The sequence below is a fragment of the Artibeus jamaicensis genome, unplaced genomic scaffold (assembly GCF_021234435.1).
Source record: "Artibeus jamaicensis isolate MK-2021 breed Jamaican fruit bat unplaced genomic scaffold, CSHL_Jam_final contig_3126, whole genome shotgun sequence".
In the NCBI taxonomy this organism is placed as follows: domain Eukaryota; kingdom Metazoa; phylum Chordata; class Mammalia; order Chiroptera; family Phyllostomidae; genus Artibeus; species Artibeus jamaicensis.
The window spans coordinates 6,274,189-6,562,546 of NW_026521723.1; the positions used below are offsets into that span (position 1 = coordinate 6,274,189).

General features: G+C 39.1%; 3 protein-coding genes and 1 non-coding gene across 4 annotated transcripts; 2 read left to right on the forward strand and 2 right to left on the reverse strand.

The window, feature by feature from the left end:
* Positions 1-44,065: 44,065 nt before the first annotated feature.
* On the forward strand, positions 44,066-59,530 carry HHLA2 (HERV-H LTR-associating 2). The gene is given in 7 exon segments (XM_053663025.1): positions 44,066-44,133; positions 45,183-45,223; positions 45,687-45,962; positions 47,224-47,496; positions 49,873-49,991; positions 49,993-50,020; positions 59,379-59,530. Coding segments are annotated over 7 exon segments (957 nt in total).
* Positions 59,531-60,062: 532 nt separating this feature from the next.
* On the reverse strand, positions 60,063-195,889 carry MYH15 (myosin heavy chain 15). Its single transcript, XM_037148869.2, has 41 exons — positions 195,760-195,889; positions 191,731-191,837; positions 188,972-189,115; positions 187,436-187,592; positions 186,767-186,794; positions 185,381-185,474; positions 183,257-183,349; positions 179,225-179,288; positions 179,043-179,138; positions 168,037-168,140; positions 166,542-166,680; positions 160,393-160,511; positions 154,948-155,097; positions 153,301-153,471; positions 144,593-144,772; positions 143,401-143,533; positions 140,595-140,662; positions 139,738-139,825; positions 136,072-136,189; positions 135,050-135,173; positions 133,192-133,328; positions 129,033-129,288; positions 125,770-126,012; positions 124,589-124,765; positions 122,758-122,903; positions 119,635-119,725; positions 117,209-117,598; positions 109,602-109,728; positions 104,616-104,734; positions 98,882-99,078; positions 95,414-95,763; positions 92,900-93,024; positions 89,196-89,311; positions 84,316-84,508; positions 83,882-84,085; positions 79,910-80,035; positions 77,646-77,816; positions 74,851-74,955; positions 63,760-63,855; positions 62,701-62,835; positions 60,063-60,341 (listed from the first exon to the last, which is right to left on the reverse strand). The coding sequence occupies exons 1-41, from the start codon at positions 195,845-195,847 to the stop codon at positions 60,327-60,329; spliced, it is 5,784 nt and encodes a 1,927-aa protein (XP_037004764.2). The 5' UTR covers positions 195,848-195,889; the 3' UTR covers positions 60,063-60,326.
* On the forward strand, positions 69,762-69,865 carry LOC119051930 (U6 spliceosomal RNA). The gene has a single exon (XR_005083031.2). It is a non-coding gene; the product is annotated as a U6 spliceosomal RNA (small nuclear RNA).
* A 40,231-nt stretch (positions 195,890-236,120) lies between the features above and the next one.
* CIP2A (cellular inhibitor of PP2A) lies at positions 236,121-273,378 on the reverse strand. Its single transcript, XM_037148898.2, has 21 exons — positions 273,202-273,378; positions 268,959-269,106; positions 268,129-268,241; positions 267,188-267,282; positions 266,592-266,688; positions 265,414-265,536; positions 265,128-265,273; positions 258,036-258,111; positions 253,132-253,350; positions 251,844-252,003; positions 250,202-250,343; positions 249,064-249,163; positions 247,820-247,938; positions 245,420-245,615; positions 244,299-244,373; positions 244,087-244,197; positions 241,840-242,036; positions 239,318-239,431; positions 238,785-238,867; positions 237,941-238,080; positions 236,121-236,793 (listed from the first exon to the last, which is right to left on the reverse strand). Exons 1-21 carry the CDS (start codon positions 273,301-273,303, stop codon positions 236,623-236,625), a joined length of 2,727 nt encoding a protein of 908 aa, XP_037004793.1. The 5' UTR covers positions 273,304-273,378; the 3' UTR covers positions 236,121-236,622.
* Positions 273,379-288,358: the final 14,980 nt, after the last annotated feature.

Consider the following 288,358-nt stretch of genomic DNA (forward strand, 5'->3'; position numbering starts at 1 on the left):
TAGAAAACTTCCTTTGTTGTCCAAGCAAGTTTGTGCCAAGATTTTGTTGTTGCTTGCAACAGAATTATAAATTCTCAAATACTTTAAGAATACTATTGTATTTATCCAAATGTGTTTTAACCTTGAGTTTGAGTATAATCAAGAGTTGGAAAAATGAGTAATGACATCAAATATTTAGGTTTAGCTTGTAACACATTTGAAATTTTTATATAATGTTACAGTTAAATAAAAGAAGATGTCCTTTCCCATTGGAAAGGAAAGAGATTATGCATTTATAAATATCTTTTATAATTTATGTCTTCTGGTATTTAATATTGGAAAGTGAAGAGAGCAAACCTATTTTCTTTATTGAGTTTAGCTTTTTCTTTTATATGCAAAACAGGTTTATATCCTAAGTGTGCTTCATAGATTACATTTCCAATTCTTGTACATTCTTGTGCTTTTAGTGTTGCATGCTCTGCACAGTTCTGCAAGTTGTCTGAAGGGCTGTTTCCCATCCTTTTGTCTTGCCTGTGAAGCCCAGAGACATGACAGCAGAAATAGAGTGAATTCCAAGTCTATTGTTGCTCTGTTTTCTCACTTTAATTTATTTCTTTTTCTGACAATTCCAAACACATCTGTTGTTTTCCGAGGCATTTGCTTTCTTCTACAGTATTCTTCTTGCAGTCTTTTTTTGTTAAGGTACTTTCTATTCAACTCAAATTCTTTCTTCATAGTTTTCTCCCACCACAACCTGAAGTCAGCTTTGTTTCCCAACCCTGCTCCCAATTATTTCAAGTGCACACACACTTGGTAACCTAAATGTCAGAGGGGAAGTATCCTGTGTTAGCAGTAAAGGAGACAAAGAGAAGAAGGAGAACCGTAGGATATATATATATATATATATATACTCTGAACTGGCTTTCAGTAGTATCTTTTTCATCCTTAGCTAGCTCTATACTGTTACTAGTTCTCTTTAGAAATCTTAATGCCTGTTTTATTTCCTTAGATCTGCAAACCCCTTTTCATCTCATTTTTCTATTTATTTTGTTTTACTTTGCATATGTTGTGTGTTTTTCATCTGGTTGTAATTAAATTTTTTTTATCTTGGACTAATTTTTGTTAAGAAAACTTGCAAGAACATAATAGAATTGCTGTTTACTTTTACCCAGCTTACCATCTACTAACAATGTCTTATGTCACTGTGGTTCATTTGTCAAAACTGAGAAATCAGTCTTGGTAAAATGCTGTTAACTAAACTACAGATTTTATTTGAATTCCGCCAGTTTTCAACTAACTTCTATTTTCTATTTCACCCAACCCAGAATACCACACAGTGCAGTCAGTACTTCTCTCTCTAGACTTCACTAATCTGCAATGATTTCTTGTCCTTCCTTAGTTTTGGTGATCTTGAAAGTTGTAAGGTGTAATGGTCAGATATTTTGTAGAATGTATCTCTCAAGTTGGCTTAGTCTGTTGTTTGTCTCCTGATTAGACTGGAGTGCTGGGTTTCACAGAAGAATACTACATGGGGAAGGTCACTATCTCATCATATTGGGGTATGTGACAGCAACAAACTTGTCACTAGTAGTGTTAACCTTGATCACTTTGTTTAAGTGCTATTGCCTGATTTTTCCACTCTGAAGTTACCATGTCCTCCTTTTCATACCCTTTTCTTAAATCTCATTTTTTTTCTTTTTGTTGAATTTGTTGGGGTGATGATAGGGGAATTCAAGAGCTGAAAAAAATTAGTTTTAAGTAATAGTTAATAAGCTTAGAAGTTAATGTTTGTAAAAAGCTATTGTTCCAGGAACTGAAGGTGTGACCCACCATGACTCCAGAAGACCATAAGCAGTTCCGCCTTTGAGCCCCAGGAGGACTGCAGGCAATCGAGATGGTACCTGAGCCACTGTGCTCCAGGGTGAGACTTGCTGCCATGCAGGACACAGGTAAAGAATCCCCTTGGACACAGGACACAAGTAAAGAATATTGCCCACAGCACAGATTTTTAAAAATGCTAGAAATATCCCAACCGAACCCCTTACCTACACCTTAATTTCCCCTCTGAATTCCAAACTCTTTACCTACACACTTTTCCCCTCCTAATAAAAAAGAATGACTTAAAAGGAAATATAAAATGGTTTTTTAGGGTATATAGTCTGCAGTTTTCTCAGATTGCTGGCCATGAATACACCGCCCCTAAAGATTCAGTCCCTGTCTCCGCTCACTGGCTCTGGTGGTGACAGGCGGCACAGACACCGACTTTTCCGGTTTCAGTGACACTGAAACAAAATTATACAGCTTTCAGGTGCACAATGCTATAACAGGTCATCAGTACACTGTAGTGTATGTTCACCACCCCAAGTCAGGTCTCTGTCCACTGCCATTTATCCCCCCCCCCCCTCCATTCACCCACCCTCCAAGTCCTGTCAGCAGTCACCACACCGCTGTCCGTGTCCGTGAGATTTTTTTCTCTCTCTTTTTTCCTTTTTTGCTCAATCCCTCCACCCCATCCACCCAGGCCCCCAACTCCCTCTCTTTTTCATGCTCTGTTGGAAGTCAGTGACTAAGTCTGGCTTACACTCTTGGGAAGAGGAATTAACCCCTAGAGTGGGCTGGTAGAGAAGACAGTATGTACACATATTCTTTGGTAAAAAAAAATATTGAACCATTTATATTGCTATGGACCCTTTAAGAACCCTTTGGGTTATAAACTAACAGCACAATTAATTTTGCTGCTTCAAGTTGTCAGCTGTGGCCATTAGAGGCCCTTTGCATGGATGCCTGGGTCCTGTTGAAGTCCCCTGACTTTTTCCTTTCAAGTATCACTTTTTCCCCCTTTCTGATCACCCCCCACATTTGTACCCCCAGACCACTCATATTTACCTAGACTAGCAAAATGTATTTTTCTAGGGAGAAATTCTAGGATAAAATAATTTTTAAAATATTACTTTTTCTGCAGTTTTTATATTTGTAAGAAAAATAAGTCTTACGTAGATGTAGAGCAGTTACATATTTCATAAATTGCTTTCAGGAGAAAAATATCTGAAAAGCACAAAACTTCCCAGAAGTCAGTTAGTACACTTGTATTATTTTCATACATCATATTCTGTTGGAATTAATGGCATATTGTTTTCTTCTTAATTGTTGGGAAAAACCAGCTGTCTTCATTTTTTTTTAATTTCCTGGCAAGTCAAAGTAATTCATTTGGATTATCAAGACAGATTTTATAGTACAATGATCTGAATCCTGATTCTCAAAAGATGTTAATCAGTGAAATTTAACTGCATCCACATCCATGTGGACAGTGAGAATAATTTGCTGTGTGTTATGATTATGAATTTGATTTCTCCTCTCCGCAGATACAGGACTGGATGCCCTTCTGGTTTATCTCGAGCTGAGTTGAAAGCTTGAGAGACCATTCATTAAAAACATGGGTTTGGGGAAGATATGAACACCTGGTATATTATAGATAGTTGACTCTATGTATATAGCTTGCCCCAGTATATAGCTTCCTTGAAGACAGTGACTTTTAAAATTCAACATTTAACATGCATATTCAGTCATAATCTTTTTAACAATTAAGTTTCAGCAACTGTGTGCTAATGTACCCACATATAAATAATATTTCTTGCATTAGATTTTACCATTCACCAAAATCCACTATGTATCTGGTAGAAGGTTATAGCTTACAGATTCTAAGTTATTTAGAGAAATATGGAGTTGAGAACACTTACAGGATTCTATTATTTATTTTTCTCTGTTTACTAAACGGAACCAGTATGAGTGTTTGCATGTAGTATACACTCGCATATACTTGAAAAATCTTTCCACTCATAGCGAACCATTTTTTTTTTTTTAGCTATTTGATTTGCAAGTGGTAGAGAACAGCACTGGGAGGCTTTTCTCTCTGTTTTCTAATGAGCCTGTAATCACTCGCTAAGTCCCTTGGGGCAGCCGTCCCTTGAGCAGTGCCAAGTACTGACACAAATCAACAAATAATTAAAGACACATGTAAATGCAGCCACCAAAGTTGGATCTGTGGTTAATATTTAATTGTTATTTAGTGAGTGGTAAAACATTTCAGGTAATGACTAACATTATGAAAATATAAAGTAATATGAAATATTAAGTAGTATTCGCCCAGGCATCTGAAGGAGAAAATCGAAATTCAAGCCAAGAAGTGGTCCTGCCAAGCTAACCTGTGTCAAAATTATTAATAGGATAGAACTCAGTTCTTAATGTTACCTCAAAAAGTCCTCCCCTTTTCCTTGTACCTTTGCCTGGATTTAACTTGGGTTAGGGATTGGGCACCAGGGGGAGTATAGCTTTTACCGTTGGTCTCTTTTCACAGTTTGAGAACTAAGGGCTGAGTAGAAAAATAACATACGGTATCCATTTGAAAGAGTTAACTAAGACCTGGCATAAACTTGATACCTTCTGTTTTGATCTACCTATGTCCCCAAACGATCTCATTCTATATAATGGAGAAAATGATGACACACCGCAGTTTTGGCAAGTGAGTATCTCACTTGTTGTGGACAGAAGGGTACATATGTGCCATAGCACCTGTGCCAGTCACCTGCCTATTGGCTTTTGTTCTCATTATGCCTTTTCCCTACTCTGCTGTGCATCACAGAAAGCTACATGTCCCTGGCCCCCATCTCTCTGCCTTCTGTGTAGGTTTAGCCAATAGGAGGCACAGGCAAAAAACTGAAAGGCAGGAGGAGAGACACCAGGTTATTTTCCCCTCCTTACTTCCTGACGTGTCCCATCTGCATCCCCAGGGGTTCTAGCTCCCCCCATACAGCCCAGACTGGTAACAGCACCTTCTTCCCTGCTTTTTAGCCCTAAGGGTTGTAGCAGCAATTTGTTACTGCCAATCACTGGATTGCCTCATTCACCTCTGTTGCTTCCTGTAACTCATGTGGCCAATTTCCTATACTTAATTTCTTCCTTATTAAAGACCTATGGTTGTTGCTGTTTCCTGGGTGGACCTTATAGACTACTAGCCATGTCAATGGACAGATGCCAATGAGAGCAATAGCCCGTTAATGTTTATCCTGTTTGCTGTGCAGGCTCGCCCAACTTCTAGCTGCTATGGCTGCTGGTTGACAATGGCTCACAGACGCACTCTTCTCCAGAGAACTGCCTTTGCCTGGAGTTGCCTGGGATGGTGTGTGTCCCATCTGGACTGGCTCCTGCCTAAGGACTTGACTGACTTGTGAATGGAAAACTTAACCCCTTCTCAAGGACAAGTGAGTCTGTAGCTCCATTCATGCTCCAGTGCTCCCTGTGCCATTGGTAAGACACCAGATTCCAATCATGCTCATCTTTGCTGGACTCCTTTCCCTTCCCTGCCCTACTTCTCTTACTTCCTTATGGCTTTCTCTTGAGTATACCCTCAGAAAATCAGCCGCAGGAGGATCCCCATCCCTGGCTCTGCTTCTAGGGAACCTGACCCCCACAGGCAATCCCATCCTCTCCCCAGGCTAGACAGACGGGGTTTTCCTTGCATAGCACCTCTCCATTCTGCCACATACTGGAAGGGAGTAGGAGGCTTTTCACTAGCATCATGCACGTTCCATGCAAGGCCTCCTTCTGCCCTCTCTGCTGTCTCTGGGGGTCAGAGAATCTGTTGTCACGTGCTGTGCTAGCTTGTTATCCGTGGACCGCAGCCTCTCCTGCACTGCTTCAGGGCCCATCCCTCCACTCCCGGCACCATGGGGGTATCAGTAAGAATGAAAAAAAGAAGCAATAGCTGAACATCTTTGAAGAATATACAGTTATTAAGGAACTCATCATTTCAAATCTAGAAAAATAGCACCTCATAAAGTTAAGAAGCTTCAGAAAAGCTAGATGTCATAGCAAAAAGATGATATTGTGCTTTTTACTAGTTGAGTAAAACCCCCAAATTTTCAAGAGTAAAAATATCTGAGAGTGATCAGAAATGCAAGTCTGACCTAGGACTAGAATTATAAACTCTGTTAGACATCATGTGAAGGTGGTTTTTCTCAGACTTGAGTGATACACAATTATTTTTAGAAAAAATTCTTGTGTCCCCAGTAATGATGTAAATAATTTTTAGTACAAATTAACTGTTGTTTTTTCAGCTACTGGTGTTGCCTTCCAGGTGATATGTCATTTGGCCTTCAGTTGACAAAAGCCTGTCACTGGCATAAGTCTGCCCTGTCCTTATTAACGGAACAAAATTGTACACAACCTAATGCCAAACAAAAGCAACATTGACATTGGAATTGTGTAGTAGCTCTTTAAAGTGGTCAACCAGAAGACCTAGAATATGGGTCATTTTGTTGCAGAAATGAAAATGAAATTCCTAATTGACTTTTAGATCATGAAGAATACATCCTTGTACCAGGTGAGGATGGGGGCATGACATCGGCCAAAGAAGGTGGAGGGATGAAACTTTGACTATTTCAGGCCCTGCTTTCAGAGAAACAAAGGCTGGGGCAGGGAGCAGGACTGGGGTTCAGGAGGAATAAAACCAGGAACAAAAGGTTAACCAAGAGGTGCATTATTGATTAGGTGACCACCTTCAAGGACTGTGTTGAATCTTTCGGGACCTTCTAAAGAACATTAGGAAATGTTTTCAGAGCCCTTAGCATTTATTCATCCTCTCCATGGATATTACCTCCCTTATATTTCTGAATTTAGTGTGTGTGCATGGGCAGAAACCCATGTGAGAGAAGTCCTGTGGCTCTTTCACTTGCACTTCAGAACCTCTAGGCAATCACAGAGGCTCAAGAAAAGTTGCCCCAGCTATACCTGCAGTTGGCTGGCTGAAGGCTATGCAGAGCTGGTTGCTGGAACATGGCCAGAAAAAGAGGTATATGAAATGGATTCAAGTCATGCTCAATGGGCATCCATAGGCTACTACATGTAGAGTTAAGAATAGCCACAGAGTAGTGAAAAAAAATTGATCTGCAGTAAGGTCTGGCTCTTTGCCAAACTGAAACTAATCTCTGACCTTGGGCTGGTTAGTTCTAATTTACTAGTGTGGAACTGAAGCCAAGGGTGTTTAGGAACTGAACTCCCATCATACCTCTTTACAGGGTTAAAATGACTTCATGAGATTCCCTCTTCTCCCCAGCGTCCAACTAAACCCTTCTTAATTTGCAAGGCACAACTCAAACATTATCTTTGAAGGACTGTGATGGCTTCACATGGGAGGTGTCACTTTCTCTTCTGAGCATCTACTCTTCCTAGCAGAAGTCTGGTGTGTCCTATGTTTAGTGTAGTAATGGTATATCCTTTTGTTTATGCTGGATAGGAATGTGTGGGACACATCGATTTCTTTGTCTTTGTGCCCCAAACGTTATCAGGTTGACAATCCAGTTGTTGAACTAACAAGTCCCAGTGAAGATACATGCTGCAGAGAAAGACAAAGGGAGGAGAAGCTGTTGGGATAGGCAGCCATAAAGGCACATTCCGTATTCTTGTGAGCACCTGCTCTCTGTTTCCACAACCAACGCCAATCCATGGGCCTGCACTGCCTCTTTGGGGAAAAGAAGTTTTCTCTTCTACTCCCACATCCTTTGGCTTGCCTTTTGCTTTTTTTGTGGAGTCTTTCCCCTTTTGAATCTGTTATTGAAATTCATTGCTTCTCAATTTTTAAATAAGAAAATAATATTATTGGAGGTGAGGGAGGTTGCCAGAAGAAGAGGAGCTCACTTTGGCCTCAGATGCCTTAGGCACAGCCATGGCTATGTGCACAGCTCCTTTCTCCATGTCTTCTATCAGAAGAAAAGCTGGGAAGACAGTAGAAAATGAGGAGGTTGATCGAATGGGGAAAAATATACAGAGCCCGGCCCAAGTAGTGTCCCTTTTTTCTTACAAAATTATAAGTGTGTAATTCTGTAATGTCACACTCAAGCACACCATATGACATTTTAGGTGAAATGTTCAAATTAAAACAATAAGTTATTACACCTGTATTATCACCTTACTCATCACACTCAAGCAAGTGTTACTTCTGCTAGATATTGTGGAGGTACCTACTACAGAGTTGAGCATTTTACTTCATCATGTTGTTATGAGGATTAAAGGGGTTGTTTGTATCCACTGCCACTCTCAATCTCCACTCTACAAGCACAGACACAGCTTAGAGATTACTACATTATCAAAGTCATATAACTAGGGAATTTTGGAGTTGGAAGTGAAAACCCGTCCTGACTCCGGGGCCTGGGCTCTCGCCTGCCTGCTGCTGAAACACCCAACAACAGTCCTGACAACCAGACTCAGGTGTCCCCCTGTAAAAGCAGCCTGCCACTCCAGGTGGGACTTTCCCTCGCCCCTACTCATCTGAATACAAAGGTTGCTATGCCTACCAAGAAAGATGCCAGGCTCTGCGCCAAAACCTTTTTTCCAGCTCTTCAGAAGAACAAATGCCCTTGTTTTCCCAGATGGGTTAAAAATGGTGCTTTTGTATTTACATTAAGTCTTTCATCAGAGGCTCTCGCCCTGTGAAATGAGATTAAATTCAAGGTGGCTCATCAAGTGTGGTCCAGGAATGCATTCTCTTGCCCCTCTGCCCTTGGAAGAGCTGTGAGTTCAGAGCTGAGTGCTCCATGTTCTACAGAAGTTCTGTGCACACCAATTGAGTGTATTCTGTTGCTCTGGAGTAAAGAATGTTAGCACCTGGAGAATCCTCAGGTATGAGAGCAAGTACATGGCCTCCTATTATATTGAATGGGGGGGTTATAGTTTCTTGGAGCTTAAGCATGTGCCCAGGGTACATACCATTGTGCTTCCTTAGAGCTATTAACCTCTCTTTTGCCACTTGACTCCCTTAGTTGATCTTCCCAGCCAATCAGTATTCCCTACAGAGGCTGCAGGTGCAGAGAAAGCACTTAGTCCTAGCTGCTGCTCACTGTGTGGTCTTAGGCAAGTCTGTTAACCTCCGCTTCAGTCTGTTTATCTGTCACATGAGAGGATGAGGCTCGCTAGCATTCATTCTGACAGGCTTTCTATGTCAAGAATTCCAATCTGTTTGCATAGGTGAGTTATGAGACAAACTAAGATGATTTACCGATGATGGAAACTTCCCTGAAAATTCAGGGAGCTTTCCTCTGAGATAATAAAATTCTGCTAGAGACTATTGAAGATATATAACCCAGGGAAACAATTAAACCAATTAGGGATTATTAGCCTATGTATATTTTGTGTTAAATCCTTTTTATTAGAAAATAATACAGAATTAGAAGTTTAATTTCTATTTGACCTCATTTTAAACAAGATAGCTAGTCTAATCATTTTGAATGATAAAAGCAGACCTACAATAAGCTTGTTTTCATGGGAGGAAAAAATTTTGGTGCTTCTACAAAATCTTTGGGAAATACATCGGCTGGCTCCTGGCCTTTCTTGATATTTTAAGAGGGTGTATAATAAGCTTAAATGTAGAAGTTTTCCTAAGGTTTGTTGTTTGTTTTTAAACTAGAATGCTATACCTTGCATTTTCTTTTCTCTTGATCTTTAAATACCTATCTGTTCCTTAAAACTACCTCCATTCAAAAACCTAATCTGCTTGTGTGGTTTGCATGTGGTTGATGTTTATTTGGATAAGCTGAGGTAGCAGAAGAGGAATATATTTATACATCTAACCTTTACAATAAGGAACGTTTGAAATGTCAGCATTTTATTTCAGGAACAGGTGAGCGATTGCACTACAAGGCTTTTATTTGTTTATTTATACCCTGCATCTTTCTGAAGAGGAATTTGCAACAGCTTAGAACAGCTTATAATAAAGAGTAAAATAATCAGAAAGGGGAAACAGAGTCAGTATTCCAACCAGAAGAGTCAACATCATTGCTGATAGAATATAAACCTGTATCTAAGATTCTTGGAAATGTGGTAAGACAAGAAACAAATTATATAATCTTTTTAATACATAAAGATTTATTTATTTTTAGAGAGAGGGGAAGGAAGGGAGAAATAGAGGGACAGAAACAACATGAGAGGAAAACATCCATCGGTTGCCTGCTGCACACACCCCGACCAGGGACCAAGCCCACAACCCAAGCATGTGCCCTGACCTGGAACTGAATGGATGATTTTTTTGCCTTGTGGGGTGATGTCCAACCAACTGAGCCACACCAGTAAGGGCCAAATGCTACAGTCTTTCATATTCTAAGAAGGGACCAAGTTCTGGCTCAAAACCCAGGTCTCTAATAAAGCACATCATCTAAGGATGTTGGTTTAATCCATTTAACAAAAATTCAGGCACCTATTATGTAGCCAGATCTGTGTCCAGTGCTAGAGACAAAACTGTAGATATGGGTGTTCTTCTTATAAAGCGCGAAGTCTATAATAGGAGAGATAAATATTAAATCGATTGTTATATAACCTAGTATACTTTTCTTTTGATCACTTATTGAAACAGTTACAACTCCTAAATTCCCTTAAAGGTCTCTGCCTTAGAATCTGTCCCTGACTTCCGAATTTGAGACCTGAAGGACGCACAGGCATAAGTCAGATTAAGACAACAGGAGAGTTGACTCGCTGGGTTCGGGCACTGAGAGAGAACAGTGTGTCTGGAGGGGAACGGTGCAAAGAAGACAAGGAAGGCAGGTGATGCCCATTCCTGCAGTTCCTCAGTGCACTGGTCAAGCTTCCTTTTATTAAAGTAAAAATGTGCGTCTCAGTAGATAGCTTTTATTTCTTGAGAAATATTGGTCTTCAATTTTAAAATCATTATGCTCAGTAAATTACATACTTTAAGTCATCCTATTTTTTTTTTAAAATAAAACTTGGCAACCCTATATCAGCTCCAGAAAAACAGCTTTGTGTGTTTTTGTTGGTTTTTGGAATTCAATTGGCCCATGTCATCAAAAAAGCTGGGAAACTTTGGTTTACATAGGACCCTCAACAAATGTGACTAGAGAAACATGAGAATAATAAAGGTCTAGATTTGAAGCATGATCTGGTGACAGGATTTTCTCATGGGAGTAAGGTGATGTCCTCTAAGCACATACTCCAGGGCTGTCCTGGACAATTATTCAGACTGAACACTGTTCTAGGGCACAGGCTTATGGGGTGAGTGGAACTTGGTATCCAGTCCTTGTTACTCTCATCAAGTCACATACCCTGGTATACAGCCGGGTCTGCCTGGAAGGAAGGGAGCCCTTTTTTTCTTTCTTTCTTTTTTTAACCAGAAGACACTGGACAGTGGCCACACATGTCATCTTCCAGTGATGTAGCTTGATCTAAGGATAGAACTTAAGCCATATATGGCATACAATTAGAATCTCTCTGACATTCTTTCAGGCAGGTACATTTTTTAATGGATACAAAGGTTCTTCAGTACCCTCTGGTAGAGCTCTAAAGTGCTAGCCACTGCTAATTAGTGATAGGTCTATATGATTTAGAAATTAAGCTGACAAGTGAAAATGTGAGTAGCTGTAGCAAAGAAGAAAATAACTTCATGTTCTATTATTATTCTATGTAGTAATTTATCAATAGAACCCTGATTGAGTCATGTTCTTGAGAGAGTAAGGTGGCCTATAATCCAAAGAGATTGCTTCCTGAGAAAGTATAGCTGTAACTATAATCAGTTTTGAATTTAGTTATTATTCGAGCAATATTTTTCTTAAGACTTTATTACAAAGCAAAGCAGACATGGGTCTGGTCAAAGGATTTTCAAAGAGATAGTTATCAGCAGCCATGAGAGAGGAAAAAAAAAACCTAAAAGGTCTACTTTGCCTAACACGGTCTACTAAAGATGCCGCCCAGGACGAATTAGCTGCAAAATGCGTGTGTGTATTATAGAGTAAATTGACCTGTTATATGGAATTCTTTTATAATGACCAATTATGTTGGAGACTGTTCAGAAAACAGTGACTTCACTTAGCTAATGTTTAGCCTAATTTCTGGAAATAAGCAATTACCCAAATTACTTCCTTTTTCTCAGCATCTTCTTCTTTGTATTATACCGGTTCATGTTCATTGTTTAAAAATAAGAAAACAGAGACAAGAAAAATCATTTAGGGCCCAATTCTCTAAAGACAATACTAACATTTTATTTGTGCTATCAAATAACTTCCACTCACATGTAGTTTGTGCCTGCACACATTTCTAACTGGACCATCAGTTGTGGTGACCCTGCCTGTTATTTACCGGAGACCAGCCTGTGCCTCCCACCCCCCACCCCCGCCGCTCTCAGGCCCAAGTCATGTGGAAAGTTTAGTGTATGCCCTCACATTTCCGTCATTGCTCAGGGACTGTGTCAGCCTTGGTTATCATTTCTTCATCGTGTGGAAGTTTCCTTATCACTTGGCATGAAGCTCCTTTTCCTTTTCCTCCCCAAAACATACAGTATCACACTCGTAAGGCAGCATGAAGTCCTTCGGCCTCTAAACACTTTTTGCTTTCCTTTTTCTCTGTACACTTGCTCTTTTCTTCATGTCTTCCTGCATCCCAAACTTCTGTTTATTTCTTACTCACAGTGCTTTAGGAAAAGGCCTTGATAAGATGGTTGCACAGGGAGATTCAGGACCCGAGGGCCCGGCTGAGAAGGAGGCAAAGTCCCTGAAGAAATTCTAGTGATAGCTAGCAAAGTACTTAAAAAGATTCCACCCACTTTGTTTAATAAAATAAATTTATTTATTAAAAATTAAATATAATGTAATTGACTTTAAAACAACAAAAAAGTGGGACCATTCTTTATTCACATTGAAGCCCACATACACACAACTATATTGGTGAGAATAGTTTGCAGCTAATTTGGCTTTTGGACAACCATCAGTTTCTTTTTCCCAGTGGTTAGAGTATTGATGAGGGACAGTCACAGTCTCTCTACTAGGTGGTTTGCTTCAGTCTAAACTGAACATAGTCTCCTGCCGTGCATACTATGGCAGCCGTGGAAATTCTCAGGGCTCCTGCTGTGGGGAGCATAATTGGCTGGCAGTGCCAGCTGCTGCTCATCTGGACCTGCCAACTCATTCCCATGGCCAAGCACAGCTGCGGGCTCTTCGTGCAGGACCTCTGCTGCAACAGGAGGGATGGGGGACTTTGGCATGAGGACTTGCCGTCAGACTGGCTTCAATTTTCTTGGAACCTCATTGTAATCTGAAGTTCTTCCCACCCCATCTTCCTTCCTCCCCTGTCACTTTCACTTATCAGACCTTCATCAAAGTCTGAAGGTCCTCTTTGCTTTCTCCTCTTTTCCTTCATGGGTATGTTCTCCGATAATTCTGCAATAATCCTGTCTTGGCACCTGCTTTTCAGAAGTACCCAGAACAATACTCACACATATTTAGCAAGTGACCATAAAGAGTCATAAAACCTGTTTGTGCAAGCTTGGTGAGCACCTGTCCTGTAAGTAGTCGAAGTTCCTTGCATGACAGGTTTACTGGAGGCAGACACTGAAATATTCTAGTGCTAACCACTTGTATGGATATAGGCTTCTATTATACTCCTGTTCCTACAAGAGCAGATGTGCTTGTGTTTTTCACCAATGAGTAAATATTTTGAGCATCTCTTATGCTAGTAAGAGCATCCTCCAGTGCTGATGGAGTCAGTTATTGTTGAAGCACTCGTAGTAGCTGCTTCTATAGCACAGGTACCTGGAGAGCATGCACTGAACATGTTCTTCAATTATTAACTAACTTCCCCATGAGGATTAAATTAACACCAGTGCAAACACAGATCATATGGTCTACGCTTCAGTATTTTAGAGTAAAATTGCAGTGTAATGTGAATTTCATCCATGTAAGTAAATGCATCATATCTAATGATTGCATAATGGTTAATTGCATGAGTATCTCACTTATTTTAATCTATTCTGCAAGAGTAAGTGTTTTTAGTTCCTAATTTTTAACTGTTACTTTCAGATTCAGTGGTCTTTGTACTTTGGGCATTGTCCAACTTTTCATTGAATGTATTTTAGAAGTAGAATTATTGGGTCAAAATACATGCCCAATTTTAAAGTTTATTATATTCATTGCCAAAAAAATCATTTAGGAAGTTTGTTCCAATTTATAGTCCAACCATTATTGTATGAGTAGGCTTATTTCTTTTTTTCCTGTATGTGAAATTATGTGTAAAATATAAGTGTTTTTTCAAAAAAACAATTTAAAAAACCCTTTGGGTCCTTCACCTAGGTTGTGAAATAGAACTTAAAATCCTTCTGTTTTGCTGGTTCTCAACATTCCTCTCCATGTCTCCCTTTCCTCCCACAAAGTGTCAAATACAATGCTAGTTGTGTGAAGGACTCCAGAAAAAAATAAATTCAATATTGTCTCTAGGTCATCTTAAGCTTCTGCCTCCTGGGAGTTTTCATGAGGACTTTCTGGGGTATTCAGTGGGAGAGGTCATGCATGAGTTCTAAGGAACCTGAAGCTCACCGCAGTATATAAATTTGGAAGAGTTTTAATGTAAAAACAGATACTAAACATGTGAAGAGTGGGGACTTCCCTGTGTTTCTTGCTTCTAAGCTCACTATGGCCTTGTTCTAGCTCATAGAAATAAATCAGAGCAAAAAAACTTTGGTGGGGTGAAATAATGACCATGACAAATTTAGGCAGCGAGACCTGGAGGAAAGAGCAGGAAATTTACCAGCAAGTTGTCAAGATCACCACATTTCTACCTGGGCAGGGCTCCCCAGAACATTCATTCAGGTGTTAGGGAAAAAACAAACAAACAAACTACACCAATCATATGTCCTGCAGCAAAATCATCTAGACACTGCTCCAGTGTGGTCTGGTTTCCAACTGGCAGCGAGCATCTCGTGATGTCTGCTCACTCTCCTCCTAGGGCTCCCTGCACCCCTCTCCTCTCTGGGACCCGTGTTCTGTACCATGTCTTTTTAAAAATTAATTAGTTTATTTTGAAATTATAGTTGACATAGAGTATATTAGTTTCAGGTGTATAAGAGTGATTCGACATTTACATACCGTAGGAAGTGATCATCAGAGTAAGTCTAGGAATCATCTGTCACCTTAAAAACTATGATATTATTGACTCTCTAATCCATGCTGTACATTACATACCTGTGATTTATTTTATAATTGGAAGTCTTTGCCTTTTCATTCCCTTCACCCTTTTGGCCCATCTTCTCACTCTCTCCCCTCTGACAACCATCAGTTTGTTCTCTGTATATAAGTCTCTGTTGTGTTTTTTGTTGTTGTTGTTGATTTGTTTTGTTTTTTTAGACTTAACATGGAAGTGAAATCATGTGGTATTTGTCTTTCTCTGTCTAACTTATTTCACTTGAAATAATACTCTCTAGGTCCATCCACGCTGTCGCGTAGATGGCAAGATTTCATTCTTTTTTATGCCTGAATAATATTTCATTGACTTCTTCATCCATTTATCTATCTGTGGACACCTAAGTTTCTTCCATATTTTGGCCATTATAAAAAATGCTCCAAGAAACATAGGTATGCATATATCTTTTTCAAATTAGTGTTTTTGTTCTCTTTGGATAAATATTCAGGAGTGGAATTGCTGGGTTGTGTGGTAGTTCTATGTTTAATTTTCTGAGGAATCCCCAAACTTTTTTCCACAGTGTCTGCACCAGTTTACAAATGCACCAAGAGTACACAAACTTTCTCTTTTTTCCATAGCCTCTCTAACACTTGTTATTTGTTATCATTTTGATAACCCATTTTGACAGGTGTGAGGTGTTTCATTGTGGTTTTGATTTGCCTGTCCCCAATGGTTAGTGCTGTTGAAGATCTTTTCATATGTCTACTGGTCATCTGTGTATCTTCTTTAGAGAAATGTCTATTCAGGTTCTCTGTCCATTTTTTAATTGGGTTGTTTGTTTGTTTTGATATTGAGTTGCATGAGTTCTTTATGTATTGTGCATATTAACCTCTTACTGGATGTATCATTTGCAAATAAATTCTCCCATTCAGTAGGCTGCCATTCAGGGGTGTCCAAACTTTTGGCATCTCTGCACCACACTGAAAGAAGAAGAGTTGTCTTGGGCCACACATTAAATACACTGTGACATGTAATCACAAAAAAAATCTCATAATATTTTAAGTAAACTTACAGTTTCATGTTGGCTGCATTCACAGCCATTCTGGGCTGCATGTGGCCTGCAGGCTGCAGGTTGGACATCCCTGCCTTTTGATGGTTTCCTATCTGTGCTGTGCACAATCTTTTTAGTTTGACATGTTTCTCTTGGTTTATGCTTGAATTTTGGTGGCGCATGTTTCAAGTGGCTTCTTGAGAAAGAGAAGATGAATAGTAAATTTATTTTTTGAGACCACGAATGTCTGAAAATGTCATTCTGCCCTCACAAAGTTTGAGAAATTGACTATAATTTTAGGTTACAAGTCATTTTTCTTCAGAATTTTGGACATTACTTCATTTTCTTCTCGCTCACAGTGATGTTGTTGCTTAGTCTAAAGCCATTATGATTCCTGATGCTTTCTGATCTGCTTTTTCTGCTTGGAAGGTAGTATAACCATTTTTACCCACAGTGTTCTCAAAGTGTAAATGTCTCTGTGTAGGTATTTTTATCTACTTCTTTCTATTCAGTAAGTTCTTTTCCCCCCAGTAATATAGCAGTTCATCTCCTATTGTCTAGAAATATTTTCTGGAGTTGTTATCCAGTTTTCTTATATCTTTTTGTGTTATTTTCTTCCTCTTTTTCTTTATGCTCTACTTTCTAGGAGGTGTCCTCTACTTTATTTTCTACCTCTGATGACTTCACTTCTATCATTATGTACTCAATTCTGATATCTCTTTTTCAGTTTTTTTATAGCACCCTGTTCTTTTTTCATGGATGCAGAATTTTTTTATTTCCTTAAATTTTATTAATTCTCTCATCCCCTACCTCCCAGGTACCTGCACAATTTACTCCAAGATTATTTTTTTGTGTGAGGGAGACCAATTTTATTTTAATTTCTAATGTTCATGAGAATAGATTTCTTCAGATAGTTGGTAATCCCTGAATATCTGTTTAATATTAAGAATGAGGGCAGGGACCTTCAAAGCTCATCAGGAGCTCTTCTCAGAGCTTGAACTGCAGGCCATGTCTATCAACTGAGTTCACATCACAGTAGGTGGTCTCGAGTGGGAGTAGGAAAGGATACCTGTGTTCAGCATTAGATATGCATTTGATCACTTAATTCTGATATGTACTGCAGCTCTAATCTATGTCCGGATCTTCAGTCCCAATACCTTGATTTTAGTTTCTTCAAAGAACAAGCTCCCAGATTTCTCTTGGAGTTGAAAGGGTAAATTACTCAGCAGAGTCCAGGAGGGAATCTGGAAGGTTTAACTTTTTAAGTAGTAGAGTTGAGTCTGACTCTATTTGTTCAAGTCTTTGACTGTTGAGAGCTTCCAAAACCCAGTTTATATCTTCCCTTTCTGCTGCCTATTTGGGCAAGTTCATAAGAAAGCCAGGGTGCTCCTTCTCCTGGAGTCAGAGGGAAGTTCTAATCATTCCAGGAGTCAGTTCTTCTGTAACCCCATCCCCCAATTATGATAAAACCCAAAGCAACTTACTCACACTCTCTCCTAAGACACTCAAGCCAATTCCAGACCAGCATGGGTGCTGTCCTGCTCTGCCCAGATAGTTTCATGATGTAATAGAATTTTTTCTTACCTCTCCGTGTATGCCTGGTGTCATCAATGTGGACATCCAACCTGTTCATTGAGTGGGGAGGAGGTCTTAAGTCTACTTAGGTTGAAATAGAAAATGACCTTTCAGTAGATGGTTTAAATAGCAAATATTTATTTCTCATAGTCCTGGAGTTTGGGGAGCCCAAGATGAAGGTACTAGCAAATCCATTGTTTGGTGAGGGCACTCTTGCTTCCTGGTTTGCAGATGGCCATTTTCTCATTGTGTCCTCCCGAGATAGAGAGCAGAGAGACAGAGAAGCTTGCTCGCTGCTTAGCTAATCTAAGGGCACTAGTCTTCTTATTCTTATCTCCATTTATCTTACCTGAGGGCATTAATCTCATCCTGAGGGGACCATTTCCCAAAACCATCACACAGGATGTTACAGGGTCTCAGCTTGTGCACCGGGGGGGTGGGCACAAGCATTTAGTTTCCAGCAGGGCAGGCCCTGCTATCTGCACGAGGTGACTATAAGAAATAGTTTTCATGGAAGATTTTTTTTTTAATCTTAGTCTTCCTTTCACCACCTGCGTCAAAGGCAGTTTCTTTGTCTTTGGAACACTGTGGTATAAGTTGGTTGGCTCTCACATTTTCCCAGGACTAAATAAAGAATGGTTTCCTCGGGTGTACTAAAGTCAGTTTGTAGTTACCTATCTTTCTCTAGTTCCCATAATTTTGCAGATTTTTTCTTTTCATACTTTTTTGATTTGTAGTTTTCTCTTTTTAAAAAATCTCTTCCTTAAATTTCTATTGACTTGAGGTAAGATAAAATTAGAAGCATGCCTTCAAGCTGCTTCTTAATCCAGAAGCCCGATGTGGCTCGTTTCTTCACACCTTGTCAATAGTGGGTGTTACCTTTTTATTTGTCGCTGAATTTCTGAAATATATACTGAATTTAGTTCTAGTTGCTCTGACAACTGAGATTATCCATATTATTAGATTCCGAACTGGCCCACTATATGTATGACTAAAAAGCTAAAGTACAATTTAATGATTTATGGCAGATTCTTAAATTCAGCCATTCAGTTTATGCTAAAATTGTTTCCTATAGTTGTAACATTCCATTGTAATGCAGATGGGAAGGCTTGTACCAATATTCCAGAAACAAGTTGAAATGAAAATGAATAATCTATACCCATCTCTCCTCCATTTTTAATGGAAAGACATTAGAGTCATGGGTATCTATTTAAAATAAAAGTTACTTCTCTTTTTGGTTATGCAAATTTGGCCTATCTTTTGAACAAATTCAGCAATGATTTAAAATTCTTGATTATTACTGCCAGATTTAAATTAAGATTTTAAAATGCAGTTGTTAATTTGAAAATAATGATTTCATCAAATGGTAACCCTACTGGTGAAATGGTAACTTTCAAATGGTAACCATAAAATGGTAACCCTATGGATGAAGTTACCAAATGGTAACTTCCCCAAGTTGATTTATAGGTTAGTGAAGTTTCTTTTTATTATTGAAAATATAATTCAAAGTTATTTTCACAGTAAAAGCATACAGGTGAAAATTAGCCCCTCCTTTCCATACATACCAGAGTCCTGGTCTCCCCTCTCAGAGGCACGGGGCCAGATTATATTTTTTATGTTTGTCTTGAAAAATGGCCTGTTTGAATACAAGCAGATATATCCGTGGGAGCTTTTAGCACTAACAACAGCATACTATTTCTGCTGTACTGTACCTTATTTTTTAACTATATACTTCTGAAGATTTATCATATCAGCACATTTAGATCTCCATTGTATTTTTATTTGTTGTGGAAGTGGAATAAATACAAGGAAGTGCACACACACACAAGAAAACTATATTTAAGTGAATCAGCACAAAAACCCATCAGGTAACCTCCTGGTTAGCCAAGCAGTAGAACATTCTTAATCCTTCATGTCCACTCCAAATTACTACTGTCTCTCTCCCTCCAAGGAAACCTTTTCAGAAATTTTTGTATAATTGTCATTTTCCTGCTTTTCTTTAGTTTTAGTACCAAAGTATGCATCCTTAAACTTTATAGTTTAATTTTTCCTGTTTAGAATTTCTGGCAGTTGGAATCATGTAGTATGAATTATTTCATGTCTGGCTTACTCAGTGCTTTCTATTTGTCCCACCTATTCTTGGGGGGGAGCAGTTATTTTCTTCTAATTTTTTTTCTTTCTGGCCTTTACTGAAAATCATTATTCTATTGTTTCTCCTACTAACTTGAAATTACACACTGTTTTGTAGTTCTTGTACAGATTATTCACAAGATTATGGCATACATTGTTAGTTCCTAAAATCCTTTATTAATTAAAATATTTTACCCTTTTCATAGGCAAGACATGGGTCCTAGACTCCTTTCGATAATTCAATTTGGTAACTGAAAAAGTCCCTTCTAAACTTTTAAGCCATTATCATATGTCCTTTAATCCTGCCTATACTTTAAACATCATCCAAATTATCATCATCATTAGTCTATCATTTAAATTTGCTCCATAGTCACATGTCTATTCATCTTCATTTCTTCCTGAATCTGAGCTTTCACCTGGTGTAACTTCCCTTTTGCCTGCAAAATACGCCTTTAATGTTTCTTTAGTACTTATCTAGTGAATGCAAATTCTGTTTTGAGTCTTAAAATTATTTATTTCACTTTATTCTTGATATATCTTTTTGCTATACTTATAATTTTAGGTCGAGTGCTATTTTCTTTCAGCACTTTGAAGATATTTTTTTCTTATCTCCTGGCTTCTGTTAGTGGCTGAAAACGTTAGCTATCTGCCTAACTGTTGTTTTTTTGAAGGTAATCTGCCTTTTATGTTACTTCCAACTCCTTTAAGATTCTTTCTCTTTTTTTTCTTTTTATCATTTTAGCATCAGGTACTTGGTTGTTTTCTCTTTATTCTGCTTAGAGTCTTTGGCTTCTTATATCTGTTTTTCACTTTGGAAAAGTCTCATTGATTGTTTTTTCAAATAATCCTTATTACCCATTCTCTATTTTTCCCCCATTTTCTACTTACACTGCACCTTCTCATTGTATCTTCTGCTTCTCGCCTTCCTTTCTAATGTTTCCATTTTTTTGTTTGTTTCTTTCTCTTTGCTTCATTCTGGATAGCTCTTTCTGACCAATCCATATTCCAGGCTATGAATTGTTTAACTATCTGAACAGCTGTTAAATCAATCTAATAAATTGTTGCTTATTTCACTTACTTCCCAGTTCTCATAGTTTCTACTTGGCACTTTATTATGGCTTTTCAGTTTCCCACCCAAATTCTCAATCTTATCTTGGCTCCTTGAACAAATAAGTATTGTTTGTAATGTCTATGTCTAAAACATCCAGCATCTGAATTGCTTGTGAATTTTATTTTTAGTTATATCTGTTTGTTCATTTGTTACCCTTCTCTGAGCTCCTGGTTGTTTTTTATTGCATGCCAGGCATTGTATTTGCAAAGATGTTGCAGAAATAACTTTTAGCTTGGGATGAAATTGTCTCACAAAGATTTGTGTCTCTTGGGGTGGCCTGGGGGATGCCTATGAGGTACTAACACTCTAGGATCACCTTAATCTAATTTCTCCCACAGCGTGTAGGAGAGCACTAACGCTACTTAAAATAAAATGGTGATGCCTCTGTTGAATGATGATAAAGTACCTCCTAGGGTAAGTAGGGAGATACATAATCCAATTTCAATATGATCTGTGCTTGATATTTATTTAACACTTATTCTGTACCAGCTAGTATTTTAAGTGCTTTCCAAATATCACTGAGGTAATTTTTATCACAATGATTCCGAAATGGATCTTACTATTGTCCCTGTGTCACAGATGTGAAATCGAGGCTGATAGGAAGAGCTGGTTACATGGCCTTAAATGGAAAAGCTGTGCTGTGAATCCAAGTGCTCCGGTTCCAGAGTCTCTGATCCTAACTGTTGTGGTAGAGTGGGGACAGTTTTAGGGGGGAAATGCTGGTTATTGTTTATGTCGATTCCTCTGAGCTCCCTTAGCTCAGTTTCTGGCTGCCGAGTGAAATGAACCAAAGGGCAAACACCATTAATTTGATTATTTAAATGAAGTTTTTTCCAGAGGCAAGTTTTGTGAGTGGTCACAGGATGACTTAATAAAATTGATTTGGTAAGAGATAATGCTGCTGAGGCAAATTTAGACTTCGAGCTACTCTATTATTCTGAGAAATGTTAATTTTGGAATTATGTGGGGAAGGGCAGTTAGGAGTAGCACATTCCACTTGGTCTAATAATTATACATTTAAAAATGCATTATATAGTCATTTTGGCAGTGGTGCTGGGTGTTTAAGGGAAATCTTGATAGGATTATTACATGAAGGAAGAGACTGTCTGAGAGAGATCCTAATTTTGCAAATTCACGGCTGCGGTTCAGAATTAGGAGGAAGCTGAATTGACAGCTGAGTGTGTGGTCTCTGCAGACTACTCAGCACTGAGAGCAAGTGTATGGAGGAACTGCATCTTAGAGTCTTTGCTTGATCCATAGGTGAGACTTGTTTGTTGTGTTTCTGGTCACGAGGCCCACTCAGGCTGCTTCGGCGGGGACAGTTGGCTCGGTACCTACAGAGCATTGGATTAGCTGAGTTGGGAAGCGAAATACCATACACTATAGTGGAAATTTATCCTGGATAAATGTAGATCACTTAGCCAAATTGCTATATTTTCAGCATGTTAAGGCCTCACTGGGAGAAAATGCCTTAAGAACTTTCTTAGAAACACAAGTAAACAGAATTTATTTTCCAGGGAACCTGAAAAGCATGGCCTAACCTATGATTCAGGACCAGCCACCATGACCTTGAATGGAAAAATGTAATAAAAAAATGACCAGAGTAAAGCATGAAGCTAATGGTGTAGAGGGCTTTTATGAGTCAGAACTCCTGGTTGCAAGTGACAGGAAACAAATTCAAATCAGCCTCATCAGAGCCATCAAGACAGGGGGAAGAGGAACCAATGACTGTCTTGGCTGACTGCATTGCACATCAGTATCAATTTCCGTTTCTTGGCTGGAGAGAGTTCCAAAATATTTTCAGCAGGCCTAATGTACTTTGGAAGGCTTTGAATTTAAAGGTGGGGTTGGAGAAAGGAATGTGTTGGTTCATAATATTGGGGATAATAGGCATGCCCCCAAATCGCACTTGACTGGACCCAGAGGCAAAAAAAAGTACCACTTCTGCCCTCGCACCACCCAACCTGCCTTTGCTCTCTGCCCTTTCTCTCTGGGCTTGCTGACTCCGACTGTGTGTGCACTTCTGTGTTATCAGGGAAGGACACAGGCATCTTCCACTCTTGCTTGTTAGTCAGGTCTGGGATAACTATTGCGTTAGTCATCTACTGCTGCTTGACAAATCCTTCCAAAACACAGCAGATTAAAAAACAAACATCATCTCTGTTTCTGAGAGGAATCTGGAAGCAGTTTAGCTGGATGGTTATGGCTCAGCATCTCTCGTGAGGTGGCAGCTTAGGTGTTGGCCGGAGCTGTCATCATCTAAAAGGGCTGAAGAAGCTAATTCATGTGTGTGTTGATTGGAAGGCTTCAGTTCCTGGCCATGTGGATCTCACCACAATGCCGTTCTCACAGCAAAGCAGCTGGCTCCCCTCCAGAGTGAGTGATCAGAGAGCAGGAGCAACCAAAATAGAAGCATAGTACTTTGTAAAACCAGCTTCAGAAGTATTGTTTCTGCTCTATTCTGCGGATTACAGACTGAGCCTGTTGTAGTGTGGGAGAGGACTCTAGACGCGTCTGAATACCAGGCAGTGGAGCGATCACTGAGGGCCGTCTCAGAGGCTGGCTCCTGCAGAACCGTGTGATGGCCCCAGACTCTTGCATCCTGGGGTGCATACTTGGCATAATTCCCAGCCCTGGAGTGTGGACTGGGCCTGTGAACGTGATTGAGTAGTCACAGCCTTTATGAGATTACACTGTGTGACAAAGGTGAAGAAACTTTGCAGATGTTGTTAAAGTCCTCTGTCAATTGATTTTGAGGTCATCAAAAGGGAGATTATTCTGGCTGGGCCCAACTTAAGCAGTGAGTGCTTAACAGAGGCCTAGAGACTCGAAGTAGTGGTGACACTGTCCAGTTAGCCTAAAGAAGCTAACTGCCACGTTGTGGGGAGGGTCTTGAACCGGGGAATTGTGGATAACCTCTAGCTGCTGAGGGCCTCGGCTGCAAGAAACCAGATTCTGCCAACAGTCAGTGAGCTCGGCAAGGGACTCCATCCAGGCCTCGGCTGAGATAGCAGCCCTGGCTCACACTGTGATTGCAGCCTGAACACAAGCTGCAATTAAGCTGTGTCTGGACACCTGACCGTCAGAGATTGTGTGAAATAATAAATGTGTGTTATTTTCATCTATCAAAATGGTGATAATTTGCCATGCAGCATAAAAAACGAATACAGGTGCCCACCTGTGAAAAGTAAAGGACAAGTGGTTGTCGCCTCTGTCAATATCTCCTCACACTGTGATTTGCGATGGAGATCCCCAAGGACAGGAAGATGCTGTTGGAGAAATAAGGGACAGCAGGAGCTGCCGGGCCCACTAAACTTAGCTCTCAGAGTTTACTATAGAATTCCGAAGACTTGATCATTTCAAAGATTTGAATCATTAAGCAAACAATGTTCAAAATGTTCTCAAAAAGTAGTCTGTGTATGACCTATAATAGAACTCTCCGTAGTGTTAGTCGAAATATAGGCTCCTAGGCTTCATTCCTGACATACTGACTCATCTCTGGCTTATTATTGAGTTATTTTTTTTATTTATCATCTTATAGAGTTTCAAAATCAGAAAAAGCTGAACAGCTTTTGGGGCAGGAGGCTGGGTGAAAGAGGTGAAAGGGATTAAAAACAAAACTCATAGACACAGACAACAGTATGGTGATTACAAGAAGCAAAGGTGGGTAGGGGCCGGTAGAAGAGGAGAAAGGAGAGATAAATGGTGATGGAAGGAGACCTGACTTTGGGAGGTGAACCTGCAGTACAGTGTACAGATGGTGTGTTGTAGAATTGTGCCCTTGAAACCTATATACTCTTATTAACCAATGTAACCCCAATAAATCCAATAAAAATGCATTTTTTTAAAAAAGAAAAAAGCTGAAGTGAACATATGCCTTTTACCAAGATTTATCAATTGTTAATATTTTACTCAATATTTTTATTTCTCATATACATATTTATGTACATGGGTTTATTCCCAAACATTTGAACATAAGTAACAGAGATCATGACACTTCACCCTAAAAACTTTCATACACATCTCCTACAAATGAAGTTATCTATTATGATCATATACCCTATCATAGTGAAGAATCAAAACACTGATGTTATTATCTCAGACACAGTCATTTTTTCCAGTAGTCCTGAAAATGCCCTTTGGATAATTGCTTCTTAAAGTTTGATCCGTAAACCAGCAGCTTAGACATCACTGTATTTTGACAAGAATCCAGTGATTCATATATGCATGAGTTTGAGAAGCCTGTAGCAGTTTTTTGATTAAAGACATAATCAAGGATCACATTGCATTTTCGTTATCAATGTGCTATTTATTCTCTAGCATCTTTAAACTAAAATAGTCTATTTTGCCATCCTGCTCTCCATCTATGATCAGGATGACAGCTCAGGGTGGCGGGGGTGGGGGCGCAGTTCGTGGATAGAAGGACTGAGCAGAAAGGAGAAAGGACTCACAGACATGGACAACAGTGTGGTGACTGCTGGTGGGAGGGAGGTATAAGGGGAGTGAATGATAATGGAAAAAGTATAATAAAGATTAAACTTAAAAAATAATAAATACATCATAACATAACTTTTGCTTCATTACATTATGATTGCTGGAGTATAAATAATAGCAATAACAAACACTCCCATATAGTATCAGTCAAATTATGTTGTAATAAATGTTATTTTATTGAATGTGAAATAAGATAAAATATTTTTTTCTAGTTTCTTCTTCTGCTCCCCTCCTTTTTGCCTCTCTTCCCTCCATCTATTCTTGCAAAAACAATGTTAAATTTTAAAAGACTTCTATGTTTTTAAAACTAACCATGAAAAACTTGTACATTTCCTTGTATGAATGATACAAGCAAAATGTAGAGGAGGGTGGTGGCAAGTGGCGTCGCTAGGAGTTGACTGAGGTTTCATGGAAGACATGGCCTTCTGTCGATCCTGAACTCACGGGTCCCGACTGAAAGGAAAGCGACTCGTGGGGCTAAGGAGGCATTTGGGAAACCAAGTGAGTTGGTTTCTCTTGAGTGGCTAGTTCAAGAAACCATGAAAATCCATTTTGAAAGCCACATTGCAGCTGGATTCATAAGCAATCAGAGATCTTAATTAAAAATAGTAATTTCCAGACTCATGAGAAAAATGGAGGCAATCTGTGAACAGCAAAATTATGTCTGGATGGTGATACCAATAAGTTTTAATTTTTCTTATATTTCTTGCCAGTCATTTGCAAAAAAGGAATCATTATAAAATCCTGACATGCATTATAAATTTCATATGAGAACTTCCCATTACATTGAATACCAATCCAGCACTCACTTCATAAATAATTACAATTACATACCATATTTTATTTCTCTGTATTGTTATTTTAACCTTTCCCCTATTATTGGACATTTGAGTTGCTTTCACTTCTTCACTGTAGCAAAGCGCTTTGTTCACATATCCATTATGTCCTTGATTATTTTTTTAATGATAGAGTCCTGACAGGGTTGCTGAGGCGAAGTTTAAAATGGATGCCAGCTAGAGAGGGTACCCGGCTTGTGTTGGTTCCCTCAGAGGCTCTCGATCCGGGATTCAAGCTGGCAGCCCAAAAAAGATTTGGAGACCTGACAGACAGAGGTGGAAAACATGGAGTCATCTCATGTGGCAACCTGGTGCAATGACCTTGGGCTTCTGCAGCTGGGTTCTGACGTCGCACAGCTTCCCCTCCTGCTCTTCCTGAAGCTGGTGGCTGCAGCCTTGTTTGAGTCATGTGAACAACCCTAGATGCCTTCCCCCAAATCCATGTTTTGCTTGTTAGTCTGGCTTCCTTTCTGTTGCTACCAAAAAAGAAACCCCTAACCGACACTGATGGTTGTTACATACAGTAGACACCTAGAGGAAGGTAGTATTTGGAATGAGCCATTGGACTGTACAGGGGTAAAAGGCTCCCCACTGTGTTCAGGACAGAAATCTGAAAGCTCATGGTAAGTGGTGGCCAGATACCTCATCCACCTCTCACTGTTAAGCAACTGGGCATCTCCGCAGGGTGAAGCTCTCCGTGTTTCAGTAGCTGTAGCCAAAGGAAGAGAATGGAGACTGATGAGGCACCCTAGCTCCATAAATTAGGAGCTGGTCCTGTTCCAAGTTCATGGTCATTAAATGGAGGTGATATGATTCGAACCTCGACAGCCTCACTCCACAGCCTTAGTTCTTAATCACTCCTTTGCACTCCCTTACCAAATGTAGCTATGTCTTTTTCATATGAAGAAGAGCTCATGCCAACTGCCTCCACCTATAGAGTTGCCAGAGATAGCAAATAAAAACACAAGACTTCCAGTTAAATTTAAATTCCAGATAACCAATGAGGAATTTGTTTTAATATACGTTTGTCCTAAAAATTGTTTAAGATATAATTATACTAAAATAGTATCATCTGAATTCAAATTTAACTGGATGTCCTATTTTTCATCTGGTACCCATACACGGCCTGATCACATATCTCTCTTTTTCATCATTGCTCTCTCAGTGACAAAAATTAATTAAAATTTAGCACATCCATGCCTCAGAGGGTACAGTGAAGAAAACATTTTCAAAGGAAATTTTAGAAATTGAGATCTGCTGAAATTGTTGCTATAGCGCTCACCTATATTCAATGAGCTAGCCTGAGCAACCGGCTTTAATTAAATGTTTGATGGCCTGCTGAGTGCAGCGTTGCTGAATGCTGTTTTACCCTAGGAGACATTACTCAGTGTCTATCCTTCCCTTCTATCATTCTGGGCTTTTTCTTGCTCTCAAAGTCTACCACAACTAACAACGTTAGCTTGGATACATGTGCCTGGGTACGGCGTACCTCCTCTTTATTCTGTCCCCCTGTGGCTCAGAAGACTCCTTTCCCACAGGAAACAGACTGCTGAGTCAGGCTGCAGAATCCTTTCAAAATGGGCATGGCTAACGGTTTTTGTGGGCCAGAGCTGCAGAGGGGCACAGGCAATGGAAATGGGACCCTTACACTCAGCAGAGTTGGGAATCGTGGGGAAGGCCAGTGATTGCAGACTGCGAGGGGGTGTGGTCAGGGATGCAGAGGCAGTGCAGCCAGCAATCGGAGCTCAGGAAATAGGCGAGCAGAAAGCTCTGGCTCAGATTAAACCAAGAATCTTCAGAATTTATATTGATGAGCCAGCGTTCTAAGTCTATTTTTTGTTTATTTATTGATTTTATTTTTTACTTTTTTGATGTTAAAAAAATGCTTTTGTCACCAGTGTTTGAAAATGTCTGAACTGATGGGATAGGAATCAGATATGAACAGTCACATGCACCTCTTTTAAGCCTTTGGATATATGGGAGGATGTGGTAGTGCTTTTGGTCAAGTGCTGGGAAGGTATTGGGGTAGCAAAGAGCCGTCATTTGGCTCTCCTACTCTAAAGAGCCTCTATAAAACAGGTGAAAGAGCTAGTTTGGGGATTCTAAAAGTTGCCAAGGATAAACATTTTTATTATATGCTCAGAAAAAAGTTATAATTATAGTCCCACAGGGACTAGTGTGAGTAAACTTACCACATTTTGCCATGTATAATGCATACTTTTGTGCCCAAATTTTTGAGGGAAAAATAACGATGCCTGTATACATGGGTAGTGCTAATTGCATATCTATATAAATCTTTAATTCTTTTATTTATGCTTATGCATTAAAAGTGTAACTCTAGAAAGCAATTAACTTCTGATATTGACAGTGATGAAGAGTTTTTGGCCTTCTAAGATATGTAAATACCGCAAATTTGTTACTGGTACATAAAATTTCTTGTACCTTTTATTTGTTCTTGCATTTTGTAATAATTTGTTATGTAAAATTTCTTGTACCATAATATGTTAAAAAATAAATGCTAAAATACCTTTGTAAGACAAAAAAGTATCTACATATAAATAAATAAAAATTGAATTAGAAAATTTAAATGAAATATTTTTTTCCCTGAAAGTTTGGGCCAAAAGCATGGGTGCACATTATACACGGCAAAATACGGTAGTTGACACATGGGTAGTCTTTCTGGGCAAACGGCACCTACCTGAAGTATTTACAATAGAAAGAGAGAATTTAATGAAGAAAAACAGGTGATCAAGAAGTTGGAAAATCAAATAGAAGATAGTGAGGAACTTGGGAAACAGTAGAAAGTCACTTCCACAGTGGAAGGAATTGGTGCTATGGGACACCAGGGATGAGGTCACCTCCTGGAAAGCTGGCGGTCCAGCTCCTGGAAGGTCCAGCTCCTGGAAGCTGGAACCCTGGCAGCTTGAGCCACGGGAAAAAAAGATGCACCTGGTGCCAGAACAGCTGCCCAACATATTATTCTTCAATCAGGAGGCGATTCTCATTGCAACTGCTGTACACAGGTTGTCTCCTCAATGGAGCAAATTAATGCAGTGCCCGAGGCAGAACTGGACACTGAATGATGCTTGTGGCTGTTCCTAATAGGAGAATTACAATGAGAGCTCCTAGATTTAAAAGAAAGGCTTTTCAGCCTTTGAGAGCAGAAAGGAAGAAAGCCTGTTTCCTTGCTTGCTGTGATGGGATTTAGACCAAAATATCTTCCTTTCTACCCATATTGTATGTTGAACATGTTGTTGGTAGTAAAGTATTCCTCTTGGACCATAGATTGAAGAGGAATTTGAGGAAAATAAACATCATCTAAAGCAGAGCTACTCAAAGCGGGGCATCTGTAGGTCGGTGCCAGTCTGTAAGGAGTATATTACCATTTTCTGATGCAAGAAGTATAGGAATAGAGAGTAAGTATTTAAAACTACTCTGTCAAATTGCCATCAAAATCTCTCTGCTCATTGCATGTAATAAAAAATCAAGGCTTACATTTTATGTTCTTTTTCATTTCATTTTTTAGCAATGCATTTTTATTTCATTTTTCCCAACGAATTTGTTCACAACAGATTAGAAACAAAAATTTACTGTTCATTCACTACAGATGGCTGAGAAGCACTGGTCTTGATGAGTTAAGGCTTTGTGAAATCTATTCTTACTCTTGGATACAGCAGCTGTGTATAACTCCAGACCACTTCCCATTGTGAAGGGGGTCAGTGAGCTTGCCATTGTTCATAGAGTATTTGGGTGGTGGTAGCATCTTTGACTAAACAGGAACGTGTGTGTTGGGCAGCCAAAGACTCATGTATAGAAATATACAAATGAGCTGGCCATGTAGCTTAGATCCTATTGCCGTTTCTTCTTTCCCTGCCATAGCTGACTTAGCCAAGGATAGAAGTAGGTAATCAACGTTCGGTCTTTCCCATTTGGACAATAGAACAGTGACCTAGTCAGGCGGAAGCCGAGTGGAACTGAGTCACCGTAAAGTGGAACCCGAGAAGTCCCCAGGGTTTCTGTGATGGACTTCCCTGGAATTGTGTGGGCCTCTGCTCTTCTCGCAGTGTGGTTGTTCTTCCTTCAGTTCTGGGCCTCCCCAGTGTCCTTTAAAAATTTTTCTTCTTGCTTAAGTTTTAAACTGGTCACTCGTTGCTAAACTCCACTTAAATGATACAAAAGACCTTGCAGTTTTAAATGCATTTTGATAAATATTGCCAAATTGCTTTCCAGGAAGTTGTGTATCAGCGCATACCATCACCAATGACATGAGCAACTGTCTCCAAGTATCTTTCTCTGTCATTCTGCTAGGTTGGAAATGGGGCCTTATTTAGATTTTTTTCCACATCTTTAATTATTATTGAAAGTTAATTTGGAGGGGGAGATTAGGTGTCAGGACATGTTTATATGCAAATTATAGTACCCAAATTCAAAGTACCTCTAGCAGAAAAAAGAGATTTTGTTAGCACTCATACAATAGAAAGACACGGGAGTAGTTTATGAAATTAAGAAAAATGGGAACCGAGGACATGAGGACATGCTTACTGGGTGGCATTTACATCTGCTCTGGTGTGCTTACCAGCTTGCCGTCACACTCCACCCTCAGCTGCTCTGTGTATTCCTTACTATTAATTGGTTTCTGTCAAACAGTTCTCCTCATGTGGCAGGAACTATTGCTGCCAGCAGTTCCGTATGCATTCTCCCAGCCTACAAGCCTAGCAGAAAAAGATCTTCTCATTTCATGTCCAGCAATGCTTTGGCATTTCTTGGATCACTTGCCCACTCCTGGAATGGGCTGCCAGGATTCACCACGCCTGGATCATTAGCCTCTCCTTGGTTGGGATGCTGGGGCAGGACGTTGAGACCAATGGTGACTAACAGTCCCCACAGAATGAAATGAAATGGGGAAGAAAGTTTCCCCTGGAAGCAAGGTTGCTGAGCAGGCAGAAATGTCCCCTACACATCTGGCAAGACTCGATTTCTTAGCAGGCTGATTACATGTCGAAACTGATGTTTCAAGAAAACAAAGATGGCAATAATATGTAGGTAGGGTGACCATATAATTTATCATCCAAACTGGGACACAGTGAATGCATGCTACCCTATTTGGTGAGCTAAGTGGAGGCACAGCGGTTACTGGGGAATTATTGCACTAACTTCTTATCTGATATGATAAAGGCCCAACAGTGGTTTAATGGTGTCCAAACCATCATCAGCCATTGCCGAGAGAAAATAGCTCCCGCGAATCAAGGTCAAAACTCAGGAAAAGATCAAGATTCACAAAAAGTCTAAATCACCTCTGGAAGGAACCATTTACTCCTTGATGGTTGGTTCTCAGGAGAATGACCTCAGGGTGGTGAATCATTAATATCACTTGTGAGGTTTCCTAGTGGAGTGGCTAATAGAAGGCCTGGAAATCATGAGCCAGATGTAGTTTATAGTCTTTACTTTGTCATTTTCCAACTGTGACCCTGAGCATGTTACTAAACCTCAATGTCCCCATCTCTAAAATGGAAATTATATTCCACATAAAATATTTGCAGTGCATATAACACTATTATATGATTAGTAGCACCAAAATGTTATCTGTCAATCCTACCAAAAGGGGTAATAAAATGCAGGAGAAAAAAACTATAATTTGTTTGTTTGTTTTTTAGCAGGTGGGACCTCCTACAAGCATCGTTCACCGCAGTGCTTTCATCCATCTTTGTTTACTCACCTGCTGTGCTCTTCTGAGCTGCCCATTCCTCCCCACCATGTCCCCACAAATACAGAAAATGCCCTATATTTGTGGAAAGGATCAAGTCACTGAATGTCTTTCATGGTTTAAGACTGTCTTTGGTTTGTCACTTGTATCCTTAGAGTCTTTCAAGAATGATTTCAGTATTGTCAGGAGAAAAGTCCAGTGCACAGGACTTGAGCCATTGTGTAATGAGAAGGAGTGGCAATAGATAAGGTCCCAGACACAACTCAGAAGGTAACGGTAGTTGGGAATTAGGGTCATAACCAGAGGGAACAACAAGGTCAAGGAATGTTATTTAGTGTGTTCATAGGCATGGGAAGAGGGAGAAGGAGGGTAGGGGTGGTAGGATCAGAGGACTAGGGTCTAGGGAAAAATCAGAGGGGACGGAATTCAGTCAGAGGAATTGCCAGAAGATGGGTTTGGCAGAGTGAAGAGTAGGTAAGATATTTCCTATTTCTCAAATAAGGTGATAGCTAATCTTTGGAGAGTAAGAACTGGAAGCCAATGCAAAGAGAAGCAGAATCATCATTTTGTTGTGAATCATGGTGGGCCTGGATCTCACTGCCTGAATAGATAGGGACGTCGGCAAAGATGCTGTACTTTTAACAATCCTCCTATCTGTACTGGCTGGTGTCTCTCTGTCTGCCTGTTTTCCAGTGTCTTACTGAACCAAGAAACCCTCCTAGGAGAATTTCCAGCTATAGAAACAAATACAGCTGAGCAGAGGCTGACCTACCAGGTACACCTGGGCAGCTGGTTCTGTGATTGGATGAGTATACTCACATGTCTGAATGAGAGTCGTGTACTCTGCATTTGAACAGTATACAGACCAACTCCAAGCTTTTCTATTGTCCCTTCTTTAGTCTTAACTTTATAGATTTAGCACTAAACTTACAAAATTGAAGACCACATAATTGCTGTGACATGTCAAATTTATTCTTTGTACAAATACTCAAATCCTAGTTGTATACCATAAAGTTACTTCACTGTTTTATAGACTTATTTTTAAAGGCCCCTTAAAAACAAGTATTTACTCTTTATTCTTTGAAAGAAATAAGGGAGAACAAGAGCTTTGGAGAGTAAAACAGCTAGCCAAGCTCTTTTCTAGTTGTATAAGAAAATTTCCATATTTGCAAGATAATGTTTCAGCTGAGAATCAGTATTTTCCTTTTAGTGTTGACATAAAAAAGTAGGACATTTAAGGTTAATTTGGTTCTGCTGTTAGAAAGCTCTTCCTATAAAAAGCATAAGTCACATTAAACTTACTGCAAACTTCCAATGGCTCATAACTAATGTTTGTTTTAGCTTCAGGATTACAAGTGGTTTTGCTACCATTAGCAAGCAAATAAATGCCTCTAACTTTACTCTGTTAAAAGATGACAGGATGCCTTTTAATACATTTTTATAGCAGGAGGAAAGATTGCATTTTTATTGATTTATTTATGTAGGCAAATGGAGGGCCTACTTCCTGTGTCAGTTTCTCTTCATCAGGTAAAAGTTATTTTTATTTAGTGTCACTTTGGAACATTTAGAGACACTTAAAGGCCCAGCTCACAGTAGTTTAATTTAATAGGAAGTCTTAAGGTAGAGGATCCAGAAACGCAGGTATAGGGACTCAAAAATCTCGTTGCAAACTCACTTTCCACACTGTCATCTTTGGTATGTGGACTTTTTAATCCTCATGCTTATTTCCTTACAGGATGGCTGCTGCAGCTCCAGCCATCAAATCAATGCTCTAAAAGGAGAGTAAAGGGGTTTGCCATCCAGTTCTGCTCTGGCATCAATCCCTATGACACACAAGTTTCCATAGACATGCTCCCGACAGACCTCTATTTATGACCCATTGTCCAAAAGTCTCAAAATGTTTTATTTTTGTTTGATTTTAGTACAGGCATACCTCATAAGTATTGTGTATTCAGTTCCAAACCACCACAAGAAAGCGAGAACTGCAGTAAAGCGAATCTTAATTTTTTTGCTGGTGGAGGATTTTGCCTTCAATTTGTAAAAAGTGCAACATCTATGAGGTGCAGTAAAGTGAAATGCAATAAAAGGAGGTGTGTCTGTAATTTATTTTGGATACAAAGCAATGCAAGAGGCTGGCTGCACTTTCCTACGCCCACTGGGTTCAGTGTTAGGAAGGGGGAAAAAGCAAGCATATGGACATTGTAATTAGGGCTCAATACACAAGAGGCATGTAAACATGGTTAGTTGCTGGACTCAGTTTCCAAGAAAATTCCGAGTGGCTTGCACCCCTCCCCAAACCCTGCTCTTCCCAATGGTCGTCGCCCAGCACCGTCTTTCCCAAATACAGTCCATGCCAACTCCCACTCCGAGCCACTGTGATCATCTCATTTTCCCTGTTCTGGAGCCTTTCTCAGTTCGCCTTTGAGCAAGAGGTGCCCATGTCCTGCACGGGACTGGGCGGAGGAGGAGCTCTGATAGTGAGGAAGAATGAGAATGGAACTGGTGTCTGTCACAGTGCCCCTTCATGTTTTATCTATTTCATGCCATAAAAAGTTTGCTTTTAAATGACTTCCTGTCACATTCACTTAATTGATGCTTACAGTCTGGCTCCTCTCACTTGGCTCCTTCTACTCATCTGCTGCGATCCCACTGGTGTGATCTTTCTAAAATACAGACTTTATTTCATCTTTAGCTTTCTATTTTCTTAGTGCAGCTTACAAGAAAGGTCATGACCTAGCCTTTACTCACCTTCCAGCATTTTCTCTTTCACGTGGCTTGCTTGGTATTTATTTTCTCTCTTGCAGCTTTGTAATTTTGTCCTATTGTCTGTGTGGAATGTCTTCCCTCTCCCCCCCCCCCCCCCGTACTCTTCTTACAGGCCAGTTTCTCTTGGTCTTTCAAAAGTGATGCCTCAAGAAGCTTCCCGTACCACCCTTCCCTGACTAAGCTCAAGTATTTTTCCTGTATCCTTCAGTAGCACCTGGTGGGAGTCCTTATTGCTGCCTGTATTTCTGTATTATAACTTATTTGTTTATATAGCCTGTCTCTCTTTTGGTACAAGACTGAGATTTTTGAGCTTAGGGACATTCTGACTCATCCCTGTATAGTTTGTGACCCACAGGACATATTCAAATTGTATATTTTTAATGGCAGAAAAGATGGTAAGCTTGCTGAATGAGAATGGATTCCATACAAAGAAAACTCAGGTCCTGTTTCCAAGGAGGTCAGGATAAAGTTGAGGTATTTCATTTTCTCTTGTTTCTTGGAACTTGACCATTTTCTGACTCTAATTTAGGAGTGGATTGAGAGTGGGAGACAGAGGTGAAGCAATGGTGCCTTACCAACAAAAGTTATTTGCCAGAACTGACTCAGCTGCACAGAAAACTCACTGGTACAAAGCCAACCTGATAACTACTCTACTTTGAAATGTCCCACTGAGCTGTGTACATACAACTAGGCCAGCAGTCTTTTTCCTTGTGCACCCGCTATTCAGGTTAGCTACAGCTTTAAATTCTATGGACTGAAAGCCATAACTCAGATGTACATAGGCACAGCACATGCCAGAAAGCAGTCCTTTAGAAAGCATCACTTAATAAAAGCTCTAAGCAGCGCGTTGCTTGTTGAAGTTGGATTTTCTTCACACAAACCCTTGATTTTAATAATCACTTACAGGTCACCCAACTCCAACCCCTTGGTATGTAGATACATGGAGTAGTTCGTTTTTGGGTCAGAAACAAAGAGATTGAGTTGGGATGGTTAATCTCATATGGGGGAATGAGGAGTACTGGATATATCACCTACCATGCAATAGAGTATTTAAGTATAACAACTGTGACCATCATAGCCTGGGATTCTGATATCAGAATTAAGTAATAGATCTAACCCAACATAAGGAAGCCTTCCGCTCCTCATTGTAGCAGAGCTCAGATTCTTTGACCTCCACGTCCTGCTGCTCCTCGTCTGTTAAACTTGTTTCCCATTATGTGTGGTGAAAATTCACCATATTTCAGGGCTTTCATTACTTTAGTCAAAATCCTTATATCTGACAAAATTAGGCCAGTAGTTGGTAGGATTTTTTTAAAAAGGTATCCAAATGATATATTTTGAATGTTTTTAAAATTGAAATATGCAAACGTCCCTCTATTTTCTCATTTTCTGAGCGGAGAGCATCAGGCCTTTGTCCTGAGCATGGAGCCCGCTGTCTGATTTTCTGAGTTATCTTTCTTGTGCAGACTACATCAATAATGCACCAGCCAGTATTTCCAGCTTTTGTTTCTTGAAGGCACCCAGAGAACTTTGCATTTAAATTGTTACAAAAGAGCCCAACTCCTTCTAGACCTTTACAACTTGCTTTCAGGCTCCTACTATTGTCTCTCCCATACCTAATCCAATACCAAAAATTTCTTCCCTCCTTCTTTGTACCTTGCTTTTATTTAGCCTTTCCAAAGCATTCATCTTACTCAACTTAGTTGTTGGAGAAACACCGAGCTTGGTCCTCCGATTTAATCAATTACCATAACGTTAGTTAAAACTGCTTATTGTGATTACACACTGAATGGATGAAAGTAGAAGCACGCGAACACAGCCAACTAGCTTCCCAGAGGCCTCTGTCATGCCGTGGGCCCCTGCCGCTGCCTCCCAGAGGGACGGGTCACTGTTTTCAGAAGGCCTTGGCCTTACACCTGCATGTGTGCAAAACTCATGTCACTTAATGGAATCTTGCTCAACTGCTCCCTGACTTTATGTGCTCAACAAATTTCCTGCCACCTGTCCTGTTACCCCTAGCATTTTCTCTTGTCTGTTGTCTTGGCTTTTCGAGTTCTTGCTAAAACAAAACAAACAAAAACTTCCTGTTCAGCTATATTCTATCTTGTATAGAGCATTATTGAGGAGGATTACATAATCTGTCCTTTTGGCAGGAAGAAACATTTTGAGACAGAAGCTGGAACTGGAAAATGGCCCATGAAGGCACAGTAGACCCTGGTCCCTGCTGCATAACGTGGTTTCCTATATACATACTTTGTCTCGGGCTCTGCTTCTAAGGACCGAGCCCACCGTAGATGAGGATTTGTGGACAAGCAAGACAGGGTGTTTTCAGGAGAAACCTATAAGGAAGTGTGGGAAACAGGGTGGGGCAGAGGTTGAAGCTAAGTGAGGGTGTGGCCCCGGGTGAAGTCTCCGCCTTATTCCCAGGGGGCCTCTAAACCACGGACTGTCTCTTGCCTTGAAGCCACCACTGGGGCAGGCAGTGGGAAGGACTGAAACTTCCAGAACCACAGCTTCCATCACCTAAGGGCAATCTTCAGAAGAAGGCTGCAGTCATGGGAGGAGGTAGCAGTAGCTGAGCAATGCACACATGAACTGATAAAAGCGATCAATCGCAGGGGATCTGAGGCAGGTGTTAAATTGTCGGCTAATATACAAAATATCAGATGGAAAATATGTGGCATTTTTGAAATAGCTACTTTTGTTCGACCCAATTTATGAGCCTCTCCAGATTTTCTTGGCCTCACCTGTTTCCTGGTCCCCCAACTGGTTGGACAAAGAGAGCCCTTGCCTCATTTCCAAATCTGAGCAGCTGGCTTTGCCTTCCCTGGGGAGGTGACTTCAGCGTGTCCGCCACTGCACCCACCACAGGGCAGGTGCAACAGCTGCAGGGTCCTGATGCGACCCAAGGACACTCACGGATGCTGTGGTTTCTGCTACCCTGTATTTCCAGACCCTTGAGGCGTGACATCTGGCCTTCTCCGTGGCTGTCCCAAGGGGCCAGGTGCACAACCAGGAAGGACATGGGAGTTAAGCCCCATGGGGAAGACTTTGACCAGTGGAGAAAACCTACAGGAAAATTTCTTTTGCTCTGTTCCTCGGATGGTTGTTCTGTGGCGCTGTGGTTCTATAGAGGATGCCTGGAGATGGTCCCTTGTGGCCAGGCGAGGGGCTCTGCTTCCTGTTCTAAAATGTCAGCCAGCAGGGCAAAAACCAGCTAGCACCTGCTTCTTTTTCTTCCTTGTTTCGCTTCTCCTTTTCCTGCACTGTGGCTGCCCTGCCACTCTGCCTCTACATCCCATCCAAGATGTATTCACACATCTTTTAACCCAGTTCCAAACAAAGAAAAACTGCTCCCCATCCCCCCAAAACCCAGCCTGAAGCAACATCGTACCCCTAGAATTCAAAGTTTCAACCCCATATATCAATTCTGAAGTGGCAGATTTTCACTGTAGAACATCAGGGGAGATTTTTTTGAGTAAAGTGAAAATGATCCTCAAATTGTTCTCTTGTTCTTTTTCTATCTAAACAAAGTCAATTCTATTAAAACCTAAGTGGATGCCAAAGAGAAATCCCCAGGATGCTACACAGAGTTTTTCTTTTGTTATAATAAAAAATGGGCTTGGTGCCATGCACACCGAGGAGAGTCAGTGAATGTAAACATGGTGCAGAGAATGCAGTAGCCTGAAAGCTGCTTTCCCCGAAGTAATTCATCACTGAACCGGCATGATGCAAGCGATGTGAAACAGTCCTGTTTTTGAAAAACTGAATTGACTTCAAGTGTGGCTCTCATCACCTCTAGGCCAGCAGTTATAAGACCAGAACGAGTTTTGAGTGCTACTGATGGGCAGGCTAGAGAATCTGACCTGAACACAAGGGATGTTGTCATCATTGCCACAATAGCGCTCATGGCCACAGTGAACTTGGTCTATAGCTATTAAGATGGGTGCAGGGTAAACCGTTCTGTCCTCTGTTATATGGAGAATGACCTCAGTTTTCTTTTCTGTCTGATTGGTCTTAGCCTCTGGATTTCTTTTTGCTGTGTTCTGTTACAAAGGCCGACTTTCTTTGCACCCCCCCCTCCACAACTGGAATCCAGCCAAAATGTACCAGAACAAGATGCTCCTAATATTTGAACCCTTTTGTAAGGGTGCTGATTGCAACTTGAGTAAGTTCAGTGTAATCCAAGGTAGAAGATTTCTGCTGCTTTTGGGGAAGAAAATCAATGTCTAAAAATAAAACTTAGGCATAAAAATAGGGCCAAATACTCATTAACTGCCTCACTTAGCTGAATGCTGAAATGATTTCAACAGTGCTAAATCCAGAGTTTGTGCAGAAGAGGTTGAGTATGGGTTTTCTTTATTCATAGTACTTTATCTTTGATAAATGGGTTACTGTAATTTGTCGTTTTATTCAAAAGACGTGAATTATATAGTTCTCAAGGGCCTAATATTTGGCTTATATTCATCCCGACCCTTGAATTGTGTTCACCGAGCTTTTGGAAGGTTTGTGGTGGGCTGTTCTGGGAGAAGCTGGAGGGGTAGGCAGGGCCAGGAGCCAGAGCTCAAAAGGCTTGGTAGGCTGGGATTAAAAATGTGGATCTGAGTGTGGTGGGAGGCCACTCGAGGGATTTAATTACGAAGATGTCAGAGGATGATTTATGGTTTAAAAATACTACCCTTGGCAACTGTGTTGCCAGTGGATTGGAAGGAGGCAAGAGAAGAAAAGGGTCACCAGCCCGATGTCTATTTCAGAAGTTGAGGTAAGAGGTGATAGTGACTTTGGAGTAGGATGGTATTGGTCGACTTGTAGTTTTATTTAATCCATTAGCAAAAAGGGACTGATTGGTGAATTAGATATGGGACATGAGGGAAAGGAAGAGTCAAGGCTGATTTCTAAGTCTCTGGCCTAAGCAACTGGGAGGACTTGGTATCACTTATTGAGATGAAGACGAGAGGAGGAGTACTTTTCACTGTCATATTTGGGGTGAGGCAGGGAGCTATGGTGAAGGGAATGAGGTGGAAACAAGGGTTCGTGTTACTTCGATGATGCCTATAAGGCATCTGAATGAACAGGCCAAATGGGTTGTTGAATATATGACTTGACTCAGTAGAAAACTTGGAGAATCCTTGGCATACAGCTGGCATTTCTGAGTCATGGAAGAAGGGGAGAGAGGACAGAGAAAATATGAAGCCAGCGAACATCCATATTTCCACATAAAGAGGGCAAGCCTGGGAGGAGGCCCAGGGAGGGACTCAAGGGGAGCAGCAGCAAGGGAGGAAAAACTAGAAGAACGCAGCGGTCTAGCGATGAAGAGAAGAATCTTCTAGAGGAAGGTAACAGCTGGTTATGTTGAATACTGCTGTGAGATGGACACGATTAAGAACAAACTGTGTCCACTGTTTGGAGCAATATGGAAGTTACTGATCACACTGACAAGGGAAGTTTATGATGTGCCCTGCAGACAGAGGCCCAGAGTAGATTGAGGGGAGATGATTAAGAGGAGATAGAGATGGCTGTTTAAGCAATTATTTTAAGAAGTTAATTGAGCTGAGAAATAGATGGTTAGCTAATCAAGAGTTAGAGGAAAATAATGTTTTTTTCCTCACATTCTTAAGAGGGGGCGCACTGGAGTGTTTATGCTCATGGGATCGGTCTGGCAAAGAGAGGGAACCTGATGCTACAATAGAGACAGGATATAACTGCAGCGGCAAATTGCTGGATGCAAAAAAAATGTGAGATGAAGAGCAAATGTGAAGCATCTGGCTTGGAGAAGAGGAGGCAGAAAGAGTTGACATAGCTATTAAAGAGGTGGTTGAATGTGGCAGTAGGGGGACGAAGGAGTATCCATAATTAATTGTAACTAATTAGTGAAGCAAGAGCATCAGCTAAAATGGAGATGGGAAAATGGGACGCTGTAAGTCTCAAGAAAAAGTAGCAAATATTGGAGTCACTGTGGAGAATGGGAAGGTGAACTTATAATAGTGAACATGAAATCCCCTAAACTTATATTAAACAAGGTGAATTTGAATGCAGTTTTGCTTGGAAAAAGAGTGATTAAAACTTAACTTTTTTTAAACAGCCTATAAAGTTAAAAAAAAACTTATTAACACATGTTCACAGTAGGAAATTAGTTTAATGATTACTTATAATCTTAGTATTCAGAGATAATCATTGTAATATATCTTTTCATTTATTATGCATGCAAATACATTTATAGAAAGAAATATAAAGTCTTATTTTCATAAGTAATGCTATTATACACGATTTTACTTTATCAAGCTTTTTAGCTATTGCTCTGAGAAAGATGAAAGCTATTGGAGTGATAACTTTGTTATATTGCAAATATTTTCTATAATCATATTTTAATGTTTGTGTTGATTTTCTAATTTTTACATAGATACAACTATAACAGAAAATTTATAGCCATGTTAAAAAGGTGCTCTTTCAGGGGTTTATTCCAATTATTTTTCTACTATTTAAAATGAAAGAATAAATTATTAACCTACCAGATTAAATGTGATGAAGGAATCTAATTTTTAGAATACTTTTAATCATTCTTTTTTTAAATATATTTTATTAATTATGCCATTACAGTTGTTCTATCTCCCCCCTTCATTCCCCTCCACCCTGCACACCCCTCCCCCACCATTCCCCCCCTTTAGTTTATGACCACATGTCTCAAGTTCTTTAGATGCTGTGTTTTCCATACTATTCTTCCCCCCCATCTATTTTCTACCTACTATCTATGCTACTTATTCTCTGTACCTTCTCCCCCTTTCTCCTTCTCCCACTCCCCTGTTGCTAACCCTCCATGTGATCTTCATTTCTATGGTTCTGCTCCTGATCTAGCTGTCCTCTTACTTTGCTTTTGTTTTAGGTGTGGTTCTTAATAACTGTGAGTTTGCTGTCCTTTCACTGTTCATCTTTTTTATCTTTTTTTCTTAGATTAGTCCCTTTAACATTTCATATAATATGGGCTTGGCGATGATGAACTTCTTGAATTTGATCTTATCTGAGAAGCACTTTATTTGTCCTTCCATTCTAAATGAAAGCTTTGCTGGATAGATCAATCTTGGATGTAGGTCTTTGGATTTCAGGACTTGGAATACTTCTTTCCAGCCCCTTCTTGCCTGTAAGGTCTCTTGAGAAATCCGCTGACAGTCTGATGGGAACTCCTTTGTAGGTGACTGTCCCTTATCTCTTGCTGCTTCTAGGATTCTCTCCTTCATTTTCATCTTGGCTAATGTCATGATGATGTGCCTTGGTGTGTTCCTCCTTGGGTCCAGCTTCTTTGGAACTCTCTGAGCTTCCTGGACTTCCTGGAAGTCTACTGCTTTTGCCAGATTGGAAAGTTCTCCTTTTATTATTTGTTCAAATAAGTTTTCCACTGGTGGCTGTGCCTTTCCCCCTTCTGGTACCCCTATAATTCAGATGTTGGAATGTTTAAAGATGTCCTGAAGGTTTCTAAGCCTCTCCTCATTTTTTTGAATTCTTGTTTCTTCATCCTTTTCTGTTTGGTCACTTTTTTCCTCCTTCTGGTCCACTCCTTTGATTTGAGTCCCAGTTTCCTTTCCATTACTATTGGTTTCCTGTGTATTTCCATTCACTTCAATTAGTTTAGCCTTCATATGTTCCTCTAATTTGTGACTAAAATCAACCAGTTCTGGGAGCATCCTGATCACCAGTGTTTTGAACTGTGCATCTGAAAGTTTAGCTATTTCTTCATCGCTTAGATTTATTGGCTCTGAGGCTCTGAGTTGTTCTTGAGCCATGTTTTGATCTGTTCATGCCTATTACGTATAAGGAGTGGAGCCTTAGTTGTTCACCAGGGCGGGGCCACCCAGGTCACTGGTTTGTGATGCTGTATGTGGGGGCGGGGTCAGAGAGGACAACGGCAGTTCCCTCTGCCACTTCCTGCCACTGGGGCCTGCACCTCCGTCTCACTCCTCGCTCCTTTACCGGTTTATCTGCACGCAAATGTGTGACCACGATCAGTCCTCAGTGGGTCCACCACCTTGCACCCTCAGTGGGTCCACCTGCTTCTCCACACCTGGGATCCGCCCACAGCTGCTGGCACACCTGGGTAGTGAGCCTGGGTAGGTCCAATGGATCTTTCCTGCCAGACCCCGCTCTGCTGCTGGCTCTGCCCCTCTTACTGGTTTGGCTGAAGGGTTCATTATTGTCAGACTTCTGTGTAGTTCAATTTTCTGTGGTTTGGCTGCGTTTTGTTGCTAAAATTTTGTTGTTTTTAAACTTAGTTGTGCGAGAAGGTGCAGTGCTTCCACCTACGCCTCCATCTTGGCGGAAGTCCGAATACTTTTAATCATTTTTAAATTGCATATCCTATAATACAACCTTGTAATGGTAGTGCTTACAAGTGATTTCCTTAAAATTTTCTTTGAGAAGTATTTAAAACTATGCTATTTTTTCAACAAGATTTTTTAAAGAGTGAAAATTACCCATTATCATATCACCAGAGAAAATAAGTTGTACTTTACTTACTTGAAATTATATTGTGTGTAAACTTTTTTCCATCCGTATTTTCTTACTTTTTAAATTTTCTAAAAAATGTTTACACTTTGGAATTTTAAAAAAATTCTCATCCAGGAATATTATATTATTGATTTGAGAGAGAGAGAGAGAGAGACATCAGTGAGTTGCCTCCTGTGTACACCCCAACAAGAATGGAACTTGCCACTAGCTATGTGTCCTGACTGGGAATCAAACCCACGACCTTTAGGTGTACAGGGCGATGCTTTAACCAACTGAGCCACCTGGCCAGGGCCACATTTTAAAGTTTTTGAAATACCCTTTGTAAACATGACTTTGATGGCTGCCTTATGATTTGCACTATTATTGGATATTTAAGAATGTTTCCAGTTTTTAACTGCCTTTTATATGTGTGATTATAAATAGCACCATAGTTAACAATATTGGCATTTGATATTTCATTGAATTTGGTTTTAGTGTATTTACTATAAAAGCACTACATGTCCATTGTAGAAAGCTTTAAAAATACAGACAAAAATTATTATCCAGAGAACCACTGTTGGACATATACCAAATCATCATTCCCTCAACTGCCGTTTTTCAGTACCTTTCATACAGCAGGCGCTGCTTCAGATGCAGAACCTGCTCTGCAGAGCTAACATGCTAGTGTACACTTAGTGATATGTCATGTCAGTCTCCTACATGCATAAATGTGTGTTTTAAAAAGGGACTGTACAACTTGAAAGTTGCATTGTAATCTAATTTTTTCCTGTAACATTAAGAACTTACTTCCATGCTACTGAACTGTCTTTCACAATATCATCTTTAATGGCTGTAGGAGAATTATTTCTTTGGATATAGCATATTTTATTCATCTACTATAGTCAGACATTTCCTTTTTCAATTCCTGTCTGCTCTTAACATCCATGCAATGCATATTTTGCTTCTTTTTGATAGGATAACTGACATGACCTCCACAAGACATGAAGGCACAGGCAGTGTGTGCCGTCTGTCTTCGTCAGCCTTGTAACATCTCTAAGCGGATCTCAGGGTAAGTTCCTTTATAACACACCCGAGCATTAGCTATTTGTATCATTAGAATGGAGTGCAAGCACACAGTGTCAGGGGCTGTTGCCTCTGAAGCCATAACATTGTGAACTTTTCTGAAAGATCAGTTAATGAGAAATGAGGAAGAGACTGGAAGTTTGCATGAAGATCAAACACCATATTTTCTCTTGTCTTTTCTGATTAAGACTCTTTCTGTTATCTGCTACCGGATAGAAAATCACTAGAAGGGCAAGTTTGATTGATTGGTTGATTGATTTTTTTTTTTTTTAAGTGTAAGCTTAGTACTTATTCAACACTTAACGGAAGGCATTATCAGGTTTGCTAGGTCCTGTGACAGGAATTTTTAATTAACTGATAAAATATTAGAGGTGTTTAGTAGAACAGTTAGGGAAGTCAAGAAAACCACTGCTTTTCCATCCCATCTTTCCATGCCTTTCTCTCCATACAAAACCACATCCCTCCAACACTTTGCACAGAAGTAAACGAACTCTCCCTGAGGAAGAGAGGTAGGACATAGCCGAGTGGAAACGGCCCCAGGGGAGGAGGCAGAGGAAAAGACCTTGTGCCAGGGCCACGTGAGCACCCAGTTTCCCCCTCGTGGTTGGCCTTGGGCAAGCTACAAAGGTGCTTACTACACTGTCCATGAGAAAAGTTCCTTTTCAGTCTTACTATCACAGAATTCATACAGAGGGCACACGGTCTGCTTAACATGTGCTGTGAAATGTTCAAAGAATTTGGATGCTGCCTTCAATAATTATGAAGTGGCTAAGTATATTTTCTTAGCAAAAGTCCCTGCTTTTAATACATCCATTTGTTTTCTAAAGTTAGCTTCCAAAGTGTAGGATTAAACTCCCACATTTATGTTCAGAACAATAGTTATTAACTAGTTCCGAGTAACTCATGGGATATCCTGAGAGTGGGCCTAAAGCTGAAAGAAGTGAATCACTTCATTCCTCCTTTTGGGCTCCTCCTGCCCATGTGTTTCCTCACTTGAAACTAATGTCTGCATATTCCTAACACCTTTCCACACAGATTGTCCTCCATAGGCTCAAATATTACCTGGCCCAACCAAGGTAAGTTTGCTCTAATCTTTTAGGGCTTGCCGGCTCTAGCTAGCTGGATAAGCTAATTTGTTATGTTACAGTAGGTGTTAAAAGTGAGTGTTCTCAGGGAATAAAAATCAACAGGAGTCTTTTATTACATAATATACATAATTTCCAATAACTATAGCTGTCCAGAATCAGAGGAGAGATGAGATTATTGATCAAACTAGTGTTTCTGTGCTTTAGGCTATTGCCAATTCTCACAGCTACAATGAATCAAACAGATATTCAATTAAAATAGCAGTAACTCAAACACAGGGCTTCATGGGCGGTTTCTAGTGATTAGACTAACAAAGGTTCTTGATGATGTGTATAGGCCGCCGACCTAAGATAGCACTTCTGATAATCCTTAATAAGCATCATCACTAGTTCTCTTCATAACTGCTCTTGACTTTTATATACAATCTTCCCAGCTTTCTTCAATCACAATGAGTGAGCAAATACTCACTTGGAAGACTTGATAAAGATATAATTGTCCCTTGCTTGTTTGAAAATGGACCCAAAGTCGTAATTCACTGGAGGAATCAAGATAATGTTTACACATACTACAAAGACAGTGACCATTTGTAGAAGCAAGATCCCAGATACTGCAAACAGTGCATGCTCTTCCACCATGAAATTCACAGTGGGAATGCCACCCTACCTTTCAGAAGACTAAGCCTTCTAGATGAAGGAACTGATATGTGCTATGTGGGAACAGCAGCTAGAAGCATCCTGAAGTGCTACTAAAGGTGGGAGGGATACATGCACGTGAGGCTGATAAAACATAACAATGATATCATTCCATGTTTTTCTGAAGTGTCTTTCTTAATTTGACAGGCTATGGGCTTTCTTCTATGGCAAAACTTATAGATCTACATCATTTTTAATGAATAGTATCTTATAGTACAGACAGGCTGTAACTGATACACCCATTCCCCCACTGGAAGGTATGCAAGCATTTCTGGTGTTTTACATTACAAAAAAACTTTTGTGATGAATATTCTTATGCTTAATACAGGAAAATGATTTGGAAAAAGTATCAGACATAAGATTTTAACACATTATTTCCACCAGCAGTGGAAGAGCATCCATTTTTCCCTTAGTCTTATCAGCACTTAGTATCATCAATTGGAAAAATTTATGCCAATATGATGGCTTAAAAATTTTGGATCATTGAGTTAAATTACATTTTTCTGTTTTCTTAATGGACCTAATTTTAACATTATATACTGTTGACCCTTGGAGAACACAGGGATTAGAGTGATGACCCCCCACGCAGTTGAAAATCTGCCTAAAACTTAAGTCAGCCCTTCCCACACGTGAATTCCCAATGGCCACGTGACCCTTAAATAATGTGGGTTTGAATCATGCAGGGCAATTGAAAATATTCGCATATAAATAGAACCATGCAGTTTATAGGTACGTTGTTCAAGAGTCAACAGTATCTCTTGTCTATATTGATTGTATTTACTATTCATTTATTTATGGGGTGAAAGGGCATTTTCCAATGCTTGTTTTATCCTGCACTGTTCCTTCTCCCCGTGTCCTATGTAGTTGTTTCAGACCTGGACTCAGAAGTCGAAGAATTATATGTAAACAGTATCAAAAAGACTGAGTCAGTACCTGAAGAATATGAAATGTTGCATGAGCTCTGGTTTATAGACCTAACACACACACTTGGTTGCTCAGTGAGGCCATTTGACTTCTTTCTAATATTCTTCCTGGAGAATTGAGATTGTTAGTTGCTCTATATCCATCCACAAATCCCCTTTTTTCACTTGTAGATAACCACACACTATCTTAAGGTTCTACAGTTTTTGTGTTGCTTTTGATTTCAGTAACTGCCAAATTTTGCCCATAAAGCTTAGCTTTTTCTTTCATGGGTACTGAAACAATAAATGCTCTGCACAAATAACCTAAAAAGAAGCTAGTGATGACCATTCCTTATGTGTCCTTCTTTCACTCCCATCACTTTTGTCACACTGTAGTGAAGTATGAAGAGAGGGACGCAAACAGCTCCTTCATATGTGGCACGTTAAGTGTTTATCTTCATCCAGTTATCACACAGAAAGTGGACAATACACCTATCTCTGCCAGCACTCTGGAAGAAATTGAATCTTTCGATCCTTTATCTAATGGTAGAGTAAATATCACAGGATCCAATTTATCTTATAAATGTGCCATTGAAAATCCAATGCCGAAGCAAACATGGATGGGGAGATGGACAATGAAAAATAGGGCTGTCTGTGTGTATGTGCTAGGTCAGAGTGGGCGGGGGAACAGGGCTGATTTACAGGGAAAGAAGGGGACAGAAAAGAAAGAAAATACATCCATGGCTGTCAGAAGGCTGGGACTAGAGTCCCAGGTCTACTATTTACTAGCTGTATAGGATTTACTAGCTGTATAGCAATCTTTACTTTAAGTTAGTAAGGATTGCTAAAAATGATAAGCAATCATTTTTACTTCTGAGCATTAGTTCCTCCTTAATGAAATGGAAGTAATTCTCACCTTCCTAGGTGTTTATGAGTTGAGGGAAAACATATGGACAGTAGCAAATCTATTCATAAGTACTCCTGTATTTCTCTAGAGTTCATTCTCTATAGAGGATTTCCCACTAGCATTGTACTTCAAAAGATCAGAGCAGAAAGAATGCTTATGTATTATCAGGTCACGACCTTTGATTCTTGCCAATCTTTCAACTAAACAAAAATTAACTAATTAATATTATTGCTTCCTCTTTAGTTTCTTCATGTAGTCCCAGCCCAGCCATCTTTATGAACACCTGTATCATTTCATGGGCCGTTTTCATACTCCTTCCTCTCATTCCTTTGAACAAACCCAAACTCTGACCAATCTCTGTATCTATAATGAAGTGTTTAAGGAAAATTAAGAACAAAAGTGTACTTGGCACTGTTTACCCAATTCCAGGGGAAAATATTGTTTTTGTTAGGAGCAAAACAAGATTCTTCTGTAAATTTCCATTATGCAAGGAAAGTGGAGATTAGCTACCAATTTTTGCCTTCTGCTGAGTCTCATATTTTCAAAATGCCCACTAAGGAGACTGAAGTTAGAAGCGATTCACACCCATACATGATTTGAGTGCTAAAGGCATGGCCAGCCAATGTCCACTTTTCATCAGCCAGGCAGTGGTGGAAACATGGGAAACAACGAAAATGTTACTATTAAATTGTAAATATTTTCTATGAGAAATTGTATTTCCTCACGTTTATTCAGAACGGAGCACCAACAGGTCCTTGGGCTCTGTACTGTCATCTTGCTGAGGAGCCGTAATGTGCTAACTAGGGGTCATTGCTCTCTGACCATGAACTTAAGAACATGAATTCTTATTTTCTGGATCTGCAGCATCCAGTGTAATATATATAAAAAAACTGAGTGAGGAAGGGTACATTATTAATTCTGTTCACTGTGGTTGGGTATGACTGGAGTGAAGAATACATGCTTAAGAAAGTTGCCTGAGAGAAGAATTTTTAAAGAGTTGTAGGAAATTCCAGGAAACATAGGCATTTCAGGTTTAAAAAAATGCATTATGTGCAAAAGAACAGAGGAGTAAATATCACTGGGTTTATGAAAGTTTATGCTGTTGACTGTCAGGCTAAATTATCCAGAGATAAACCTGGAGAGGAGGGCAAAGACCGGATGAGAGGCCTACTGCTCCTTGCAAAGGAGCTTGAATGGGGTCCTGGAGGTAGCGAGGAGCTGAAGAAGGATGAGAAGCATCAGAAACCTCCTAGACTTGAATTTTAGATGGTTTACTTTGGCATATTCTCTCCCAGGTGGACTAAATAGTAGGCGAGTCTAAGGCCAGAAAGAACAGTCTAGGCCAGTCCCTAGAAGCTGGCCTGCAGAGCTATAGAACAGGAAGGACAAGATAGCGCTGATCCGGGGCAGGCTGAGAATGCCCAGCACTATCCCTGCTCTGAAAGAGCTCAGTCCAGTGGGTGATTATTTATAAACACTTCAAAATGTTCTTCTTATGTGTAAGAAATGACACTTTGTCTAGAAAGAGATTAAGAACCAATTGCGACCATAAGTAACAGACAACTAGGGAGTAGGTAGAGTGACAAGAGGGGCGTCCTAGGGAAGACCAGCACTGCTAGGTCCACGGAAGCAGAACTGACTTGACTGGTCAGTAACTGGTAGCAATGTCAATATCAGGTGCCCATGCTTGGGTGCTCACTGTCAGAATGCAGGAGTTAAAGCCCAAGCGGTATCAGCTCCCTCCCTGGTCCAAGCTTAGGCTGCCTCGAAGGCCTCAACTTAACTTTTGTGGGAGTATTGAAAATAGTGCTGGTAAACATTTTCTTTACAGAAACTCCACAATGATATTTCTAAATGCATTTCTAAGTGTTCCTCTGAAAATTCATTTGAAAATTTTATACTCATTGATGTTTCCTTTTCTGTCCTGTTGTTCGATGGCCTTTGTGAAAAGCATAAGAGAAAGCATTTTACTCTGATGTGAAGTTGCAAACTATATTTTCCTACTGAATGATAGGAAAATATCATTCCTACTATGAAGATCTCATAGTCACTTGGTCCAGAGTGGAAAGTGGCATTTCCACCAGCCTGGCTTACTTTCTGAGCATTCCCCCAAAATATAATTATCAATGAACCCTGACTTTCATGGAATGAAGAGCTAATAAACCAGAGTGATTTTCTTTTTCTTTTTGCTTTGAGGAATCTTAGTCCCTTAGACAGTGAGGAATATTTATGCAATATTTCTTCAAGCAAATACACTTGTGCTCACCTTTCAAACACTGCATATAGGTAAGTTATCAATACAAGTAGGCTTGGATAATGGGTTTAGGCTATAACAGCAGAAATTGTGAATTGCAAATAGGGAAATCAGGTTGGCATTTAAAGAATACCTTTGATTAGTATTTCTGAAAATGTTTGCTACAGGGATACCTCTGGTCAAGATGGCAAACAACCTCCTTACTTCAACCGCACAAAAGTCCTGCATTGAAAAAACAACTTCCATAAGATTTCCTTTTTAGGGTTTCAGAGCTTCAGAAATTAAGAGGGAACATACATGTTTTGTGAGCCTGTGAGCTGAGCATATTGAAATCCTGTTTACTGCTGTCTCCACTGTGGGCCTCAGGGTCCAGGAGCTGAGATTGTAGGCACAGTGGGAAGTTGGGACTGGGGCTCTGCTGGGTGCTGGGCAAGCATAGTCCATGAACCTGGTACACAGAGCCACCAAAAGACATTTGACATACTAGGTATATGCCTGACTCGGCTAATTTTTACCTCTATTGATAGCTAAATGCCAAAACTAACAATTTAAAATATTTCCAGTCGTGGAGTGTGTACCTGTGAAGTTGGCTTTCTAGGTGAGTCGGCTAGTCCCCTCACCCATAAACCATCAACCTGATATCATGGGAGACCATGTCATCTCTCTTTCTATTCTTTATTAAAGCTATTTGAGTCAGGGAAATACGGTTTAGAAATATTTCTGTCATATCATGCTAGCTGTGAGAATTAGTAGGAATAACATATTTGGAGGTTTGGTGATTTTATGTAGTGAAATAAGAAGAGAGCACTGTCCTTCGGTTACGTGGTCTTGGAACGCAGAGAACCCTCTAGGCACCAAGTGATAACTCCTCCTTTGAGAGTACTGAAGACTGAAGTGTATTTGAAGCTCCTACTTTTCTCCCAAATAGGAATGTTTTTCATGTAAAATACAGTTAAGCTTGCATCCTATTTTTTTAAAAATATTTTATTTATTTATCTTTAGAGGAGAAGGGAAGGAGAGAGAGAGAGAGAAACATCAATGTGTGGTTGCCTTTCGTGCGTCCCCTGCTGGGAACTGGCCTGCAGGGAACTGGTCTGCAACCCAGGCATGTGCCCTGACTGGGAATCGAACCGCAACTGTCTGATTCGCAGGCCCGCGCTCTGCATCCTATTTTTTTAATGTTGCTTCATGTTGGATTCATTTCAGGGTATAGTGAAATAATCAGGAAGAAATGGTCTGCAGACCGCATTTGGCCCATCTTTCTAACCAGAGCTCTAACTCTTAGTTTACACAATGTGAAGCCTCAAGACCAATCTGTCTCTGATAATATGGAAAACAAGCTTTTTAGAACCTCTCATTCCTGAGCAAACCCTGGCCAGTTGAGACTGGAGGAGGGTCAGCTTTTACCCCCCAGGAAGACATCTGCAGCGTGAGCTACCCCAGAAGGGAAGAGAACAGGGCAAATAGTACTGGCCCCTTACACATCACTCTTTCAAGGAAACGTGGTTTTCTAGTCTGAATTGCAATTTTCCACTTGCTGCCTTATCCAGGACACGTTGCAACATTTGAAAAGGAGGTCTAGACAGGAGTGCTTATTATCCCTAGAGTCTAGATCTACTAGATAATAGTTTCAGTGAATTGGAGGGAATTAAATAACTCTTGCTAAATTTTGCTGCTGAATCAATATGTGACCTTGGGCAAATCTCTTTACAGATGGGGGAACTGAAGGCCACAGATAAAGTAAGAAGAAGCAATACCTGGCAGGATTTTTGTCAGGAGGGAAATATGCATATGAAAACAATGTGGAAAGTCAATTTAATATTTCTACTTAATTGCTCCTTTACATAGGTATAGAATTTCAGAATGACACAAATTTGTGGAGAGATTAATGTTTTTTATTGTAAAACATTAAGAGTATGTTCATAAAAATGACATTCATATATAGAGCTGTTCATTTTTAAAAATAGCCATAATCTCTCCTCCGCCCCCTGAATTGGGCTTCATGCTCTAATGCTTGCTTAGCTCACAAGTTTATTGGGTTCTGACTTTGGTGACATTAGGTGTCTAAGTTTCTGCCTTCTGGGGTCCCTACTTCCTTTAATGCTAATTACAATTCTAGCACCAACAAAGATGGTGCTAGAATTGTAGTGGAATTGTAACTGTAATTGTAGATGGAAATGTTCAGGCTTCTCCAGTTGTTCATGAGGAGCTTCAGCACTATCATCCCTGTGGTCACCTGTCACCTCTCACTCAAGACCATGGCTCCTTCTTAGGTCTTCTCATCACCTCTGTGTTCCCTGTCACTCTCTCTCTAGGAAGCCGTCTTCTCCAAGTCAAGGGTGAATTACACCGTCCCCTTATCTCCCAAGGAGAACGCTGGACTGAAGGTAGTTTGTAGTCATGATTATCCCTTTGTAAAAAGGGTGCTAATTCTCTGATCACAATATAAAACAATAGAAACTTAAATGCATACTAGACTCATTGCCTCTCAGGTTTTCTCTCCCGACTCTCACCCTCACTAAACCTCAAATTCATTAAAATTATAGCTTTTAGAGGTTTCCCACGAAAGAGACATGGAGACTGGGAGGTATTGTTTATGCTCCTAAAAAACTCTCTGGTCCAGACAGGCTTGTCTTTTCCCTGTGAAAAGTGTTTTTGCTAATATGAAATTTGCCTGCCACCCGCAAGGCAGAAATAACTTGTTTTAAAAATAGTAAGCATGTTCTACCCATCCACCCACATATTTTCTTTTATTGTTTGGAAATTTTTCTTCCAGTTTATAGACTTTGTTTTGTTCAGAACCAAGTCAAAGAACAGCCCCCTGGATAATCATTCTGCCTTCAGTGATTTGGGTGCTTGCGGTGCTTCTGGTGGCACTTAGTCCTGAGGTCAAGACGATGCATCCATTTCGTCGCAGATAACATCCCATGGAGGGTCTGGTTCTGCCCCTGGGTATTCAAGTTGACGTGAGACAGCTGCATACCTACACTGCTTCTGGGCATGTAAACAGATCTGAATTTTCCAGAAAGTCACTTGTAAAACCTATCAAAATCTTTTAAAATGCTTTATGCTTCTGCCACCTAACTATTCTAATTCTAGGAATTTATTCTGAGTTTAATCATCTGAGACACACCAAACTATATTAAGCACATTCGCTGCAGCACGCTGCCGTTAACTCCACTTTTTCTACTATTTCAATATATAATCGAGGAATGAGTAAATTAATTTGGCATCACATGTTAGTTAAAGTTTTCGTTTTTACTAAAAAAGGTCTAAAAATTAAGTCTGGTAGTAAAATGATGTCCAGGATGGTTCTAATGATCTGGGATTGAAAAAATAGCTGGAAAGAAATAACCTAAAGCTTTACCAGTGGTTGCTTTGGGACGGAGGTGGCTCCTTTCCCCCACTCACCTGCCCAGGCACTTTATGGGCCTCCTCACGTCCCTGGATCTGTTTTCTCTCTCTTTGAGCTTTATGTATAGTGGCCACTGCTCAAAATAGTATTTTCTTTTATGTGTCATTTTATTTTAATTCCTTTAAAATGTTTAAAACTTTTTCTAAATTTTCTGCAACAAATTAGTGTTACTCTACTTGGGGCAATTTAAATGATATATTAAGATGCCATGGTCATAGGACTTCTTAAAAGACTTCACTTTTATCACCAGAATTAGATCTAGAAAAACCTTATTTCCATATTTTGCAGATTAGGAAACTGGAATATAAGATATTAGCATAAATGCTAACCAGGTATATGAAACAGACCTAAGCCCACCTAGGATGCTAACTCGTGGCAAAGGTAGATCCAGGCCCCAAGCAGCCCCCCCTTATGCCATAATGCCCCTGAGAAGGCTCTGAGCATCATGGGATGTTGAAAGCGATCCCATGTCTCTCTCTGGTTGCTTTCTGCCTTTCACTCCTGTGGAAGTTAGAGGATCTGACCATAGCAGAAGCCGTTGTTGAAGGTAAGATATTAAGAGTGACCATGCGCAAGAGTTTCAACAATTTTAGCCCTGTGATTGTAGTCATAGGCAGGCTAGTCCCCTCACTTGCCACTCCTATCTCTTAGGTGGCCAGAAGTAGAAAAGGTATAGATCACAGACAATACAGTTCATCCCACAAATGTAACCTTTGACTTAATATAATGACACTTGTGATTGGATCAGGTTCAAATTCTAGGAGAAAGAGTGACATACTGCTAAAGAGTGACAATTTTGTTTCTTTATTGGTAGCATGCATGGATCAGTTCCTAACAGAAGACACCCGGCACACTCAAAACTGTTGTACAAAGGGGAGCGCAGAAGACAGTGTGTTCCCCCAGAGCTGGGAGCAACTGATTCATTAACGAAACTAAACTTGAAAGGACAAGGAAAAAGAGCAGTTCCCCAAACCTGAAAGGAGACAGTTGCATACAATCTGCTGTTTTGCAAGGAGGGTGACTTTCGCTTGAAGAGCACAGCCAGGCCACGATGACCCTAAAGGGAAGGGGCTGGAAGAAGAAATACCCAGTTTTGCTCTTTCCTCCCTCTGATCTCCACCCCAACCAGAAACCGGAGAAAAGAAATGCCCTGCACATGGGACCCATGTAGGGCAGCTTCCCAGGGCAAAGGGCAGGAAGCGTACTGAGTGTGGAAGAATAGTCAGGAGGTACCAGCAAAAACAGTGTCAGACGGTTTAAAGACTTAAATGTTAGACCTGAAACCATGAAATTCCTAGAAGAAAATAGACAGCAAAATCTTGGACAGTGCTCGTAGGAATATTTTATCTGATATATCTCCCCAGGCAAGGGAAACAAAGCAAAAGTAAACAAATTGGATGACATCAAATTAAAAAGGTTTTGGAAAGCAAAGGAAATCATCAACAAAATAAAAAGACAACCCATGGAATGGGAGAACATATTCACTAGTACATCTACTAAGGGGTTAATATCCAAATTTATAAAGAACTTATAAAACTCAACACCAAAAAAACAAACAATCCAATTTAAAAAATAGGCAAAGGGCCTGGATGAGTAAACACTTCTCTCAGCAAGACATACAGATGGCCAATAGACATATGAAAATGCCACTAATCATGTCACTAATCATGAGAGAAATGCAAATTAAAACCACAATGAGATATCACCTCACACCAGTCAAAATGGCTATCATCCATAAATCAACAAACAGCAAGTGCTGGAGAGGATGTGGAGAAAAGGGAACCCTTTTGCACTGTTGGTGGGAATGCAGATCGGTGCAACCACTGTGGAAAGCAGTATGGAGATACCTCAAAAAATTAAAAATGCATCTGCCTTTTGACCCAATGATTTTACTTCTGGGAATTTATCCAGAGAAACTCAAAACACTAATTCAAAAGAACAAATTCACTTCTATGTTCATTGCAGCATTATTTACAATCACCAAGATATGGAAGCAGCCCAAGTGTCCATCAACAGATGAGTGGATAAAATAACTATGGGGCATTTATACAATGGAACATTGCTTGGCTGTAAAAAAAATAATATTTTACCCTTTGCAACACCATGGATGGACCTGGAGAACATTATGCTAAGTGAAATAAGCCAGTTAGAGAAAGACAAGTACCATATAATTTTACTCACTTGGAATCTAATGAACAAGCTGAGCTAACAAGCCAAACAGAAACAGATTCACAGATAAGAGAGCAAGCTGACAGCTCCGGGTGGGGCGGGTTTACGGGTGGAAGGACCGAAACAAAAAAAAGGAAAAGGGACTCATGGACGTGAACAACAATGTGGTGATTGTGAGGAGGTTATAAGGGGGACAAATGGTAATGAAATAAATATAATAAAAATAAATTATTAAAAAATCCCCCAAAAAACAAAAAGGGGAGTCCTAGAAAATAATGACCAATTATTCAACCATAGTTTTAATACTAAAGACTATACAAATTACAGACAGGGAGAAAAAGCAATGTCAGGGTATTGGCCACTTTTTAAAAAAAGAATGTTCTGTAGTTCTGTAGTTAGATGGGCTGAAACTGTATTTCAAGTTGTCATACTAAAAGCCACAAAGTCTCCTACCTCCAGGTCCCTGGTTGTAGTTTTATACGACTATGGTTCCAATGTTTTCCTTTTAACTACCTTTTCAATTACTCTGTTTTAAAATACCCTTAGTCTAAGACAAGTATAAATTATCCTAGATTTTAGCAAGGCCCAGAAGAAAGCCCTTTTTTGAGAAATGACATTGTCCTCCTTTTTCCTTAACCATCATTCTCAGCCTTAACCACCACATCCTCAGCTGTTATTTCACATTAACAGTCAGTAGGAATCAGGCCTACAATCCTAAAGACTTGGGAATGCCTGACTTGGGTGAATTGGCTTTATCACCACTTTGGAGCACCTGAATGAGCCATAAGAATTTACTGCTGCTTACTGAACGCATTTTAAATGCAGTTAGTTGAAAGAGAGTTAAGAAAGGATGAGTAACTGAGGTGAATCTAATAACATAATCATAGGCACACCTCATTGTATTGTGCTTTGCAGATATCATGGGTTGCTTATTTTATTTGCTTATTTACTTACTTATTTTGCAAATTCAGGGTTTGTAGCAACCCTCTGTCAAGCAAGTCTATTGGTGGCATTTTTCCCAACAGCATTTGCTCACTCATGTCTCTGTTACATTTTGGTAATTCTTCCACTATTTCAAACTGTCTCATTATTATCACATTTGTCATGGTGATCTGTGATCTTTGATGTTACTGGGGCAAGACCCTTCGCCAGGATAAAGATGGTCACTTGCTAAAAAGCTCATGATGGTTACCATTCTTTAGCAATAAAATGTTTTTAAATTAAGGCATGTACTTTATTTGTTAGATGCACTGCTACCGCACACTAATCGACTACAGAACAGTGCAAGCATAGCTTTTATATGCCTAAGGAAACCCAAAAGCTCGTCTGACTCACCTCTGCTCTGTTGTGGTGGTCGGCGACTGAGCCTGCGCTGTCTCCAAGGTGGGAATAAGGGGTAATGAGTGTTTGCAAAGGTGTTTTGTTTAATTTCGTTATTTTTTTCCTGTAGAACAAAGTTCTTTCTCTACAGATGAGAGAGCTAGTGATGACGATATTGAAGAAAACATGGTAAGACATTTCCTTTATCAAACCACTTATAAAAATACTACTGTAAAAAGAAATTGAAGTTTTAACTGATTCACATATTGTCATTCAACACTTTGATAGAAGAAAACAAGGAGGGAGGGACTGCAGGATAATATAATAGAAAAAATTACAATTAGGCTTTTCCCAATGTCTGTAATTAAACAGGCTCTACCCGCTTAAATAAGTGGTTGCTCTTCTCATCTCCTATTGTTATTTGTAGAGAACGACACTATATGGATGAGGGTACAACCACATACTTATTCTTCTGAAGGAAACATGGCATTGTATTGACTGTACAGAAAGATAAAGTGAAGGAAAACATACCCAGTTTCTGCCCAGACTCAGATTGCTGACCTTTTATAGTTTTTTCAGCCACTTACAGGCTGGGTTCATTGCAGGCCGATAATTCACTTACAATTTATGGCTGATTGTATATTTTCTTTTTGTTACATGCCTTGTATTGAGTTCCATTAATCGGAATACAAATAAGGGCTAAGAGTGGCATAAACTTGTTAAGAACTCAGGAACATCCAGCAGGGAAATTAAAGTCGATTGAGGAGACCCAGACTTCATAACTCCTTAATTTAGATCCAGTGTTACGGATCTCTGACTAGAGATGCAAACAATACCTTAAAGTCCTACCTCCCCTAAAACCATAGAAAACACCACCATTGTTAAATACATAAGATGAAGAAGGCCCTTGACATGAAAACACCCATTTGGGGTCCATTTATCTTGGTCGTAGGCTCTTTCAGAAGAGCGAGGCTGTCCAGGAAATGAAACATTTCTGGACTGTGACAACACTTCGCAGGGACCTTAATGCCCAGAAACTCCCTCTCCCCTTTCCTCACCTGGATTCGGTGATGGCTTTCCATGACCACACAGTGCTACCATTACAGAGACGTGTAAGCTTTCCCTTTCCCAGTATTACGTTCACTCTCCAAGACCTAAGTGTCATTCACTGACCACCTAATGGCATCAAGGTTATAAATGTCTGGATTCCAGTTCAACTTGGAAAACAATTGTCTCATTCATTTACTTTCTTGCTGCAGTCAGCCCAGGAGGCTGCAATGAGGTTTCCACCAAGAATTTGGAAGAAATGTTATCACTTAGAATTGATTCAAAAATCTGATGAGCTAATAATGATGGGTGAGAGAGCTCAGGTAGGAACAGAAATCACCTTAAGCAAAAAGGTGAAAAACCAGAGCCTGGAAACCCAGGGAATTGACTTGCTAAGGTATTGCACTCTAGTTTTATATGAATAACCAGCTAGATTTAGTATGCTGAGTCTTAGCATCCTGAAGAGAAAGTATCTTAGTATCTCTAAGACTGCCTACAGCAAAGGGCCCTATGGACTGGAGAACTGACATCTCTGGAGATGGGTTATAGGTCCCAACACCAGGTTTGCATAGCTGAGTGACCCCAGCTCTGAAGATAATTCGATTCACTCTTTTGGCTCAGTCATCATATTATTCATCAGTTTTCTAATAAATTTTGATTTCCATATAAATTTTTATGCAAGGAGAAATGGATAGCCCAGCTGACTTGATGATCTATTTCCCTTAATTTTAATCATCAATTTATAAGAAAGAAAAACCTAACCAGGATTTTTGTGACTTAATCAAATTTTAACCCTATAGTTTACAGAAGAAAATCAACTCTCAATTGTGTGTGAATGCTACGGGGTCCAATTTTCTCTATCAGCTGGTGTTAACTTCATAATCTCATACCTTGGGCATAGTTTTATTTCATCTTATTTGCTACAGTGTTGCAACAGGTATTTATAAACTGTGAAGTTGTAAGGATGCCATTGTAAAGAAAACCTTTAAAAAGAAACATAGGATACTCTGTGAGGAGGAGATCCTCGCAACTGCTGTGGTCCTCCTACAGTGATGATGAGGACAAATTTAGAGACCAAAGCCAACACATTGAGAATGGCAGACAAGAAAGAACTGGAGTCCTTCAACACTGTTGAAGCCCAGAATTAATCTTAGAGCCACCTGTAGAGGTCGGTGTTAGACCAGAGAGGCAAACTGATGAGAATGAGAGAAAATAGGGATTTATTATAGGGATTCAGCCTTACATAACTGGGACTCAGCTGAGGAAGTCTATGCCAGGCTGCCCCCTCTGCATCTGCTGCTGAGCTTGAAGTCGTTCTAGGTCAGCTGTGCCCAGTGGTCAGGAGGGAGAGTTGGACGTGGAGTGAGGAGAGTGATGGTCGGCTGGAATCCATGCCTGTCTGAGGGCCTCCAAAGTCCCTGCTGTGGGTGACCTGTAAGAGAAGCTGGAGCCCATTGCCATGGAGTCGCACGCACGCCTGGCCAAGACTGGGGCTGATGAGGGAGGCTGTTGGGCACTGGGAGGGCTGTGGGTCCAGGATCTGCTGCCGATCTCCGATCTCCGGCAGCTCACCAGCTCTGGCCTGGGCTAACCGCCAGCTCTCACAGTGCCTGGGGCCGTATGCTGACCTTATGAGCATAAAATAAAGAGCTGCTTTTCCACTTCTGCTTCTCAAATCTGGTAGAAATTTCTCCACACCCAACTCCAAACCAGAGCCAAACAGAGAAAGGAATTCTGGAAATGTACCTCCAGGTTAGTGAAACTGGCACCATACAAAGCCACTGTGCCACCCATCACTGCCTGGACGTCTTGTGAGCGGGGCCGTTTCAGTGTGTGAAGTCAGCCCCAGCTGTGGCCTACAGACGGGTCATTTAGGAAGGGTTCCCCTACAAGCTACAGTGCCCACCTATGACTGTCTCTAAATCACGGGGCTGGTGAGAGGTTTATCAACTCCCACCATGAGTGGCTACAATTGTCAATTTATGGATCAGGGATGAGTCCAGCAGAGTTCACTAACTTCAGTAACAACCATTTACCACTATGCTCTAGTGATCATGGACTATAACTGTCTATGGATCCCCCCCAGTGAATGTTGCTATTTAAGAGGCAGTATGAGCAAAGAACAAGTATCAATCCATTTATTAACTTCAGAATTGAAAAGCTCATTACATCTATTTAACCTTTCATGTGAAATGTTTACTTGTATTTGAGGATCAAAAGATCCTTATTAACCTTGGAAGCAAGGACACTGCCTTTAATCATTACATTTTTCTAATCACTTGTTTTAAACATATTTTAAATGTTTGTTTCAAATGCAACTTAACTTTTCGGCCATCAAGTGGAAACACACGCTTCTCCAGCCACTGTCTTTCATAAGCAAGGACTGCTTATTCTTCCCGAACCTGGAAAACAGTATCGATGTGTTCTTTGAGATTCCTGTGATTTTCCTCAGTGGAACACAGGCCCAGAACCAAGCCCAGTCCTTTCCAGAGGTGAGCTGGCCTCAGCCAACTCTTTATTAGCTTCAGAGGGAGGCAGGGAACTGGGCAATTATCTGCATTAGAGAAAACAGACACCCACCAGTAACTCAGCCCAAGGGCAGGCTCGGTCACTCAATTTTCCACCCGCCTTGCCTTGCCAGCAAAGGCACAGGCCTTTACAGAAGACGCCACGAGGGAAAGTCTCTACAGCCACATCACCAATTTGCTCCACAGCCCCAACACACAGTTCTATCAGAAAACCTTTTCCCCTGCTTTATGATAGTTGAAAGGTTTCCAGGCTTTCCTTCTGTGAATGGGAAACAATTAGTCATTGCACTGCCAAGAACGCTCTTCCTATTCATCTTTGGCCTCTTGAAAGAAGAAATTTCTGCTTTGCTCATTTTATTCTTTGTTGAAAGTAACTGTGACAAAGTCTAATACTTGACATCTGTTTTGGAGGCCCTTCAACCTCCTGCAGCTGAGTGCAATTGCAGCACATGTGAGGCATTTCCCTAAACAATTCATGATATGGGGTTGCTGGGCAGGCTCCGCACAGAAGACCTCAAATCCAATGCCATAACCTTCTCAAATTGAGGCCCGAGTTCACACCACTTAACTGGACCTCTCCGCCTAGGCCTTATCCCTGAGACCACTGTGCTGGCACCAGTGAGAGATCTCTGGCCCTGGCTGGGGTGGCTGAGTTGGTTGGAGTGTCGTCCTGTAGACCTAAAGGTCATGGGTTTGATTTCCAGTCAAGACACCTATGAGAAGGCAGCCAACTGATGTTTCTCTCTCACCTCAGTGTTTCTTTCTTTCTCTCCTTCTCTAAAAGCAGTGAAAGAATGCCCTCGGGTGAGGATAAAAGAAAAAAAGAAATCTCTGTAGTTTGCCGATGACTCACACTTCTCATTTTTAGATCCAAATATAGTCACCACACCAACTTTTAGTCCCTCCTTCCAAAGAGGTTCTTTTGACCCCCCTTAAGGTAGTATTTACTACTGGCAACAATATATACTTATTTTGTAGTGTTATGACTAATTCATTTATAATAAAAAAGAGGATCTGGCATATGCCAAATTTTAAAAAATGAAATGATGGTGCCTGTCTGTGCCAGGCAGGTGCCAAGTGCCTTACAGGCATATGCTAGGAAGGAGAATCGATATCTTTTAATTAGCTTCTCCTAGAGCCAGATCTCATTTTAAAAATTATTTGTTCATTACTGGGAAAATCCATAAGGAAGCTGAAACTACCCTGTCTGCTATAGTCTGAATGTTTGTGCCCCCCAAAATTCATATGCTGAAATCCCATCACCCATGGAGATGGTATTGGGTGGGGCTTTTGGGAACTGAATAGGTCATGAGGTTGGGACCACCTTGTAAATGGTATTAGTGGATGGAACTGGGATGGGTGGGACAGGGGAGAGCAATGGGAAAAAATTGGGACAACTATAAATAAACAACAATAAAAATAAAAATAATTTTTCATTAAAAAAAGGCCCCAGAGAGCTTCTTTCCCATTTTATGCCATGTGAGGTGTCAGTGGGAAGAGCACCATCTAAGAAGTGGCTTCACCAGATGCCGAACCTGCCAGCACCAGGTCCTGAACTCTCTAGACTCCAGACTATGAGAAATACAAGAAGCCCCCATCTCTGGTGTTCTGCTAGAGCAACCCTAAAGGACCATGACATTGACCCCACCAAGCCTACTGTTTAATGTTCTTTGTCACTCTACCACTTTGCCGGGAAAATTAGGGCAGTTTTATGGACCACAGAGATGTAGAACGTTTCTTTCTCTGTGATTTAGAACAGGAGGCTAGAAAGCAGAACTCTTGCAATTGTTCTCCACCGCCTCAGTTTTAAACCTGAGCCCCCAGGTATCCATACTGATATGGTACAAAGTATGCACTTTACTACCAGAGGCACAGTCCACCTGGAATTTCAAGCAGATCCATCTGTGCTTTTTAAACCATCTTTGCTCCCTGGGCTCCTGACTATTCCATACAAATGAATTTAGGTTCTGGCTCTCAGAGCCTGCAAGTTAACCTAGAATTAAGCATTTGAGAAGTATAAATACAGTCTGCATCCCACTCAAATGCTTAGCACTGCTATTACCTGGGCAAGTAGAATTTAATAAATATGGAAGGTTTTATTAGATTTTGTTTTTGATGTTGCTGTTTTTTAAAAGCATTTAAAGAGAAAAACAAGAAATGTCTTGTAATACTGGTCCACGCGATGCTGTGAGCCCTAAATACACCCGTTTTAAGAGTTGAACACCTGACATACCTTTTTTCCAAACTCTTTTGCTTTAATCTTGAGTTTATTGACTTGTGATTCTGCTCTCTCTGCCCTTTCCTTAGCTTCGTTCAACTCACGTTGCTGCTTCTTGTACTTGGAAAGATATTGATTGGCTTGTGCTTCCTATAAAAATAAAAAATGTAAAAAAAAAAAAGAAATCCCTGTGCCTACATAGTCATACTTTTTCTACTCTGACATAAGAAAGTTGAAAATGTGTGAAAGGAATCTAAACTTCTGCATATTAAATGGAAGAGCATATTTCGGTATGACATATAGGGATTCAGACTTCCCAGCAGGCGCAAGATCTATTTTTATAGCTGTTTCTCCCTGTAAGTGTAGTCGGCACTTTCCACATACTGGGTGTAGAACAGCTCTCTCAGATTTGGTATGTGCTAGAATAACCATGATTGTTTGTTTTGTCATTAGTTCAACATCTTATTCTACGCTGGGCAGAGGGGGCTGGCCTTTATAGTTACACGGGTGAATGGGCAATAGATATAACAGTGTTTTAGCCAAAACCATTTAAATAATCAATTTGAAACCCCTAAAGAGATATTATTAGGTATAAGCCAATTTATACAATACTTATCAATTACATTCCATGTAGCTATGCATACTAACCCAACATTGGCAGATACATATCAAGTATCTTTTTGTGCACAGTCATGTCCAGGTTCATCAGAAAAGGACTGTGAGTTGCATTAATGCTTACTCAAGGTTGCAGGGTGAGGAAGGCTCCAGGGTGATTACCTGACCAAAAAATGTGCCATCTCTACTAGATGCCATGCTCTTACATGGCTCATTTCTTACAATGTACATGTTTAGGTATAATCACGACATTGAGGGAGAGAGCTCTGGCTTCCCAGAGGGAAAAAGTAGCATAAAACTTTACTATGGGTGATGATTCTAGCTTGCAAAAAAAGAACAGACTGTAAGCTAGCTGCTTCTCTCTAACAAGCTGCACACCTAGCTCAGGACCACACGTCTCCATTAATCAAAAGCAACAGCTGGGAAATCCATGAGGCTGCAACTGCCTCAGGCACTTACCGCTGCCTCAATTTGCTGCTTGTAACTTTGCACTTTTAGCTGAAGATTATCCATCAGAGACTGCATCCTGCTCAGATTTTTCTTGTCTTCCTCTGCCTGAAATGCATAGGTACGTATGTGAAGGTGAGTTGAAGAATCTGACAGTCCGCATTGGGAGTAGCCTCAAATGAGCAAATAAAGGGTAAGGAAACTTTGTTAAAATACCACATTAGAATTATGACTTGAACATGAGTTTAACTCTACTTGTCCCAAGTTCTGAGAAATGAGTAAACACAGCTCTGAGGAATGACAGTTATTTCTCCTGATCCACAACAGAAGTTGCAGCCATCGCTAAAATGGAAGTTCAAGCCACTGGTTTCAATTTGATCATCGGTCCTCCTATCCCACTAAGCTACATCTGCCTGTGGTTTCTCAGTCACCTCTCTCCCACCAATCAAACCAAACCTCCCTTTGAACTTTCTAATTGGCCCTTGACTTTTGCGAATGGAATAGGAAAGGTGGTTTTCTAGAGTTCTGGTGTGGAAATCAGCAGAGACAGTGAGGAAAATTCCATAAGCTACGGGGATGTCCTTGTCCATTCCCATTGCTACCATGCAATCCAAACTTGAGCTGGAGAAAGGAAATCTAGTGAGATGGTGTTTCTCAGCTGTGCTCCATGGAGCCTTTGGGTATTTGGAGGAAAAAGGAGGGGACAGACAAGCAGGTAGATAAGGCTCCACCTGCCCCCTCTTTCCCATAACCTCTAAACTAGAGTATCTCCACACTGGGGCTATTAAACTTCCCCAAAGAAGAAAGTATCTCAACCTGCTAGTGATTGTGATAATGACTTAATCAAGACCTACCCGTTACTCAATTTTTTTTTCCTGGCTCTACCTTACCTATTTCATCAACACTGATTTCTTTGATGGCTTTCATTGTCTCTGCACATCCCCTCCACTGCCCTCCAAAACCCCTACCACACCAACCAGATTCATCGATTTCCCCACAGCTCCATCCTCTGTAAGTTTAGCCAATATCCCTCCACAACACAGCTCCAAGGCAGCAGACAGAAACACCCAGTCTTGCATTGAAAGAGGCCTATTTGCAGAAGGAACAGAAAATTCTAAGTCAGAGTATCAAGAGAAAATAGATCACATTCTGTGACTTGTTAGGAACTCAACATGTTAGAGCATAAGCTTGAAACAGAAGGAAATACGTGGAAACCAATACATAGAGTATTGGTTGGGTAGGACCAGGAGGAAGATGAGGATTTGAGGTGTTGGCTAAAGGGTGTGGGGTTTCTTGGGGGGGTAAGAAAATGTTCTAAAATTGAATGTGGTAACCTTCAATTCATACATCTGTGAATGCAATAAAAGTCACTGAATTATATACTTTTCAAAAAAGAGGCCTATTTGCTTATCTTAGTAGCTATAGCCTGAGGGGCAGTCTTTTAATTTAACAAACATCAAGGGGCCAGCTTCAATCCTCTCCAAAGATGAGGAGGCTGCCTGCCAGGTGCCATCTTCAAGATCTCCGCCTGCCTTGCTTCATGCAGCTGGTATCTCTGAGAAAGAAATATGTGCACATGTCTGGTGCCGTGGTGTCTATGGATGCTGTGCAGAGCACATATCCCTTGATAGCCTGGCTCTGATAGCCACAAGGTTTGTGTTCATGGGTTCAATGAGATATATCAAACAAACAAACAAACAAACAAACAAAACAGTATATAACTGGCTACCACCCCAAGCCTCAGAGGAGACAGAAGAAATGGCCATTTCCCATTTTTATTCTTAAAGAGCTATTTTGACATATTTAAAAATCTCCTTCCTGGGAGTCTAGCTTCCAATCAGCCTGCATCTAGGCACTGACTGAGATCCTCTCCTTTGGTATACTGACAGGTTGTGCACACCTTCAACTACAAGAAGCCATGAAGAACAGTGACTACTGCTTAGACAACCACAAAGGTTGTAGAGATAATCAAGAGCTAGGACAAGGTTGAATGAGAAGAATCATCTACATGATACTACTTATTCAATACTAAGAGAGGTAGCTATTTTATTTAATGCATAGAAACCAAGTCAAGGAAAATGAAATGACAAAGGAACATGTTCCACATGAAAGAACAAAATAAACTTTATTAAAACAAATGAAGGTCAATGATTATCTGATAAAGAATTCAAAATATTGTCCATAAAACTGCTCATCAATTTCAGGAGAACATGCATGAAAAAGTAAAAATTCCAACAAAGAGGAAATATAATAAAGCACTAAACAGAAAATACAGAGATGAATAATATAATAACAAAACTGAAAAATACAATAGAGGAGCTCAACAACAGCCTAGGTGAAGAAGAAGAAAGAGTTCATTTAGTCAAAGAGAGGGCAGTGGAATTCATCCCATCAGAGAAGCAAAAGGTATAAAGAGTGAAGATAGCATGAGGGACTTATAAGGCAATATTAAGCAGACCAACATTTTCATTATAGAGGTCCTAGAAGAGAAAGAGAAAGAGAAAGAGAAAGAGAAAGGGCACAGAAAACTTACTGAAGAAATAACAGCTGAAAAGTTCCCTAACCTGAGGAATGATATAAACATCCAGATGCAGGAAACCCAAAGAATTTAAAACAAGATGAACCTAAGACACATTATAGTTAAATTGTAAAAAGTTAAAGATACAAAGAGAATCTTAAAGGCAGTAAGAGAAAAACAACTCTTTACACATAAGGGCTGCCTCGGAAAGATTGTCAGCAGATTTTTCAGCAGCAACTTTCCAGGCCAGAAAGGAATGGCACAATACACTCAAAGTGGTAAAAGAAAAAAAAACAAAACCCTGCCAACAAAAAATACTCTACCTGGAAAGTTGTCCCTCAGAATTGAAGGAGAGACAAATAGTTTTCCAGACAAGCAAAAGCTGATAAAATTCAGCATCACTAGAGCAGCCTTACAAGAAACATTAAAAAGATTTCTTTAAGATGAAATGAAAGGGCATTAATTACAAACAAGAAAAGATGAAAATATAGCTTTGGTAAAGATAAATAGTCAAGTGTACAATCATCTAATGTAATGGTGATGAGTAAATCACTTATAAAAGTTAAAAGACAAAAATAGTAAAAATAACTATAACTACAAAATTTGTTATTAAATAGACAAGATAACAAAATATAAAGTGTGGTATCAAAAACAAAATGCCAGTGATAATAGTAAAATTGTAGAGCTTAAAAATGAATTAAAATATGTCATTATCAACTTAAAGTAGACTATTATAAATAAAGGTCGTTTATGCAAGACTCATGGTAACAAAGCAAAAGCTACAGTAGATACACAAAAGACAAAATGAATCTAAGTAAACCACCACAGAAAATAATCAAATCACAAACAGTGAAAGCAAGAGGAAAAAAAAGGAACAAAGAAATTACAAAACAGCCAGAAAACAATTAATAAAGTGGCAATAAGTACATACCTATGAATAATTACTTTTAATGTAAATTGACTAAGTTATCTAATCAAAAGACATAAAGTGGCTGAATGGATAAAATAGAAAACCCTTCTATCTGATGTTTGTTTACAAGAGATTCACTTCAGATATAAGAACACAGAGAGATTAAAATAGAAGGAATAGAAAAATATATTCTATGTAAATGGAAACCAAAACTGGTGGGATAGCTACACATATATCAGACAAAATAGTTTTTAAGGAAGACTGTAATAAGTGACAAAAAAAGGTCATTATATAATGATAAAGAGGTCAATTCAAGAAGAGGCGATAACATTTGTAAATATTTATGCAAATAAGATGCATCTAAATATATCAAGCATATATTAACAGAAATCCAAGTAAAAGTAAACAGCAATAAATAATAGCAGAGGACTTTTTGTAGATTTTATTTATTTATTTTTTGAGAGTGGGGGAGAGAGAATGAGAGGGAGAGAAACATTGATTGGTTGCCTCTGGCAGGTCTCTAACAGGAGACCTGGCCCACAACCCAGGCATGTGCCCTGACCAGGAATCAAACTGGGGAACTTTCATTTTGTGGGATGATGCCCAACCCATTGAGCAACACCAGTCAGGGCACAGTAAGGGACTTTAAAATACCCTTTCATCAGTGGATAAATCATACAGTCAGAAAATCATTAAGAAAACAATGGCCTTAAAGGATACATGAAACTATTAAACTGGATGGACTTAGTAGACATATACAGAACATTGCATTAAAACTAATGGAATACACATTCTTCTCAATCACACATGAAATATTCTATAGGACAGGTCATATGTTGGGCTATAAAATGAGCCTTAATAAATTTGAGAGGATTAAAATCAAGTATCTTTCACAACCACAGTGATACCAATTACAGAAAAACACTGAAAAATTCACAAATATATTATTAAACATCATGGCACTGAATAACCAGTGGGTCAAAGAAGAAACCAAAAGGGAAATTTAAAAGAATGCCTTGCAAAAAATGAAAATGGAAATACAACATACCAAAACTTAGGGGATACAGCATAAGCAGTTCTAAGAGGGAAGCTCATAGTAATAAATGCCTATATTAATAAAAAAGAAATATCTCCAATATATAACCTAATTTAAACCTCAAGAAACTAAAAAAAAAAAAGAACAAATGAAGCCCAAGTTAGTAGAAGGAAGGAAATAAAGATGAGAGTGTAAACAAATAAAATAGAAACTAAAAGGATAACAGAAAAGGTCAATGATAACTAAGTGCTTATTTTTAAAAGGATAAACAAAATTAATAAACCTTTAGCTAGACTCCCCAAGAAAAAAGGACTTAAATGAATGAAATTAAACATGAAAGAGGAGACATTACAACTAATACCACAAAAATACAAAAGGTCATAAGAAACTACTGTGAAAAATTAGAGCCAGTAAACTGGAGAATGTAGAAGAAAATCATAAATTCCTAGAACAAAGAGGATATAAAACCTATCAAGACTAAATCATGAAGAAATAGAAAAGCTGGACAGACCAATTACAAGTAAGGAGGTTAAGTTAGTAATAAAAAAACCAGCTTTACTGGTGAATTCTACCAAACATTTAAAGAATTAATACCAGTTCTTCCCAAACTCTTCCAAAAAATAGAAGTGAATACTTCCGAACTCTTTTGATGAGGCCAGCATTATCCTGATACTAAAACCAGACAAGGACACCACACACACACACACACACACACACACACACACACACACACACACACACAGAGAGAAAATTACAAGCTAACATCCCTAATGAAGATGGATGCAAAAATTCTCAACAAAATATTAGCAAATCAAATTCAATCGTATGTTAAAAGGATTAAACACTGTGGTCAAATAAAATTTATTCCAGGAATACAAGCATGGTTTATCCATCAATGTGATATACCAACATTAACAAAATGAATGATAAAATCATGATCATCTCCAGAGATGCAAAAAAGAAAAAAAAGGACCTGACAAAACTTAATATCCATTCATGACAAAAGCCTCCCAACAAAATAGCTGTAGAGGGAATGTACCTCAATACAATAAAGTCCATGTATGACGAGCCTAAAGTTGGCATCACACTCAATGGAAATAACAGAAGTTTTTTCCTTTGAAATTGGGAACAAGACAAAGATGCCCACTCTCGCCACTTTTATTCAACACAGTACTGGAAGTCCCAGCCAGAGCAATTAGGCAAGGAAAAGAAAAGGCATCCAGAACAAAGTACAAAGTAAAATTGTTTTTATTTTCAGATGAGATGATATATTATATAGAGACAATCCTAAAGATTTCACTAAAACCTGTTAGAACTAATAAACAGATTCAGTAAATTTACAGAACACAAAACAGTAAACAAATTAGTTGTTTCTGCACACTAATAGCAAGCTATTAGAAAGAGAAATTGAGAAAATAATTCTATTTAAACTTGCATCAAAAAGAAGAAAATATTTGGAATAAATTTAACCTAGAGGATGAAAAATATATATTGTTTTCTGCAAACTGTAAGACATTGGTGGAGGGAACTGACACAAAACAATGAAAAAAGTGTTCACCTCAGCAGTACATATACTAAATTTAGTATGGTGAAGAGATTAGCATGGCCCCTGCACAAGGATGACATGCAAATTTGTGAAGCGTTCCATAATTTAAAAAAATAAAATAACGATGAAAAAATATTCTATTCTCATGGATTAAAAGAATTAATATTGTTAAAATGTCCATACTATCCAAAGTAATCTTCAGAGTCAATGCAATTTCTATCATAATTTCAAAAGCACAGAAACAGAACAAATCATTCTAAAATCTGTATAAAACCATAAAAGATCCTGAATAGCCAAAGGAATCTTGAAAAAGAAAAAGTTGAAGGTACTATGCTTCCTAATTTTAAATGATATTACAAAGCTATACATACACATAGATCAGTGGAATAGAATAGAGAGTCTAGGAGAAAACCCACACATGTGTGGTCAATTAATTTATGACAAAGGAGCCAAGAATATACAAAAGTAAAAGAACAATATCTGCAATAAATGGTGTTGGGAAAACTGGACAGGCATACACAAAAGAAGAAAACTAAGCCACTATTTTACACCATACACAAAAATGAACTCAAAATGGGTTAAAGACTTGAATGTAAGGCCTGAAGCCATAAAACTCCAAGTAAGAAAACATAGGGAGTAAGCTCCTTGACATTGGTCTTGGCAATAATTTTGGGGGGGAATCTGACACCAAAAATACAGCAAAAGAAACCATCAACAAAATGAAAAAGCAACCTATAGAACAGAAAAAAATAATTGCAAATCATATCCGATAAAGGGGTAAAATTAAAATGCATAAAGAACCATACAACTGAAGCAAAAAAAAACTGATTAAAATGGGCAGAATATCTGAGGAGATATTTTTCCAAAGAACATACACAAATGGCCAATAGGTACATGATTTGTGATGTTCAGCATCACAAATCATCTGGGAATTGCAAATCACAACCACAATGAGATATCACCTCACACCTGTTAGAACGGCATTATCAGAAAGAGATAAGAATGTGGAGAAAAGGGACTTTTTGTGCACTCTTGGTGGGAATGCAAATTGGCATAACCACTGTGGAAAATAGTGTAGAGCTTCCTCAAAAAATTAAAAATAGAACTGCTATATGATAGAGATTCACTTCTCAGTATTTATTTGAAGGAAACAGAATAACTCTAAAAAGTATCTGCACCCTCATGTTCATGGCAGTATTATTTACAATAGCCAAGACATGGGAACAACCTAAGTGCCCAATGATAGGTAAATAGATAAAGAAAATGTGGCCCTGGCTGGTGTAGCTCAGTGGATTGAGCACGGGCCTGTGAACCAAAGGATCGAGGTTCGATTCCCAGTCAGGGCACATGCCTGGGTTGCAGGCCACTTCCCAGCGGGGGACCCACAAGGGGCAACCATACATTGATGTTTCTCTCCCTCTCTCCTTCCCTTCCCCTCTAAAGAAATAAATAAAATGTGAAAAAAAAAAGAAAATGTGGTATGTATTTATAATGGAATACTATTCAGCCATAAGAAAGAAGAAAAGCTGGCCATTTGCAATAACATGGATGGACCTGGAAAGCATTATGTTAGGTGAAATAAGTCAGAGAAAGGCAAATAATATGTGGTCTCACCTATATGTAAAATCTAAAAAACAGAACTTAGGGTATGAGAACAGATTGGTGGTTGCCACAGGCAATGGGGGTGGAGAAATGGCATGAGGTTGGAAAAATAGGTGAAGGTGGTCAAAAGGTACTAACTTATGGTTATAAAATGAATAAGCCCTGCAAATGTAACATGCAGCCTGGTGAGTATAGTTAGTAATACTGCAATGCATGTTTGAAAGTTGCAGAAAGTGTTGATCTTGAGTGCTCATCACAAGAAAAAACTTTGTAACTACATGTTGTGATGACTATTAACTAAACATGTTGTGATAATCATTTCACAAAGTAAACATCTATCAAATCATTATGCTGTACATCCCAAATAATACCATGTTATAAGTCAGCTTGATCTATAAACAAACAAGTATTGATAAACAAATGTATGTTCAACCAAGCTGTTTCTATTGCCTAGATTGCTCCCACCTACCTCCACCTTAAAGTAGGTCTGACCATAGATAATTAATAACTCATTTTGAGCTTACTAAGGCAGAGGTCAATATATAAGAAATAGCCTGGTTAGAAAAATAAGACAAGTCAATTTTTAAATAAAATCTCTTTTCTGTTTTCATCTGCCTATCCCTGTATTTCTCAGGATTAAGAAATGTGAAAATTCACAGAATTCTGTGTGTAGAGGAAGTTCCAAAACCAACAGAAGTTGAATAGCTTAATACCAATTTACTGAAGCCAGTAAGCGTACAGTGTGTTGAAGGAAGCCACACAGAAGAAAATTGAAAATGGCTACAAGTGGTTGCCAATGTTAACGTTCCTCCCATTTGGGAAGGCAAGCCCTAGGTTCACGTACACCTCAGCTCCGAGGCATCAAGTAACTATGGTAACTGTGGTTGTACACTGCTCAAATTGCCCCTCAAGATACTTGCTGCTCTGCTGTGAGGAGTGGTGTCCAAAACCTCCAACTGCCATGCCTTTGGGACCTGCCATGGCATTTACACTGAGATCACACACTCCCCAGCAGCCCCTACCAACAACTAGGCGCAGTGGAGTTACCAGGGTCTGGCCATTTCCGCGCTACGTGCGACTCCAGCATGGGCAATTGTTGTGTGGGAGACCTGCTGGGAGCAGCATGGCACTCATATCCAATCCTCCTCCCCCCAGCCTTTCCTTTCACAGGTGTCAGACACATATTGCGGTCTAAAGGCTTTCTCTACCTCATCCTGCTTGCCCTTCTCTTTCTTTCCCAGATGTTACCTCCCCAAAAAAATCTCTTGTGCTTCTAATTTCATTCCAGCATCTGGTTCCTGGAGGACCCACCCAAGACCAAATTTTGTTTCCTTATTCCTCCAAAAATGAAGATACCGTCTCTGTATTTAGATTTGTAAGGATTAAATAACATCTACACGCAGATCCCTGAATGTGGGAAGCAGTCCAAGGTAAAATGGAGCGGGTAGATGAAGAGTGGGGGCAGGAAAACTATCTTTACCTTTTTAACAATAGTAAGTTTCTAATATTGTATCTTGCTTTTTAGTCCATTTTTCAAGGCAGTGGAGAGAGAAAGGACATGTGAGGGGAGATAAACACTCAGTGGGGACTGGTCACAGAACTATTGTGGACAGGGTCACCTTAGATTCCCTTTCCAATGTAGTAGGGTCTTCCCAGAGGGATATTTTCTAAGAAAGAAAAACTATTTCCGTCCCTTTCAAAATGACATTTTCAATTGGTACCTATAAAGTTCTTTCACAAAACACCCTGCCTCCTCATCCTGACGGTTATTTTGATGTTAAAGGAGAGCAGACTCAATTAACTCAGCGTCCACCTTGAACGTTTCAAAACCTGGTGTGGATATTAAGAAATGTAGAGAGCTCTCAGATGTCTCTTTAAGCTTACAGAATCTAGAGTAATATTTGCATAACATAGGTACTCAATAGGTGTTATCTGATTTGATGGCAGAAAATCATTGCGTAATTGAATAGATACACTCTAAGCATTGTGCAGACAGTTGGGAGAAATTAAGAAATACACCTGCATACCAGCACCTGGGGAATACTAAGATTATTGCTATGAACAAACAAAGATCTAACACCATCAAACACAAACGCAGTCCTTGGGACAAAAAAAAATCCAAAAAAATTATAGCTTTGGTGTTTATTTCTATAATGAAGTTGTTTACAGAAGGAAACAGTATAAATAATCCATTGGAAAATAGAAGAAAAACCCAGACATTATTAACAAGGAGCATTTCATTCCCTCAACAGAGGTGGCTTCCCCTCCTCCCTTAAAGGAGAGTAGAGCACCACATCCCTCACATCCCTCACATCCCCCAGGGGTGCACTTCCTGAGCTGTGCACCCCATGGGCTCACTCCTCAGTGGCTTTGACACACCTGCATGGTCTAAGAGAAGTGTCAGACTAGCTCATCTTTGAAAAGAACCACTTAGTCAGTAAAGAAGAGCTGTGCAAGTGGCTTATTTCATCTTAATTAGCCCTAGATGATGCTTCTGAAGTGCTCTGCTTTCTTATCAACATTATCCTTCCCGGTGCAAGGGAGGAAGACTTTGATGTCTGGAACATCCACAACGCAGCCCCAGGAGCCGGAATTGGGGCAGGCAGACGTTGCTTGAGTACTGCTGGAGTTGCTGTAAATGCAGGAGCCTAGGCTGAGTTCGCCTTTTTACTGAAATAAGCTGCACTAGGCAGCAGAAAGGGCTAGAAAGAGACCTTGGGCATCTGTTGTTCAGCCACTGCAATATGTTCATCTACTCTGAGCCAGGAAGGCGTGAGGCCCCACAGTGGCAAATGAACAGTGCCTCTGCTATCTGGTTTACTCCATTTGAAGTAATAGGAAAAAAGGTTAGAAAATAAGAATAAGAATGAAAGGTTACATTGTTACTTTAGAAATATATTAATTACTGGTAGAAAGTCTACCCACTTCTTTTCCATTAGTTGCTCGAGACCCATGTCAGTCAACAGGAAAATAGTTGGAAAGCCTCGGAGGCCTCTCATTAGCCACTTGCTTTTCTCACCTGGCACCAGCGCCAAATACAGCCCTCAGTGGCCTGCAATGTTTGTGCAACCAGAAAATTGGAGTGCACGTGTCCCCAGTTTAGTCAGCGTCCCATGTAACCTTTTGGCTGAGGCTGCCAGTGTCTGCCACTCACTTCGTTTACACATTGTTCTCACTCAGGCTCTCATAGGAAGGAGTGTTTCTGAAAGTGCTGCAGGCATTATGTGTGAAAAAATAGGAACAGTATAAATAGCTTTTTATTTCTAATTGCAAATTGCTGCTCACATTTGGCTTCCTGAGAGCTCTGAAAAGGGACCGACCCAAACCACTAATAGCACAAGGGCCCTGGAAGGGTGAGTCAGTGTCTACCGCTGAGTGAGAGTGAAGATGGAGAAAGAAATGCAGGAGACATGGAAGGCCATTACTGCCTTGACGGAGCCCATTTTTCCAGGAGGGAACCCAGCCAGACAGGGGGTGCTTTCCTGGAGTACCTGGTAGGTCAGCTCTCTGATGCAGCGCTCCAGCCGGCGGGCTCCCCTCTGTGCTTCTGCATTGCGCCGGATTTCGCCCTCTAGTTCACCTTCCAGTTCAGAAATCTGCAAACAAGCATGATCTCAGACCACAGGCTGGCAGGAGGCAAGCCGGGCTGGCATTGTACTTGCCAACTGGCATGGTCACTTGAAAGAGCAAAATCATCAAGGGAAGAGATGCCCCTTGCCACCGGGACAACCTCTCTGGGAAAACGTCTTGCCAAAAGTGAGTTGGGGGAACTATGTACATTCACATAAGGACTGCTTAGGCTTGAAGGATGTGAAAGGCTAATCCACGCAGAGGTGATATACTTCCCCTCTTAGATGACAAAATTACACACACACACACACACACATACACACACACACACAAATGTATGCAAGCACATGGAGAGAGTAAACTATACTTAGAGGATTCAGCCAATATACTACTTAAGTTTACACTTCTTTTTCCATATTCAGCTGATTCTCTAATAATCAAACCCTGAGCCTATGCCACACATACGTCCCAGGGCCTCATGGCCCTGCTTTGGGGGAGAGCTGCAGTACAGACCACCAGTCTGCCTGGAGCCTTGCAGAGCCGCACCAACAAGGTTAACATAGCATCCAGTCCACAATACTCGATGCCTACTACAGACCAGACCCAAGGCTAGGGAAAATTCCTTCCCCCTATAAGTATGCATTCTAATGGGGGAAAACACAAACAAAACAAAGTAAAATGTAGACTATGTTAAATGGTAATATGTGATTTGGAGTAAAATAAATGAAGAAAGGGTTAGGGAGCTGATGGAGAAGGGTGTTGCTCACTCCTTCTCTCCTTCCACGTGTCCAGGTCTGCCTCCCTGCCTTCTTCTTGAAGCAAATGCCACCTCCTCACAGAGCCTTCCTGACCACCGTTCCCAGTGCAGAGCCCGATGCCCTGAATGTGCTGGCCTGCCCCCCCCTCCCCTTTGGCCATACTGTCCTTGTTCTTTAGCAGAGAGGTATGCAGGGGGTGGGGGAGTCAGCAGGTGTGCACATTCCTTGTGAATGAAGCCTACTGAAAACTACCTTCTGGACCCCTGTCATATGGGAATACAACACGTAGTTCTGTTGGTGGGAACATGAGACTAACACAGCTCCCCCTTTACTTTAAGTTTTTGCTGTGTTTCTTGCATGATTAAAACACCTGAGGGGAAAATCACTCTATTAAAGCAAATCCTAGACATAGTTGTACCTACACATGCTTATGTAATTCTAATAGATAATGGTATTGTGATTATGTTTGTAAGAAAATTAACATCATTCTTTAGTATCACCTGATATTTAGGAGCTCACTGCTACTGAGTTATATCGGTTCTAGGCCTTAATAGTGGACAAACAGAAATTGGAAATAATATAAAATCTTATAATCTATCATTTATGCATTTTTAAGGGGGGAAAAGGACTGTCATAAGTTCTTTGATTTTACGCCTAAATGCTTTTTCTTTATCCTAAAAATCTTTGTTCTTACATATGCTATTGAATAAATAATTATATCAGTGTTATTGCTAGTAGCAATAAGGTACTGTTATTTTGAAACTACAAAAGCTGTTTATTCACTGTTTTGTTTTGTCCTTAGGTATATTTCATGAGAGATGTACAAACAAATCACTATGTTTAAAAGTCACTGGGAACAATTGTTCTCTGTGTGTTTTATGCCCCCAACATCCTACAATTGGCTTCGTTTGCCTCCATTTGTGTTAAAATTTTAGGGATTGCTTCGTTTTCCTTCGTTTGATGTCAGCTTTTTAAAATTATGAAGCACATAAATGTTTCATATGATTTTGCAATCAAAACAATAAGGTGAAGGTGCATTCAGTTCTAACTCTCATCTCTGTATTCCCCTCCTATGAGGAGCTGTTATTATTAGTCTTTGTTTTATCCTGTCGCCACTTCTTTCTTAAAATATAAGCAAACGTGCATGTATCTTCATATCCCCCCATTCCTGAACAAGAGTGTATACACTCCACATTGCCTGTGCTTCTTATCATACAGATAGGCAAGGTGTTACAGAACTTGTCCTCATTCCTTTTTAAACAGCATGACAACGTGAATGTGGTACCGTAAGTGCACACTGGTATCGGCTGTATGCATAAACCATAAATGAGCAAAGGCAATGCTTTACTTTTTGGAGGCCCTTCCGAGTCATCAAATCCCAGTCAAATATTCTTTCCATCTGTAGCACTTGTCACATGACCTGTACATAGTCACTGAAATTGATTCAATAATTTTAAAAATCCTGTTTTCGAGATAGGTCTTTCTATTTGTTTTTAAGCTCCCCAGTGGCAGGCACTACATCATTTCTGTCAGCCCTTACTAAATCTTTACTACGTCTTTGTTGATACTTGATTTAGTTGTTTCTACTCCCCTTACTCTGACTGGTAGGAAATGGGCAGAGGAAGTAACAGGAGCAAAGGCACAGAATCAAGACTGTGAGGGTATATGTGGGCCAGGAGGCCGCCTGGCGGTAGAGAGCCCAGAGCTGGTGTGGGTGAGTGGGAGGAGATGTGTCTCACATGGCCAGAAGGGGGAAGGCAGATTCAGCACAGTCCAAAAGAAGTGGCCAAAGGTCAAACAAAAATGCGTGAACTCAGAGATCTAACCCCATTAAAGATCTGAAAACACCACAAGCAAAAATGAGGAGGGAGGGAGGGAATATCTGGTGTGATTTCTAGATTAATAAGGCCTCATCTGGGAGTTGTCAAGACTCCATGATTACCCAGGCCAACTCCTACCCTGGATTCTAGTTTCTGGATTTGCTTTCTACTCCCCATCAGGGTCATCTGTTCAGCTTCACTGAGCCTTTTGTGTAAGTCTTTCATTGTCTGCTCCATAGTCCTTCTCATCTTCTCCAGGTGGGCATTGGTGTCTTGTTCCTTCTTCAGTTCTTCTGACACATTTGCCACCTAGAAAAGAAAGAGAGACTGAGATCATCCAGTGGCCCATTGGCCTTAACATTTCTACTTTCAGCCTTCAGTTCTTCATCTAACTAGACATCATTCCTTGCCTCTGTGCACATACCCTCTTCTCACCAAACCCTCCCTAAACTCTGTGGCCCTCAAGTATGTGAAAAAATCAAGACAGCAGCAGGTACTAAAGAGATTAGGGTGATGGGTGATGAAAACAAACGAAAGATGAAGTACCATGCGAACATGATGACACAGCACCTGTACCGAAAGTAAGGTGACCCACTGAGGCAATGACTCAGAACCGAACAAAGCACCAGGACATGTCCCGAACATCGTGCACCAGGAAAAGTGCGGAGGAGTGCCTGTCAGGATCTTTTCACATCTCACATCTATGACGCTGTGATTTACAACTGCAAACAAGTTTAGGCTCCAGGAATTTGGCAGCAACAGATGTTCTGGGTGCCAATAGTCTGGCACATGGTAGGTTAATTCTTGCTTGTGAAACCCATTCTTGGCTTTGGCCGTATATACAAGGGCTTAGTGTTTTGATGCAATTATTAAGAACTGTTTCCTGAATCTCTCAGTGCATTTAATGTAAGAACACTGCCCTCCCAGTCAAAGCTTCTCTGTCTATCAGGTTCCCAACCATCTGTATAATTTAAGTGTGAGACATGTGTACAGATGGTGAGGGTGAGGAATAAATTACGGAGGCAGCTCTGGGCTCTGCCATGGGAGGTTGGGACTCGGAGCTGAACTGCTGAAGAATTCAAAGGGGGAAGGAGAAGTAGTGAATTCATTTTTCAACTTAGTGAAGAAAATCTTTGAAAAGCAAGGTTAGTCAGATAGAGTCTTCATCATGTATGACTACATAAATTTACCAAGCAGACTCAGAAGCTCTTTTTATTTCTTTCTCTCTATGTGGATTTACATAAATGTTCAGCATATTATTCTTCCCTGGGCCAAACATTTTCAAGCGTCTGCACACCTCTTTCCCATCAGAGAGCAGAAGTATCTGCCTTGTACAAAGTGGCTGAGTGACAGGCATGCTGCTCCGTTCTCCTGGATCCTGCAGTGAGCTGGTAGCTTGGATTTGGTGCAGGGTTTTGTTTAGCTCCCCGAGTGCTGCATAACTCAGGCAAATACAGGCACAAGCTCTTCCCCTCGTCTGATTTCCAAAATGACGAATGTAAAATCAAATTGGACATCCTGTCTCCCCAATTCCCATACCCTTCTCAGCAAGAGGATCAGCTTCCATTCACATCACAAGGCTAAGGCTGCTGCATATGGTTGTTTGTTTGGGCTACACGAAATCACCTGATGGGGGTGTGTGAGTGGAGGCTAAAATCAAGCTCAAGCCAGCTCAGCAAGTGCTGAGACCTGCAAGGCTGGGTCCTTCACAGATACTTCTCCCTGCACCTCCCTTCCTCCACTCCCTCTGTGAATTGCTTTGGTATTTCCGCCCGCTTGCCTTATCCTTTGAGAGAAGTGCTGCATCTGCCCTCCAGGGTGGGCGTTCTCCACTTCCCTCCAAGGCACAGTCAAGGCTGGCAGCCAACCCTGAAGTTAGTGTCATTTGGGAAAAGCACTGCCCTCACCTTGTAAATAAAGAAGGTACACACCAACCCAGAAGCCCTTCTTTATCAACCTATTCTGCTCCTCAAGCACCAGCATGGCTCATAAAAAATAAATGAAATAAGCGTTCTTCCTGGATCATCGTCATAAAAACCATTACATACTCCAGGAACATAGCTCTTTGTAAGTAAGCACAGGAAGCATTGTTTCTAGACACTAGATATATTGATTCACAAGTAGAAAGTGGCTTAAGTTAAAAAAAAAATCTCTCCTTCTCATAAGGTTTTACTTATAGAAATTCAACTGCTCCTTTTCATTGCCTTAGGAGGTTGCAGGGGAGGAGTTAATTGGCGTAATTTTTCAAAATGGGAACAGAGAGCAGAGGGCTGAGCTAACCTCCTCCAGGCTGTGTGGAGAATCAATGGAATCTTTTTGGGCTGCAGATTGGCCTCTGCCCCTTGGCTACTGCTCCCGTCAACTCCAGAAGGCAGGAGTGAGCAGGCAGTCAATGCACCCACCTCAGTGGCTGCCTTCTTGGCCTTCTCTTCTGCATTTCGACGCCCCTGCACTGCCTCTTCGACTTCCTTCTGCATCCTGGCAAGATCAACCTCCAGTTTCTTCTTCTGGCCAAGGAGACTTGCATTCTAAGGAAAAGCAGCTGTCTTGTTAGGCAAGTTGAGACCAGTGATGCAAACACAAGCTAGTCTGTTTGGGACAGGCAAAGGGAGAAGGCTTGGGCCCAGACTGTTTTATTCTAGCCAGCCGTGTGGCTAGAGGCAATATTTCCAACCCCAGAAGGCCACTTTAGAGAAGCCCCTTGCCATCAAAGGCATACTTCAATGGAAGAGACTTCAACCACTCAGTATCAAAGAGATGGTAGCCTGAATCAGAAAGGAGAAATGGATCCAGAGAACCTACAAGCCCCAAACATGTATTTGGTTTTCACCTTACTGAACAAGGTTTTTCTGCCTTTTGTTCTTTGATAGGATAGAACAAATGTCCCAGAGCAGAAGTCAGGGTTAACAGCAGACCTTTGGGGAGTAGGGGGTTGGGGGAATCAAAATCAGTTTCTAGTACAATGCTCCAGGAGAAAACAACCTTCCTCTTTATCTACCTCCCTCTCCTCTGAGACTTAGGTGAGGAGGTGGGAAGCGTAGTTCAGCTGTGCTGCATCCCCCACCCCACTGCACTCCAGGGTTCTTTGTTCTGTGGCTGGTGCTGTCCTAATTTTTCCCTTCCTGAGGAATGACAAGAGGCTGGACCTCCTTCTGCTGCTCTTTGGTCCATGTTTGAAGCACAGATTTTCTGAGGATGTGAACCCTTGGCATACAGAGTGTGTATAAAAGGCATGAGCTTTCTATTTTTTATTTCTCTTCATTGTCCTTTCACGTTCCTCTAGCTCATGTCTCTCTCAGGGGCAGGACCGAGACTTAGAAACAGAGAGAGATTCCTGCCTCACAGGTTCCCTTCTGTTTCTCTGATGGCAGAAGCGTCTTCACCAAGGCTGCCGTGCTCTGCCCTTAATGGAGAGCCAGGCTCTGGGTGCCACCAGGCTTCTCTCCGCCAAGGGTGTGGCCTGAGGGCTTAAGTGTATTTTCCTGGAGCATATTCTGGATGCTCAATGCACTTAACTCCATAGAAACTACTCCTTTGTAAAGGCATATCCAGCCATAAATGAATTTTTTGTACATAGAATTACTCAAATCTGCTAGGGAGATAACAGTTATAAACTTTTCAAGCTGAATGACTCCTTAATTGGTTCTTTGTGGGGAAAACCTGAGTTGAGGGTATTTTTGCAGAAAGGTAATCTAGGCTGTCATGGGTTTGAAAAAGGACACATGTAATAAGCCAAGGATAAGTGCGGCCTCATATGTTTGTTCTAGGCTAGAGGTCTGAGAATGACCTCTGACATTTGTTCTGAGAATTCAGAAGGGCCCAAGAAGGTTCCACAAAGTTTCATTATTTACCAAAAGACTGGTACTGTTCTAGTAACTGCAAGGCATCCCCACAGGGTTGAGGCAGGGGAGGGGTCCTTGTGAGTGACAGGTTACCACTGAGGATCCTGGGCAAGAAAGGCCATCCCTGGACCAGCGGCATCTCCTGAGAACTCGCCCGAGTCCCTGGTGCCACAGCAGGGATTCTGACTCAGTGGGGCAGGTGGAGCCTGAGAGTTTGTGTCTTTGTGGTAGTTGCTTCTACACACCTATAGTTTCAGAAGCTCTGCCATAGAGACCAGGTCTCTACACCTAACATTTTCCCCCAGTCCATCTCCTCCTCTCTGTGTCTGGTTGATGGCCTCATGCCTCCCTGGGCCGATGGTTTTTCACCCCACGGGGACCTGCTGCTGCCTTATCAGTTATAACAGGCATGGCAAATGATTTGTTCCCAATAGCTGATGAACAATTTACTTTTTAATAATTTGATATTCTACTATATAAGAATCCTGCTCATCATATTTAGATCAGCTTTCTTGAGAGAAAAAGAACATGGTGTGAGTGAGCCTGCTGGGAATCACACACGACCTCCAACCTATTCGTTCTACACCACATGGTTTCCAAATAGGACTGTGTCCTGCACGTGACACAGAAGTCAGACTGCAGGCACAAGCTAATTGCGATGCCTTCCAGCTGGCACATCTCTGGCTTCTACTTCTTTTTTTCTCAGTGGGGACACAATTGGCATTCTGGGAGGGGCAATCCTTTGTGAGGCAGGGTTATCCCCGCACCTCCCAGGAGTTTTAGCATCTCTGGACCTTTCCCACTAAATGTCAGTGGCATGTCCCAGTCACTGTGGCAACCAAAATGACCCCACAGACATTTCTAAACACCCCAGAGCATGGTGGTTCTGCCCCTAGTTGTTTTAATTCATCCCTCATAACAATCATGACAGTAAACTTCCTAAAATACTGAGCTAATAACTTCACATTCAGCTACTTAAAATTCTTCAGCAGACCCCTGCTAGCTGCAAGACAGAATTCACAATCCATCAGTCTCACATTCAAGGTCTCTGGTGTCCTGGCTCTTGCTTAGCCTCATTGACACTGATCTGTCCTGCCCTGACCCCGTGCTCTAGTGAGGAGATATATTTTAGGAAAAAAAAGGTTGTAGAGACCTGGTCTCTATGGCAGAGTTCCTGAAACTTTAGGTGTGCAAGAGAAACTAACACAAAAGTGAAATTTCTCAGGTCTCACCCAGACCTATGGAAGCAGGCCTCTCCCCAGGCCCCCGCCCTTGACTCCTCTTTGCCTGGGTGACTACTTACATGTCCTTCATGAGTCAGATTCAGTGTGTCCTGCATCTGTCTAAGTCTAGGATGGTCAGAGAAGGCTTTCTGCGAGGATGTGCTTGCTCTATCATGAAACCCACAACGGTGCATTACAGTTTGTTTGCTTAGGGTCTTCACACTTTTAGGCAATAGAGACATTTTATGTCTATACCACGTATACCTGTCCAAGTTATGGTAGGTGCCCTAAAAATGTATGAGGGACCCAATTACTATACACATTTGTCCTAGCCACTACGAATTTTCCTGATTTCATGAGAATGGCAAAGATTCTACGGGCTCTTGCTTGGAGTCACTTAGGTAACCTTCCAGCAGCAGCCAGAGTCCCAACAGCACACTGGCAGCAACTCAGAATTGTTCAGTATCTTCTGGCTCTAAAGCAGGAGGGATTTTTTCAGTCCTAAACTGCTGGGGGAACATGTATGTGCCTTAGAGGGAACAGGAGAAGCAGCGAGTGGTTCTGGGACACTAGGAAATGTTTATCTTCGTCTCTCTCCTCAGCATCCTGGCTTAAGTGCCCCGACAGTCCATTCTTACAGAAGAAGGCTCAGTGTTATGGGTCAAAGTGTGAGCCTAACCAAAAAAAATATGTTGAAGTCCTAACCCCCCCAAACTTCAGAATGTTTCCTTATTTAGAAAAGGACCTTTGTGGATGTAATCAAGTTGAAATAAAGTCATCATGGTGTGCACTAATACAAAATGACTGATGTCCTTTTTTTTTTAAAGAGAAAATTGGGACAGAGACAGGTGCTCACAGAGAATAGATGGCGTTGAGGCACTTGGGGAGAATGGCACATGGAGGCGGAGGACTGCAGTGATGCATCTATACGCTGAGGAACCCCAGAGATTGCCAACGAATGACCAGAATCTAGGAAAGGGTGAGAAAGGAGGCACCTAGGAGACTCAGAGGGTGTGTGGCCCTGCCAACACCTTGGTTTCAGTCTTCTAGCCTTCAGAAGCTCGAGAGAATGAAGTTCTGTTGTTTTAAGCCACCCGGTCTGGGTTACTCCGTTGCAGCAGCCCTGGGAAACAAGTGCACTCGGGAACAGATGGAGCCTGACCACCGCTCTGGAGCCAAAGGCTCTCCCTATGCCTCACAGGCACACCCAATGCCAAACACGGCAGCTCTGTGTGACCCACTGACCCGTGTGGGGAAACTACTGCCTTCAACCAGCTGACTGGTGATGGGGAGAGCTTATGGGCCCCACCTGGGTATGGAAAAGATTGATTCTTTCTGTGGCCTCCAGGAGCTCTTCCTCTGCCAGCCTGCGCCCACGTTCTGTCTGCTCTTGCAAGGACCTCAGTTCCTCCAGTTCAGACTGGAGAAGAGAGTTGCGTCTCTCAGCCAAAGCCACCTGCTCCTTCAGCTCACTGTTCCGGTGTGTGCTGTCATCCAGCTGCACCTGAAGGTCCTGCGAGAGAAAACACGGCCGAAGGCACAGATCTCCCTGATGTCAATGGGACAGGCGCCTGTGCATGCATGTTCTGGACAAAGCTCTACCAAGTTCAATGTAGGCATGTTCCTGCTCCATTGAAGGATTTGATTCATTGTCCCCTCTTTTATTGCTCAATACAATCTGTCACTTGGTTTGCCTCCATAAGTGGAGGCATTCCCCACCCCTATACTGGCATTTGAAACTACCTTGACTTGAACCTGAAGCTGGCCCAGGGACTTGGTTGCCTCTGACACCCGCCGGTTGGCACAGCTAAGCTGGAGTTCCACCTCGTTGAGGTCCCCCTCCACGTTCTTCCTCAGCCGGGTGGCCTCCACTCTGCTCCTGGTCTCCGAATCCAGGCTGGACTGCAGGGAGTCAATAGCACACTGCTGGCTCCTCCTAATTTTAGAATAACATTCAGGGGAGGAAATCATGCACCCAAATTAAGAAAGGTTACCTGCTGTGTACATAACAGTTTAGGAAACAGAAATGCATTAAAATTCAATAAAAAGTCTGGGTAATTAACAAAATGAGTCTAAAGGGTTTTCATTTTTAAAACACAGAGGTTGAAGGACTAGGTTAGTGAGCATATTTCCATCATAACAAACTACGATTCCCAGGCCAGCCTCTAGGAAGCATCCAGGAAAGCTCGAGAAGCTCCCTGGGGTTCCTGTGGAGCAGACTTAGCCTCATCTCAGACCCCCTAAAGGACAGTGTAGGGCAAAGAGCTGTATTTTCTAGAGTGGCTAAGGGTGAAGGAAAGGATGCTCTTTCAGAGAGCCACAATATTTATTTATTTTAATTAGATTTTATGGTATATGCTATTACAGTTGTCCCAATTTTCCCCCTTTGCTGCCCTCTTCCAGCCCCACCCTTACTCCCTCAGGCAATGCCCTCTCCGTTGCCCATGGCCATGGGTCATGCATACATGTTCTTTGGCTGCTCGGTTCCCTATGCTGTACTTTACCTCCCCATGACTGTTCTGTAACTACCAATATGTACTTCTTTAATCCCTTCACTCACAGCTAGTACCTCTCCTCTGCCAAACCCATGTCCCTGGTCACCACATGGTAAGGTCAGCCTTTCACTCCTATCTTGAGGTCCTGGGCCTTTGTTGAGTTCCCAGATCAGAATCCTATAGGTACACCAATATATAAAATTAATAGAGACTGGTACGGGCTAAATGTGTCCATCCTGCTCTCTACACCCAAATTCTTATGTTGAAACCCTAACCCCCAATACCTCACAATGAGACTGTATTTGGAAACAGGACCTTTAGAAGAGGTGATTAAGGTAAAATTAGGCTTTGAGGGTGGGCCCTGACCCAATCTGACTGGTATCCTTATAAAAAGAGGACATTTGGACACAGAGAGGCACCAGGGATGCACAGACACAGAAGGACCCTTTGAGGACCCAGCACGAGAGTGGCCTTCTGCAAGCCAAGGAGAGAGACTTCAGGAAAAACCAATTTTGCTTATACTTTGACCTTGGACTTCCCACTTTCAGGACTATGTGAAAATAAATTTCTGTTGTTTAAGCCGCCCAGACTACGTATTTTTTTTACGGCAGCCATAGCCCATTACTCCTACAAGGACCTGCACCCTCAACATCACCACAAGCATTTCTCTGTCTTCCACTGCGGAAACTCACTTTTGCCTCTGCTGACTCTCCTTACGTGGGAACACTAAAGCATCCCTGGTCTGGTGTCAAATCCCTCTACACAGAGATCCATTCTACTTAAGCAGACAAGCTGAATGCTTCAAACTGTCCTTTTTCCACAGTTGTTTATGAAACTTCGTGAGTGCCTCTAGACACGTAAAAAGTGCTGTGTTTTAAGAGGCTTGGATATGATACAGACCTAGAGAATGGCTGCTAGACAATCAATACAATTCATGCGGGGGTCAAGGTATCTTCAAAGTAAAAGCTCCCCCAAGCGCATTTGTAAAGAAAAACGAAGGGCCAGGGCAATATGGTAAGAAATTCCTTTTTTTTCCTCCTAAAATATAAAATACAATTTGAGAAAAGAAACCCAATGTGAAAAATAATAATGAAAACTTAAAACTTGAAAAACTATAGACTCGATTCAACAGGCCCTTTTTTCCCCTCTTACAAAACTGCTCATTTATGTCAGAGAAATATTAAGATGATCCTTAATTCCAATACATGGGATTCAGTTTTAAAATGATTAACAAGGTGTTCTGCTAAGTGCCCTGAGTTTTTTGAAGACATGCTAAAATACTCTAGTTAGAAATGAGAAGAGATTTAAACATTCTTCTGGCAGACACTCAAACAACAAAGGAAATTAAGTCAGGTGGTGCATCCAACTTAAGACCATGTGGCAGAATTTGATGTTACTGAGTTCAGAGGAGTGGCCTATATACAAGGAAAAGATGATGAAACGTTAATTACTACATACCTGAGGCTACAGGACAGGGGTGGGCACACTGTGGGTTACGGGCCAAATCTGGTCATGCCCATTTGATTTCCAATGTCTATGGCTCCTTTCAAGCTGCAGCTGCAGAGCTGAGCAGTTGTGACAGAGTCTATGGCCTGCACAACCACAGATATTTACTGTCTGACCTTATACAGAAAAAGTTGGCCTAATCCTTCTACAGGTGCTCAAACCAAAGCAAACAAATGCACTTTGATGGAATTTCAGTGCCTCATTCCCAGAAGCCCCTTCCACAGCACCTTTCTGTTATGTCTGAGAGCACAGAATACAGGCCTAGGCCAGTGGGAAGACCCTCATGCATTTCAGCCTATCTTTGAATAACCTGGGTTGCGGAAAATAGAGTTCATCCCCGGAGTTTCAGGAAGTACCTGACCAACTTGTTTTAACTCAGTCTGGGACCCTGTGGTGAGACTGGACTGCCCTGGCAGTGAGGACCACCAGTTGGCCTTTAAGCTGGCCACTGACAGTGGTCCTCATTTCCTGTGTCTGGGATGGAAAGGATCAAAGCCAGTCACCAATGCTCCTCCTTTTCATCAATGACTACATTGTCATCTCCCTGCCTCTAGCTACGCTAACTATAACATCTGTAGATATTTTTTTAAATGGCCCTACATGCATATCCAGCTGCTCATACTTTTCACCACCAACAGGCCCCCAGGCCCAGCTCACTCAGTCCTCATGGAATGAATGAATGAGCAAGCTCAGCAGGCTCAGCAGGCTCAGCAGGCTCAGCAGCAGACGATGCGTTGAATTGAGTTATCAAGGTTTCGTCTTTGCCTCTGAGTCTCTGTCCTGCTTATGTGGTCCCTTTGGCTTCCTGGGTCCTGTCTCACAGGAACCTCCTTCAGTTCCTGTGGAGCTGCCTAAGCTTCATGGGGACATAGGACCTTGAACCTCATCTTGCCCTCAGGCAATATTTCCCTTGAGTTCTATAATTTACCTGGCTTATCCTTGATTGCTTGAGGAATCCTATACTTTACTCAAATTTTCCCAACATTCTACTCAGTTTCCTTAATATCCCTTCCTCTCCTAGCCCCGAAATCGGATTAAACCAAAGTTCTGTGATGCAATCTGTACTCACACACAGGACTCCACACAGAAAGAGCCTGGGAGGCTATTTGTGATGTGTTTGTAAACTATGCTCATCTTTTCTTTCCGGATGTACCTACTATAGTGATTATGAACCAATAACTATTTAAAATTCATGAACAGCCCACCCTTCCCTCCAGCCCACCTATTCCTTTTTCAGCCCCTTCACGGCTCCTGTCTAGTCTTCTGTGGCCCTGGCTGTTTGGTTCTCTGGCTTTTTTTTCCACTAAAATGATTATCATTGGTGAATGGCTCCCTGACATTCAGATGTACCTGATGAGGCTCTCTGAGGATTCATTTTTCCTTAGCTAGGTTTATTAATAGGCACAGGTTTGACATTACCTGAAATGAGTTTTTTTTTAACTGTACAAGAGGACATTCATTTTTGTTCCTCATGGAAGGAAGTAGGGCAACTATTAAGGCCCCATGTTTTCGCCCTTCATCAAAAAATTCTTTGAGACACTGACTCGGCAGAGCCTCTTTATTCCACCAGAAGCCGTCACCACAGTCGGTCCCAGAGCGGGGAGTGCCAATGAGGGGGAGCAAAGACAGCTCAAAGCCACAGAGGGCCAAATCTGGCTGGACGCCCTCATTAAAAACATGGCCCCCCGGGGGAGTTTTGTCTGAAAATGGGCTATGGGAAAGGGGTCAGCTCAATTGCACACGTTAACAGATTTTTTAAAAAATGTTTGATAAATGCACTGGGAGCAAGTTACCAGTTGAAACTTAGATTCAAATGATTTTCCTTGCTGACATAAGACATCAACTTAAGGGAACAGATCAGATAGATAATATAATCACAGTTAATTCCATGTGTTTGTAGTTGTGCCTTTGATCTATGGAGTGTGAAGTGCTTTGCCAACATCAGCTTACCAAGCTTCCTTACCACCTTCTGTGGCACGTGGGGGTTACTTTTATCCCCTCACTCCACTGAGAAGCTAAGAAGTGAAATGTCTGAAGTCATCAGCTCCGAGTGATGAAGTGAAGACAAGACCCGCCACCCAGAAATCCTGTCTGTTCTGCGTCCTGACTGTTCGGTCTCGGCTGCTTCAGTGGGGCCTCAATAAGCAGCTTAGCCCTTGGCTCGCTCCTCTCAAACAGATGGCTACAGAGACAGGCAGGGGGCATGTGAAAACTTGACTCTGACCTGACAGTCATTTTCATGTGCGGCATCAAATTTTTCATTCTTCTTCTCCACTGTTTAGCATTTTCAGTTTCTTCAGTATCCAGGAAAGAGACCTTTTTTATGAAGACCCAGAGAGTATATGCAGTAATTGTATATATAATTAAGCTTTTCTGTGCGAGTTTTTTTGAGTTTTGGATGGGAATAGAAGCTACTGAAATGTAAACAAAATTATAAAAACTGGCAGTAATTGTGTAGAGACATTCCTTGATAGTAACAGTGGTGAGCTTTCTAGAAATATTCTAGTGTACGGTTAGACTGGCTAAGTGTCTTTGAGAATGTTCCAACAAAGGTCTTAAAGTAGCCAAATGCAGCGAGTGCTGACAAAGGCAACTGTTGCTTGTCTAAATAATCTTAAATACCTAAATTTGTCTATTTCCTCATCTTTCTCTGAAAGCTTTCTTTCAAGTTCCGCTTTGGTTTCCAGGAGTTCAAGCTGGAAGCGAAGAATCTTGCTTTCATTACGTTCCAGAGCTCCCTGAAATACATAAATAAAAAGCACTAAATTAAGTCTTGGAGAGAAATTTCCTTTTCTTCTCAAAACATATGTCATAGTTCAAAATCAGGTCCCTGAAGTTTGGGACAGGATGAAACAAGTGATTCCTTGTGTTTGTTATGTTGTGATAGGCAGTTAGACAGACATGAGCAGAACAAGGTCGATGGGCCAGGTACAGAAGGTCCGTGGGGCCCGGAGTCCCCGGTGCCCAGCAACAGGAAAACAGGGGCCTTGCCCCCAGGGTCCCCTCTCCTCCCCTAGCAAATCGCTGGTTATGCAGTTTGAACCCCCTCACCTTTCACAGCACTGGTCATGCAGTTCAGACTCTCCCCTGTCACGTTGCTAGTCATGCGGGTTAGAGTCCCTCAGAGGGGATGCGAACAAGGGGACCAGAGAACAGCCCTTAAACATTAAGCCCCCCCCCCCCCGATGATGAGGTTCTGACTCACATCAATACATCTAGGCCTCAGCTCCAGGCCCAGAAAAGCAGCAAAGCCAGACCAGACAAGGGACCCCAACACTGGCATCTGGACCGGCAGCATTGACTAATGACTTCCTGCCCTGAAACCGGTCAGTCAGTGAGGGCCACAACCCTGAAAGGACACAGCTGGAAAGCTGATGAATATTCTGTTGGGACCCTTCCCTGAGACCTCCACGTAAATACCCTCAAAAAGGAGGACCCAGTAGGGCTCTCTCGGTGGAGCACACCTGTGCCTTGCCTCACTCCTTTCCCAGATGGGTTTTCCTTCCTTCTCTCTTTCTCCTAAGCTCCCAGGGCCCTTCTTTTTCTTCTGCAACTCGTTTCCTGAAGCCCATTTCTTCTACGGCTCACTGCTTCTAACCCCTGTGACTTCCCAAACTTCCTCTTATCGTTTGTGTTGGCTTTGAATTCTTTCTTAGCCAGAATCCAAGTCCTGAGGTTGTTGAACTGAGGTCCGATATCACCCCGCCGGTCTAAGCCCCGGTGTCATTTCACCTCCAGCAATGTCACTTAATAGCTTTGACCTTCTTAAGGTTTTTAGCTGTGGTTCAAGAACTAGAGTTCTAAAGCATTTTTAAATGAGAAAAGTTCAATCTTGCCTGTGACTACTTAAACTTTTAAAATTATTACTCTCGACTTTTTGTGATGCATTCCATCTTTGGAATAAATCAGTACAAGTATCAAAGCTAGAACAAGGATTCTATCTGAAATCTTCTTTAATTTTGGATGTCACCGAGGAATACAGAAAAAGCTGAAAGCGTTCAGAGAGCCAGAAACAGAATAGTGCGAACAGAATGGTGCCCAAATACTGTCATAAGAAGCGCAGGGAGGGAATTCAGGATGCATTTGACGCGTAACACTCAGTGTGGGCCACTATCACCATAATTATTACTACCGCTTCAAATGGGTTCCTCTGACAGGCAGGGAGATCTCCTGCCCTCTTGAATATTTAAAGATAAACAAAACAATTACCACCAGGGTTATTCTAAAGGTGACTCATGTTTAAAAATGCAGGTTTAATTAAATTGTTAAAGCCTGTTCTAAAAATAAAATTTGTGCAGAAGAAGAAACAAGCACTTGGAGGATGCCGAGGAGGACGCCTGTAAAGAGCGCAGGGGCGAAGACAAGCTCTCAGTCAGTTTGCGGTTGGCAGACAGTCCCGAGGGCAGGAGTGCTTTTTAGAGTGGGCTCTTCTGGGGAGCGATTCGCACGTACCGCTGAAAGTAAAGCTGAGTAGCAATTTCAGAGCAGAAATAAGAAAGGTGTTGGAGATTTTAATATAGCTGAAGGTCTTGATGCTGTTCCCTGAACACTACTTTCAATATAAAAGAAAATAAATCAAAAACAAATGCCTGGATAGCAATTTCCTCCTGGGGAATGCTGCCCTTTCTTTCCTTGGGGGAAACTGTCACCTCTCACCCCTCAGACCGCACTGAGATAGTGAATCTTTGGAGAAGGTGACCTGGGATAATTTGAGTTCTCTGACTTCAAAAATAATCTGATAAAGTTTCTCATAAAGGCTCACCCAGGAAAATAACCCAATTTTATAAATACATGTTCAAGTTGATGAAGTATTTATGGATGTGGCTGAAGACAAGGTTGGAGAAAATGAGAATAGAAGAGGATGCCATCTAGTGGCACAAGATGGTATGAGCGCTATGGCCCTACCAGCCTCACCTTTGATGTTCGTGCTGGTGGATTTAAAACATACAAAGATGTCTACTTGTCATACAGGACTCAAATTAAACCTAATCCTACCTCTCTTTGGATTGTCACAGTGCTTGAAATTTCTACCACAGAAGTTACTTCTTTGGCTTAAGGTAGTAGCTTTAGAAAGTCCCTAGCTTGGATGCCCAGAGAACAAACCAAAGGGAGCAAGTGAAGGCAGCAAGGTTTACCAAGTTGACGAGGGCCAGTCTTGCTAGGGAACGCCACACTGGGAATTGTTGGTATTTTGCACATAATGTACATGACTTTGGAAAACAGTTATGCGTCAAAAGGCAAGAGGAGAGCTGTGTGAAGAGCTGTCCACTGGATATCTGTACATGCAGAGGAGACAGGAGCACAGCTTCTGTTGGGCAGGCCTCTTACAGAAACGTAGCCATGAGGTGAATTTAACAGACACCGCTGGGCACAACATGGTCCTCTGAGGTCTAACGTTTCATTATCACACTTCCAAAAGGCCCCTGCCTAAGACCGATTGCCGTGTGGTCTACAACTCATTATCTCTGTTGGAGGCTGAGTGGGTGAGGCCGTGTGTTAACAGGACTGGGTGATGGTTCAGAGGGTGGGCTGAGAAAATGAAACTCAGCTGTGAGTAAAGAGGCTTCGCAGGGCTGACTACCTAACGTCCGTTTCCTTTTTAGTTCACCCTCTTTGATGAGAGATCTCCTCAGCAGTCCTTTTCCATCACCCCCAGGGGTAAAATCGGAGTTGTCCTGGACTTTTAATCCATACCTCTGAAAACATTCCTGGCAAGCAATATGCACACAACGAGCTTTCAGAAACAAACTGTCCAAAGTTTTCTGCGGGAAAAATGTTTTGACTGATTCTGTTTAGAGAAGAAGACGTATGAGGACATTTTTAACAATCAACAAACGTTCATGGGACCTCTTCTATGCCTGGGACAGTGCTATAGGCCAGGGCTTCTCAAACGTCCCCGTGAACCTGCACCACCAAGGGACCTGGTTAAAACGCAGATTCCGATTCAGTGAAACCAGGGGAAGGCCTGACCATCTAGGTTTCCAAAAACCTCCCTGGCGATGCCCATTTTGAGTGGTGAGGGTCGAGGCTCTGAGAATAAATTGGTGAACAACGCAGACGTGGTTTCTTGATTTCTGTTTTCATTACAACCAGGAGAGCTGAACCACTAGGACTGATCTTGCTCTCTGAGCCTCAGTTTCCTCATTTGACAAGTTAGACAATAGTTTGCTAGAGTAAAAACATGAAATAAGGCACATTAAGCCCCTGGTACAAAGCCTAGCATGTCGTCAGCACATGAGTAAGTGCCCCGCGTGACTGCTGGTGCTACAGGAGTGCAGACCTGCTTTGTCACAATGATGAAAACCTTTGCTCCCTGAACGTAATACCTCTGCTTCTTCCAGCGCCGCCTGGACTTCAGCCTTCTCTTGTTCAATCTGTTTGTTGACCTTTTCCATTTCACTTAACTTCTTGTCTCCTTCTCTCAGTTGATTTGTCAGATTAGAAATCTCTTCTGAAAGGGGGAGAAAAGCAAAGTTAGTGAGAGGATCTGGTCTCAGACCCATGACACCAGACGGCACGGACTGTTCCCAGAGGTCCTGTGGGACCACAGGCGTGCCGTCCTTGGGAACTTGGTGGCAAGGCTGCCCCTGGCACATAAGGGACGTTTGTTTGAGTTAGAAAAAGGCATCCCTTCTTCAATGTATTCTTTTGTCATCTGCCAGAAGGTTGCCTATAGCAGCTGGTGAGCATAGTGCTTCTTCGAGGATTGTGTACAGCTTCCCAAGGCGCTCCTATGTGCTGGAGCCAGGCCAGATTCCTCCTGGCCGGGCTCTGAAATGCAGACCTGGAATCCTCACATTTCCCAGGTAAGTGCTTCGATGTCAGCACCGGTGACTGCTGTTTTGTCAGCTGCTGCTTGATACCAGGATTGGTTTCTAAAGCAAAAGCCAGCTCATTGTATGTCCGAAGCCAATGCAATGAGCTCAGATAAACCAAAGAATCTGAAGGAGCTCAAGCTCTTGAGAGTCGGTGGCTAGCTTCTCACAGAGACAAGCCTTTGACAGAGTAAGGCATCCAAACCACCTGATGTTGGTATTGTCCATTCTGCCTCTTTGTGAAGGATTCTGCCACTGCCTAAGGCAGGGGTGTCAAACTCACGTTCACTGGGGGCCACATCAGCCTCACAGCTGCCTTCAAAGGACCGAATGTAACCTTAGGACTGTATAAATGTAACTACTCCTTAACAGTTAAGTGAGAGCTCCATGCTGTTGCCAGGTAGAAACAAGGTGCTGGGCTGGGTAAAACAAGGTGGAGGGCCAGATTTGTCCTACAGGCCTTGTGTTTGCCACCTGTGACCTAAGAGGTGTGGAGTGGGGCCAAGTGTCTGGGCATCACCCACAGACTGGCATCAGTAGGAGGAGACGGCTTGCCTCTCCTCTGGTTCTGGGATCTGAGATCCCAGGCTGTGCTGTGATGTGACAAGAATTTTAAAAAGTTACAGAAACAAACCCACTGGACAGCATTTCTCATGTGAATAATAAACCCTTCCCTAATAAGCTCTCCCCAGAAGAAATATTTACAAGAGAAAGCCCAGGGTAATAGATCTCTACTGACCACACCTTAGAATCACTTGCAGATCTTTATAAATAGGCTTCTGCCCGAGCTTCTGCCCAAGCCCCATCCAGACCAGTACGGTCCCCGGAGGAGCAGCACTGGCCTCACCTGGGAACTTGCCAGCAATGCGAATTCTCAGACCTCTCCCAGACCTAGTGAATCACAAGCTCTCTAGATGGGGCCACCCAACTGTTTGAGCAAACCCTCCAGTTGCCACAGATAAGCTGAAGTTTTCCCACCTCTGTTCCTGCAACTCTCACATGCCCAGTCAGGGACTGGATCATGGGTACAGGTCAACACAGAAAGGGAGCTTTATTTATCCCTCCAACGGTAATAAACTTGCTCCCAAGGCACCTCGGGTTTTGATGCACATAACGGTTAGTGCTGGTGTAATCTGGCAGCCGCTTTCAAGGGCTGTTTGGCACATCTCAAAATTTGAAAATTCATTCCTTTAACCTAGCAATTTCATGTCTACAACTCTATCCTACTGAAATATTTTTTTTTACATGTCCGCAAATATATGGGCAGGGATGTATAATATAAAATTCTGTATAATTGTGAAAAATATCTAAAATAAATAAAACGTACTTAAATAAGCATTAGCCATCCTTATAAAACACTGTGTATCTACTGACGATCACGTGGTAGGTGTCCATGCGAAGACTCACGAGCGCGTGGGAAGGTGGCCCAGGCAAGGACTGGGGTGATGCGCTAGAGTCAGGCCGGCTGGGCTCAAGTCTCACGTCTGCTACTTATCAACCTTGAATTTGGACAAGTTCTTAACCTTCTGTGACTCCACATAATCTGCATTTCACAGATAAAAGAAAACTGACACATAAGACTGTCCTGAGCATTAAACAATAATTGTATATAAAACAGTGCCTGGCACCTAGTATGGGCTATAGAACTAATTGTTACATTAGAAAGCATACGGATAAACAAAATATAAAAAGTGTAGAATAATGTGTAATTTGAGTAAAAAACACTCGCATGGGTATACATACAGAAAATCTTGGTAAGGCCAGGGATATAAAGTAATTCTTAATTGTAGCCTCCTTTGCAGAATAGAATTGGGATTAAAGATAGAAAAGTGGTCTAATTTTTAGAATAAAAATACTATCTGTAGTAAAGCAAATGTTAAGTATGATTAAATGGAGGAGTTAAAACCCGAGTGAGACCACACCAATGCTGGAGCGTTTGCCCAGGAGGACAGTCTTGCCCTGGAAGCCAGGGCTCTGCCGGAGCGCCTTGCCCCCCGCGCTGGCTCCAAGCCCCGTGCAGAGTACCTAGGAGGTTGCTGTTCTCTTTCCGCAGGGTCTCCTGGCTCATGGTGCTCTCCTCATAGGCCTGCCTGAGCTTCAGGAGTTCGGCACTGAGCGCCCGGGTCTCCTTCTGAGAGGCATCCAGCATCTCCTGGGACTCTGTGTGCTTCTGCCTCCAGTCATCCAGGCACTTGTCAAAGTGTCGCTGCTTCTGGTCCATCGAGGCTGCCACAGACTGGGCCTTGCCAAGGTCCGCCAGGGCGTCCCCCAGCTCCAGCTGCAGTCGGTGCCTGGCCCTCTCCAGGGAGGCGGTTCTGGCATTGGCCACACCCACGGCCTCAGCAGCTTCCTGCAACCTGATTGCTAGCTTCTTCCTGAGAAACAGGGACCCAAAAGGCCACGTGAAGACACAGTCCTACAGAACTCACCCAGTCTGTACTTGATTAAACACAGTGCTTGGGGACAGAAGAGCGTGGCCGCTGAGGCTGGCTTAATAGAATGAAGCAAAAGCAGTTTGTGTCTGAAAACGACCTCCTTGTGCTTATAGAACCCAAATGTCTACTGACCATCCTGTGGCTCCTGTGACCATCTGTCCTTTATTTTCCCCTACCCCTTCCCAACCTGGACTTGGAACTGAGGGTCTCCAAACCCCTGTATTTGCTCACCTTAAACTCTAACTGAGCAAGGAAGCATACAGACTTTATTGATGAAAGAAATGGGAGAAAGAGAAAGATTGTACTGGGTACCCCACCAACAGCAAGCAACTATCAAAATCCTTTAGCAATCCTTAGTTGCTAAAGAGTTCCTCAGCTATGTTGCTTTCAAAGAACATTTGTTGGCTCTCTCCTGTCTAAATTATCTCTTTTCTTTAAATGTCTTTTCCACCTCAGCTCCTCTGCCCAACTTTGCTCACCCCAATCCATCCTATTGTTAAGCTCATTTAACAGGTGCCACTACTCTCAGGCAGTACCTTGGCCTCTATTTGCATCTCCTGGGGTGAAATGGTTTATTAAGGTACCTCTTCCACTCCACCATGATACAATGCTTGAGGGCTTCCTAATGGATAAAACATGTCCCCTTGCTAACATCTCCTTCCGGGACACTGGCAGTCCCGTTCTTATGCTTCTTAGATGAAAGATACTGTAAGTACCAAAGTTTTTCTCATCTACTGTTATTAAACAGAAAAAGGTCCTCAGGACTTCACATGTGCCACACCACTGGCCCAAGAGAGCAATGTGGCCAGAAAACCCCTTTCTGTGGGACTGCTGTGAAAACCGGTCTGTGCTCAGTGTCCAGGAAGGAGCTGGGCTGCACCAGCTTTTCTTTGCTCACTGGCTTCCTAAACTTGGTCACTTCCTGTCTCCGCTGCACTTTTCTTCACTGGTAAGAGGAGCTTCTAATGTACCACATAGTGACCACGGTTAACAGCACTGTGTTGTATAATGGAAAGTTGCTACGAGAGTAGAGCTTTAATGTTCTCACCATAACAGCAACAATAATAACAAGTGGTGATTAGCGAGGAAGAAGATGTATTAACTAACATTACTGTGGCCAAGATTTTGCAATATATACATGTAACTTCGTACATCAAACTTACACATGTTAGATGTCAATTGTATCTCAATAAAGCTGAGAAAAAGAGGATGTTTTATCCCACCTAAAACAGAGATCACATAAAATAATTACATGTATTTTACCTACTTTACCAATGCTCGATGGGTACCAGAAAATAGGAATTTTACTTTGGGCGACCAACCCTGCTGGTGCCCAGAACTGAGGGGTTTCAGCAGAACACAGCACACTCAGAGCCAGAATCAGGCTTGTCCAGGACAACTGTGACAAGGCGGTCACCCTTGTTTCACTGACAATGTTCGGCATTGAACACTGACTACCATTTTGCTCCTCAACTTGCCAACTGAAGTGCCTTCTTAGTTGTCTAGAATATGCATGGAGATGTGGAAGACTGGGAGGCCTAATCCTTATTGTTGTCTGATTTGGAACCAGAAGCAGTAAACCGGGTTTCATGTGAGCTAGATTCTGCTAAAGTAACTCATCATGTGAACCCAAGCCTGGAAACCAAGAGAGAAACCTCAACTTTCCAATGAAAAAAACATAGAATCCTACATTTGTGTATGTGTTTGACTCTACAGCCCTGAGGTGATTTAGAGAGAAAGCATAATACAGACAATGCTATATTGAACTGAAGTTCAACTAAGTTTAAAGCAAAAATAGTTTTCAGGTATGACCATATTACAATATTTTTCTTCAGTTGTCATGTGCGACAGAGCAATTTTTTAGTTCCAACAAATCCATGTGGTCATAAAATAGTCTATATACTTACCCTCTTTTCTACTCACCCATGTCCCCTACCCCCCAAGAAAACCCTTATAAAACAGAATGACTGGTAGGTGTCACTTTCACCCAAATTCTTCATATTAGAAGAAAAAAAATCTTTCTTCAGAAGCAAATGCCATATTTTTGACATGAAGAGCTGTTTTAGTTGAAAGCCCCGCTTTTCTGTGGTCCAGAGTTTGTAAAACACCAGGCATTTTCTGCCTCTGCCATCCCAAAGCCCTGTTTCGGTTGCTGTGGCTGTGGAGATGGGTCACTTGGTACTCGTTCTGGATCAGAACCCAGCAGCTGTTCAACAACTACACAGTGATGGATCGTGAAGAGTTAGTTGGGTGAAGAACTGAAAAACGATATTTTTGGCTGAAGCTGAAAAGAAATGTATCAATCTGCCCTGGATTTTTGCCAGGCTACCGAGTCAGGGGCACATTGTTCTGAGTAAGCCTTTAATGCTTATAAGCTGGGGTTGTTTGACATTTTCTCTCAAAGACACATAGTCTCTTGATCTTTGAGGAAAATGCTTCAGTGCTACACCCTGGTACCAAGTCTGGATTCATTTGGGCCCCAAACTTCTGTAGTTCCTGAGAAGAACTTCTAAAGCCTTTATGTAGTATTGGCTATAAAACTGATATTCTAACCCTAGAGGTAGCCTGAGGGTGACTTGTTTTCAAAGAAACCTTTACCCCATAAGGCATAGCGACAGATCCTAACATGTTTCTGACTTCTCCCTATCATCTCCACAGACCAGTTTGTAGTCTACAGATGGTGAACCAGAGACACAGTGACTTTAATGTATAGAGACCTGCACAGATATGAACTCAATTGCCTTGGTAAATTAAATATAGAATTTTAAGTGCTAGCCTATTTTCAAACCATAACTCAGTCACATCTTCTATGAAGACATCCCTTGTGGCCTAGAAAGAGCATCCTTACTCCCTCCAGGTCCTCTCTGTAGCATTTACTATTTGGTATTTATAGTTTTTATTGTTTAGCCCCCCCTAGAGCATGTACTTCTTGCCAGTGGTGGCTTTTTCACCTTTGGTCTTTGGTTTGTCCATGCACTTGGCCTTAAGGACAGAGTCCCTATTCTCCTGCTCCTTTTTGTAACTAACTCCAGGTTCAAGGTCACCTTGCTCTACTCACTTGGCATCCTCCAAGTCTTCAGTGCTCTGGATGGCATCATCTTCATACTTCATTCTCCACTGCAGCACTTCAGCACTGCCTTTGGACACAGCCCGACGCAGCTCAGCCTTGGCCTCCTGCTCTTCTTCATATTGCTCTCGGAGCAGGTCACAGTCATGCTTGGCTGACCGCAGGGACTGGGCTAGGGCACTCTGCGACTAGATGGGACACAATACATATTGGAAAAAGACACCACCATAATTAACAACCAAAGGATTGGAGGTGACATCATTTTTTTTAGATAAGGTTAATAACATCCTGCCACAAGTTGAAGCTGAACCTGAACCTGGTAAGATAATACCGGGAAGAGACTTTGGGACAATAAGAAAAAGACTAGAGTTTCTAATTGCTGCTGTTAAAACAGGAGAGAGAGTTCTATTTGGGGAAATGCCAGCCTGACTTCAACAATAGACAAGGCCTGGAATTCTGGGAAAATTGTGGAAGGCAAAGGTAGCTAGAACATTATCATCTAGGCAATAAGATTTAGCAATATAAAAGATTCAGATCTTGTGTGGACTACAAAGGACCACTGAATTTAGTCTAGCCTTTTCATTCCATTGGTGAGGAAAACAAAATCTTTTATTTCACAAGTGAATCTCTGACAACATATCTCATCACTTTAAAACTGCACCATCCAAAAGAAATTTCTGTAGTGAGGAAAATATTCCACATGTACACTGTCCAATGTGGAAAACCACTAGCCACATGTAGCTCCTGAACATCCAAAAGGTCCCAAGTACAATGTATGGGCCAAACTGCATTTTATTAATATTCATTTTTAATATTAAATTTTAATTAATATCACCTTAAACTTAGAGAACAACCATCATTCAAACCACCGGAAACCTGAATGGAAGTCCTACAACTAGGGCTCTAAAGAAGAAGCCACACCAAGACTGGTCAGAGGAGCAGAGATGAGGAACAGGCTAGTCCCATACCAACATATTGCAAGTGAAAATTGGGAAATATATCTCAGCTAAAGAGGTCCCACTGAGAGGCAAGGGGCCCCAGCCTCACACCAGGCCCCCCAGCCCAGCGTTCCGGTGCCAAAAAGAGAAGTCCTCGTAACTGCAGGCTTTGAAAACCAGCAGGGATTGTGGTTGAGTGAACCTGAGGGCTTTTGGAGTTCCAGGCAGTTCCTCTAAAAGAGCCCACATATAGGCTTACCCTGATTCACTCACTCTGAGCTCCAGCACTGGGACAGCAACTCAAAAGGCACCAGGCACATACAGAAAGGAACAGAATTGTCTGGCACCAGGGCAAGAGCTGGAGGTGCAGCTTTCTGCCAGACAAAAGTGTTGACAGAGGCCATTATTCATTTTCTGAGTTCAACCCCAACAAAATCAGCAGGCAGCCACCCTGTCTGATTTTCCATCAACCTGGCTATCACTGTTCACCTCACCCTGCTGATTTTCTGACATCCTGCATCACCCAACTTGTGAACCCACCTAACTTGTGGGTACACCCAAGCTCTTTCCAGTGGCTTTTCTATATGAATGGCCTGTCTTGACTCATACTTCAGACATTCCTAAAACCTCTCGAACAAGAAAAAACTGGCCTCAGCATGCCCTGTACCTCTCACTAAGTGGACCCAGGCCCAACACTATCAGCAGCTGGCCTTGGGTTACAGCTTGGCCTCACCTGGGCACCGCCAAGCCCAGCACTAGGAGTAGCCACCTGAAAACTGCTTTTTAGCTTATTCCAGGTGGCCCTAGGCAGAACATAGGTGATTGCTGACCTTGGTCGACAACTTCCAGTAGGCTCCAGAGCCAGTGTACCTGGTAGACAGCTTCAGACCATGCTGAAGCACCACCCACCCACCTCCACAAGCAACACACTCAAGGAACAAACTCAGTAGGCACCAGAGCCCTGCTGAAGTAAGTCCTGCTGTGTGGGGTGGGCCCCTGCACAGCTGATCCTCCAAAGTGGGTTGTGGTTGCAGCCAGTCTTTGCAGCTGATCAACCTGGGAGTAAATCCCTCCCACTGAGGTGCCAACAGCAATCAAGGCAAACTACAACAGGAGGGTGTACACAGCCCACATGGTGGATAAGGTGAAGGGGCACACCTAGAGTGCCCAGCTCAGGTGATTGTGGAGGCTGTGACACTTGACCCTGTAGAACATCTACTATATGAGGCCACTCTACCAAGCCTGGGAGATGTAGCAGCTCCACCTAATACATAGAAACAAGCACAGGGAGGCTGCCAAATGAGGAAATAAAAAAACATGACCCAAATGAAAGATCAGCACAAAACTCCAGAAAAAGAACAAAATGGAGACAAGCAATCTATCAGCTACAGAGTTCAAAACACTGCTTATTAGGATGCTCAGTGAACTTAGTGAGAACCTCAATAGCATAAAAAAGATTCAGTCGGATTTGAAGGATACAATAACTGAAATGAAGAACAATTTACAGGGTATCAACAGTAGAGTAGATGAAACCAGGAATCAAATCAGCAATTTGGAAGATAAGCAAGCAAAACCCACCCAATTAGAACAGCAAAAAGACCTGGCTGGTGTAGCTCAATGGATTGAGTGTGGGCCTGCGAACCAGACAATCGCGGTTCGATTCCCAGTCAGGGCACATGCCCAGGTTGCAGGCAGGTTCCCTGCAGGCCAGTTCCCAGCAGGGGATGCACAAATGCAACCATACATTGATGTTTCTCTCCCTCTCTTCTGCCCTTCCCCTCTAAAGATAAATAAATAAAATCTTTTAAAAAAGGAAGTTACTTTAATCTTTAAAAAAAGGAAGTTACTTTAAAGATATACAGTAAACATTAAAAAAAAAACAGCAAAAAGAAAAAAGAATCCCCAAAATGAAGACAATGTAAGGAGACAATGTAAGGAGCCTCTGGGACAACTTCAAAGATACCAACATTCATATCATGGGGGTGCAGGGAGATAAGGTAGAGCATGAAATTGAAAACCTACTGGAAAAAAACAATGACAGAAAATTTCCCTAACCTGGTGAAGGAAATGGATATACAAGTCCAGGAAGCACAGAGAATCCTAAACAAGATGAACCCAAAGAGGATCACACCAAGGTACATCATAATTAAAATGTCAAAGAATAAAGACAAAGAGAGAATTTTAGAAGCAGCAAGCAAAAATTAGTTACTTATGAGGGAGCTCTCATAATACCATCAGCTGGTTTCTCAACAGAAACTTTGCAGGCCAGAAGGGATTGGGAAGAAATATTCAAAGTGATAAAAACCAAGGGCTTACAAGATTTCTCTACCCAGAAAAGCTATCATTTTGAATCCAAGGACATATACAGAGCTTCCCAGGCAAGAAAAAGCTAAAGGTGTTCACCACCAAACTAGTACTATATGAAATATTAAGAGGTCTTCTTTAAGAAGAAAAAGAAAAAGATAAAAAGTATGAACAATAGCCCTGACCAGTGTGGTTCAGTTGCTTGGGCATTGACCTGCAAAGTGAAAGGTTCCCAGTTTGATTCCTGGTCAGGGCACATGCCTGGTTGTGAGTCTGACACCAGCCGAGGTTTGTGCAAGAGACAACAGATCAATGTTTCTCTCAGTCTCTTTCTCCCTCCTTTCCCCACTCTCTAAAAATAAGTAAAATCTTTAAAAAATATGAACAATGAAAGGGCAGTAGATACACATCTATCAATAACTGAATCTAAAAAACAAAATAAATGAACAGAACAGAAACAGAGTCATAGATACAGAGAATATTTTGATGGTTGCCAGATGGGAGTGGATTGGGGGGTGAAAAATGTGAAGGGATTAAGAAGTACAAACTGGTTGTTTCATAAAACAAGTCATGGGGATATAAAGTACAGCATAGGGAATATAGTCACTAATCCTTTAATAACTATGTATGGTATCAGATGGGTACAAGAGTCATCAGATGATCACTTAATAAGTTATATAATGTCTATTATTGAGGTATGCACCTGAAACTAATATATATTGTATGTCAACTGTAATTAAAAATAAAAATGATTAACAAAATTTAAATTTAGAGAGTCACCTATAGTGTAGTAGTAGCTACTATTATGTGTCCAGTAGCTACTGGACAGCAGAGGTGAGTTTAGTGAACATTTCACCACTTGCATGGTGGTCTGGTGAACCCAGAAGCATAGTTCCTAGGAGATAACCTAGTCTAGTGAGAAAAACAGGGGATCTCTACTAGTCCTCGTGTGTCCTTTATGCAAACTTTAAAAATGCACTGTTAGGCAGATGCAGCTGAGACCACAAGGCTTAATTAATGGCAGCCTCCACCAGACACCCATGGTTGGTGAATGAGGAGCCAAAATATGCAATGACCCTGAGAAAGGTACATACTTTGCAACCTGATAAACTTGGCTTCAAATTGGGATACTTCCTCTTATTTAATATATATTTATCGAGCACCTGTTCTAGACATTAGTGTTTCAGAAGTCTCACAGACAAAGTCTTTGCTCTAAGAAGCCAAAAAGGAGTAAGAGGATACACAAAGCAAACATGTAAACAAATTAATAATAATATAGCTAACAGCAGTAAGACAATAAAACTGACTAATGTGATCTAGAATAGTTAGCTCCTTCTCATCATCCCCAAAGACCTTGGAGAGGGGCCTCCGAGCAATGGAAATGGCAGCTACAAAAGGCCTAGGGCAGGAATGATGGCAGCTATTTAAGAGGCAGAGAGGAGCCAGGGGGACTGCAGGGAAGTAAACGAGGAAAGCAGATGTATGAGGTGAGATCACGGAAGGAGGCTGGAGCACGAGCAAAGGGGCCTTGTAGGCCAATTGGAAGGTACTGGGAAGGCAGCCAGAATGACATTCTAATATATAAATCAAGTCATTTCACCACCTGAGTAAATTCCTTCACAGTCAACTAGTAGCTATATGACCTTGGACAAGTTATTTGTCATCTGAGTTTGGTTTCTTCATGTATAAAGATATAATTCTACCTGCTTTATGTGACACATGAAGATTGAGGTAACATGAGAAAAGCATAATGTCTGATGCACAAACCATAGCAGTAATTTAACAACTTGTGTATAATATTAAAAAAAAGGAGAGTGAAGGAAATAAAATATTTAAAGACAGAAATCTCAAGATTCAACAACATTCACCCCTGAGAGCCAATGTCTTTACGGTTGAGATTATGTACAAGTAAGGCAATTTGGGGTCTTAGTATCAAGAAGACTTGAATATCAACTAAAAATTAGCTTGAAATGCCAGGGCTCAAAGAACTCATTTCTCACATTAGTCACTATGCTTTCACCTTAAAGAATTGCTTTCACTGAGGTCACTTACTAGCAACATTATATATTATCGTAGGAAGAAATTACTAATATCTATAATTTATTGACAACTTCAAAATAATATTGAGCTAAGTTAGCTCCATTTATTTTATTTTGGTCTTTTATTAAATTCCACTTCTTAGTGCAATTCAAAATCAAAGATCCATAAAGAAACTTGCTGACTTTCTGTGCAAGAAGTAATGCAAAATGGAAACACATACTTCGCTTGCTCTAAATCTGACAAACCAGAGATGCAATGTGAATCACTGAGGAAACTCCTTCAGTGATCAGTGTCCTTCCCAGCACATACAAGGGCCGACATGTTTTTCTCCCTGAACTTCTAGGGCACTTTCTCCTTTTCTTTAATATGAGAAGACATGCAGGCTGACACACCAAAGAAAAATGCATGGTCAAGCTACCAGTGAGAAATAGCAGATGTATTACTTTGATCTCCTCTTCCAGTTGCTCTTTCAATCCTTCAATTTGCTGAACGAAGGTGCTCTTCTCCTTGGAAAGCTGGTTTATCAGAGCCTCCTTTTCTTCCAGCCTCTTTAGGAACTCATCTACACAAAGATTTCAAAAGTAAGTTAACCATGGTGTTCCTCATATACTGCCTCCCCAACTTGTTGAATTTAAGAGCAACCAGAATGATTCCTACCACATATAACTCACATTGAGAGTCTAGTTATTAGCAAAATGATGACAATGATTCTTTCCAGGACTCACAAGAGAACCCTAATTTAAAATATATATAAAATTTTAGTAGTAAGTATGAGTCAATAACAGATATTAGCTACCACTTACTGACAATTTTTTATTCAGTAGGCATTTTATGTATATTATCTACTTTAACTCTTCATAATTCCTTGATAACATAGATATTATTACCCATTTTTCAAAGAAAAAAACAGGGCAGCTTACTTAAATGCAGTTGAGACACATGCATAGCCAGTAATTAGTGGAAGTACATCCAAATTGAGTTTTTAACCCTGCAGAACATCCTTTCTTCTATGCCGTGCCCCTTGTTTATTATGTGTAGCTCTACCGATTTGTGACTACACAATCTTTTTAGATAATTACACTTGTTTGCATCATTTGTAAAATGCGAATAACAATAAAAGATTGTTAATGAAAATTAAATAAGTGTAAATGTATTTTCCAGACTAACTGCTAAATATTAGAAATAGTCATTAAACAGTAGAGAATGTAACATAAGAGGGGGGAATTCTATTACGCTCTAGTCTACACTCCCTGATTAGCTTATTTTGTCAATAATAGGACAGAAATACTGTTGTTATTAGAAGTGGTCCTAAAAGCTGAGCTAATCCTGGGCAAAGGCAGTTGCTTCCTCAGTGCAATTAGTGCAACAACAAAGTTCCAGATATCTGTGAGCCAACCCCTCTTACTACAAACAAATTCTAAAACTCTTAACTTTGGAAGGAAGCACCTGTGAAGGATGAAGTAGGAACTCTGAAAACTTTTAGTCTCAGGGACACTTTACATGGTTAAAAATTATTGTGGGCCCCAATGAGATTTTGTTAATGTGAGTTTTATGTCAGTAGATAGTGTATCAGAATTTAAAATATATATTAGTTGGTTTTGAAATAATAATAAATAATCCTGAGTTAACATGTCAATGTAACAACATTTTTAGAAGAAAATATATTCTCCAAACCCCCCCAAAAGAAAGAAAAAAGTGACATTATTTTACATTAAAAAAATTCTCTGACTTAATAAAAGACACCTGGAATCTCATATCCACTTCTGAATTCAATCTATTGCAATATACTGTTTTTTGTTGCAGTATATAAAGAAAATCCAGCCTGTCACAGATACAGAATTGGAAAAGAGGGATGTACAGCCATAGTCTTTTCACATAATTGTGACCATTATTTGCTATTACATCAAAACCCAACAAACATAAATTTCTTATGGGGTTAGTTGCAGTATGAAATAAACCAAATCAATCTTATTTTACTATTATACTAAATTCATTGTCCATGTTAAATGTTCACTTGATCTTTTGCCCACACATTATTCTATAACATCATGCAGTGGTGATCTGAAAAAATCTGTGTTCACAGAATTATGCAGACCTTCCAATTTGGCATATTTCATTACATAATATAAAAAAATCATTTTCCACTGTCACCCCTGGTGTCATCAGAAAAGTCTTTAAAGACTTGAAAGCCATGAAGCTCATGATGACACATACATTTTCCAAAACCTAAGTTTTGCCCAAAAGCTCCAATTTTATTACAACAAATATTGTCAGTTACTCCCTTGACTCGACAGGCTCACTTTATCTTTGAGAAATATTTGCTAAATATCTAAGTCTGAATTCGCACAGTAGATTTGCCAATCATTCTTTCAAGGAAATTTGATGCTCCCTGAAAAAACTGCTAGTTCAACTCAGAACTTAATCTACATGCCGCCCTTCAATATGAAACAGAAATGTTTTATGCATACTTCCGGTTGTAGCACACAGAACACTAAGGAGATGTATATTCAGGGTCAAAATGGAAGAAAATCATTAACCTCAAAGCCCCCTGAGAAGGCTTTGACAATCACTGGGAGTCTGTGGACCAAACTTTGAGACAATCTCTGGGTGAAAACAACATACTTTAAAGGATTCTGAAGAAATGCCAATCCACGAGGGGTTGAGACTAATGTATCACATAGGTTGCAGACCCAGAAGTCATTAACATGTCTTAATTGACCACATTTACTATTGGTCTCCCCCAGGCATGAAAAAAATACTTTGATGGTAGTAGCAAAGAAGCACCAGAAAAAATCTGGAACAAAGACCCAGTGAGGAGAGAGGGTTTTGCACAGGCATATACAGTACTTCCAATTCACATGAAAGCCAAATGTAAAGATGAGTATGAAAGGAAGAAAAAGGTTCTGCATCCTAAGCAGAATTAGCATCTCAGACCTACATTCATCTCACATACCCGCCAATTTTCTTATCAAAAAGTGAGTAGAAAATTAATGGCAGTAATTAGGGGGAAGTAGGCAATGCCTATCAAAACAAATTTTATACAAAACTTCCTTTGGAGCCAGATACACAGGGATTCTCCAGCCTTGTCTCTGGACTGTGGAGTCCACACCAGAGACTACATCCTAAATGGCACAGAAGATCAAGTTCAGAGTTTTGTAGCAGGGCCACATGCCATATGCTCTGTCGTCAGCATAGGAAGAATCCTATTCAGTGTCCCTGCTGGAACCTAAAACACCTTTCTCCTCTAGATTTCCAGGTGTGTAGTTTTGACTCCAGATTTAGCATCTAGAATCAGAGGTATCCACTGGCAAAGGATGTCACACAGTCTAAATGGTTTCCATTTTTGATCTAACGTGAGTGCCTCTGGGCATCAGGCACATATTGTTTATTTTCATTGGCCTAGAAATTCTATCTCTGGAAATATATTACTAAAATAATTATAGTTACAGACAAACTTTTAGTCACATGCTGTTCATAGAAGAGAAACAAGTTACAGGGAAAGGTTAAGTAAACTGCAGTCCCTCTACTTGGTGGATTAAAAGAACCCATAACAGTCCTGGCTGGGCAGCTGAGTTGCTTAGAAAGTCATCCCAGTATGCCAAGGTTGCAAGTTTGTAGGTCAGAGCACATACAAGAGTCCACAGATGACTGCATAAATAAGCAGAACAACAAATCGATGTCTCTCTATCTCACACAAATCAATAAATATTTATTTCTTCCTTTAAAAATGTTTAAAAAAATAAAAGCCATTATAAATGGCTAAGATACAAAAAAACAAGCTTATAACAAACTGAAAAAGAAAAAACCCAATTAGATTGTGTGAGAAAAAAGGGGCCACACACCAAACCTGACAAGCTCAGGGGAGGTTTGTAGGGTGGCTCCTACAAACTCAGGGACTGAAAGTAACCACATAGGTTGATCTGAACATGAGAATTTCTAATTAAGAGTGAGTTGGGCTGGTAGCTGTGTCCTAGGTCTATAGCTTCCTTGCCAAAGGTCACTATTTACCTGAAGTGAGCCTGTGCATTGTCTTTTTGTTCCTAAGATAACATACCTTTGAAATGTCAGAGTAATCGCCTTTCCCTGACCCTTCAAGGCACAACCACTAAAGCGCCAGACCACAGAAGTCCTCAGCCATCTCTGCCTGCTGTAAATGTTAATTATCATACCCACCAATGTAAAAGAACCGTGTGTCTATTATGCCTTTTCTCCAACCCTCACTTTGATTTCTCCTGCCCTCTTAATCTATAGCCAATGGATCCCAAGTAACCCTCCTTACATCTCCTTTTATTCTAATGTATAAAATGAGCTGTAAAACAGCCTTTCTCCGGAGCATTTTCTCAGTCTGTTGAGATGTTGGTTCCTGGAAATTGTTGGTATTTTGGTCATATAAACTCATAAAATTCTCTATAGGTTTAGACATTTCTTACACCAACAATTGACCCATGTAAAAGATTAGATTAAATACAAAAATGTACACACACATCTCTCGATAGTGGTTGATAGTAAACTGTGGGACATTTTTTCTATTTTTAATTTATCAAACATTTGTGGGGCAGAAAAAAGGAGCTGGTATTGCTGTAGATGATTGACACATATCAATGAACAAAACAGACACCCCCCTTCCCTCACAAAGCTTACAGTGTGGCAGATGGAGACATTCAAATAATCATATTTATTATTATGTCAACTGTGTAGTTTGTTTTAAGGTATGAAATACTATGAAAAAGAAGTACATGGGAAAAGCAGGTTGAGTGTGCTCAAATGTTACCTTCCCAATAAGGCATATCCTAACTTCCCCCAGGTATCTGACTCTCATCTTCAAGTCTCACAGAAAAGAATAGGGGATTTCAGACAGAAGGAATAGCTAGGGCAAGACTCTGGGTGGGAATGTACTTGGTGCATTCAAAGCAACAGCAAAGACGTCAAGGTGGTCAAGGCCAAATGAGAGAAGGAAGAGTAGCAGCAGACGTCAGCGAGATAATCAGGGGCCCAGTTATGGCCCTTGTAGCCCATTGTACAGACTATGGCTTTTACTGAGTTAAAAAAAAGTGTGGATTCATTAGTGAACATGAGAAAAAATGACTATTTTAATGAAGTAGACCTTATAAAACATGTCTTGTAGGTGGACAGCCACTACCATCTTTTGAACTTAAATGCTTCAGCCAACTGCTTATTGCTTTTCCCTTTCATGGAAGAGAGCTAGGCAGGGCCTCCCAAAGTAGCTCAGAGGTGTCCCTTCCTAGATGAGGGCATGGATCTTCATGCCCTAGCATGAAGAGGATCTAGGGGATCCTCTTCCCCTAGAATCTTCAAATGCCCACTCAAGGCTCTGCAGTTGGTTCATCATCTCAACTGTCTCCACTGCCCCCCACTTCACTCTGCTGTGATTGACATTCAGTCACAAGTGAAGCAGTATGTTTACTTACTGTTCTCACTTTGTAGCTTTGTCTTCTGTGCTGTCAGGGCATTTGCCAATTGAGTCACTTCCTCTAGTTTTACATTTGCTTCATTCAAGCGCTCTTTATACAGACTACAGAGCTTCTCAGCATTGGCCTAGAAGTTGAGAAAGAAGGGTTGGACATGCTCATGTAGTCCCATGCTGACCCTGGCCAAGTGGCTCAGCTGGAACATCATCCTGTACATTAAAAGGTTGAGAACTCAATCCCATCAGGGTGTATACCTAAATTCTGTGTTGATCCCCTATCAGGGTATATATGGGAGGCAACAGATCAATGTTTATCTCTCACATTGATGTTTCTCTTTTTCTCTCGCCCTTCTTCTCTCTCTAAAATTAATAAACATACCCTTAGGTGAGGATGTAAAAAAAAGAATCCATGCTGAATTAGTTGCATTGAAAGTGGGGAGAGAAAAGGAGAGGAGAGAGAGGGTAGGGTAGGGGAGGGGAGGTTTTCTGGGGCCCTTGTGTTATCTTCTGCCCTGAAGACCACAACCAGCATTGGGAAGCCACACCTAATTTAATCAAGCACAATAAACTCAGGGTCTGAGCTTCTAAGAAGCCCAAACTTCTCAGACTATAGGTCTCAATAGATAAACCCAACTCTCTGGGTATCGGACCCTCTCCAGAATTCTTTGTTATTCTGGAAGGGAATATATCAAATACTAATGAAGTACAGAATCATTTCTCAAAATTATATTATTGAGTTGGCCAAAAGTTTGTTACATTTTTTCCATAAAATAAGACACACTTTTTTTTTCATTTCACCAATAACTTTATTGATTTGGATATTTTGAGTATATCAGTTATCTCCTGCTATTGGTTCCTAGTGGGTAAAAAGCCAGTGGTGCTGCTAAATATCTTCCAATGCATAAGACAGCCCACGGAAAAGAATTACTTGGTCAAAATGTCAATAGTACCAAGAAATTTGCAAACCACTGATGTTCAGTCAGTCACAGCAACTCCTCCATATACTGCACAAATCTTTTTTCATGTTTCAGTTGTGTTTTTACCTTTCTTGAAATAATAAAGCATAAACATGCCAAAAATATATTTTCTTCCACCTTCAATACTAAAATGGCTGCACAAAAACTCACCAATTTTGATGTTTTTAAATGCATGCTGATATGACAACTGTCACAATACAATCTAACCACATTGTTTCAGGTGAAGTTAAAGACAACTACTGTATTTTGCTATGTGTAATGTGTACTTTTTTTGCCCAAATTTTTGAGGGAAAAATAAGGATGCGCATTGTACATCAGTAGCACTAATTCCATATCTATATAAATGTTTTTAATTCTTTATTTATGCTTATGCATTAGAAGTGTAGCTCTAGAAAGCAATAACAATATCTGTATGCAGAATATAATAATAGGAAAAACAAGCATCAAAATATAAATAAAAATTATATTAAAAAAAATTTTAAGATTTTTTTATGAAAGTTTGGGCCAAAAACATGGGTGTGCATTATACATGGCAAAATATGGTAAGTGCTACTAGAGACTTCATACAGAAAAAACATAATGGACTTTTTGGCCAACCCAATATATATTTAACAATCTTTCTCTCCCACTAGAATTTAAGTGCCATCAGAAGGTTCTATTTGATCACAGACATACCTCCAGTATCTAGAATAGTTCCAAGCACATACTGAAAGCACAAAAAACAAAGGGGTAGGTGTAGAAGAATTGGGGGAGTGAAGGGGAGAGGGAATGGAGGGAAAAGGAAGGACAGCCAGAGGCTGACCAGGCAGGATGGGAGCAAATAGATAGATGGAAGTGGCGATTTCTTAATAACAAAAACTTGAATGGTCAAAGCATCTGCACCCTCCTCATCATGAAGGCTGCAGGTGCAGGATAACTCTATTGGGTTAATACTTCAATTCCCAACTGCAACTTCTCAGAATTGGTTTTTCATGCTTGGAAAAAGGGATTATGTCCTTCTACTTTTGCAATTCTACCTGGTTTCAGTAAGCAGTCTAACACTGAATTCTTGCTATACTATGGAAAATGATGTTAGTGACTTTGGAACCCAATATTCTCAGGGACAAGATCTGCCAAATGTAAGATGGTGTTATGCTCTTTACCTAGCTTTAATTTGTATTCTTATCATTATTATGGTCAAACCTGGTAAAATGACATTGGTGGTTCTACAGATCCATAGTTCCATCAATTTTACATAGCTGTTTCTGTATTTTGCTCTTTACATGTATTAAATACCAATCCGTACAACCACCCCATGGACTTTTGACTCTACAAAGAAAGAGTGCTATGGACATGGCAGAATAAGAAGACATCACACCAAAGGCATTTGAGAAAATGGTGAATCTCGCAGTAAATCTAATAGTCTTAATGTTAACCTAATTTTTATGACATAGCAATGGCCAAGAGCCAGGAACACTTAAAAGATGATACCAGGTTTGGTCCTCAGGGAGACTCTGAATCAGTTAATGTCCTGGAGCTCTCCAGCTGGAGTCTACACTGTATTGAATACTGTTCTATTTGAGCTCCTACTCCTGACTATTCTAAGCTTCCTTTGAAAGACTACTTGATTATATCTCCTTATATCCCCAAGACCAGATGTACTACTTGACACAAACTAGGCACTTTATAAATGTCAGAGACACTCAAATTATTGCAGACTTTTTAGCGAGAGTTTGGCCAATCATACCCACTAGAGTTTATTTAGAGGTCAAAGTCAAGCTCTCCTTAGAAACCCTAACCCCCAATTTATTTTTTAACTTGGTCAGGATATTATCCACAAGTTAGCAAACAAGTGAAGACCCAACTCAGGTGTACACCTATTTGGAAGCTAACGAGGAAAGTCATATAGTTTTAGCTCACAGATGTCCCACAGCACACCCTGGCTTGGTGGTAGTTGTGAAACTGCACCTGGCAGATATTCCATGACAGCTTGTCATACGATGCCATAAGCATCACACTGACTAGAGCACTGATGTTAAAGGCCAGGATCATTTGATTACCCAAACTCTCCAATGCTATTGGATAAAAACTATACTAGTGATAAATGTAACAGTGTGTAGATGGTCTGGGTATGTCGAATATGTTTCGAATATGGCATGTGAAATATGTTTCTTCTCATTTATGAAAATTGGCACACATTGTTTTTCCCTCATGATATTCCTCAAGAGTTCAGGTTGACTCTGTTTTATAAATGAGAAAAAAGGGTTAGAGAGGCTAAACACCTTGCCCAAATCACACAGCTAGTAAAAGTTATAATTAGGATTTGAAATGATAACTGCCTGTGCAGGTAACACCAGATTCCATTTGTTACATAAGTTAGTAAAAACAAAGGACACTGATGTCCTATTTGGCTCAAGTGTCATGAATCCCAAGTCCTAAAGGAAACTAGATAAAATATGATGACTGTTAATCATTTTTGTTTTCCATTGTCTCCAGTAATAAATGACCCATTAACTGGGCCAGGAGGGACATATCCATGTATGAGACATGACACTTCTCTTTATGGTCCTAAATATGCTATTCCAGACAGGTGTTTGCTGGGGCTGAAAGAACAGAAATCTGTATAAGACAACTTAGTCAATGATGTGTGGAAATGGCAAGCAGAGGAGCCAGAGTATCCCCAGTTTTCAGGAGACACCTGTGTGGTAGAGCCCAGCTGGGCTGTGCAAGTCTGCAGAGAAGGCAGCCACCTGGGCAGACAGAAAAGGCACTGGCTTTAGGTGTAGTTTCAATGGCAGTCATCTGTGGACACTGCTAACCATTATTACAGCATTTTAACTTACAAAGTATTTTAATATACAGGATTGTCAAAGGTAATGAGACTGGTGTACTGTCAAAGGAACTCCACATTTAAGCATAAGGATAGACACTTAAGTTTGACAAGGAGAGAAGAGGTTAATGGAAAAATGCACATTCATCTTATATCTGGTTCTTAAAATGCATAAAACTGCTGCCTCCCAGAAAAGCAGAAACCAATAGGAATTCAAAATAATCAAAGTAATTGTGAGATTGCCCATAACTTCTAAATTTCCCTGGGCCTCTCTGTGAGCATAATATGCTTTTGAAAATGCTTCCATTTCCAATGTACCATTGGGTATTGGCATTTCTGGCATTACAATTCAGGAAAGATGAAGTAAACAATTCAAGGAAAAGTTCAGCATAATGTATATGCCTGTGAAAGTGAACAGAATGCATTTATCCAACCAACAAATATTTAAGGCAGCAGCAGGATGTGGTGACCCACAGACACGCATGAGATTCACAGTTGAGGCCCATGTACTACATATAACTGTGTGACCTCAGACAAATTACTGAACCTATGAGCCAAAGAATTCCCAAAATTCTGTGTAATTTTCACATGTGTAGAAGTGAATGCTAGAAATGGAGCGCACAGATTATGCAAAGCACTCAGTAAACACGAGTAAAATAAGACCTAGCTTCTATCTTAGCTATGCTTTCTATTTAAGCAAAATTGAAAGGCTATAAATGCAGCAATACAAGAAGGGCCCTAAAAGTGCTAGAAGAATTCAGAAACAGATAAATTTTAATGTGGGAAGTTGAAGTTGATCATTCTAGGGAGCAGGTCAGTTTGGAAAAGGCAAAAATTCTCAAATCACTTTTAAGTAGAGATATGATGTGGTAAAGCCAAATCTGGAAATATGAATATGGATACTTTATAGAATGAATTAGAAAAAAGACCAGAAGCAAAAAAGATAATTTAGGAAAACCCCCACAATAGTCCAGTTGAAAGGTAATGAAAGTACTACATGTTCGTGGGAGTGGACTGGAAAGCTATAAACCTGTGTGGGATGGACCTGCTGCAAGAATTGACTGGAAAGCAAAGAAAAGGAGAGCAAACAAGTGATCAAACACAGGCGTAGAGCCTTGGATGATGGGCAGAATCAAGGTGCCAGTGGCAGAAATGTTCAGAGGAAACACAAGCTGCAGGAGAAGATGATAAGTTTGGTTTTAGAAATACTGGTATGAGAAAAAGAAATCACTACTCATCTTTGAAAGAACAATTTAAGAGAAGGCTTTTTAAGAAAAGTCGAGTCTTGGCTGGTGTTGGCTCACTTGGTTGGAGTATTGCCCTGTAAGTCAAAAGCTCGTGGGTTTGATTCCCAGTCAGGATGTATGATGCTTAGGTTGCAGGTTTGGGGAACATACAAGAGGGAACTGATCAATGTTCCTCTCTCACACTGATGCTTCTCTCTCTTTCCTTCCCTTCCCCTATCTCAAAAAAGAAGATGAAAAAAAGTTGAAGAAATAGAAGACATTGCTTGTGTAAAAGGAGTGAGGAAGTAGGGAGGTATATTCCTACCTGAGGAAGCTAGTCTCCAAAGTGGGCCCCTTAGTGAATCACACCCTCTGGTATTCATACCCTTGTGTAGTCCTCTGTCTCTGTGATGTGTAACTTACGGGAGTCACATTCACTGCACTCTAAGTTTACCTTAGAAGAATCTTTGCAGCTTCTGCCCTGGTATCTTGGAATACATACTTGGTCTCAGTGTCTTGAATTGCCATGTAAGAAGTCCACATCCCCTGTGGCTGCTACGCTGTGAGGAAGCCCAGGCTTGCCCTGTGGAGGGGGTGTATGGAAAGAGACCCACCCCCAGCTGTTCTAGCTATCCTAGCCCAGGAGCCAGATGCTTGAGTGAATAAAAAGTCAGATAACTATAGTCTCCATCCCCATCTAAGCTTATCAATCACCAGAACCAGGAAAGGTGATAATAAATTGTTGTTTTAAGCTACAAGGTTCAGGAATGATTTGTTATACAGCAATAGGTAAATAGAATACTAGTCTTTGGTCAAGGAGAAACATTAAGGCAGATATAAACAGCCTTTGCTTTCTTCTCAAAATTCAATCACTAGTACCTAAAGAAAAGTCTTTTTTATTTTAGTTTTTAAAAACGAGTGAATAATAATTATGTCAAAGAATATTTTATTTTTGGGGATGAGAAGGAAAGAAATGGATGAGTGAAAAGAAAAATATAACATAGGGGAAAAAGAAGTTTTACTAAATAGTCTCCATCTTATCAGTTAGGGTCTTATTTATTGGAAAAAAAAGATTAAAAAGGCAGGGTTAGAATCTGAGGAAGGATTTTGTTTTAAAAATAAAACAAAGTTTAAGAATAAAGAACTGAGAAGCAATGAGATTCTAAAGGAAGTTGGAAAGTATAAAATTCATGCCTAATTAATGTGGATTTATGGCGAACCCATCAACAGTTTCATGATTGCGTGACTTCCTCTGGAACCGTGTAGAAGCAGAGCGTCCCCGAGGACAAACAACAGACACAGGAGAGCACAGAGAGAGTAAGGCCCTCTAGGACCTCACTTGATCTGAGGAAGGCCAATGACGCCTGCACGGCACGGAGAGAGCATGCTTCCACTGCTGAGTGAAAGACAGAATGAAATGCAGAGCACACAAGACAGAGCGAGAGAGAGGACCCATCCCCACTAGACTTATATTGTACAGTAACTGGGGGTGGGGTGGCAGGAGCAATGAAGAGAAGAGCAAGGGTGGGCAGTGGGAGTCAGGGTGACTGTGTTTCTTTTTACTGAATGTGGTCTTTGAAGGGGATTCATGCTAAACATTTTAGGAGCCACTCAATATTTCTAAAGAAATTCTATTGTACATTTTTCTGCCCATGGTCCATGAAGATCAAGCTTCACTGTTGGTTTGCCTCTTTCCCAGTGCCTTTACAAATTTTTCTCACGAGGAAAATTTCCTCTGTTTGACCTAAAACAAGCCTCCTCTCAACTGCCAGAAGGTAGGGTGGTCGTTACCTGTGATCTGATGCTAGTCATTTGAGATGAGAGCTTGCAATGGATACATTAGCAGATTCAGTGAAGAAAAAAGCAGTCCTAAAACTTCCTTTCAGTGCTGGCTGGTTAAAGAGATGACAGAGGACATGAGAGAGAAAAAGTTTTCTTCTCTCGGTGAAGCTGTTTATGTCCACATTCATTCAGAGAGAATCAAGAAGTATCTGAGTCACCCTTAAAGGGTGCTCCCAACACAAAGCCATTCTTTAAGAGAGTCACACTCCTGCCCTGAGCTAGTGGCTCAGTTGGTTGGAGCATCATACCGTGCACCTAAGGGTTGGGGGTTTGATTCCTGCTCAGGGCACATACCTAGGTTGTGGGTTCAATCTCCAGTCAGGTTATATACAGGAGGCAATTGATTGATGTTTCTCTCTCATATCAATGTCTCTTTCTCCCTCTCTCTCCAACCCTCTCTAAAATCAGTAAACATACCCTTGGGTAAAGATTAAAAGAAAGGAGAAATGCACTGCTCAAATAGCTAGTGGCTTCACTTTTCCAGCCTACTAACTTATGGCATCATCACAAGAAAGAGCCACAAAGAACCTGGACTGAATTTCAATAAAACTGGAAGTCATTGCAAGGCTACATTCAGGTGATGGCCATGTGAACCTTAATTGAGAGTGACCCCTGAGGTTAGATCTGATCTAGTCAATCTGAAGAACTATAGCTTCCATTAGCAAATACCTCAAGTCACGAAGCTGATTAATTTTTACTCTTTAGCTAATTCTATGTTCAAATTTCCCAAGGAGGGCTTGGGAATATTTATTACCTTAGTTCGGGTCATCTGCTCAACATGGATGAGGTGGTCATTCACTTGTAGCTGCAAGTCACTGTTGTCCTTTTCCAACTTCTGTTTGACCTGTTGTAGATTTTCTACCTGGCCCTGGAGTTCAGCCAGGCTGTGTGCATGTCTCTTCTTCAGGGAGGCAGACGTTGCCTCAAAGTGCAGTGTGGCCTGTTCCAGGTCTCCGTGAAGCTTTTGCAATTTTGTTTCTTGCTTCTTAGTTTTCTCCAGCTGAGCCGAAGTGGCCCCTCCTGCCTCCCGCAGCCTCTCATTCAAGTCTTCCAGTTCTCGGGTGAGGTCAGCTCTCTCCCTCTCCACCTTGGCTCGAGTGGTCCTTTCAGTTTCCAGTTCCCCTTTCAAATGCTGTATTTGAGGCTGTAGCAATAAATAATTTTGACCTTAACTAAGACCTTGTGGTAGAGTTTATATTTAAGAGCTTTACTGGTGTATGTGTAAACATATACACACAGTTTTAAATTTTGGTATATATATTTTAATTTCTCACAGCCAAGGAAAGTAACATAACACTTTTTGTTCCCATTTAATAGTTAGAGAAGATTGCATACCCCAAAACTAACTGACTTGCTCCAAGTCAGTAGCAAGACCAGAATATAAGTTGGCTTTTCCTCCATATCTCCCAGACCTTGGTGATGAGCAACTCCATTAAGTGAAATACATGAAGAGGAAATCTTAGTAAAGAGCACTCTACAAAGAAATAGAGAACACCTTCACATAATAATAAAAAATAATTTTAAAGGTGGCTTATAAAAAATTAACATAAATTTTATATGTAATACCTCACTCATTCCAGAGTAATACCACACTCTGGAATTCATTTACCTGAAAGATCAAACATTGGAAACTCAGGCAAAATTGATCAATATAGTGAATATCTCTGAGTTTAAGCAACTTACTCATAAACAATATCAGTTTAAGTTCATATACAATTTTGGAAAAGTTGGTTATTTGGTTTCTTAATCTGCAGGCCATTTTAAATAGCAGGAGATCTGAGGTAATAAAATAGAATTGATGGAGGAGGGGGGACTACTAAAGAGCAATAATCCGATACCACTAGAGGCAGAGTTATTACACAAAGAAATGTGTGGTAAGAATGCTGAGAGTCCCAAATTCTTTCATTGTGGGGGCAAATAGCTCTACATATCTTGATGACATCATCATATTACAGTACATTGAAGCCATTGAGGTTCATTAACATCACCTTAAATAATTAGGCATAAGTGAGGGTAGAGTGAAAAATTAAGTCTATTTTAGAATGTTTTCCTTTCCATTAAATAAAAGTACCATAGCTTAAAGAAAGCTGATTTCTAGATCATACCAAATACATAGGCTATCAGATCTGTGGGTAAGTCACAACACAGTAGGTGCTAAAAGAATGTATGATTTCATATCCAAGTAAACGTGATCTCCTTCCAACTGGTCATCTTGGAACACCTTTACTGCAAACAATGCTGCCATCAGATGAAACATTTGCAAAGTATTTCTTCAGAAATAATCTTCAGAGAATTTTTAAAAATCATCAAGGTAGGAAAATTTGTCTTTTGAATAAATGTAAATTTTTAAATTTTGGATAAAGTTAAGTATCATTTGAAGACAAGCCTGGTGAAAATGATAGATAATTACTTGAGGACTAATGTTGTGTCTGAAAGCATGTCCATGTAGCAGTGAGATTTTTTAAAAATTTGGCTCAAAATATCACAGAAGAAGTTATTAGAAAGGGGTTCTAAAATTATTTTGAGTAGTGGTTAATTACTGACATAAATATTTAGCTCCAAAGGAAAAACATCCATCTGTATTCATAAGTGAGGGTTTATAAGTACACATATATTATTGTACAACATAGTCATATGGTATAAAACAATCACATGGTCTAAAACTTATGAATAGCTGCCCATTATCAAATGTTTTGAGGTTATATATGGCTACAAAACACATTTGCAGCACACTTGACTTCTAATCACAAGGACCAACCATCCTAAAAATTAAATCGATAACACTGAATGCTCACCATGGGTCAGACACAGTGCTTACCATTGGCATAGGTATCATTGCACTTAATAATATTAGCTCAAAGGTTGTCAGGATGATTAACAAGTAAAAAATATATGTCCAGAGTTTTAGCACAATGCCTGGCTCATGGCAAGCATCTAACAAATTAGCGATTTGTTTTTATTATTCTCATAAGAAAATTTAAGCTTAAAAAAGTGATTTTGCCTGGATTCACATATCTGTGGAATGCCCTCATTTACTTTTTAACTACTGCTCTTTCCTGCCTCTGTCTGTAGCTGGCTACCGGTGTGGACACCGTGGCAGAGCATTTGTGATCGAAGCACCCAAGAGTCGTCCCCCATTCATCTAAATACAGGTCCTCACAGGTGATCGGTAAGTGATACCTGAAGCTCGGTAACCGCCTTCCGCAGCTGAGCCACCTGGCCTTTCTCATTCTCCACCTTTGAACGCATCTGACTCATTTCTAATTCTTTCCTGCTTGGAAAAACGTACCAAATGAAATTCTTCAGCATAATAACGTTTTGTTTACATATTTTAAGAATTATTATAACACATGAATTCATCATTCTTATTGTAAAAATTCAACTATTACATCTACATCTGATGTATTTTTTTGGCTATTACACATCCAATCTCTGTTCCTTCCCTAGAAGTAAACACCATTATCAATTTGGTGTGAATCTACCCAAACATTTTTTTAAGTATTAACATATGTTTGTGTTTATATATTAGTAGAAATCTTTTTTTTTACTGATAGGTTTAATATTGTGTATGTTTGTATTTATAGTTGTATAACTTCTTTTTAACCCAATAATACTTTGGAGATTTTTTCATGTTGTCTCACACATAGATTGCTTCATTAAAAAATTAACTGTGATATACTAATCCATGATTTAGAAACTCGGTGGTTTTATTTATTAATTTCCCTATTAATAAGCACTTAGGTTTTCCTAATACGTATTTTGCTTTTACAAGTAACACTTCATACACACGCCTGTGTGTACAACTGAGTGTTTCTCGAGTGCATAGTGAACAAGTGCTGGGTCAGTGCAAATATGTGCTTAAAAACATACAGCCCTGACCTCTAACAGCAGTGTGCGATTATTATTTCTCTACATTTATGCTTCTGATCTGAGGGACTAGATTAGTATGCCATTGTTTTATTTTAAATGTTCTTGTTTTAAATGTTTATTAGTGCTGACAGCATTTGTCAACTACAAGGACTGAAAAATGGGCAATAAATCAAGTGAACTGCTTACTGTATCCTTTACCCATTTTTCTGTTAGGTTATTCATGTAATCATTCAATTATAGACTTCTTTAATATTCTCAGTGTTTATTTTTGATATCTGTTGGAAATATTTCTCCCACTTCTGATTTTCACAATTATATTTTTGTTGGCTTTTGTCACGTTCAGAAATATGACACAGTGAAATGTATCTAGATATTCCTTTTTATGTCCTTTTGTGACTTAGTCAAGATTTGACCTTCCAATTTCCTAAGACTTACCACCTATATATTGCTTTTTAAGGGTTTTTGTTGTCTTTATTTAACATGAGATCTGCCCTCTTAACAGATACTCACATGCACAGCACTGGTAACTGTAGGCACAGTGTCAGATGGCTGCCCTCTAGACCCGAATCATCGAGCATAGCTGAAACTTTGCACCCACCAAACAGCAGCTGCACTTTCCCTCTCTCCTGCCCCTGGCAACCACCATCTTCCTCTATGTATTGATGAGTTTGACTGTTGTAGATGCTTCATGTAAGTGGAATCATGTGCTATTTGCCCTTCTGTGACTAGCTTGCTCCACTTAGCATACTATCCTTCAGATTTGTCCATGGTGTAGGACATGGGAAGATTTCCTTCTGTTTAAAGGCTGGGTAATATTTCACTATGTGTGTACACAACACTTTCTTCATGCATTCAGCCATCTATGGGCATTTAGATTGGTTCTATATCTTGCTTTGCTCACGTGAATAATGCTACATTTTCTAATGGCTTTATAGCTTTATTTTTACATTTAATTCTTAAATACAATTGGATTTTGTGTATGTGAATAATGTGAGGTAAGAAATTAACTTGTACCTCAGAAAATGAATAATAATCTCAGCTCCATTTATTAAGTAGTCTATCTTGTTATCAATATTTTGAAATGCCGTCTTTATCATGGACTAAACTTCCACGTACAGTTGCTTTTATAGAAAAGGTTTTACCATGATGTTATACCTTCCCATAAATGTGGGTTTCTAAAATTCCAGAGCTCTTTGACCTATAAGGACATGGAGTATCATTTTCACTCTGCTGAGCTTAAACACAATCTTCAAAATGAAAGGCTAAGAAATCTCTATCATCGTTTTGCTTTTCACTGTCCCATTATATTCATAAGGTTATTCATTTCATCTTTTCCAAGCACTTACCAAGCTTAGTAACTTAGTAGAATATGAATCACACCTGAACACAAGCTTGTGTAACGGACACTCATGTCCACAAACAGGAAACCAGGAAGCTCACAGGTGCTCCGCTGATGCCCTTCTTTCCAACTGTGGGACCCGAGGACCAACGCCCTCCCAGCTTTAACTCGGCCTTACCTTGTTCTTGGACCTCACTGTTTCCCCTCTCATTTGGTATATTCCAAATTAACTTGAAGATCCCTAATGGTTAGTAGAAAGTCTAGCTAAACAGAGAAAGACATAAGGGAAAAGGTGAGAGAATCCATTTCACTCAGTTGAGAAACTAGGGCCGCTCTCCTGCCCTGAGTTGCTTGGGGCATCCACATGAACTGAGGTTCCCCTAGTTTGGATTGTGTTAAGTTTTGGTTTAGATTTTAAGGTTTAATGTTAATATAGCAAAGAACGGCTATATGAATAATAGAGTATATCTGGCAAACAAGTATTTTTTTAAGTAATTAGAGAATATATAGGACTTCACATTAGGGTTAATTGTTTATTTTGACTTAATTTTACTTTTGTGCCATTGGTCTCATCATAAGTAAAAGAACTGAGCCATTTTTATTTATTTATTTTTAGCCTCAAATTCCAATAATTCACATTTCATATACTTCAGGCCTTTCACTCACATCTGCTCATCAGATGCCATTTCAGTTGTATTCTTCTAGATTATACATGCACTCTTCTTTTATAATAAAATGTAGCAAATACATTGTATGTATGTGTATGTATATATATATATATATATATATATATATATATATATATATATATGACTGGTACCACACCAAAGTGCTCAGAACATGCTAGTTTTGTCTGAATTAAAGTTGCCAACAATGATATTGAGGTTCATTTAACAGGACAGGTAACAGTTATAATATAACTATTTTTCATTGTTATAGTGGATAAGATATATATCCACTTTCTAGGCTTGTTATCATCCCCTTCAGGTTTTGAGAGATCTGGCTGGGGAGTTGTGAGGATAAATGATATGAGAACGCTGCCCCTTCCACCCTAAGTTCTCCCAGAACCGTGTGTGGGCACAGAGGTGGCTTACTTCCTCAGCTTTTCTGCAAGCTGCAGCTGGCTGCTCTCCAGGTGCGCCACTCTCTCCTGGTTCAGCTTTAAATCGCTCTCCAGTTTGCACTTTTCCCTTTCACAGTTCATCCTTGCTTTTCTCTCCTGCTCAAGGGCACCCTCAAGCTGACAAAAGGAGATAATTATTTAGCTAAACAAATTGGTAAAGTTTATACTTCACTAGATGTGTTCATTAATTACTTACCTTCTGGAAAAATAAAAAAAAATAGAAGCACAGATTCTGTAAATGATGCCCAGCTATTTAATATTTATTAAATAAATATTGCATCCATGAATAGGATAACAAAAAAAATCTAGCAATCACAGTGATGGAAGAAAACTTTGGAGATTAAGGAATACACATTCTATTCTAAGGAAGGAACCAATGATGAATGGCTAGTGAGACCTTGTTTGGTCACTGTCCAGCGATGGGAAGCTCACTTCTTAATATGGCAGCTCATTTATGGGTGGGTATGTTCATTTATTCAGAATGCCTCTTCATAAAAAGCAAAGATATTCTTTGTAAATTCTTCCCAGAAGTCTAAGCTCTGGTCCCGGAAGCAATTCCAAGCAAACCTGTCTTGACCACTGTCCTAAATCTCCCAATTTGGTACTGACCCTTTCACACATGTCTCACATGGCATGATTCGTGTACATCCTTCACGCCCTGGGTGTTCTCTTCTCGTCCATAACATTATGCCATAGTCTGGTACCACACCAAAGTGCTCAGAACATGCTAGTTTTGTCTGAATTAAAGTTACCAACAATGATATTGAGGTTCATTTAACAGGACAGGTAACAGTTATAATATAACTATTTTTCATTGTTATGTTTATTTTTTAGTAATTGAAATTATTTCCTGCAAGGAGAAAACATATAAAACTTAAATGAGTGGAAGAGAGAGAATTCCTAGAAGCTTTATGCACCAAACTGAAAGTAGATGAACTCCAGAGGAAAAAAAGTACGTGACAGTAATCAGTCCTCACATAGATGCTTCGTGAGATGCATAGTCAGTGGAAATAGGAAGAGAAGTGAGACAACTAGTAGGTAATAGAAGAAACTAATAGAGAGGCTGGAGGAAAAAGCAGATGATAATAATAACAATAACAATAACAATAATAATAATAATAATAATAATAATAATAATAAACCCACCCCCCCCTTACCAGAAGTTTTATAAAGGCTAAGCTGTGGGGACTAATAAGAGAATGAATGCATATACTTTGTCAGCTGGGGATGGGAAAGAAAGAACAATGACACTATCCATTGAGGCTGGTCTGAAATAGAGTAACTTATATCATAGGAGGTTTAGAGGCAGAACACAGTACCATCTTTAGAATATTACAAGTACTTTCCAATATGTATGTAGAACACAGCTTGTGACTTACTTCTCTTTCAGCTAGAAATGAACCTCAGGTCACATTGAAGACATAACAAGGCCTTTAAATCAATCTTTCAACACTAGTGTCAAATAGAGTACCCACATATCTGTGGGGCAAAATACCAGCTTCTGTGGCAGAAAGTCAGCCACCTGGAGTGATAACGCTTTATGATTCATTCCGCTGTTCCCAGACTGCCCAGGGTTGTATGAAATTTGCATTTAAAAACTGACAGATTACATGCTGGGGTCACTCTATACTTTACTGGTTCAATGTACAGTAAGAAAAATAAAACACTACTTCTAATAAGGAGGGAAACAAATCATGTTACTAAATTTTCCTGAAACTGTCAAGATAAATTAACTAAATAAAAGTTATAGATTTGTACATATGTAGACAGCCAGCTAACCAGCTAGACATAGCCCTTCTTACCTCATTTACTTGCTGTTCCAATTTCAAGTTGGCTTTGCTCAGGTCACCGAGTTTCTCCTCCTCCGCGTGCAGGTCATCGAGGGTTTGCTGGTGGGCCTCCTGCACAACCTTCACTTCTCTGTTATGTTTGCTGATATCCTCACTTAGAGACTCCACTTCCTCAGTCAAGTTCTTGACCTGTGGGGAGAAGAAAGCAACAGCTTCGTTAGAGCTACCTCCAGAAGGCTGTGCGTAACTCTAAGCTGCTGTCACAAAGAACCAAATCTAGCCCAATTCCTGATATGCTTTTAAAAACTGTGAACCCACTTTTTCTTCCACAGACACAAAATGATGTTACCTGTCATGGTCTGGGTATTCTGGTCAATCAATTATTATCAATGTAGCTCAATGGATGGCCTGGTTTTAGCGTCACATTATTGTACAATAAGAACACCAGTTGTGGTAGACCCTCCTTTTGAGTATTCAGGGGGCACGGGTTAATCTGTTGTGCCTGAATATCACCCAAAAAATGGAAGTTAAAGAAGAGGTCCAGCTGATGAGATACACAAAAATGAAAGCTGGCAGTCTCAAGCCCGAGTGCTTCTGTGAAAGTGCACCAATGGCACAGAGTTGCTATTTAATCATTGGCCCAAATTAGAGTCATTCTGGAGACTAGTTATTTTTTAGAATCTGATATAGACTCTCCAGTTAACTTCAACACATACACAGAGGTGCAAGTTGAAACCTCCAACTGAAAAGGACAAAACAGCAAAGTCCATAACTGGAATTCAGGCGCATCCCAAGGTCAAACTACAACCCAATGACGGAGCTGGAGGTTCAGACACATCCCAAATCACCTACCAGAAAACTGCATCATGCTCACTTTCCTTCCAGAAAAAGGACACTTAGTGGCCCCAGGAAACCGTTCCACTCTTTCTATTAGACTTCAGATATAATAAAATTAGAACAAATGAAGATGTTTCACTCTGCTGATTTAGTGGGGTTGCACAAATCACATTGGAAATTTGAATTGGGACAGCAGTTCACCAGACCCTTCATTTTATGCCATTTCTGACTACTAGTGCTTCTCAAGTCTGCAGATCTCTGTGTTAGTTAATTTAAACAGAACAAGTCTGCCACCAAAGCCTGGTTGGGAGCGGCATTCAGGCATCTAGGCCTTCCTAACATTGTAGAAAAAGTACCTTCTGCTCTGTGGCACGCTTCTCCTTCTCTGACTTCGCCAACATTGTTTCCAGGTCATCGATTTCTTTCTTCAACTCAGAACATTCATCTTCCAGTTTCCGCCCCCTGGCAGTCAGCTCAGAATTTATCTCCTCTTCTTCCTCCACCCGTGCAGACAGTGCCTTGACTCTGGCCTCCAGCTGGATTTTGGATTTAATCAGCGACTCGCACTGCTCTTCAGCATTTGCCAGGGTCTCTTGCTCCTGCCATGATGAGGAGAAAATTGTTGCCAACAGCTGGAAGTAATTTATCAGCTAGGCGAAAATGCTGCTTAACACTAGCAAAGAGATAATTGCCTGCCCTCTGCCCAGCACTTTCACCTACCTTCTTTCCTAAGCAGCCGAAATAATATTCCCAGTTTCCCTGATTCTATTGTGCAGAAGTAGAAGAGTTGCTTGTGTTTGGAAGTGCTTTCGATCTTTCAAGCCATTCACTAGATTAGATTACCTCTTCTAAAGCACTTAATAGAATTCTGGTGGCCTGGAGGAGTGAACATGCCTCCAGAAGCCTGGGGAGTGCTGCTTAAATCACAGCGTCTGGAAGTATCCGCTCGGCACAGGCTTTGAGGTTGATACCTGCTCAGAATACAGGCTTTTAAGAAGCGATCCTCAGACAACAGAATATTTATAATAGTTATAAGAGCCCTGATGTACTTATTTAATATATAGGTATCTTCCAATAAAAAAATCCCTGAGCTATAGATATATTCACAGGCTGAAATCGGAATTCATAAGATTACATGCAAGTCAATGCCTAAATTCCACTATTTTCATCTAAAATCTTTTCCTCAGTGATTCTGCCAGCAGTAAATTCTGAAAGCTATACACATACATCATAAAATACTCTTTTTTCCCTTTCATCCTTTCAAATGTACTTTTCAGCTCTCACTATGGGTCAAGTGAAAATGAAGGAGCTGATTGCTTTTTGCTACAAAATCACTTTTTATCACTCTGAACCCCTCTAATTTATCTCTGTTAGAGGCTAAGTAAAACCTCCCCTTTGTGAGCAAATTCTTAATTACTGTAGGGCTCATGGTAAAATAACTTCACACACATCTCCATCTTCCATGTCTAGACCTTATTCATCCTCTGCAATATGTTAATTAGAGGCACTTTATTAACCATGTATCTATTTGTCTGGCTTAGGTAATTTCAGCTATTAAATCAAGAGCAGATAAAGGCAAAAATCCAGGCTATTTGTTTCTGGCTAATTACTGAAAAGAATGGCCCAAAAATGGGGCTCAAAGAAACACAGCTGGGGGATGTTGAATAGCAAATCCCCAATATCACTGAGGGCCCAAAGAGAAGGGTTAGATTAAAAACAAATAATAAGGTAACAGCAAGAAGGGTCCATGCATATCAGAGAATCTTCCGATGTTTGAGAAGGGCACAAAGGATTTTCATGCACCCCTGGGTAACAAGCATTTGCTCTGTCCTATTCAGAGCATGTAAAGGACCTGCCTCTTCAATTGGAATGAAGAGTCCAATTCCCCATCATCAGCCCCTGTATTAAACATGATGACAGGACTTGGGGCCCAGCTGAGCAATAGTGTAGCAGTTGAGCAGTAGAAATATCCTGTCCCCAGTGGCAATTCTTTTCTCACGTACTCACAAAGTTAATTGGAATGGGCTCTGAGTTCTGCTGGTATTCAGAGCGAGTGATTTTAAAAGATTCCTCATTTCCTTCATCCCTACTGTGTTGTGTCCCTTGAAAATAAGTGATGATAAAATATTTCATAGCTCTGTCAAGGTTTTTAATCACAGTTACAATGTGAACTCATCTCACACTTCCTGGGTTTGCTCTGGAATTGGCTTCTGCGTGTTTCCCATGCTCACCATGCTGATCTTTTATCATGTTTCCCAGGCTTTGAACCACCACCCCCTACACAAGTTGGGTCCATCTCTACTTCCCCTGTCAGCCTACGTAGCACCGGCCACCCTCTAGATCAGTAGGAAGAGTCGTGAAAACTGGGAGGCCAGGTCTCAGCCAAAGCTCTCTCTCCCAGAAGCCACATAACGTAAGACATTACAAACTGTGATTCTCACAGTATGGATCTCAAAGTAGGTTTCAAGGAGGGGTGGCAGGAATTTGTGTTTTTTAACAAGCTTTCAGGCTGACATATTCTAAACATTCTATATATTCTAAATTCTAGAATCACTGTTACTTAAATATGTGTGAGAAATGTGGTGTGAGTGTAAATTAGGGACAATACGGCCTACTGAAACACTGATGGATAGCACAGGTCCAAAATAAAAGGATAACTTGGGTGAGTCTAAAATTACTAAATTTTCTGTTTTCAGTACATTCAGAAACCAGGGAAAACGTTTATTTATATCATTACATTTGAGCCCAGTATCTTCTAACCTAGCACTGTTCTAAGTGAGGTGAAGAACATAACGAAGGTGGGTGAATCCTAGTGCTCCCTGTGGGCTGTTTGGGGCTGACAATCATCTAGGGAGAAGGAATAGGAAAGGAAGGGAGTAATGGCACCATTGATGGCCAATTGGAGACGGAAGCTCCAATGCCAGGGCAAGGATCTGGAGCCTACAATGCACATGTTGCAGAATCCAAAGCTTGTTCATCAGAGAAGCAACATCCTGTTTGTTTAAGACAATGGTCCTCAATTTTGACTGGATATCAGAATAACCAATACAGATTATTGAGATCCACACAGGGTCTGCTTAATAAAAATATCTGAGAGTGGGGTCTAGGCATCTTTCTCTTTATGTTAATGCTTCACAAATGATTGTGATGCAAATCCCAAGTTGAGAACTGTTGTATTTAAGAATGGAACTGATTAATAATGTTAATTTGGACTAGGAAATAAAGAAGTGAGGACAAAAATCAGGAAAACCAAGTAGGTGCATACTACAATAATTCGGAAGATCTAAAATCCTGTGTTTGATTTGTTAATGGGTCATGAGCTATATACAGAATTTAAATTAAGACCCAGAGCTTCCTGGCTGGATCCCATGATAGATGGCAGTGCTTTTATGTAATTAAAACCCATCTAATAGTTTGTCTCTTTTTCAAAGACATCCTGCCAGTAAAATCACTTCTCTATTGAAACAGTGTCTCTTTACATGTTTCCATTGTCTGTGTTTGATGAAATTCTATAATATTTGAAAAACGCATGCCTCTATTCTTTTCAAGTCAACACTATGTGCAAAACAGGGACTCTAATTAAAACTTGATTTGAAGAATGAATGGTGGGGCCACTCACAGCCTGCAGCTGAAGAACCAGGTCATTCTTCTCCCAGATGAGGGAGACTTGCTTTGCTTTCAGTTCCTCCCTCTGAGATTCTGATTTCTCCAAGGCCTTTTGCAGTTGCACGCACTCTTCCTTCAGTCCAGCTACCTCCTTCGCCATCCCAGTAGATTTAACAAGAGGCTTAATCTTGTAGAAGAGTCTCATCCAGAGCCAGTTCTGCACAGTCATAAAAGCTCTTATGTTCCACTGGATCAAAAGAAGTGCATCCCTAAATCAAGGAGGAAAAAGGAGAAACAAGTTAACCCAGACTATGACAGAGTTGTTTTCCAAATTAAAATTCTTAATAAGCACATCTTTTTAGGAGTCATTATATATTGTCATTCATCTTCGAAGCTCTTTTACATCTGGGCTCTCATTTAATTCTGGCAAAGCCCTTTGTGGGACTTCTGGGGCCAGTGATATTGTGGGCTAGATATCCTAAAAACGTTCCTGTCACAAATAGCCTTTAAATGCAAGCAGAGCCTGAGAAGTGTGAGAAATAAAGAAGGAGCTGAACACCTGACCAGTAAGTAAATGCATGTGCAGCTTGGCCATCTTCATGGAAGAAGGAAGCCGGTCTTAGTATTTTAGGGGTTTGTAGTTTTATATCCACTTGGATAAAGAGACAGGCTGAGACCTTCAAGGTCTCTTCACCCTTAATGAAGAGGAAGGTTAAAAATTCACTACCAGCACAGAGAAATGTCAAAGAGAAGTACATCTGATTTGGTCTGAACTCAGAGTGAAGAAAAAAAAAATCCTATTCTAAGAATTTTTTTAAATCATAGGCTACCACTCTGAAATGTCTGAGGTTTAAATTATACTACCTGATTGATGTAGAAATATGCAAGCAATTAGCATGATAATTTTTTTACACTGGTAATAAATACCATATGGATCCTTGGGGGAAGACAACACAAAATATTACTGAAGAAAACGCCCTAATGTCAAGCATCAGAGATTCTCTTAGATCCAGCTCTTGAAGATGAACTTACAATTCAAAATTATGAAATACATATTTTTAAAAAATCAACCACCAGTGAGGGTGAGCACCTACAATAAAAGGTTTGATTAAATCCCCAAGAATTTATATAATTGAACAACATTTTGGATAGCATAAAATAATTATTAAAATTATTAAAGGCATAAAGAAAAAAAAAACAAGAAAGAAATGAGCCACTATAATAAAAGGGCAGACGGATTTGAAAGAGGAACAAATAATATGTCTAAAATTGAAAAGCATAGTTATTGAAATCAAACACTCAGTGGAATAATTAAGCAGATGTATAGATCACTAGAAAAAAATGTGAATTAAGAAAAGAATAAACTCAAAGGAAATGGAAGGAAAGAATAAAGATGAGGTCAGAAATTAATTAACTAGAAAAAATGAAGAAATTTTTAAAAGATGATTTATTAAATAGGCTAAATAAATATCTGACATGAAAAATCAAAAAGAAAACACAAATAAATAATACTAGGAAAGGTGATATTCTAGAAATACAATCTAGGAATGTGCTCTAAAAACAATAATAGATATAATAGGGAATTAAAAATACACCTAGCAAATTGGAAAATTTAAAAGAAACATGATTTTTTTAAAAAAAAGATATATAAACTGATTCAAAAAGGAAGAAACATCAATAGGCCTGTAACTATTAAATAAATTGAATCAAAGTTATAAAATATATCATGAAAGAAATACCAGATCTTGATAGTTTTATAGGTAAATTTTACCAAATGTTCAAGGAATAAAATAAGCACAATAAATTGCTCAGGTTTTGAAATGATGAAACATTCCTTAACTCTTTTATTAGGTCAAGGTGACCTTGATCCAAATTCAGGTAACCCAGCAGGAGAAAAGACAATTATAGGAGAAACCTATTCATCAACACTGATGCAAAAATCCTCATGATAATACTATGTGTTATGAAAAAGAATATTTCATAAACAAAACAGGTTTAGCATTTTAAAAATCTATTAATATAATTTAATAAATTTATAGGTAAGTGGGAAAAAACATATGATTATTTCAATAGATTAAAAAAAGGATTTAACTATTTTCCTAGTAAAAATGGTTCGCAAAATAAGATGAAAGAAATGTCCTCCACAAAATGTCACATCTACAAAAACAAACAAACACACCCCCCAAAATTAAAAACCCTACAGAAAATATCATTTCAGGGAAATAATTGCTTCCCCCAAAGTCAGAAATATGGTAGCTTGCAAAAGTTTTTGAAGTCTGAAATACCACAAAATGATGAACATATAGAATAGGACTTCCATACATTTTTCTTTTTAAAAAAGGTTTTATTTATTAATTGAGAGAGGGACCAGGAGGGAGAATTAAGAGAAACATTGATGTAAGAGAAAAATTGCCTCTTACACACCCTGACCAAGGACTGAGCCAGCACCCCAGGCATGTGTCCTGACTGGGAATTGAACTGGTGACCCTCTGCTTTGGGGGATGATACCCAACCAACTGATCCGTACTGATCACACACTTCTGATGAATAGTAAGTTAGAAAGCATGTTGGCAATATCTCATGAAGTTGAATTGTATGCAGCTTAAAACCTAATAATTCATACCATGCAGAAATGCCACTCAAAGTGTGGGCCTCAGCCAGCTGCCATCCGCAGACTATTAGCATGGACCAGCATTTTGAGTAACAGTATCCTCAGAAAACTACTGCATATGTTCAAGGGGGCACATTTATAAAGATATCACTGCAGAACTGTTGATAATAGCAAAAAATCATAAATGACTGGAATTTACTTGAACTGGAAATGAATAAATTGTGGTATATTTGGGTAATAAATACAACATGGTAGTTAAAATAAAAAATCTAGCACTACTTTTATCAACATTAATAAAATTCAAAACTAGTACCATCTATTAAAAACAAACTTTAGTATAATACATACAGAATACTATTTATATGAAAACTAAAAACATGAAAATTGTGTCACCTTTTAAAGATATCTTCATGTCTACATGTCTTCATATCTTTACAAAACTTGAATAAAGAGAGAAATATGAAAGGGGCTTTCCTCTGTTAATTATTTTTTAAGGTTGTGAGCAATTACAGGAAAAAATGTTAACAATTGATATTCATTGGTAATAGATCCACAAGTACATATTACAATATTTTCAGTGTGTTTGAAATAGGTCATAATAGTTTTGTAAAAGTCATCCTATGATTTGGAAAGAATGGATAGTAAAGACTTTATTGTAGCAACAAAGAAAGTGAGCTATGGAGAAATTAAGAGTCTTACTCAATTTCATGCAATTGGACCCAGAAGCCATGTCCCCTGATCCCACATTCCCATAAACTTCCATACCACACTGAGACTGTACGAGGGTCATAGGAGACTCTTAAAAGATGTATCTCTAATACTGCTGACCTCACCATGTAACATTTGGGTTAACAGAAGGACTTAACAGGTTGTTAATTAAGTAAATTATACCAACACTATAGTTTACATGTCTCCAGAATGTATACTATGCTACAGAAAAAGCAAATGCAGCAACTGCAGAATCCCTTGCTCACAGTTCCACTATTTGGAGATTTTTCTAGATTGATTTCCATGAGTCCATTAAAGATTAGAAAAAACCTACACCTAAGTGTCCAAATGTGGTGATAAATGTTCCTAGTGAACCTGCCTGAAACAAATTAAGAGAGTTATGGTTACATGTCACCAAGAGGTGCATGTTTTCCTATCCGGGGGAGGTTGTACAGTGGATGAAATGCTTCCCCACAGAGATGGCCGTAGGGTGCCTATTGAACCCTTCCAGGTCTGCTGCTGTTACAGCTTGTGAATTATGCTACCCTCAGAGATCCAGGCTTCCCTGACTATAAGGAATCCCTCCAAAGGGAAGGCTACAAGAGATACAAGAAATATCTGAATTATGCTTATACTTGGTTGGATAAGGCAATACAAGACCTTTGTGCTGTGTTTCGTGTTCCACAATTTAAAAAATCGTGGAACTTTAAAAAACTTTAAAGTTCAGTCTGAGCCTAAGCAGAGGAGGCAGCTCTTTCCTGGACCTGGTATAAGGCAATGAGATAAAATCGCACTGACTGAGGCCCGTTGTCTCCCTAGCAGTACAGATGCAGGGGAGGGGTGGCATACATACTTCTCTTCCAGAATCCTCTGGAATTTGATTCGCATCAGTGTGCCCCTCATTCTGGCTTGGAACAATGTAAAGACTTTAGATAGCCTTTCACCCTTCATTGCTTCCAGTTGGCCTAAAAAGCCAGCTTTTAAAAACACCTAAAAGAGATAAGTCAGATGTTAGTTCCACTTACAATGTGTATTCAGTAAATGTCTGTTGAGTTACCTTAACAGCGACTGATGTATTCATTTTTTTCAGTTCCATTTCTTGAATTTTATTTCATGTCTAAAATGCATGTGTTTAGAATGACTGGTTTTTATAAACATTAAGTTTGCAAAAAAATTTATCTTATCCTGTGTTTATATTGGTTCCTTAAGAACTGTGTTTATATAAGGTTCCTCCCCTCACTTATTAATAATGGCTATGTTACCCAGGGAACTTTAAGTTATATAGGACCAGGCAGGCCATTCTCTAAAGTGCCAGGCAAGGTTCTACAAATTTTTCTGTAAATGGTGAGAATGTAAATACTTTAGGCTTTGTAGTCCACATAGATTCTCTATAGAATATTCTTCTTCTTTTTAAAAATCATCCCTTAAAAATGTAAGACCTTTTTTAGCAATTGAACCATATAAAAAAATAGACCATAGAAATGGCCCTTAGTCCATAGTTTGTTGACCCCTACTCAAGAGAAAGGCACTTCTATCCTAGGTATTAAAGAATTCACATAAAATTTTTGTGGCAAATCTTTAGTAATGGACAAGATGAGGTGAATGAAGTACCTAAGGCATAAATATTAAGGAGACCATCACTTTTGGTGTTGTACATGTCAGCACTTGTATAACCCTACCAGTGAGCTCCTCCTTAAATTTTGTGACCTAAGAGGCTCCCTCACCTCATGTAGATGAGTAGTATACAGCAAATAATAATAATAATAATAATAATAATAATAATAAAATAACTAAACACACAAGGAAGCAAAGCACCAGAAGAGAAAATCAGCAGAAACAATGAACAGCAGAACCGGACTCTCAGGTACTCAAAACATGGGAATTATATAACATTTTACAATTACGTCCCACAGAGTTCTTTTCCTATGAGCTCTTACATCTAGGCCCTCCAGTTGTCTTTCAAAGAATATGGTCCTGACATGGGTATCACTAGGAGCAGCATGATGTTGACTATCAGATAAAACCAAATCTCTCAGTTAGAAGTTTCCCAAAATATGTGGATCATCTCAGATAAAGCAGAATTTAGTAAATCACATTTAATGAAGTTCACTTAGTATTAACTTTTTGGATAATGGAGTTGACCTTAAAGTTTTTCATTATTCATATAGTCTTCTAGAATTCCCTAAAACAGTCATTATGGATTCACCAGTTTAGACACAAACCAACAGTTATGCATACCATTGATTCATTCACCCTTTTCTAGCTCTGATATGTATACACAGTTGATTTGGTATATCTTGGCACAAACTGGCTTAGATTAATAACTATAAAAAATGTGAATGTAGCCCTGGCTGGTGTAGCTCAGTGGATTGAGCGCGGGCCTAGGAACCAAGCAACCACGGTTCGATTCCAAGTCAGGGCACATGCCTGGGTTGCAGGCCAGTTCTCTCCCTCTCTCCTTTCTTTCCCCTCTAAAGATAAATAAATAAAATCTTTAAAAAAAATGTGAATGTAGTCAAGACTGAGATTTAAGAAACCGAATTTTCTCCCAAGTAGCATGGAAATTTCCACTTTTTCCTGCTCTCTATTTGTATCATTTGTGGTCACAAGAGCTACAGAATGCCTCGAAGTTGAACTTTCATGGGTATTTTAAGATGCACGTCTCTCCTCCCACTCTTCTTCAGATGCACTCTTGGTAGTGTTCTGGTTACCTTGGTCATTCCCAAGTGGTACTGAGTATGGTCTATCTCCAAGGAGCCAAGTAATTCTTCAGCTGCTTTTCTGCTGCTTATAAACTTGTTCTTTGGAAAGGCCTTTGCGTTCAGAATGCAGTACCTAATTTAAAACAGGTAGAGAATAAATTCTGGGAGCAGGAGGACATATGACACAAATGAAGAATAATCTGGACAAGTAAGCTGAAAAGAAGTACAGACTTTCTATCTCCTACCAACATGTTCAATTTTCATGAAACTCCTGGCAATAAGTCACAAGGGTATAAGCAATAACCCCTTACTTTGGTACAATAGTTAGTATTTTTCATCATATTTAAAAGACAAGCTCATTTGACTCTCTGTTCAATTAGGGAGAGAAGGAGAGTATGGGAAGACAAAAAGAGAAAGGGGCAGGTTTACATGTCTCTATTGTACAGATAAAAAAAATGAAAAGCAGAGACAAATTCCAAGAAATCTTCACCCTAATGGTAAGTTGGTAGAGACCCAGAAAAATGCCTTTTAATTCTGAGACAGGTACCCTGTCTACACTGCCATAATTTGCTTAAGTTTGCTTGATGACCTATAATTTACACTTTTAGAATTTGGGAAACAGACCTCAAAGATGCCTCTCCTGCTTCCTGCTACACACCCTGCTGGCTTCCTTCCTTTCACACGTTTGCTGGGGAAGAAATAGTCTGCCTGGATGGCAGCTACAATTAAGTATACACAACGTTTCAGAGATTCAATTCAGCCTCCATATCTTTCTGCTGTATATATTTCTTCTATATGTGGCGCTATTATCCATTAGTAGAGATATGAGGATATTGCAGCTACATGGATGTGGGATTTAAAGGGAAATAATAATGAAACCCTGTCATCATCTATCTCCCCACCACCAAAACACAGTGATCTGTAGTCTGGAGGACCTCAACCGAACAAACAACACATGGCTGAGCTCTCGGAATGAGAGGGAAACAGAATAGACTGCCTCAGGCTTTTTGGATCCTGGGGTGTACGTTTACCTTTGTTTAAAGTCAGCATACGGCAGTCGGTTTGGAAAACCTTCACGGCATATCCTAGCCCCTTCCAAGACACCATTACAGCGCAGCTGCTGCAGAACTAAGTAAGGGTCCATTACACCTGCAGAAAAAGGAGCCAAGTTGAGTCTGTATCTAAAAACATTATACCCAAGACTTTGTCCTAATTGCTGCATCTTAGGTACAAAGAGTTTTGTGTTCTCTGTAGGATAGGTAATGAATAGCTCACCCACTCCTGGACTGATGGTACTTACAGTACCCATCCTGTCTTGTGAGAGTCTCCAAATAGGATTTACCTAAAATTCCTTTAACATGGAAAGAACCCTTTAGCTTGCAGTTAGGCAAGATTTTATAAGCAAATAGTCCTGGAAGATGAAAAAGAATACATTTTCACTAGAATGTAAATGGCTGTTCCCACATCTACTCACCAGCCAAAAAACAGCTAGAGAGAGAAATAAGAATTCAAAAGGAAACAGATCTCTCCAAGTAGGACAAAGGGATTACAAGAAGGGGGAATAAAAAAAAAGAAGAAAATGGCACAACAAAATCCCATTTCCCATTTTGACTTAGAAAGGACTTGGCTACATTCCAGCCTACATTCAGCATCTAAGTTTTATTCTATAGAATAAGCATATCACCTCATTCATCAAAAGAAGCACCTCGAGAGCTGCAGTCTCAGACAGAAAGTTTTGAAAAACCACCAAAGGAGCCACTGTATCTGGCTCTCAGCAAGTCTTCTGGAAGAAGCCAAGCAGCCCTCCTCCAAACACAAAGCCCTCCCATAGCATTATAAGAAAAATGGGGATGGGATGTCTGTCTATGCGCCAGGTCACAGTAAACAAATAAAAGCCATGTACCAATATTCCTGTCCTCCCATCCAGTTTGCAGACAGAAACAGATAATCCATGAGAAGTGGCAAAAGGTGCCTATGACACCTTAAAACAAGCACACTCACCTCTTTTAAGTGCAGGTGAAAAGCTGTTTTGAGTAGATCATGAAGATTTTCTTATAACTTTGTCTTATGACTTAAAAAAAGAAGAAAAAACAAAAAAAAAGCCCTGCTGAAATTAGAGCTGACTCAATGGGAGGCCACTCTAATAGGTAACAGAATGACTACAAAATCGAGACAGCTAATTAGATTCCTTGCTAGATGGAAGCAATGTCCCCAGATGCATTCAGGAACCCAGGAGATAGGAAACAATGAGGCAAAAACAGCCAGTGTGAATGAACATCAAGTGTTCACATTGCAAAAACTCAAACTGCGCATCATTGTTTAGCATCACACTTTCCAAAAATAGGTTACAGACTGTCAGGATTGGTGTCTTAATTACAGAAGGTTAATAAAAATGCAAAATACTACAGAACCTTAGAAATCAGAATGAGCAACATCTGGCTACATATTCCAAGGGCGATTAGTGCTCTGAAGACATAAGTGTTTGTCAAATACACAACTTTGAGGCTGACAGCCTCTGGCCTAACTCCATAGAATCCTGTAATTCTAAAGACAAGCCTGGGAATATCCAACCCCACAGTTTAAGAAAGGCAATCTATGTAGTTAATAACTGTAAAAACTTTGTTTTGGCAATTAATAACATTAAAAAAATAATTCATCACCACCCATCTTATTCCATCATCCTCCTACCACCATTTACTAATCAAAGAGGATCCAATATAATAAGCTAAGCCATGTGAACAATCTAAGTATCCATCTACAAATGAATGGGTTAAAAAGTTGTAGTATATATATTCAGTGGAATATTACTTAGCCATAAAAAGGAGGAAATCCTGCCATATGTGACAACATGCATGAAACTTGAGGGCACTGTGCTAAGTGAAATAAGTCAGACAAAGACAGACAAATACCATATGATTTCACTTATATGTGTAATCTTAAAAAAAGAAGAAAAATCCCAACCTCTTGGAAAAAGAGAGATCAGGTTTGTAATTACTATAGTGGGGGATGGGGAGATGAAAAATTGGATGAAGGTGGTTAAAAAGCACAAACTTCCAGTTGCAAGATAAATAATACTAGGGATGCACGTACGACATGATGACAATAGTAAACACTGCTTTTGGAGTGTGTGTGTGTGTGTGTGTGTGAGAGAGAGAGAGAGAGAGAGAGAGCAATTCCTAAGAGTTCTCATCACAAAGAAATTTTTTTTATATCTATATGAGATGATGGATATTAACTAAGCTTGTGGTAATCATTTCACATATAGATAAGTCAAATCATTATGCTATACACCTTAAGCTTCTATAGTACTGTATGTAAATAATATCTCAATAAAAGTAGAAAAAGTTTAGAAAGGTGTGGGGAGGCTCCACCCACAGCCCCCCCCCCCAGCCACCAAAGATGAGAATAAGTCTACCAAGACATGATCTGCTTAGGGAGGAAAGGTGGCTGATCTCTCAAAGGAGAAGGACCAGGAGCCCTTTTCTCAATGGGATTTTATTAGGTTCAATTTGCACAGGAATACAGGGTGCATACATAAAGCTCATCAATCATTGTCAGGCAGTAAGGATCAAACAATAGTTAACATACAGAGAACTACAAGCACTTATTCTGAGTCAGGGTCAGTTAGCTAAAGCGCTATAAAACTTTAGAAAACAACCTCATTTCCTCCTCGGACTCTTATCAGAAAATTGAGAGCATTCTTAGCAAAGCAGGTTTCACAAGATTTTATGTATTTTTTCTTAGGCCTGATCATCCCCTCAGGAAACTGTGCATTCCTGCCTAGATCTGCACCCACTTCCAGCATTGTTTCAGGCTTAGGTTTAGCAGGGGATGTAAGGCAGCCAAGAGATTGGAGACTTCTTGCAGACAGAATGAGGACTCAGGCTATGTCAAAGCTGAGGGCTAAGGGTCCATCACCCCCTTTTTCCATAGATCCCAAGTCCTTCCCTGATGGCCCCCTGTAACCATGCCTGTCTTAGGTCTTCCTTCCCTTGAGGAATCTTACCCATCACAGGCTAACCAGTCATGTACTGGGGGCCAAGCAGGGTGAAGTAAAGGGGTCAAAGGCTAGCCCCTGCAAGGGAGATAAGCTTTGTCTCCTCAGTGGCTTATGGTCCCAAGGTCTTTTTACTCAGCCTTAGACATTGGGGGGTTACGGCTTCTGAAACCAGGCAGGGAAGTTCCCAACAGAAACGTACCCATGACCCAGAAGTATACTATTAAGGAGAAAGACTAGAGGAAGTTCTTAATAATTAGAAATGAATTTAGAAACTGTCTTTATGGCCAATTTAGATGACTGAGACCAAATAATGTCCTTTATGCTTATATATCTATCTTAATCCCCAATTGATGATTCAATCCTTTTTATTCTGCTTTGCTCTTATAGACAATGACATAGAATCTCATCCACATATTACATGAAATTCAAAGAGGACTTTAAATTGTGACATCAAGCATTCTAAGGTTACCCAATTGAGCCTGCTTTGTGAAATCCTTCTGTATATCCACTTGAATCCCAATTCAAAGGCAACCTTGGGGAAGTTCTAAAGATCTCACTTTTAACTTACTTTAATTTTTCTATCTGAAAATCTACTCTTACGTAAAGGGGACCGGTAAATGTCTCTTAAAGAGACATTCAATATGGCTTGAATTAATCATATGCCCGGGTGTGGATTACAAAGAAGTCCAATTCTTACCTGGCATTTTGTTTACATTGGGATTTATGCATCTCACAAAATGGGGTGCTGTTGACTTCAGATTAATCATCAATTTATTTAGGTTTTCCTAAAATGGAGACCATAACAAACACAAAATTACTTTGGAAACCACTAAAAACATTCATTCCCTCACAAGTGTCTCCAAGTCCATCAACTTCATCTTAAATCCAACATGCATACACCAACAATAACTTAATAATTTCAAGATTCTTTTTTGCTTACCAAACATACATGATTTCTTTCTTATGCCAAGCAGTTCTTTATCTGACATAGTTCTATTATAAATCACCTCTACCTGTTTTGAATTTAATAGCAATAATTTATGGCTAGGCAATAAGTGGCTTGAAGAAAGAATCTGTTTCTCAAGTTTTCTGACTGGAAAATATTAATCTTTGGTCAGATTCTCTGGAAGCAAAATCTGAGAGAGAGAATGAGGGAAGCAGGGTAGGGCAGGGGTGGGGTGGCAGGGGGAGGAAAGCAATGGTATAGATTCTGCTTAGTCTGATCCCTGCAGGAATGCTGAGCACAAATGCACCAATTGCATCACAGTTAGTCCCACCTTGAGGCAAGAGAGGGGCCACAGTCTGGAGTTGAGGGTAGGGAGGCAGCTTAACTTCCCCATTTGGCCAAGGGCAATTATGGAAACTATGAGTTATGAACCAATATTTTCATTAAAGCCAACAGTGTCCTCTAAAGCCCAGTAATACCAAGATAAACATCAACTATTCCAACTCCAGATATTTTATTCTTATTTGAAGATGTAAAATTTCAAATAAGTAATAACCTATGCATATTGTAAGGCAGTTAATATACAGCTAGATGCAATTAAAAATTACTTTATACAGAGATGCAACTGTTCGGAATGAAGCTCCCTTCTTGCGTTTATTCTCCCCAAACTGTAGAGCTAAAAAGAGAAAAAAAATTAAAAAGCTTTTTTGTCACATTACCAAACCCTGCTGATGAAGGCATGTATTCATCAAAGTTCTAGAAACAATGTGGCAATATCTACAAAAGCTTTAAAAATGCTTATGTCTCAACACAAAAATGTCCATTTCTAGTGCTTTGCCTTAAGAAAATAATCAAGCAACTATGTAAAAACACTCATTGCAACTATTTTTAGTCATTACAAAAATAAGCAAAAAATAAAATCATCAATAAATGTCCATCAATAGTAAGTTGGTTAGTTAAATTATGAAAGAATAGTCATACATGAAATGATATGACTTTTTGAAATGATGGTATGGATTCATATAACTGGCATGGAAAGATTTGTAGGATTTATTTTAAGAGAAAAAGTTGATTACAAAACAGTTTGTATATTATGATCCTGAATGTATGCACATGTTTGTAATTGCAGTTGCATTGTGGGTGACTACATACATTAAAAATGTTGGGAGGCGTATATACCAAGTGTTAGGGGTTGTTAAGGAGCTTATGTGAGATTATAGGTAATTTTTATGTTCCTCTTTTTAATTTCTCTATACTGTTTATGTTTTTGGCAACACTCATACACTACTTTCATAATTTATAAAAAACAATCTATTTCCATTTTTTTGAAGCAAAGGAATTCATGCTAAGCCAGTTAATTGTTCTACAAACATCTGTGTAGAGCTAACTCACAAATATATACAACAACAAAATCCATAGGCAATCTGGGGGAAAAGGGCTAGATATCAGTACCGAAAACTAATAAAATATCCCCTCTGCCTGAGTAGCGCTGTTTGAGACGGATGTCATAAAGTTTGATCATGAATGTCCTACTGACATGACCCAGGCCCTCAAAAGGAATCACTGGACTTATTTGTACTTCAGTTTCTCTACACATAAAAAAGAAATATACTACCTTCCTTTTTAAAAAAAATTATAACTGATTTAAAATACTTGGATACCCCAGAAGAAAGTGTGGTTAATATAGGTAACTCGATGTTTAGATGAGGCAGAAACTTGGAGGTAAGTATCTTCAGGGGTTGTTTAAAGAATTATGAAAAAGGACATTCTGCACAATTCTTTCCCATTTCCAAAGAACACAGACCACACCCTGAAGAGTTAGAAGATGATTTCCTCTCTAATTCTTTGCCCAAACCACTCTCTGATTTCTTATGATCAGAGAATTACTCATCTGGGAGCCATAAGCGACATGACCACTATCTAAGAGACTCCTCAGAGCCACTCAAGAAGCTGTTAGAATCAGGCAAATGCATTGCCTGAAGATGATCAGGGTCCAAACACAATAGCTTCCATTTCTAACTCCTCCTGAGAGCAGCCAACAGGATTTCAGGCATGCTCCTGAGTTATGTCCTCACGTGCTGATACAGCCAGGAAGAGCTAAGTTTTCTCTCCTTTCCCTGACCGTGTTTATCTGGAGTCCTGAGTCATTCTACAGGAGCCAGGAGTTAACCTGAAGCTGGGTATAAGATAATAGAATGAGATCTTAGGAGGCTGAGTACACACCCCACTTACAGAAGAGCTGGTATTCTGTCCCACTGCATGAACATATCTGACCAAGGTGACCAGATTTTCCCATAATTCCAACTTTTTTAAAGAAAAAGGGAAACCAAATGTGTATGTGAAATCTTCTGATTATTTTTTAATCACAACCATGTTTGAAGGCCAGGTTCTGCTCAGGGGCTGCCTGAGCATCTGTGACTTTTGCTGTGAATCATTGGAGCTTCCCTCTGTAGCTAGCCTAGCATTATTTGTACTCTAGTTTCTCTACACATGAAAAGGAAATATACTACCTTCCTTTTTAAAAAAATTATAACTGATTTCTCTCACTCAGGACATTCTACACAATTCTTGATTTGTGCAGAATGTAAGGCCAACATTAGCAACTTAGACTCAGTATTTTCAAATCCTTTATATCATGGTGCAGAAGTCTGAACTGTATCCTAAACACATGAAGACTGTCCATCTCTCTGTTTTGTTCATTTATGGGAGAGATTGAGAGTGGAAGAGGCACCAGGCTAGGAAGTGAAAGTCCTGCTTCCTACCTTGGCTTTGCCACTTAGTAGATTTCTTAAACCAGGGATGCTATCTAACTCTTCTGTATTTGTTCTTGTAAGACAGGGAGAGGTTTCCTCTACATGTATCTGAAAGGGTCATGGCAAGGATTGAGTAAGATAATATATCTAAAAGTGCTTTGTAAATTACAAACTGCTAAACGTGATCAGTTATTAGTTGATCAATAAATATTTATGGAGTACCTGCTAAACAGGCATTTGCTACATGCTTGAGGCTACAGTTGAAAAAATCAGACATAATCCCTGTCATCATGAAGCTTTGAATAGCCCCCAAGTTACTATAAAAGCACTGGGAAGGAGAATTCCAAGATATTTCTGGAATATCTATGAAAGGGACTTGTTATTTCCCCCAAATCATTTATCAAAACATGGATTGCTGCTCTTTTTGCAGCTGGCTCCAGCAGGGAGGAAAAAAGGCAGGCCAGATAGATCTGGCTTTGAGCACCATTTTCCTGAGGGGAACTGCCAGCTTGAGGACAGAAAGGCCAATGTGAGGGGACCACTCACACCACAGGGACCAGACACAGATATCACCAGAAAGAAGCAAAAATTGGTATACATACTGAGGCAGCCATGGGTTCCATTCTGAGGCTGAAAAATGAGGGAAGATGGTCTGACTCACCACTGTTGGTATCGACGTAATTTTCAAAAAGGTTTGCCAAGAGTCTGTTAGATGACTTCCGAAATGTAGCCACCACTGTTTCATTAAGAAGGTCTTTGTTTTTGTCAAGCCAGCCACTGATGTTATAAGGCACCTTTGGAAAGATATGAAGGTCAAGGAACAAAAGAGGAGAATGTGTAAATTAACGTGGCAAGATGGCATTCTTTAAAAAAATATCACAAATTGTGTGGATCTTTTAACTTTAGTTTGATGTAACAGCACTGAATAATATTCCTGGTAATCCAGTGTGCTACCCAAAGAGATTCTCAGGCTTTACCACTTGCCTTGCAGAAGAAAGGAAGAGAAAGGGAGAGAAGAAAGGGAAGAGAGGAAGGGGAGGAAAGTTGGAGGGAGGGAGAGGGAGGAAGAAATGGATGGTATTTCCAGTAGAAACAATTCATATCTTCATAGGAAAGACTAGATGAAATAATGCAAGTGTCTTTGACACACAGTGAGCACTCAAAAAAAAAACCACTGGCAATTATAATGTTAGTTTGCTGTAAATATTATTATAATCGGTGTTCAAAGATATTATAGAAGAGAATTACAAGCATAACTCTACAGTTGACTGGTTGTTTTTAGATTGAAGTATCATTTTAGCCTTTATCAGTTCTCTTTCAGTTCCATCCAGAATTACTGACCAGAAATATAAAGGCAGAAAAAAAGGGGGCACATATATGCACACGCATCCCCAGTGGGGAAATGAGAAGAGGCAGTGAAGGTCATTAGAGACCTTTGTTGGCCATAGGTTGAAGACCGTTACTTCATAGTGACTGTTTCTTTATGAGAGAATAAAAAAACTTCAATAAAAAGATCAGTTGAAATCACTCACTCATACAATGTTAAGTTGAAAGGAAGGAAAAATAAGAAAAAACCCATTACTTTGATAGTCTCCATGACTCTGAAGCTGTCTTACTTTGAGTTGGGGCAACAGAGTCTATTTTGAGATTTTTGACCTCTGTGCACATGGAATACTATTATAGTACAGGTATTTCATTTCCTAAGTGCTAAAAGGCTGAACCAACATTTTTCTGACACTGAGGTTTATTTTGTTCATCTCTTCATTTAATCTAAACTTTTCTTATGTATTACCTAAGGACTTTGGCTGAGTGCATTTGGAACAGTCAGGGCTGAAGGTCTAAAGGTGGCTTACCACTCCTGCATAATGGACAAGTTCAAAGTGAGCTTCATATTTCTTCTTCTTATCAGGCCTGGGCCTCTGGAAATGAACTGACTTTCCAAAATGGTTGTCAAAAAGTTTGGTCTTGAAGGTCACATCTGCAGCCTGAGGAAACATACATTCCTCTTCAAGGATAAAAAAGATGCCCATTGGCTGTTGGAGATACATAGAAATAGCAGATGAAAACACCAGGAAATAATACTTGCTGTAAGAGGTTAGTGTAAATTCTTCCCCAGAAATGTAATCAGTTGACAAGGGGAAGGAATATTCACTACATACAAGTAGCCAATCATCCATTCAACTGATAGTTATTATTAAATACCTATCGGGACCAGGCACCAGTAGGAGCTGGCCACGAATCACATAGACAAAACGCCTTTCCCCATGGTGCTCACATTCTAGTGGAGCAAACAGACAAGACAAGTAAACAAAAGAAAAAAATAAGTGACTTAATTTCACATAAGTGCTTGGAAGATATGCAAAGTAAAGAGGCAGAGAATGACTGGGGGGCTGAGTGGGAGCAATTTTAGCAGAATGGGGTAGTAGGATAAAGCCCTGTGCCCTGAATGAGAGTGCAGTCCTGGGATGATCTGCACAGCATTCTGGGCAGAGCTCTCAGGCAGTGAGTGGCACATGTGGCAAGTATGTGGTCCTGCCAGAGTGGAGTGTGGACAGAGCAAAGCCTGTCCACACGGAGCATGTGGTTACAAGATAAAGTCAGAAAGGTAAGGAGTTTTGGATCCCAGAGGTCTTATGGACCATGGTAAGACATTTGGATTTTATTTGAAGTGTGATAGGAGGCATATGGTAATTTTTAATATGGAGTGATATGATTTGATTTATGCTTGAAAAGGGTTATATGTTTAGAAGGGGGTTGGTGAAGCAGAGCCCATGGGCCAAATCTTGGATGTGGCCTGTATTGTAAAGCCAGTGAGTTAATAATGGTTTTTACTTTTTTTTGTTGGTTTTTACATTTTTAAATAATTATAAAAACAAAAATAGGATATGTGTTAGAAAACCTGATGATCCCATTCAACAGACTCTCTCTCAAAAGGGCTGCATATTGTAGTAAATATTTTACATTTTGTGGGCCATATAGTTTTTTTGCACCTCTGCCAGCAACTCAACCCTTTCAGCCCTGAAGGAACAACTGACAATATGTAAATAAACTGAGTGTGGCAATGTCATTATGGAAAACAGTATGGAATTTTCTAAGAAAACTAAAAATGGACCTGCCTTATGACCCAGCAATTCCATTGCTGGGACTATATTCTAAGAACCCTGAAACACCAATCCAAAAGAACCTATGTACCCCAATGTTCATAGCAGCACAATTTACAATAGCCAAGAGCTGGAAGCAACCTAGGTGCCCATCAGTAAATGAATGGATCAAAAAATTATGGTACATATACACAATGGAATTCCATGCAGCAGAAAGAAAGAAGAAGCTCCTACCCTTTGCAACAGCTTGGATGGAACTGGAAAGCATTATGCTAGGTGAAATAAGCCAGGTGGTGAAAGACAAATACCATATGATCTCACCTTTAACAGGAAGCTGAACAACAAAACAAACAAGCAAGCAGGGTAGAAACAACGACTGAAATGGAGAATGGGGGACAGTGACCAGAGGGGAAAGGGGAGGGAATTTCAGGGGAAAAGGGGGAGGATTTACAGGAACTAGTATAAAGGACACATGGACAACAACTAAGGGGGGTGGAAATGGGAGGGAAGTGGCGGGCAAAGGGGGAGGTGGGCTGGGATGCGGGTAAAAGACAGAATACTGTAGTTGAAAAATAATTAAATAAAAAAAGAATACAGAATAAAAAAATAATAATAAATTAAAAAAAAACTATTTACAAAAGCAGGATTCAGCCTGGAATTGGCCCAGAGGGCTGCAGTTTATTGACCACTGGTCTAGACTAGTGATATAGTGTTGGAGGCTGTGAGAAGTCATTGAAAATGTGATATAGATTGAAATTAGCACTGGGTTGCAGCCTGCTGGTGGATAGAACATGGGGTATGATAGACGGAAGAATGACCAGGTTTTTGGTTTGAGCAAATGGGTAATGGATGTGGCCATTAAACAATATAGGGTACATACAGAGAGAGAAAACCAGGTTTGGTGAGGGATCAAGGACTCTGATATTTACATATGGTTTTGTATATTTATATACTCATTTATCTGCGTCACAATTATTTTGGAAGGACCTTCATGAACAAACTACTGTACCAGGCACTTTGAGTTTAAAAGAAGGGATCAGACTGTGTTCTGGCCCTAGAGCATTTAGCGGAGGAGGCAATACATGCACATCATATGTAGACCATGAAGTTGTCAAAACAAAAGTACGGGTAAAACGTCATGAGAATTCCAAGGTACAACATGACTCCTTGGCCCAACAACACCAATTTCATAATTCTCTACCAACCCTTTGTACCTAAGAACCATAGAATCTCAGGTTTGAGAAAGACATTAGAGGTTTAGTTCAACCCACCTAAGAGCTCCTTGAATCCCTTTCACAATTTTCTTCTGAAAAGCAAATAAGCTTATGCTTGAATACTTCCATAGAAACAGAACACACCAAGTTTGAGTCAGTGCTTTGGATGGGTGATATATTAAAAGAAAATTTGTCTGTAGTTCAGAGTTCTTTGTTTTAAATCATTCCACTAGAACCAATATAAATTGGTCTGATTTTTCTCTTCAGTGGTGGATCATTAGATATCTGAAGATTGTGTTTTTATACATCTATCATTCTAATATGTGGACTATGGTTTTCTATTTCTTTTGTTTATTTTCAGAAACTTATAACCTGCATTTAATAGAATATATATTGGACAACATTCAACCAATAACTCTTCATCTCAAGCACCTGGGTGGGGAATGATGCAGTGAATGAACATGTGCAGTGTTCTAAGTGAGGACAAAATAGTCTAAGTGAAACCAACACCTGTGTTGCTCCTGGCAGCATTGACCTTGTGGGTTCTTGTGAAAGTGAGAAATGAGTAAGATGATGTGGAGGACAAAGGAGAACCTGATAAATTAAAGTGAATTTGCTGGTACACACTCATGGAGGCATGGACTCCATCTTGTACCATTTTCTCACCATGCCTATAGTCAACCCTCAATAAAAACTGGAATTTGTCATTTAAAAATTTAAACATCTTCTGGGATGGTGTCTGTCCACTAGAGGGTTTTGGCAAACTACCACGAGTGGTACCTCATCTCAGGCGGAGCTGCCTTCCATGCATGAGGACCACCATTTCCCTGGGACTTGAATGATGCCAATTTGGTAGTGAATGGAAGTTATACATAAGACAATTAGATGTCACAGCTCATAATGCAACACCTAAATCACTGAGGGAAAAACACTCTTTCTGTAGAGTATTCTCCATTTCTCCAGTACTTGGAAAGTACAAAGCTTCTAACAAATATGAAGCCCTTCAGCCCTGACTGGTGTGGCTCAGTGGGTTGGGCATCTCCCCACAAGCTGATAGGTGGCTGGTTGGATTCCAGGTCAGGGCACATGGCTGGGTTGTGGGTCAGGTCTCTGGCTGGGGTAGGATGGAGGCAACTGATCTATGTTTCTCAAGTACATCAATGTTTCTCTGCCTTTCTCCCTCCCTTCCCTCCTCTCATAAATAAACAAACAAATAAATAAATAAATCTTAAGAAATACATGAGGCTTCAGAAAATTAATTTCCAAATGCTGCCCCATAGCATGAGTTGTTTTGTATTGCATAGTAAATGGTCTAGCCAGTTGTCCTGGCTAGACCATTTACTGTGCAGTTGACTCAGAACACTGGTACTCTAACCTCTCCCTCTTCGAATATGACCAATTCTGCTTTCTTCTCATTTATGTCTGTCACTGTCTTAGTATTTCCACTCTGCTGTCCTGATCAAGGGCTTATTATTCACCTTCGTAAATGTCTTAATGTTAGCCTTTCCTTCCAGTGCAACCACTATACACAAATCCACTGGATTAAAATAAGCAACCCTGACTATTCTATTGCCCAGCACAGAACCCTCTTTGGCTTCCCACTGCCTAAAAATAAGGTAGAAATTCACTAAAGTCCTTTCAGAAGCTGACTTTTTTTTTTACTTCTACCTACTTCTATCTGTCTGTTCTAAGCTCTGGCTAGACTACCTAACATTTTGGAACATGTCCTTTGCTTTCCTGTCTCTAGCCTTTGCTCTTGCCAGTCACCTCACCTGCTAACTTCCTCTCTCCACCTGCTGAAATCATACCCATTAAGTCTAGATAAAACTTTACACCCCTTCCCTCCAGACCTTTTTAGATACCTGCAAGTAGAGGTGACCTCTGCTCTCCTGAGCTCTGTGGCTCTTTGTTGCTGCCTTACTATATTTATACTGACATATATTTTTACATTTATTAGACTTACAAATTTCCTACTTGACTGTATACTTCCTAAGGGCAAGTGCTATTTATAACAAATCCTTAACTTTTCTACAGCATTTAATTCAAAGATTTCTGCACAGTAGTGTGGTATTTGGCCTAAAATTAAGGCCTGACATTATGTGTCAGGGAAAACCAAGAGGGCTTCAAGTGACCTAATCACAAGTTCCCCTCCCTGTTGTACTTCTGTGGGTGAGGTCCCCTAGCCAACAGCCCTCCTGACCATGGGACCTGTCACAGTGCCTTCTTATCCTGGGCAATGGGCTTCAGTTCTCTGCCAGCCCATGAAATTATTCAAAGAAGTAAGTCGCATCCTCCAGTGGCAACCAAGGGTCACCTCCCCCAATTATTACTACAAAGCCTGCCTCCCACAGCCCCTGCTTATTCATTCTCTTCTCAAGAGCAAACGCCATGTGGCTCTGCATGGCCTGCAGTGCTCTCCTCCAGGCTGTGGATAAGCTGCTGTCAATCTCATCACTGGTCCAGGGTAGGGTGGTCCCGTTTAGCCAGCCCCATCACTCCAGGATGGGGACCTCCCCTCACCAGTGGGGTGACAAGGAAGTGATCGAAAACAAGTTGTTACTGAATCAGTTTACTTGTTTCTTTAATTAAAAACAAATAATAATAGTTTTGGTCTTAAGACATCTTTCCAATTTACTCTAAGTTCCTTAAGTGCTAGGATGATGCCTCTGTTTTACATTTCTCACAATTCTTAGCATAGTAAGTTCCAAGGTGAATAAAATATAAGTTCTCAGCAACTTTTTTTAATAAGATTTTATTCATCTACCTTTAGAGGGGAAGGGAAGGAGAGAGGGAGAGAAACAATGTATGGTTGTCTCTCGTGTGTCCCCTGTTGGGAACTGGCCTGCAACCTAGGCATGTGCCCTGACTGGGAATCGAACCTCAATCCTGTGGTTCGCAGGCCTGCACTCAATCCACTGAGCTACACCAGCCAGGTTGGCAACTTTTTAAACAATTACTTGACAGGTGAATACTCTGACATCCAGGTTTGAGCTTTGGGGCCTGGGATGCTTTGCTGTGGGCAATAGGCAGAAAGTAAGAGGTACGAACAAAAAAGCACAAAATATTTATGTGTATATAAAAGATAACTAGATATTAATATAATTCATTTTATAATAACAGCATCAAAATTAGCACATCCAAAGAACCCCACTTGGGAGGCAACAACACTTACTGTCAAGGTGCTGCCAGGATTTAAAATATTTTAGAAAATTCTTTAGGATATCTGACACCATTGTCTACTTGGAAATTTCCTGTTGTGTGTTGGTGTATCGTTTTACAGACATAATCAAAAGATGCTGAGGCCAAGTCAGGCAAATAGGCAAACAATGTGGTCGAGCTAGGTAATACAGTTTGGACGCAGAAACAGGTGAGATGATTAGTATTCAAAGTGATTTTCTCTCAAAGCGGGTAAAACTCTAAAATGTTATCCTAATCCCCATCCCATGAGAGACTTTTCCAAAAGGGCCAAATTATTGGAAGGTGGATGTCACCTCTCACAGAGACCACAATGAAGGGGCAACAAATTTTGAAATGTGTAATTTTCATTTGTTTGCTTAAAAATATTAGAATTAATCTCTTTATCAATTCCTATGTAAAACCATAAATATGTAATCACATGTAGATACTTTAACATATAAATGATTGATGCTCAAGTTCTAAACAAACTAGAATATTCCACGTAATGAATGAGCGTGAGCTAATCCTATAATACATTTGCCTACCGCACACACATGCAAAGAGGTCACTGTGTACCTGAAGACCAAATTAATGATTGAAGCTGGGGTTAAAGTACAGTTGTGTTGCTTGCCTTGGTATTTACCCAAAAGAACTGAAAACAGGTCAACCTAAAAAACCCGCACGTGGATAGTTACAGCAGCTTGGATATTCATAGCAGCTTTGCTTGCCAAAGCTTGGAAGCAACCAAGATTTCCTTCAGTAGGCAAATGGATAAATAAACTGCGGTATAACCAGACAATGAAATATTATTCAGTGCTAAAAATAAATGAGCTACCAAACCATGAAAAGACATGGAGGAACCTTAAATACATGTGACTAAGTAAAAGAAGCCAATTTGAAAAGGCTACATACTGAATGAATCCCAACTATATGACATTCTAAAAAAGGCAAAATTATGTTGATAATAAAATGATCAATGACCCTCAGAGGCTTTGGGGGGCAGTGAAAATACTATGTCTGATGCCATAATGGTGGATACATGTTGTCATACATGTGTCCAAAACCACAGAATGTACAGCACCAAGAGTGAACCCTAAGGTAATTATGGGCTTTGAGTGATACTGACATGTCTGTCAGTGTAGGTTCATCAGCTGTACCAAGTGTGCCACCCTGGTGGGGGATGTTGATGACCAGGAGGCTAAGCACATAGGGGGGAGCAGGCATATCTCTGCGCTTTGACATTTTCCTGTGAACTTAAAATTGCTTTAAAAATAAAATCTTAATTAAAAAATACATTAGAGTTAGTTTGACACAAACGTTTGTATGAGCAAACATGTAGAACTTTTATGTATGAACATCTACTTTATGTATATATTACACACACACAGATGCATGCTCTAGGACATTTTGTACATACTGATGTATTTTAGTTCCTTAGAATTCTGAAAACTTTCTATGATTTATTATATTTCAAAGAGTAAGTTTGATCATTAATATTTACTACATTTTTTTTCACATAGCTTGAGTCAACAAAATGAATCTTTTCAAAATATAAAATCATTTTAAGAAAGGTTTTGGTATTCCTCATTTGCCTGACATGAATACCTTTGAAATCACTCATAGAAATCTGAAGACTTAAATTTTCCTGCTATCATCTGGTCAGTTTTTGTTTTCTCACTTTATCATATTAGTAGGAAATTACATCCATGTTGCTAGTATGTTATTTGGAATAACCGATATTGACAGGCATGATATAATAGGTTTCAGATCAACTAAAAATCAGTAACATTCACAGATATACTAGCACCTGAATCAGGTCTATGTGCCATCTTCCTGCCTGAAAACAGTATTTTGCCATAACCAGAGTACGTTACTACCACAGAACAAGCGCCAGACGCTAAATCTGCCCCTCTGCAAAGTTCCAGTTCTTTTCTTTCATTTCTAAGCAGAAAACTACAGCTTCGATAATGCCAGCAAACATTAACTGGATCACAGTTGGGTTATTTTTTTTAAGCAATTCACAAGTTGGTCATTATCATTATTTTTTAATTAACCTGTTCTCCCCCAAGGAAGTACACTGGTTGTAAAAGAAAGAAAATCAATGTGATGTCCACTCTTGCTGGAAATAGTGGTTATGTTCAAAGAAGATTTAGTTTAATATAAAGCCTAATAAGTAAAATTGACAGGACACTGATTGATAAAAACTGAGGCCCACAAACACTGTCACCTTGGCCCTCACCTGACAGGGTTGTTGAGACTCAGAGATGACAGCACAGCTCAAGAACACATTCAGCAAGTTAAAAGTGCAAGGCCTTGACCCGGGCAGCCCTGTCTTCAGGCTTTACAACAACCCACAGCTACAGTGAGACACAGAGGCAGGTGGCTAGAAACATGTCGCCACACTGGCTCCCATGGACAAAGCCACAGAAAAGAGCCATCATGACTTCCTCCTGAAAAACCAGTTAATCTTTCCCAGAGCACGTGGAAATATTTCAGAGTCCGGAAACACCACTGAATTCAGAAACCATACACTGCGGCTAATTTACTAATAAGCCATGAAGTACTGTCATAAATTACTTAAACTGGTACTTGTCCAATTAAACGAACAAACTACACCCTGCAAGGTAGTGGCCTTGAGGATTTATGGCAGTTGTTTGTTTGCATGCTAATTTGCCAAATTTCATTAAGCTGCTCTGGGTCTACTCCTTCACCTTATGCTAATCAGCCAGGCCTGACGGTGCTTATGTGTTCAGCTCTGTTTTTCCACTCAAGAGCATGACCATTTTTAATCTCGACAAGTTTCCTCATGCAGTAAGAGTGGAGGCCATGAGCAAGCAGCAAATGCGTAGCACAGCCTATGTTAGAGATGATGGAGTAGGGTAAGTGACATGAGCATTTAGTTAAGATGTCACAAGCGCTGCACACGAAGACCATTAAGAAAAAATGTGCAGAGCTCTCCTGCCCCACCTCCGATCCTCTGCCAGGGCCCCAGTCCCAACATGGATCAACATGGCAAGCAGGAACAACTCTCCTTAAATGAAAATGGGCAAGGAGAAAAACATACATCACCTTCTCAACGAGATCTATGCAGGCTTGCAAATCCAGACCAAAGTCTATGGGCACCCAGTCCATGCCTTCTTTCCTATATTCCTCTTGTTCAAGAACAAACATGTGTTGATTGAAGAACTGTTGTAATTTTTCATTGGTAAAATTAATGCAAAGTTGCTCAAGGCTGTTATACTTCAAAGATGTAATTAGGTGGGAAGAAAAGATAACAATAAAATTGAGAAAATGGCCACTACCTGAGGTAATAGATACGTTAATTAACTTGACTATGGTGATTATTTCACTCTGTATATGTATACCAAATATTCAAATTATACACCTTAAATATACACATTTTTAAATTATAGAATGTAACTCAAAAAATAAAATAAAATTAAGGTCCACTTGGAAAAATGTGAAGAGAAAACCATTAGCACTATCATATGATGGCAAATAAACCCAGTAAGAAATAAATGCTCAATTAAATTTTTACTTCCTTCAGATATACTCACAAACTAAAGATCATGACAGTAAAATAACACAGTGATATTTGTTGGGAATCGCTTTGCCTGGTTTCAGGAATTGTAAGTGCCTCCTATAGATAAAGATGAGTGAGCAACCTCTGGAATGCGAGCCACAAAGAGACAAAGCTTGTCTCTGGTAGCAAACACTGCCTCTGCTTCATCTCCCTGCCCCCAAAGTATTGTCAGATGGTCAGAGACAGGTGAGACCCCTCAGAGGAGGGGCAACGTAAGCCAGACACGATCGCTTGGGAGGCCATGATGGAAGGACTAGGGGGGCTGCAACAGAAAGGGGGTGATGGACCTAGCTTTGATGAAGCCTGAGTTCCCATGTCCTCTGGGAGAAGTGCTTCCTGGCTCTAATCCATTTAAGCCTAAAATCCTATGATGGGGAAGGCGGTGCAGCTCTGTGCTGGGAATGGTGAGTTCCCCAGGTGATCTGGCAAAGGAAAGAATTCCTAACGATCCTGTGAAACTGCATTGCTGAGAATGCTTTTAGTTAAATGATAAAGGCCCAAGCAGAAAAAAAGTTTATGTTCCCAAAGTTCTATAGCCTTTAACCTGACAGACCCTGATTTAGACAAAGCCCTAATGATTCTTTGTATACTATCTACTGTTTACTGCCTGACAATGATTAATAAGTTGTACCTGAACTCCTATGCAAAAAAAAACAAAACAATAAAAGCCTGTCTAGGCAAGGGTTGGGGCACTCTCTCTCCCCTTGAGAGAGTTGCCCAGCCACTCCAATCTGCTCTCCCCTTAAGAGGGTGGCCAGACCGTTCTGAGGCTCTCCACCCTTGAGGGAATAGCTGAGCTGGCCCTTGTTCTCCACAGGACTCAGTAGTCCATGTGTCTCATGTCTCATCCATGATGCCACAGGCACTGCTGGTCAGTGCATGCGTCAGATAGTAAAATTCAAAGTCACAAAATATTCCTTTATCTCTATGTACCTTTATTTAAAGCTTAATTAATTTTGTAATACTATTATTATTTATTAATATTAATAATGGCTATTTTCAAAACAAAGTAGCTCTTAAGGTTTGGAAAGAACAAATCGCATCAAGCTTTGATGGCATTTTCTGACATTCAATTCACATTTTCTAATCTCCTTGTAAATATGCATTGACTTCATCTTATCAAATATACTTACATCAAGGATTTCAAAGCCAGTGATGTCAAGAATGCCAATGAAGTACTGCCTTGGCAGCCGGGCGTCCAGGGCCCTGTTGATACGTGCCACCAGCCACTTAAACATCCTTTCATATATTGACTTGGACAGGGCTCCAACAGCGTAGGTCACCTAGGAATCACATCAAAAGCACTCCTTCATCTGGCAGTGGTGTTCATTTTAATCCTAGCACTCTCTATCTGTAACTGCCTTCTAGTCAACCCAGATATATATATATGTTTCTTTTGTAGTTCTAGCATACCACTGAGATGATACATGAGAAGAAATACAATACAATAAGAAAAAAGGAAAAAAAAACAAGGAAGGGAGAAGAGGGAAAGGAGAGGGGAAGAAAGGGAGATGAAAGGAGGTGAATTACCCTGATGCTTTTTTAGCCAACACGCGTGTGAGAGAAATCATGTTCCCATTACCAAAAGACCGAATACCCTGGGGTGAGGTGGCAACGTGTTCAGAAGCCTTGCTACTCAAAGTGTGACCCTGCGACCTGCATCAGCACTACCTTGGAGCTGGTTAAAGATGCCAATTCCAGTTCCAGACCTATGAATCCGAAGCTCCAACACAATCCCCCACGGATTCCCATGTACCATTAAGTTTGAGAAGTACTGGTAGAGTAACTGAGGACTCTGGAATCCCTAGCCCTGTCCTACTGCTGTTGCTGCAGCTGCTAATGAATTGTGTCACCTTTGGCAAGTGACCTAACCTCTCTGGGCTGCATGCAGTATCTTCATCTGAATAATGCTCTTGACGGTTCTTTCTAACCTCAGCTTCCCAGGGCTGCTCTCAAGTCCCTGCAGGGAGAATGGCAATTTAGCACATCATTCTGACTCAGATTCTCCTACTGTAAAACTCAGGCTGGGTTCCCCTCCCTGGAGGTGTGTGACAAAGGCTCTCACATAACCTACTGGGGAGAGCTCCAGCCTCTGTGTCTGGAGGATGCTGTGCAAAGGCAGAGCCTACTTCCACATGCAAAGGTGCTGATGTAGTAGCAGGTTTCTAACAGACTCCAAGTAGGAGTGAATTTCAGCTGGGCATACTCCAAGCCTGGAAGCAGAATGTGCTGCAACCACTTAACATTTAAAATAGACCCATCACATCCATCCTTCAGCTGCCCAGGAAAGAGCACACAGCCGGAGCCAGTTGGTGTCTGGTGTGATTTAGGTCTGAGTCACCCACTCTCTGATCAGTTATATCTTGAGTCATTCTCACAGTAATCCATAGTCGGGATGGCGTCTGTTTTTTATTATTGGCGTCAAGAGAACACCCGAACATATAAAGCACTGAGAATGATTTTTATCCTCTGGAGCACCAAGGACATCACTCTCTTGTCTACAGCAGTTACTTTGGAACTTTAAAAAGAACATGACTAACTTGTTCACCTCCTTTTAATTCCACAAATCCTTGAGAAGTGCGGATGGGAGAAAAACTTGCCTCAGGGAATAGTGAAGAAATACTGGAGGAAAGCCTGAAGATGTACCCAGAGAAAGAAATGGAAGGTACGATGTCTGCTGAAAGAATTACCGAACCCCATAAACCAACACACAGCACACTAAGTAACCATTTTCTGTCCAATGACTTGAATTAGGCAGCTACACCCACATTCTTCTGCTTTTTAGGAAATAAATGGACTCATAGCTTAGCTCTTTTTAAAATAACCTCACAGAAGACTTACTCTGAGCTTACTAGGGGGGTAATGACGCATGATAGCTAGGATAAAAACAACAAAAATCAGGGAGTCAGCCATATTTTTAACCACTTTGATCCCTACCTTTCTCATCTGTGAGTAACAATAATATAATATGCATATCATAGGGTTGCTAGAGAGATTCAATGTGACGGGGAGTGTAAGTATATATAACACAAAATTTGGCACTTATTGGATACTGTTAATTCCCCCTTTCCACCTTTATCACTTCCTCCTCCTCCCTCCATTGTTTGCCAGCTGTGCTTCTAGGGTTCACTGTCTCTGGGTATAAATGGAGGTATAGACAGTATCAACTGTGCAGTCTTGCCATTCAATTGAATGACACATCTGCACTTAGCATAGCACCCATTGGTGATTACTCAATGGATACTGATTTTTATTATTGTTTTATCATTATTAATCTTTTTAAATTAAAATACTACCCTGGCTGGTGTGGCACAGTGAATTGAGTGCTGGCCTGTGAACCATAGGGTCACTGGTTCGATTCCTAGTCAGGGCACGTGCCTAGGTTGCAGGCCAGGTCCCCAGTAGGGGGTGAGTCAGAGGCAACCACACATTGATGTTTCCCTCTCTATCTTTCTCCCTTCCTACCTCTCTCTAAAAATAAATAAAATCTTTAAAAAATAGAATAAATTAAAGTAATATTTTTAAAAGGCATAGTTAGAATTCTTATTAGATCATAAAACACTAGACAAAAGAGCCCTAGTTTTTTTTTTAAATTAAATTTATTGGAGCAACATTGGCTAGTAAGATTATATAGGTTTCAAGTGTATGTTTCTATGATACATGATATAGCTATTGCACTGTGTGCTCCCCATTCAAAGTCAAATCATGTTACGTCACCATATATTTGACCTCCTTGACCCTTTACTACCCCCCCACCCTCGTTCCCTCTGTACTGTTGTCTGTGTCTATGAGTTTAGGTTTGTTTGTTGTTCTTCATTGGTGCTTTCAGTTCCATATCCTACGGAGGAGTGAAATCATACGGTTCTTAACTTTTTCCATCTAACTTATTTTGTTTAGCATGATATTCTCAAGGTCCATTCATGTTGTCACAAATGGCAATATTTCATATTTTCTTAGGGCTAAGTGGCATTCCATTGTATATATGCAGACAATCATGTGTAGTGGCTCTCAACTCAGGGTGGCACCTTCCTCTAAAGAAGAATGACCTTGGAAATCAGCAAATCTGACATTTGCTGAATGTCACAATGACTGAGTTTGCTACTGGTATCTCGCACCTGGAAGCAGGAATGGAAAACCTCCTACAGTGTGCAAGACACTCTCATGTATGAAGAACTGCCCCATTTAGATGCCAATCACTCCTCTACTGAAACACACAGAGAAATTCAATCTCTTCACTGGGGTGCTGAAAATATTTAACCAAGGTCCCAGAGTTAGTTAGCATTAGAGCTAGAACTACATTTTTCTACAGTGTTAACACTGCAAGAATTTTTGCCATCTTTTGCAATTGCCATCAACAGAGCATATACATACATCTCTATTCTTAGCAGTGGCAATTGTCTCTATAAAGTCAGTAAAATTCCTAAGAAAAGAAAAGCCTTACAGTGTGCTTTCTTACTCTGTCTCCAGGAGAGGGAGGAAGACAGAGGGGGAGAAGGAAGGGGAGGGAGAGGGGAGGGTAAGGATTTTCTTTTCATTTAATGTTGAATAATAATATAGAAGCTTGCTTCACTGGTTCTATTATAATAAAGCCTGGTGTGGTAACTCAGTCCCTGAGAACACAATATTAAATAGGCGAAGGTTTGATTCCAGTCCTTCCATGGCCTGATTAGTTTTTCACAGAGCAAGTCCTTGTTCTATAATCATAGCATGTCATGCAGGCATGTTGTGGTGAATGTCTTACAAAGCAAGAAACTGCCAAATACCTCTCAGCTCGCTACCAAGAAATAGTTCAGCTACTTGTCCTGCTAATCATGGTTCATGTTCAGCTCAGTATTTAGTTTATTTGGACACTTGTGGAGCACCTGCTGCTTGCAGGGCACTGTGCTGACTACTGAGGGTGTCACGATGAATTACACACACTCAGCGGCCTCAAGAAACCCAGGCTACCAGAGAGGACACAAACGTAGGCAGATTGTTTCAGTGTAGTTAGTATTGTGGCAGAGGTAGAATTATTGATTCCTAGAGTAAGCTAAACTAGGAAATTGATTTTGATTAGTTGGTGAAATGTTTTAACTAAAACAGTCACACCAGATGCCTTAATACATCAAACAAAATAGTTTATTGTAGTCAAAATAACTGTCTTCTATCACAAATTTGTTCATGTCTCTCTCATTTTTGGACTTCAGACGTAGAAAAACTAAATGTCACCTGAGTACTAATTGTGTGTCCTTTGGAATGTGACGAGTTTCCCTAACCCTAAGTTTCCTCAAATGGAAAAATATAATTACTCCTGCCCTCCCTACTTACCTCTGAATATTGTAAGAATGGAAGGGGATAATATCTCTGAACGTTTAATACGTATATGTGATCACACCATTTTCTCTTACCAGAAAGACCACATTTCTCAGCCCCCTGTAACTAAGGGGAAAATTTGACTAATTCTTACCAACAGAGTGCTAGTGAAAATGATATCACTTCTGACCCCAAGCAGCTCAGGTGGAGCACTCGCTCCACAAATCATCTGCATCCTTGTGCAGCAACCTGGAGGCTGTGTGTTGCAGACGGCCTCACTACAAAGAGGAAGAAGGCTGTCCCATGTGGGCTGGTCTTGGTGGGAGCAAGAAATAAATGTTCATTTTATTGTCACTGGGATTTTAGCATGTGTGTGTTACTGAAGCATGTATATTTCATACTGACTAACACACACTTCAGATGGAAGTTATCATTCTGAAATGCACTGGCATGCTCACATGAATTCACTACCCAGAAGCTCTGGGAATATCTGCTGTATTCTGGCAAAGCCTCAGAGCCCTTGTTAATTCTATCGTTAAATCTTTCTCCTAGATGCTGAACAAAACCTATATGACCTTCCATCTTTCATTTCTGTTCTTAATCCCCTCCCCTGAAATACTAACTTCAGCATATGTTCTGAAATCCTTTCCCAACTGTCACCATGGGTCTGTTACTCTGAAAAGTCAATATTTCAGACAGATGAAGGATGCCAATTTATGAATTATATTCATGTCAGAAACCAACAGCTTTGAAACTTCTTAGCTGGACAACGAAGATTTGATCACATGTAAAGGGCTTGCCTGCCTCTGCAGAGAAATTTGCTGCTCAAGGGAAAACTGCCAAAGGGGTATATTCCAGGCTACAAAGACTCTCAACACCAGAGCCTTTACTCTGATGTGCATCGCAACTGAAGTCGCTGGGAATGTTCATCACAGTCACTCTTTTTTTTGCTTTTTCACAGAAGCTTTTGTTGCAGACATCATCAAAAATTGAAAAATACACAAGCATAATATGTATACACTTACAACGAGATCAGAGAATCAAAATGCTCCACAAGTGTCACCTTACTTGCCCTGGCAGTGCTCAGTTGGTTGGAGCACGGTCCTGTGCACTAAAAGGTTGCAGGTTTGACTCTCAGTCAGGGCACACATTTAGTTTGCTGGTTCAGTCCCCACTCAGGGTATGCATGGGAGGCAACCAATCAATGTTTCTCACATTGAAATTCTCTCTCTCGCTTAAATCAATAAAAATATCCTCAGGTGAGGATTTCTTAAAAATCACCTTACCTGTTCTACATTTTGATGGCTAGTAACATACTCATTACCAACTTTGATTCTAGGATGGATCAAGCCCTTCACCAGCTCAGAGGAGTTAATGCCCATGAGGAAAGCGGCTTTGTCAGCACCTGTCAGAAGGAAGGAAGGAAGGAAGGAAGGAAGGAAGGAAGGAAGGAAGGAAGGAAGGAAGGAAGGAAGGAAGGAAGGAAGGAAAGAAGGAAGGGAAGGCGAGAGGGAGGAGAGAGGAAGAGGGGAAGGAAAAATACTGTTAAATTGTATTCTATTATAGTCAAATGCTATCCAGAGGATGAAAGAATAGTATGTTTAAGTTGATGTAGCAAGTTAGATTACAGTTTTCAAATAATTACCTGAACCCTAAATATTTAAGGCTCTATTTCTTGGAAATGCAAATCAAAACCACATGAAATGCCACTTCACAGCAACTAGAATGGCTACTAACAAACAAACAAACAAACAAAAACCCCAAAAGCAGAATAAGTGTTGGTGAAGGTGTGGAAAAATTGGAACTCTCACACACTACTGGTTAGAGAGTAAGACAGTATAGTTGCTGTTGAAATTAGTTTGGCAGCTACTCAAAAGGTAAACAGAATATATAAAGAATTCACATGACTCCACTCCAGGAAGACAAACAACCCAATTAAAAAATGGGCAAAAGACTTGAGCAGATACTTCTTCAAGGAGGACATACAGAGGGTCCAGAGACATATGAAAAGATGCTCAGCATCACTAGCCATTAGAGAGATGCAAATTAAAACCCAATGAGATACCACTTCACACCAGTCAGAATGGCCATCATAAACAAATCAACAAACAACTAGTGCTGGCAAAGTTGTAGACAAAAGGGAACCCTAGTGCACTGTTAGTGGGAATGCAGACTGGTGCAGCCACTATGGAAAACAGTATGGAAATTCCTCAGAAAACTAAAAATGCAACTGCCTTTTGACCTGGAAATTCCATTGCTGGGATTATAAACTAAGAACCCTGAAATACCAATCTGAAAGAACCTATGCACCCAAATATGTTCGTAGCTGCACAATTTACAATAGACAAGTGCTGGAAGCAACCTAAGTGCCCATCAATAAATGAGTGAAAAAAAAAACTGTGGTACATTTACACAATGCAATACTACACAGCAAGAAAGAAAGAACTCCTACCATTTGCGACAGCATGGATGGAACTGGAGAGCATTATGCTAATTGAAATAAGCCAGGTGGTAAAAGACAAATACCATATGACCTCACCTATAAGTGGAACCTAATCAACAAAACCAACAAGTAGGCAAAAATATAAGCAGAGACATTGAAATTGAGAGCAAATTGACAGTAACCAGAGGGGAGTTGGGGGAAATAATGGGGGGGGAAGGGGGAAGGGCTTTCAGGAACATGTATAAAGGACACGTGGACAAAACCAAGGGGAGGTAGGATCAGGGAAGAGAAGTGGGGATGCTTGGGGGGGATTTGTGGAAGGACAATGGAGACAACTGCACTTGAACAACAATTTTTTTTAATAGCTCAAAAATAAAAAACAATTCAGAGTTGCTTTAGACCCAGAAATCACACATCTAGGTTACATAGCCCATAGAAATGAAAACATATATTCACACACACACACAAATTATATGCAAATGTTTCTAGCAGCATTATTCATACTGGCCAAAAAAGTAGAAATGCCCAAATGTTCATCAGTGGATTAATGGATAAACAAAATGCTGTATATAAATACAAGGAAATATTTTTCAGCCATAAAAAGAAATGAAGTATTGATGAAGCTACAACATGGATGAAACTTGAAAATATTATGCTACGTGAAAGAAGACGGACACAAATACTCACATATCATATGATTCCATTTTCATGACCTGTCTAGGAAAGACCAATCCATATAGACAAAAAGAAGATTTGTTGTTGCCAGAGGATAGGGAGAGAAGGGCCTGGGGAGTAGCTACTCCAGGGTACGGGGTTTCTTTTTGGAGTAATGAAGTGTTCTGGAATTAGATGGTGGTGATGGTTATACAACCTATGTGTACATTAAACTTTACTAAACTTTATATTTAAAAAGGGGGGATTTTGTTGTGTGTAAATTATAGCTTAATTTTAAAAAGAATCTCTAAAAAGAAATGTTTATCTGAAGGACATGGAATATTTCATCTTTATTATTTGCCTACTTTTCCCTCCTATATATATACACTTATAGATTCTTTCAATGAAACAGGGACTTGTAATTTGATGATTCAAGAGAACCACTAATCAACGGAAGCCAGGGCAATTGCCCAGTACTGCATTGAAAACCATTCCTTTTCCAGCAGTGTCTGTTTGTGCCATAGTGCCCTCTGCTGCCCAACAAGAATACTTGCAACCCACACAATTGCGCTTGCATAAACCAGTTTCTATTTTCTAAGGACAGAAGTGGGGAAGAGTGCTACCAGAAGGAAAAGTAAATAGGCACGTATCACATCAGGTGTTTAAAAAAACCCTTAAAACAAGAATGCCACAGGTGAAATGTTATAAGCACATTTCAAATTGTATATTTCTTCAGTTATCAAACAAAAGGAATGTTTCACTCATCTGAAATCTCCCTGCTACGTCTCCCATTTTAAATGAATCCTGACATATACAATACTAGTATATCTAATGTAATCAGTCTATAAAATAATGTTTTATTGTCAATTTATAAAACAGTGTTTTATGATAGAAAAATGTAGTCTTTCCTCACTTTACTAAAAAGCACAAATTTTTCTGAGCAATAACCACAAATGGGGCAAGTAAAACACATGTGCACGCACACAATCAGAGAGCTGTACACCATCATTAACAGTATCCATGTCCTTTTTGTGGGCCTTTAAATTTTTCACAAGGACTTGAAAAAGCTTGAAATGTTTGATTTCCTTGTTAACTAAAATCAATACGTATTATACATACATTTCTACAAGCTACACACCCACTCTGTGTCAGCGATAATGGTCTAGGTACTCAGTTGCTATGAAACCTTTCAAAACACAAAGCCTGTTTGGGGAAATACATGGAAAACTCAAAACTCAGGCAGACGTGCCCACCTATGCTGAGATATTCCTGCTAAGAGCACCATGCTTGCACACAAAGGACTGATTACTTCAAGTTGTGAATCCAGCGCATCAGAGCCAGAGAGTTTTTAAACTAGGAGACACCATGTAACCCGACATGAAGATATTTGAAAAGAAAGCAAGAAGTGCAACGTGCCTGATGAATCTGAGTGGAGATGAACAGTAACCAACAATGTGAAAAATGAACAATTCCACAGTATCTGTCCAGGAAAAAGAAAAGAGACAGGAGTATAGTTTTCTAAGGTTTGGAAGCATTCAGGTGGACATTATAGGTAATAACAGTCTCAAATTCATACACCATTTTTCTAGTGTTAAGAACAGTTCTTTGAGTATATTTCTATCCATTAACAAAAACACCCCCAATTTTTCTGGATGGCATCCCACTGTAAGCTCTAACAGAAATAGCATCCACCACTACGGAAGTATTTCTCGCCCACTGCAGAAGCAGTGAGGCGTCCCCAGGGGACCAGCATGTCCAGCACCTGTCCCCCAGGTGTTCATTACACATCACACATGTTCTCCACCTTTTTTTTCTTGACAGAAAACAATAGTGCTCATCATGTCCTAAAAAATAAATGACTTCCTTCGCACTCAAAATTTATAGTTTTACGATCAAAATGAAAATAGTTAAATTTGTGAATAAAAGTCCATCTGACCTTCAGAAGACACTTTTGCAAACAAAGCAATCAATGTCTGTAAACATATTTTCCTCATGTGACCTGATGTGGTCCAGAAAGATGCTTTCTGAAATCCCCACCAAGAATCCCCATTCCTTCAGGATGCTGTGAACACACCCGCGGGTTGTGACTAGGCAGTATGATCTGAGCCAGGAGGGTAGCATGTAGGTAGAGCAGGGGTTCTCTTACACTGGTGTGCATCAGAATAGCCCGGAGAGCTACTGCAGAACCAGAAGACTAGCTCCCTGAAGGAGACTAGGGTGTGGGCTTGTTTTCATCATGTTCTCCAAGTGATTCTGCTACACATAAATGTGGGAGAGCAGAGTCCTTACTGCAATGGTCCTCGACCTTCTCTGAACATAGGGGTCACCTGGGGAGCTGTGGAAACAAACACTGCTGACTCACCCACCCCCAGATCCACTTTCTTTGGTCTGGGTGAGGCCTGAGCGTCAATTGGCAAACTCCCCAGGTGATTTCAATACAAAGCCAACTTTGACAAGTATACTCCAGAATACTTGGGTTTGTAAGTACGCACATTTTGAAGTCAAGAAGATGGAGAGAACAAAGTCTGACTTGACCTGAAAACAGGTAGGAGGCTGAGAAAAGCAAAAGATAATTGTTTCAAACTTCACAATTTTCTCCCAGTTTAATCTCATCCATGAACAACCAAATACACAGAAAAAAACCCAGTTTTGTCAGTCCACACCTGATTGAAAGAGGGGTGGTGATAATAACACTCAATAGTTTTTTATGAAGGGTTGGTATATGGTTTATGAGTTGTTCACATTCATTAATTTTTAAAAGATTTTAATTATGTTTAGAGAGAGGGGAAGAGAGGGAGAAAGAAAAGGAGAGAAACTTCAATGTGTGGTTGCTTCTCGCATACCCCCTTACTGGGGACCTGGCCCACAACCCAGGCACGTGCCCTGACTTGGAATTAAACTGGAGACCCTTTGCTTCACAGTCTGCTACTTAATCCACTGAGCCACACCAGCCAGGGCACATTTCTTTAATTTATTGAGCAAAGTTTACTAAGCATTTGCTATGTGCCAAGCCCTGGTTCTAGATCCGATAGTAAGAAGAGAGCTAAACAAGACAAACATCTCTGGCATCAAGGAATTTATAATTTATGAGAGTAAATAACACACAGGCAAAAATATCAAGTCAGTCAGCGAAAGAACTGCAGAAGAGATCAAGAAACCAGGTACAATGCAAGTGGAACTAGGAACAGGTCCTTTCCCAGTAAGTGGGAATGACTGAAGTGCCCATCAGTGGATGATTAGACAAACGAAACATGGCGTGCGCATAGAACAGAATATTACACTTCAAAAGGAATGAACTCCTGACACATACGACATGGCTGAATCCTAAAGTCTTAAAGACATTGTGCTAAGGGAAATGAGCCAGACAGAAAAAAGCCCACAAATATTGTATGATTCCGCTTACATCAAGTATCTAGAGTAGTCAAAATCAGAGAGACAGAAAGCAGAATAACGGGTGCCGGGAGCTCGGGGGAGGGGGACATGGGGAGTGGTCATTCAGCAGGGGCAGAGTTTCGGTTTGGGATGGCGGACCCTTTCTGGGGATGGACAGTGGTGGTGGCTGTGCACAGTGTGAAGACGCCTAATGCCGCTAACCTGTAAAAGGGCAATAAACTTAAAAGCAGTCAAAATAGGAAACTTTATGTCATGTGTATTTCATCACAATTAAAAACACGAGCTTTATTAAAAATTATTTGTTGAAGGATTTCAGTCAGTTTCCTTTTTTTGTTTCCGTTCTCAGGAATTTTAATATTAAACGAAATAATTACAACAACTATGCTTCCTTCTCTTCATAACTGTGATTTTTCACTTTAATGAGTATTCTAAACAAGTCATTCATTGAAAAGTGCCTCAAATCTTTTTGATAAGCAGGCAAGACTGTAGATTCTTTAAATGTGAATAAAAAAACAAAGAAATGAAGCCATCGTAGTCTCTGTCCAGTGAAAACTCTACCTTCGAAATTCTGAAACTCTTGGCTCACAGCTCCGTTACGTCACATACTACATTTATGCTGATTTGTCTGTCCCTTCCCTTCCGCTGTTCTCAGTAGTCTGTGTGCTGCAGGCAGGCGATGTCCCCGTCTACCCTGTGTTACCCAAGTTTAACAGGTTTATTGGCATCCTCAATAATTAAGAAGTGCTACTTATTCTGACATACAAGGATTCCACATCAGCATGGTGGCTAGGAGAACAATTTTGAGGAATGGCAACTGAGGGAGATTGTTGATTAATTTCAACATTTTTTTCAAAAACCAAGAGGGGAGGTCAACTGTTAGGAAAGGGGGATAGGCCTGGGGTCAAGGATCTAAAGTGTATGTCATGACTTCAAAACGATTCTTACTTTCTGTGCCATCTGCTTCCACTTTCTCTTCTCTGGGTTTCTGTTTAAATTTCATGTTTCCTAAGTGCATGATGGCCCCAGTGAGTTTGTAGGATCCATACTTCTCTTCAGGAAGGAAGCCCAAGATGTCCATGGCTTGCTGTACAGAGAGAAACAGATGGCCCTGTCCTCCTTTGCCTGATGGCTGTGGTAGCAGCTCACTCCCCCCACCCCGTGTGCCACAGTCTTCTACACTCCAAGGGCTGTGGGCTCCAGAAGGGAGTGAGACAGGTCACCACAGCCCTGCAGTGTAACAGCTTCCAATGCACAACGGCCCTGTTGGCACTTGGTCACCCACGTCCACTGATCCCTTTAAAAAAGAATTATGAAGACACCAGACTTGGCTTGTTTAATTTCCAGTAGTTTTAGAAAATTTCTTGATGACCTGTGTCCCTCCTCTCCCTTCCGGAAATCAGAATCGTTAACTGGCTATATAGGTGAGTTATTTTCTTTTTCATGGTTATGGCAAAAAAATAGTTCCATATCTGATCGGTTGCTTATTTCTGGGATTCCATATGTTCTCCCAACTTTATTGCAGAGCTGATACATTTCAGAGGCTGGTGAAAGGAAGTGTTAAAGGAAAAAAAAAAACACCCATTTCATCAAAGAACTGTATCCTAAGAAGCCACTGCACATGGTAAGGTGTGTACCAATTTCCATCTTCTGCTCTAGGAAGGTGGGAATTGGTAAAATCTTTCCAGTGGTGAATTTAGAATACACATAAACAGACTATAGAAATACAGTCCATATTTTATACTCTATTAAAATACTTACCTAGTAATTTCACTTTTAGGCATCTAGCATAACATGAATCTGATAAATGGAAAAAGAACTTACCTTCAAAGATATTCACCACAGCACAAAATAAAACAAACAAATGAAAAGCCTTGTGTCTAATAATAGGAGAATGGCTAAAAAATGACAGGACAAATGCCTGATAAAATATTACGTATCCACATAAATGGTCATGAAGAGCTTATAGCACTGAAAACATATATTATAACATTAACTGAAAAAGTAAACTTATATACCAAATATATACGTAGTATGATTATAATCTTTTGTTTAAAAATAAAAGATAGCAACCCCAGAAGAAAAAAAGAATAAAGACTATAAAGTCATATATATATGTGTATCTATATACACACATATATAAACACACATACATATAACATATGTATATATGACATAAAAAAAAACAGCAGTTGTCATTTAGTCAAAACATCTTCCTACTTTTCTACTTGTACCAAAGTTACTACAATATATAAACAATGTGCATTTTTGTAAGAAATAAGTAAACTTTGGACAGAAGCAGCCCTGGAGGGTCTCCTTCTACTCTTCATCTCCAGGAAAAGGAAGGTCACTTCCCCAGGACCCTTCAGAAGAATGGAGATCTAAGATGCTTTCTTTTATTTCTCATTGGTGTTGCCAGACTTTGATAGCGAATAAGCCTTACATCCGTGGCCAGTAATTGTGCAGCATCATCCGAGCTCTCCACAGCAACTACTCCATGACAGCAAATGTGAAAGTCAGAAGGATTTTCAGACACCAGGAGCATATCTGCAGTGGGAAAACCACCAGTTAAACAGTTTAAAGAAACCCATGGAGCTGTAGAAAATAACTGACCAATATTCACAGTTTACTCTTAGAGCTTATAATATGCTTATAATATACTCATAATCGAGCCAAAATAAACCTCTATTCAATACCCAAAGCTCTGCAATCAATTTTTGCCCTCTGCTAACTTGTCAGTCATGTGGTAACGCCTCCCAGGATCAGGCCAAATCTGCAAGCAGATTCAATGGCAGCAGCTTGAATTGGTGTGAAAGAAAACAGATAATGTGTTGGCACAACTTCGAAAACAAAAATTTGGCTTAGATGCGTGGTTGAGAGCTGAAGAACAAAAAAATGCTTTGTAAAATTATAAGTATAATGGGCTTGAACTTCAAAGGCTAGGAGGCAGCAGACCCTGAGGCCGGCACTCCAGGAGCACTAGCAGCATAATCCTATCACAGCACGTCCTCCTATTAGGAGGCTGAGTCTGTCTGTCAAGAAACCCCTACATCAGCTACTGTGTTCAGTGCTGCTCCTCTCACATGTCTAAGACTCCTGACATGATTCACTTAGTCAGGAAACACGATGCAGGCCAAAGTCAAGGCAGGCCATCAGAAGTACTTCAGCAACTGACTTGGCCAAATCACGTAACTCTCAATGCCACACACGCGCTCTCAAGGAATTTTCTTTGAGCTGATCTGATTTTTCTATTTATCACTCAGTGAAGTGAAGCTCTGTTACCTTGAACCCAAAATCTCAGAAAGAAAAAATTGGGCCACTGTGCAATTGTTCCTACCAGCTCTCTTTGGAAACAACCCAAATGTCTGTCAACAGTTAAACTCTTGCATATGGATTATTATTCAAAATAATTATGCTGAGTGAAATAAGCCAGACATAAAGAGTATAAACCATCTTATAAAATTCTAGGGCAAAATTTCTATTACATTATTTTATTTTTGTGAAAGCTAAAAGGAAATTTACTCACTGAAATCTCAGAGGATCTTGGGCATGCACATGAACCTTGTTAGAGAATTTTCTGTATGTCTCTTTTTCCCATACGAATTTCCCCAAACATTTAAAACCCACAGTTTTACTGTATAAACAGCCTAAACCATAGCAATCTATGATTATGTCATTTTACACTGGGGAAAATTCTCAAAAAATAGTGGTACAATAGAACAAAAAGGTCAGGAAAAAGTGAATTTTATCATAAAAACACTCACATAAATTGATCCCTCTCTAAACCAAGTGGAGATATAAGAGAGTCAGTGAGCTACAATTCTAGACTACAGGAGAGAAGTCTGGATCCATGATCAAGCTTTAGAAATCACAAATAGAAATGATCTTTAAAGCCATCAGTCTAGATGATCTATCACCACAAGACAGATCTAAGCACCAAGCCCCAGGACACTCATGGGAAAGATGAAAGAGAGGAAGCCACCCACAAAGAAATACCCAAAATTTAGAAAGGAAACAAATGAGGGAGGCATCCTGGAATCCAAGGAGAGAGATTTGCAAGGTGGAGAGACTAACCAGCTGTGTCAAATACTGTCACACTCTAAAAGTCAAGAATATTCCTATATACTCTATTGCAAGGTTCATTCATGGCTTTCCTAATGACTCTCAAATCCGTACGTATTTTCTGAGTGCCAGACCTAGATCTCCAACTTCTCATAAGACATTTCAATGCCAGGAGCCTGAAATAGCTCAAGTGGCTCCCTATGACAGTGAGTGTCAAACCCTATCCAGGCCAGACACCCGGGCATCATGACAACCTGCCCCTTCACCTCCTTCACAGCTCAAATGCAGACACCGTTTCCATGTCTTTCAAATCACAGCATTTACTTAATGTTGTTCCTCTGTCATGGCAGAGAGAAATGCTACGGAAGGAGGTAAAGATACAAAAATAAAATAGTCCTGCTCCTGCAGAATGCTGAGGACCACACAACTGAACAGTGCGGGAATGCTGCTTTGTTGTTAGGGTCGAAGGCATCTTTCAGTTGGCTGAGTCATTTTTTAAAAAAATCTATTTTTCCAAGATTATTTTGTCAAGAATTACCTTATAGATCATTCTAAATTGCGACCTTTATATACTTTTCATTTTAGTCTCATATTTACGTCATTTTTGATAATTTTCATCCCAGTCATAAAGATCAAAGGTGCTGTGTTTGGCATTGTTTTTTCTATGTTAAATATAGGAAAATAGTCTAGAAAGGCTTACATACTTGCTCATAATCAGTTAATGATAAATTGGATTTAGAACATAGTCTCTAATATTTCTGTTAGACTATGTCACTTACCTACTCAAACCTATGTGTAAAACTATTATGGGATTCCATTTCCTCCTTTGTCATAGACAGAAGGAGGGTCTTGTTCTGTCCAAGCAGCTCATTTGGATAAGCACTAAGTAAAAGAGACAGCAGGGAGGATGAGGGCGGGGTACCATGTGGGTGAGAAATACAGGGCCAGGGGGAGGAAGGAGTTACAATTCAGGGGAGGGCTGGTAGTGTTACTGAGCAAGGGTTTGCAGCCCCAACGCACATAGAAGCCAAGATTATAGCACTGGTTTTAGAGCAAAGAAAGGAGCATTGGGGGGAGGGAGAGGGGAGTGAGTGGAGGTAGAAGAGGGTATAAAGGTGATAAGTGGTAATGGGAAAAAAGTACAATAAAAAACTATTAAAAAGTCACATAATATAAAAGACTAGGAAAAAGTGGTACTAAGGATTCCAAAATTTCCACCAAAATGACAATTAAAAAAATCAAGTTAAACCAAAAAAGAAGCACTATTTGCAAGTCGACTGGCAAGAACACAGGAGGCAAAGTTCAAATCTGTTTTACTGATCTGGGTTTTGGGGTGGGCTTTTAAGGGTAGTAGCAACTTAAAAGTTCACAAGTGTTACTTGTGAGTGGTGAAAACTTTTGTTCCAGGTCTTGTTAAACAGAACAGGACCAGTCTGAGCTGTCTATGATTACCCATCCCCCATTTTTGTTGTTTATTCCTCAATCTTGGGGAATGGGGGATAACCACTCTAGTTACTGCCTACTGATAAGGGGGCATAGTAAGTCAGGAAAAATGCAAGACAACATAAGGAAGTGGAATAGTAGAACTATGCAAGCAAATATCACAACCCAAACAATAGCAACTCATAAGAATTTAGGTTTACACAGCCCTGGTCTGGACTCTTGAGCGGAAGCAGTCTGCTTTCAAGATAACCTTCTGTTCCTTGCCAGGTGACATCTCAGCTGCCCTGCTTCCTCTGAAAAGTAATTTAAGAGTAATCAAGGATTCAGGAGTGTAATTAGGGGCTGACAGTCAATAGGCCTTGGGTTTCCAGGCCTATTTGGCGTTGGGATGCTTGGGTTCTCCTCCTTCCTGCCTACTTGGGAATTGTAAAGAGGATGAGGGGGTTTGGGTTAGAGATGAGTAACAGGATTTCATAGGGTCCATTTAATTTAGCTGGCCAAGTCTTGAGAAGGAATAAATCTCCTGGGCTTACAAAAGGGGAACATCTGTAGGAAACATTAATAGGCATATTCATGTATGCAGATAAAGTAGTGCCTGGAGACTGAATACATTTTATGGTATCTAATTCTTCTGCAATATGATCATTTGCAAGATTGCAGTAATAGTCTTAAGAAAGAGTCTCCCATATAACATTTCAGAGAGGCTCAATTGGAGCTTGTTTCTAAGGGGCTACTCTTACCCTAAGTCAGGCAACTGAGAAGAGCATGTACAATGTAGACAGCCGTAGTTTGCTTCTTTTATACCACAAGTTCCACACCTTGGCAAGGCCAGTTTGTGCCTGGAGCCCACTGGGGAACTATCTGAGGTTCTTTCATCTTCAAATCACCCTTCATTTCTGTCCTCGGGAAACACTTTTCTTCTTTTACACACTTCATTATTTCCTCCTCTTTTCCATTCTGACCAACAGACACCTCTTCCTGTTTTATCACCACCTTATTTTTCTTCTCTTGCTTTACTTTCACTTTCTCTTCCTCCACCTCTGATTCATCCACCTTCTCTTCTTTTGTCACCATACTACCATTCATTTCCTGCTTCACCTCCAACATGTCTGCTTTCTCCTCCTTCACCTCAGGCCCATCCTCCACCTCCTGCTGCTGCCCACTGACCATCCAGCATACCTTCTTCCACTTCTCACCAGTCCAAAACTTCTTGCTTCACAGCATGAGATCCACTCACATTTCCTCTGCCCTTTGTCCACCTCCTTTTTCTCTATTCCTTATCTTCTCCATTCCTGTCAGTCCATTCCTGGCCTCTCCACTCTGAGCCTCCTCCCCACTGCTATGCCCCTGACTCCCTCCCTACCTGGCCAGAGACTTAGCCACGCCCCCTCAGCTCCACTCTGGAGACTGCCTCCAAGTGTCCCTTCATTTTCAGCAGCAAAAGCCATCAGCTTACAACCCTTGGCCACTGATTTGTGGAAAGTTCCTTCCCCCATCTTTGGAGGGCATCTGGACATGCTCCCCTCTAACGCCCCTCCTGTTTCCAATGTGCACATTGGGAAGGGTCTTGCCCATGTTGGCTGTTTCCTTCCAGTAAGTGCCCTACTGGGTCTTTATTCATCGTGGTTAAGTGCTGGGGAAGGTGTAGCTTGTTTTCTCATGGTAGGCTGTAAGCCTCAAACACGCTCTTGAGGAAGGTGGATCAGTTCTTCTTGGACCCTTGTTTGGAACCCTTTTATGAAATCATGTTATCTGGTGCAAACCACGTGCTTCTGCTGGGAGTGGGCTGGGGGGCGGCCAGGCAGATCCCAATTGCTGTTGCAGGCTGCCATCTGGAGCTGGGACATCGCTGTAGCCTGGGCTCAGCCCCAGGCTGGCCTTGGAGACACTAAGCTGTGCAGAAGCCTAGGACAGGGTCTAAGGTGGGGGATCCCAGTCGTGGTGCTGTCCCAGCCGGCCACTGCTTGCTGTGTCTCTACCTCATGGGCTTTTCTCAGCCTCTTCCTCCAGTCCTGGCTTCAGTATTCGTAGCAGCTGTGAAATAAACTGTTGCATCTGGAATAAAGCTGTACCATGAGGTTCTCTGTTCCTTCACTACTACCCAGCTCCTCCTCATGGTTGCTTCCCAAATGCACAAATGAAGAGATTCATCTTTTCAGGATCATCGCAGTAGGATGGAGTATACACGTACGAATCCCCTACGTTCACCTTGGTCATCCAGACTGCAGGAACTCATCTCAAAGAATATTGCCCTGCCAAAGGCAATGGATCCCCTGGGCCAAATTGAATACCCTGGGGAGACCAGACTCTTGCTTTCTGACTAACAGGCAAGGAAGGGTACAAGGCTGGTCTGATGGTCCTTGGACTTTTGGTGGAAGCCTCAGCATTACTCACAAGAAGTCACCCTTCATACTGATGAATGAAGGGAGGAATCTTGGGAGGAGCCAGATGTAGAAAATCTAGATCATCGTTTGGCTCTAACTCAGGTAAGACAGGTTTTTTAGTTGTCCCCTCTGCCTCAGGGTATTTCTTCTAAACCTCAAAAATGGTGTCAGACCCATTTTTGAGCCATTTCTCACCTGACTCTGATAATGGGACCACGCAGTATTATAATACCAAAAATACCCCATTTTTCTAAATATTGAACAATTTTGATGAATACATCCCAAAGGACTACAGCCAGTTGTAAGATTCCCCACAATTTTAGTTTTAAATCTGATTTTAATTAATTGACAAAGAAATTTGGTTTTTTTCTGTAACATATACAATGACAATATTTACCATTTTAAGATAACAACTAGAATTATTTCTATATTTGACAAAACTTCCCATCTAATTTTAATATCCCAATTAGTTTAAAATTTCTCTTTTCTAAGGAGAAAATAAATTTCAGGTATTCCAAGGGCTCACTGGAATAACCCAATGCCATTTCCAAACTAAGGAAAAATCACCTTTTAAAATTTGAACCCTGAGAAGTTTATCAAACATACTTGACCAAAAAGACATACCACTATGATTCATTTACCCAAAGTGACAATAAAAGATAGGTGGCCCCTAGCAAAACTTTAGTTCTTAGGTTAAGGCAGCCAGGTCAATGACTTTCCACCTTGAAGGCAGTGAGTGTGGGGCTCCAGCACCTTTAGTCTATAACAAAGACACACAAAACAAGGCTGACATGCACACAACACAGTAGATGAAATACTCTTCCAAAGAAATTCAAGACCCTGGGACTTGAACCTGACCTTTGAGGACCTCAGCAGTTGTCACCTCTCTTCCAATTGTCTCCCCAGGGTGGAACTGGAACCCACAATCCAAGAGACTTTCAGGTAATTTAGGCACAAGTGCATTTTAATGAGGCCACTCACCTGAAAGTAATCTTATCCAGGAGCTGTTTCTTTTCTCAGAAATAGCAGGAAGGAGCCTGGAGCACTTTGCAGAATTGGGGGTAGGGGCAAAGTAGGATAGTGGGGAGGCATTGGTGGTATGGTGCAGAAACCCAGAGGTAAAACCCTTCTACACAAGCTAGTTTAGATGGCCAGAGTCGTACAAGGGCCCACACCCCATGGCAGAGTGGAGGTGGGGAGCTGGGAGGCTGGGGGGCTTCAGTGTCTCCAGCAGGCAGTCACAAGGACCAATTCCATGGTGGTTACTAAAATCGTTACCAAGCATGGGCTTGATGCCTCACCTACCTAGAAGCCAAAAATATGGCACCAGCTTTCGAGAAATGAAAGGAGCTCTATTTGCAAGTTGACTAGTAAGGAAACAGGAGGGAAGGTTCGAGTCTTGATATCCAGGGTCCGGGGCTGGATTTTAAGGGGTGGCAGTTTAAGGGTTCACATGTGTTACTCATGAGTGGCGTAAAGTTTGGTTCTGGGTCTTGTTAAACAGGAGAGGACCAGTTTGAGCTGGTCTACAGTTACAGTAGCAAGGTAGAATGGCGGGCCCAAGTGCAATATGCATACCTCTCCCTCGGCACCTCCCTGCCTCCAGATGCGTTCTTTCTAGAAGGCATTAAGCATATTTAATGAAGTTTTCTTTTCTCTCCTTTCAACCAGAAGTATGGCTTCTGTCACTGGCCTAACCACTTGCTGGGGCAGATGCTCTCAGTGTGAAGTGGAGGCTCCAAAGGATATGCAGACTAAACACATGAGTGTTTCAGAAACTCTGAAAAACCTTTAGCTTAAAGCACTGTCTTCACTGGGCCTTATGCAATTTTATTTTCAAGGGCAATGAATTTTAATTGGCCTGAGGATTAAGGTTATCTCAAACGAATGTCATGTAAACAGAGATCTTCTATTTAATTAATTTAATTTCTACCAAGAGAAATGGCCCTGGGAGAACAAAAAAACAAAAAAGAAAATGTCAATGCATTTTTGTGAGACGCTGTTAGGACTGGAGAGACTCTCCAGCCAATTAGGACCCATGCAGAAGAGCGCTGACTAGACTATGAGCGCATGGAGGAGGGGGAGCCTGTCAGGAGTGGTGGGAAGTGAGTATTTTATCATCCGAGGCTTTGTTTTACATGTCACCCTGACATTGAATTTTACTTTCTGCATGGCCGAATGTTCCCCAGGATTCACCTGTGTTCGCTATGAAAAGGAGCAAAGCTGACATTGGGCTAAAAGAAGTTTAGATCGCAAATAAAGTTTTATAGCTATCGCTCTCTGCCATGGCACCCATCATTACCCATTTCTCAGATGTGCACGAACAGCTGAAGAGACTATGCATGGCCCAGCTCCAGAGAGAGTCATTCACACAGTCTACAGCTGGAGTTGTGCAGCGCGCACAAGCAACACATCTAGTGCCCCACGAACGACAGTACAGAGAAAGTAGGTAAGGATAGACTAGTTCAAGAGAGGCCTCATGGATAAAGGGGTGCAACTGAACACGCTCCAGAATAGGAGGTCCAGATGCTGACAATTTCACTCCCCAGAGGCATTCGGGCTGCCAGTAGACAGGATCAGGCATACCTCCTGACAGGTTGCCAACAATGCAGAACACTAGGCAACGTGTCCAAGATTCCAAGAAACAAGGACATGCTTCCTGAGCTCTCCTCCTATAAAGTTCGCACACCAGTGGAATAGTAGAAATGGCTATTATAGATATATAGAAAATGAAGTCAAAGAAAACAAGAGAAAAAGGAACATACATGCAGGACCAATCTATACAGACGGCATTAAGAAATAAAAGATTTCAAGGAGCCATATCCAAGGCAACTAAGGAAGTGGATTTAGCCATGCCCGGACCAGAGGCCAGCCTTAGCTGAATGGAGGAAAGGAGGGAAGGGATGTCCCAAGCCACGTGGAGACTGGAGGGGGCTGGCTCTCATGGACCTCATGACCCCATTTCCTTGGCTTCTTCAGTGGGTGGCCAGCCTCTCTGCTGTGAATTTTCCGTACTTGATTCTTTTGTACTATACAAATGCTCCTATTTTTGGGAACTTTGGATTTGATCTTCACATCACTAAGATGTGCCCTCTTGTATCAATCCTCAGAACACTCTGAAGCTTTTCTTTGGCAAACATAAATAGAAAGAATTCCCAATTTTTTAATGTCCCCAAGGACAATTCATGTTGCAAACAGGTGAACTGACAATCCTTAACTTGAACCAGCAGATGTCAGGCTTCATGCAGCAATCATTTCAGCAGCCCCCAAGGACTCAAAATAAATGAGTTCAGGGCAATTATAACCACCACATACCTGGCCCCACCCACTCACCCATTTCTCTGTGTGTTTTTTGTAGCTGGGCCTGCCCCCGGGGCCACAAAACCCTGAGCCTGGCTAACCTGAAGCCATTCCTGTTAATTCCTTGAGTGTCAAGATAATGCACTTCAAAAAAATAACCAGTTTTCCACAGCAGTCTAGTCGTCAGACTATTTTGTTAGTAAACAGAGATACTCCAAAAAAAAAAAAAAAGAAAAGAGAAAAATCTTGCAGTCACTCCTGGTACCCACGTCGGACACTATGTGTGAAATGCCATGCGCTGCATAGAAATTTATGTCAGGATGATTAGATTTGCAACTGCTGATCAAAGGAACATCTGTTCCAGGTTTGGGAGGTAGGAAGGTGGGGAGAAGAATAGCTGCTACTTTCGTATCACTAATCACATCCATAGCAAAAATGGCTGCCCTGTTTGCTGAGCTTTCCACACCTGGCGGGGGCACTTTGAAGTCCACCAAGTCAAATCACTGCCACAGGAATGCCATACGTCATCAAAGCGTGACGGGCTGGGGCATTGTTCCCCCTCAATTTGCTCGCTGGGACCTTCCATCTCATCCCACATCCACTCCCGTGGGACCACTGTTGTCCTCAGTAGCTCACATCATATGCGATACATTTGAAGTCCACTCAGCCTGTCATTCTCCTCTTCCAATGACTCCCCATCGCCCTTAAAATAAAATGTAAACTCTCTGCCCTAGCCTGCAAGGTATTGCGTGGTCTGGTCCCCGCCTACCTCACACTGCACTACCCTCTCCTCTCCCCAACCCACAATGATCAATTTCCTGTTCTAAGAATAAACCAAATGCATTCTGCCTCGGGGCCTTTGGACTCATTGTTCCCTCACCCTGGAACTTTATTACTGAAAATCTTTGTCTACTTGCTCCCTCCCTTATTCAAGTGCCTGGAAAAATATTGCCTTCTCAGAAAGATTGTGCCCGACCAGCCTATCTAAAATACAACCACCCACTATCCTACCGAATCCCAGTTTACTCTACCCTCTCACCCTCCTTTATTTTTCTTTGTAGACCTTCCATTCTCTGAAATTACACATTTAATTATTTGTTTCTTTGTTTGTTACCTGTCTTCCATACTAGAATATAAGCTCACAAGGGCAGGAACCTGTCTTTCTCACTTACTTCTCTGTCTTCCATGCTTTAAAGGTAGTGCCTGATGCACCTACATTAGTCTTGCAACCAGTATATGTTGAAGGAATACATAAAATTCATTCCTTTACCCCACAAGTTGCTTTTCTCCTTCTGTTCATGGCACTACTTTTAACCTAGTCACATTGAAAAACTTGGGAATATTTCTGACTCACCACTATCTCTCATTCTTACATGAGAGACCAGTCATTGCCAAGACCTTTCTGGTCTTTCATGAATCCATCTCTTTCCCCACCCCTCCCATTCCCACAGGTACAGCTTTAGACAACGGTCTTGTCCTCTCATACTGAGACCGTTACAATTACTCTCTCCTAGTATTTCTACCTCCAGTCCATCCTGCCCATCACACCAGCTTAATTATCATTGCCTTCAACAAATGATGACCCCTTATCACCCCATTCCACCTCAACAACACACACACACACACACATACACACACACTCTCCTACACCCTCCCAACAACCTGAGTTCAGAAACCATCAGAATAAAATCCCTACGATTCTTCCAAGCAAATTCTTTCTGTAGTTAATCCTGTCTCTCTGTTCCCTGATTTTGCCTCACCTTATCCCTGACATTGTGTACACTGTTGCTCCAGAAATACATCTCTCTCATCACTCCAATTAAATCTCCTTCCTATTCTTCATATCCCAACCCTAATCTTTTCTTTATAAAACTCCCATTGTCCACTACACACCATGGTGATGTCTCCTACCCCTTGTCTTTTGTCTATAAATCCCATGTGGTTCTAGTTATTTTAAGGCCTTAAATTATCTAATGCTTTTTTTGTAGGCAAACACACACATTTATTTAACTTTGCTGGGCATCCTACCCACCTCCAAACATCACAAAATTGAAAGAAAGTTACCATTTACTCTCTACTCATATAAAGTTATAAAACATAGGTTCTATAATTAGTTCAATTCCCTAAGTTTCTGGATGAACAAACCAAGTTGCAAAGAGGCGAAGAGACTTATCAAGCAGCACTTTGCTGGTTCTGATAATCTGACTTCTGTCTCTGGTTTTAGAATGACCCTCACTCAACTCCAGAGTAATGTATTTACCATGAAGTTCTTTCTTTCCAGACAGAATCTGATAGAATATGTGGTAGTTCCTCTCTCCAGGCTGCTGAAAAATCACCCGGGACTTTTCAAGCAAATCTGCACGATGAGAAATGGAAAAAGACACATATTTAGGTGTTCTTGCAACACTTGGAAGAAAAGTGATCAGTGTGATGGTCACTTACAGACGTCGATGTCAGCAGATGACAGCTTGGCCCTGGCACAGAAGTGCATCCTGATGAACTTGCCCTAGGTGGACGCAGAACACAGTGTCCTATTGAAACAAACCTGATGGTTGCATTGGCTTCATTATACACATTACTCACAAAGTGACTAGTCCCATGAAAGTTTTTTTTTTAAAGTAACATGGTTCTGAGCTAACGTGTGTCAGTGTTGGGAGGCAGCCAGGACAAATGTCCAGACGAGTAGTGGTCCTAGACCCTAGTCTCCGATCTGCTGGGTGTGCTTATGTGCACTACTGAATTTCTTCAGGCCCCAGTGTTCTCATCTAAAAAATGAGGAAAATTATATCTGCTTAGCATATTCTTTCATTTATTCAGCAAACATCCATTGAGCATCAATGTGACCCAGGAAACCTGCTAGGCACTGGCAATAGCATATCAGACAAATAGATATGGTCCCTGTACTTCTAGATACTAGGTATAAGCAGCAAATGCCAGGACTCTAATGTAGAAATATTTGGTGTGTTTTGAAATCCAAAGAAAAGCCAGTTGTCCTGAAGTTTATTAAGAAAGAGAAAAGGAGGGAGGCAATAAAATAGAGTCTGAGAGGTGGACAGGCACTGGGCACCCTATCATGGGAACCCTGTGGGCTCAGGAAGAAGTAGTGTTCTAGTATACATGTGCTTGGGGGACATGGGGGGTTTTAAGCAGAGAAGTGTTGTGATCCATGCTTCAAAACACCCCTTGGGGGAGGGGACTTCCTCGAAGATGGAGGCTTAGGTGGAAGCACTGCGCCTTCTCACACAACCAAGTTTAAAAACAACAAAATTTTAGCAACAAAAACGCAGCCAAACCACAGAAAATTGAACTACACGGAAGTCTGACACCAACAAACCCTTCAGCCAAACTGGTAAGAGGGGCAGAGCCAGCAGCAGAGCGGGGTCTGGCAGGAAAGATCCCCTGGACCTACCCAGGCGCCTTGACCCAGGTGCGCCAGCAGCCGAGGGCGGATCCCAGGTGTGGAGAAGCAAGCAGACCCACTGAAGGCGCAAGGCGGTGGACCCCCTGAGGGCTGATCACAGTCACACATTCGAGCGCAGATAAACCGGTGAAGGAGCTAGCGGTGAGACAGACCACGCAGGCCTCAGTGGTGGAAAGTGGCAGAGGGAACCGCCATTGTCTCTCTCTGACCCCGCCCTCACATACGGCATCACAAACCAGCGACCTGGGTGGCCCTGCCCTGGTGAACACTTAAGGCTGCGCCCCTCGTGCCCCTCGTACGTAACAGGCATGAACAGATCAAAACAGGGCTCAAGAACGACTCAGAGCCCCAGAGCCGATAAATCTAAGCGAGGAAGAAATAGCCAAACTTTCAGATGCACAGTTCAAAACACTGGTGATCAGGATGCTCACAGAACTGGTTGATTTTAGTCACAAATTAGAGGAACATATGGAAGCTAAACTAATTGAAATGAAGGGAAATACACAGGAAACCAATAGTAATGGAAAGGAAACTGGGACTCAAATCAAAGGAGTGGACCAGAAGGAGGAAAAAAAATGACCAAACAGAAAAGGATGAAGAAACAAGAATTCAAAAAAATGAGGAGAGGCTTAGGAACCTTCAGGGCATCTTTAAACATTCCAACATCCGAATTATAGGAGTACCAGAAGGGGAGGAGGAACAGCCACAAGTGGAAAACTTATTTGAACAAATAATGAAGGAGAATGTCCCCAATCTGGCAAAGGAAATAGACTTCCAGGAAATCCAGGAAGCTCAGAGAGTCCCAAAGAAGTTGGACCCAAGAAGGAACACACCAAGGCACATCATCATTACATTAGCCAAGATGAAAATGAAGGAGAGAATCCTAGAAGCAGCAAGAGATAAGGGGGCAGTCACCTACAAAGGAGTCCCCATCAGACTGTCAGCTGATTTCTCAAAAGACACCTTACAGACAAGAAGGGGCTGAAAAGAAGTATTCCAAGTCATGAAAATATAAGACCTCCATCCAAGATTGATCTATCCAGCAAAGCTTTCATTTAGAATAGAAGGACAGATAAAGTGCTTCTCAGATAAGATCAAATTCAAGGAGTTCATCATCACCAAGCCCTTATTATATGAAATGTTAAAGGGACTTACCTAAGAAAAAGAAGATAAAAAAGATGAACGGTGAAAGGACAGCAAACTCACAGTTATTAAGAACCACACCTAAAACAAAAGCAAACTAAGAGGACAGCTAGATCAGGAGCGGAACCATAGAAATGAAGATCACATGGAGGGTTAGCAACAGGGGAGTGGGAGAAGGAGAAGGGGGGAGAAGGTACAGAAAATAAGTAGCATAGATGGTAGGTAGAAAATAGATAGGGGGAGGGCAAGAATAGTAGGGGAAATATAGAATCTAAAGAACTTGAGACTCGTGGTCATAAACTAAAGGGGGGAATAATGGGGAAAAGGGTATGCAGGGTGGAGAGGAATGAAGGGGGGAATAGAACAACTGTAATGGCATAATTAATAAAGTATATTTTAAAAATGCAAAGAAACACCCCTTGGGGAAAAATAATAGATGGGGTTCACTTGTTTCTAGTGAAAAGCTTCAACGGGATGTAGTGGGTCAGAGAGGCTGCCCGGTGGTGACAGAGCCTGTATTCAGATGCCAGATGCAGCCAAGGAGGCAGGCCAGTGGCAGCCAGGGCCTGTGGGGTGGGATGCTGGTGCTTGGCAGAGGCAGGAGGTCTGCCGGTGCAAGGAAGGAGTCAGGGCAAGGCTGTGCCTGGGAAGGGAAGGAGAGCGGCTGCACAGAGGGGGATTGAGCCAAAAAGTTAACAAATGTAGGATAATGGGAGCTGAACATATGTATATAATGCACATATATGTATATGGAAATTTATATGCATGTATGCACATGCATATATAATATTAATTGAAAATATTTGTCCTGAATTTTTAAATTGTTAAGCTTCTTTTTCTCTCTTCCCTTCTTCTTTTTTCTTCTGCCTTGCATTAATCTATTTTTATTTTTCTTCTTCTTTCTAGCCTTCTAAATTTTTTTTGTTCTTTTTCATTGCTTTTTTCCCTCTTATTTCTTTTTATTTACTCTTGATAGTCTTTTTCTTTTTTCACTGTCTTTTCTCTTACTCATTCTTTTTTGCCTCTCATTTTTCCCCTCCCTCTCTTCCCTTTCCCTCTTGGGTTTTTCCCCCCTCCCAGCTTTTTTCCTTTCAGATTTCAGCAAAAAGATCCCTCACATTCTAACTAATTCCAAATCTAGCAATTGTTTTATGGACCAGTACTAGCACCTGCTATGCAGCCAGACATTGCAAGTAAATCTAAGGCCTTGGGTGGAAACTAGCTAAGTTAGCAGGAGGCTGTCAGGTAATTATGCCCAGAGACTCAAACAGGAAGCCTTCTGCAAATTTCCTTATAAATTACATAGTTGCTCCCTGCATTCTTGGCATAAAATAAATTTGTGTACTGTTGGAAATCCAAATCCTTCCTCTTTTATGAGACTGCTATAGTTATAAAAAGCTAATGAAAAATATTTTCCATCAATAAACAAAAATCCCCAATGAAAAATATATGGGGTCAAGGTGACCATAGTCAGGAATAAAAATAGTAATTGTAGTAAGCGAATTAGAAAATGCTTATTAAATTCATTTGTTATAATAAAAAGTATAGGAAACTATGAAGAAGAAAGTACTTTCAAAGTTTTAAAATATGATAAAATATAAAACATGATAGAATTTGCTAGGTAAGCTTCCCTACTACTGGTAATGAAAAGAAATTTGAAACTATTAAAATAAATATTTTCTTCCTGAAATTGACAAAATAGTAGAAGCTTCTCAGGTACATACTTTTATGTAGTCTTAATTGTTTTCATGATACTACTGGTTAAATTTCTTGACGAATCTAATATTATAAACTTCAATAAAAAATCTTTGATGCGCTAGAAATTTTCTCCATACCTATGTGCTCAGACATGAATCTTACCATTTACTTAAAAATTACAGACTCATATGCTGCTCAGTTGTGTTACTTACGAAACGAGAGGAGTTGTCGTTTCTCAGGGTTTTGGCACTTCCAAATGCTTCTAAGATAGGATTCACTTGTTTGACTTGATCTTCTAAAGTCCCCTGGGGTGCAGGGGAGAGAAGTAAGACTGATGAAGCTTTTAGCAGAACTCTGTACTGTGGCACACCCTCCATTCCCAGGTCAAACCCCATTCTTGCTCTGATAACCAGTAGTCAAAGCTGCTTCCAGACCTGACCAGTGTGCTTGGTTGGTTGAGCCTTGTCCCTCGAACCAAAGGGTCACAAATTTGATTCCCAGTCAGTGCACATGCCTGGGTCACAGGGTCAGTCCCCAGTTGGGGTGCAAATGAAAGGCAACCAATGGGAGTTTCTCTCTCACATCGATGTTTCTCTTCCTCTCTTTCTCCCTCCCTTCTTCTCTCTTTAAAATCAGTGAGCCAGCAACATGGGTGAGGATTAAAAAATAAATAAACTGATGCCAAATTTGGTGATGAAATGTTGTTTTGGTAAGGGAACTCATAAAAATAAATGAGTGAGACACTGACAATATAAAATGCCCCTACGAATATATGTGGGAGCTCATTTATTTGAAATACTTCTCTTTTAGTTGGCATTGGCTTGAGTAGGAAAAGAAAATGGATATTTTACAGAATAAACAACAAATACCATAGCCTACTTTTAAATTTCATTCCATATATTTCCCCCCATTGTTAATCTCACTCTCTTCCCATCTATCCACACATCTGAAATTTTATCCTAAGGTAATACAGCACACTCTTGGCATTATTAAATTACGTTTTTCTTTCCTAACTTTCCTAAGTGATCTAGAAATCCATGTCAAGCAAAGACTTGTGATGGTGTTGATCTTGAACTTGAACGATGTGTGCTTAGGCTGATGGACCAAAGCTGGTCATCTACACACGGCAAGTCTGAATGACCATTCGGTACCCAAACTGCAATGGCTTTCGTTTTTCAGTTTCAAAGGTCTATTTTATGGGGTGAATTACATAGTATATGTTACTCAGAAGTTTACAGGTTTACAAATACTATGTCTCCTGTAAAGTATCATGGGTATACTTTTATTTAAATAAGTAAAAGAGCTATATGAGCAAATATTTTTATAAAACTGTTATGTGCTATGTGTTTTGTGTTATCATATGGCTCAATGGCTAGACTGAACAAACAAATGCACGCCAAACAACCTAAAATGTGTGCAAAAATGAAGTCTTAGCTAATAGGGTTCAATGATATTTAAGGAAGTCAATCAAATTCAGGGATTTGGTGACTGGAAAAGAAACTTTTCATGGTTTGAAAACTGGACTAAATTGCTATTTTGATATACTTCTTACTTTGCAAAAACAGCAGAAAACAACCAGGATTGAACTTTAAAAGTGAACTAACAATGTCAGATGCAGAAAGTTGTGAAGCTCTAACAGCTCAGTAAGTCATTTGTTTTGAGTTCCACTCAGCATTATCTAATTTTGTTTGGCATACCATCTTCCATGGTGTAGTTATCTTCAAATTATTATGAAGTCCATCAACCTGTTAATGAAGCTGAACGAAGTAAGCAAACTTAAAAAATCATCAAGGATACAGATAATTGACTAGAGAGAGATGGTTAAGTTTTCAGTACATGGGAAGTGATTAGGTTGAGGCTATACCCATCAGGTGTTTGAGATTTGATCCAGATGTTAGTGGTAAAGGAAGCAGACTTCTATTTGGCACACACAACCAGCTCACCCTAGCTAAAGGAATTTGGAAATATCAAAAGTGGCTCTTCAAGGCACTGATGACCCTAGCCTTTAAGAAAGGTGGTTTGAATCTTAAGTGCCCAATTTTCAGATGGTCCAATTGACAAATAGTTGACCAGTAAATACCCCTGGAAGCAGATCTGAAACAACTTATATAATTTCATGTTTGAGGGATAACCCAATAATGGTACATGGAGCCATTGATGACTCTCTCAAGAGGTGAAGAAAAAAATGGGCAAAAAAAAAGAGACTTTTCTATAGTTTTCTAACTGTTCTGTGGTTCTTGTCCCCTCGTTTTTCCCTGTCAGAGGTCAGGGCACAGCCTCTGTGATCAGTGGGTAGGACCACCTCACCTGTTTTGCCAAGGTGTGTGAACACTTACTGGCTTTTCCCTTGATTGTCCCATGGTCGCAATGGTGGCAAAATATTGGATAAGGTGCTTGGTGTTCACAGTCTTTCCCGCACCAGATTCTCCTCTACAATCAGAAATTCGATGGCACAGTTAACAGGCTCTGATTATAAATGCAATGAAAGTTAAATAATTTCAACCATATAGTCTAACACAAGAAGGGAAAATTTTATGGAAAAGTGGAACTTATGAGGGAATTTGAAGGAGATGCAGACATTTCATTGGTTGGGAGAAGGGGGAGGACAGGTCAGGCCATAAAAACAGCATTAAAAAAAAGTCTGTAAATATCAAAGACATTTATAAAAACAAGAAGCCTATGCCTCATGGTCCTGTTAACAAAAGGCTAAAGAGTACCACTGCTAATTAGAGGTAGGTCTTCTCATTACCAGAAAAAAAATTCATATATTGCGGCTACCTCACGGCCAGGTCTAACCACCTCCCTCAGAAGAGGGCCTACCACTCAGTTCACCAGGCAGCTGGGGTCCAGACTTCCCTTTTACCTTTGGGAACCAGCTAACTTTGTAATGTGGGGAGAACACAATGCTAAACTTACAGGCTCATTGCCCAAAGTGTCAAAGGATCAAGGCCTGCCTTTCTCCATATAGAACTCCAGAAAGTAGCCTATCCTCTCTGCAAAGGGCTGAACTCTAACTGCCCTTTCAGCTCTAAGATTCTGAGATGCTGTTGTTATATTATTATTATTGGCATGGCTGAAGCAAATGGAGAGCTCAGTACACAGGGTGCATCATCATTGCATAGGAAGAGCAGGGACTTCAGCATTTCACAGCCTCTTGAGTCTCAGCCTATCCTCTCAGCCACTACACTAACAGTTCACCTGGCCAGATGAGATGCCCTTTCCAACCAAACTAGCATACATATTGTATCATTGCATGCTTTCCTTCCTTCCTCCTCACCCTTCTTTCTTGCCCATCCAAGCCTCACCATCTTTTAGCTCCTACTACTTCATGTACCTTGGCCTGCGCCAATCTGGCTGCTACAATAACATCATCAGTTTCATGGTCATCCCCACTGGATTTTCAGTCTCTCTGACTAATTAGCCAGTCTAGAGGCCTTTGAAAAGTATCTGGGCAGGGAAGTTTTCTCTATCAAAAAGGTGATTAAAACCAGCTTGTGCACTGTGGTTTCTAAAAGATCTGAAATGATGGAGGCAGCCTGGCTGGTACCATACCTGGAGCAATTTCCTCAGTACCTTATTCCTTCCCAGAACATAGTCTGTATTTAAAGACCAAACAATTCATGGACAGCAAATTTGTGTTTTTGTCCTAGTGAAATGTAGGTGTCTGTTTCCATTGAAACTCTCACTGCTGGTCAAAAAGAAAAAGCAAGGCAAACACTTACGTGAAGACTACAGACTGATTCTCTTGATCTACAAAAGAGAAGAAAATGTCAGAACATCCTTCTGCCAGAGCTGCTATGTATGGGCATAAACTTATTCAAAATTCCCTTGGTTGCAATTTAGAGTCAGGTAATAAGGAAAGGGATTTGCTCTGTATATAGTTGGGGGGGATGTTTAAATTGTACAGAGTAAAATAGATTTTTTTCCTGCCCATGTCTATGCAAGTCATAAGAACATGTGAGTTCTAGGCCTATTTTCTTGCTCCAAATACAAATAGCAACTGACTAAATGGTTGACATTTTTGCCATTTTAAGCCTTTTAAGAAGCATGGTGTAATAATAGCTACAGAAAAACTTCTTTATGCCAGAAACTCTAGCAGGCATTTTGTATAATCAAAGTGGCCACCTACAGGGGGTTTACTCTGGGCCTGCCACTGGGCTGACCATTTCAATGCATTATCTCACTTAATCTGATGTGTGAACTAATCGTCCTCATAACCCTAGGAGGTAGGCCCTATTTTGCCCGAGTTTTATCCAGAAAGAAAAAGAGGCTTCAAGTGATTAAGTAACTGTAAAGGCCATGTTCCACTTACAATGCCTACGTGCCTCTAAGTGACACAGAAAAAGTAGATCAGATATTTTTATCTTTCATTTTGTAGGGCAGTCACTTACTGTGAAGCATATCCTGAAAGGCGTTATTGGCCACACCGAAGATGTGAGGGGGGCCCTCTGATCGCCTCTTCCCTTTGTAGGCGGCTACCACTTCTCGCTGATACACTGGAAGGCCCTTGTAAGGGTTTATGCTCACACACAAGAGGCCCGAATATGTCTGAGGGAGGTTCAGGAAAGATTTCAGAAAACAAGTTAGAAATACTTCCAGGATTATCTGCTCTTTCACTGTCACGTAACATTTGCTCAAATATTGATTTATAAAAGAACTGGAAGGGGAGAGCTTTTGGATTGTTGCAGAGAAGGGAAGTTCTAACAAGGAAGAGACCAAACCAGAGTAGGGTAACCGCAGGATTTGGGATTACCTCTTCCCCTGGGAGAACCTAAGGACTCCCAGGTCTGACATGAACACCTTTCAGATGGAGAAGATACCAACTAATAGCAGGCCTGCAGGAGGGACTCTTCCTCAGCAAGATTAAGAACCTGAAGTTAAGGCTCTGAGGGGGAACAGATCCTGTGAATCATTCAGTCATTGTCGTGGTTGCATCCAGGACACAAAAGATAGGTCGGTGCCCTAATCCCCAGAACCAGTGAATATGATCTCATTTGGAAAAAGGATCTTAGCAGATGTAATTAAGTTAAAGATCTCAAGATAGTATCCGGATGGATCTTAACTCCAGTGGAGACACACAGAAGAGAAGGCGATGTGAAGAGGGAGGCAGACACTGGAGTGACCCAGCCACAAGGAATGCCCATAGCCACCGGAAACTGAAAGAGGTAAGGAATGATTCCCCGCCAGAGGCTCCGCGGGGGTGTAACTCGGCTGATTCAATTTTGGACTCTGGCCCCTAGAACCATGACAAAATAAATTTCTGTTGTGTTAAGCCTCCCGGTGCGTGGTAATTTTGTTACAGCGTCCCAGGGACACATATAGTCACACAGTAAATCAGAGAGCCAAGGAGCAAGCTGGCTGGCTGCATGTCAAGGCTTCCACAGTAATGGGTCCCAAATGCCATCATCTTAGCCTAATCTTCTCAGCGCTGCTTCTGCTGAATAGGTTTTGAGTAAATAAAAATCTCAGCAACCAACCCTCTCCAATTTAATGAGGATGGAAAAAAATTCTGTTTTGAGGGACGGGCACTGCCTACTACAAAGGAGGTAGTAGGCACTGAACTACCGGCTTTACCTATATTCTTTTACTAAATTCTCCAAGCGGAGAGACAAGCATTATCCCACTCTACCGTAAAAGTGACTTCAGGAAGATAGGAAACCTAACACCTACAGGTGTGACTGAGCTGGCATTGGGACCCTGGTCTATCAGGTTCCGAGCCTCACGCCTTTACTTTAGCAGGACAACTCTGTGAAGGGATATTAATGCTGACAAAATATAACTGGGAAATGCTAACATAAGGACCCTTCCTGTGGGCATTCCTCAAAGGTTTTCTCCATGTGACTAGGCTTAAATTCGATGTGTTTCACCCATGAGAGGGCTGAGACATTGCTGAGACCAAGTTTCAGCAGCAAAGCCTATACACGAACATAGATCATCCAACGGTCATAGCGCCTCCTCAGGGTGTGCAGCATGGAGGCTTCATTGAGGTGAGTCAGCGCTGCCACGTCCTCAGTCATTTCAAACCGTGGAGGGTTCATCTGCTGAACTTCCTCCTCCTCGACACACAGACTCTGCAGAGAGAAAAATTTAAGATTTACTTCCCTATTTTATCTGTACTTATTTATTTTGTCGTGTATCACAAAGAATTTTCAGAGTCAAGAAGATGCCTCCTTAGAGGATAGAGCCAGGAGAAGTTACACCAACCTTGATGAAAGAAATGCAAGAGGTTGCTCCTCTTGCCCACGTGTGTTTCTCGCCCAAAGATGAAGTTTAAAAAAGCATTTTTGTTGAATCAAAATTTTCTAAATTGCAGCGCTTTAATCCTATAGTTCCTCACTGGCTTGGACCACCTCTGAGAGTGCCCACAGTAGAGTAAGTATGATTTGACCCCTCAAGATATCTCGATATATCCTGGAAGTTTAGAAGAAGAAACCAAGGAGCAGACATACTTTCAGACTTAGCTCAAGATGTATTCTCGTCCTCAAACCTTCCCCAATTCCCTCAGTTTGTTGTTATAAAGTCTTTTACCAGGTACAGAACCTGTACTATCTTAATATTATAAGCTCATCTACCTATCTATCTATTATCTATCTATCTATCTATCTATCTATCTATCTATCTATCATCTATCTATCTATCATCTATCTTTTGTTAGTATTTATTTTATGCTGGATTTACTCCCCGGCCATAATTTTTGTTTCCTCAGTTTTTTCTGGGATAGCTTTTCCTCCTGTGCAGCCTCCTCTACTGGTTTAGGAACAACCTACTCATTTTCAGCAGGACCATCTCAATGCGGCAGGGAGAGCTCATGTCGGAGTGCATCTGCCCATGAGCTCTGTAGGTTCTATGCCGCATCCTGGGAGCTTTGTTCACCTGGATGTGCTCAGTGATCAGAGAATCTACATCTACACCCTTAAGTTCAGTATTACTCTATTTTTGATTTTGTCCAGCAAAAAATCTGCACTCTTTTGGGGACCACAGACCCTGAGTCCAGCCCCACCATTTGGCCTGGGCACATCTACTAGCTCTACCATTATAATGAGAAAATAGCATACGTGGCTTCGGTGAAGTGATATCCTTCAGGTACTTGGTGACTTTTTGAATATGCATATTCTTGATGGACTGGGCAGTTTCATGAGTGTCCATAAATACAAAGATTTGAACCTCTTGATTTGCATGATTTTGTGGGGTTTTCTGGGTCAAGTGAGTAGTGAATTATTTTCATAGATCACCTCTGGCTGCTTTTAGGAAGAGTTAACTTGTATATATTTTAATAATTGACTATGTTAGAGTATTTCCCAAATAGCTTATAAGCACCTAAAGAAGACATTTTAATGTCTTCTTCTATAGTTGTTAAAGGACATATCACAAGCTAGGGATATGGTAGGTATTAAATAAATATTGATCATTTCATACATATTAATATATTGCCACTATCAAATAATTGCGTAGAGTTGCTCTCAGAAGTTTCCTAACACAATTTCCTATAACCCTTTCCCTTGATTAATAAATGTTAGCATTAGCTGATTTCAAGTTGGTAATAATTTCTTATTCAAAGGTTCTCAGACTCTCTGTATTCTTAATCCAATTTCCACCCACAGTCTTCTTTGACACTGTTCCAACAGTAATCCCCCCCTTTCTTAAGTCTGTTCAGTGTTTGTATTCCCAGGACTTCTTCTCTTTGATGGAACACAACCAATATTCTTGCATAAGTATTACTCTATATCCACTGGCTTTATTGCCTCTGTTACTGTTATAAAGACCAATAGTGATTGGAATTGGAGTCGCTTCTAATAGCAAAAAGAGGAAGCCTGGAGCCAGGGATATGCAGAGTGGGACTTTGGTAATGGGACCTCCATGTTATGGTGGAAAAACAGGACAAAACTAACTATCTTTAGACTCCTCTTTCTATGTCACTAATGTATTGCTTTCATGCTCTTAGTCCTAGGATTTCTTTTGAAAATTATAATGATAAATAAACCATATTTATAAATCACCTTCAATACTGTTGACAAGAAAGTAGTTTCAGAGACTGTGTCCAGAAGAGGCAAGCCTCTCACCTGGGTGCCTAACATAATTGAGTTGAGAGGGGTGGGACTGTTACAGCCTTTTACTACATATTCCTTCTATGACCCCACACAGTCTAGCTTATGCCCCAACACTTGCTCTAACCTTCTCTTTCAAAGGGCAGAAGTGACCTCCTAATTTTGAAATGAAAGGTTTTCTCCAAGCCCCCCTCTCTTTCCCTAGAATTTGACGTTACTGACAATTTCCGCATTTCTAGGCTTCTCTGACACGGCTATTCTTATTCCAAGCATGCCTCTCTTTCTTGATCCTATAAACACAATTTGCTTAATTGTTCCTTAGGTCACTGTTCACTCCAGGGGCACCTTAACAAACAAACAAACAAACTTGAAACATTGATGACAGAAGTGAAAAAAGTTGCGACTTCCAGAGTCAATGATCTTTACCACCAGCAATCAGTTTACTCTGATTTACTACTCAGTGTTAGTCATTAAATCTTTGTAGTAAGAGGAGAATCTCCTGAAAGATGAATGAGGTTTCCCAAGGTTCTTTGTGGCATCTCCTACCACAGGTTCTTAATTAAACTATTAGAGAAAATATTAATTATTCGGTTAAATTGAGAACCTAGTCATTTCCGAGGTTTAGAAAATGATTGCTTTACCTTGCCATCTGTTGTTTCAACAATTATTTTGCCATCATCTCCCCTCCCTTTAACCTCAGCCTCAACATAAGCACTCTTGCTGTCACGAATCCAGCATGTCTTCATTTCTGTAGAGGAAAAAAATATATGGGTTATATACAATATATGTCAGACACTTTCATCCTGATAGGTATGAGCTTGTTTCTTTTAATTCTGCTTGTTGACTTGAAATCACCAATATAGGTAATTGCAAAATTCAGTAAAATCATGAAAGATCATCCCGAGGACACTCACAGAATGACACTGTAGGAATAAGAAACATTTTGGCAAGCAGAGGCTGGGAACATCATACACCATTTTGCTGCTGGAAGGTTGCCTGCGAAATTTCACCCCCTCCTCCCAACCCCAGCACTTACCCCCCACTCACAACCCCAGATCCTGGGTGGTTGTCCTGGTGCTCCGACCCTTCCCAGCTCCCCGCCAAAGAACCTTGCTTAGATCTGGTTACAACTTAGTGAAAATGTAGGTTAGTGGTCATGTCTGTCCTTCAGGATTTCTTTAGACCTTAATTTTAATTTTGCATGAAAGCCTTCCAACAGAAGTACATGGTAAAATTAAAGGGAGAGGAGAGGGTTGAGGAGACGAAATACGGGTTACTTTTGTCATGCGGCGTAGCTGGTTCATGTCACTTTTCCAGATACATTATTTTTCTCTCTTCAGCCTCCTCATGCCCATGACCCACCCCTAAGCAAAGCAGACCTCCACGAAATGATTAACCAGTAAGAGGTTTCTGGTAAAATGTCCCAGAACTCTTATAAATACTGGAACCATCTTCTCAGGTTCTTTCCCACCTTAAGCAGATAGCCAGAGAAGAGAAATAAGAAATAGACTTCTAAAGCCAAGTGAGTTTTAGCAGAAGCTCACAGAAGTCCCTTGCTACAGCTTCTTGAGTAGATAGGGGTAAGGGGAGAGGAGAACTTTTGGCTATAAGAGGGAAAATTTGAACCATGGCACAGGTGAAACCCTGCTGCAGCCAACTTTGTCACCACCACAGCCCCTGACACATGAACAACCAAAGCAAGGGAGGCCTCAGGCTGCAGGACAGGGCTTTCATCAGGGACAAACCCGGGGATGGAATGTATAAGAAACAGGTGAAATTGGGCAGCATCCGCCCCTTCTTCCACCATGCTTGTCTCTGCAAAGTATTTTTTGCTCATTGCTTTCTTGCCGTCACCATCTACAACACTGTGCTCCCTCCCGTTTCCCTGATTGCAACCAATTCACCACTGAAACTGCTGGGCCAGAGGATTTTTATATCGCCATTCGACTGATTTTGTGCTTGCTTCTACTTGTCATTTGCATTGTAAATACTGGGTTGGCATTGTATTTATTCTTTTGGTCTCTTTTTTTTCCCCAAAAATGGATTTTGCTTTATGTTATTTCTGTGAAAGTGATTGTTTATGAAAAGCACCCGTTTTGCATACCTTATGTGTGTTTAAGGTAAATACACTGTATTTTAAACCAAATGTTATCACCTGAAAAAAACATGAGTATCACCTGGCAGAGATTCCCTCCTTCCTTTTGTTCCTTTTAGGAAAAGAACCAAAGAAAAGAGATTAAGAGAGCTGTCCAAAATTGCATAACTAATTAGTGGCAGTCATTAGAGTACTGACTCAAGAAATCCTATCACCGACCCCCTAAATCAGAGATCCTGCATTACTGTAAGATGCTTCCTCTATCTCCTGGGTTAACTTTGTTTCCCCCATTGTTTCTCTCAAGTATTGGGTTAATCACTTGCCTCTTTATTAGCAATTTTTTTATCACCTCTGGAAACTGGGAGAGAAAAATTTTCGAAGATCCTTACTTATCTGAGGCCCAGTCCCTGACAAGGATATTTTTGAAGATGAAACAAATGAATTCAGTCAACTTATAAATACTTTGCATTCATAAAAAATTGCAGAGAAGGCAATGGAGACAGCAATGGGTTTGAGTCAGGACACCTGGATTTTAGTCTTGGTTTTCCTAGTAACAAGATATAAAGAACAGCCTCATTTCTATGGGCTCTAGTTTTCTCATCTGTAAACTCAGGAGGTTTGTCTATGTGATTTTGTATTTTTAGATGATTAAATGTCTTTCCCAATATAATGGTAGCATGTCTTACTGGAGAAAACTTTAATGTAGAGAAATATATGAAGAAATTTTTTTAAAAAATCACCCATGATGTACAGTAACTCAAACAAACAAATAAACAACAAACCCACTATTATCCATGTGAAGCATTTCTTTCAAGTCTTTTTTCTCAAATATGGATCAAAATTGGAGTCATACTATATTCAGTTTTATACTTATTTTAAGTAGATTATTTACCTGTCCTTATATAAAAAATACGTACATTTTGCTTTGAGATGGTGTTTTGTCTTTATCTCTAAAAGCAGGCTTCCTCCCTGACTCCCAGCAATTCTAGTTTCCTTTCCGGGGTATCGCCCTGCTGCATTGCCTTTGTTTTTCCCACGTATTGTCTCATGTGGTCCTCACGGAGGAAGGTTGGCAGAGTAAGTATTAAACAGCCTGACAGGTGAGAAAACCGAGGCTGGGTAAGAAGTGATTTGCTCTAATTACACAGCTAGAGGACATCAAGCACAGGGAATCCGAACCCAAGAATACTTGCCTAATACTCTTATCACACTGATCTCACTTGGCTTGAGTTAAAAAAAAAAAGCCCTCTATACTGTCTCTAGCCCAGCAGGATGAAAAGTTTTTGCTGACTCTTGTCTTTTTGCTGTCAGTACATTTCTAGGAGGAAGAATACTTTGGCCAAAAAATTAATTAAAAATTATGTGCTTGTTATATTTTAAGTAATTATTTAGAGTGCTGACTGAGTCTACTAAATGTATCATTGAATTATCTCTAGTGCTTTGGCTCGATTTTGATTTTCTCCCTGAAATCACCATGGTCTTGTTCTTCGTTATCTAACTACCTGCGATAAGCTTCTGCATGACCAGTTCTGACCTCGGGGACAGTTCTGTTATTATATTTGATTTGATGGATTATAATTAGCTACTTTAAAATGCAATCACAGTAATGAAATTCAATGACTGGAAACTGGGAACTGATCCAGACTTGGTCTATGATGGAAATATAATGTTCTACATAACTGGCTTGAATTCTAATTGTTCACATTAAAGCCTAATGTTGACTAACTAGGAGTACTAGGACAACTCTCAGTCAGTATTTATGTTCTGCTATTGAATAATTTTGGAATTAAGATATGTAGGTGGCTTGATGCTAGATTACACTATGAATCTGACTCCAGATCCCCAATTAGCTGAACTTCAGAAGATGGCTGTGCAGCCTACACATGGAAAGCGAGAGGGGAATATATTTATTTAGAGATTTTCCTGTAGCTCTTAGCCTTTATCTTGAAGTTAAATCCTAATTAACCTTTGTTTTTGCCAGTAACTACCAAGAAATTATTAATCAGGGTAAGTTAGTCTCCCAATTATCTTTTGTTTAGTGTTTGGCTGAGTGACCCTACTGACCTAGAAAATGTCCAGAGGGCAAAGTTCCAACATTAGTAAATTCTGAAGATAGCCAGAGACAGCCTCTATTCCTCCTGCCTCCCCAGAGTCTTTTCCTTTCTTCTTCCCAGTGAACAAGCCCAGTCTCCCGTCTAAGTGTCAGGCTCATCCCTCTACTATGGCCTTCACTGACAACTAAGAGGTTTCTGAGAATGGCTTTATCTGGGGTCCCTCCTGCAGGTATCAGCATTATAACTGTGTTTCCTGGAAGATAAAGCACATTGTAGGGGCAAGGAAGCAGGGCCTGTACCTGGACCACCTCCCAGCACTCTTCTTTTCTGCAAACCTCCATCCCTTCCCTGGGCGCTCGGACCTCCTCAGTCGCTCAGGCAGAGGTCCATAGATGTGGGTTACACCCCAAGCAAGCAAGTTCGACTCCAGAACTGATGCATCCTCTGGACAAATCAACTATCTCAATTGCCACCTGGAAGCAGTAAACTAAAGTGAAGCCAGCAGCCCCCATGAATCTTACCATCGAAGTCCTTGGCCTGTAGCAGAAGCAGCTCTACCTCACTTGTTCTGAGGAAGGTCGCAGCCTCTCCAAGCTCTGACAAGTCCATCCTTCCTAAAGTGATCCACCCCAATGCTAGGCCTAAAGGAAGCTGAAAGTGTTCACTCTGCAGGAGATAGGTATAAGGAGAAAAAGTGGAAATGAGGCATCGGGCACTAAAATGAGAAACTAGAGGTAGACCAAAAGGATTAAGTCTTCTTTTAAACTGCCTCGATTCCTCCTCTCTCTGTCAGGTCTCAAGTTCAAGATAAAAAGGGGACTTAGGAACACCTGACCGAGCAGAACCAATTTGCCCCCTAGGCACAGTGCCTGTGACTCATTATACCTTTAGGGACCCAAAAAAAGTATTTTAATTTCTTTTAAAATTAGAAAAATATATAAATATTATATATACATATAAAGTAATGAATCTAGCCTGGGTTATATTAGTCTTCATCACCAAAGTTCAATTTTTTGAATTGAAAAAATCAGCTGTAAAATTCAATTTGTGTGTGTGTGTGTGTGTGTGTGTGTGTGTGTGTGTGTGTGTTTGTGAAAGAAAGGATTCACAAAGATAGAAGTGCCTAGGGTCCATGAAAGTCATAATGTAACACTGAACCGCAGACTTCTGGTCTTAGCAGGCGAGAGACTGGGCCAGATGGAGAAACGTCAAATTGAGGCACTAGGGCCCCTGCTAGGAGTGGAGGAAAGGCTTGCAGGTGTCTAGATGCATCAGGGTAGATGGAACATTGTAGCCAGATGGTGGTGACAGAGGGGAGAAGTTATTTTGAGAGCTGTTCAGCACTAGAGAGTAAAGGAACGAAAAGGTATCTCAGCAGAGATGAATGTCTGGGAGCAGACGGAATATAAAACCCCTGGCAGACAGACATCCGGGAAGCTGGCCTAGGGCTGCCGTGGGGAGGCACATGCTGGAGGCGGGGGGCAGGTGGTGTGGTGAAGGAAGTGAGCGGGTGTGAGTAGAGGAGCTCCTGTAGAAGTGAGTGGGTGTGAGCAGAGGAGCCCCTGTGCTCAGACATTTCCAGGTTTTCAGGGACTGGCCTGCTGGGCAAATCATCAGGGCTAACGTCATTGATTGTTCGTTCACTCTATACCAAACGCTTTACTTATTTTATCATTAATCTTCACACTTTCCATTTGGTAACATGGAGGAGAAGCAATGGCATCTGGGCCACCATGGTCCAAAATGAGAGATTATTCTTTCTTTCTTTTTATTCTTTTTTAAAAATTTTATTTAGTTATTTTTCAAGGAGATTATTCTTTCTAACTGACAAAAAACAAAAGTCTTAGGCTTTGCCCACTCTGCTCCAGTTTGCAGGGCAACTATTATCAGCCCTGCTTTACAGGTTGACAGGTAGAGAAGGACTTACCAAATTTTCCTAGCTCCAGCGCCCCACTCAAGGATTCATTAGTGCCATGGCCTACCCCTCCAAAATAAACTGTAATCATTTTCTACCTCACACATGGGTGAGGATTAACACCCCTAATAAAGTAACGCATTTCACAATACTTCATCTGCTCTTTTCTTGTGGTGACTTGGGAGCATCTATGGATACTATTCTCTGGAATCTAAGGAGTGTGATTTAAAGCAAAGACTAGTGGTCCAGGCTAAGAGTTAGTTTTACCTCTGCCAGGAAATAAGCATGTGGCTTGTAGGAAATGACTTGTCCCCCACCTTGAGGTTCAGTTTCCTCACCTGCACAATGCAAGAACTAGCCATAGTTCATGCGGGCATTTCCCACGGTAGACAGGCAAGAAGGTACTCATGAGAAGCACATGCACAAATGCCCAGATATGGCAGGGAGGGTAGCAATTCCCAGGACAGGAAGATATAATTGATCTTTTCTGCAGGTGAGCATTTAGAATAATAATAATAATGAACACTTGAATAGAGTGAATGGAGCAAGATGAAAAAAGATCTGGAAGTTAGGCAGAGAAATGTGGAAACAGACTGCAGGAAACCTTGTAGACTCTGGGCAGGGACCCGAGGACAGCAGTATTTTAGGAAAATGGCTCTGGAAGCACATTTGTGGTGGGTTGAAACAGGGAGAAGCCGTAGTCAGGGAGACAAGTTGTGAGTCCGTATTTGTGAGAGAACTAAACTGTGTCTTCCCCCCTCTCACTCTGTGCAGCTTCTTGGTGGCCCGCAGAGTAGACAGAAGGGCTCAGAAAATAGATTTTGGGTGTAGAAGATACTCATAAATGCATGGGTATGTGTGCAAATTTCCTGGGTGAATACATGAATACCTAAGAAATGGGTACCTAGGAAGTAGGAACAGGATATGGGTGGGAGAAGGGGACAGTTACCTTTCACTTTATACCCTTCCTATCTGTTTTAATGTGTGGGCATGTGTGTGTATGTCCACAGATTTTTAAAAGTAGTTCTTACTATAACTTTCAAGGAAAAAACAATCACATCAAAGTACAGTACACACAGCTATGTAAATCCCTTTGCTAGTCTGGACCACTTAGCATAATGAAGGGAATACAGGAAGCAGTATGTGTAGAAAGCAGTGCTAGATAGGAGGAAACTAGACATGCCAGGAGCACAGAGGATCTGCCAGCTCTTCGGAGGGAGGCAACCGAAGCCAATAAAATGACCCCCCTGAACAAACAAAGATCAGAACCCTCCTTCCTCCTCTGCCTCCTCCTGCATCCATTAACCCAATGCCCCTACGAATCCTCTGGGTCCCTTTAGTTTCAACTTGTACATATGGAATTTTTCAGAAAAACACATTTGTCACAGCACAGTCATATTAATGCCTTAAAATAGAAAATGAAAGAGTCCAAACTCCCAAAGAAGTATACAAAATTAACCTTGTCTGCAAAATAAACAGGAGGTATATTTTAATCATGATAGAGAAATATAGATGAACACTGATTTAAAAGGAGTTCTTTTAGGTTTAGGGTTAGAGTTACTCTATATATTGAGAGGAAATTAAATCTGAGATTGGTACTTTGGCATTTTTTGTCAAGAGATTCTGAGACCTATTGTAAACTTTTATCTGCTAGTAAATACTTGGAAGAGGCAGAAGAGAGAAGGGAGCAGGATAAACCGCAGAGGAGAGGGAGGGGTGAGGCACAGGATGTCTGCACGTTGCTGTCACTTCCTCACATCTGGGCCCAGTGGTTCCTTTCAACATCCAAGAGCTTGATTTGTCACTTTGTACGGGGATGATTAGGATCTGAGAGTCAGATAGCTATGCTCATAAGTACGGTGACCATATTATTTATTATCCAAACCTGGACATATTTTTTCATACAGGAACACTTCTGAGAGTGGAAGAGGGAATTCATAACTAAACCTGGGCAACAGACATAATCTGATACCACCCCAAGCAAACAGAGACATGTGGACACCTCAGGCATAAAGGAATTGATGACTTGGGATGACAATTTATAAATCAGCAATAAAGGTACAGCTTTTGGGCATCTGTAAAGTTCAGATTACTTGTCTCCATCGCTTACAGGGTACTTAGACAACATTACTATCAGAAAGCTGAACTCAGAGCGAGGTTTAAATACTGACAGGACTTGTCATTCTGTTCGTAGCACAGCCAAGTGGCTCCTCCTGCTCTGTTCTAGCATTCACTTTTTCAGACTGAGGTCGGTATAAACCACCACTCTCCCATTTGCACTGACATGATGCAATTTCCAGAATTAAACATATTAGTTACCTAGATAGCAAGATAAAGATGAAGAGTGGGAAGGCCTTATGTGGAAGGGACAGTTGAGATGTGAGCTTTTCACCTTGACCTGGAAAGGATCGTGTTGGTCCAATCTAGCTGCCCTTGATAAAAAATAAATGGACACCTGCCATTTAAGAGGTGACATCAGCCTCGGTGACTAACCGTCCTGGTAGCTGGGGTCTGAATCCTTTCCCAGGACTTGGGATTTCCAATGCTCAAACCAGGTGAGTCCCAGGCAAGTTGGGACAAGTTGGTTATCTTACTTTCAAGTCTAAACCATTGAGTTATTTGAAGAATAAAATCTCTAGTTTAAAAATTAGCTACTTTTATGCTGATTGTATTTTTGTGCTTCTCCCTCCCTCCAGGTATTTTGTAAAAAGCTTTTTGAAAATGTCCATCTATTCTCTCATTAAATATATATTTATTGCCCAACAGCAATTGCCCACATGGGCCATGTATGTGTGTACAAAGATGGGCATTGTAACGCACTCTTTACCCTTTTAGATTGATAGGTTGGGAATGTGTTGGGTATGGCAGGGGACGGAGTTCTTTCTGTCTTAAAATATGGATATGCATTAGGCAAATTTGTAGAGAGAAATCTTCCCATTGTGTAGAGGGGCAGTGGTGGTCACGAGGCAAAGATCAGCACAAGGGAGCCCAGGGGAAGTGCAGAGCCAGTGGAAGAGGTGAGTTTGTGCAGCTATGACTCCAGCTCACCACTCAGCTAACACCTTAGTTTAGTCTTTGTTATATTTTTTATGACATGAGAGGCCTTTTCATCACATTGTTCTTTGACGGGATCCTTCACTCCATCATCTCTTCTGCTTGCCATTTCATCAGAAGGGTTCCTTTTTGATCCTCGTTATCCCCCGGCATAAAACCCTGAGAGTCTTCTCCCATTTCTCCTTCTCTCTCATGCCCATGTTCAACTGATCACCAAGTTCTATTGATTCTGCAATGATCAGATTCTTATCCGCTTCTAGCAGATGTGGTTTTGAGTGCCTGCTGAGCTCACACACTTCTCTGAGCAGTGCCTGCCATCCACGGGCATGAACCACAAGCTGTCATGTTTCTAAGGTGACACTGGTGGCCTGGCCCTGCTGATTACAGCAGGTGTGGGTACCTGATCCAATCAGAGACACTCAGGCTGTGTTTCCCTGGCATACAGATTTGGGACATAGGGCACCTCAGTCTGGGATTTTTGCTTGCAAAAAGTGATGCACAGCTGGGGGTTGAGGCTGGCATTGTCCCAGGGTGCCATGGCCCAGTAATCAGTAGATGCATCGGCAGAGGGAAAGAAGCAGCAATGCGGGAAGGAGAGATTGCTTGCTTATGTTCCCCAAAGCTTTTCTGGTTACAGTACCTCTTGAGACCTAGATTCAACTCCTGCCTTTGGTTGCCATAATATCTTTCAATAACCTTCCAATAATTCTTATTTCCACCTCAACTTTAAATTACCTTGAGTGAGTTTCTGTTTTTGCCTACACAATATCGTTAACGAAGACATTATGTCTCAGTCTTTGTCTTAATATAGGTTCTTGATTTCTCTCCCAGGATGATGTGAAGACTGTATGTAAATAATAGTCAGCAGAGTGTCTGGTGCATAATAAAATTTCAATCAATGTTAACTACTTTATTGCTATTCACCAAGCATTTGTTTAGTCTTTGAACACTGTGCTAAATATGCAGGATGGTTGCTTTGCTTTCTAAATTGCTTAGTGATTGAATTGTACAAAACCATGATAGAGGAGACTACCTTTGGGAAGAAGGGAGGGAAATTTGCAAAGTGAAGCTGCAGTTGGGTAGATAGAAGTGAGACAACAGTGCCATCTACTTAGGCAGTGTCTCTATCCTAGGAGGTCACGCTGACCCTAGTCCTCTCGCCACTGCCCACAGTGAATCTGTCTTCAGGAAACCTTGTCTCTTTCAGTCAGGGCCAGGCAACACATTTCTGGAGGGAGGGGACTCAGAGACTGCCTTCTTTGAAATCTGTACTGCCATGGCATTTTAGTGCCTTGACTGTAAGCAGAAACCAAATCGAGGCTATTAAGTAAATTGTTAAAAGAGTTAAATTATTTTCATGTTAGCAACCCCGACAAGTTTTCAAGATGGTTTCATCATAATTGACTAGATTCACTCGAGTTCTTCATCAAGTTGGGTTATTATGCGTGTTTGCTTTCAAAGTCTTCCACTGCTGGGAAACCACGATGCGAGTAACAAGAGCAAATATGAATATTCCTCTGAGTAAACAAATACTAAGAATCTCTTGACAAAGCCTCTTCCGTTATTAAAATTGAAGACAAAGTGTCTGAAAATGAGAATGGATTTATCCAGATGTCAACAGAGGGAGAGAATTATCAAGCACGTAAGTGATTCCCAACATACTGAAACATGTGTCTCAAGGCAGTAAGTGAAGCACATCTAGTTACAAGGCCCAGTGAACACCACAGATCTGGGGAAATGCCACAAGATGCTCTTAATTACAGGCACTACTGGATAGACAGATGAGGCCGAATTCTCCTAATATTCATGCAGCTGGGATAATGTCACATGCCTCAATTCAGCAAGGTTTACTCAGTACAAAATTGCTAATAGCTTAGTCTTTGTGCATAAATCTACCACCCCTTAAACAGCTACAAATCTGCATTTTATTTACTTATATGCACTTTATCTTACCATAAAAGTAGGGACTTTAAGCAGGTTTACCTCCTTAAAGAGAAATGTTAAAATGTTGAATTTAACTAAATGGCAAGTCAAAGTGTTATACAAATGATTGATTATTGAAGCACTGACTCTAAGGGTGACTACGGTGATGACTACAGATGTAGAAACCATCCAGGTCACACCCCTGAATCCTGCCCTGACTCCTCTTTGGCTCCCTCCTTCCTCTGGTTCCCCTCTCCCAGTTTCCCGTGGCTCTTCTATCCTGCCTAGAACTAGGTACCCTATTCCTTCCCATCTCCCAGTCTCTGATCAAAATTCCAGTTCTCTCAGCTGCTTGCTATTCAGCCAGACAAGGACATTTGAATAGATTCTGTCATGTGTTCCCTTTTGAATATGTCCTCATAGGCTCTGTGGGTGAAAAGACCAAGAAGAGTTCATGGAGTTCCCAATCCAGATGGGCTGGGCTACATAGATGTGTATCGGTTGTTACAACTGATAATAGAAAAGGCTGGGATAGAGCTGTATACAGGATGGATAATGCAGGTCATGGAGGCATGACCCACTCAACTAGAATTGTATTTTTTAAAAAACAGTCTGCAACTCAAAGGCTGGAAGCCCAAAAGTCCCTGAAACAATACCTGGATGTCAGTACTAACACTATTTTATAGGAGCAAAGAATAGTTGACATTTCTGAGGGCTTATTGTATACAAATGTTGTACATATAATAACTTTTTTAACCTCACAGATGCTCTATGAGGACATATATAATAACCACATTATACAAAGACACTGAGACTTGGAGAGGCAGGAAGTGGTGTCTCTGGTTTGGATTCCAAATATAAGTTATCTCGATTCCTATTTCTCCCTTCACCTTCATAACCAGTTATGTGCCAAGCTCTGCTGACTATTTCTTCAGATATTGCTCAGAACCATCTACATCTTTGTGATCCCTTGCCAGCACCCTGATCAAGGTCATCACCATTTTACCCCTGGCTTATTGCTTTACTTTCTCAATTAGTCTCTTGACAGCAGACAATCCAAAGTCAGGCACAATATACAATAACAATCATATTACTATTTTATTTAAAAGCCTTTGCACATTTTACTTAAGACAAAGTCCAACATGTTAACAGGGCCTACAGAACTCTTCATTCTGACCTACCTGATATTCCTACTCCACCTCCCTTACTCTTTCACCTGCAGGCATGACGTGGTTAGTGCACTGGTCCGCACCAAGAGCATTCTCTGACCTTTGGATGTTAACACATAACGTGACCTCCACCTAGAACATTCAGCCTTGTTGCTCAACCCTGGCTGATTCCTAATCATGCTTTGGACCACATTTCTATCTCCAGGTTGTGTTTCTCTTAGACATATTCTTAGATCCCTTTTCGAGTTGTATCATGGTACTCTTCATTCTATATTATTATCTAATTGTCTATCTTCCTACTAAACATAAGCAATCTTAGGGCAGGGACTAGGTCTGCTACATGCAAAGCAGACTCCAATCCTTTGCACAGAGTAGGGAATGTACCAACAAATTAGGCCCATTAAAGTGCCTCCTGAGTTCATACTTCTAAGCGTGGATGCTGTACTGCCTTCTGGCTGAGCTCCAGTGTAGGATAGATCATGTTCTTGGTTAGAAAAGGTTCTGAACAAAATGCAACATGTCCTTAAAGATAATACGTCCTTGGTTAAGAAAGCTTCACCACCTCATTCTCTAAGTTGGATGAGAAATGACAATCTAGATGTATGGTTCAAAAGGAGTATGATGAGGGTAAAAATCAATGGGTTGACTATACTAAGAAAACTGAGCTTGTAGGGAAAAATTTAAATAAGTAGATTATTTGCTAATAAAAGTATTTGTTCAGAAATTTAAAATGTATTTTTCCATGATTTTTGAATCCAAGGAATTTAAGAACTAAAAGTTCTTTAATATCAGCTATCTCACTTAGTGCTCCATAATTTATAGGTGAGTGTCAAAAGGACCAGCAAAATAAATGCATGGCCCAAGTTGTCCAGCCAATGACAGTAGAGCTAGGATGAAAGTATGGACACTTTTATGCAGAGTATAGGAAAAAACACTTGTGACAGGTCTATGAAGAAGAACTGAAGAAAACTAGGATTAGTATATCGCTGGGCTTCAGAGTTGAAGCCAAATATACTGTCATGTAAAATGCAAGTTAACATCATAATCAGAGAGTAAATATTAGATGCAATGGAACACTGTCATGGTCTGGTAAAATAATGTGCCTCACCATGAGCGACTCATGGTCTATAGAATAGCTTAAGACCTGGTTTGGAATTGCCGGTACTATTGTTCAGCATAAACGATTTGTATTAAATATATCTAATGATTCTGAAAGGTGAGGTATAATATAAATCCCAGGTATTATTTGTAGTATATCCCTTCTTTTTGTATTTTTCTGATTGATATGACCTTAACCCAGGAAAATTGTACGCTTCAACTATGTACAATTATAATTATGATAGATACTCAAAGATACGCCTATCTAAAATAAAACTGGAGTATTATGTGTTCTTGTTCAATTAATTTCACCAAATACATTTTGAACAATGAATAAGTGCCAAGAATTGGCAAGTACTTGGGATACCAGAACAATTAACACATGACTTCTACTCTCAAGATTTGAGTCTAGTAGGACACAAGACTTGTCAACAAATCATTTTCAGTTAAGTGCAATGATGGACATTTATTCACCAAAAAATTATAAAATAAAATAGTTAAAATTCTTACCTCAGAGAAATTCCATTCTATAAATACACTGGGTTTTGTTGCTGTTGTTGTTGTTGTTGTTAAAATATTTCATTTTATATAACGGATAACCCCCAAGGGAAAAGAATTAGTAAAAACAGCAAATTGTCTTTCATACCTGTCATTCAACATATTGGTGGAAAAGGGAGAGAAAAAAACCTACCTTGGAAAGAGCAAAAGAAATAAACAGACCAGTGCTGAATCAAGACTTTATATGCTTTTCTCAAGGTCAATGGTGACAACCTCAGTCCATTTTGCCATTGTTTCTAAATTTGTCGACTGGTTTTTGAGAAACTGAACCCATGGATCTGGGATTGGCACCCAAAATGTCTCTGAGGCAAGGGTGTGAGATGCCAGAAAATGATTCCATTTCTATAACCCAAATCCACAGACTAATTTAACTCATTCTCTAAATGCTTGCTGCATAATAAGATTAGATGATATTAATAAAAGAAGCAGTAGTGCCCGTCTGGTGGCATTATTTTTGGAGTCTTGGGCTCTAATGCTATCTCTCTCAGTGATTTTGAACAATTAAGCTAATGATCTCAACATTTTTTACATCACCAAGAAAATAGATAATAATAATAATTGTCTACTATTTATTTAGGCTGTTAATGGAATACTAAAAAACAACACATATAATGGGTTTTATTGTGTTCCAAGCACTGTTCTAAGCACTTTACATATTTAAGTTTATTTGAGCCTCATAAGAATCCTATAAGATGGGACCTTTATTATTCCATTTTACAAGTGAGGAAACAGGCAGTGATGATAAGCTAGATATTTTTGGAGACAAGATTTGAGCCTAGACTGTTGGGTCTGAAAAACTATTCTTATAACTATTATGATATACAATTATTAGCTCATAATTCTGATAATAGTCTTTAATTTCTTCCCCCCAAAAGTGTCCTTTTTATTCAAGGAAATGTATGGCAATTTGTTTCTTCTAACAGCCAGGAAATTTTCTTTTGCTGCAAACCAGGTGAAGCAAACAGCTAACCAATTACTATAAAAGGAGGCACATCCAGTCAGAGCCTTTAGCTTTGAATAATTTTTCCAGGACTTGAAAGCCTTTGCAAAACGTGAAAATGTCTTCCTGGAGCAAAGGACTCTCTAAATTATGTTTAAAGTAACTTGGGAAATGATATTTAAAAAGTGGAATGCGTTTGGGTTGTAGAAAACAGGGCAAGCAGTTTTCAGCACTGATGGGCCAGTTCTGCATAAGTGTTCTCTCAATTAATTCACCATTCCTCATCAAGGGAAAAAGAGAAGAGAGAGCCACCTATACTGAAGCCTATTACAGCAGTCTTGTGGGCAGAAATGGACTAGTAATGAATGCTGAAGCAAGTACTGCATAATTATAGCTAATCAGTTATGCTAAAATGAGCCAATATGGCAGCCTAATTGAGATGATGATCCTTGTTTCTTCTTACAGGAATGCAGTTTAATTAGAATGGGTAAACTGACAGTCAGCAGTAACCTCAGAGAATCCCAGGCAATATGAAATGAAGCAAGAGAAATATCACCCTGGCTGGCTTTCAGTTCATAGGAAATGGACATTAAAACTGCCCATTTGGCCTTTGGGAAACTGGAGGCTATTTTTCATGCATGCTTAGAGCTTGAGCAAAAGACTGTGTTGCTGTATCTGAACTTTTAAAAAAGGATCAATCCAGATAAAGCAGACAAAACTGTTTAATTTGCATTTCAAGGAGCTCTGAGGATTCAAAATGTCCAAATGCAGAGAAAACTAACCAGACTGGGTTTTCAGAGGGGTCTAATTTGGAATAAATAAGAGACAGCTGTTAAAAGTAATAAACCTCTTTCCATTTTGGATGGTCAGGAGGAGAGGCATGTACCAGCAAGCTCTGAGAGCAGGTGGTGGGGAGAAAGAGAAAGTGTATGTGTTATGGCTCTACCACCCGCCCCCCCCCCCCCAAAATCCCAAGAAAGAGCAGGATCAGAGAGTTGCTGGTGTGGCTTAGCTGACAAATCTACAAGGTAGATAGACATGGCAGACTTGATGATTCAAATTTGGTTTATAATATCTTATAACCCCAGTACAGTGAGTCCTCACCTGAGATCTTAGATAGATTCTGTGACTTTTAACAAAACCAATTTTGCCATAGGCTAATTGATATCAACAAGAGTTAAGTTCCCATGGCATCTCATCAACATTACAACAAAACGACAAACAAAAGGACAGGATTTGAGGAGTTGCTGTAGCTGATCCAAAAGTCACTTCTCAGCTCTTACAGTAATAGTTGCAGAAGACGGAATGTTTTGCAGCATAAACTAGGAAAACACCCAAATTCACTTCCTTCCCCCCATTCTACTTGTGTACACTGAGGATGAGCACATTCATGAAAGGACTTGATGTATGGATATAAAGTGATGGTTTTATGTCTGTTAGAAAAAAAGATCATAAACTTACGAGAAAGAATCAATTATTGAACATTTATTATAGTATTTAAATGAGAATGAATTGTAAAATAGTATATTTAAAAACATATGCAGTTAAAAATAGTCCCAAAGTGGTTCTCTCTGGGCGAGGAGATTATGGGCTCTTTAAAAATTATTTAATAATTTGCCCAGTATTTCTGTGTGTAAATTAGGATCAAAATTGGGTAAGTGAAATATGTTTTTAGATGTACATATATATTACACACATATGTACATATACACATATAATTGAACATGCAAATAAGTCAAACTTGTCCTTCTGTGTAACCCATAACAGAGCTTGCATCTCCTTATCCTTCCATTCACATCAACCCTCTGGCTTTCAGCTTTGATACGCGTATTTTCACCATGCTTTATGCTCATGTAGACATTCAAACACATTACATGTTGCTATTGGCTGTAAATAAAATTGGATCAGTGTACATAGGTCTCCACGTCTTGTCTTTCTCACCCAGTTGAACACCTGCCAAACCAACTTCTAGAAGTCTAATTTATTATTGCAAAAGTTGTGTGATATTCCACAGTGTAGATATGCCATGATTTATTCAGCCATTCCCCTATTGAAGTTTCAAGTTTTTTTTACGACTATGAAAAATGTAACTGGCATCTTTAAACATGTATTATTACTCATAGTTTTATTTCTATGGGAAAGTGTCCCAGGAGGGGAATGTCAGAGAAAATGTATTTAAAAGTTTAATAGGAATTGCCAGATTACTTTCCAAAAAGGCAGTAACACTTAACGATTTCACCAGCCATGTATGAAAGTATTCTTTTTCTCACATTACTGAAAGCAATTGGCATTCTCATTCTTTTTAATTTTCGACAGTCTGATAAGTATAAAGTAATATCTCATTGTAACTTTGGTTTCCCTAACTATTAAAAAATTTGAGCATCTTTTCAAATGCTTATAATTTGAATTGATTTTTGTCTGAGTTGTTTATTCTGCCTGTTTATTTCTTCTATTTTTATGAGGTATTTGTTTTTTCCTTCAAGTTTGCAATTTGGATTTTTTAAAGCTGGTATGAGAAACTTATTTTTAGAAAAGCAACATCCAGAGAATGCCACAGGCAGCCCTCGAATGTCTGAAATACTATATATAAAAATAGTAATTGCTGGGCCCTGGCTGGTGTAGCTCAGTGGATTGAGCGTGGGCCTGGGAACCAAGCAACCACAGTTCAATTCCCAGTCAGGGCACATGCCTAGGTTGCAGGCCAGTTCCTAGCAGGGGACACACAAGAGGCAACCATACATTGATATTTCTCTCCCTCTCTCCTTCCTTTCCCCTGTAAAGATAAATAAATAAAATCTTTAAAAAAATAGTAATTGCTCATAATGACAACATTGAAGCACTGAATGATACCAAGCTACATTCTAAATCTAAGAAGTTGTATTATGCCCAATATAATTTTAATGTTCTTATATATCAAATTTCTAATATGCTGACATTCACTAAACCAGATAACCAGATATTTAATCATGTAATCTATGGTGATAACATGACTTGGCAATATCAAAGTCTTGTGGCAACACATACACTTACTCATACTCACTTGGTAGAACTCCGCGCAAACATTTTAAAATTCTGGTTTCTTGGTCAAGTGGTATATTGCTTAAACTCATTAAATATATTCAGACTGCTCTATTATACAATCTAAATTAAATGTCCAACTGAATTAGTAAAAACAATTTGGATTAGGATGTAACCTCATCTTTTGTGTCATCTGCATTATTAATTTAAATTTGCCATATCAATTTTTCCCTAAATTTGCTCATGGTAACATCTGTCTTATATTTTGGTATAGCTAAATATATCTATTTTTTCTTTTTATAGCTACTAATTTTTATCTAGCTTTGGAGGATTATAAATGGTTATATTTAGTCAGTATTTTCGGGTAGTCCCAGTACTGGTTGCCCAGGGGAAGAACAATAACAAAACTGCCCTTTGCAAATGAACAAGTTGGGAACAGAAAACTACAAAATAACAATGACAGATAAGATAGAAGTTTATTTCTGTCTTGAAGTCTAGAAGGAGTTAATCCAGGGCTTGTCTGTGTACCCCAGTGCAGAGGATCAGGTTTGTTTCTCCCTTGATGATCTTCTGGGCATGGCCTCCATTCCCCAGGTCAACTCACGACTGAAAATTCCACTAGAGATCCAACCATTTTGTCCATTTCCAGCTGAGACGAAAGAGGAAGCGGGGGTGGGGGGGGAGGGCCATGCCCTCTAAATATTTTTCTCAGAAGCTGTCCAGTTTCCATTTACATAACATTAAGACGATATTAAGAAGAACTTAATTACACTTAGTTGTAAAAGATGCTTATATTTCCCTGGCAACTAGTAAAGAGAGACCATGAAACAGTCTTGATTTCAGGTGACCTTGTGCTCAGCTGAAAATTGGGGGTTTCAAAACATTGGAAGATGGGTAAAGCTCGCCACAAGAGTTTCAAAACAAGAATTAGGTGAGATACTTTCAGACAAATGATTTGGGGAAAAATATACCTCTTATGAAGTTCATATTACTCTAAGTAAATAGGTATACAAGCAAATGAGGAATAAGTGAATGAATTAATAAGCTCACTTCTAATATTTTTTCAAAGCTCAGTCACTATCCCTAACCTCACTCCTCTAAGACAGCCACTTCCTGATCATCATTTTCTTCTCTAGCCAGGTGGGCACAGATCCTATAGCAGATGATGCCTATTTATTTGGAAAATTGCTATCAACCAGAAGTGACCCAGTGCCACTGTACAGACTATTTTTCCCATCCATTGCTCAGTTCATCAATTGCTCATCCTGTATGCCTGATGCTCTCAACAATTCTGAAACTTCCTTCATAAGTCCAGTAAAAGGATTGAAAAAAAGAATCTACTGAGGGGAAAATTTTTTTCAGCTACAGGGTTAATGCTGTGAGGTGTTTTTTTTAATGATTCAAAGGGGTAACTTCTGTTTAGATGCTCTCATGTCTAGGCCATTTTTAATAACATTGCACATCACAAAAGGATGTAATAAAATTTATCTTTAAGAAGCAGAGATAGATAAAAAGCAGATGCTGTGGTTTATAATGTGGGTTTGTTATTCTAGCTGCCTTTTGAACCTAAAAAGATGAATTTTAAAACACATTTTACCGATGCTTATTGTACATTAAGAATGCAAACTTTCTGAGCAAATTGGGTTGCCAATTTTAAAATAAAATATCTGTATTATTAAAAAATGGTCAGAAATTAGAATTAGGGACACATAATAGGCAGACACGTGTCTTTTAATTTTATTTTTTGATTATGTCTAACAGTAATAAAAAGGAAAAGGAGGAGAGGAAGAAGAAGGAAATATCTGCTGCTGAACTGCTCATTTACACTCCACTATTTCTGAAAACACCTGGGTCTGTCACTCACCAGGATGGCTTCTTCCCTCGTGATTGACACTGAACTCAAATGCTTGAAGTGGGCCAATAAAGCTAGAGTCTGACGCAGTGATGCTTTAATAAACAAACTCTCCATGCAGCACTTTAGTAATCAATTCATGACACCACCAAGTATATTAAAATTATAAATCATGCAAATCAGAGCTACCTGATTTTGCAGCTGTGAGTTATAGACTTCTTTGTCCAACTTCGATTAGTCCTCACTAAGCTGAAGATGGTAAAACTGTCAAGTCTGAAATCTGTCTTCCCTGTTCTACTTCTACCTCCTTTTTCTGTCTCTGTTCTCTACCTGTAAGGTGAATGCTCTCTGACCTTTTCACTCATTTCCAGTCAGTTCAGCTCATGATCTACTTATTGGGCAGCAGGGCAGCAGCTCTGTGCTCACATGGGGCGAAAGCCAGCGCAGTGCGTAAGGCAGGTCTCTACCCTCTAGGAGCTCTTATTCTAGAGCAGAACTGCACGGCCCTGTGTTGAGACCCGTTATCAATTATTTGAGACAGAACAACAATAAGTGTGATGCTTGTGTTTCCCAGTGGTTTTTATTTAAGACTCTCTTTTCCTCCCTCCATCCTCTAACATATTCTGACATCTATTTAAAATTAGAACAGATTTTTAAATATCCATACATTAACACATTATTTGCACTCACATATGTTTCTCCAGTAAAAGGGTCTAGCTGCCACCCGGTTATAAACTGCAGCCATCTGGTTCATGGCATGGGCCCTGAACCTTGATTTTAGGAATATTCATCATGCACGTGGCTAAGGACAGCGGGGAGGACTGGATTTATCTGGTGCACTTATTTCAGTAGAAAAGAATTTGAATGCAGATCAAATACAGTGGGCCAAACCTCATCTACATTTATCTGTAACTGATTCATCTTAAACTATATTCTTACATTCTAATACTCTTATTTCTAACTATGGAATTTAAAGTGTCCTGCTAGCACTGGTTCTTAAAAGTTAGTGTCTACATGAACATGAACTAAAGGGGGGAATGTGGGTGGGAGGGGGTGTGCAGGGTGGAGGGGAATGAAAGGGGGGAATGGGACAACTGTAATGGCATAATCAATAAAATATATTGTTTTAAAAAGTTAGTGTCTAATGCAGATTGCTGTGTGCCACCCTGAATTTCTCATTCAACAGGTCCGAATGGGGCCTGAGAACCTGCATTTCTGGCCAGCTCCCAGTTGATACTAATGCTGCTGGTCTGGGGACCTCACTTTGAGAACTATTGTGATAGACCAGCAATTTTCCATGTTTTTTTTTAATCTGAAGGCACACATAAACTAATTACTAAAATTCTGTGGTACGTCAAAAAATATATCTTTTGCCGATCTGACAAAAATATAGTTATAATTTGGATTCATTCACACCAGACGGCTATTGCTGTGTTGGCTGTTGTTGTGTCATTCTTTTCTGTGATGATTCGAGGGGAAAGAGGCCAGTGTCCCTGACTAAGTAGTCAGGTATTGCATGTTTTAAAAATTCTTGCGGCACACTGTTTGAAAACTGCTGTGCTAGACTAAAGGAATTCCCTACAATAATAAGCAGGTGGGGAGATTCTGTTAAGCCACGAGGGGCTGGGCATGCCCTTAGACCTGCCTACCTATCCAGCCCTAAAGACAAGCCTCAGCTACCCTTTCCCTAGTGACTTGCCACTGGCTCACACCAGCACTCTCCCATAGTCCAAGGCAGGCAGAGCTTCCTCCCCAAGTGCGCCTACCCCCACACAGGCCTACCTGGGCAAGTCCTTCACCGCCTCTCACTACAGAGGACTTTCAGCTACAGAGTGTATGTTTTATGAGATTATTTTTGTTATTCTAGATAGCTTCTCATTATTATTCTAGATAGCTTCTCATTATTATTTTTTAACTCACCACTCCTTGCACCCTCACATAATGTCTGGAATTCATTTTCGTGTCTCCTGTTTTGTGTTGACCATGTCTCAGAACTTTTCAATATCTGCACTAGTCAGGCCTATTTGGAGTCAGATATATTAGCCCCCAAGATAAAACCTTCCTTGGCTTCTCAACAGAAGAGCAGAGGAATTAGGTGATGGGCCCTGAAGTCAGCCCGAGTGGGAATTCCCACTCCATTCTTACCTGGTCAGGGGACGCTGAGGAAGTTCTTCCTTCTTTCTGGGCCTTAGTTTTCTCGTGCACATTATGCCTTCACCAGCAGGCATTCATTCTAAATAAAATAATGTCTCTACGTATCTGGAAAAGATATTCAATAAATGACAACACTTACTGTTATTGTAAAAGAACTGTAATTATATTGGGGCACATATGAATAGAATTTATTTTATTTCTCACGAAGAAATAAAATAAATATTCTGGCAAGACTAATAGGCAGGCATAAAGTATAATAAATTTGTTAGGATCTTAAACTCCTTGCAATAGCCTTCTTAGTGAAACAGGCTGAATTCACAGATACATGGAAATTGAGGATAATAGCCATGTCCTTCTACACTCAGTCACTGCCATGGCTCTCAAACATTATGGCATGGAATTATGTTCTTAAGGCACAATGACCCAGTTTAGGAGTGTAAGATGTATCTTATATCTCAGTTCAATTCAAAAGTGTTAAATTCCCACTGAATTTGGTAAGAAGATCTAAGTTTCTGCAAAGCTCGTGGAGCTGGGTACAGTTCGTGTCCCCTGTTTCTCGGTGAGGAACTGATGACCTCAGGGAGGAGAGATGACCACACAAGGTCACGGTGCTAATACCTGTAACACCAGCACTCACGGTCAGGCAGTCTGACACCAGAGGCCACGCTCTCAGCCTTTCTGGCTCTTGACTCTGTGTTGGTCCCATAGAAGACTACTCAGTAAGTAATTCAGATTTATGCAGGTTTGATGTCATTAAAAATAGAGAAGGTGACATGGCATGTTATGACCCAGCAGGTACAGAGAAAAAATCTGGTGTAGTGGAAAATTCTAGCACCATGACCCCTGGTGTCTGAGCAAAAGGGAGTGAGAGGTTGGTGGTGTTGGACTGGGTACAGAGCACAGAGAATAAATCACAAGGAATGTTTTGCCATCTGTCTGGATTTTTAAAAAGGAGGCTGACTGCATTTATAAAGTCATATCACGATTACTCTGAAATTACATCATAGCCTATTTTTATGCTGTCATATAGTAATTTGTGTGCTGCTGATTAAGACTAGCGAGAAAAAAATTCTAGGCTCCTACTGTCAGGGCATTCATATCCCATCAGACAAATTAGACACATGTTGAGTGCCCACTCACTGCTCAGTCTTTGTGCTGAGCTTTTGGGAAAACTATAAAAATATCAGACGTGGTTACTGTCCTAAAAGAACATACAGTCCTCTTGGTAAGATGAGATAAGCACAATTAAAATGATTATAGAATGTCAGAATGATCAAAACAGAGGATCAGATAAAAGGGCAGTAGCCAGGAAGACGATGTTATGATGACAACATGGGACACCTATAAATCACAGGTGGCAAACGCAAGGCCCACGGGATGAATCCAGCCGTCCACCTTGTTTTATCCAGCCCGGCACCTTGTTTCTACTGGCAGCAGCGCCAAGTTCCTTGACCCTAGTTATGAGTAGTTACATGTACACAGTGCTAAATTACATTGGCCCTTTGAAGGCAAACATGAGGCTGATGTGGCTCCCAGTGAAAATGAATCTGACACCCCTGCTAAATGAAGCGATGGAAGCATGCAAACTGGGCTGAGCCATTCTGTCTGCAACAGGGCAATGTGCTTAAAATTTAGGTTGAGGGAAGATTGTGGATAGCCATTCTGGAACAAGGCTCCAAATTACTTATAGGAATACATATATGTCCAAGCTAGAACTCACAATGGCTGGCATCCAATTAACACTCAGCAAGCATTCAAAGAGGAAAAAAATATAGTTTAAGGTGAGAAGAAAAATCAATCAAAACTGACTTAGAAATGGCATAGAAGATAGAATTATTATAACAGTATGTTCAAGAAACCAGAAACAAAAAAGATTGAACATAATAAGGAGAGCATGGAATAGCTGCTCTGGTTCAAAGAATGTTAACCTGAACGTGAGCAAAATCATGTGGTTCAGTGAAGCAGTGAGAATTATCACTCTAGGCTATTGGAGTGATAGTATTCAATGGCTTCTATCAGAGCCATTGAAGACTTTTCAGCAAAATTTGACAAAAATTGTGATATTTTAGGAAGACGGAGCAGGTAGTTGGATTCAGGATGAAATGATGGGAAGACCAAGAGAAAAATTTCAGGGAGGACTGTAATAATACAACAGGAAAATGAGATTTGGGCCCAAAGAATGGCAGTAGAAAGAAGTAAGAAACTTTTTTTCTTTTAAATTTACATTTTGTTACCAGGAACATCTACTGTTGTATTCTTAGTAACAAAATGTAAATTATAAAGAAAAAATAAACTCATAGCTAAACTGGGTGTCTTAGAACAATGTATGAGAAGGCATTATCTTTTTTTTTTTAAGATTTTATTTATTTATCTTTAGAGGGGAAGGGAAGGAGAGAGGGAGAGAAACATCAATGTATGGTTGCCTTTCGTGCGTCCCCTGCTGGGAACTGGCCTGTAGGGAACCTGCCTGCAACCCTGGCATGTGCCCTGACTGGGAATCGAATCGCGATTGTCTGGTTCGCAGGCCCGTGCTCAATCCACTGAGCTACACCAGCCAGGGCAGAGAAGGCATTATCTTTGATATTTCATGGAGAGTGGGACTTTTTGTTTTAGGAATAAGAAACAGACAAGTGTCATAATAGTGCTTGGTTTTAAGTATTGACTATAAGTTGATTAATTGAGTGGGGTCAAACTTTGTGACAAGCCGAGTTGTGGGTTTAAGCAGAAGAAATAATATGATCAAAGACACCAAGAAGGAAGGAATCAGCTTACAAATGGAACACGAGGACTCAGTGCCTAAAGGCAGTGTTGGCCAACAGGGAGAGAATGCAAGCCACGAGTGTAATTTTAAAGCTTCTGGCAGCCATATAAAAAAAGGTAAAGAGAAGCAGGTAAAATTAATTTTGCTATTAAATACACATATAATATACTCTATTGAAACCAAAATATGTGAAATATATGATCTAAAATTATTGAGAAATTTTATATATTTTTCATATAAAGGCACACACATTAATCTGGTACGTATTTTGCCTTTGAAACACATCTCAATTTGAATCACATCTCAGTAGCCACACAGGGCTAGTAGCTGTTGTATTCAACAACAGAGCCAACGAACATCGGTGGCCAGTGTTGCTTCCTTCTCCAGTTTTTTCCCCACCTCTAATCTTTTTGAGCATCTGTTAGGTGCAAGATATTTTCCCTACCCAAAGCACCATGCAGTTAGACACATTAAATAGAATAGAAAACCATAACAAGTTTTTTTCTTTTGGAAGTGATCTCTAGCTATTACCTGTAAAAAAAAAAAAATAGAGGAAATGGGTGGAGCAAGTCTACAGGTGATTGTAGTCCAGAGTCAAGGTAATAAGAGATGTGTATAGTGGAAAGAGTGAGGATAAGAACATAGGCAAATGGTTCCACTTTCTACTCTAATTTTGGAGCCTTGGGATCATGACTTAAGTTCTCTAAGTATTGAATTTCTAAGTGTAAGATAGCATGCAAAACATACTTAGAATATGTAAGATGTTGTAAAATCAAAGTAATAATATTAGTATTATCACTTGTAGGGCATTTTATTTACAAATTTAAGTAAGTCTCACTTGGAGAGAATGTTAGGGAAGTAATTACCACCGTTCTATGGAAAAGGTGTGATGTTGGGATATGTCCCAGGGCCTGATCGGCTTCTGGGTAATAGCCAGTCTGGTCTCCTGATCCCAGCACCCCTTGGGTCTCCCCACCTGCCCAGAGAAGTTCAGAAATTTACCTAAAATAACATGCCAGTGCCAAGATTTGTACCTAGATGCTCTGTTTCTCTATCCCCAACCCCTTCTTCCCACTCTCCCATACTCCTTCCCCAAGGACCTGAACTTCAGATATGGCCAAGGAAACAAAAGAGAGCCCATCACAGAGGAGGAATTCAGGGTGCCATAGAGGCAAAGAGGGGAACCTGAAAAATAACCAAGATTTGAGAGGAGAGTCCCCCCCTTACCTCACAGTAATTGATTTCAGGGAACAGTCAAAAAAAAAAAAAAAAGAAGGGAAACTTATTTAAGAGACGAATTTATATTTTGGGTGAATTGTTTATTCCTAGTCTCAGATTATATCTTTGGTAACTATAACTCAATTAATAAATAGAGAAACAATAAATCAAAGGACTTTTTTTCCTTCTCATAAATTCTGAGCAGGAGGGTAGGCAAAATGGGTAAGATCAAGTTTGACCTGGAGAGCAGACTGCCCTAGAGAAGGTCCCAGCAGCTAGCAGGAAAAAGATCAGGCAGATGTATGTGCTAGAATTCCAGGGAAGTCGGCCACATAGGGAGAGTTAAGATAAACAATACTCAGTTTATGTTCAGAGGACCTGATCTCACATCATTGTTGATTATTTGCTAGTCTCTTCAAATATGCTCACCTGACCATATGTGCTGATCAGAAAGAGAATGTATAAAAAGAGGATGGTTTGTCAAAGGTCAAGCCCTACACAGAGAGTGATGGTGATGATGACCCAGGTGGCAGGTGCACAGGAGTCCACACAGTTCGGGGCAGGCAGGCACACTATGGGAGAGTCAGGTTGTAGTTCTCGAAGACCTGGAAACTAGGGAAGATCGTAATCATGGAGGAATCAGGGCTCTGTAGAGAAAACCAGGACACGTATGGCAGGTCAGGGATCTACTTACTAGGACTTGGTTGTAAGTAAGGGTTTAAGTAAAAGGCAAAAGCCTAGGTAGTGGAATTTGGACATCCAATCAGAGCTGGATCATCAGCAAGTTTGACAAGGTAAAACCATTCCCCGCAGGGTTTTTATTTTTTTACTTTTGTAAATTCTCACCACAGTATTTTTTAAATTGCTTTTAGAGAGAGAGAGAAACAGCGATGTGTGAGAGAAACATCAATTAGTTGCCTTCCATTAGTGCCCCAACTGGAGATCAAGCCCACAGCCTAGGATGGGCCCTGACCTGGAATCAAACTGCAGCCTTTTGATGTACAGGATGACACTCGAATGGACTGAGCCACATGGCCGGGGTCCTGCAGGGGTTTTAAAATGATGCTGATCAAAGGTAAGACTGACTAAGTTGGCTAGGTGGGGATAAATGTACAGATAGAGACCATGCATTCCTGGATTTGGTGGTAAACAGAGATACTGGGGAGAGAGCCAAGCAGATTTTTACCATAGATATTAAAAAATAAAAAAACTTACTCTGAAAAAAATAAGCTTGTAAATTGGAAGAGCTTCTTGAAAGATTCCTGTTTTCCATCCCTGGGTCACTACCAGAGCATTTCTTGTCATTAATCCAAGGAGTCCCATGAAATAGATGATCCTTCTCCAGCTGCTGCACAAATGATCACACTGCTCAGTCACAGAATACTAATGAGATGCCTGGGTCCTTTAAGAAAGCTGAAGGATAGTGGTCATCAAATGCACATCAGAAGATCCAACTGCATATGATAGAACATGTCAGCCACATTAATTCATTTAACTTGCAAAGAGGAGATTAGACCCTTCTATTGGGTAATACATTATCTTCCAATTGGTTTATCCTTAGAAGGATAGCTGATAGAAGCTCTATCAAACCAGTGATATCTAAAACTAAAATCATTTGGTGTCCTGTAAATTGAAAGAAGTGAAGCATTTTACTATGAAACTGAAAACTGGTTTAATTTCCTCTCTTAATTTTTATCAAAAATCACGTAGTAAGAAATATTATGAATTGTCCTCTTTACAAATTGTTTCTAAAGTTTAAAGAGATTGATAAAAGAAATCATTAACCAAGGTGAGTGGAAAACTTCACCATTTTCTTCTTGAGAGGCAACTTTTGCTAATGTGCTTCTGGAATTTGAGGCACGTAGGCATTCCTACATTATGAAAATTTAACATAATGTGGCTCCTCACAACATCCTACATCAACTGGGTTCTATTTCCTCAAAATAGGTGTGTTAGAAGACAACACAGCTTTGGTATTGTGAAGACAGCACATTGCAAAGCGTGGTGCCCAGGTGAGTGCTATTAGCATCCGCTGAAAACATGTTAGATATGTGAATGTTAGACCCATTCCAGGCCTGCTGAATCGGAAACTGAGGCTAGGCCCCAACAGTGGGTATTTTAACAAGTCTTCTGGGTGATTTTGGATATACACTCAAATTTGAGAACCACTGTCTAAGGTACTAACAATGTGAGAGCCTAGTAGAAGTGTGCTGATATTTTTTGTAACCAAGGTAAGTTTATTGTGAAAAAAATATTAATGACTGACTTCTTATTACAGTCTTATAATTAATAAGACACGTAGGCAGAAAGCCTCCAAATCTGATGTAACTATCCACTAGCCGACATCTTTCCCTTCACAATTCAGAATAGTTGATAAGGGTTTTTTTTTTTTATTTGGGTAATGACATTTCCTCTGTTGTCTTTGCTGCCTCAACCAATAGCATTAGAAGATGCTTTGGTAAGACAGGAAGAAGGAGGGGAAGGGCTGGTGACAAATGTGTCTACCTCTTTTATTATAAAAACAGAAGCTTTTCAAGCAAAAAAACACTTGCTTGGCATATCTCTAAGGTTCACTGGTCAGAACAATGGCTCAGGACAGCCCCTCACATCAAGGGAAGCGAGTGCAGAATTTTGTTTCCCCACACTGTGGAGTCTGAGAACTCAGGCAGGCAAGGGGGGTCGATACCAGTGAGGGGCCAGGTGGTCCTTAGGACTGTAAATAGGAGAGGTAAGGTGTTAACGTATTTATAAGAAGGATCTTTCAGCTGCAGTGACAAAAGGGCTGGTGAAGTGTGTCAAGGTGAGATCCCAAGTCCCATGTCCCCAAGTTTCCAATAAGGGCTCTTCCCTTACTTACACCCAAAGAAGAAAACTTCTGAGAGTGTACCCTTGGGGTACCTCAGCGATCATCCTTGCCCCTCCTGGGAGGGGCAACTGATCTGCCTGGTGAAACTTGAAGAGCCTGACACGCATGAACTGACCTCCCTCGCTCTGGAGGCAGGTCAGTTTGGGAACACACAGTGCGGGTCTGCCCTCTCCCTTGGAGCTGTCTATTATCATGTGAAGCATATTCTCCTGTTACTTCTCTCTTGTGGGGAACAGTGGACAGCCCGCCTCAGAGTGGGGACTGACTCCTTCCTCCCTGGTGACTAACTGGGGAAATTTAAAATGGAATAAGAGGTAGGCTGGCTTCTCAAATCCTGAAATTCAGCTTTTCCATTATTAAGCTAAATCTGTATTTTCCTTCTGGCTTGGTGTTCTTGTTTGCTTTTAATAACCCAGAGAAAAGAGAGGGTATATGACAACTCCTCCAAACTTCTAACAAACAGTAAAATCACAGGGAGTTCTTTAGCTGCAACCTACAATCTACGAGGCATAAACAAACAATATTCAATAAAATAAAAATGTTAGAGACCAGAACTAATTTCTGGACGTAGAAAGGTATATGGGTGGGATAGTCAGGATTCCACGGGAAAGCAGAACCATGAGCATCACGGAATGAAGGATTTACTGCAGGAATAAGTAAAACAACTGTGAGAGATGGTCCTCCTCTGTCAGAGGGGAAGCTAGAGCCTCAGAGACAAGCTGCTAGCCAATCTGCTGAAGCACTGAGACAAGCTGGGAGACTGAAAGAGAAGACAGGTGGCCGCTAGAAGGAGACTGGGTAGGAAGGCTGGTGATTCCATGGAAAGCACTGCTCCAGGTGAGCCTGGGCTGCTGTGGGTCCGCAGGACTGGCGAGTGGGAAGAAGAGCTGCCCCCAGAGCAGGAGGGAGTGAAGATAACCTGGAGATATCTCCTGGTCTCTCTGCATCTGTCTCTCACCACACCTAACCATGAAAACCTTCAGAAAGTAAGGACAGCCACTTTTCCTCTGCCTTCCCAATCTTGGGCAGTTTCTTTTGACTAACTTGAATCCTAAACCTTGAAGAAGGGTCTTGGGAAATACAATTTCAGCCATACTCAACTTCCAAATAAAGACAAGAGCAAAACCATGCTTCCACTTAAAATGATTAATCTACACCTGTACAACTAAAACATCCTCACCCTCTTCCAGAGGATGCACAGTTCACTATGCCACCTCAGTCACAGGTGACATCCTTCCCTCTTTGGGCTGAAACACACTACACCTTTGAGATTCTGTAACATAAATATTAGGCAATAAAGTTAGCCACTATTAACACATCTTAGATAACAAAGGGATGGAAGATGGAAGGAAAACAAAGAAAAAGAACTGAAATTGAATGGTTACATAGATTCATTTCAAATTTGAGATGAAATTCTCATTACTGCTGCAGTTTCTGCTTTTATAACAGATATGTGGTCATTGGTGGTATCTCTAACTTCCTTCTAGCACTCTCTATTCTACATCCCTTCACCCTCAGGAAACACTTCAGCTGATCAATTCTAGCTTGCTGGGGTGATACAAACTATCCTCAAAGGTCTGGGTCATGAGCGGTTAATGTAGTTTCCCGTTACCCATTATCTCAGGCATAGAAGTACTAAGTCACCCCTGAGGCTCTCAGCTCTTCTGGACCTTCTCCTGCCTGCTCCATTGTATATTGTGCAGGATCATTCATCTCGGTCAGTCCAAAAACACCTTCTTCCCATGATGGCTCATTAGCATTTGAAACTCAAAGTAGCCAGGTGCTAGTCTCAATTTCCAGTTACTAGAATATTAGTTGTACCCCTTGTTGAGAGAATTTTACAATGGGAACCAGAAACTCAAATCCTCTAAGTGCCCAAGTTTGCAGGAACAGGAAGCTCAAATTCTGTGGGACTGATGGGACTAGAGGAACCCAAGCTTCTTATACCCCTTGCAGAGAAAACATTTAATAAATTATTTAAATTCTTTTAAACTAAAAATAAAAACTTATTTAATTTCATAAATCATTTCTAATAATATACCCTACATCATTCATACTTAATGGTGAAATGCTAATATATCCTTCAAGATTGGGAAGGAAATAAAAATGTGCATTCAATGCAACATATTATTGAAGTTCTTAAAAATAAAGACAGAGTACAATAAAGTGGTAAATGAAAAGGACTGGAAAGAAAGAAAACTCTCTTTTGCAAATAATATGATATATATAAAAATTTGTAAGGAGATGATTAAATTGAGTTTAGCAAGTTGGCTGGATCCAAGGTTAATATACAAAAATCAACAGCATTTTAATAGGTACAAATTCAGAAAATAATATAATCTCATTATATTGAGTGAAAGAAGAAGATATAAATGAATACACATTTGGTGACTGTACTTTAGAGTTTAAAACCAGGTAAAACTAGACTGTAGTTGTTAGCACTATAGTACTTACCTCTGAGGAAGAGAGAAGGATGAGAGTTGTGAGAAGTGGCACGAGGTGAACTTTGAACTTGGCTGTGAGTTCACTAGAGTTTGCTTGGTTATACATATCATGGAATAACATCACTTTGTGCATGTTTCTACATATGCCTGTTCTTCACAATTAAAGAATTTAAAAATAAATTGAGAAAGTATATAGTAACAAATAGGAAAATAATAAATAACACATCCAAGAGCTGATTCTCTAAAATACATTAACAGATAAACTAGCTGATGTAAAGCATAAGAAAAAGTAAAAAGATCAAGTACATAAAACCACAAAAGATAATTATGGATGTAGAGAAAATTAAAAACATATCAGGGCATTTCTTTGTTCAAATTTAAGCAAAATAATTTAAGACATGGGATTAAAACAAATGTTATTATTTTTGAGATTTTATTTATTTACTTTTAGAGTGAGGGGAAGAGAAGGAGACAGAGAGGGAGAGAAACATCACTATGTAAGAGAGGAACAGTTGCCTCTCACATGCCCTCACCCAGGGACCTGGCCCACAGCCCAGGCATGTGCCTTGACTGGGAATTGAATCAGTGACCTTTTGGTTTGCAGGCCAGCACTTGATCCACTGAACCACAGCAGCCAGGGTCAATTGCTATTTTTAAGAAAAATATAAATTATTTTTAAAAACTCAAATAGAGAGAAAAATCTGAACAAATTAACATAGAAATAATACTGAAAGCTATCATGGCACTAACCCCTTTCTCTCCAAAAAAGCACACCACACCTAGGTAATCAATTCTCTTAACCTCTGAGAAACATAAAACTCCATTCTTTTAAAATAATATACAAGTATGAAAAAGTAAGTAAAACATTCTTTTATTAAGCTAGAATGACACCAAACCCTGACAATGCACATATGAACACACAGACTAAAACCTCTCACTTATTACTGTTATTGCAAAAATTCTAAATAAAATGTCACCAGACTGAATCTATTAACATATTTAAATTTTCTATGATTAAGTCCTATTCATTTGAGAAACTTAAGGATCACTAAAATTCAGGAATATACTAATATGTTTTATCATACATTGGCCAAATTTTTTGGCTCTTTTCCAGGGTACATGGTAGGATTTCTCTTGCCTCTCATCTCACAGTTCCATGTGGCCACACGATTCATTTTGGTCAATAAAGTGAGACCCAAAGAGATGTGTGTCACTCCCGGGGAGAAGGTTTAGAAGTCAGTGGCTGATTTGTCATGTTCTGTTTCCCTCTAAATGCTCCTGAGTAGGAGTAAGAAACGTGGCACCTCTAAGACATGCAGCATGAGCAAGAAATAAACCATGTTGTTTTAAGTGAGAATTTGAGGTTATTGATTACTGCAGCATAAACTACCATATACTGACTAATATATGAAGGAGGACCCCAAAAAACTAGATTATCTTCTGGAGGGTAGGCCTCTTGTAGTACAGGCTTCCCCAACCAGGTGAGTGTTCTAGGAACCCATCTGTATCAGTGCACCAGCTGGTGTTGTGAAAGGCTACATTTGGCTTCAGTGAATTTTTTTGAAGACTCAACGCCTATGCCCATTTCATGATGGGTGATTTACAGGCTCACCTGCCTTACCACACTAAGTGGTCAGCGGTTTTCGACCAAAAATGGCATGACCCCCGTGGCCCATCCTTTGTATCCACCCATCTCACCCCAAGTGGCTTTTTTGTTGTAGTTTATTTTCCTGGATGAAAAAAGTCCTCAAAGGAAAACGTTTTGTTGATGTGGAAGAGATGAAACAAAAAACAGCAGCACTAAAAGGCATCAAAATTGATGAGTTCAAACTGTCTTGAGCAGTGGAGAAAATGTCTCGGTAGGTGTATTGCATCAAATGGGGAGTACTTTGAAGGTGACTGATGTTTAAACCTGTAAGAATAAATACATTTTTTATAAGTAAATTCTGTTTTGGGGGTTCCTCCTCATATATTAATAAATAAAAAATCACGTTGTCTTTCATAGATGCCAAAAAGATAAACATTTATATCTATTTCAGTACAATCAGTCCATTTCCAATCTTGATAAAAATTCTTAGTAGAAATGTTTAACATATTAAAACATATATCTCTTAAGTCAAAAGGTAGCATAAGAACTAGAAGTATTTACATTAGAGCCAGGAATTAACAAGCAAGTCCTTTATTAATATACTTTTTTAAAGTTGACCTGAATCAGAGAAATATATGGTTTAAAACTTGGAAATGAAGATGTAAAATTTGTCTTGCTTATATATGATATAAATCGTTAGTAATTATGATAGTAATTTTTAGGTGGTTCTCTTGGATTGTTTCAGGAAAATTCAGTAATGCTTTGGGTACAAAATGTAAAACTGCTAATAGAAATCAACAGCTTCTATTTCATCAGAAAATATAATAAATAGACAACAAAGTTAAAATTTAACAATATACAAAAACTATATACAAATATTATGAACGGTTATAAAAGGCTAGAACCCATGGAAAGGCATATCATGTTTTAGGAAAGATGATTTAAATCCTGACTGGTGTGGCTCGGTGGACTGAGCGTGGAACTATGAACTGAGAGGTCACTGGTTCAATTCCCAGTCAGGGCACATGCCTGGGTTGTAGACCAGGTCCCTAGTTAGAGGCCTGTGAAAGGCAACCACACATGAATGTTTTTCACCCTCTCTTTCTCTCTCCCTTCCCCTCCCTCTAAAAATAAATAAATAAAATATTTTTTTTAAAAAAAGAAAAGATGATTTAACATTATAGAAATGTCAATTGTCTCTATAGTAATCTATAAATCTCACATACAAGCACAAGTGTAAACCATTTTTAAAAAATTAGATGATTCTAAAATACTATGAAAAAAATAAACAGTATAAATTGAAGACAACTGCACTTGAACAATAAAAAATAAATGACAAAAAAGAACAATTATTAAAAAATGAGGACAGATTGGTACTATAAAATATTAAAACACCAAGCTACAATTAAGTTACAAAAAATGTAAAACAAAAAATTATGCATAGAAAAAATACACCATAAACAAAGTCAAAAGTCAGTCAATTAAGTCGGAGAAATACTTGCAACTTTTATTATAGGTAATTGAAATATTTCTTACTAAAGAAATATTTCTTACTGCCTGCAATCCAATAACATGGACAACCCAAGGGAAAAGTTGGAAAGAAATGAAATAGTTCACAGAAAAGGACCCAGAAATATGTAATTTCTACACCTATGACAGCCATGAAAATGTCTGACACCATAATGGTTAAGTTCAAGTACATACAATGATGAGGATGTGGGCAAACACTGCTGGGGGCATATTTTTAAATGTAATTTGGGCCAACTAATTCTACTTCAAATGGCATCATCTGTAAAAAGATAATAACTGCAGTCTTTATTACGGCATAAGATGAAAAAATAATGTGTTCATTAATGAGTTGAATAAGCAATGGTGTATCTATTAGTGAAATAGGAAATTGTGAAAAGTGATCAAGAAGCTCTGTGTGTACTACTTATTATGTTGGAGCATTTTCCTAGATACTGTCTGGTGGGAAAGGAAAGGTATAGAATAGGTATAGAATGCTTTTGTAGTCTCACAAAGAACATGTATATGCACATCCATCTTTGTATGTGACACCCATCTCTTTATGGCTACACAAACTAGTAATAATAAGTCGATGATTCAGTGGAGGGAAACTAGATGGCTAAGAGAGAGGGATAAAAAAAATACTTATCACCATGTAGTTTTTTTCTTTTCTGCACTTAAAAAATAATAGATGAACTATTAGATGTAGAGAATAAGCAGATAGAGTTCCATATATACATTCTACCCCTGGTACCTCTTTCATTTACACCTTGCATTTATGTGGTATATTTCTTACAATTAAGTACTAACTGATATATTAACTAGAGTCCACAATTTACATTAAGGTTCATGTTTTGAGTTCCATGGATTTTGACAAATGAATGTTATGTACCCACCATTACTATATGACACAAAGCAGTTTCACTGCCCTAAAAATCTCTTAGGCTCCACCTATTTACCTGTCCTCCTTGCTATCCCTTCCCCATCATCCATCAAAGTTTTTACTCTTGCTACAGTTTTGACTTTTCAGGAATGTCGTATAAATGGAACCATAGAGTATGTAAGCTTTTCAGACTGGCTTCTTTCAGTTAGCAGTATGTATGTAAGTTTCCTCCATTTCTTTTCATGGCTTGATAGCTCGTTTTTTTTTTTTTATTGACAAATAATATCCTATTGCATGGATTAAGTTTACTATATCACAATTGATTGTGATTTACAATTTTTATACATTGTGAGATGCAATTTGCTAATTTTTGTTGAAGACTTCTGTAGCTAGGTTCATGAGATAATGGTCTCCAGAGAGTTTTTTCCCTGTATTTTGGAAAATGTCTTCAGCTTATTTCAAAAGGCCAAACATGAGGAGAGCTTTTTCTGATCTTCACTATGAGAACCCGATGTGGGTCCCAGAAGTACAACTCAGGGAAGTGTGTAAGTATGAGAGCTGTAGGAGTTTATCCATCTCAAACTAATTCACATAGTACAACGACCTCCAGCAGTTCATCAAAGTTACCATTTAAGTGTTCCTACCATCCCTGTACTTTAGGTAAGTTAATCTATATTCTCTGTGTTTATCTGTTTTTACAGTTTTCGAGGAGGTGGTTAATCCTGTAACTCCACTTCTCTGGTGGAGCTAAGTCATTGTTCTTTCAGTTTGTTCAGCTTTTTTCTTGTTGTGAGGGTGGCAGAGACAATGCCAAGCTTTTCACAGGTTGGAGAGGAAAGTCCATACTTCTCTTAAATTTCAAATTTTGTACCAGGAGTTTATATAATCTATTCCCTACCCCCATCCCTTCCCCAAAGAATCTCACTCATAGTTGTTGAAATTAAGATAGTACTATTGCTCACAGAATGGGACAGATTCAAAAGAAACATAAATACATTTGACTAAGATGTAATCATCAATAAACTAACCTTACAAATAAACACATCCCCTAGAAATATTAGTAAAATGACCAGAAGTTGAATTCCCACCCAAGAACCATAATAAATGAGATATTTTACATCAGTCCACAACATCAATTCTTGAGTCTCTTATTCAGATTAGTAGCTCAAACATAGCAGCAATTTGAGTCATGGTTTCAATTAGTCTGATCTCAAAGGCATTTGCATGAAATGTCACTCAATGGTGTAGGGTGACTTTGCTTATCCTCTTACAGAGCCAGGCTCAAACATCTATCACCATATTTTCTGCCCTCTTGATTCTATGCACATTTCTAATATTGTAACCCTTCCTTGACATTATTACAACTGAAGGCTTATATTTTCATTATGTCTGTAAGGACAATGCATACATTTTTCCTTTAAAATAGATGGCCCTAAAAATCTTTGGGCATTTTTAAAAGAGACTAACAGAAAAAAAGACATTTCTAAATAGAATTATTAACATAGAATAGAAAAACTCTAACTTATATAAAGTGGAAAATCAGTTAGGCTATTACAAATATGTGGCTTAAGTAGCCAAGTGTTTTCTAAAGGTCATTTATTGCTAGTGCCCATATATCTGTTGAAAGAGTTGAAATATAACAGGATCCAAGTCTTTTAGACATGTTTTGTTATTAAAATTTAGCAAAGTTTTCTTAACTGTGTCTTTTCCTCACAATTGCTTCTAGGAAATTAAAGAAATAGCATTGTACAACTTCATAATGAATTTTGTGATACACTTATCAGTTAGAAAAGGCTATGGCATCCAAGAGAGGGCTGATTTAAAACATGTAAAATACTTCTATGAAAGAAAAAAAAATGCTCAATTAACACTGCTTAGAACGGCTACTTAAAGAAAAAAATAAAGAAGAGCAACCTAGACTCACTTCGGTCAACCAAGCTCCTACCCTACGTGTAGACAAGAACACTGGAGATCTGAATGGAAGCTTTAACTCCTAGTGCTGATTTCATCACCATACACTACTCTTGAAAACGCAGAATCTTTACTGTTATTTTTACTTTCTACCACTGTCCACAGGTTTGTTAAGATGAAATAAGAAGCCAAGGACAAAAGAATTAAGATTTATATCCCATTTCCCTTTCAAAAGAGGTTACTGAGAAACTACTAAAAGCCAAGAGCTTCATTTGTATTTTCAAAAAGTATTACTATGAAGTATGTATTATCTTCATTTTGCAGATAATTGAAGTAGAGCCAGAAATTAAAGTTAGATGTGATTATAAAACTGATGTTTCAAGCCGTTAAAGTAACATTTATTTTACAAATCTAGAATGCAAATAAACAAAATCAAACATGATTTCATTGCTCGGAGGTGTGGCCAAAACTGAGATTCAACAGAAAGTAACCCCTCAGGAGGACCTAATCACAAATTCCTTACGTGGTAGGTAGTCATGCCCCAGGCACGTAACTTCAGTAAAGGGCTTATCTTTGCCTTTAGCAAGCCGTGTGTCCCTTGTTGCTGTGTGTAGGTTATTTTCGGAATGCCTTTTTCAGATGCCTGAGAAGTGCTCTAGAGCACACATAATCTCAACTGTGGGCTCCCAATCCAAATCCCTGCCTTGCTTTCTCCCACCTTCATTTAATCTTCCTTATGGTTCCTCCTTAATTTCCAATGCACCAAGCTGCAAAACTGTGCTTCTCCAGAGCATCTGAGCCCTAGCTTCCCAGCAATTCTATTTGGCTCAAATACATTCGTATAAACATTCTCTACAAGTTTGGATGTTTCTTAGGTTGACACACTATTTACTGTTAACGACTTAAAATTTTCTACTTGCTTATATGTGGTCGTACGAATTTATTTTATATACTATTTTCTTCTCTTCTTCCCATTGTTATTTAATCGTATTTTCCCATTACCATTTAATTCCCTTATACCCACCCTTGCAATCACTACTTTTCTTTTTTGCTCATTCCCACTGCCTGCTCGCCCCCCCCCCCGCCCGCACCCCCCCCTACCTCGCTCCCCCCCCAGTAGTTGTCCTCCTGCTCTCCATCTACGATTCTGTGTTTTCCTTGTTAGGCCAGTTTGTTCACTAGATTCCACATGAGTGAAATCATACAATGTTTGTCCTTTTCTGACTGGCTTATTTCACTTAGCATAACGTTCTCCAGGTCCACCATACTGTCCCACAATTGTTACTGTTTATTTTTCTGCGGAGAATACATACCTATATATCTTTAAAATATGTAGATATATGAATCACTGTTTACAGTTTGGTTTCCTGCTTTTTTTTCACTTAACACACCAGGAATCTTTCCACATACTTAAATATTTCAGTATCTTTTCAAAAAGGCTGCATGTTATTCTATTAAATGACTATACCCTTATTAACTAATCTCCTCTTACTGTGTATATGGTTTCTAATTTTGTTCCACAACAGTGTTGGAATGGATAATACTGTACCTATGTCTTAGTACACACACATATTCCCTTAAAATGAACTCCTACAAAAAAAGAAAAAATTGCCTATAATCCATGTTTTTTAATCACATACCAGTGATTAATCATTGGGGCCTCTTTCTGAAAATTCAATATAAAGTTTAAGTATCTTTTTGAAATATAAGGAGACTCGGTCACTTATCCTTAAAGGTCCTTTCAGCTTTAACATGCTCTAATTGTGTATTTATACAAATTAGTTGGTAGTAGTCAAGACTAGCCTTTGTGGGTAAATGAAAACCTTGCCTAATTGAACATGAACAGTGCTGTCTTTTCCTAGGGCTTATCATAAGCCTTTTTATTTTAAGTTTAAGAAAAAAAATGAGGCTACTCGAAAACATATTGTATCTTTTGGCTCTTTGAGATAAGTGAGATGAAATATAACACTTGGAATAACAGTGTAGATAATATACTGGAGACAGAATCATGTTCACTATTAAATCCCTGCCAAAGGCTCAGCTACTTAGTGGAAAATTAGTTTTTAATAACATAATGAAACTGTAACCCAACCTACTCTATTGACTGAAAATATCACTCTCTTACGTAGCACTGGTTGGACTCTATATAAAAAGCCCTTTGCCAAGAACTCTGAAATTATCTACTTTTTTTTTTCTTTGAGATACCAAGAGCAGATAAACACTGGATCCTTATGGAATTCTATATTTAGTTGGAAGGAAAGATACTTGTCACATTTAATGACCTTTATGAAGGATTATATTGTAGCTCAATGTGCAAAAACCTGGGTTCTGAGAATTATGGCACCTCATTTATGGTGGTAAATTCCAGTTTTCTGTAGGGCATTTCTGAAATGTTTAGATGAACACAGGCATAAACAAAATAGGCCTTATAATCTTTGAGTAACAGGAAAAAAGTTAGCTACAAAATGCTGAACAAAGTAGGACTGTGTAAGATTTCAAGGTGATCTGCAGATTTAAAAGAACTTATGACTTTAAAAAAATTACACAAGCATAGAATTTCAAATACTCATCAGACTCAATACCCACATTATGAAAATTAAATAATTCATCTACCTTTCAAAGGCATATATTCTTCATTTTGTTTAAAAAATTGTGAATATAAGTTCTACGAATGCTGAAAATATACAATTAGTTTCTTAATTCAAATGACTTAGTTGTCATTATGGGTAATGGGCATTTAATATTCATTAGTGATTACTGTGAGAATCAAGGCAAGTGACCAAAAGAAATAGAATTTATGCTCTAAATGAACAATTCTCAAATTAGGGGGTTTGGAAAGAAAAATAATATCCAAAGGGCCCAGTGGCTTGGAAAAAATTTCAATATGCTTAACATACGTATTACTTATTTCCTTAAACTATAGAAAGCAAATCTCAAGTTCTTGGCTTATGAAAATACAAAGTCTGTCCAGAAAGTATCCAGCCACACAATAAGGCACATTTGTTGCAGATACAAGAAACAGAAAAACACTGTACATGGGACAATGATGCCTGGAGTCCTTCAAAGTAGGCACCTTGGGACCTCACACAGTCCTCTCAATTGCCATCAACTGCCCCATCTCATTGACGGTCTGAAATCTCTTCCCTTTAAGGGTGACTTTAGCTTTGGGAAAAGCCAGCAGTTACAGGGCACAAAACTTGGGCTGAAGGGGGGCTAAGTCACCTGATGCTCCACCCAAAAACTCTGCACCACACGTGAAGCATGAGTGGGCATACCATTGTGAGGAACCTGCCAATCACTAGTTGCCCACAGCTGTAGCCTTCTGATTCATCTGAATAGTTTCTGTGGAGCTTGATGCAAAATTTAATGCAGATTCATTGCTTGAGTCATCATTTTGAATACACATGCTCACTCACTGGCATCTACCAACCCTATGACTAGTACAGTGAAGTCATCACTGTTCACTCACGTGCATTCTGGCCAACTCTCCTTGGCTGCCAGGTTATATTGATGTTGTGCAAACCATTCTCATTATATTAGCAATGGCTGAACTTTTCCCAGACAGACCTCATATAACAGTGAATATTTATTTTAATATTATCAATGATGTCATTAATAAAAGAGGCAATTTAGATTGCTATTCACGGTAAAATGTTCAATTTTCTCCCATTAAAGTAAAAAAAATTAAACATTTGGCAACTATCAGAATAATTACTGATTCAAGCAAGAATTATCAATGGATGCTAAAACCAATGGGTAAAAGATGAAATAAAGAGGTTACTTGCAATGTCTCCCCACAAGTTGTTATTTCAAAAGGGAAAAATAGTAATGTTATAGTGAAGATACTACTTTTGTATTTAGTATTGCATGCAAGTAGATAACTACACTATGATATTGCAAACAAAGGTATTTCCATATACTTGTTTAAATAAAAAATTATAACGTTGTTTTGGAAGTTAGTAATGTATATAGCTGTATGTGTCAATTATAGATTAAAGAAGAAGGATAAACGGATAAATGGATAAAAGGATAAAAGGAGGATAAATGGATAAAAAGAGAGTAATTACAAGGTTTCTACATTTTATATTAAATAGTACAATATTAACTCCAAGTGGACTGTGAAAGTTAAGGACTATTTTGTCAAAATAAATTTTAAAAATGCAAGACCCAACTATATGTTGTCTACAAGTTCATGAAATTTATATGACACAGGTTAAAAGTAAATTGACAGAAAAAGATACACCAGGCCAACAGCAAACCTTAAAAAGGCTACAGTGGCTACATTAACATAAAACAGAACTCAAGACAAAAGTAAAAAAAATAAGGACACACACTTCTTAATGATAAAAGAGTCAATTCATTGGTAAGCTATAATATCCAAAAGCGAAGCTCCACTGTTTTTGTAAATAGCTGTTTTGGAAGGCTACGACTCGAGGCAGCGCGCCCATTTCCGCAGGTGCAGTCTGACTGCTTTCAGGCTGCTAAGGCAGTGCTGGGTAGCTGTGTGCGAGAAACTGTGTGTCTCACAAAACGTACAACAGTCACTACCTGGCCCTTTACAGAACATGCTCACAGCTCCTACAAAGAAATTAAGTTACAAACAGGACACATGTTTGGGCCAACAACTGGTAAGTCAAAAGCAAAGTTGTAAATACAATGCGTATCTTATTTAAAAAGAAAAAGAATCAATATAAGGTTATGAGTTTTAGGGAAAATACCTTGATTAGAAGTACAGTACCTATAACATAAGTAAATAAGCCTCAGGCAAAAGTTGAAATTCAAACATATTTTCATTTAATTAACAGTCCTAACTAAAAACAGAATCTTGTTATATCCTTAATATAAATAACTAGTTTTTACAATATAAAAGCAAAACTAAAAGGGCACTAACCTGACAACTTTCCCCCAAAACACAGTATTAAGTTTTAATGATTTTTTTTACCCTGACATGAAAAGGACAGTTTAGTATAAACTTAAATCAGTCAAATTTTAACAAAAGTCTACATTTTATATTTAAGTAGCACATGTAAGTAGTAAAAGGAACTGTGTTAATGTGCACTTGAGTACAAATTCTTCACAGCAAAATTTTAGAGATTAAAAAAAATTCTAACATAATGATGCATTTACTTAGTTTTATTTTCTTCATTAGTAAATGGGCATTAAATTTGTAAAACTCAGCGATGATGGCTCAAACATGCTTAAATTTTTTTTTAAAGAAAAAATGCATATACACTTTGGGTGTGTTTGTTTTGTTTTCAAATCCATGACATGCAGGAGAGAAATAGAACCAAAAGGCAAACAAAGAAAAATAAAAGACCTCCCCCAAACCAAACCCCAAGTACCAAACATACTTAGGTTAAGAAAAATGATAGAAAGAATATAGAAGATGCTACTGGAGGCAGAAAAACTAGAAAATACAGGAATAGTGAAGGATGATGGTAAGTGCTCACCTTTAAAACTGGGGCACACTTTTCCTTTTTAGACAGAAAAGATAAGGAATAACGGGTTAAACCTATATTAACAAAAGGCTGCTAAAAATATATGGAGCCTCTGTCTATGTAAGTCTTGAGGAATAGGCCAATTGAATGGTTTATATAAATGCATATTTGCAAGAATGGACTAGTTCTGCACTAATAGGATGGCAATTAAAATTAAAATTACCTCACACCTGTCAGAATGGCTATCGATAAAAATCAACAAACAACAAGTGCTGGCAAGGTTGTGGAGAAAAGGAACCCTAGTGCACTCTTGGTGGGAATGCAGACTGCTGCAGCCACCGTGGAAAACAGTAGGGAATTTCCTCAAAAAACTAAAAACGGAGCTGCCTTTTGATTCAGTGATCCCACTGCTGGGACTATACGCTAAGAATCCTGAAACTCAATTCAAAACAGCCTTACTACTACTATAGTCAAGTGCTGGAAATAGCCCAAGTGTCCATCAGTAGATGAGTGGATTAAAAAACTGTGGTACATTTACACAATGGAATACTACACATCGGAAAGAACAAAGCCCTACCTTTTGTGCCAGTGTTGATGAAACTGGAGACTATTATGCTAAGTGAAATAAGGCAGTCGGCAAAATACAAATACCATATGACCTCATATAACTTGAATCTAATGAACAAAATAAACTAATGAGAAAAACAGAACCAAAGACATGGAAACATGGAGCAGACTGCCAGCTGTAGGAGGGGAGGAGGGAGGGGAAAATGGTGGAAAAAAAGGGAAGGGATCAAAGAACATGTATGAATAACTCATGGACATGGACAATGGGGAGAGGGGACTGACTGTAGAAGAGAGAGGTGGGCTAGATTAAGAACTGCAAAAGGAAAAAGGAAATTTGGGATTACTGTAACAGAATTACAATAAAAAATTAAAACTAAAATTCAACAAAATCAATTCTTCGGTTACGTTAGCCACATTTTAAGTGCTTAATAGCCACATGCGGGTAAAGGCTACAAGACTAAATGGTGTGGATGTAGAACGCTTCCACTAAGTTCTGCTGGGCAGCACAGGGTTGGGCTCAGTGTTTTGAGTGTCTGATTTATAAAGACAGTTTGGTTTTCCCCAAAGCTTTTGACAGGTTTATTTTACGGAGCCTTTTGTTCTTAGTCATATCTAGTCATTTAAAAATTTTTCATATTAAATTGAAAATGCACACAGTTGCACATTAAGGAATAGAACACATTCCTTGCAGACTGGTGCAGCTATTGTGGAAAACAGTATGGGATTTTCTAAGAAAACTATAAATGAATATGCCTTTTGACCTGGAAATTCTACTGCTGGGATTATATCCTAAGAACCCTGAAACACCAATTCAAAAGAACCTATGCGCTCCAATGTTCATAGCAGCACAATTTACAATGGCCAAGTGCTGGAAGCAACCTAAGTGCCCATTAGTAAATGAATGGATCAAAAAACTATGGTACATTTACACAGTGGAATTCTACGCAGCAGAAAGAAAGATGGAGCTCCTACCATTTGCGACAGCATGGATGGAACTGGAGAGCATTGAAAAAAGTCAGGCAGTGAAAAACAAATAGCATATGATCTCACCTATAAGTGGACTCTAGTCAACAAAACAAACAAGCAAAGCAAAACATAAACAGAGACACTGAAATTAAGAACAAGCTGACAGTAGCCAGAGGGGAGTTGGGAGGGGATAATGGAGGGAAGGGTTTTCACGAACAACTATAAAGGACACATGGACAAACTAAGAAGGAGGGTGGAAGCAAGGGAAGGAGGGAGGTTTGGCTAGGGTGGGGGGGTGGAATGCAGACAACTGTTACAACAATAATTAAAAAAGAAAAGAAATAGAACTCATTCCTTATAGAACAAGAAGCAATTTAAAATGTTATTTTGCACAATGCTCTTTTTGAAAATTTGTGTATCTGAACAAAATCCATACAGCTATATAAAACTATTAGAGTTTGATATTAATGTAATTAGTGAATTACAAAAATATATTTAATTTCTAAACAAATTCAGATATACTCTAGCTGAAAAACAGAAAAGTAATCTAAGTTCACCTAACACAAATGGAGATATAAATAGTGAAAAAAACACCAAGTATACTTAATAGTTGTACAAATACAGCAATAAAATCAACCAAAATATTGACATAAAAACTCTTCTTAAACATTTGATTCAAATGAAGATTATTGAAAACTTCCCTTATATTAAAGAGAAACATGAAGAATATGTAACCTATGCTTTAAAATTAAAAGGCCACTTTTAAAAACTATTTAAATGAAAGGCAATACATTAAATAAAATTCACATTAGAATTAACAACAAATAAATTTCTGAATAGGTATTAAGGATAATCTAAGGTATCCGATGTAAATCGTAAGAAATTCAGGAGGAATTGAAATTATATGGATGGGCCAACGTACAACACTTTAAAGAATAAAACTAAACCTATCTCATAAGTAATTCTACAAGGTATTAGTTTTATATGTGACAAACAGCGTAGTCATTTAACACAGGCTATTTTCTAATTTTTATACATTATCTCTTTTATATTCATTGCACTGTTTTTTCCAATTTAGAACTTATACCATTTATCTTATTGTACTTTAAGTGCAGTAATAAAATTATTTTAAATTCACCAATATTTTCTTTAGTGCTACTTTAGAGAAAAACTTGTGTGGCTGTCTCATGACTTTTCTTTTTACTAATTTCTCTCTATTTTCAATTTATTAACCTTTACAATTGTTACATCAAACAACTGGATTTTATAATCTAAATAATCACAAATGAGACTAATTAAACAGAATAAAGTGGGAAGCAACTAAGGAAAAGGAAAAAAACCTTATAAAAAAATAATGGAGGTTGAGAATAACATCCTAATGTGAGAACCAAAGAAAACTTTAAGCAATAAAAGACCAAAATAGGAAGTAAAACTTTAAGACCAAATAAAACCACATTATCAGATCAGGTGCTTTACTAAATTAATAATTATTTGTTATTTGTTTGAAGTTAGAAATTACCTTCCCATCCTACCTCCACCAATAGATAGAGAATGTCTATAGACTGAGATTCACAGTTTCTGGATTTATTTTTCCACCACTTAAACTGTGGATCATTGCTATCATATGAGAGTGTTTGTTCAACTCTTCTTGCTGAAGTTTCACTTGTGACTCTTTCTCTTCCAAACGACCTTCTAATTGGGACTTTTGAACTTCTAGGGAGGAAGCCTAAGAGAGGGAGAAGAGGAAAATAAACAACTCTGCATTTTTTTTAAGATATTTTAAAATATCTTCATTTTTCACAGATATTTTAAGATATCTTTATTTTTCATTTGTAAAACAACCCTTTCAAACAACACATTACAAATATGTATAATTTAGTTAACAAAATTATACGGTTAGTTTAAGGTAAGTAATCATTAAATAATACAATATTAATTAAGAAGACACATTCCATTTGTCTTTATAAGTTAATGGTAACTATTGACATTGTGATAGTTGTAAATTAAATTTTAGATTCTAACTATTATTTAGAATTACTCTTAAAATAACCACATTAAGGCAGATCCAGGAAATCTGTAAATGTGTCATGGAACATTATGCCTCTTCTGTCACTTATGCTCTGTAGCTCAAACTGTCTTTTAATCCTGGTCTGTTCTCATCTTTCCGGTAGTAGATGGACCAGAATGCACTATTGATAGCTACCACACCAAGCAACCATGACATGTAGAAAGAGCAGTGGTCTCAGATTTCGACTAAATCTACTATTCCACATAACAATGAGAGTGCCCTTGAGCCAATTACTTAACCCAAGACTAAGTTTCTAGGGTGAAAATAATTATTGTCAGTCAAGATGGAGGCCTAGGTAAGCATGGCTCACCTCCTTGCACAACCGCATCAAAATTACAACTAAAATATAGAATGTCCATCACTCGGAACTATGAGAAATTGAGCTGAATGGAAGTCTGACAACTACGGAATTAAAGAAACCACATCCATCCCGACTGGTAGAAGAGGGAAAGTCACAGAATGGGCTGGTCCAGTGTCCACAAGTGGTGGGTAAACACTCAGGAGAGATGTCCCCGGGATGACTTTATGTGACATAAAGAATGGAAACACTTCTCTGCATTCCCTGCCCACTTAACAGCACTAAGTGCTAGCTAACAGTATATATTTAATAAATGTTTGATTATGGTTGGAAATATAGGTTTTCTCATTGTGAGGAGTACTCATAACAACTGCTAAACCATTTTGAGATCCCAATATCTTCACAACAAAATTATACTAAAGAAACAGAATAATTTATCCAAATTCACCTTTTATACAAATAAGACTTCTTCATTTTACTGCAACTATGAACTCAACAGATTCTTACCTTAATGCTCAATTCTTTTCTTATATGTTCTGTTCTAGTTAATTCTTTTCTAAGAATATCAATTGCTTCTTCTTTATCTTCTCTTTCTTTTTGTAAGACTTTAATCTTTTCTTCTTGTGCTTTTGTTTTTTGCTGCAAATCTTAAAACAAACAAACCATCAGCTATGTGTTCAGAGGTCTTATACTAACTTTCCCTGAAAATTTTTAGTAGCTGTTCTGTCATAAGAGCAAAAGAAAAACAAGTAGGGAGACGAAGATATGTCTTGCTGGAAGTAAGTTTTACAGTATTTGATGAATTAAAAAGCACCATGTAACTCTTCCACTGTACTAGAAAAATGTCAATCTCCATGTCTTTCCCTCTCCCTGAGTTCTAAAGATAATATATAGTAATGAGGGGAAGGATAATCCTCAGCTTAAGGGTTAAAAGAAAAAGGGAGAGAAAACTATGAAAAATTATATAGGTAGATGATGTCTGTGCTCTAAGGCAAGTGAGTTAGAACAAAAATGTTTTTAGTAGATCACTTCAGAGCTAGCATTAAGAAGCTAATAACTAAAAGTTACCTAGCACTGCCACCTGCTGTTATGTTCCTTTAAAATGTTTTATTTTACAAAGGGCAATAATTTCCCATAACTCCCAATTTTTAAAATCAATTTAATTAAATTGCTTTGTGAAATGTTATGGCAAGAAAAGGAGAGCTGTGTAGGATGTAATTTAAGATTTCAGAAAATGAGAGAATTGTGGAAACTAATGAAAGAGCAAAGTAAAAACTACTTGTGTCTTGATTTTCTTCTAACAGAATACATGTTAACGTATCAAAAATTTGTCAAATAAAGAGCTACTTACTTGCCAGTTTACATTCTCTGTCTACTAGTTGGTTCTGTACTTCTTTCCTCTGTTCTTCTCTCTCTATTAACTGGGCAACAGTTCTGAAGTTATTTTAAAAAACAGAAGAAAACATCAATGAACCATAACATTCCTCAAGTATTTTAAGAGAAAATTTCTAAGAATAGTAATTACCCTTAAATTCTGCCAAATATGTTCTATATACCAGTTAAAAACTACTAATTTATCCATAGAACACAATATTCTGTATAAAGGGAATCATTATTTTTGCCAATTTCAAAATAGCCCTAGCTAGTGTGGCTCAGTGGATTGAGTGCCAGCCTGTAAACCAAAGGGTTGCTGGTTTGATTCCTAGTCAGGACACATGCCTGGGTTGCGGGCCAGGTCCCCAGTAGGGGGCCCCAAGAGGCAACCACACATTGCCAGAGTTTTTCTCCCTCTCTTCCTCCCTCCCTTCCCTTCTCTCTAAAAAATAAATAAATAAAATATTTTTTTTTAAATTCCAAAACAATTAAAAGAACTATAAATTTTACTTTTCATTTTGTTGCTTGAGTGACTCATTCAACTTTTTCAGTGTCTCAATTTGTTTACTTAGAGAATCACATGTGACTTGTAACTCTTTATTCTTTTTTTCAACAGTTTCATTCCTGAAAAGACAAGGAGATGAGGGATATTTTTATGGAAGAAAATCTATAACACAGAAAAGAAATTCAATGTTTTCTTTACTTTTTCTTCTAACCAAATTGTACACACAGCAGGTAAAAGGAGGAATGTTATGAACAAGCAGGGCAAAAATAGAGATTAATTGTAAAAGACAGTGAAGACAGGTTTTGGCTGACAGGTGATAAAATGAGTACAAATGGAAATGTGTGGGGGCATTACCCTCATGTTTATGAATACAGAGATTTATTTTACAGATAATATACATTACATAATCTCCTATAAAATACATAGTTACCTTTATAGTTAGATCAAGAAACTGAAACAACTTTTATAAAATTTTGTCATTCTTAGCCTCTTGGGCATAATATATGTTTAATTAAAAGTGTCAAATTAATGAATAAAGTAGTAGAGGATTCTAAATCTCTCTTGCCTCTTTAAAACTCTGAATCTAATAGTCCTACTTATTTTACCTGCAAGGTAAATACAGAAAGAATTACTACTTCAATACCCAACCATCTTAAGTGTGAAAAGTTGACGTAAGCGGAGCCATTTTTAAATAGGGCTAGGCAGCCACTCCAAAGGAACTATGTCTCACCCTCAAACCTTTCCAGTGTTTGAACTGGGCAAAATAATATTTGGGACTGAGCCAAATTAACACTGTATTTCAACAGACTATTTGCAATCCTAAGAGTAAAGCAGACATCTTGACTACCAAACTGAAAATTAAAGACATTCTTCAGAATTAGCACCACCATGTACAGCTGAACAATAACTTAGTTTATTTGCACCTATAGAAATGCCTTTCTTTTATTTATATAATTATTTCTCTTCCCTTTATCATAAAAACCCCGACCCTTCATTCCCTAATCTGTACAGTATTCAGGTTGCTGCCTGAATCAGTGCTTCCTGAATACCTATTCTTTTGTAACCTCAAACACTTGCTGCTTCTCACTTTGGCGTTTTCTTTTTGGGGTAACAGAGGCATAAAATGTCCTTTTCACTTTACTAAGCACTAAGATAAATAAACTGATTGGTACACTAGCCATATTTGGCCAGAAGTATTTTATTTGTCCCACACAAAATTTTTTAAATCTAAATTTAAATTCCTTAATATTACAGTTGAGTTTTCCCCAGCCAGCTTCTTCTACTTGTTACCCACATGGCCCCTCAAGGCCAGAGTTTTACTTCTTAGCTCTTCAATCACTATCCACAACTTAGCAGGTCTTAAAAACCACTATTTCTCTTGGACCACCTGCTAACTTTCTTTTACAACCTGACTTAACACTAATAATTCACTTTGTCAGGGCTCCCTCAACCTGATTTCATAGAGTTGTTGGGAGAAAATAACCTGTTTAGAAGTCACCTTCTTCTATTTAGAAGGTGACTGTTTAGAAGTCACCTTGCCATCACATATTTTCCAGATGTTATACATATACTTTTATTGATGTGAAAATATGCACATGGATCTTGCAAAGTTAACTATTTCCCACAACCATTAACAGCACAGAAGAGTAGAAAATTTTCAAATCTTAACCAATCTTAAAATATAAATTAAAATAAGGAACAAGTTAACCAGAGTGTTTTTATTTCATTGTTTGGTAGAAAATACATGATTGTTCCTGGTATTCCTTATAATTCAGAAGTTTTAAGACTAGCCTAAAAGATACAAAGTTTGCTTTACAAGAAAGGAAAAAAGTCAATTTTATACTTTGCTAGTGAGTATATAAAATTGTATAGCCTTCTTGGTGGAAAACTTGAAAATCTACCAAAAATTCAAAAAAAAGCACACAGCCTTTACAGCAATCTGCCTTTAAGAATTTATTGTACAGACCTAGTCACATATAAGTAAACTGTATTCAGTGGAATTAATGATAAATACTGACTAAAAATTTAGAGATCAATTAAACACTAACACCCAAGTTTCCATCCTATTAGGCTGAATGACATGAAAGTGTTAATATTCAACCATTTTCAATTGGTAGAAATGACCAATTCATATGGTTAAACCTAATATAAACGGTTGACAACTTAGGGTCATTCAATTATCGCTTATGGAGAGATTACTATGTACCAGGCACTGTTCTAGGGCTTAGGGATTTGTCAGGGAACAAAACAGACAAATTGGTCCTTTTGGTGCTAACATCCCAGATGACTGATAACAAATTAAAAGAACTAGAATTGACTGGAAAGAGACCTGTATCCTGTTTCCAACAATACTGAGTTTGAGTAAGCAATACTCCATTTCACTTTAACTAAATTTCTTTATTACTTACCACTTTATGATATTATCAGTATATATAAATGCTTACAAAAAGATTTTAGGACCACAGAAAATAAGTGCTATGCATTCATTATAGATTCTAATCTTAAATAGAAACATTTATTAATTTACCTCTGAAGAAGTTCCATGTAGGATTTTGTCAGTATTTCATGTTCTTCAGCCACAGACTGCAACTTCCTATTATGTTGAAAGAGATGCTCAATATCACTCTGGGCTCTTTCAGATTCAGCCTGTTGTGACTTTAGCAATACACTAAGTTCTTCATTTTTTCTCTCAACATCTCTCAACATACCAGCAAGTGTCCGTGCCTAAAAGAAAATGCAATAGAGACTTTTCCACTATCATTATTTAATATGCTCAATTTTTACAATTTAAGGACTTATGAACCATCTAATAGGCTAGCATCTACTGGGTTACTGAAAGATTTATTAGTAATATATACTTATTACTTATCAAAGGTGGAGGTGAAGTCATCATTTTCACATGGTGTGAGAAGTGTTACAGAGAAGCACAGGGCAGATATATAGAGGAAGGATGACTAAGCATGTGATGGAAGGAGAAGGCCAGAGATGCTTCCTGGAGAATGGAGATTAACTAAAATCTAAAGGATTATTTCAAGAGATAGAGAGGAAAAGGTGTTCTAAACATGGAAGAGCAAGTGCAAGGTCGGGGAAACCTAATACTGTCAAGCTTAGAAATAGCAAAGCAATCTAATATGGCCGACTGCCCAGAATGCACAAAAATGCAAAGATAAGGAATGAGAAGTAGTTAGAATCCTAGGATGCCAAAATAAGGAACTTAAATTATTTCTGAGCTGAAGGTAAGACACTAAAGGATGTTCAGCACAAGAGTGACAGTATCAGATTACTGCTTCTGGGATCACTGTGGAAGAAGGGGTGGTAGAACCAAATACAAAAATAAGATGACTCTGTACGCAACAGAAGGTTGAGAAGAGACTAGACTGAAGGTAGGAAGCCTAGAGACTTTGCTATGATTTATTTGAGAAATGAGAAGGTTTTGACCTGCAGCAAACAGTGACAAAACAGGCAAAAAACCACACACACACACACAAAAAAAAACCAGAAAAAAGTAATATTCAGGTAAAATCAACTGGACTTGGTAATGACTAATTGCAGAGGGTCAACTGTGTGATTTCCACGTTTCTTGTTTGACGAACTTTAAGAACACTAGAAGGAATGAATACAGGAAAGACTACATTTTTGTGAGGGAGGGTGATGACTTCAGTGTTGGTTATGATGACTTTGCAGTATTTGCTATATATTTAAATTGAGCTACACAAGGAGGCATTTGGTACGTAGGAAAAGGGATCTGCATATAAATTTGGAGACATTAACAATCTGGTAATGACTGAAAATATGAACCACCTGAAAAAAGGAGAAGGGTAAATACTGAGAAGTAGAACTGCTGGGTCACGCGGTTGTCCTACTCTCAGGTTTCTGAGGAATTTCCATACTGTTTTTGATAATGGCTACACCAATTTACACTCCCACTAACAGTACATGAAGGTTTCCTTTTCTCCACATCCTTGATGACACCTGTTATTTATTGACTTTTTGAGGTGGTATCTCATTGTGGTTTTGATTTGCATTACTTTGCATGGTGACAGATGGTTACTAGACTTAGTATGGTGATCACATCATAAAGTACAAAAATATGGAATCACTACATTGTATAGCTTAAACTAACATACTATTGTACGCCAACTATACAATAGTATGTATAGCTGAATTAAAAAAGGTGGGAAGGGCTTAACACATAATACTTGGAAAACCCAACATTTACAGTTGAATGGAAAATAAAGAAGCTCAAAAAGGATATTAAAAAAAACCAAAATGAACAAATAAAACAGAAGCAAACTCATAGAGAGAGAACAAATTGATGGTTGCCAGGTGGAAAAGCGGTTGAAAAGATGAATGAAAAAGGTGAAAGAGATTAAATACAAATAAAAATAGTCAAAGGGAAATAAAGTATAGCATGGGTAATATAGTAAATATTAGAATAGCTATGTATGGTGTCAGATGGGTACTAGATTTATCAGGGTCATCACTTTGTACAGTATATAAACATCTAATCACTATGTTATACACCTAAAACTAATATAACATTGTATGTCAACTAAATTTGGGAAAAAATAACGTTCATTACGATAGAAAGAAAATCAGAAGACAATGATGTAACTAAAGTTAACGGGAAGAGGGTTTAAAGGAGGGAGTAGTTGTGTGAAATGCTGAGGACAATTTACTTCAACCAGAGCAATAAAGATACAACAAATATTTTGTACATATTTTACTTCATTTAGTTTTCTACTAATTGGATGTATCTTTATATTGTACACACCTCTGCCTCAGCTTGAGTTCTTTGACAGCGATACTGAGCAATCAACCTATCAGCCTGTGCAAGGGCTAGAGCTTTTGCTTCCAAGAGATCTTGTAGCCTGCTTTCTTTGCACTATAAAAAAACAAAAAACCATTGCGTTAACTTTCATCACTTACTGGAAAACATCCATTACAGCTGAATTGTTACACAAGTTAAAATAAGCTTGTACTTACAGCTAATGTAGACAGTTTCATCTCATATACATCCATGATGTCAGATATTCTCACATCATTAATCTGATCCTTTACCTGTTTTAATATAATTAAGTCAAAAATCAGAAAATTTTAACATCACAAAAAAAATAAATGTCCAAAAGATGAGTGGATAAAACAGCTATGGGACATTTACACAATGGAATTCTACTCCACCATAAAAAATAAGAAAATTTTACCCTCTGCAACAGCACAGATGGACCTGGAGATTACCATGCTAATGAAATAAGCCAGTCAGAGAAAGACAATACTGTATGATTTCACTTATATGTGGAATGTAATGAACAAACTGAACTAACAAGCAAAACAGACAGACTCATAGATAGAGAGCAGATGACAACTAGTGGTGGGGGGACAGAGGGGTAGAAGGTTAGAGGGTGGAGGGATTGAGCAAAAAGGTCATGGACATGGACAAGTGTGGTGACTGCTGGGAATGTGAGGTATAAGGGGACTAAATGATAATGGAAAAAATATAATAAAGATTAAAAAAATGCCTACTAAAAAACTAAGTCATTAAAACTTAATGAGTAACAATTAAAAAATATCTTACCCCAGGCAATTCACAAATATTTCACTAACTTTGTTACTGCATAAGAATATCTGGGTAAAATTTGGAATACATGTGGGATTTTAAAATACCAGGTCTGGCAGAAGTAAGGCCTGTGTAATAATATGGATATAATAATTTATAGTTTTAATTTGAATATTTCACCTAAAATGTCATATGGTATACTTCAGTGTGATACTGTTATGTTACAGAATTACATGCTTAGGATTTTGTAATAAAAAATTTTGTAATAAAAAGGGGACCTTATTTGTGCCAGACCCTGTATATTTCTTAATCTGAGGATGTGGGGGAGGGTGGGCTGGCTAGGGAACAGTAGGGAAAGAACAACAGTGGTGTTAAAAAATAAGAATTTTATCCCTTATTTCCAAACTTTCTAGAATACTTTCACTTTTACATTAAAAGTTTTCAATGATCAAATCGACATTTAAAGTTATTTAAATAAATGTTATAATTGGAGCAGATATTCATTGTATAGCAAGCAGAATCTCATGTAAAATTGCTATTTGTCACCCACCACTGCTCCAGACTGAAGCTTCTCTATTAAGTCTTCAATGTTTGATACCGGAACTCTATCTTTCAAAAGTGGAGGAGTTGAACATTTTACTGATGACGGAAAACTGGGATTTAATGACTGCAAAGACATTCTTCTGGGCAGATGTTCTGTTTCCTGTTGTCTGTAGGCATTGTTTGCTGCTATACTTTCCCCAAGTCTGAATGAGGATCAAAAACAATAAAAAAATTTACATAAAAATAAAGCAAAAGGCAGAATTAGTATGGAATTACAGAATCTTTTAGAATGATCCTTTTTAGTAATGTCTCCAAATACTTTTGAAATTATCTTGGAGCCTATGATGAAGTGGGATTTTGAAAATAATTTGTTGGAGGAAACTCTTTTCTATTTACAAACCTTTATAATAACTACTCCACCTCTTGTTTGGAGGCAACAGAACTAGTTTGTGAGTGCAAATTTATTTGTAAAAATTAAGTGCATTATTGGTAATGGTAAAAATATTTTTACCATGGGCAACATCACCTGGCCTTTACCTACTATGGCCTTCACCCTTTTCCTTTCTCCTTCAGTGTATGAGCTCACAAACCTGACTTCCATTCTGCCTCTTCCATTGATCCCCTCTCATTTCTGTCTCAGGGCCTTTGTACAAGCTGTTTCTTTTCCCACCAGACCTGCATAGTGCTGGCTCCTTATCATCAGGTCTTAATTCAAATTCAGAGGGGTCCCTGTACTCATAATGATGTGCATGTTATAACCTTAGTTAACTTGTCTCCCAAATAGAATGTAAACCTCATGACAGAAGGCCCCCTTTCTAGTTCACTACAATGTCCAAAATGCCTAGAAGAGAACCTGGCACATAGCTGACCCTCACAGGATGTTTGTTAAATATTTGAATAAAACTAACACACACGAAACAAACCTACCTACACACCCACCCACATATCCATCCATCATTTAATTTCACCTTATTAAACTGTCTAAGGTAATGTAAACAAAGGCATAAATAGATATAAGTAGATAACTGAGTTTCCAAAGAGAAAATCATACAAGACAGGGACGACTAAGACATAGTGAAATGATGGGAAGGTGTCACACAGACAGAAGAGGAGACGTCCACTCTCAGTGACACTGAAGCTGTCTGCTGGAAGTGTGGGGGTGTGGCTTCATGTCAGATTACCACAGCTGAGGCAAGCAGGCCGCCACAAAGTGAGGCAGCTTTATAGACCATTTTTATCTGTGACTTGAGAAGCTCCCCATTTGTCCATTTATTTCTTTAAAAATATTATAAAATAAAAAAATTCTGATTATGTGATCTCTAGGTCTTGTTTTCCATAGTACTTCCCTTAATTTATGACTATTTAAATTAATTCTAGAAATGAGTTTGCTAGGTCAGTTAATAGAAATAGCAGAGCTTAACAAATTTTTCTTTAAAGGACAAGACAATAATAAGTATTTTAGGTTTGAGAGTATACAGAGTCTTTGTTACATCTTCCCAACCCTGATGTCAGATCAAAGTCAATACAGACAGTATGAAAATGAATGGATGTGGCCCTATGCCAATAAAACTTTATTTACAAAAACAGGCTTCTCTGCTGGCTACAATTTACTGACCACTGGCATGTGGAAATATCTTACCTACTTACCACTGCTTCGGTTTATTCAAACTACTTTTGCAAATGCATTCACATAAATCACTTAAACTTTTTAAAACTATATATAACCCTACTAAACATTTTATCAATCATTTTGTTTTCGGATAGCTCTGAAAATCTAATTTTTTTCCAAAAATAACTGCAAATATTCTTTTAATATTTGAAATTAATGAGTGCTGCAGATAATTTTGCCAGGCAATTATCTATTCCACTTCCTGATAAAGGTACAGAATTTTTCTCAGGGAATTCTCCTACCCCTTTCTTTCCTCCCCTGAGCCCCCAACTTCCAAATTTTAGTCCATGTAGTTCTCATAGATGAAACCCTTAGCATTTGCCAAGGTGCCCTCCCTAGCAAATGACCCATATCTGGTCAATGATAGTGATGATAGATGATAGTGATGCTTGGACTGATTTAAATGGTTGGGAAGGAAAAGCTCTTTCTCGGGAGTAACCAAACTGGCAGGATGTAAACTTAATCCAGAATCTACTGCATGAAGAAGAGGTGTTGAGAGACAGAGACACAGCACCTGGATAACACATTCAACCACGTGGATCTAGCTTTTCCCTGACTATATACCTGGTCTTTTCAGTTAGAATCAAGTTTTCTTAATTATATGAAAAATTACAATGAAGTATTGCAATGAAGTATTGAATTCACTAATCTTCTGATCTGTCTACATTGAGCCCTAGTAAAGAAACATAGCAGGATATTCCAGCACTATGAGATATACTACAAGTGATCACAACTCACACTAAAGCAGGAAAATCTGGCAGTGGAGCAGCTTCCAATAATATTCCCAGTCCAGACTGTACTTGTTCTCTATTATCTGATGTCAAAGCAAATGCCAATGGTGTTATCAGGCGTGGATCCTAAGTAAATCAGAAACCAGAAAAAAAGAGGCATAAATAATAAATAATATCAGGGTATAAGGTAAACAGAGCTAAGCCATAAAATAATTCTAAAATGTTTTTATTTGATGTTTGAGTGTATTTGTTAGTCTTTACTTTGTTAAAATGGTCTTAGCAATCAATATTAACACTAACTTTAAAAATCTGGCAATGGTTTAGAATGCACTTAGTTGTGCCTATGAAAATCACACCTCAAAATTTTGATGAATTTAAAATATCATCCACAACTAACTGATGCATTTAAATAACTGTACTTACCATGTAACTCCTTGATGTCAATAAAAATTTTGCATTAGTACTGTAAGCCCCAAATCACCCATTCCAAAAAACATCTAAGAATTGACAAAAAATCAGTCTGACTCAAAAACCTGGAGCTCAGGGAGGTGAAAGAACTTGCTCAAGTCTGCAGTGACTAATAAGAGGTGGATTCTGTATCTGAACTGCCTCTTAAGCCTTAGGCTATCAAAGTGTACAAGTGGCCCCAGCCTTAGTGGTTTTGGCTTCTACCCTGTCTGGTTCATGAGAACCATCTTTGTTATTGTAGTACTTTTATTAACACACATTAAATATCTATTATAAAACAGGTTTTATGGATATCAAGGTAAGCATCTAGAGCTCTTTTTCAGCTACTATCATTAAACTTTGTGAGTTAGCTATTTTCTGCATAGCCTCTCTAATCTTATTGACAATCGAGTCCTTTCCTTCTAAATGTCTCCCTGTCCATTTAATACCCTAACTCATCAACTCCAACTAGAAACAAAAACCCCAAAACACAGACGACTTCCCTCATCACCACAATGCCAGTAAGTGAAGGAAACTGAAGCAGGACACAAAAAAGAAAAAGGCTGAGGAAACACTGCTCTCAGGAACATTCTGTGTATTAGAACCAGATGCACTTCTGTTCAATTTCTATGAAACTGTATAAAATAACTGTGTAGCGATAATATTATAGCTACGTAAGACAATTAACAACTCTAAACTTTCTACTGAATGCCAGTTCTAAGAAAATCATCCAAAAATTAAGAATTTTAAAACAAAAACATACATTGGGAATAAACTTCAATTATATGAAAACTTTATACTGACCTGAAGGATTTTGTAGAAGCTTACTTCCATACCAGGAACCAAATGTTTAAGTTTGTTCATCAAATCAAGAGTTTTCAAAATTACATCAGCAGCAAGTTTGCTTTAAAAAACATCATATTTAAATTAGTTAACTCAAAACCTGCTTAAAGTTTATCTTTGTCCACAATTCTAAAGAAAACAGAAAAAAACAACATCTTTGTTTTTAAACCTCAAGGAAATAAAGTGTTGTTTGTTTTGAGAAATAAAAATATCATAGACACCAACATCCTATCAACCCAAGACCCAAAGAGAACAAACTAGCGTTAACAGTTGAAAGGGCACTTCTTTTTCTACTCCCAAATGCCACAAAGTTTTAACTTTCTGCTTCAAATTGCCAGCAGCTTTGGTAACACAACCCATTTAATTCTTAGCTTTGGCACTGGAATATCAATAAGAGAAGGCAACATGAGGCAATAAAAAATACCTAATATTTACTGAATAACTATACTAAGCTGTATTCTCAGCCATGTACCTAAAACAGTGTACAAAAAGTCAACAGATAATCCTTGTTACTGGAGAAGGCAATTCCAACAATTATGATATGAAAATTAAATCATAGTGTCTAGCATTTAGCAGGTCCTCAAATAAATAATTGTCAGATGGACTTAATTCACGTGAGAGGAGAGGGATAAAATAATATTACTACGCTACTTTTAACCATACATCTTATCATGCTAAGGTAGAAAAATCATCTTTATTGTTATGAAATCTTCAGCAGTGACTGATTTCCTTATAATAAAAACTATCTGTTTTTTTCATTTAAACATATAAAATTAAATGAATATAAAAGAAATTACTAAGGCAATGTCAGAAAGGACCTCCAGGAAAAAAATGTTCAGGAGTATAAAAGACGCTTAGGTAATCACAATATATTAAAACATGACAAAACAAACCTAAACGATGAGAAACAAATCACAGATGTTAATATCTTTCTTCAGAAGCATGTGACCTATGAATTGAATAAATTTTCTAAAAATTCATTACAAAAATGTTTTTAATTCTCTACTACACTTTGAGTCAATAGAATGTACTCCAAGGATGAGCCTCCAAAAGCAATTAGAATCACTATCATTTTGCAATTTGGAGTTCATACACTTACCTCAATTCAGAATCGGCTACCTTTGTTCCGAACCCCAGATCAATCTTGCCATATGTAAACTGTTGTTCTATCAGCGTAGTACATTTGATAGTAGTCAGAATTTTTGCAATGTGCATTTTTAGAGTATCATCTCCACAGAGAGGTAAGTTTTGTTAAGGGACACATTCTCAAAGAAACATATTCGTATGGCACTTTCTAGCATTTAGAATGATTGCATACAAATTATCTCCTCACTGCAATTCAGTATAATTATTGCTACATTTACTCAATGACAGACTAGGAAATTAGAGCTCACAGCATTTAGGTAGCTGGTTCGTGGCAAGAGATGAGTGACACCAAAAGTTTCTGACTGAAAGGTAAAACAACGTGTCTGTTTCTCTACTAGACGTGAGTTTTCTGATAGTAGGTATCACAATAGTTCAGTAAATATGTGTTGAACTAAAGGAAGTTATTTTTTCATAGTTGATATATTGTTAAAATTATTTTGAGCATTATTTGAAAAGGGTCAAGTTTTGTGCTAACTTATGAGAGAAGGCCTGAATATATTATAGATATTACTAAGGTCAAGCAAAATAATCATGCCTCTACAAGCAGCAGTTCGCAATTTTGGCTGTATGCCAGAATCACCAAATTCTCATAAACACTTCCCTTCTCTAGGGTTTCACGTTACTCCAACTAAATTAGCATCTCTGAAAGAAAGGTTCTCGGGTCAGTATTTTTTTAAATGTTCTTCTGGTGATTCTAATAAATAGCTGAGGTTGAGAATCACTGCTATAAAGGAAGAAGAAAAATGAAGAAGCAGCAGCTTATAAGAGGAGGTCAAAGAAATGTGGAGTTTGCTCTAAGACAAGACAAATTTGAAGAAATTCTTCTTGATCTGAGATACAAAAAAACCTGATTAGGCAAATGTAAGTGATCTGGCTCAGATTGGGTGGCTCCTTGCTGATAATAATAATAAGTTTTAATAAAATATTAAAAAATTGAGATCTGGACTTTTCAGAGGCTTAGAATCAGCTGAACTAAAAAAAAAAAAGCCAACAAGGAAAGACCTAAGAAGATCGGTATACAGAAATTAGGCAGTTACACTAATTGCACTCAAGGGACTTTTTTGAAAAAAATAAATTCATTTGTCTTGATAATATTTATCTTTTTATTACCAAGTGTGATGGTACCTTTATTAAAAACATTTATGCTTTAAAGAAAACACAGCTAAAAATCACTGAGCTAAAATAATGGCCCCCTCACTAACATTCACTTATTTTGATGCACTTCAGCAAAGATAGCACCACAATCATCCAGGGGCAGTGATCGGCATCAGAAGAAGGTAACAGGGCAGTTATTTTAGAATATAGTTCAAATCTCAAATTGTGATAAAAATATCTAAATCAACTTTAAAAAGGACTTCTAAAAATATCCTTTAGCTTAAAAGGTTTACACAGAAATAAGGTAAAAAAAAAGTCTGAATAACTTTTATAGAAACACTTTGAAAATTAGTTCTATAGTTTAAACTTTACTCCAATCATTCTGAAGAGATACGAACCCGAGAAATTATAAAATTATAGCTAAAGACAAAAATGCAGGAAATACAATGCTGAAAAAAGAGTGGTTATTTAGTTTCCATGTTTATAACAGTAAAGGATATTTAACAAAACTTCAATAGCTTTGACCATCCTTTCACATTTATTTCTTATGAAGGCCTCATCTAGAGTTTGCTCTGTGAACTGCAGCTGATCAAGGATTGAGGGCAGCAGAAGGGTCACAAAACAGTCAGCTGAGGAACTGTTAGCAGTATCTATGACATCCTGGAATATAACCATCACCAATGATTCAAAACAAAACAAAACAAGAGATGAAATACAGAATGCAGAAACAGTCCTCATGGAGCTGCTATATTCTTTTAAAATATTTATAATTATTTTAATAGTTCATTAACCTGTATATCCTTAAAATTTCTCCTTTTATCTAGTTTTCAGGGCTATAATAACTTTTTTTCTCAAATGAAACAAAGTTTTGGGTTAGTCAGCTATAAACAAGACACTTTTAAATGGACTATATTTGTCATTTAAAAATTGTTATAAATTAAAGGTTTGTATTAAAAAAAGTATCTTGAACTCGCTAAATGTAATCATAATAGATTTAAAGAATTTAAATAATAAATAGACAATAGTCTTAATGTTTTACAACCACAAATAATTACAATCAAGAATCTGAAGGATTTCTAAATACTAAAACTGATTAACAGTTAAGACCAAGAGAAAACAGAAAACACAACTTGAGCATAATTCTTAATATATGTAATCATTCATACACATTTTTGTTTGTGCACAGGATCCAGTAAGGAGAAGGGAGACATTCTAGGAAAATAGTGAGGGTAGGCAGAATGGGTAAAAACATGGAGAACAGTAGAGAACACAAAATAATCCTGACAGTAGAATCTGCTAGAATGTAATAGCTTCTACAGAAATAATTTTTGTCTATATCTTAAGTGACTAGGAGTGTACGGCATGCTCCATGCCATTTCACTGAATCTAACATTCCTCTCTTAATCCATTCAACAGGCTAATGGGGAGAGCAGACAGTATCTACTAAGAAAGATAGGATGTGACTACTTAAAAAAATCGTCGTATAGCAGCAAAACATACAAGTCAAAAGCCTTTACTTATTACACTGAAAAGTATATACACACACATATATACGCATATACATATACACAAACACAAAGCACTATTCAGCGACAGCAAGGAAAACACTAATATTTGTGACTTTGTCAGAAAAAAGATATTCAGTAGCTAAATGGTATGGAGACTAGCAATGGAGAAGTTTTCCTAAAGTGTATGAACAACTAACTGGAAGTTTATTATGAATATTTTTGAAAACTAACTGTTCACTGAGAATCATAAAAGTGGAAAAGTCAAATTGTCAAATATTACCTCAAATATTTCCTTGAGTAACTCCAGTGCTAAAATAGAACAGTTTTCCGATCCATCCACAGGTTGGCTTGACCAACGAAGGAGAGCTACACTAGGTTCTAAACATTTAGAACGGCTTCCCAGGACGGTGTTGCCAGGTGAAGACTGTTCAAATACCATCTGAGTGAGCACATGACGCAGCTGAGTCACTGAACAGAAGGCAAGAAGTAATTCTAAAACCTGTGCAATATAAAGTCTTCATTAAATGTCAATTTCACACAAAGCAATCAAATTATGAAGCTGAAAATGACATACATTTTTAAAGAAAATATAAAAATTAAAAGCAGTTTCCAAGTTTCCTTTCCATATTACTTTTCAAAATGAGTTAATAAGTTCCACAGTTACAAAGACATTTGCTCTTGGTGGTTACTCCTGATAAACAGGACTTTGAGAACCGAAAAAGAAAGGGCAATTTCAACTGATGTTCAACTAATAAATAGTACTTTAATTTTTTAAGCATGAATGTTTTGTTCCTAAAATGGAAAAAAATTAAAAATAAGATTAGTAATTAATCCTTGCTGTCATGCTAAGATTCAAGAACTGCTATAAAGCATACTTTAGGTTAATATTTAAAAGTGGCATTCCGAAGGGCTACAACCCAAAGAATGGCTGTTTCCACACCATGTTTACATGTCAGTGTTATGCCCCTCAGCGCCCCTCTTGCACTTCGTTTCTGTTTTCTTTCGTAATTAGGCCTTCTATCATTACACAACATCAAGCATCAACTTGTTATGTTAAACTCTACCTTATTTCATATACTACCAACCTACTGCAAATAAATTTTTTGTATCTTTTAGGCTATCACTTATTTTCCACTTTAGTTTCTTGTAAATGACTTGTAATTGGGATTTGTGCTTTAATCAACTTGAGAGTATCTAATATGAACAGAATTCAGCCTATTAGCATTTACTGTGAAACAAAAGATAAGCAATCTTTGATTTATTCTTTTAAATATAAATTATAGTACTTACTTTTGAACAGGTAATCCATTTTCTTAATTCCAAAGTAAAAGCTAACAGCCTGACCTCTAGCTACACTCTCTGGGGCAAGCAATGTTACTAGTTTCTTATCTTACTAGAGATGTGTTACGCACACACAAGAAAATACTTCCTCAAGTACACTTTCTCAGTAAGTGTAATATACAGAGAAGTAAACAAGTCAGTCACTAATGCAAATCTAGTTGGTTTTCCCAAAGTGAACACATCTGTGTAACTAGCGACCAGATCAAGAAGGAAAACTCTACCAGAACTCCAGAATCCCCTGTGTCCCCTCCTAAGGCAATGAGGAACCACTCCTCCACATCAGATTTCTGACACCATAGATTAATTTTATCTTAGCTATTCCTGGATCTTTATATTTCTACATAATTTTTCAATCAGTTTACCAGTTTATACTAAACAATCAAATGGAAATTTACACAGTTGGGCAAACGCAGGTTTACAATTGTTCATATAGAAAATACAGTAATTAACAAACCTACTTTTGCCCCGCACTGTACACAAGCAGCATCTTACAGTGTTATACTCTTATGTCTGGCTTCTTTAGCTTAGCACTGTGTTAGTGAGATTTATTCATACTGTTGCATGCTATTGTACAGGGAACCTATCCGTGTGGCAGTGGCAAATATAGCCCAGCCAATCTGGAAAACTGGCAGGGAGCAAGTCGGCACAGGACCGAGCCCACGAATCGGTTTTCCTGTGGGGAATCAGGCCTGCATTGTACCTTTCAGGCTTGCTTTTTGCTAAAACTCTCTCAACCCTGAATTGAGGCAGCAAATGTTTACTGTGAATCTTTAAAGTAACTTCCTAAAATCTGTGCTAAGCCTCCAAGTACAGAGTATAACCAGTTCAACCACTTTTCCCCTTGCATTAGCAAAATACCCTTTTCTTTGAAGTAATTAGCAACATTCTTTCCTTTATTATCTGTAAAAGGTAATCATCTAAAGTGAACCTGTGCATAGTAAATGAGGACCATCCTCCATGTAATGCACCCAGACAAGCAATAAAAGCCTGTCCAGGCAAGGGTCAGACTGCTCTCTCTTAGACAGCGGCTGTGCTGTACCTTTCCTCCACAGGACTTCTCTAGCCTGTGTGAATTTGCTCGTGGCAGCCACAATACACAGACCCTGCTGGCTAAAGTCGCATCCTTATTGCATTTCACTCATGCTCTCTGCTGTATAGTACAGTCACATGCCACATGACATTTCAGTGACAGACCACATATATAGTGGTAGTCACAGAAAATTATATTGGAGCTGAAAAATCTCTATCACTTAGTGTCATCTTAATTTCAGAGTGTAACACATTACTCATGTGTTTGTGGTGACACTGGTGTAAACAAACTTACTGCCTGCTAGTTGTATAAAAGTGTAGCACATATTTTCAGCACATACTACTTGACAACAAATGACTGTTATTACTTTACTATACGTTATGTATTACTTTACTATTACTTTACATATTTACTATAGTATACTTTTAATCATTATTTTAGAGTGTTCTCTTATTAAAACAAAAACAACCTTACTATAAAACAGTATGCTGTTAACGCCAGTAGCACCTTCAAAGAACTCTTGACTATAGCATTTTCTCTTGTGCTTGATTTAATCTTGTGTTTCATGCATTTTGGGTAGCCTAAGTGTTCAGTGTTTATAAAGTCTTTATTAACGTCCTGGACCTTCATATTCACTACTCACTCACTCACCCAGAGCAACCTCATTCATGGTAAGTGCCCTTACACAGTGCACCATTTTTTATCCTTTATTCTGTAATTTCACTGTACCTTTTCTATGTTGAGATGCATAAATACCATTGCGTTACAAATGCCTACAGTATCCAATGCAGTAATATGCCGTACAGTTTTGTAGCCCAGGACCAAGAGGCTATACCATAGCCTACGTGTATAGTGGGGCTATACCACCTAGGTTTGTATGGCTACATTTACAATGTTCATACAATGACTCATTTCTTGGAATGCTTTCCTGTGGTGGGTGATTGTATTTGAGTGTATAAATATACTACAGTTTATGTGCCCATTTCAAAGCTATTTGAGTTGTTTCTAATTCTTGGCTATCAGCAGCAGCAGTGTTTTGTGTATGTCTTCTGGTAAATATATGCATTCAGTTCTTTGGGGTAGCCACCTAAGAGTAGAAATGGTTGGGTCCTGGTGTATGCACGTGGTCCACTGTTAGTAGATACTACAGTTTTCATAAGTGGCTGAATCAATTTTCAGCCCATGAGTGGGACACTTAGGAATTCTTTACATTCTTATCTATGCTTGCTCTTATCCCTATTTTTAACTTTAATCATCTGGTGGATATGCAGTAGTATTTCATTACTATTTATCTTTGCATTACCTAAGTTTTAATAAATTGAGCAACCATTTCATGTTTATTGACCAAGTTTTGTTTAGGTTAGCTATTACTTTCAGTGTTTTTTCTGATGTATATGCACAAGTTTTTAAATAATATATTTTAGATAAGAGTTCTTTTTTGGATATATGTATTATAGGTACCCTTTCCCATGCTGTGAGTTGCCTTTTCACTCCTTTATTGGTAGACTTTTCATGAACAGAAACCCTTAATTTTAATATAGTCCCACTTATCAACTTTTTTCCTACACAGTTGTCTTTGTTTCCTATTTAAGAAAATCTTTGTCTCTTCCAAGGCTATAAAGATATTCTGTTAGGTGTTTCTTCTGAAAGCTCACTGCTTTACCTTTCACATATAGATCTACAATCTTTCTAGAACTGATTTTCACATTTGGTGTGAGGTAAGGGTCAAAACTCAGTTTTCTTCCCATATGGATATTCAATTGACCCAGTGGTACTTATTAAAATGACCATACTTTTAAGACTACACGGTTCTCAGAAAACCCACAAAATATAGGCTTGGTTTGCACTGTATTTGTTCCATTGGGCTAGCTGTCTACACTCATGCTAATACTGCACTGTTTTAATTTTTGTAGCTTCATATTAAATCTTGATATCTAATAGTATTATAAACCCTCCAACTTTGTTCATTCTTTTTTCAGGATAGCCATGGTTATTTTTGGACCTATGCATAACCACACAAATTTTATAATAAGCCCTGGCAAGTGTAGCTCAGTGGATTGAGTGCCGGCCTGTGAACCAAAAGGGTTGCCAGTTCAATTCCCAGTCAGGGCACATGCCTGGGCTGTGGGTGAGGTCCCCATTTGGGGGTGTGTGAGAGGCAAATGATCAATGTTTCACTCCTTCCTTTCCCCTCTAAAAATAACTAAATAAACTCTTTAAAAGCAAAATTTTATAATCAGCTGCCCAATTTCCACATATACCAAAATAAAGACAAAAAACAAAAAACACTACAATGTCCTAGAATTTTGATTGACTTAATATCGTAGCCTCTTGTAATCTATGAACTTTGGTGTGTCCATATTTACTTAGGTTGTTTATTTCCCTCAATGTTCTGTAATTTCATAGTAGAGGCTTTGTACATGTTCTATTGGATTTATCCCCTAATCATTTAACATTTTTAAAAATCTGTAAATGGTATCATTTAAAACATTTCATTTTCTATTTGTTGAACAATTTGTACATGTATTGTGGTGAATTTATGGACATGTCTTTCTTGGCTATATAGCTAGGAGTCGAACTGCTGTGTTGTTATACGGTACACATACATTTAGTAGGCACCGTGGAATAGTTTTCAAAAGGGACTGTACCAGTGTACCAGTCTAGAGGAGGGTTCTAGAGCATTGGTAATGTTTTGTCTTCTGATCTAGACTATACATCTGTGTTTAGTTTGTAAAAATTGACAGAACTGTGTACTTAGACTTTCCCCACATTATAGTATTTAAAAAGTTTAAAACAGTCATGTTTTTACATACCTTTGAAGAAGAATCAGGATCCTTTCCATTAAGAAGACCTAATACTTGCTTAAGACATGAAGAAAAGTGCTCATACCTAGGTTTAAAATAAAAATACACATCAAATGAATAATATTATAATAACTACATATGGTGCTAGCTGGGTCCTAAAATATCATGGAAAACACTTCATGAAGTAAATTCTTGTCTCACCACTATGCTGATACATTAAAAATAATTTATGTACAAAATAAATATAAAATTTAAGTGTATTTTCTTTCATCTGTTTAAGCTTCTAATATAGAACAGTCTTTGTAAAGTTTATACTTTAAACTTGAAACATATTCTATCACTATGATACACATAAATTGGCTGTCATTTTTAAGACTGAAAAAAAGACTGATGTAGCAATAAATAAGTCATTTAACCTTTCCATACCTCGATAGCCTTTTTTAAAGGCTGTAAAATTCAAAGAAAACTAGTATGTATACTAATGAAGTAGCTACTTATTTCTAAAGCATCTACAATTTCCAGACATTAAACTAGGCTGTGCAGATACAGAGGTAAAGAGCAGGGCCCTGTGTTAATTAACTCTAAAAGGTATTAGTGATACTCTAGTGATACTAGTCTAATTATAATCTATATGATTAGTACATCCAGATTTGGGAGAGTAGTGTCCTGCCAGAGTACTCAAAGCCTAAGGATGGAGACAAAATAATAATAATAATAATAATAGTAATATAATGTAATGTAAAATATGCTATAATGGAAATGTCTAAATGCTATGATTCAAGATGAGTATCAAACCTAGACTTAGTGGAACAGGCCTGATCAAGTGAAGTTTCCCAGACTTAAGTATTAAAAAACAATGGAACAGAACAGAGAGCCCAGAAATCAACCCATTTTTAAAAAGATTTTATTTCTTTTAGAGAGAAGGGGAAGGAGGGAGAAAGAGAAGGAAAGAAACATCAATATGTGGTTGTCTCTTGCATGTTCCCTACTGGGGACCTGGCCAGAAACCCAGGCATGTGCCCTGACTAGGAACTGAACTGGCAACCCTTTGGCTTGCAGGCCAGCGCTCAATCCACTGAGCTACACCAGCCAGGGCCTCAGCCCATATTTTTATGGTCAATTAATATTTGACAAATAGACAAGAGCATATACAATGGGGTAAAGATGGTCTCTTGAAAACTGAACAGGTGCATGCAAAAAAAAGGAAACTAGACCACCAACTTACACTATACACAAGGAAAAACTCAAAATAGATAAAAAAAACTTAATTTAAGTCAAAAACCACAAAAATCCTAAAAGAAAACATAGGCTTCCAAATCTCAGATGTCTCTCTTAGTGATAGTTTTGCTAATATGTCTCCTAGGACAAGAGAAATAAAGAAAAAAATAAACAAATAGGACTACATCAAACTAAAAAGCTTCTGCACAACAAAAGACACCACCAACAAAATACAAAGGAAACCCACTGTATGGAAAAACATACTTAACAATGATATATTTGATAAGGGTTTAATTTAAAAAAATGTAAAGAACTTATACAATTCAAAACCAGGAAGACAAATAATCCAATTAAAAAATGGGCAGAGGACCCAATAGATAATTCTCCAAAGAAAAAATACAGTTGACCAAAAGACATATGAAAACATGTTCAATGTCACTGATCACCAGAGAGATGCAAATTAAAACCACAATGAGGGAACTTACTGCCAAGATAGTGGTGCAGGTAGATATGCTTTGCTTCCTTGCACAACCAAATGAAGGACAACAACCAATTTAAAAACAAAAAACAACCGGAACTGACAGAAAAATCAAACCACAGAAGTCCAACAATCAAGGAGTTAAAGAAAAAATATTCATCCAGACTGGTATTAGGGGCAGAGATGGGCAGCCAGGACAAAGAGGATAAGCGAGCGGCAAGGTAGCAGACTGGGCAGTCTCACATTTGTGTGCAGATAAACTGGGAGGTACAATTGGGTAATGAGACAGACCACACAACCCAGGGTTCCAGGTACATAAAGCCTCAAAACCTCTGGCTGTACAAATCTGAGGGGGATGCAGTGGTGGGAGAAACTCCCCACCCTCACAGGAGTTTGTTGGAGAGACCCATAAGGCCTTAGAATGTACACAAGCCCACCCATCTGGGAATCAGCACCAGAAGGGCCCACTTTGCTTATGGGTAGTGGGGGAAGTGACTGAAAAGCGATGGAGAGCTGAGCAAGCAGCACTGTTCCCTCTCTGATCCCTCCCCCACATACAGTGCAACAATGCTGTGATGTGGGTTGCCCCACCCTGATGAATTCCTAAGGCTCTGCCCCTTACTAAGTAACAGGTGCACCAAGACAAAAATATATGGCCCAAATGAAAGAACATATCAAAGCTCCAGAAAAAATACAACTAAGCAATGAAGAGCTAGCCAACCTATCAGATGCAGAGTTCAAAACACTGGTATTCAAGGATGCTCACAGAAATGGTTGAGTATGGTTGCAAAATAGAGGAAGAAGTGAAGGCTATGCAAAGGGAAATAAAGGAAAATATACAGGAACTAATAGAGATGGGAAGGAAACTGGGACTCAAATCAATGACTTGGAATAGAATGAAGAAACATGCAACTGGAAAGAATGAAGAAACAAGAATTCAAAAAAATGAGGAAAGGCTTTGGAACCTCTGGGACAGCTTGAAATATTCCAACATCTGAATCATAGGGGTGCCAGAAGGAGAAAAGGAAGAGCAAGAAATCGAAAGCTTATTTGAAAACATAACTAAGGAAAACTTCCCCAATCTGGCAAACGAAACAGACTTCCAGAAAGTCCAAGAAGCTCAGAGTCGCAAAGAAGTTGGACTCAAAGAAGCACACACCAAGGCACATCATAATTACACTATCCAAGATTAAAGATAAGGAGGGAATCTTAAAAACAGCAAGACAAAAAGGAGTCAGTTACCTACAAAGCAGTGCTCATAACACTATCAGCTGATTTCTCAAAAGAAACCTTACAGGCAAGAAGGGGCTGGAAAGGAGTATTCTAAGTCATGAAAGGCAAGGACCTCCATCCAAGATTGCTCTATCCAGCAAAGCTTTCATTTAGAATGGAAGGGCAGATAAAGTGCTTCTCAGATAAGGTCAAGTTAAAGGAGTTCATCATCACCAACCCTTATTATATGAAATGTTAAAGAGACCTATCTAAGAAAAAGATAAAAAATATGAACAGTAAAATGACAACAAATTCACATCTATCAATGACCGAACCTTAAAAAAAAGGAACTAAGCAAACAACTAGAGCAGGAATGGAGATCACATGGAAGGTTATCAGCAGGGAGCTGGAGAGGAGAGAATGGGGGAAAAGGTACAGGGAGTAAGAAGCATAAATGGGAGGTAGAAAATAGACAGGGGGAAGTTAAGAATAGTATGGGAGATGGGGAAGCCAAAGAACGTGTACGTATGATCCATGGACATGATCTAAGGTGGGGGTGGAATGATGGTGGGAAGGGGGTACAGGGCAGAGGGAGATAAAAGGGAGAAAAAAATGGGACAACTATAATAGCATAACCAATAAAACATACAAAAAAAAAAGAAAAAGAAAAACCCAACGACATATCACCTCACACCTGCCAGAATGGCTACCATCACTAAATAACAAATAGCAAGTGCTGGCAAGGATGTGGAGAAAAGGGAATCCCTGTGCACTGTTGGTGGGATTGCAGACTGGTGAAGCCACTATGGAAAACTGTATGGACTTTCCTCAAAAAATTAAAAACAGAATTGCCTTTTGACCTAGTGATCCCACTTCTGGGAATACATCCTAAGAATTCTGAAACACTAATCAGAAAGAATATATGTACTCCTACATTCATAGCAGCCTTATTTACAATAGGCAAGATCTGGACAATAATCCAAATGCCCAGCATAGATGAGTGAACAAAAGGGCTGTTGTACATATTTACACAGCCAATAAAAAGAAAGAACTTTTGCCTTTTGCCACAGCAAAGATGGGCCTGGAGATTATTATGCTAAGTAAAATATGCTAGTCAGAAATAGAGAAACACCATACAATCTTACTTATATGTGGGATCTAATTAACAAAATAAAATGACAAACACAACTGAAACAGAGGCATGGATGTATGGAACAGTGTGACAGCTGTCTGAGGGGAGCAGAGCAGGGGAGACTAAATGAAAGAAGGGGAAGTGATTAGCCCACTGTATAGTGATGGCTAGAGGGAAGCGGGTGGGGGCTGAGTAAAAGTGGGCAGAAGGTTTGGGGGAAATAGGGACATCCGTAATAGTGTCAATAATAAAAATAAAGAAAAAAATTTTTTAAATTGAACAAAGATAAAACATAAAATAAGAATAAATGGGTCAGGCCCTGGCTGGTGTAGCTCAGCGGATTGAGCGAGGCCCTGTGAAACAAAGGGTCGCTGGTTTGATTCCCGGTAAGGGCACATGCCTGGGTTGCAGGCCAGGTCCCCAGTGGGGGACACCTGAGAGGCAACCACACATTGATGTTTCTCTCCTTCTCTTTCTCCTTCCTGTCCCCTCTCTCTAAAAAAATATATATATTTTTAAAAAAAGAATAAATGGGTCAGACATACATAGGAAATAGAGTTTTCCAGATTTCCAAACAAAGCACTTCAGAGACAACAGCACGTGGATACATGAAATGGCATTTCTAGCAAGTTGGTGGTCCTATTTATTGTGTGAAATTATACAAAAATATGTAAGAAAGAAAATGTGAAGAAATAAGGTCGAAATACTGCCATGGACCAGATTTTGGAGGGTTAACTGAGAATTTGGATATTCACCTTGAAAACAATGGCAGATCACAGAATTTCAAAGGGACATATGGTTGAAGAAAAAGATGAAAGTTGGGCGTATGTGTAAATCAAGGGAGTCAACTAAATGGTAGGGACTAAAGAAATAAGAGAAACTGCTGAGGATAGGAGAGAATGAAACTCAGTGCACAGAATAATGGGATGTGTTTACAAACAAAACAGGAAGGCACTAAGTAAGAGGTGGAATAAACAGAGGTAACCTTACTCAGGAGAACAGATTTGAGGAAATGCCAATTATATGGGATTCTGGGTGTTTTTTTTTGTTTGTCTTCCCTATGAAACAAAGAGATTAAGGGCATTTTCTAAGTGAAAAATGGCAAGTAGTAAATATTTAAAGGAGGCACTGTGGAAAATGTGAAAGAAAGCTGAATAAATGTAAGACATGTTGCCAAGGTAAAGCCAGAGATCATGAGCATGCAGTATACAAATTCAGAATTCATGATTTTTTTCAAGAGTTGATAAGGAACCCAGGCATTAAGTTAGACTTTGTAACAGAATCAGGAATGTTTTGCTAAATGGTAGAGCAGATAAATAAGAGGACAACATAATTTTCTTTCAGAGGGAATCAGGGGTTCTATGTTATGCAGAAAAGAAAATACATAATAGGACTAAGAGATATACAGAAGTGATTAAGCAACCACTTACTAGTGTTAAATCAGATTATCTTTCTGTCCTCTTAGAGAGGTATACCCAAAATAGTTTTTTTGTTTACTCCAAAGCTGTTAAATAAGTACTACTGTATTTGGTGGTTAGAATGGGTATTACTTGAGAATATACTGGGAAGATTCTCAGAACAAAGTACTCCAAAGACATTTATCTACTGAGGCTTAAGAGAAGAAAAGATAAAACACCATGGTGAATGTTGTTTGCTGTTTCTAAGTATCAGTTGACCATATGAGTACTGGTCAACCTTGCCCTTGCGCTTAGCTTTTGTTATAACTTCTATATTCTGTGTTCCTTAAAGATTAGAAACTATAATTTCTAGATCAGAAAAGCACATTAAGAAATTAGGAAAGGCAAATTAGGAAATTTACTTTTAAATTTTCATATAAGTAAATTAGGAAAAGCGTATCATACAAAAAAAGTTAAGTTGAAATTATCCTATACACGGTTGCCTTCAAAGGGCCAAATGTAGAGCTCCTTGCCCCTAGTAAAGAAGTAGTTACATGTACACAGTCCTAAAATTACATTCGGCCCTTTGATGGTGACCACGAGGCTGATGTGGCCCCTGCTGAAAAGGAGTCTGACACTCCTGTTCTAGATTCTATATTCCTTAAAGTTTAAGGACTATGTTTTCATATCCCTGCCTTTGCTAACACTGACTCTTCCTGTGTACTCGGCCATAGTAGAGCTCAATAAACATTTTGTTTCTGAAAGATTCGTTAATTTAAGTCTCTGAAGTAATTTCAACGGTTTTCTAACTTAGAACCACAAAGCAGTTTAGACACTGGGAAAATTTAACTCAAGATGCAAAATGTACATGAGCTCCTTGGAAAATGGTTGCTAATCGAACTCAAAACATAAATAACCACATGAAATGCTATTGTGATAGAATGGACATCTAAACATGTATTCTTATTTTTACCTTATAACACAACTGAGGCTTCCACTGAAGGAAACATCCATTTTTATACAAAAAAAGGAAAAAAAAACACAGAAAGACATGCTGACAGTAATGTTCTTATAATAAAAATACTGTTTCACCCTGGCTGGTGTGACTCAGTGGATTGAGCTCCAGCCTGCAAACCAAAGGGTCATGGGTTCTATTCCCAGTCTGGTCACATGCCTGGATTGTGAGCCAGGTCCCCAGTAGGGGACGTGCAAAAGGCAAACACATGGATGTTTCTCTCTCTCCCTTCCTTCCTCTCGATCTAAAAATAAATAAAATCTTCAAAAAAATATTGTTTCAAAAAATTATAATGTTCAAGATTTAAAACTGGTTTGGAAACAGATTAATCAAGATGTATACATTTTGGAGAACAACACACCCTTATTCATCTTAGACAAAGACTGAAACAGACACACAAACTCTCGTTATACTTTTACATTTCTGGCAAGGAAAACAAAAAAGAATAAGAATAAAGCACATCAAAAAGCACATAAAAAAAGAATAAGAATAAAGCACATCAAAGTAGCCTAAAAATATTTGTATTTAGGCTACTCTGAATCAGCAAAACTCAAGTTTATTATCTAAAAAGACAGTTTTATTTATCAGAAACAACTCTTGTTTGTTTTTATTTTTTTGAAGTTTTAAAATTTGTCAAAGAGAGACTTACCTGGTAAGATAGTCAGCAATTTTAGGATTCTTAAGGAGATCCATAAACAGATCAACTGAATACTTTCTGGTCAGGGTGCCATCACCATTTATGAGAATATTAAATATCAGCTGAAAAGTCTGATGAATGTTTCGAGCATGGAACAGCTTAAAAACAAATTAGGAAAAGCACATTATACCAAAAAAAAATTAATTTGAAACATCCTAAATGAGCCTCAATGACTTAAAGTATCAGAGAATGTAAACTTCAGAATTATCTTCAAAAATAATAGCAAAATGATATTTACCTTTTCTCCAACCTCTTCGCTTAATGTCAAACTGGATAATATTGAAAGTGCAAACACAACTACAGTTAAACTGCTATGGGCCAAGAAGCTTATAAGAGTTCGATAAAAAGATTTCACATTATTCTGAGGAAGAAAAAAATAGAATGAAAAATTGTGTTTTATATTTTGGTTTAGAAAGTATATCTTGCACAGGGTAGGTAAATGTTTATTAAACATCATTATCAACTTACGAGATCATTTCAAGGAGAGGGTACTTTCATATACTGCTTACAGTAGTATAGACAAGTACAATCGTGATGAAGAATAGTGTTTAGATTCAGGATTATGAGTAAAGGTTTAACTTCTCAAACACTTCCATGGCTCAAAATAACCTCCACCTCCAAAACAACACTAGGTCAGAATAATCCAGCACATAAACAAACGAGATATTATTTAATTTAAAACTAAACAGGTAATAATGTGCAGGGTCCAGCAAAAGAAATGCTGCTGAATGTGGATGGTAGGGTATATGAATGTCTCGCATGAGATGGACAGTAATTTGAATATTTCACCTAAAATGTCATACACTGTGCTTGAGAGCAGTAATGTTATGTTACAGAATTACATGCTTATAATTTTCTAACAAAAAATTTTTATGTAATAAACAAGGGGTGTTATGTGTACCAGATCCTGTATATTCCACAGTAGAGAACTATTCACAAAGCACTTTAAAGAATCAATGAACTACCTTGATTTAATATATTTCTAATGATGAGTCAGTTAATCTCATTAGTGTGTCTTTATTTATCACAAGTACTGGTAGTTGATGCTAGGCATTTATTCATGAATCTTTCTGGTGGGAGTTGCCATGAATTTTGTGGAAATATAAGATTGAAGTAGATTGGACTGCTGGTGATATGCCCCGCTTCTATCAGCACAAAATAACTTAGCTTTTCTTGTGTTATTCAATACAACAAACAACAGAATGCTAATAGGAGGAAAACTTTTAGTATTCAACATTTGTATTAACCCTTAATATCTTAAACACAACATACATGAAGGCTAGAATACTTTAAGACATTTATACATCAATCTGATTCTTCATCAACTTTGATGGGGCAGCTGGATGAGACAAAATGGATAAAGTTTTCTTGAATTGCACAGCCCACAACAAAACAAGAAAGAAAAAAACTTCTTACCAAAGTCTTTATGTGTGTTTGAACAGAAAGATTGTGTCGACAAAGATTTGCCAATAATCCTAGACAAGGCATTGTTAACTCATCTTCAGAAGACTGACTGTTGTTTTAAGAAAAATAATAAAAAAAGGCATGAACTTCATTTATATTATTCAAAATATACACACATAAATTTCTCTTTGCATGTAAAAAGAAAAATCTAATTAACATGGAAGACAGTCAAGCTTTGAATAGTATTGTCCATTTATTTCATGTTTTGTAACTAAATGATCCTCTTCATTGCAGCATGAAAATGTGGAAATAACTGTCAGAGTGATCATGTGCTAATTCATCAGTATATTCTCATATCAAGAAGATTAAATATAAACATAGAACTTTCAGTTTACGACAATTTTTTTCTACTCAAATAAAGCCATTAAAATTTTGTTGGAAAAATAAAGCTGTTTCACATCCTTAGAATCATTTAAGAGGAGCAGACAAGAACCAGTCTCTGTTTAAAAAAGATGAAAAAATTACCTAAAAAAAATGAACTATTACATGGTTTTAGTTTAAAAATAAACCAATATATTATTTGGTTACATGTTTGGTTGCATACTTACATGTGATCTATCAGGAATGTAATTAATTCATCTATATTGGCACCAAAATGGAAAAATTTGATGTTATATGTTAACCTCTGCAGAAGCTGAATGCACTGAGAATAAAAAAAGATAGTAATGAACATAAAAACATAAAAATAGTTTGCATGCTCTCCAAGAATGAACTTCTATGTATATTCTGGGTATGTGACCATTTTAGGAGGCAGAATTTAGAGTAAGAACTTTTCCATTTCTTAAAATGGTTCTCTCTCTCTTTTTAAAATATAAAGTGATAAGACTACTAAGAACTTTAGGATTCGTCTCCTGATTCACACATTCCTATATATCAATCTCAAAAAGAGCATCTTTTCATCAATCTGGTTTACTTAATCTTATAATTCCATCAATTCTAAGATATATAGAATACATAGAATAAATGTACTTTTTTCACATTTACCATCTTTAAAATTGCACATCAGTTTAACTGGCTTTGCTTTCCTTTCTTATAAGCGTATATTTTACGTTCAATAATATGGGTACAAGAGATTTGAGTCTATGCTAAATAAAACCAAATCTATAGCTTCAATTTCTATAGAATGTTTCCTTAACAAATTGAGACTGGATGCTAAATCAAATGACAATTTTAATGTGAATAAGTTACATCTCAAAATACTGACATCTGTTTATATGTCTGTCAAAGCAGTTTTACAACGTAGATCTGTTCACACTTCAGTAATAGTGCTAGATGTGAATAAGCTTTCCTCTGAAGAAACTTTTAAATAGTACTACATGTATAAACAATCAGTTCTTAAATTTATTTATGGCAAGAATATGCTTAATCATGCAGTACTACGCTGGTATATACACTAAGAGTTAGCAATTTCTAATAGATACTATCAACTTTGATCTGAAAATAAGGAAGTACAAGTACTGAGTGAAAAGTACTGTGTGGCTCTGTATACCTGCAGAAACACTGAATCATTGTGGCAAGTGCTGCTCCGACATACCACTCCTGCCAGCACATTATTCAGGTTATACGTATTCTGAAGATAGTCTCTAGTTTCATTGTCTACAGCTGTAAATTAAAATAAAATGGCACAAAATATATCAATTTGACATGTAGTTTTCTTGGATGAAAGAAATAAGAATTTTAACTTCCATATTAAATTTGCCATTATACAAAAAAGTAAAATAGGATATGGCTATTTTATTTACAAATACTTTCCAATTCAGAAGGTTAGTCACAGAAATTGTATTACTACGGATTACTGGAATTTTTTTTAAAATAACAAGCGTGTTAATTTCACAACCACACACAAAAATATCTTCCCTATATCCACAAATACAAACCAAGGGAAAAAGTAGCTACTAAATAAAAAATTAAAACCCAAAGCTATGTTTTTACCCTTAGCCCTAAGTTCAGTGAAGTCTATCAAAAAAGAATGACTTTTTTGATCATAGCCATTTTTCTTAGTGCTGTATTTAGTATTGGCATTATGTGAATGTACTTTTGTAAAATTCAAAAGTAGGTCAGTATTTCCCAAGGCACATTCCTATCTGTAGACTACTGAAACTTTGACATGCTTGCGATTTTTAGATCCGATAATTTTAAGGATGGATCCAACATCCCCTTTTCAAGGGATCCACAAAGGAAAATAGCTCTGTAAGGTCTGTAATGAAGAAATCTTTTGAATGTGAATCATTCTCCCAAAGATTCTATAACTAAACTTGCCCCTTAAAAACTATTAAATTCATACACCTTTTAAAAAATTAAAAAATAATAATAAATTACCTAATTGAGATAGCAAACCAACGATACTAAAGATCAGTGGTACACTTATGTTTGGGTCTTCAAGCAGCTCTACAAGGCAACTCAAGCATTCACTCGGTAATATCTGATTTGATGTAAATAAGCGTGTGAGCTTCTGTCCGGAGATTACCTACGAAACAGTAATTAAAATGTGTTAGTTAGAAATTGGCAGTTTTTAGCTCTTTTCCATTTCAAATAAAAACTCAGTTCTTCCAAAGTGCCACTGCCTCTCTCCCAATTTAGAAAATTTATACAAGCTGTTCCCTCTGCCTGGAAGATTAAATTACCTATCCCTTCTATCATTGGCTAACTAGCCATTAGGGTTTCAGCTTTGTTTCTTTCCTCCAGGAAACTCTTTCTAATCTTCCACCAACTACGTTATGTTAGGTTTGCCTATTATGTTATTGTATAATACATTATACTTTTATTTCATAAACTGGCAAACTTTTGACAACCTAGAAACTTATATCTCCCTTAGTACCTAGTAATATTTATCTTCCTTATTACATTAACACTCCATGAAGCAATCAAGTACAAATGAATGCTCTACTACCAATACATTTTCTGAACAAATGAATTCCAGTACATTTATTCCACCTACTTTGAAGAAGACAATGGAAAGTGAAAAGTAGGTAAATTCAAGATTAGCTGCAAGGCTTGGCTGCAAGATTATGTGATTATTCCTGCTCCCTCCCAAAGACAACAGCTGAGCCCAGAATATGGAGATTACAAAAAAGGAAGTAAAAAAAAAAATTTTAGGTAGCCAGATCAGACATAGACAAATTTTATTTTTGGTTATTCCATATTTTACTACTCTCTTATAACCCTATAAAATACCCTCCCCCTTCCCACTTGAAAAGGTCAAGTTGGGACTGAAGGCCCAAAACAAGTTGTCTGACAGCTATGTATTTTCAAAATGCTTTTTGAATGATATTCATTAATAAGCATATTTATTCTATGAAAATGAAGAATAACTGCTTTAGAATTAGATTAAATCTGTTCTGTATGTTTTAACTTTTAAAAGGTCAAGTCTAAGAAGGCTGTTTTAGCATCCCTCTAATCCACAGGTAGCAAACACACAGCCTGAGGGCCTTGCTACGGTTTTATCAGGTCAGCACCTTGTTTCTACCTGGTGGCAGTGGTTTCTACCTGGTGAGTTCCTTGCCCCTGGTTAAGGAGCAGTTATATTTATACGTCCTAAAATTATATTCAGTCCTTTGAAGGCAACCTTGAGGTTGATGTGCCATGCACCCCCACCCCCACCCCCACCAATGAGCTTGACACCCCTGCTCTAATCTTTTCTTTTTTGTGTCCTTTTATTCCCTTTGCTAGATGTCAGTTTTTTCTCTAAAGCTTTGCTGATAATGGAGCTTCAGAATATCTTTTCCCAAGGATCATGTGGTTTAACATTTAAGTAAAAGTCTGTAAGTCTGAAAAATGGTCCAAAGGTGAAGTTAGATACTCATAGAAGATATTTTGTGGTAAGGAAACTTCTGAGCATTGCCCTTTTGCCTACTTATAAAGATAGCTCTCTAGAAGTCTAAGACATTTTCTGCTTTAAATACTCTGATGCGTAATTATAATTTATTACAAGGTAAAATTTAAAAATTGCTTTATAAATTTTCTTTGCTCAAATACACTGAATGTTTTAAGTAAATATAACTTATTTTAGTAATAACTAATACTTTAGCACCTACTCAGGGGTATTATGTATGTTAATTCTTTTCATATTCATAGTAATTTGCATGACAGGTGCTAACTGTATTGCAGGTGGGTAAACTGAGGCACACACCGAGATAGTAACATAACTGGGATTCATTGTTCCTGAATCCAGGTTCATAATAGTTACATAAGATTAGTGCTATGAAACACCACCAAGACTGAATAGAACCACATGCATGGATATATGAATAGACAATGACTAGAGGGGAGGCAGGAGGGAGGGTATAGTGGTGGAAAGAAGGGGAAAGGACTGGACAAGGAACATGTATGAATGATACATGGGCATGGACAACAGTGTGGGAACTGACTGTGGGGGGGTGGGATAGGTGGAGGAGGGCAAAGGGGGGGGAAACTGGGACAACTGTAACAGAATAACAATAAAAAAACACATCAAGATTGAGAACAATCCAGCTCTGCCAACTAAAAAAGAATTCAAAGCTCAAATTCTGCATGGGACTATAAATAAAAATTAGTAGAAGTGCAGCAGAATGAATAATCAGTCCTTCACAGAATAACCATTTCTCTGGATTCTCATATGTTGCTCTCATGAGGTATGCACAAAGATATTCACCATTAATATCATCATCAAGATGGTTAAAATTTTAAAATCTGTGGATGAATGACAGCAAATTTCATATATTGATGTGGGAGAGTAAAATGGCATCATTTGTGAAAAACTGCTTAACAGTTTCAACTAAAACTGAACATAAACATTGACTTAACAATTCCACCTCTCCATATAAAATTGTAAGAGAAATGAGTACTTTTATCTGCAAAAAGTATGAACATATTTATATATTTATTCAAATTCTACTCAGAACTGGAAACAACTCAAATGCCCATCAACAGAATATAAAATGAATTTATAAAATAGAACTTTACACAGAAATAAAAAAGAATAAAGTGTGCAACATGAATGAATTTCAGATTACATTGAAAGAAGCCAAATAAAAAGTATGCATTGTGTAAGTCCACTTATCTAAAATTAATGAGCAGTGGCAATTGAAAAAACCTTATCTGAGGGCTAGAAATATTCTACATTATGATACAGCTGGTAGCTACTAGTGTGTACACATATGTTAAAAAACTATCAAGCTCATTTAAGACTGCATGTTATACACAGAATATGTTATCTTTCTAAATGACATAAGATTTTTCAGTAAACCCTTTGAAAGTTTGGAACATAGTATCAAGTCTTTAAGCCTCAAATTTCCTTGAAGTCTCCTCTGATTCATGATAACATGGTGCTCAGATTCAAAACATACCTGTTTATTCTCAAAGACAGGTTATGTTTAAAATGCTTAACTCCTTTATCTTAAGTAAAACTAACAGCTCAGTTTATTCTGTGGTTTCTGGATCCACTAGCACACTGTTCTATCCTGATTGAGAAGTAAAGCATTAGCATTTCACAACTAACACCTTCATCATTATTAGATTTCCAGAAATTTGTTGAGGTAATGCATGAAAAAAAAATGTACTTAGGAGATGAGCCCCTGAAATAGTAAGGAACACCAGTGAAGCCTGAGGCACATTTAAGCACTCCAGTTTCGCCAAAAACTGATGTTGTTGCACCATTAACAATTGTTTTCTTTTTGCAGTATTTTGCTAATCTTCGGTAATTGAACGTTTTATCACAGGATTAATATAACAAATAGAATATATTTTAAAATTATGTTCAATTCTACATTAACTGAAGCTGCAACAGAGAGGATTACAATGAGATTTGAACTTCACTGCTTTTTATTAAACTGAGATCAATGTTAGTTGGAATTCCATGAATGCATAATAAATGACAGCAGGTTAAGAGCAAAAAAGTTATAACATAGAATAAGTACTCTAGGTACAAATCAGTGGAAACTAAAAGGAGAAATGAACAGAAAGAAAAACAATTCAGTATTTTAAGACTGAAAAACCGTGAACAATAGGTATTGGGAAAGAAAAAAGGTTATGGTTTCTCTAAGTAAAATTGCCTCTAATTCAGAGAAAGCTGAAATAAAATTTTCATCTTAGTGTTCAACATGAATTTTTAAAAAAGCAGTAAGGAACAGGTTCAGGTTGTAAATGCCTAAGGGACAAGCGATAAAACAAGTTTTAATGATCACTCCTCATTACCTTCACTCCCGAGAATCGCTGTATATTGTCAGGGCTGTTACGATGGAAAAACCAAAATAAAAAGCAAGAGAAAAGATACAGGCTTGAACTTTCTCCTCTACCGCCACAAACACAGCCTAAATTTCCCAATTTTGTCCCAACCTTCCTCTGCTTAGGATTTTCAGTCGCTCGTCCCTCCTGAACGCGGAGGGCCTAGGGACGGAAAAGGAGAGGGTGGGAATTCAAGGCTGACACTCACCTGACTTCTTTACCTTCTAATACAAAAAGACAGCTGAGGAAAGGGAGAGCTGACCTTTCTTTCCTAAACTGGAGCCACTACACCCCGGCTGCATCCTGCACTAAATATTACTACAGGCAGGTCCATCTCGCCTTCCCCGGGGTAGCCCCTCACCTCCAAGTGCCGCAAGAGCTGGGTAGTGTTCGCCTCCGACTTAACGGCTTTATACTGACTGATGGTCAGGAGCAAAGACTTCAGGCAGGCGGTGGAGTCCATCGGAAACCGCCACAGGATAGCCTGACGGCCACCAAGACCCGGCCAAGTCCGGTCTCCGGCTTTCGCCGCGCTTTTTTTGACTTTCGGCCCCACCCCTTCGCTGCCAGAAGCTTCCGGTTCCGGTCTAGCTCCGGAAGTCATACGACTGTTCTTAAAGCCTGGAGGCTGTAGGAGAATAAAGAATGGGAGGAGGCAGCTAGGTGGAAGAGCTCAAAGATGCCATGAAGTGGATTAGGAGCTGTCCTTTTAGACCCCTCACCTGAAAGGCCACGAGGTTTCGGCTTCGAAATCCTGTGAAGATGAGAAATCCCGCGAGAAATGCGATTGCCGCTCAGTGTGTGAAGGGGCGGTTAGGCACCAGGGGTCGTTTTTCATCCGTGCGCTGTATTTTCGTTTGATTCTTCGGCCTTCACGCTGGATGGCCAGTTTTTATTTGTGCATCATCCTCTACCCGAGAAATGGTTGCTTCCCCCTAGCCTAGATACGGTGAGGATCTCTTGAGAAACTCGGGCTCTAGATTTTTGAGGCGGCTTGGAGGTGTGTCTTTTTAAGATCTGTCATATGTCCACCCCTTCTATCCGGAATGTTTGTTTCTCACAGTAAATCTATAGCCATGGGATTTTGTGTCAAGTTTTGTCGTGCCTTTACGATCGTCGTTGTCAAACTTATTTGAGAAACCTACCCGCGAGTGACTCCTTGGCCAGTTATTCCTCTGGGGGTGTTCTCATTAGCGTCAGTTTTTGTAAGTGAAGATGTCTTGTTTTATCTGGCATGATTGTGTTACAAATCTCGGTGTTTGGAAATGACAGTCGTTTGCAGCTTTTGATCAGAGATAATATAATGCGTGTGTGTGTTATGAAATGAGTCGAATGACTTTCTGCAGGTTTTCGTTTAATGTATACTACTGTTGAATAAAGCTTTAAAAACCAGGTTGAAGAAAACTGTAAGAATGGGGTACCTATTATTTTAATTAAACCATTTGTCAGAAATATTTTTTGTCAATTCAAAGAGTATTTTTTACATCACTTCATTTTAAGACAGAATTTTTTACATTAAAATCAAAATAAATATGAAAGGTTAGATAATTAGCCAATTGAGAAATACATGTTGGGTAATTACTGTATGCATTTATTCATGATGCAAATAATTATTGAGGTGCAACACGGGCTAGACGTTGCAAGTCAGGGACAGAATGAAGTATCCCCTGCGAAGAAGCTGTCTAATAAGGAAAACATCCTTAATAGTACCTACATAATTTACATAAATCAGGCACAATGCGGTTATGGTAAAGAGTGTAGTCAGGCTGTCTGCTTACAAATCATAGCTCTGCCTTTTATTGTATGACCATAGTCAGGTTCTCAGGGCTTCAGTCTCTTCACAAGGTAAAATCTTGCTAACAGTTGTAGATGTTTCATAAGATTGTTCATTCAATAAATAATTAAGCCTAAAGTGTTCTGGGTACTTACTGGTCTAGGCACTAGATTCAGTGAATAAAGTAAAAAATTTTACAGTAAATAAAACAAAATTCTACCATTACATTTTGGTACAGGAAATGAAAACAATAAATAATAAGGAAAGTGAAGTGGAAAAAAATAATAGAGAATAATTACTGAAATAAAAATAGTAGAGAATAACCATTTCTCTAATGTGAAGGTTACTGAGAAGAAGGGAAAGGGGAGGTCAGGATGCAGAAAGCAACATTTGAGGAAACACTTCAAGGAGCCATACTCTGGGGGAAAAGATTGGTAGATAGAATAGCAAGGGCACAGGAAGTGGGAGCCCGACACCCTTTGTCAGGAATAGCAAGGAAACCACTCTACCTGGAGTACATAGATCAGTAGAGATGAGGTCATGAAAGGTCCTGCAGACTGTTGCCTAGCATAAATATGTTCTCAGCAAGTGTTAATTACATCTTATGTCCTTGGCAAATGCAGTGGTAACAGTTTGGTAGCGTTAGACTTTTCACTTAATGATTAAGTGCGTCATCATCACCCCCATCCCCATTTTGAGCCCAAGGAAAGGGTGAAAGCTGCTTGCTGTGCCATCTTTCTTTGAAATCATGCATTTTAATTTAAGCAGTCACACAAATTTTGCATCACTTCCATAAAGTATTGATTTTTTATAAATCCTTACCTGAGGGAAAATATGTTTACTGATTTTAGATAAGAAGGGAGTGAGAGAAACATCGGTTGCCTCTGTGGGCACCTCAACCAGGAATGAAATTCACAGCCCGACTGGGAGGAATTCTCAGTCTTTTTGGTGCACCGGACGATGCTCCAACCAACTGAGCCACCTGGGAAGGGCCATAAAGTATTCACTTTAACATAAAATAACCAAAAATTGATGTGGTAAGTGTAGTAGGGTGAACCATGATGACAGCTGTGAGAAGCCCTAACATCTTTAGTCTGTGATAATTGCATATCTTACCTAGTATGGGAAACATACAGCCATATTTTAAACCCCCCAAAGGGGGAAAAGAAGGAAATGAAGCTGGGTGCACACGACTGAAGACCTTATTACCTGGACTCTATCCAGAATTCAATGGTGACCTCTTGTGTTAAGGTGAGGCCGGATCTAGTTAGGTTAGTATTTTAGATTGATTATCTGGCAGCTGGATGGGTTATGATTTTGAGGAGTGTAAGCCTACAAGTAGCAAGAGTATTTAATTCTCTGGAGTCTTTCCAAAGGATAATAACCAGGATAAATGAAGTAGAGAGGGTAAAGGGGTAACAAATTTGAGAACTATTTATGGGGTAAAATATAAAAGATATAATGGCTGAGTTTAGGTGTACAGAGCAAGGCAAGGGGTGAAACTAGAAGGGATTCTAAGTTTTGAGTTTGGATGGTTAAGATACAGATACTGCTGAATAGTTCATAGAAAGTATTCAGCCCTGGTTGGTATGGCTCAGTGGATTGAGCGTCGACCTGTGAACAAAGAGGTCTCCGGTTCAATTCCCAGTCAGGGCACATGACTGGGTTGTGGGCCAGGTCCCCAGTAGGGGGTACATGAGAGACAACCACATATTGCTGTTTCTTTCCCTTTTTCTCCCTTCCCCTCTGTCTAAAAATAAATAAAATCTTAAAAAAATAATTCTCTAATACAATTTTTAAAAAGAAAGTATTCAGGTTGTATTTTATGCTCACTGAAATTTATATAATTTATTATATAATCTTATGCTATTCTTATTAAGTTTATTCTTGAGTATTATATAATTTGGGGACTTTTTTTTTCTCCAATAAAATTTTAATTTATCAGTTACTATAAGAAAAGATACTGAGTTTTGGTACATCTTTTTTTCAGCTTACTAAATAAAATCCGATTAGTTTTAATTCAGTTTTGCTTACTCTCTTAGATTTTTAGCTATACGTAATCTACAAATAATTCATCTTTTTCAATATTTGTTTTACTTTATTTCATTAGTTGTAATCTTCAAAATATGGAATAATTATGGTGATACTGAATACCTTTGTCTTCATATTTAATTGAATGGAGATGACTAATATTTTAACACAATATAATTTGTGCTATTAGTGTGTGATAATTATTGAATGTTTAGGAGAGTGCTCTTTATATACGTGTTTTATTTAAAGATTTGCCAAAATGCTAAAAATTATTTAATGTTTACATTTAATATCTTATTTTCCTCTTTAAAATGATAATGCAGTGGGTTATGTTGCTTTAGTTATTGGGATAATAACAGCTTACTGAGCATTTGCCATGTGCCAAGCACTGTTCTAAGAACTTTATACTTACTATTTAATTTTCATAATAACTCCGTGCTTTAGGTACTTATGGTCTCCACTTTACAGATGAAAAAACTAAGAGAGAGGTGCAATAATTTGCCACCATACAGGTAGTAATAACAAACCTTCTATGCTTTAAACATTTTATTCAGGATTTTATTTCTATGTTCATAAGAATTAAATATAATTTTTTTTTATTCTTGCTTGGAATTTGGGTTATATATTACTTTTGAAAAATAAATTGGAAGTTTTCCATCTTTTTTCTCTGTGCTATAAAATAATGAGAATCACATAGGAATCATCTGATTTTTATAGGTTCTACACAACTGGCTTATAAAATTAAGCATTATAGCTTATTTAGTAGTAGAGCTTTAGAAAATGTGAGTATTTATAATAGGATTATTGATTTCATAATATTTTTCTGTTCTTGAGTTGATTTTGGAAATAACTAGAAACTTTTTAACATATAAATTATCTATATTTAAAAATTATTGCTATAAAGCTATAATTATTCTCATTATCTCTTCTTTGTATTTTTAAATTTCCTTTTTCATTTTAATGTTACTTATCTTTTTTCTTTGTTGGGCTTTCCCACCACTAGTCTATTTTATTTAGCTTTTTAATAATCAACTTTAGTTTTATTGCTTTTTTTCAAAATTACTAATTTTAATTTTTATAAATTTCATCCATGTATGTACATTTTTCTTTATTTGTTCTTTTTATACTTTTTTAAAAGTTGAAGCCTTAGTATATTTTCATACTACATTTTTTATAAAGTACACTTATTTATGTCAAAAATTTTTTAAAGACACTAGCTAAAGTGAGCATCTGCATTTATCAGTCAGGTGAATATATTTTTAAATGCTAATATACATTCATTCATCAAATATTTACTAAGTCCTAGTTCTTTTTCAAAGACCTTAGAGTTTGTTGGGGAAAGAGACAAACCAGAGTAAGTACTATTAAAAGAAATAGGCCCTGGCTGGCATAGCTCAGTGGATTGAGCGCAGGCCTAGGAACCAAGCAACCATGGTTCAATTCCCAGTCAGGGCACATGCCTGGGTTGCAGGCTAGTTCCCACCCAGCAGGGGACACACAGGAGGCAACCATACATTGATGTTTCTCTCCCTCTCTCCTTCCCTTCCCCTCTAAAGGTAAATAAAATATTTTAAAAGAAATAGAATATGCTATAGGGATACATGATTTTTTAGGAAAAAATAGTAAGTGTCCAACTCCTTTATTTTTCAAGGATTGGCACAAAATCCCTGTTCTCTGTAAATTTTTATTGCTATCCTTTTTTTATTTTTGGCATAGGTATTTTTCCTAGTTTATAGTGTGTAAAAGACATTTAAGTGAGTTAAACAAAAGATGCTTGTGATCTTACAACCTAAGTTTAAGGTTATCTAGTTGCTTTATTTACTTTGGAAAAACTTAAAATAAAACACATATTCAAAACTGAATAGGAAAATGGAAAATTTTAATGACTCATGACCAGGGTTTAAATCAGATTAGATGAGTCAGACTGAATGGCAATATGAATAATATTTTTGAGAGAAGTGCAGAGTTTATAGAATATTGAATATTGTAACATGGAATTAAACTAGAGCTATGAACACAAGACTGATTGTTCATGCATCCACTATATATTGACTGTTGAGTGGTAGGTACGGTTCTGTGTTCTAGGGATACAGCAGTGATATGTCAACAAAAAGTGATATATCTACTTTCTGCCCAAGTAGAGTTTTTACTTTAACTGGGGATATAGACTATATATGAGACATATAAGTAAAATATATAAATATTAGTAGTAAGTGCTATGGAGGAAAAATGGGAAGAGAGATGGAAAGTATCAGAGTCAGGGTGGGGTGTTGCAATATTGGATAGTGTGGAGAATTAATCAGTATTTGCTGGGTTACAGATCACCTCAAAACTCAGTGGTTAAATTCATGCACATTAATTTCTTGCTCACAGGTTGTGGGTTAACTGCAGTTAGTGTGACCTTGGCCTGACTTGGGTGGGTGGCTTTGCCTCAGCTGTTTTGTGGGGAGGGAAAGGTAGGTAGTGCGCAGTTTAATTATGTTGAGATGTCTAGTACATATGCAGGGGATGTTGAATGGGCTGTTGAATATATTATTTGTAGTTAAGGGAAAGGTCAGGGCTGGAAGTAAAAAGCCTTGAGACTAAATGACATAGAGTGAGTATGGATAGAACAGATTGAACCAAAGTACTTAAGTATTTAGAGGTTGGAGAGATGAGGAGGAACCAACAAAGAACACTTGAGGAAGTAGCTGCCAGAGGCCAGAGGCCCCATCTTGACCACATATTTGCCTGCAAGGATCAGCTTTGTAGCATGTAGGCTGCTCTTGATTTCTAAAGGAGGAATTGAGGTTAGCAAAGAAGGCAATCTTAATCTACACACAAATTCATTCTTTACTTCTGTTTTCAAAGGTCTTGAGGTGTGCAGAAGGATGGGAGACTTCATTCTTTAAATCAATATTGAGTATTTAAAGGTGCCATGTGTTCTAGGCACTAGTGATATAGCCGAGGAATTAAAAACTTTTTTCCTGACTTTGTAGTGTTTGCATTCTGTTGGGGCATGAGACGAAATCTAAAGGTAAGAGATTATTCAGTCAACATAAACATTAGGTAGAACAAAATTTCCATTGGCCCAAGTTCCAAAGTTTTAAGGCAAAGAAATTCAGCGGTGGACTGGCAGAGGTCTAGGGGTGGCGTCATTTGGTTACCACGTCCCAACTGTGACTAAAACAATTCACATACTAATATTAAATTGATTTTACCTTTATGAAGGTCCAGGAAACAAAGTCTGTACAATTAATGTCACCCCTTAGCTTTCAGAAATGTTATTTTTGTCACAAGCCAGAAAAGTTTATAAACCAAAAGTATTCTCTCTTTATAATTTTTTCTTTTTCCTTTCCCAACTGTCAGGTATTAAAATTCAGCTAATCTCTAAAAGATTTGTCAAACCATAAGATAAACATTTTCACTCTTTCAACCAATTTCTGATTTTTTCCTTCCACACATTTCACAGAAGTCAACTCTAGGTTAAAAGTACAAGGTTTAGATATTTTTGGTAAGTGTTTTTTCCCTCATTTTCAAATCTAAAGTCATATCCCAGAATCAGAAGGTTGCCATGTGTTTAAACACAAGTACTATCCATTGTTTCTAAATCCAATTTTGTAGATATTAAATGTGAAAGTGACATACTTTTATTTTAACTTAAGGTACAGTAGTCATTTTTAATTATAACTAATATGTATTGAAGGTCTACTTTGTGCAGAGAGAAGTCCTTTATATGTCTCATTTTAAAATTTTCTGGTCTTTCAGAAAATAGCTATTATCAAGTTCATGAAATGGGTAGATATCTGTTCCATGAATTAAAATGTGAAGGTGTTTTCTTTTTTTAAAGATTTTATTTATTTATCTTTAGAGGGGACAGGAAGGAGAGAGGGAGAGAAATATCAATGTATGGTTGCCTCTGTGAGTCCCCTGATGGGAACTGGCCTGCAACCCAGGAATGTGCCCTGACTGGGAATTGAACCATGGTTGTTTGGTTCCCAGGCCCGCACTCAATCCGCTGAGCTACACCAGCCAGGGCTTGAAGGTGTTTTCTAAGAATGTGGAAAGACTGTACACATCTCAAGATATTTGAAATTGTCTTTTGGGGTGAGGGAACAAATATTAGAGTTTATTTATTTTTATCTCATTCTTTTAAATATTATAGCTATAGTTACATATAATTCACAAATGAGTTGCTATTCATATATTTTCACTGTATCCTCAGGCTAACTGCTTTAGAGATACCTGGTAAACATAACTGGATACTTTCCCCAAATTTTTAACTTTGACAGAGTATTTAGACAAAGATTATTATTCTAAAATTTTAGTGCCGCATATAGCATCTGGCATTGTTCTGAATGGTTTTGTTGAACAAATGAATTTTCTTAGCAAGAGCTAATGTGAATAGTATACTATGAAATATTAAGATGGCATGGTTAATTTTTACAGTATCATTTACTGACCAGTACAGTCATGTAAATAGTGTTATTTCTGAGTGTTCATCTGTGATTATTATCTAGTTCAGTTCCCAATTGTACACTAAAGTTATATAAAGTCAAATGTCATACTTAATAGGACATGGTAGAAAGAATATGGAATTTCAGTTGGTGAAACTTGGGATGAATTTCTACTCTTATTGATATCTAAGCCTCAGTTGCTTAAGTTTTAAAATGGAACATAGTAATGTTTGTCTTTCAGAGCTGTGTGAACAGCAAATGTGTATTCAGTGTACATAGATACATAGACCAGAGCCCAGCATGTAGGAGCTGTTGGAAATTAATCTTATTTTCAATGAAACCAAGTTAATGCACCCAGTTAATTTTATATGAATGGATTCTTCATAACTAAAAGCTTGATGTACCTTTTCATCTAAACTCTTCTTACAAACGTATGTGTTTCTAAGATAATGGGGGGTGGCAGTTTTCTTGTAGGGGTGGATCAAGTTGGATCTGGGTAGGAGAGGCTTTGTTATTGGTGGTGACAGAGTCAAGTACATATTATGTCCTCTGTTTCCTGGTTGATTACCATCTCTACATGTGTCATGCATGCCTCAGCACCCTGCTTTATTTTCCTTTTTCATTATTGTCTAAAAACTGTAATGATAACATAATATTTTTAAGTTGCTGAAAATGTTTCACTTTTGGGGAATTTTGCTTAGAGTTAACATAGGCTTCCAACAGTTGCTAACTAAAAATGTATAGGACAACTTTCTGTAACCAAGATTTATCTAGCCCCAAATGTCAGTAGTGCTGAGAGAGAGAATCCTTGATTTTAGCGGGTATAAGAAAAGTTTTCCATAACTGAATTTCTTCCCTGAAAAATATGAAGTGTATCATTTCATTTTCAAGCTAACAGCATTGAGAAAAGTAAATTTCCTTTGTTTTTCTTTACACATTGATATTAAATTTTCTACCTGGCATTGTGTGATCTGTAAGTGCCAGAGCTGTCAGGGGTAGCGAATTCATGGGATATCCTCCCACAAATTGAAATGTAAACTTGTTGGTCAATCAGAGCCTCTGCATTGGTCAGGTGGACTTAAAAACAATGTGCTTATATACAATTTAGGGAGGTGTTAGGAGTCTTCAAGGTAAACGTTTAAATGAATGACAAAGTTCTAAACGAGAGCTGCGCCTACTTTGCTATTGCCAAACACAGCTTTATAAATGAGGGAAAACCTTTACAATAAAAGAAAAGTTTGATATAATTTAATAGATAAGAGGAAAAGTGGGAGCTGGGAACTGAGAGCCGGAAAAATAGGCATTTTACTGATATCAAGATATGGATGGTAATGTCTTATTTTTCAAAGAGCCTGCAAATAAAATCATTTTGGTTGGTAGATAAACATGTGCTGTAAATTGACACAATTTCAGCTTGCCCTCTGGTCAACCGGCCGGAATCTGAATAGATTCCAGTAGAAGAGCAATTCCTCAATTCCTGGAAGGCAGAGTCAGATTTCAGTTTCCTATTGATAGAAAAAGTCTATTGAAATGAATATACCAGGGGACATCCATTCAGCTTTCTGCCCATGTTGGAGTTTAAAGGTTCAGTTTAAAGGTTATCTGCAGCATCTAGCTATGGTAAGAACCTTTGGATTACTTTAGAAGCACAGGGGTAATGTTTCCAGCTGACTACTTCCTTTCTGTTGCTAGGCTTACACCTTCCTTCCCAACAGAGGCTGTAAAGTGCTGCTGCTCCTGCTGTTGCTGTTGCTGCTGTAGGGTTTGCCACACACAGTCTGCTCAGCTCCAGGGAAATGGGGTTGATGGTCTCTCCTCGAACACCTTTCATCACAGAGATTCATCTCAGGTTGTATCTTTAAGAAAGCTGAAAAAGAATGCCATTAGCCTTTTTAAACTCTTAATTCAGAATCCAAATATCTTCTGATTGACTAATTTTACACCTTTTTTTTTTTTCAAGCTAACTACTGAATAGCTTAACAGAGGCCTTCCAGCCTCTGTACCCTGATGCCAGAGGATTTGCCTCCCTTCTTATCTTCCCTGTTGTCTGTATAAACAACTATTGACTGAAGGAAGGCTCATCAGAGAGGGGAGGTATTCATGTCTGAGCTTTTAAATTCTGGAAATGAAGGGATTGTTTATCTAGAAAAGGTTTACATTTGTTTGCTCTGGGTATGAGATAATGCTTATTATTTTTTATTAAAATATCCAGGGAGGTTGTAGAAACTATAAAAGACAAACAGTTGAATTACAGTCCTAAAATTCTCAAAGCCATGTCCTTTTCTAGACCACTGTATTAAAGAAATGAAGCAGATCTGATTTGGTGTGAAAGAATAAGGCATATCCAGCCTCTCTCTGCTTCGTTGTTAGCTTTAGGTTGTACCTTTCATTGGTATTTGAACAGAATGCAAATTTAAATAGGCATATGTCTTTGCTTATCAAGATATTAAAATAAGAATAAAACTAAAAATAATTTACCTAGCAGAACTAGATTCTGCATAGGGTAATACTGACAGCAAAAAGTGTTTTGTTAGTGATAGGCAAGAAGAGGTGTTTTAAGGGAGAGAATTTAGATAGAAGTCAGCATGTGTGTGAATCTTTCCATTTGTGTTTTGATTGAGAAGTATCAGCTAGCATGGAATTACCTTTGTCTCAAGACTTTCTGTGTAACTTAGAGCTGGTATGAGTCAAATACAGAATATAGATAGTATTATATAATTAGGGATACTTGTTTTGCAGATGATCCTTTCAGGGCTTTTTAGCTTTTAGATCAGGATGCTCAGACCTGAAGGCTTATTTAGAAGGTTCAGGTGCTTCTTCCTCTTTAGATGTTATTGTTTTTTTTTGGCTGTTGGGAGACTGGAAATCATGTAAAACATTGTTTCTTTGAGTAAATATAACCTGAATTCTCACTAAGTAATTTACAGATGATCTTGTGGAACATGTCTTCTTGATTTGGGAATTACCTATGCTGAATTGCCTTTTAGTAATGGGCCTCCAAAATCTCTATTAATCTAATTTATGGGTGTACATTAAATATACTTTTAGAGAAACTAGCTATTCAGTTACTGAGATAAGTAAGCAGTCCAGAGGCAGTAAATGAGAAACTTTACCCAGTGTTGTGCTTAGCGGTCGCAAGCCCAAGGCACTATAGGTCTGCTTCATTGATGTTATTGCTGCCATATTCTTTTCTTTTTCCTCATCATTTCTTACCTTGCCCCAACGCACTGAGAAGTAGTTTACATAATGTTTGCTCCAACAATTCCTGGGCTTATGTACAGTGGGATCAGAATGGCAAGTTAGACTAGCAGAATGCAGTGGCCTCTGGAGGCTTGAACTCTGAGTAGAGGAGATCCTATGGGACTAAATTGAGAAGAATTGGTTTGGGGATAGTTAAGCAGAGAGAGAAATAAATAGATATACTAATGATACTATTCTAGACCATTCCCTTTTTTGTTTTCATTTGTGTTGCTTCAGTACTTATTTCAGGAAACATCCACAACATCTACTGATATTTTAACCAGAAAGTATGCAAGAGTTCTTTACATGCCGCCTTTCTTATTTGATGGAGATAAACAATTATACAACTTTGGGGAAAAGTGGCTACATGTTATTTTTAGACTTTAGGGAAAACAAATAGCATAGTCGAGATTGTGTTAAACAAGAACTATTTTACTTATGGGAAATAACAGTACAAACCTTTTTGGAAGCCATGTAGCAATGTACATGAGGCTTAAACTATTATTGTCTTTTGACATAGGAATTCTACATCGGAGATTTTATTATAAGGAAATAATCATAAATACAGAGAAGGGCTTATGAGCAGTGGAGTTTATCAAAATACTATTTATAATAAAACAAAGAGGAACAATCTAAATGTCTTACTATTAAGAAATGGTCAAAGAAACCCTAGTCAACCAATAAATGTGTTGCCATTGAGAGTGATTGCTAGAAATGTAAAATAGCAAGAAAGATGCTTTTGATATAGTGTTCATTGGTGATGTAGTGTTTAGCATGTCTATCAATATGATTATAAATTGGTAAAATATACCTAGTTTGGAAAAATTAAGTATATTAAAATGTAAATAGTGATTTATTTTTGAATGATGAAACTGATTTTTATTCTCTTTTATAGCAGTTTCAAAATTTTCTTTAATGATCACATACTACTTATATAGTAGGGAGAAAGAATGTATCTCTTACCTTTTCATTAAAAATACTACTTTCCTTAAAGATTTAGACAGCAATAGTAAAAGTCAGTGTGCAAGCAAGCATTGGACTTCTGCAAAAGAACATTGAGCATTATGGATTCTCTACCAGGAGAGTTTTCTGTGAGGTAAGGGATGTATTGACAAAAAACAACTGCATTTGTTGTATTCCAAAGCCTTATCATTTGTCTCTTTCATAATAACTTTGGGAAGCTAGTGTGAATGAGATACCCTTATACTTCAATTCTGATTAGTGGAGGAGGTAGACTGGGTGAAATCCAATTTTAGAAAAAAATTTAAGGGACACACCCTAGCTGAAGAGCTAAGACTTGAAAAATGTACCACAGCCTGTCATATTAGGGGCATCTCAGCAGAGTAATATTTTATTTATCATTTAACAAGCACTTACAGAGATTTACTTTTAGCCAGGCATTTAAAAAAATACTTTTACAAATGTTAACTTATATAAACCTCATAATAACTCTGTGAGGTACATACTATTATTATCCTCATTTTATAGAAGGTAACCTAAGCATAACACAGAAGACTCTACTGAGGGATTCAACTGGGTCCAGGCCAAAAGTGCATCTGTCCCCTCCAATCAGGGCAAGCTCAGCCTGCCATACCTCTCCGGTATAATACTAAACAATAGCTTAGTATTGCAGATCTCCCTCCCACCTATAGCTATCTCATATAGTAAGCAACGTGATCTTTTAATTTATTTTACAAGCATTTACTGACCTCCCTGGTATTTAGAGAATAAAGACCAAATAAAATCTGTACACTTAGAATTATAATGTAGTAGGAGGATATTTAAAAAGTTATTTTACATTTAGCCAAAATGCATACATAAGTGTTGTATTAGAGATGTTGAACCTAAATATAGAAAGGAACAATAATTTTTTAACTGGGGTGGAGTGGGTTTTTCACATGGTGATGTTTCAATGGAACTTCAATGGATAAGAAGCATTTTGATGGGTGTAAAAGCAGAGCAAATAGGAGGTCATTTGGCTAAGGAAATGGTAAGAAAAAGTACTTCAGACAAATTCTTTGGGAGCATTTTGACTGTCCAGCTAAGGGGTTTAGCTTTATTTTGTGCAGAGCCATTGACATTTTAAGAACAGAAATGAAATCTTACACTATATTTTGGAAAAACTACCTCTGTTGATAGTGGAAAGAAGTGGGATGACAAAAAGCACTTGTGATTCTGAGGAAGAAGGTGATAGAAGCTTGTAATAGTAAGAATAGGAAATGCTAGTAAGAAAGGAGGGCTTTATAAAACTAGAACTAACAGAATTCTGTGACTGCTTAAATATGAGAAAAGGGCAAAAGAGAAGTAGAGATGGCTCAAAGGTTTCCAATAACCAGAAGAAAATTGTACTATTAACTAATACGGTGTGTCTGAGAAACAGAGAGGACAGAGTATGAGTTCAGTTTTAGACAGGAGATTGAGTTGCTGCTAAGATACTCTTTTTAAAAAAATATATTTTGTTGATTATGTTATTATAGTTGTCCAATTTTTTCTCCCCTTTTTCCTTTCTACCCTGTATCCCCCTCCAACCATCATTCCTCCACCTTAGTTCATGTCCATGGGTCATACATACAAGTTCTTTGGCTTCTCCATTTTCCATTCTATTCTTAACCTCCCCCTGGCTATTTTCTACCTACCATTTATACTTTTTATTCCTTTTTATTTATTTCCCACATTCTCTCCTCTCCTCTCCTGCTCCCCACTGATAACCCTCCATGTGATCTCTATTCCTATTTTAGTTGTTTGCTTAGTTCCTTTTTTTTTTTTTTTTTTTAGGTTTGGTCATTGATGGTTGTGATTTGTTGTCATTTTACCGTTCATATTTTTTTCTTCTTTTTCTTAGAGAAGTCCCTTTAACATTTCATGTAATAAAGGCTTGGTGATGATGAATGGAAGACTCATCACTAAAAGAGCTAAATGAAAGGGAGGCAAGCAAACTATCAGATATAGAATTTAAAAGAATGTTTATAAGGATGCCCCCAAAATTCACAGACAACTACAAGGAGATGAGTGAGAACCACAACAGTATGAAAAAGGAAATAGAAACTATAAACATGAACCAGGAAGAAATGAAGAATACAATTTCTGAAATAAAAAGCTTACTAGAAGGAATTACAATCAGGCTGGATGAAACAGAGGAACAAATTAGTGAGCTGGAAGACAAGGTAGAAACACCCAGGTAGAGCAGCTGCACTAAAAAAGATTAAAAAATATGAAGATAGCTTAAGGGAACTCCAAGGCAATATGAAACACAACAACATTCGAATAATAGGAATATCAGGAAGAGAAGAAAAGGAGTAAGGGATAGAAACTATGTTTGAAAAAATAATGACAGAAACTTTTCCAAACCTGGAGAAAGGAAAAACAATACAAGTTCAGGAAGCATGGATGGTCCCAATCAATATGAACCTAAAGAGGTCTACTTACTACAAGAGACATCATAATTAAAATGCCAAGTTCTAAAGACAAAGAAAGAATCTTAAAAGCAGCAAGGGAGAAACCAGAAGTAACATAAACGGGGAGCTCTGGTAAGGCTAGCAGCTGATTTCTCAACAGACACACTTCAGGCCACAAGAGAATGGCAAAAAATATTCCAAGTAATGAAAAGCAAATGTCTACAACCAAGACTGCTTTACCCAGAAAGGCTCTCAATTAAAATGGAAGGTGCAATAAGGAGTTTCATAGACGAAAGAAGGCTGAAAGAATAGACCTCCACTAAACCAGCACTGCAAGGTATTTTTAAAAGACTGCTATCAGAAGAGGAAGGGAAAGAGAGAGAGAGAGAGAGGAACACAGGTACAAAGGGGGAAAATAAATAAATACTTATCAATAGTAACCTTAAATGTAAATTGATTAAATGCCCCAATCAAAAGACATAGGGTAGCTGAATGGATAAGAAAACATGACCTGCACATATGCTGCCTACAGGAGACCCACATTAGAAAAAAAGACCTATACAAACTAAAAGTGAAGGGTTGGAAAAAAATATTCCAAGTAAATGGACAAGAAAAAAAAAGTTGGAGTAGCAATACTTATGT

What these genes read in the sequence shown, in the direction of transcription:
- MYH15 (XM_037148869.2), bottom strand. Translation starts at nt 195,847, where the DNA reads ATGGACTTGTCAGAGCTTGGAGAGGCTGCGACCTTCCTCAGAACAAGT. An exon ending in CACAATTACTGGCCACGGAT is followed by an intron (nt 166,681 to 168,036) that starts GTAAGGCTTATT and finishes CTCTCTGTACAG; the next exon opens with CAAGCCATGGACATCTTGGG. An exon ending in GCATAGATCTCGTTGAGAAG is followed by an intron (nt 144,773 to 153,300) that starts GTGATGTATGTT and finishes TATCTCCAACAG; the next exon opens with CCAATGGGCATCTTTTTTAT.
- CIP2A (XM_037148898.2), bottom strand. Translation starts at nt 273,303, where the DNA reads ATGGACTCCACCGCCTGCCTGAAGTCTTTGCTCCTGACCATCAGTCAG. An exon ending in ATTGCTGACTATCTTACCAG is followed by an intron (nt 258,112 to 265,127) that starts GTAAGTCTCTCT and finishes TTTTAAACCTAG; the next exon opens with GTATGAGCACTTTTCTTCAT. An exon ending in GCTTCTACAAAATCCTTCAG is followed by an intron (nt 247,939 to 249,063) that starts GTCAGTATAAAG and finishes TGATTTACTTAG; the next exon opens with GATCCACGCCTGATAACACC.